Source organism: Macaca nemestrina, chromosome 6 (genome assembly GCF_043159975.1).
Source record: "Macaca nemestrina isolate mMacNem1 chromosome 6, mMacNem.hap1, whole genome shotgun sequence".
Lineage (NCBI taxonomy): Eukaryota > Metazoa > Chordata > Mammalia > Primates > Cercopithecidae > Macaca > Macaca nemestrina.
Genome location: NC_092130.1, coordinates 149,516,055 through 149,781,935, shown reverse-complemented (window position 1 = coordinate 149,781,935; position 265,881 = coordinate 149,516,055). Strand labels below are relative to the sequence as shown.

The window sequence follows — 265,881 nt, the reverse complement described above, 5'->3', positions numbered from 1 at the left end:
CTCCCATTATATTGTTTAATGTTTGTGGTGGAGATTATTAATTCACCAAATATTGACAACATAAAGTCGTAATTCCAAACCTTCCTCAGAGTTAGATTTGAGTCAGTGAGCTAGATCTGGCCAATGAACTGGAGAGGAAGTGATATGTAAGTCAAGAGCTCTTGTACTTCCTCCACTTCTCTACTCCCTTGTTGAGCTACCTTGGAAGCCACGGATGAGATTTCCTCCAAATGTAGAAGCACACTAGATCCTGGAAATCTGCATGGAGGACAGATATCCTGAAAATTGCCCCAACATGCACTGACTTAAGTGCAAGTGGGAAATATACTTTTATCATGTAAAGCCACTAAATTTAAGGCTATATTTACTATCACAGCATAACCTGGCCTATCCTTGCTAATAGAAGTACATAGTAGGCACTGCACAGATTCACAGTTAATTGTATGTCATTCTAAAGTATATTCGATTTTTTAAATTGTAACAGAAATAGGTAGCTCAATGTTGGTCCTCAAGGATCTATAGCACTACAAAGGAAACAGAATTATAAATACATGGTTTGATGATATAGTTTTATATGTGCCTGTGAATACGTACATATGATAAAGAAAGACATGCAATAAAAAGACATTTAACTCTCCCTGTAATGGGGAAAGGCAGAGATTCCAGAAAACCTTACTAAAGGAAGTAATACTAAAGAAGTATTTTTTCCTTGATAAAATATAGTGAACACTTCCTTGTGCCAAGCACTGCATTGGTTAAATTCTGAGGACTAGCATTTATCAGAAGGGGAAAAAAAGGAAAGGAAGAAAGGAAAAGAAGGAAGGAAGGAAGGAAGGAAGGAAGGAAGGAAGGAAGGAAGGAAGGAAGGAAGGAAGGAAGGAAGAAGAGAGGTAAAGAAAGAGAGAGAGGAAGAAGAAGGAGGAGGAGGAGGAAGAGAAAGGAAGTAAGACAGGCATTCTTAGCACAGGAAGCAGTAGGCACAAAAAGAAGGAGATCAGAAACAAGTGGGTTTCTTCTGAATATGTGCCCTATTTACATTGACAGGTGTAAAATATAATGATGATAGGAAATGAATATGGAGAGGTGACCATTTCTAGAAGGGTCTTATGTGCCACTATAAGGAATTTTGATTTTAAACTGTCAACAATGGAAAGAAAGTAGGAGACATATCAAATCTATCCCTTGGAAAGATCACAGCCTTGTCATTTTTGTTTAGGAGGTGATCATGAACTGGAGTCCTAAGAGACTCTTCTGGGAGAAGAGGTGAGAGATTATGAGATGTAGTAATGTGCTAGTAAATATTCCACAGCCAGCATTCCTGAGGAAAATAAATCCTGATTTGTGGCCATTTCTTAAGCTCCAAAATGATGCCATTGGACATGAAGCAAGGAAGAGATGTTCACAGTTGTACAAGCCAGCTCTAGCACACAACTGACATTGAGATAGCACTGTTGCATCACCTGCAAGTAACTGACACATGTTAAGTGCATAATTAATAGATAGTTATCGAACAAATGAATGATTATGGGAATAGAAACAGAAGGAAGAAGGCAGATTACAGATATATTTGTAAGTAAAATCAAAAGCATATGGTGACCAGGGATTTTTCAAAATGACTACTAGGATAATAATAATGGTACAGATACATAACTGCCTTTAAGCCTCAATATCCTCATTTCTAAAATGGTCATAATAACATTTTCTTCAGCATAGTGCATGAAATACTTTGCCCACATATAGGAAAGAGTATGTGCAAAGAATAGGATAAATAAAATAACTTAACGTTTTGCAGTAACCATGTATAGTTTCTTAGTTGGAGTATCAGGTTGGAAGAATGACTGGGGAAAGATGAGGTTGAATAAAAGTTAACCTCATTTAGAGGGATTTGTATGCACCATACTGGCATTTATAGACCCCAGACCATAAGTAATAGAGAATCCTTAATAAATATCAAAGTGCAGAGTAACAATTAAATGTACATATTTGGGTCATTCTGGGTACTGTACAGCATGTGATGTAGTAATGGAGTCCTGTTCAAATTAGAAACCTATTCGCAGTATCCCATTCAAGGTATAAAAACTTAAAGGAATTTGTAGAGGGTTTCATGAAAAGGAGACAGACCAAAAATGCACAGAAAGTAGACTAAATGGGACTTGGTGACTATTCAATATGGATGGTGAGAGCAAGTGCTGAATATGGATACCACCCAACAAGAACAGTGGTAAAGTAAGAAGAGAAGGCTTGATAAGGATGTCCATAAGTTTATCTTTAAACTCATTGGACTCAATGTTCTCCTAGAATCTTGGGAGCAACTCTAGGAAGTCTAGAATTCCAAAAAGGGCTTATAACATTCTTTTAATAACAAGTATCTCCTCAAACACTCCTATTTTGGTGAACTTTTTACAACTTTTAAGAAGATCTATAAATTGAGAATGAAGATATGCTGGAAAATATATATGCACCTCAGTCACTCTAAGATGCAAAAGAAGGAGAAAACACCAGAAATAAGTGTATACCTCCTACCACTGGAGAAAATAATGTTATCTAAATTTTCAGGTAAAGTTACAAAGATGAAATTGGGTGAAAAGTTCTCAAATGTCTCTTCATTCTTATATTCTTCGGTTCTAATCCTACCTTTGGAGAAGACTACGGGAACCTGCCCATATTTGTCTTCTTCACATAAGACCAGAACCAGTTTTGAGATAATAGTTTCCTGGGTTGCTGTTCAAAACCAGAAAGTGGGACAGTAGAGATCCAAGCAGGTTTTTTTTTTTTTTTTTTTTTTTTTTTTTTTTTTTTTTTTTTGTAAAGTATGCTTATTATAGCCCACCGGGGATGTTATCTGGAATGACAGCAAAAAGTCTTTAGAGAGGAGAGAAACGTTCATTGCTGATTTTATAAATCTCTCCAAAGTTCCTGAAGGCTAATTCTATTCTCACCCAGAGTTCAAAGTCTGACTACCAGACAGTGTGGTTTGAAGTAGAAAAGTAGGATGGAATAATTTCTATACTTTGAAGTCCAGAGAAAGGAGGATCATTTCAGGGCCTTGAAGCACACACACCAAACTCTCTTTCTTTCTCAACACCACTGCAATCAAAGGGCAAGGTTGAATAGAAATTTAAAAACCTTAGAGGAAAATTATCTTGCTGCTTTCACATCTAGATTTGCTTCCTCTCAAATTATAATTCTTTCTCAACATGGAAAGCCCATTTCTATTGCCCAAAAAACGTATTTAAGTCTTAAAAATTAGGACATGCAAAACATGATTATTTCGTATATCTGGCATGGCTGAAATATTTTGCAGTGGTTTTTGTTTCCAAAGGAAAAATAAATTTGTATATTTTAAGTTCGAGACATCCAAAAAGTTACAAGTTATAGGTAATTTTATAAAAGACCACAATATTGTCACGATGTGGTTTTCCTTTTCCCCAACATATAATGCATTGGGTTGTACACTTCTCGTCCACTATGTCGCACGAGGTCATTAACAAATCTTCCTGTTTCTCCTCTTGCACTCCCCAGCCTATCATTTTAAAGGCAGCCAGAATTATTTAAATTGCACATCTTTATAATTAATGGTTGTAAATGGACTCTCAAGTAGTTAATGGCTTTCTAGAAACTGTGCAACCATGGTAAAGTTTCCAAAGAATACAATTTAATTGATGAACAGACCTAATGGTTTTAATATCAGTTATTTGATGGGAGGAATTTGATTGTGGATTCTTGGATCCAAGAGATAATGAAGCCAAGTGCCTTGCACAAAACTGACATTTTTTCTCTTAAAGGGATTGTCTATCTCCACTTAAAATATGGATTTGCGTCTTATTTAGCCATTCTACACCTTCACATGGTGTCTGCCTATTATTTCAAAGAAAAAAAAAAAGAAAATGAAGAAAGCTACTCCTGTTTTTAGCATTTATGGCTCCCAGAACCAGGAAATAAAGACTGATGTTAACTGAGTTGATAGCTGGCCTGGAAGAAATGTAAAGCTAGGAGTTGGGAGATCAAGTGGACATTGGCACAAAACTTTAAAAGGAAAATGCAACTTTTAAGCAGCATGCAAGTGAGTTGTAAGTCTCTCATGATGTGTGTCTCCAGAAACTCAACTGATCTCAGTATGATTGATATATGAGAATGACATTGGGGTAGGTGTGAGGCTAGTGTTTTTTTTGTTGCTTGCTTGTCGTTTCCATGACTTAAAGGGAAGTAGTTCAAAGTGTCAGTTGCTGCACTGCTAATCTTCTCCAGGCCAGCATGAAGTGAGCACTAAGCTGGAATTCCTACCTGTCTTTGACAGATTACTAAAATAGCTGCCCTTGGAAGGCTGGTGCTTTCGGGTGTAACTTACCGATTTGCTGCATCCTCCACATTGCTCCCTACATCTGCCACTTTTCTCATCAGGGCTACCGCTACAATGTTAGCATCAGATCCGCTTAATGTCACTCTCCTGTAAATGGACCACAGTAAACATATTGGGCAGTCTACAAGAAACGCTAGAGATGAACAATTTAGCCTTAATATCTGTCAGTGAGAGCACGGACCATCTGGACAAGGCAGTTAATGATCAGCATTACAGCAGCATGCGTTGCTAGGCTTAGCTATAATCTCTGGGCCTCAGTTTAACAAATGTAGGGGAACTGAGAGGGAATTTGAGCAATACAGCGAAAGATCCTCCAACATCCTGAAAGAACAAAAAAAGATTGAGTCTCACCTGGCAGTAACTAAAATATCCACATACTGTCACTCTCAAACAACAGACACAGTCCAGTTTAGGGCAAAATAGAAGAGGATTAAAGTTAACCGTTTTGGAAATTTAAATACTCCTCTTTTTCCCTGCCCTCCTCCCCTCCCCACTCACCCAAAAAAGAGAGAGCTTTTGCCAGCATTACTCAGACACCTGAAATCTGCTGTTGACCACAAAGAATCAATTAATCATGCTGGGGCCCATGGTATAGACTGGTAAAAAGAACCTCTATTTATTTATTAGCTTTAGCCTTTGGATCAGCTCTAGGAAGAATAATGCAGGAAGGAGAGAAGCTTTTATCCAGAAAAAGGTGAAAGATTGAGATTCATTGCAAATAGTCCTACAGGTCAAGGGGAAGTAGCCCCAGTCATAAAAATCCATTCCTAAAAAAGTACATTTAATGTTTTTAAAAATTAATGCTACAGTGGTTTTAGTGATAGGTCATTTTATTTATTATGTTGAAACTGAGTTTCAAAAGAATTATCCATTTGATTTTTCAGGAACTAAAGAAGTAGAGAAAACATTTCACATTTTGGTGGTTTTGTTTGCTTTTTTTCTTCAAGATTTTAGTTATCAAAATCATGAGTCTAAACAATAACAAGAAAAATGCAACTTTATATACACAGTCAGAACTTCATCATTTCAAAATGAAAGAAGTATTCTTGAGTTTGCAATTAGGCCTTAAGCATTTATCCATGCATTTAACAGGAACCTTTCCAGGAACATTTGCACAAACTGAACAGCCACATGTCATACACATACATCAAGGATGGAAAACACCTTGTTTGCCTGTTACCACTGTCCCCATGGCATTTCCATGGCAAACTTTCTTAATTGTCCATAACCCTGTTTCCCAGTGCACTCAAACAGAGCTTCACAATCCTTTTTAACACATCCAATTGCAATCCTTGTCTCGGGAGGTGAGCTGAACCTACTTTTATTTATATCAGAGATAATATAAGTTTCAGGGAAAATATTTTGGATGGGAAAAATAAAAGGTAGAAAACAAGGAAAAATGAAGTATTTAGTGCTTGTTACATATAAAATGTATACTTTATATACCTTATGTATGTAGCTCTCGCAACGACATTTATATATTTGATTTACCAACAAGTCAAAGGCCAAGAACCAAAAGCAACTCAAAGTCTTCCCATCCTCCTTCATGTGATTATAATATAAATTAGTTTTACTATTCCATAAAAGTAGAGGAGATGATTTGAAAAAAACAATTTTTAAAAGTATACCATGTCCTAGCAATTATATCAGGTATCAAAAAACTGCCAAGAGAAAAGAAAAGAGAAGAGAGGAGATAAGCGGAGAGGAGAGGAGAGGAGAGGAGAGGAGAGGATGTGAGGGGAGGGGAGGGGAGGGGAGGGGAGGGGAGGGGAGGGGAGGGGAGGACAGAAGGCATGTGTAGCTTTTATTCAATGAAAATGGAACAAACAACACCACTTGGAGTGCCCATGAGGCTATGAATATCCTGAATCCAAGTACCAAGAGTGCAGAGTTAAAAAGAAGAAAGAAGAAAATCAAGCTGGGTACAGTGGCTCACATCTTTGGGAGGTTTAGGCAGGGGATAGCTTGAGCCCAGGAGGTTGAAGATGCAGTGAGCTGAGAGGGCACCACTGCACTTCAGCCTGGGTGACAGGGCCAGAGCCTGTCTCAAAGAAAGAAAGAAAATTACTCCATCTACAAGTCCATCTCATGAGTCTTCCAACCCTTCCAAAAACTCCCGGACACTCCTCACAGATTGCAGATTTTCTGAAAGCATCCACTCTTTATCAACACTACACTCTTCCTGAGTTCAGCTTCAGAGATGGAGAGAGTGCTGCCTGAAATTCCTCTAGTAGGAGAAACCCCAGTTCTATGACTGGACTAACAGCTGGAAACACTTCCTCAAGACACCGTGGAGACCGAGGTCCTTTTCCATTTCTTACAAAAATCAACATCCTTTTCTTTGGAATTTTCTTTAATTTTGCCATCTAAAAGGAATGATGCTTCACAGCATTGGTGCCTTTCATAGTAGGCTTTTGCAAATTTTTGCCAGTAAATTGTTTTTATAGATAAGGAACTGAGGTTCCCGGGGTTAGATAACTCACTCCATGCTACGTGGCTAGTGAGGGTTTGCTCACCATTTAAACCCCAATTTTCCCATTTCCAAAAAAAAAATAAAACCACCATGCATTTTTATTTACACAACGGTAGCAAGTAGACTTCTATGAACTTAGAGACAGACACTGTAAATTCAAAGACACTTTGGACTGCTCTCTGCTAATTGTGTTCATTGTGCATAAATCCACTCCTGGCCACTTCAATCACAAATTTTGATTTCAAGGGATCTGCCCCATAGAAACTTCAAGCATGGCCTTCATCTTATAACCATGTTCTGGTCCCTCAAATACTAACAAATCACATTTGTAGCACTTCATAATTTAATAAAAGTAAATTGTCCCTTAAAAGTAAGGAATGGTATCCACTTCTTAATGACTGAGAAAGAATTAAATGTCCTGCCCAAGATCACAGATAAAAGTTCAAAACTTGAACATAAACTTGCGATGACAATTTCAAACATTCTTCTATCAAATTATGCTATTAGGTAAGTTTGATATTCACCAGAAGAGAGAGGGAGAGATAAAGAGTAATGAGAGTTGAAAGGGCCAAATCAGGAATGAGTTATTGATGTGGTAGCATTGGAATTATCTTTAAAAAGAGTGTGTTAACATGTAGATATAAGCGGAAAGGAATTTCAAGTAAAAATGAGGATAAACAAAAAGACTTAACAAAGAATAATAGATCTGGGGAGGGACTAATAAGTTCTATGTATCTAGAGCAAAAATAAAGTAGGTTAGTGCCAAATTACAAAGGAGGACATAATTCATGTCAAGAATATTTTTCTTTGGGTAAACGATTTTTGAAAAGATACTATAATGAACAATTTTATGTTTTGGGAAGATATTTTACTTGAAGCAATGCAAAGACTAGGTCAGAAATAACAGGGAAAAAAATGAGGTGTCTGGTGCTAATCAGGTGAGAAATTAGGGGAGTCTGAAATGAAGCAGAGGCTCTGTGGGAACGGAGGCCCTGAGGGGGATGGAGGGCAGCAGCAAGAGAAGAGCTCATGGAAGAGTTTGAAGTGCCTGGTTTGAGCATCAGGATGACTTATAAGGTAATTAGCTGATGTCGGTGATTTAAGCAATTTAGGGAGAAAATTAATCAGCTTGGCTTTGAACTTACTGAATTCAGGTGCCTTCATCCCACCAGTCTGTTGGAAACATGGAAGTAGAGTGCATAGTGTCAAATGAGAGTAGTTAAATAGATAAACGCTGGAGTCATTACTTAATAGGTATTATGCACTGACAACAACAAATAGTGTATTTGGCTCTGAAAATGGTACCCTAGGAGGAAGTTTTGAAAAATCTTCCTGAAGACTTGATGTGAATGTGAAGAGCTTGTTGGCTTAAAGGGCTTGGAGTTTTATTATAGCAAGCCGTTGTGTGTCATTTGGTCATGAAGGTTGGAGACCACACCATTAATACCAAGAGCTGGAAGAAGGTGGGTTTGGGAGTGTTCTGTGAGCACGCAAGTGAAAAACAAGTACAGAAGGTGCCATGGCTGCTGGCCTCATGCGCAGCCTGCAAATTCTCCTTCTCAGTTATAATAACAGCACTCAGCCGTGTGGCACGTTTTCACTCTTGGAAAGAAGTTTATTTCCAAAATTAGGTTTTTCTTCTAAAAGGTTTTTGAGTCCTACGAGATAATTAGGAAGCCATGCCTCAAAACAGAATCTGACGTAACCCGCTTTGTTTTCACTTTCAAAGGGTGGTTTTTCAGAGTTTGTCAGACTTTCAAGCTCTGAGGCAGGCCAAAAAAAATAATAATTTTTCAAAATTTCGGGGTAGGGACCATGACTGGTAGAACATTTTATTTCTCATGGCACCCAGCTGGAAACTGTTCACAAATAAATAAATAAAAACAAGTGCAAATCTTGATAATGTCAAAATGATACCTTACTGGCAGGTTATGGGCAGGAATGGGGGAACCTGAGATACCAGATTTTAACAGGCAGACTTTACACTTAAGGACTAGTTCTCACACAGGTTTTGTTGATACTGCAAAACTTCCAATTGCTAGAACTTTTTTTTTTTCATCTATTTGAAGCAAATGCTAAGTGAAAAGTGACAGGATGCTACGCCTTCAAGATAAGTCTGTGCCTGTTGGAGAAGAGTCTGCTATTACAACTGCAACAGCACTTCACCAGCTGAGGCTGGCAAAACAGAGGAAAAGCTGTGCCCCACCTGGGAATGAGGAGCATATTTCTCTTAAGCATCCCAGGGAAAAGAAAAATACTGCAGTGGCCTGTCCTCAAATTAGATTATAAATGCACAAGGCAGGGCTCCTCTCCATCTTTCAAACGTGATGAGCTCCGAATTGCTGGTGCTATCCCCTGGTGTCTTAAACTCGCCCCTTCCTCCTTTCTTATCACATTTCTAGATCCTTCCCTAGGCTTCCAAATAGAACTGGGCCCCGTCCCATCTGGGGAGATTTCTTTCACCATCTCCATCCAGCCCACTTTCTTCTCTCATTCCTTTAGCTTTACATCTTTCCCCGGGATGTAAGACCACCTGGCATTTGTGCTTTATGAACTAGCCTTTTCAAGCATTGACGTTGTTTCCCCAGTAAGGACTGAAGACAAATAAATAGCATCTCATCTTACTTTGTATAATACCAACAACCCAGTGAGTACAAACTGCTTAATTTGTTCATCTCTTTCCTGAGAATAGGTCAATTTATATGTAATCCTATGTTAAGTTTTTAAATTCAGCACCCATGTAAAGGTAAATTATTTTTTACTTGGACAATAAGTCATATAACCACTTTCCACAGCAAACATTTTCTAAAATCAGGTGGGAAAGGGGGACAAATCAATCCCCGATGGGCAGCAGGACAGAAGAGCGCATATAAAAACAGCATTTATCAGAATCTACATTTTAAACTTTGCAACTGTTGATGTTTTAGGACGGGTTTTCCTTCTGGGCTTCATAAAATCTGAGACCAGCCAGGAATAACGTGTAAAATAAAACTACCCAAATATACTGTGAGTATATTCTTCAAAGAGCACTGACTATGCAAGACAACAGCATGTGGGGTTTGTGAGTTCCACCATCAAGTGATTGAACACTTTTTGAGGTTTATGATTAAAAGTTCTAGAAAATTCTAGGATTATTGTATCTTTAAAAGTCCTTCATCTTGGCTGTGGTCAAGTCTTTAAAAAGCATTATAAAATGGAGTTTTATTCTTGCTTCCAGGACTCGACTTCACAGACCGCTTGAGTAAAGAGAAGGAGTGGGGTGCTTCTTTTTCTCCTGTCCTCTCCTTCAATTAATTTGTCACAGGAGACTTTTGTTTCCCTTGCTGTGTTTTGGCCCCTGGCTCCACTGCAGGGCCATGCAGGTGATAACCATGGAACAAAATGGGGACATTCTCTGTGCCTAATTGGAAGCAAGTTCACATGCCCACTCCTTCTCCAAGCTAGGCCAGCTTCTCACTTCCCCACAGCACTCCTTAAATGTATAGAAAGCAAGAAGAAAATACACGATTAGCAGAGCAAACCACAGAGCAATGGCACCAAACGGAAGACTGGCCTAAGATCAGTAGCATTTCTAAGAACTCACAATTATCCCAAAAGGAAAAAAAGAAGATAAAATGACAAATATTCCAAAGCAAATGTATGTTTTACTAAGATATGTGTTCTGGTGTTTGAGATCCAAAACCTGGTTCTTTCTCTTGTAGATTTTCAGTGGGAAATTCAAACTTGCTTCCATTCCTTGATAGCCCAGAGAGGTAAGTGTAATTGTTTCCTGTTGCACCATTAACAAATTACCACAAGCTTAGTGGTAGTTTATTCTCTTACAGTTTTGAAGGTCAGAAGTCTAAAATCAAGGCACTGGTACAGCTGCACCAAGCCTCTTTCTTCTTGAGGGTTTAAGAGAGAATGGGCTTCCTTATCTTTTCCAGCATCTAAGTGGCTGCCTACATTCCTTGGCTCATGGTCTCTTCCTGCAACTTTTTGATGTCCAACCTCTAGTTGCATAAAAATATCTTTTCCTCTCTGACTCAAACTCCACTGCTTTCCTCTTCTAAGGACCCTTGGGATCACATTAAATCAACCTGAATAGCCCAAGGTAATTGCCCCATCTCAAGATCCTTAACCACATCTGCAGAGTCCCTTTTGCCATCTCAAGTAACATATTAACAGGAGCCAGGTATTAAGACATAGACCTCTTTGATAGGTAATTATTTAGGCCACCACAGTAGCCAAATTCAATCTCTGATCAAGTCCATGGACAGAGAATTCACATAGTGTACAAATAATCAAGATTTGGCTATAATTAACAATCTCAGTGTGTTACTCAGTTCAAGCTGCTTTACAAAAGTACCATAGACTGAGTGGTTTATAAACAACAAAAATGTATTACTCAAAGTTCTGGAGGCCAGAAGTCCAAGATCAGGGTGCCAGCAAGGTCAGGTTCTGGTGAGGGTCCTCTTCCGTGTGCAGGCTGCAGACTTCTGTACCCTCACCCGTTGGAAAGAAGGTGAATGAGTTCTCTCTGGGGTCCCTTTCATAAGAGCATTAATCCCTTTCATGAGACCTACACCTCCATAATCTAATTACCTTCCAAAACCTGATCCTGTAATATCATCACACTGGGGGTTAGGATTTCAACATATGAATTTAGTGGGAGAAACACAAACATTCAGTCCATAACACAACCTTCAAAAAATAAATCAAATGACACTTTAAGTTGCAAGATAACATACAGCCGAACGACAGACATTTCCAAAATATACTCCTCTTTCTAGCCTCAAGGGGTTTTTTCCCTTCTCCTATGTTATTTGGCTAAGGAGAAAAAAGAGAGCATTAAATGTAAGGGAAAATGGGCCTGGTGCAGTGGCTCATGCCTGTAATTCCAGCACTTTGGGAGGCCAAAGCAGGTGGATCACTTGAGGTCAGGAGTTCCAGACCAGCCTGAGCAACATGGTGAAACCCCCCCTCTACTAAAAATACAACAATTAGCCAGGCATGATGGCGGGCACTTGTAATCCTGGCTACTCAGGAAGCTGAGGCAGGAAAATTGTTTGAACCTGGGAGGCGGAGGTTGCAGTGAGCCAAGATCATGTCACTTCTCTCCCTTCTGGGCAACAGAGCAAGACTGTCTCAAAAAACAAAAAAAAAGGAAAAACAGTATATATGGGTGGGTGGGTGGATAGATAGATAGATAGACAGATAGACAAATAGGAAAATGGCCAAGTTGGCTGTTTGTATGTGGAAAAAGTCTCTTCAGAATAACTTGAATTGGAAAAAAAAAGAAAACAACCTTTTTTTAAAAAAACACTTTGATGAAACATCTCAAACTGCAAAAGTGAAATCTATTCTCTTTTACAGAATTGAATTCTCATATCTTTATGTCCTGGGTACTCCTTTTTCCAAACATATTGTAGTAGTGGAGATATAAGCTCAGGAAACACTAAGCAAATTCCAACAGATTAGCAAAGGTGATTTAGATATATTATGTTGATTTAGATATCAACACCCTATGAGAGATTACTTCTACTGATCACAGCAGCTAAGAAGACTGAGTATTAATCAGCTAATGTTTGCCCCTCTTGGCAGGACAGAGGTAGTAGATAGAAACTAAGAATTATAAAGAGAACAAAAGGAGCATTAGTCAGATAGGTAAAAATAAGAAAACCTCATAAATTAGGTTAATAGCAGGACTCTATATCTTTCTTTTCCTCCTACCTTGAAAAAAAACTGAAACTGAAGTTTAATGCATTTTGTGCATATTCACATGCATTCATTTAACACATGCTCTATTCAATATTAACTAAAATCAGTTCCCACAATCTTTAAATAAAGTCCAGGATAAAGTCCAAATAATGTCTTTAAATGTTAAACCTGTTTAAAATTCTTGGCCTAATCCTTCTAAACTTATTCTATTCATTTGGAAGCCAGTGTGTAATAATGGAAATAAAATAGAAATAGGGGGATGCCCAAAAACCAAGGTTGTAGATCTCACTCTTCTGCAAACCCCCTCCACGACTTCAAACAAACCTCTTGTCTCAATGTGCTTCAATGGCTTTACCTGTTAAGATAAAAAAAAAAAAGTGTTTAAATTAGTTAAAAATCATATAATTCAGTAAATCAGAACTTTTAATGCATCCTAGATACTATATACTAAATATAATTTCTCCATTGATGATAATTATGCCACCTGTACCACAAAACTAGTTGGAACTTGGTAAAAAACAAAATGCAATTAACTTTTTAAAAATATGTTTGCTTGGGTCACATAGGAAAATATAACAGATGTCAGTATTGTTAGGACTAATAGTATTGGGTCTTATAAATATGTTATCTATTAATAATGGCAGAGGTTGGCAAACTCTAGTCACCAGGCCAAATCAGGCCAGCCATCTGTTTTTGTAAGTTTTATTAGAACATTGCAAACATGCCCATTCATTCACATATTGTCTATGGCTAATTTCAGGCTACAGTGACAGAGTTGAGTCACTGTGATAGAGAAAGTATGGCCCACAAACCCTAAAATATTTACCATCTGTTCATGTACAAAAAGAAAAGTTTCCTGACCCCTATCTAATAAAATAAAGTGATGTAGGGACAGTGATAAATTCTTTATCTCACGTTACAATCAAATACAGTTTTATAAAGCACAGTTAAAGTAATTGATTTTCTCATTGTATATTTTTTTACGTGTTACAGAAAATGTGCTCTCTCTTTAGCAAATACTTTGTGATACGTTCTTTTAGTTGGTTTTCTTTTCTGGGAGAGGAGCTACTCTGCTGTTACTTGTATTATTGTTAAGGAAATAAGGATGGAAAACACGCAGCAGGAATAAACAGTCTCCCAAATCTTAACGACCTGTAACCACAAAGGCTCATTTCTCATGTCCACTGGGCCAGCTGGGGGTTCCGTGTGTCCTCTTTCTGCAGGAACCAAGCTGACAGAACATTTCCATGGAGAAGTACCCACCACCGTGAGAGAGGGAAACCGAGCACAACCAAATGGCACAAAGTCTTTCAAAGCTTCCACCCAGAGTGATATATCGACTCCAATCATATTTCATTGTTCAAATCAAGTCACACGGTCATGTTGAATCTAAAGAGAATCAGTGAGTTCAATTCTACCACATGCCCAGAAGAAAGAGAGGCAGACTATCTGAGACAACCTCTTAGGACAGTCACTGTAACCCATCCAAAAACAATCAGAAAGAGAGGTGTAGTTAAAGGGCTTTCGCTTGTGGAGACTGAACCAAATATGGTACCACTATAGAAAGCACGACACTGTAATTTCACCGTAATTTACCAAAGTCTAGATTCTCTGGCTCTGACATCATAGAATATTGGTGAAAGTGCTAAAGCATTCTTACAAATCCTGTGACAAAGATTTCTTTAGCAGTGTGAAGAATTATTCTTTTGATTGAAATGTTAGGTTTTGGTTTTCTTTTTTCTGAATTCTTAGGCATTTTTGGATTCCATTTATTTGATATTAATAATAATTCCTTGATACTTTCCAATACTTAAAAATAGCCACTGAAATTTACCTCTGAGTGTCCTTAATGTTTATAAAAATTTATTTGCCACACAAGTAAAACGTATTTTTTAAATCATTTTTCCACTATTAGAAAGTATATTTAGGCCGGGCATGGTGGTTCACACCTGTAATCCCAGCACTCTAGGAGGCTGAGGCAGGTGGATCACTTGAGCCCAGAAGTTCGAGACCAGCCTGGGCAACATAGTGAGACCCCGTCTCAGAAAAAAAAAAAAAGAGCATTTAAATCATGGTCTATTTTAGTTTTTAAAATTACTTTCCTGGGTTTTTGAAAGAAAACAATCAAATTAGAATTCACAAATGATGTGCCGAGTTCTTTTCATTTAAATACCTATTAAGAGGGAATGAATTGGGTTTTACTCAACATGGTGCATTTACCTGTTAGTTACTTAGTATATCGGAGTGGTCAGATATAATCAAAGAATTTGTGCCAAGACTCCCTTTTGAAAGTTACATCCTTAAATGCTATTGACCAATAAAACCTCCAATGCTACACATCAGAAAAAAGGATATCAAAACTATAAATGATTTTCAAATTGCAAAAAATAAGAGGAAATTTTTTGTTTAAGGTTAGTTTTACTCAGAGACTCCATAGTAAATCCCTACATTTAGTGAACACTCTTAAACTCTTGTTACAATACAGTTAATATTTAGTATGTAGACATGAAACTGTTCTATACCATCAGTACAGGATTTTTTTTTTTTTGCAATAATGGCTTAAGGAAAACAATGTATCAGTAAAATATATATTGCTTTCTTGGTCAAATATAAGTTGATTCTATTTAATGCAGAAAATAAGATTATTTTCAGTGTGAGTGTCTTCACGATTGATAACATAGGCTGTGGATGGGCTCCTCTAGCTAGAAGGACCATATGCAGAAGAAACTGCTTGCAGTGAACATGACATATGTCATACCATGTGCCAAATACCATCCTAGATCTGGAAGTGACAATTTTCTCATATATACTGGCACTTCAAGCTCTGTAGCTATAGATTCATTTTGCTCCATAAGAGCTCAAATGTGTGTTTCTGAAAAGCTTGGTAGGAGATTTTCTGGCAATTAGCTGTACTACATTTTATATTTATTATCTAATATTCTTTAATTAACATGCTTTGTGAACTATTTTTGTTGTACCTCTCAAAGGTCAGACATGAGCTTGAATAATGTACTCTATAATCTTCAGATTTCTAAGGAAAATGAAACCATACTCTTGGACAAACAAAACACATAGAAACTTTGCTCCTTTATCGATGAAATTAACCTAGTTTCTCTAGAAAATGAGGCTAATTCTACTGTCTCTATGTACCTTATTGTTCTAGTCAATTCACAAAAAAAAAAAAAAATCCACATGCTGAATGGCCAACTGCCATATTTATTAACTAATCTATTGATCAAAATATTTGTTTTTAAAAAGCAACTACTGATAAAGCTTCTAGCAATATATATAGGATGAGATGGTTTCTGATAGATTGAGGATTCCTGCAAGGTTTTGGTTGACTGATTTTTATTTCAGAATTTTATATGGAAATTTTTCAGTTTAGGCTGATGTTTCTCCAATTCTTTTATGTCATTTCTGCTTTTAGAAAACGTTGAGATTCATTTACTAGTTTTCATGTAGTATATCAACATTCGTATGTGATTTCTACAATTGATAGCCAACATTTAACATAGTACATGATTGTTCTTGTCTTTCCCTAATTCAAATTTCCTGTCTATTTAGCATATTTAAGGTTTCACTATTTTTAAGACTTAACCAAATTCACGTGGGGTTTTTTTCAGCCATGTATTGCTCTTTTGACTTGCGCTTATTGTCTTTCCATTGTTATCGTAAGTGGTAGTGATAGCTCCCATGCATTCTCACTTCCTTTCCATGACTTTGAAAGGTGTGCAAGTTCTGTCTTGAATCTCTTTGCTAACAAAGTCAACATATCCCCCTTATTAGAACCCACATTTTTTTGTGTGACATGATTATTTTGGCCTCTTCTGATTTCTGTTACACATGTCTAAAAGTTATTTACTTTCTACTTTTAAAATAAAGTGTAGGTGTGTTTAGTATCCCATGCCAATACCTTCAATTAGTACATAAGCCTTAATTTGTGTTCCTAGCAACAAAGGTTTACATTTCAATGTGATGTGATTTTTTTCACCCGCTTTGGAATATCCAAAGTTTTTGGCGAATGGATACAATTGGATAAATTGGCATGCTGCCTATTTGAAGAATTGGCCATTCACTTACTTGATCATTTATTGTACTGGTTTTGGGTAAATTGGTCTGCTTCCCTAGATCACGAATAGCTGGTAATGAGGAAGATGGAAGATGTGCATGTTCTATTCACACATATACACGTTATGAGTTACTGTATTTTACATTATGAGTTACTGTATTTTTCTGCCTGCAATTCAAACATTGAATTGAAACTCCAAGTTTCAAGTATCATGCTGGGAAAGCAACATTTCTGCCTCATTTCCCCTAGTTGTCCACTTGGAAGTGGCTCCCGCAAACAAGTGTTTCCAGCTTCACGCCAGATCATGGTTCACCTCAGTGTTGATCACAGTGGAAAGTCTTGGGCCTAGGAGTTCCAGTATGAGGCTTTTTCTTCTCTGTGAGCAACAGAGATGTGTGGAACAGACAACATCTCTTCCTGCAAGCTGTGACCTCCAGCAGTTAACAGGAATTGCAGTGTAGGACGTAGAAATGTACAGCTAAGCAACACTAGTGGTTATTCCTAGATTCCGGGGGTAAATTACCAAGTTAAACCCTTTAGAGGGAGAATTCTCTGGGCCTCGCTTAGACCCAACCTGGCCCCTCATCTTCTAGCCTCAATCAAGCCACAGAAACCTACCTTACCTCCCTCCAGGTGTTTCCCCTTCTCACCCTCTCCCTCCGGAATCCCTTTCCTCTAGTCTGAATTTCAGTCCAAAGCAGCAGTATCCAGGCACAGTTGCACATTCAAATCATCCAGGGAGCATATTTTAAATTTCAATGCTCAGACCTTACCCAGAAATTATTACTTGATTGTTTTGTGGGGGCTAGAAGTGAGTTTTAAAACCTGAAGTTCCCAGATGATCCTAAAGTGCAGCTAAGCCTAAGAACACATGTCCACAGAGAGATCGTCAAACCTTTCCACGTGACTTCCCACTTTATAATCATCCTGGGGAGGCACACTGCGGTGAACTGGGAAGGCTGCTGGGGGTTGGGGATGGTATGGTGGTTTGTGGGGACAGCGAGCAGTGAGAAGTACTGCTTGACCAGATCTCACTCAGCCGTTTAGCCAATGAAGCTCTACACCCATAAGCCACGTGTGGCATTCCTGTTTATTTGTGGGAAAAAGATTTGGTTGCTGTGATCTATGGCAATAATCAGGGCACCTTCCACAGACTGGTCGGAGATGACTAATGACATCTCAAGTGCTGAACCATTGTCCAGCCCAGTACATGGTAGGCATGGCCCTCCCAGTATGTTTCATTTGGAGATTACCCACTGCACACACACAATTTTCAAATTGTTCATGGGCTTGCTGGAAAACATACGTGCACTTAGAAGACAAGAACCATGTAGGAAGATGGGAACTATGTGTTCCTCCTATTAGGTAGCCTAAGCATAGACCCACAGGACACTTTCCATAATATTAACTGACTAGTTAAAATCTATTCAGCCCGATCAGCGGCCATCAGTAAAAGCCCATAATCAAACTCATTAAGTAGTAAAATTTGAAGAATGGGAAAAAGGCTGCAACCTCACTGACAAGAAATGATTAATTTTAAAAGTTGCTGTCTTACTTGGCTAGGCAGGTAATACTCAATCATTCCTCCCCACTCAGATCAGAACTAGGATGGAGGAGTGGGAAGCCCAACACTCAGCGCTCAGATGCCACCGTGTCACCCCATAGGAGTCTAAACAGACAGCACTGTTTAGGAATAATCAGCAGCAGATTGTCCTGGATTTAAATAAATTGGCTTCATGGGTAGTGGGTACAGCACATGCTCACACGCGAGCATGCCAGCACAACAAGCTGCAGAGCTTACGGCAGGAAATAAGGTAGCAATGGTGCACAGACCCTGTCACGGCCCTTTTCCTTAGCCAAGATAGGGGAGCTGCCTTCTTTTTATATAGGTCCTTTGGATACCGTATTAGGTCTTTATATACCATGCTGGGTCTTTGTGTATGGTTTAGATGATAATAACACAAGCCCACTGGGTAAGCTGACTCAAAACCTTTTGAGACTAAGGCTCTCAAGACTCTATCTTGTGCTTTTTAAATTTGCTTTGAGGCCAGGCGCGGTGGCTCAAGCCTGTAATCCCAGCACTTTGGGAGGCCGAGACGGACGGATCATGAGGTCAGGAGATCGAGACCATCCTGGCTAACACGGTGAAACCCCGTCTCTACTAAAAAATACGAAAAACTAGCCGGGTGAGGTGGCGGGCGCCTGTAGTCCCAGCTACTCGGGAGGCTGAGGCAGCAGAATGGTGTAAACCCGGGAGGCGGAGCTTGCAGTGAGCTGAGATCCGGCCACTGCACTCCAGCCTGGGCGACAGAGCGAGACTCCGTCCCAAAAAAAATAAAAAATAAAAATAAATTTGCTTTGCTTTGCTTTGCTTTCGTTCTCTTCTTCTTCTTTGTCTTCATCTTCTTCTTCTTCCTCTTAGGTCTGAGCCACATTTTCACCTGTGAGAATTAGAGTACACAAAAGTGTTTCTATTATGATGACTTTTTAAAAATATTGATGGCACCTGCCTATAGGTACAAGCAAAAAACAAAAGATTGGGAATGCATAGAATAACCCTTCCTGCAAGGAAAATTTGACAATGGGAAGCATGTCAATCTTTCCTTCTATGTTAAATTCAGGTTTTGAGGTATAATGGTGCATGCTGTAGTTTCAGCTACTCAGGAGGCTGAAGCAGGAGGATTATATGAGCTCAGGAGTTTGAGACTGTAGTTCACTATGATTGTAGCTGTGAATAGCCACTTCACTCCAGCCTGGGAAATACTGCCAGATCCTATCTCTCTCAAAAAAAAAAAAAAAAGGCAAAAAAAATCAGACTTTGGTGTCCAGGAGGTAGCATTATCCATGCATGCCATCCTAAGTAGTGGAATAATCAGAGGGATAATAATCAGCTGTGATTAACTGATGAAAGCTCAAATAAAAATGTAGCTTACTTGGAGTAGACATTACCTTTCCTTTTCCTCATTTCAAATGTTATATCATTTACTGAAAGTTGAGGGGTCATGGGTCTTATTCAGTCAGAATATTGATCCAAGGAATTGATCCCCTCTGTTTGTTAATGTCAGCCCTTGCTCTGTTTTCCCTAATGGAACAAATGTGGCTCAGGCTGAGATTATTGGTGGATTATGTGATAAAAGTAGAAACACTTTGGTTACTTCACTGCAAAAATATGGGACTCCATGTGGAACAGAAGTTGACTGCTCTGTAGGATATCACAGGGGTCAAATATAAGGCTGTCTCAAACCAAACAAAAAATTGGGTAAGGTGAGTGGTGGTCCAGGTACCCTCTGGCTTAGTCTTCTCCCCTTGAGTTCATCAGAATCCAAGGAGAGCTGTGTAAAGTAAACTGGGCATCCTTCCCAACCTGAAGAGAGTCAGACTGCAGAAAAAAAGCAAAATTGGACCTTTATCTGTAGAGGCATAAGAGACAACTTGGGAAGATGGGAGCAATTCCACAAAGCAAGAGCTGCCATGATTGACCCAAACTTTCTCCAGTCTCACTTAAAAAATGCAATACAAGGCTGGGTGTGGTGAGACATGACTGTAATTTTGGCACTTTGGGAGACCAAGTCAGGAGGATTACTTGAGACCAGGAGTTCAAGACCAGCCTGGGCAACACTGTGAGATCTCCATCTCTACAAGTTTTTTTCATTAGCTGGGCATGGTGGCATGCACCTGTAGGCCTAGCAACTCTGGAGGCTGAGGCAAGACGATTGCTTGAGTCCAGGTGTTGGAGGGTGCAGTGAGCCATGTTTGAGCCACTGCACTACTGCACTCCAGCCTGGGCAATGGAGAGAAACCCTGTCTCAAAAAAAAAAAGGAAAGAAAAGAAAGAGAAAAGAGAAGAGGAGAGGAGAGGAGAGGAGAGGAGAGGAGAGGAGAGGAGAGGAAAAGAGAAGAGAAGAGAAGAGAAGAGAAGAGAGGAGAGGAGAGGAGAGGAGAGGAGAGGAGAGAAGAGAAGAGAAGAGAAGAGAAGAGAAGAGAAGAGAAGAGAAGAGAAGAGAAGAGAAAGGCAATATTGCATGGCCTAGAATTTTATGTTTACTCAATTGTTGTGATTATTTGATGCTGTTTGGCAGAAAAGATTCCCCTGTTATTATATAAAAAATATGAGCCCAGGGCAAAGATGGGATAAGGTGCAGCACGATAGAGTTGCATTGTCATTTAATGTTTAAGATCACTCCAACTTCCTTACAGAAAGGTGATCTGAAATATCAAATCTCTGATTGCTCTAGGAGGATTGCGATGTATGTATCTGAAAGAACCCATGAAAATGACTCTCATCCTAGAGGGATATGTGGAACAATTTCCTCTGAGCTCCAAATGGAAGGTAAAATAGAAGGAACACTGGAGATGTGGCATATCAGCAATTATCTATTGCAAGAGCAGTGCACATTTACAAGTAAGGGAGCCAGTGAATCACAAAGAGTTCACAGCACAGGCTGTTTTTATTCTAACCAGGTAGCTCAATCCCTTTTAATTGTTCTGGTCAGAACCTTACTATTGACATTTCCAGAGTGTACTAAAATGAAATAGAAACAAGGAAATTTGCTTTTTAGCCCCATGGCAGTAAGTGGCAAGAAAGTTTAATTTTGGAGGTGCTGTTACAACAACTAACGTAGCACTGGGAACACAGAAGGAATCAGACCCATTTGCTCAAGGAAACAAGAACAAAAATGTTCATTGAAACGTTGCCTATAATAACTCAAAACTAGAAACAAGACTAAAGTGTCCATCATCCGGCTACATGAATTGCATGAATATTCCATAGAACATGATAGGGAAGGCAAAATAAATAAATTTGAGCCATGTGTTTCAAAATCATAATATTGAGCCAAAAAAGCAGTTTACAGAATGGTACTTCATAAAATGTCACTTGCTAAAAATCTATATTTTATTTTTTGATGTATGTGTTTAATAATGATAAAATGCATGCATAGAAGTGATAAACAACAAATTTAAGGTAACACTTACCTTGAAGGAGATCTCTGGCCTCCTCCAAGGTGAATGGGAAGAGAGAGAAAGGGATACTCAGGTGACTATAATTGTTTCTGCAGGTTTTATTTCTTTGAAATAACTAAAACAGATTTAGAAAATGTCAAGATTTCACTGAACTCATTGGTGAGCAAGTATTCAGTGTCATTTTCTGTACTGTTCTGCATGTTTGAAATATACCATTAAAAAAAATACCAGAAAACAGTGTGTGTATGTTATGGGGCAGGCAGAATGCAGTAGAAGATAGCAATATGCAAAAAAAGAAAAAGTGGGCAAGAAGCAGAACAAAGTTATTTATGATGGACGAGAGTCACTGTTTCTGGGTTTAGCAATTAGGTTTGATAAAGAGGTAGTCACTTTTATAAGAATAGAGTGGAAGAATTGCATTATCATAATGAAAGGTTACACTATTCTTTCAGTGTTGCATTGTAAAATTCATCATTAAATAAGAAAAGAAATAAAGGAAAAACCAAAAAATGTGTCATAAATGGGGTCTTTTTATACAGCAATCAAATTAGAAAGACACATAAAAGTTAGAAGATGTTGCATGGCTAGATTGACGAGAGAGGAAATTTGGATTAGAGGAAGGAAATGTATTACAATTATTAGAAAAAGAATTTGTAAAGTTAGTAAATTTAGAGAAAAGTGTAAACGTTACCAAAATATTTTAGGAAAACAAATATAAGGAGAGAAAACAACAAGAAGTGTAGAAGTTTTGCATTTTTGCAACAAAAGAAGAGAGAGAAAGAGAGAAGAGGCACAAAAGGACTGTAGGAATTTCGGCCAATTAGGTTCCAGTTTTCTCTCAAAGAAATTACATCCCTCTTTGCCTTCACTGGGCTTCTTTCCTTTTTGATAGCAGTTTACTAAGAAACCACCTGAAAAACAATAACTTACTCTTCAAGGTACAGAAGCCCTTTATGAAGGTGGTTCCACCTCAGAGGAAAATTGGCAAAACCATGAACAGGGTTTTGTGGATGAAACGAAAGGTCAGAGTGAAGAGGAGTAGAGGAAAGCAAGGTCCTGGCTCTGGATCCAGATCACCAGTTGCGCCCTTGGTATTGTTGCTGGGAACACCCTTGGCCTGGTCATTCTTCTTCAGAGGAAATATATGCTCTAGAAAAGTCTCTTGGATTTTTTGCAGTGTCGAGGTATTTGTTCATCAGAACATAAAATGCAAAATATGCCCAAAGACCCTTTATCAATCCAATAAGCAAGCAAACAAACAAACAAAAAAAACCCTTAAGCCTGTTTCATTTAGTTAGTTTAGTGAGTGTGCTGTGTAAACCAGCCAGCAACTAGAAGTTGGAATCTAGAACGGAACAGTGAATTAAGACCGCCACTTCCACAAGAGCTCAAGCAAGTGTGCACACAGAGTTAGGAGGGGCAGCCTGCAGAGAAATTTGAAAACCATACTCATCTTCTACAGAAGGGGCCAATGCAAGTCCTTTCCACCTCTTTCTCTACCGGCTCAGTCCTCATCATTTTTTTCCAAAACAGCCCAGCACAGAGTATGAGACAAGAGTGGCAGACACTCACTCCAGCTCCTCCACCAACTATGTGACTTTGAGGCCCAGCAAGGCTGAGGGCCTTGATCGAAACCCCACAGGCAGTTACTGGCACGTCTCCATTATTGCTCCTCTTTATATACCACTACCTTATAAAAAAAAATAACATTTTTTTTCTGGCACAAATTGATGAATAAATGATTGTCTGCTTCTTTTTAGTGAGTTTACCTAACTAAACAAAACAGATTTAAGGAGGGTTTTTTTGTTTGTTTGTTTGCTTGCTTGCTTACTGGACCGGCAAGAGTCTTTGGGTATATTTTGCAATTTTTGCTCCAATAACCAAATTCCATGACACTGCAAAAAATCCAAGATACTTCTCTAGATCCTAAATTTCTTCTTGAGTATATTTTGAGATTTAAAAAGGCTTCCTAAACTTGGTCAAAATATTTTAATTGCATTCAAACAGCCCATACTATGTTATCACATGGCAAAGGCCAAAGTAATTGAGATTGAACGAAACAGGATGCTTGCTCCATTTTTTTAAGGAAACATACACACATGGAGAATCTTTAAAAGAATAGAATGTTTGAGTTCGGTGCTCTGGTAACGAAAAGCTATTCCATTTTAGCATTTATTTATTTATTAGTCGTGCTCAATGCTGACTACACAGGCAGATCACCTGGAGAGCTTTTAAAATATCCTGATGTCAGGGCACCATCCCTGACCAATTAAAGTGATGTCTCTGGACATAGGCACTAGGCATTGGCAAATTTTAAAAACTCCCTAGGTAATTTCTAATATGCAGTCAGGGTTGAGAACCACTGATTTAGACATTGCTGTCCCAATTAATATTTAAATAGTCACAGCCCGTTAGCTCCACTAATCCAGTTGCATTACCACCGGCATATAAAAGATTATTTTTTAAATACCATATGAAAAGGAAGATCAATGGGCTCATGAAGTACAAGTTACTCTGTAATCCTTCTGATGAACTGTCCATTCTGGGAGTCCTCTGGTGTTTCAACTCATCGCCCGGGCTTTTGTAGAACTGAAAGTGTTAATCCCTTTTCACGGACTCTAGTGCAAACCTTGATATTGAATAAGCCACTGAGTTGTGTGCTTAAGATCTTTGCTTCATTAAGTCACCAGATATTCCTGGCAGCAGAAGAGTGGCAAGATGTCAACCTGAGCTTTGCTGAGCCAAAAGAATTAGCTTTTACCGTATTTCTAAAGATGAATGTGCTCTTACAGCATGTCCATTAGCCCCGATACTCTAATGAATGTACGGCTTGACAGACACAATAATTGGCATAGTTCAGAGTGTAAGAGAATCAATTTGATGAATCAGAATAAGGTCAAGTGAAAGAAGAAACAAGGATTTAGTTCGCACATATTTCTAACCATATAGCAACAAGAAAGATTAAATAGTAAAAAAACAGGATTAGGTAGTCTTTGATAATCCATCAATGTGGGGTCCTCTCATTTCATTAATACTGATCAATAGAAAGGTGTGTGCACTATAAAACAGTGGCACTCAAGTTCCACAGGAGTCCCTGCGTATCCTAGCAATGTGTTTTTTTTCTTTAGAAGTCTGGGAATCTTATCTGTGGTAGCTAACCTCTGGAATTTCTGGCCTTATCTCCTCATTACTACCCAATGAGATAATTCACTTGGAATAGGAGATGATTTTATTTCCCTACTGGGTTGATCATCACCTTTTCTCTGAAAATATCAGCCCTGACCTTAAATGTATCAGGGGCTTTCTCTGTTGTCTGTGGAAACATTTATAGCACTCAGGTATAATTCTTCTGATTGAAATATGTTTTGCTTCCACTCTTCAGTGAAACAATAAAGGCAGATTGCAGAGTGAGCCCTTTTATTCCTCCTAAAATGACCTGCTGTGAACTATAAAAGAGAAATACAAAAGTAAATCACTTAAAACTAACATGAGACCTGCTCACTCCTGCTGGGTCCTACTAAAAGAGACTTCCTTCTTTCCTGGCAGTAACGAAGGGAGGTCTAATTTCTAACCAAGCTTGACGTGTGTCTGAGACAAAGTTTTTGTCATGCTTCGCTTCCCCTTCTCAGGAATCTCTTGTTTAATTTAACTCAATGACTTTGGATTGTAAAGGAGGAACTGATCCTAAACCTGAGTTAGATGAAAAGAATCCAAACAGAAACTTAAAACCATTTCTACCTCCTCTGCGTTCCAACTTTGCCATAATGAAGAAAAACAAATCAAGCTATAAGAAAGGGATCTCTTTCCCTGATGGAATCAGAGATTTGAGGATTGAAAAACTGGAATAGATTGTGATAAGCTATTTGGAATTTTTATTCCAAAAAGCACCATAAAAAGGTGCTTTTAATGACTGATAACTATGTCATGGCCTATTTTTTTTTAAATACATTCAAAACAGATTTGGCTTGAAAACACACGCAGATAGAAAGTTGATAGGTACGCTACTGACAGGCAGGGATGATGGGCAAAGCTACAGGGTTATAATGCTGAGCTAGTTAAAATAATACAGACTAGATCTCATCTTCTTTAGTTACCCGCCTCTGTATTTTTTCAATTGGTCAATTAACAAAAATGTTTCATATGAGTACTAAGTTATTCACATTACAAGACATAAAGAAGAATTATATGGCCACTTCTACCTCAAGCTGCTGAACTTCTGTTGGAGAGATCAAAACACCTTTAAACAAGTTATGTTTTAGCAGTGGCAAAGACTGTGGGGCTATGTTTAAGGGAATTGTGAATTATAGAGTCCACTGTCTTCTCTTCTGTGTTTCAGCAGTTTTCTACTTCACAAAGTTAAGAGACAGTTTGACTTGCGCCTATTTGGGGACTGGTCCTTTTGCCCTTGGGGAAAATTCTCTCTGTAAATTATTCTTCATTTTATGGCAGATGAACCCAATCCAACCCAATCCAATAATCTCTGGTGGCTTTCACAAATTTTTGACATTGTGAGAAATGTATTTTACATCATGATATCACACATGCTATAGTCATATAACTGATAGAAAATTTTGATGAAACTGTTGGAAGCTTTACAATGCATGATCCCCTCTGATACTTTCTATTTGATTTAACTTTATTATATTTCCTTTTAAAAAAAGACCCTACTGACCCACTGAATTGATTTTACAACTCACGAATGGGGTCATCCTGCTACAGTTTAATAAACGTTATTTCAGAGTCTAGATCTTTATGTGGAATGGGCCTAGTGAAATGGGTCATGGATTTAAGGATCAGACACCCCTTAAATAAATTACAACTCGTTTTCAAACAGGGGCTTTAACAACATGAGTTGGCTTCGTAAGCCCCTGTAAGCATGGGTCATAGATATATGCTTGAATCAGCCCTAAGTCCTTATGCACTTCGTGCTTTCAGCTTGAGCAAGTCAGAGATTTGTTTTTCCAACTTTGCAACCTCTGGGCACTACCTCCAGCTTCTAATATTAAAACTGAAGCTTCATTAAACAGAACTCGTTGTGATGTCTGGCTTCCGCCACAGTCCTAGTGTTGCTACTTAGGGTCAATTTCAAGAAATAAAGTGCCCCTGGGCATGAACAATCCACTGGTTTTCTCATCAGGCACCACGAACTCAAGGACAGACCTCTCCAATACGCTTCTCGGAAATATGAAGATCTTTAAAACATTTGGCCTTAGGATCCTAAAATTATGGATATCTTGAACTGAAACTAAAATTAAAGAGATAGAAGGGGAAGATAAAATAATCTGTCTTAATGCTGAAGAACGAATCCAATATTCAAATGCGTAAGATTTGTAATGAAAAAAATATCAAATTACTTTCAGTCCAAGGGTAGCAGAAATTCCTTGTTAACAAAAGGAGCACATTAGAGATACTCTGTGTTATTATAGGAAATGTACATTTTATCTCATTATTTACACAGGGGACACAATTAACCAATTGGATGAGTAATGGACCTAGATTTTTTATCGTTTGTTTGCAGTGTGACATGCCAGGTAGAAAATGTAAAGATTTTTATTCACTTAGTAGACACGTGCAGCATTTGCTGCATACCCAACACTATCCTATGCTCTGAGGAAGCAGATGAGCAAGCCAGGCGCTGTCATAAAGATCTGTAAGAGCTAAAACCATAAAAACCTTAGAAGAAAACCTAGGCAATACCATTCAGGACATAGGCATGGGCAAAGACTTCATGACTAGAACACCAAAAGCAATTGCAACAAAAGCCAAAATTGACACATGGGATCTAATTAAACTAAAGAGCTTTTGCATAGCAAAAGAAACTATCCTCAGAGTGAACAGGCAACCTACAGAATGGGAGAAAATTTTTGCAATCTACTCATCTGACAAAGGGCTAATATCCAGAACCAACAAGGAACTTAAACAAATTTACAAGAAAAGACACAAACAACCCCATCAAAAAGTGGGCGAAGGATATGAACAGACACTTCTCGAAAGAAGACTTCTATGCAGCCAACAAACATATGAAGAAAAGCTCCTCATCACTGGTCATTAGAGAAATGCAAATCAAAACCACAATGAGATGCCATCTCACACCAGCTAGAATGGCAATCATTAAAAAGTCAGGAAACAACAGATACTGGAGAGGATGTGGAGAAATAGGAATGCTCTTACACTGTTGGTGGGAGTGTAAATTACCTCAACCATTGTGGAAGATAGTGTGGCGATTCTTCAAGGATCTAGAACCAGAAATACCATTTGAGCCAGCAATTCCATTATTGGTATATACCCAAAGGATTATAAATCGTTCTACTCTAAAGACACATGCACACATATGTTTATTGCAGCACTATTCACAATAGCAAAGACTTGGAACCAACCCAAATGTCCATCAGTGGTAGACTGGATAAAGAAAATGTGACACGTATGCAGCATGGAATACTATGCAACCATAAGAAAAGGATGAGTTCATGTCTTTTGCAGGGATATGGATGAAGCTGGAAACCATCATTCTCAGCAAACTATCACAAGAACAGAAAACCAAACACCACATGTTTTCACTCATAAGTGGGAGTTCAACAATGAGAACACATGGACACAGGGAGGGTAACATCACACACCAGGGCCTGTTGGGGGATGGGGGGCAAGCATTAGGGAAAACATCAGGACAAATATCTAATGCATGTGGGGCTTAAAACCTAGATGATGGGTTGATGTGTGCAGCAAACCACCACGGCAAATGTATACCTATGTAACAAAACTGCACATTCTGCACATGTATCCCAGAATGTAAAGTATAACTTAAAAAAAAAAATCTGTATTTTGCCTGGCATGGTGGCTCTCACACCTGTAATCCTAGAAATCTGGGAGGCGGAGGCGGGCAGATCACTTGAGGTCAGGAGTTGGAGACCAACCTGGCTAACATGGCAAAACCTCGTCTCTACTAAAAATACAAAAATTAGTTGGACATGGTGGCAGGTGCCTGTAATCCCAGCTACTGAAAAGACTGAGGCAGAAGAATCATTTGAACCCAGGAGGCGGAGGTTGCAGCGAGCCGAGATCACACCACTGCACTCCAGCCTGGGTGACAACAGGGAGACTCTGTCTCACTAAATAAATAAGCAGATAAATAAGGTCTGTATTTCATTGGGTGAAGGCAGCCTAAGCACAAGAAGAATAAACAAGGAAGGCAAGGACCCTTAATGGTAAGGGTATGGAGTTAATTGAAAGAGGTGATATGATGTCGTATATGGCTACTACCGACTGATTGGTTAGGGAGAGCCTCTCTGCAAAAGTGACGATGTAATCAACAGGTATGTGACAGCAGAGGGTGGGCACGGAGTGAATGGAGGAATGAGCGGTGCCCACCGAGGAACAGGCCTGTGGGGTGAGTGGTACCAGGGTATAGTAGGCAAGAGGGGGAGCAGTGCAAGATGATGTATGGGAGAAGGCGGGGATCACATCATGTTTGGATTGTATCTTAAGTATTATAAAAAGCCTTTACAGTGTTTCAGGCAAATCTGACCCTACTTTTAAAAGACCACCCTGATTGTCACGTGGAGAGTGAATTGCAGGGAAATCAGAGTGGAAGCCAGGAGGCCAATTAGAAAGCAGCTGTGGTAGCCAGGAGAGAGATGCCGTTACCTTAGACTACGGTGGCAGTGGCAGGAGCTTTATTACTTGGTGATAATGGATGATGTAGCTGATCTGAGGGTGAAGGTAAAATGGTGCACATAAAAAGCGATCTGTGTGGCATGTCCTTGTGCGAATGCCTCAAGAATAAAGCAGAAAACAAATGCAAGGATAAAAGGAGATTTCACCTCTCATCCCTGTGTACATTTTCAAGATGCGAACAATTGTCATTCTGGCATCTTCTTTGCACTGAAAGTCTCAGAAACCACCATTGTTCTCGGAATCCTTGTTAAAATCGGGTATCATGCATGGTAGGGCTCAGAAAGGAAAATGAGCTTGAGAATCGTTCATCAAAGAGACTTGGTTCCATAAAGAACTCACCACAAGAGAGTAAGGGATTAAAATGCTAAAAAGAAACTGGGAGAACTGAGAGAGAAAAACAGTAATTAATAAACAAATTACAAGGAGAAGTTTCTAGAAAGTCAAGAAAGAAGAGGAAACAGAAGGAAACTTCAAAATGTACCCCAATGCTCTGGTCAAAACTCTTCTTAACCCAGCAAGTAGCAATATCGAACTATGACTTCTGCAAGTCAGAATGGTATTTCAAAAGGCCCCCAGAGATCATCTAGCCTTCAAAAACATTTGTAGAATCCGATTGAATTCAACTGAATTTTACAGAGAAGGAATTTGTGCCTTTATCCTCACTAAGAGAGCTTTGTTGGTGATACCAACTCCACGCTAACCACAAAGTTTGATGCAGTAAAATAATAATCTAATTTCGAAAGTGCCCAGGAATGAGTCCCTGCCATCCATTTCTCTCTATGAGTTTATGTTTTGGATATTTCTTTGTAAACTCCTTTTGTTATTCAATATGTGGGGATATACCTTCTTGTTATAAATTAACATTCATTGAGAGTTAAATTTTCACAGTTGAGGGTTTTGCACCTTAGGTTACTTTAGAAACCATTACTTAGATTACCTTTAAGTTTCGTTACTTAGTTAAACAAATTATCCCTATTTCCTCCTTTTCTAGACTCACATTTTTATAGTCTGAAACTGCTCTTCCTTGAGGCATATACTTCATTTTGCCCCTACTTTGGCTGGTTGCCTTTTCCCTTCATAGTAACCGGAATTAATTTTAATCAGAATTTCTCCTCTACAGGTTTCCTTAACATCAACATTATAGTAATGTAGCTTTTTATTTCAAAAAGAAATGTAGTTACGATTCCTTGGGCTATGATGTACATAATTTCCGTAAAATAAGCTTTTATAAAAGCCAAGATATTCTGTGTCTTTTTTTTTCAGTGCTCACTGGATCACATTTTATAAATACTTTCAGGTCTATGCCATTTATAACACCACATATTTCTTGTCCACTTCAACCTGACTCATTACACTTGGCTCATTCCTAGGACTAATATCCAAAAAGGCTAAAACCACAGGAAGTAGGAAACTGCTAGAGAAGGGATTCTTGTTACACCAAGAGCCAATCTCTGGTTCTTCTCAGCTATGCTGTGATTATCCCAATCAGTATCTCAGAAGTTAAACATACTAGTTCCAGCTCTCTATTCATCTAACTGTTCTTAGAAAAAAAACTTTTCCCATCCCATCTGTTCTTTGTGATTGGCTCTTCAAAATGTAAGATTAAGTAGGACAAAGAGGATCTTATATGTATAATTTAAAATAAATGGGATTTGAGACCTAAATTATTCAATTAATTGCTTAATTGTTCACTTTCAAGTGAGAGAGTGATTAAAGAAGAGGGAGAAGAAAACAGAAGACTTCTATAAATAAAATACAATTTTTTTGAAAGCCTGACAGAGGAGTTTTAAAAATAAACCCAAATTGTTCAATTGTCTCTATATTTTGCCAGGAGTATAACCCCAAATAAAAATTGTGAAAAAGAGACTCTTAGCTATTCTGGGGCCCATTCTCTCCCATTACATGGTCAATAGGATCTTATTACCTTTGCAAAGGTGAGAGTGGCAGGCAGGAAAAAAAAAAAAAAAAACCTAAAATTGAATGATATAAAACACACAAAAACTAATGGATAAAATCTACACTTCTTGCATGCTGCAGTTGCCAAAATTATAATGCATAATGAAGATCAAGTCTATTTTTTTCTAAATTAAACAAGACTCTTTGTGTCTGCCCTCTAGGGAAGGTTAATTAATTCATATCAGGGGAGAAATAATTCCTCTGGCTCCTTCCTTCCCCTTACAGATGGTGGAAGAGGGGAGATTGGGACAAGCCAGAGCAGCCTGTCCATTGGCAAGCACAGGGTATCAGGGATTATTTTAATATGCAGAGTGAAGCTCTGAGAGACCCCGAATGCTGCCCTTGATAAGGTAGAAGAGATTTGTTGGAAAACATGGTGTTTCCAGGAGCCAGGAGAAAGGAGAGGGATTGGATGAGAGCCAAATGCATTGGAGGCTAGAGACTGTCAAAGAGAGTTAGTCAAGGATTTTAGACAATCTATGAATTTGCCAAATAATCAATTATAAGTTGTTTGTATTACAATGGCTCCTACATCTTATAGATGCATTAATAAAGTTCACTATACATGGGGACGTTTTAATGGGCAAGGGGACTGGGGATCAAGGAAGAGGAACACTGTCACATTTGGAAAATCAAGGCATACAATAGGGTGGCACACTTGGAATGGCAAAGTGACTAATAAAATTGGCAGCTGCAGTTGAAGCCAGAGATGCCTAAAGAAACCAGAGAAGGATGCTAGAGTCCCATGACATATGGGTTGGGCTTCATCAAGACAATGTCACTTGCATTTAAATATAAAGAAGAAAGAAGAAAAGACAGGAAGAGACAGAGAGCTGGAGAAGAAGTGAAGAAGGAAGGAGAAAAGGAAGAAAGCGTGGGAGCGAGGAAGAAAGAGATAAAGGTACCTCACTGAAATTTCAGTATTTGTCCCTAGGATCTTGAGATGAAATTAATACTCTCTATAAAATATAAACTTTCTGGCACCACCATCTGACTAACACAGTCCACCCCTGATGCAATTTGGCTGTGTCCCCACCCAAATCCCATGTCAAATTGTAATCCTCAATTTTGGAGGAGGGGCCTGGTGGGAAGTGACTGGATCATGGGGGCAGATTTCCCCTTGCTGTTTTCATGACAGTGAGTGAGTTCTCATGAGACCTGGTTGTTTAAAAGTGTGTAGCACCTCCCCCTTCACTCTCTTCCTCCTTCTCCGGCCATGTAAGACATGCCTGCTTCCCCTTCACCTTCTGCCATGATTGGAAGTTCCCTGAGGTTTCCCCAGCCATGCTTCCTGTATAGCCTGTGGAACTGTGATTCAATTAAACCTCTTTTGTATGTGGTACATATACACTATGGAATACTAGGCAGCCATAAAAAGGAGCGAGATCATGTCCTTTACAGGGGCATGGATGGACTAGAAGCCATTATCGTCAGCAATTTAACACAGGAACAGAAAACCAAACACCACATGTTCTCACTTGTAAGTAGGAGCTGAACAATGAGAACACGTGGACACAGGGAGGGGAACAATACACACTGGGGCCTGTCAGGGGAGCAGGGAGAGGGAGAGTATCAAGATAATTATTAATAGCTAATGCATGCTGGGCTTAATACCTAGGTGATGGGCTGATAGGTGCAGCAAACCACCATGCCACACGTTTACCTATGTAACAAACCTGCACATCCTGCACTTGTATCCTGGAATTTAAAATAAAATAAAAATTAATTTTTTAAAAACTTGTTTTCTTCATGAATTACCCATCTCAGGTAGTTCCTCCTAGCAATGCAAGAATGGACTAATATACCCCCTTATCCACAAGCCATCAAAATACATTTCAAGACTGTCAGTGGATGCCTGAATCTGTGGAAAGCACCAAACGCTATATATACTATGTTTTTTCCTATACGAACATGCTTACGATAAAGTTTAATTTATAAATTAGGCACAGTAAGAGATTAACAGTAATAACTAACAATAAAATAGAATAATTACAACCTTATACTACAATGAAAACCAAATGAATGTGGTGTCTGTCTCTGTCTTTCGCTCCCTCTGTCTAAAAATATCTTCTTATACTGTGCTCGTTTATTTTCTGACCATGACTGACAGAAGGTAACTGAACCTGCAGAAAGAAAAACTGTGGATAATGGGGAACAACTGTATAGCATCAGCTCAGAGCTGAATGCCCTGACCTTATAAAATTGGTCCCACTTTAATAAGGGTTATTTAGACAGACACTATAATTACATTTAAACTGTTTTCCATACACCATTAATCAATATCATTTTTTCCCACAGGTTTGCTGGTTTCATAAACAACAGTTCTGTTTCTTCTATTTGTTTTTCCCCACTTTCCAGTAAGCACCATATTGTGCTTTAAAAGTGTGTTAAAATGGCAGACATGGTGGCTCATACCTATAATCCCAACACTCTGGGAGTCTGAGGCGGGAGGATCACTTGAGTCCAGCAGTTCAAGACCACCCTGGGCAAAATAGGGAGACCTCATGTGTACAAGTAATTTTCAAAGATTTCTGGGTGTGGTGGCACATATCTGTGGTCTCAGCTACTCAGGAGGCTGAAGCAGGAGGATCACCTGAGCCTGGGAGGTTATGGCAGCAGTAAGCCATGATCACTCACACCACTTCACTCCAACCTGAGTGAGAGAGACAGACCCAGTCTAAAAAAAAAAAAAAAAAGTATGTTAAATACAAAGTCAATCTCTTCATTCAACCTAATTTTGCAATAATGGAGTTAAAATAACAAAAAGTGAAACTTACAAATCCTATTGCAAGATGACTTGAATTTTGTAAGCCTAGATAGGGTGATCTGTCTGTGTCTGTGTGTGTGTGTGTGTGTGTGTGTGTGTGTGTGTGTATACACATTCACGTATATATACACACATATATATGACATGAACCATATTTTTTCCTAACTTTTGGAGTTGGAGAAACAATGACTTGACAAAATTTAGTATGCATGGTATGTAGCTTTGTGTTTTTCTATAGCAGAAAGGTTAGCAAACTCCAACCTCTGGACCAAAAAAAAAAAAAACTTTACTGGACTTATTCATTCATTTGCTCTACAACAGCAGATGTAGTTGCAACAGATACCACTATATGGCCCAGAGAGGCTAAAATTTTTGCTAACTGGCCCTTCACAGAAAAAGTTTGCTGACACCTGCCACAGTACATTATCACCAATAGTTATTACCATGGTCTGTGTAGGTGCTCAAAAATATTTAATGAAAATCTGAATTATATAAAGGTTTATTAAGGTTAAAACAGCCTGGAATTTTTCCCTCTGCCCCTTCAGATCCATTCTTTACTTTTAGCCAGCTCTGAGCCCTGGAAGCTCATCCTGTATGGATGCAACAGCCACAGGGTCCTTTGCCCATGGTGTCCTGTTGGATGTGGGTGCTCATCAAGGGGAATTCAAAGGGTGGAAGGTTTTAAGGTGCTCCCACCCACAGGTGCCCTCCAGCCTAGCAGCTGTTGAGTTGATTGTATCCCTCCATGCTCCTGTCTGTCAGTCCCCTCTGAAGTTCCATCCACTCGTTATGGGTTATGGTCACTACTCCTTTTCCTGAGCCCCTCAGACCTAGCATAAGGTCTGGCAGATCTTGGTAAGGGGGCTTCATGATTCTTTGTCAGTTTTCCCGCTCTCATGTGTAAATATGTTGTTTGGTAAGGTCTCCTGGGTTACCCCATTGGAGTGGGCATTTTTCTTCAGGGACCTTGACTGAGGCGCAAAGTAAACCTCCAATGCCTGTACCCATGTAGATGTGGACTTAAATACTATGTATTTCAGTGACTAGCTGTGTAACTTTGAGAAAGCTCTTTTACTTCCCTAGACTTCTCTGAAAGAGACAGATAATAATATCAACTGCAAGGAATAGTTGCAAGAATTGAGTGGTATGTTGATAAAGTGCTTAATACAATGTGGGACACTCAGAAAATTCTCAATAAATAGCATAAATGGCAGCTAGTATTGTTTTTCAGTTTAAACATCTATGACATTCCCACATTAAGAAAAATATCTCAGGAATTAAGTAAAGAATGCATCAGGATGTTAATGTTTTTGTTTGTTTGTTTGTTTTTGGTTTTTTTTTTTTTTTTTTTTTTTGGAGATGGAGTCTCGCTCTGTCGCCCAGGCTGGAGTGCAGTGGCCGGATCTCAGCTCACTGCAAGCTCCGCCTCCCGGGTTTACACCATTCTCCTGCCTCAGCCTCCCGAGTAGCTGGGACTACAGGCGCCCGCCACCTCGCCTGGCTAATTTTTTGTACTTTTGGTAGAGACGGGGTTTCACCATGTTAGGCAGGATGGTCTCGATCTCCTGATCTCGTGATCCACCCTCCTTGGCCTCCCAAAGTGCTGGGATTACAGTTTTGAGCCACCGCGCCCGGCCGATGTTAATATTATCTTGGTAACTTTATAGTCAATTCTAACATGATTTTTTCTTCAAGTATTTTGGTTCAAATGACTACATTACAGCAGTGATTCTCAATTTGCAACAATTCTCTCCCCTTCTCCCACCCAGGGGACATTGGCAATGTCTGGAGATGTGTTATATTGTAATAATGGGGTAAGGATATGCTACAAGCATCTAGAGGGGAGAAGTCAGGGATACAAATAAACATCATGCAATGCAGAGGATGGTCTCTCAAAACAAAAAATTTTCTGGTCCAAAATAATGAGAAACCCTAAATTAGTGGGATAATTTTAAGTCAACTTTTTGGGGAGCCCAGAAGAGTGAGGAATCCAGTGAACCTTATATTCCATACACTTTCCAATTTGCAATAGCTATCCATGCTAAGTAGGGGGTCAAGAATAGAGTTTTTCTAATATTTCAATGCTAATAGGAAATACTAGTCATAAATAGGCAAATCCCTTAGAAAACTGTTTTAAAAACTTTTAAAGCAATAAAATTTCCACTGCTCATTAAACATGAAAGTGAGCCAGTTGTATTAACATCCATTTTAATAATTTTAAAATGGAAGAAAGCAATTAAGCGTTTTGTTCATCATCACAAAATTTAATCATAATACAGGTGGCCTCAGTTACTCATTTTCTCTTCTTCCCCATCTTCTCTCCAGTTCTATGGCCTCTTCCTCTAAATCCTACAACACAGCAATGCATTTCTGCTGAGCTACATCACTTTCCACTTTGCCCTGCAATTTCACACACTACACGTGTATGGAGTCTTTCAGCAATTGAAGAAGCAGGGTATTTTTGTTTATTTGTTTTTTGTTTTATGGGGTGGGGATGTTGTTTCGGGGGGTTATTTAGTTTTTTGTTTGTTTGTTTGTTTACAAAGTGGACACTCTTCCCACTTGTTGTGTTGCGTCTTACCAGTATTGGTATCAGACAGTGTCTGATAGATTCCCTAGTCAATCAGTGCTTTCAGTTTTTACTTAAAACCATCCTTCTCACCCAGGTTTCTTACACACACACTTCACAGAACTCAGAATCCACAGGAAGGAGGCCACGGGGCTGGCCTGGAAGACAACTCAGCTACAAACAAACAAGACTCTGTGCCGAACTCAAAATCTCTGCTTCCTTCTGAAGATTAAGTCTTTGTTATTGGGTCAAGCTTAACTCCTCCTCCGCCTTTCTCAGAAGGCATCCTCTCCCAAGAAATTTCCTCCATCCTTTGTCCTTTGTGCAATGAGGGGGCAGTGCCCTGCAGGGTTTCAGAGATGACCAGACATGTCTGTATCCAAGGGGTCTGGCTCAGGCAAGACCCTAGTTCACGGTATTTATCGTAGTCTCACCTCTCACGTAATCAAAGCGATAAGCTTCAACCCTCCCTGACCCCCAAAATTGCTTAGTAGACCAATATTTTGCTTGCTGAACTCTTTATTAACTCTGATTTTTATCAAATAATCATTATCCAAATATTTAATATGATAAAAAATTAATACTATCATAGAAGTCTGACAAGTGAACATGTTCAATGGATACCATGGAATATACCAAGAAAGAGGCATTCAGATGATTCTTCAGGTAAGTGCCTTTATTATGCAACTTTAGGGAAAATACAATAAAACCCTATTAAGAATTGCCTTCCTATACCACTAATCCAATTATACTCCGGGACAAAATTGTATTTCTGTGTTAAAATGAAATATACTTTATTTCTCCTTCTATCATATAGAAGTATATTGGGTTATTTTCCTTGGTAAAAGTGACTTAATGGTGATTAATCACACTTGACTACCTTAAAATTAACTCCTGATATATTGCATTATTTACAAATACATGAAATAAGAGCAAAACATCTATTTTTTCTATTAAAAACTCCTATTTTCTCTTACTGTGTTAATGTGCAGAACAAGGGCAGTTGATGTATTATAATTACATCTTTTTTTTCTCTCGATTCAGCAGAGGATATACTAGATTTTAGAAGCTCAAACAGAAAGACCTTTGAATAGATTTAGAACTGCGAAGATGAAATGCAGGAGTGAATGTACAAAGACGTAATACTCGGGGTCATTCTTGGGCTTTGTCTCCAGAGAGTCACTTCCAATGGCACCAGAAAGGTTTGTGCAAGGCAGTCGTCTGCCCACAACAGCAGGGTGACTGTCTATGATTGTGGGATCTTGGAGATGGTGTGCTGCCAAGGTCAAAGAACACAGAAACAGGACCGTACAATGGCTTCTGTTCTGAGAAAGAATGTTCTGCCACATATATAAATGTGGATTGAAGAGAAAAGTGGCATTTTAGCAATTTTATGAAAACGGAAGATATCTAGTAAACTAAGCCTGTGTTCTTCTCAGGGTCAGCTAATGTAACTCCAAAAAACATTCTGCTCAGTTAAACATGCATGAAGAAGTTATATTTTGTATATATGTACTTCCCAGTGAGATTAGCGTTCTTTCAAGGAGATACCTTATTGAATAGGTTTTTCAACTTCACATGTTCACATTCTTGAAAGACTAATGGATCCTTCATTAAAGACATCACAGCTTTTCGGGTGTCATGCTTGAAGACACACAATGAATTGGTCATTAAGGAAATTCAGCCACGCAGAAAGGACAGGAGAACAACTGGTTGACTCTTCTAATGACTCAGACAATGCTGGCAAAGCTGCTTTCACTTATGGCTGGTTTATAGTTGCAGAACAAGCATTAATTTTTCAGACATAACAAATAGGTGAAAGAGTCAACCACCTCAGGAGCAAGTGTCCACCTTCTGGAAAAACAGTTTGCATACTGGTGTTTTTCATCAAAACAGATCTATTCGTAGGTGACTGCTGTCCCATTCTATTGCTTCTGGCTGAAAAATTTTGTGCATCTTAGACATAAGTCAAAGTAATCACACCTAGGTACCTAATTACTTTCTCATTCAATCATATGGATTCAAGAGAACACACCTTTAAGATTATGGTATTTTGAAATAGACATGCATGTTGCATTATCCTCATTGCTCCGTGTGGCTTTGTTTACCTCAGGCTGAGTCTGTTTTGATTTCTTACTAGCAATGCCAGACACTTTGCTTGCCCATTGTGTCTGGTTAACCAGGCCTTCCCATGAAAGTCTCAGGAATGAATAGCTCTGTATTCCTTCATCTGAGATTGTCTAAATATTTGAACTCAAGATTTTTCTGTATCTGGCTGAACGGTGAATGAGAATTAGAGAGGAAACCTAGTGTCTGACAGCAACTTCACAATCCCCTTCTCCTCCCCTTTGTCATAGGGAAAAAGGTTCTGGTGAAGGTTGTTCTTTCAAGGATAAGCTGACAATTTGCTAAGCCTGTGTAAAAGCACTCTGGCAACTTCTTGATTAATTTTGAGATTTTTTTTTCACCTTGTGGTGCTTCAAGGCCAAATGAGCCTTCAAGGAGGTCATAGGAATGTAAGATCATAAGAAATGCCATAATAGGTCAAATTAATGAGCCAGTTAGTGTGATACGCTGTCTCTGAGAGTGGCAACAAAGTACATTTTGTGCATGTTGTCAACTTCAAAATATTTGAGGCTATAAGCAGCAGTGTTTCTCAGAACAAGTATCTATTTCAAATGTCCGTGACTTCCTTTATTAATGTGCAATACATCTTTATCCACAAATTCACTTAAACCCATCTGATGATGTTTTAAATCATGCACTACTTTTTGTATCATGAGCTTTATAAATGTTTTCTCTAATTTTGCCTAAACTGCTTGTGTCACATTTTCAAGGGTTTCCCGATTGGAGCTGATAGACCAGTGACTGTGGTTGTATGCACTTCATTTGATTGAGGTCTCCGTACTGAGTTGACTAAATGGTAAAGCCTTTCAAACAGGTGGTGGTAGTCTATCCACCTGCAACTCCTAGCACTTTCGGCCAGCTTTTCCTTTATTGCTCCAGGGTCAATACGTTCTATCTTATACTCAGATATTTCCATTAGTTAGTTTTTTGGTTGACTTGGGCTGCTATAAGAAAATACCATAGGCTGGATGTCTTAAACAACAGATAGTTATTTCATTCTCACAGTTCTGGAAGGTGGGAAGACAGAGAGCAAGGTGCCAGCCCATTCGGTTCCTGGTGAAGGCCCTTTTCCTTGTCTGCCTTCTCACTGTGTCCCCACATGGCAAAGAGAGACAAAGTGTGCTCTGCTTTTTCTTCCTCTTGCTATAAAAGCACTAATCCCATCACGTGGACCCCATTCTCATGACCTCATCTAAATCTAATTACCTCTCTAAGGCCCCATCTCTACATACCACCACATTAGGGATTAGAGCCTCGACATAAGAATTTGGGAAAGACACAAACATTCAGTCCATAACAGTTAGCCAATTTCCTCTTTTTACCAGAAAGAACTAATCGGGATTCTTCTCACTAAATAAATAAATAAACTGTGTTTCTCAGGACTTCACAACAGAAGCTGGACTATCAAGGATGTACGATGTGCACTCGACATGGGTCCATGAGCAGCTGGGCTGTGGAGATGTATTTTTAATTGACAACAAAAAAAATTAGCAATTCAAAAACCCATTGAAAAGGCAAGAATAAGGAACAAAAATGGGTATTGTGTTCTTTTATCCACAACAATAAAATAACTTTGGTACAAGATCTGTCTGGCATGTTCCAGAATAAATGAAAACCCAAATGAAACAAAATGACATTTTATCAGACTGAAAGGAAGCAAGCATTTAATTTTTAAAAAGGAGAGAAGAGGAATCCATGCCTGGAGTTGCAGAAGTTCACATGAGGGCCTCTCCGCCCCTGCTAAACTGCCTGCTATCTTGCCCCACTGCTATCATAATTTTTGGTTGGTTAAGAATGAGATGGCTCAATCTTAGAACCAGAAGGGATGTGAGAGATTTTTTCTTGTATTATAGGTAAAGAAACTGGACTTTAGAGAGTTTAAATGGCTTTCTTGCAGCCACACAGCTGTTTTTTGTCTTGGGCAAAGATAGGTCTTAGATGCAAGTATGTTGGCCACCAAGCAGGCATGGACAGCAGGGCTGCCCTGGCTCCATGCCTATAGATGGGATCTGTTCTTTCTTGGGACCATGTAAGGTTATTACCAGGATGTCTTCTTGCAATAAGACTTTCTTTTCTTCTAAACTCACACATCGCATGCACTTATTTAGTGAGTAATTAAAAAGAAAAAGGCAAAACAAATACACCCAAATCCTACCTTCATTTCTCAATCTATCGAGTAATCCAATAAATTATTTACTTTTGGATTACTTGGGTTAAACAGCATTCCCTGCATACTAGATGAGATGTCTTTGATCTTGAGCTTCTTTTAAATAAATAGTTCTATCAAAATAGAATGGCCTTAACTTTCAGCCCTGGGAATAAACAAATAGTCTCAATCAATGATGCTGAGACAACCATTTAATATTTTTCAAGAGGCTAAGAAAAGAAATATTTTCATGCCTATAACATTAAGTCAGAAATAGCCTTTGGCACATATTTCGCTTGGTCTTTTCAAAGGTTGTGGGAAAATATGGGGAAAAATATATAAGCAAAATTAGCAAGGCTACCATGACAACAGCAAGTACGCAGAGGCAGAGCTAAAACTCTGGAACTCTCAGAGGGAAGGAAAGGAGGGTCCTTAGGATAGTTATCAGGAAAGAGACATCAAGCATAAAGAGAATCATTGCTAAGTGGACAGATACTGGAACAGATATTTATTATAATGGATTTCCTGTGGTGTGAAATTTTATCAAAAGGGCACTGTTACTGGGGAGAGACTATTTGTTTGAAATTATAAGTGGTTTTTGTTGTAGTGAACTCAATGTAGAAATAGATGTCCGACACATTCATTTCTGTGGGCTGTCATTTGTTTTTGTTTAACACACACAAGAAGCTGCATGTTTGAGAGTAAGGATAAAAATATGTAGAGAAGTTTTTTTAATTGAGTTATCCAAAGTGGCTGAGTCAGGACTCAAGAGTAGACACCGGGCCTACCAGTACTCTTTCTATCACAGCATGATTTTTTTTTTTTTTTTGCATTTAACTTGTAAGCCTTAAATGCTTACATTCTTTCATTCAATCAACAAATATGTATAGGAAATTACTGTGTGCTGGTCTTCCGTAGCTGTCGGGAATACAGTGCCAGACAGGAAAGAGAGCAACATAGCCTCTGTGTGAGGGGAGCAAGAAAAGACACAATAAACAGGTGAACCAATATGTAAACAAGACAATGTCTAGACAAGAGGACCGACAAATGCAAAGGCCTTGAGTCAGTAATGAGTATGACATGTGTCAAGGACAAGAGGAGGCAAATCTACCAAGAGTACAGTCAGCCAAAGAAAGTGTGGTGTGTGATAAGGTTTAAGACATTAAGTAGGGATCAGACCATTGGAGGTGTGCAGTGGAAAGTTACCATCATCCCCAACCAGCTGTTTTTGAGACATCTATTAGAATTATCTAAAAACATAACTAATCTCTCATCTGGATTGTTACAGTAAACATAGATTCTTTATTCACAAGGAATGTTGAATCTAAAACTGATAAGACATGAGGATAGTGTGGATGTGGGAACATAAAGGAAAGGAAGCAATAACAACTCCAATGTTTTTAGCCCGAGGCAGTGAGTGGATGGTGCCATTTACTGCCATGGGCAAGCCGGGGAAAACAAATTCAAGGGGAAACTGCCTGATGGACATATTAACTTTGGAGTGTCCATTAGGCATCCAAACAATGTGGTCAGGTGGACAGTTACATACATAGTCCTTAGCTAGGGGGGAAGACCAAAGATGGAGCTATAAATTTGCATGTCATCAGCCTAAAGCTGACACAAAGCAATGGGCCCAAATGAAATCACCTAATGTGCAGAAAAGAGACAGATCCATAGCCTAGCCCTGGGCACCTTTGATGTAGAAGAGAACAGGGAATGGAGGAATCAAGAAACCTGAGAAGATGTCACAAAAAGATAAGAATGAGGTTAGCGTGTATCAAAGAAACCAAGAAAGAAAACCATTTCCACAAAGACAGAGTAATCAGCTAGGTCAGATACTACTGAGGGACTCAATAACAAGGAAACAGAGAAGTGTATGTTGGATTTGACAACTAGAAGGTCATTGTTGATATCTAAGACTAGTTTTCCTGCAGTGACAGATATGACTACAGTTTTGAGGGAATTGAATCATGAATGAGAAATGTGAAAGGAAAGACTGTTGAGTATAGAAAAACATCTGTTCAACAAGGAAATGAAAAAAAAAAACTGAACACCTACTGAAGTAAAGGCATACTTAGTGTTATTGTTCTTGACTTTATTATGCTTTGTAGATAGTGCATTTTTTACAAATTGAAGTTTTGTGGAAACCTTGCATTGAGCAAGTCTATTGGTGCCATTTTTCCAATACCATGTGTTAACTTCATATCTCTGTCACATTTTGGTAATTTTCATAATATTTCAAACTTTATATTATTATTATTACATGTTATGGCAATCCGTGATCAGTGATCTTTTATGTTACTATTGTAATTGTTTTGGGGCACCACGAACCATGCCCATATAAGACAGCAAACTTAATTTTTAAATGTGTATGTTTTGACTACTCCACCAACTGACCATTCCCCTACCTCTCACCCTCTTCTCACGTCCCTACTATTCTCTGAGACACAACAATAATGATATTAGACCAATTAATTATCCTACAGTGGCCTCTAAGTGTTCAAGTGAGAGAAAAAGTTACATCTCTCACTTTTTGTTGTTGTTGTTGATGTTTTTGAGACAGCGTCGCACTATGTTGCCCATGCTGGAGTGCCGTGGCACAATCTTGGCTACCTGCAGACTCCACCTCCCAGGTTCAAGTGATTCTCATGCCTCAGCCTCCCCGAGTAGCTGGGATTACAAGTACCTGCTACCATGCTTGGCTAATATTTGTTTTTTGTTTGTTTATTTGTTTCTATGTTTGTCTTAGTAGAAATGGGGTTTCACTATGTTGGTCAGGCTGGTCTCGAACTCTTGACCTCAAGTGATCTGCCTGCCTCAGCCTCCCAAAGTGCTGGGCTTACAGGCATGAGCCACCATGCCTGGCCTCTCGCTTTTAATCAAAAAGTAAAAATAATTAAGCTTAGTGAGGAAGGTATGTCAAAAACTGAGATAGGTCCAAAGTTGGGCCTTTTGCATCAAACAGTTAGCCAAGTGGTGAATGCAAAGGAAAATTTCTTAAGGGAAATTAAAAGTGCTACTCCAATGAACACATGAATGATAAGAAAGTAAAACAGCCTTATTGCTGACATGGAGAAAGTGTGAGTGGTCTGGAGAGAAGATGAAACCAGCCACAACATTCCTTTAAGCCAAAGACTAATCCAGAGCAAGACCCTAACTCTCTTTAATTCTATGAAATCTGAGATAGGTAAGGAAGCTGCAGAAGAAAAGTTAGAAGCTATGAGATTAACCATGAGGCTTAAGGAAAGAAGCCATTTACATAACATAAATGCAAGGTGAAGCCACAGGTGCTAATATAAAACCTGCAGCAAGTTTTCCAGAAGAGCTAGCTAAGATAACTGATGAAGGTGGCTACACTAAACAACCGATGTTCAATGGAGATGAAACAGCCTGCTATTGGAAGAAGATGCTGCCTAGGACTTCCATGGCTAGAGAGGAGAAGTCAATTCATGGCTTCAACGCTTCAAAGGATAAGCTAACTCTCTTATTAGAGGCTAATGCAGCTGGTGACTTTAACTTGAAGCCAATACTCATAGACCATTTCAAAACTCCTAGAGCTCTTAAGAATGATGCTAAATCTACTCTGCCTGAGCTCTATCAGAGGAACAACAAAGCCTGGATGATAGCACATCAGTTTACAGCATGGATTACTGAATATTTAAAGTTCACTGTTGAGATCTACTGCTCAGAAAAGAGATTCCTTTTAAAACATTACTGCTCATTGACAATGTGCCTGATCACCCAAGAGCTCTGATGAAAATGTACAAGGAGGTTAATGTTGTTTCCTACCTGTGAAAACAACATCCATTCTGCAGACCATGGATCAAGGAGTACTTTTGACTTTCAAGTCTTGTTATGTATGTAAGAAATGCCTTTCATAAGGTTGTAGCTGCCATAGATAGTGATTCCTTTGATGGACCTGGGCGAAGTAAATTGAAAATCCACTGAAGAGGATTCACTGTTCTAAATGTCATTAAGAAAATTTGTGATACATGAAAGGAAGTCAAAATATCAACATTAACCAGAGTTTGGAAGACGTTTATTTCAGCCCTCATGGATGACTTTTTGGAGTTCAACACTCCAATGGAGGAAGTAACTGCAATGTGGTGGAAATAGCAAGATAATTAGAATTTGAAGTGGAGTCCGAAGATGTGACTGAATTGCTGCAATCTCATGATAAAACTTGAGCAAATAAGGAGTTGCTTCTTATGGACGAGCTAAGAAAGTAATTTCTTGAGATGGAAACTACTTCTGGTAAAGATACTGTGACCGTTGTTGAAATGATAACAAAGATTTAGAATATTACATAAATTTAGTTGCCAAAACAGTGGCAGAGTTAGAAAGGATTGACTCCAGTTTTGAAATAAGTTCTACTGTGGGTAAGATATTATCAAACAGCACCACATGCTACAGAGAGAAATCTTTTGTGAAAGAGTCAATCAGGAGGCCAAGGTGGGTGGATCACTTGAGGTCAGGAGTTCGAGACCAGCCTGGACAACATGGTAAAACCCCATCTCTACTAAAAATAGGAAAATTAAGGTCAGGCACGGTGGCTCATGCCTGTAATTCCAGCATTTTGGGAGGCCAAGGAAGGCAGATGACCTGAGGTCGGGAATTTGAGACCAGCTTGGACAACATGGTGAAACCTCATCTCTACTAAAAATACAAAAATTACCCAGGCATGGTGGTGCATGCTTGTAGTCCCAGCTACTCGGAAGGCTGAGACAGGAGAATCTCTTGAATCTAGGAGGCAGAGGTTGCAGTGAACCGAGATTGCGCCACTGCACTCCAGCCTGGGCAACAGTTAGACTCCGTCTCAAAAGAAATTTTTTTTTCATTTTTTAAGTCTATCAATGTGGCAAACTTCATTATTGTCTTATTTTAAGAAATTGCCACAGCCACTTCAGTCTTCAGCAACCACCAACCTTACCACTCAGCAATCATCAACACTGAGGCAAACCCTTCACCGGTAAGAAGATTACGACTTACTGAAAGTTCAGATGATTGTTAGCATTTTTTTAGCAATGACATATTTTTTAATTAAGGTATGTATACTTTTAGACATAGTGATATCATGCACTTAATATAGACTACAGCATAGTATAAACATAACTTTTACATTTTTGTGGGAAACCACAAAATGTATGTGACTGTATTGAAATATTTGCATTATTGTGGTGGTTTGGAACCAAACCCACAATATCTCCAAGGTATGCTTGCAAAGATAGAAGAAAAAGATAAAATTTGAAGCATTATGTTGGCCAAAAAAGACTCAGGGTGTGTAATCATGATCAAATTTATTTTTACCTCCAACTATTCTTTTAAACTCTACTCAAGGATTACTTTCTTCTTTTTATCCTGAATGAAAACTTGGGCAATCCCATGACTTTTCTAACTACTCTTAGTAATTGCAAACTCCTACAGTCACCTTAAGTCACAAAACATGATCTCAGTTTGATAATTATAATTACAATCTCCAGGGTCATTTTGAGTCAAAGCTTCCAATTTCATTCAAAGGAAAGTCTTATATATAAATTATAGTTTCATAAAAAAAATCTATATGGAGTTCCAACCTTAAATCCAATAATTCCCATAGAAGTAACACCATGTAGATTCCCTGGGTGAGACAAGAAATGTTAGAAAATGGAATGAGTTTATTTTCTCTCTCTCAATCACCCCTCTCCCGTGGCCAGCTACTCTTTTTCATGCAATCTAGGGTGGGAAGGAGGAAGAGGGAAGAAGCAGAGAGGGAGAGAAATCATGAGTACAGGAAAATGCTTATAGGATTGGCACTTTGTAAGCTGGCTTTGTGCTCTTGGCTTGGTGGATGTTTAAAGTTGTCCCTTGTGAAACTTGCTGCACAGGTTTCTTACAATCTTTGACCACTTGTGGCCTCTCGCTTGCCTTTCCCCCAGCCAGATGAATGTCCTCTATTCTTGCAGGTCCCTAATCTCTCCTCAGGTCATCTCCAGCTTCTCTGTTGAAGCCTTTTCAATCCTCTAAAGATGATCCTATTAGATCAAATCAACAAAGGCCTCCAGAACAGCTTTTTCTCACTTATAGTGCTCAACCAATCCCCAAGAAACACTCTTTTTTTTTTTTTTTTTTTTTTTTTTTGCCCAAACAGATCCTGGCAATAGAGTTAGACCTTAGGCAGCATCAATATGTCTTCACTTTGGTTTTCTGAACCATCTCATCTCTGCCTTTTAAGTATTTCAACATGGGTTCGCACACCTGAGTTAAGACATCGTCATGCTCTCAAGTGGTGTCTTGAAGGTCCTCATACACCCGAGATGACAGACAGCAGAGAAGGGAAGAAGACTCATCACACAGGGGCTGCTTGTGTTCAAAGAAATCTCCTCCAAATATTGCTTTAAATCTGAGCCTTTTCTACTCAAAGTGCATGTAGAATTCAAGCGTCATGTAACAACTTTTCTAAAACTCCTTTGGAAATTCTGCATATTCCTGCTCTGGAATGCAGCATCTATCTTATTATTACACTCAGCTGAAATTGCACATTTAAATCTTGTCGTGGATATTTTTAAATACAGAATAATCCAGAGAAAGTTCATAGGTTGACTTGAATGGTCAAGAGGGAAAATTTGATGATCCAAGAAAGAAAAGGAGTAACTACAGAAGGAAAGTGCCAGGAGTAAGAAAGAGGAAACAGATTCAAGGGAACTGGAGGACAGATATGATTATACATATCTCAAGAATACTAGTGTTCAAAGATTCTAAGGAAACTTTTTTTTTTTTTTTTTTTTTGAGACAGAGCCTCACTCTGTCACCCAGTGAAGTGCAGAGTGCAATGGTGTGATCTCGGCTCACTGCAACCTCCACCTCCCAGGTACAAGCGATTCTCCTGCCTCAGCCTCCCAAGTAGCCGGGATTACAGGTACGTGCCACCACACCTGGCTAATTTTTGTATTTTTGGTGGAGACGGGGTTTCACCATGTTGGCCAGGCTTGTTTTGAACTCCTGACCTCAAGTGATCTGCCCACCTGGGCCTCCCAAAGTGCTGAGATTACACTTTGAGCCACCAAGCCTGGCCTGGCCTGAAAATTTTTTTAATTTAAATATGTAATTTCAGGCCCGGCAAGGTGGCTCATGCCTGTAATCCCAGCACTTTGGGAGGCTGAGGCACGTGGATCACCTGAGGTCAGGAGTTTGAGACCAGGCTGACTAACATGGTGAAACCCCGTCTCTACTAAAAATACAAAATTAGCCGGGCGTGGTGGTGCATGCCTGTAATCCCAGCTACTTGGGAGGCTGAGGCAGGAGAATCACTTGAACCCAGGAGGCAGAGGTTGCAGTGAGCTGAGATCGCACCATTGCACTCCAGCCTGGGCAACAAGAGCAAAACTCTATCTCAAAATAAATAAATTATTTGGTTATCACCTAAAGAATATGTAATTTCATCTCATCCTCTTGTGAAGCAAACAAAAATGCTTGCATCTGTATAAACTATCAGTAATACTTATACTATCTTTATGTCAACACATTATAACAGAATATTTCCATATATTTTAAAGATATTATATACATTTAACGTTTTAAAATAATCTCCCTATGCATCCTTTTATTGATAAATATTTCAAAGCTTCACAAAGTCTACCAGGTTGTAGCAGAAAAGCAAAATTGGTACAGGCCCATAATTCTTTATTTGAAATTCCAAAATCCAAAACCTCTGAAAAATTTCAAGATTTTTCATAAGCTTGATGACAAAATCTGATCTGAACTGAGGAGAGCATGTTTTCTATTTATCCTACTTACTGCAAACGTTCACATTTTCTGGAAAAATATTAATGTGTTTGATAGTGGGGTTTTACCTAGACTTTGCTGATAGTATTGATGGTGTCATATGCAATATGTGCAGAATATTATCTTTCTAAAATTTGTGGGAGGGAGAATTTGAGTTTTTAAAAGCATTTCAGGTCCCAAGAGTTTTGGAGGAGAGATTGTAAACCTGTTGTATAAATGTAGTATTTTGTGATTTTATGCATTTAAGGAAGCCCAAATTTACAGAATTTAATTATAATGCAGAAACTCTGCCTTAGAGTAATAGTAGAAAGACCTTTTTGTAACCTTGCCTTACCTATATCACCAGTAGCGTGTACAGACTCCAAGGAGCAAATTAAAGCAAGATAGAGTGTACTCTCTCCAAAGAAAGTTGGGCTTTTCTGCTGGCTTCCTTATTTCATCTGGCCTACAACATTAAGCATGTTAATAACCAGAACACTCCTGGAAGTCGTTTGACCAAGCCGGCCTTCAGGTCCCTGGAGTTCACGCAGACCTGCACAGTAAATCTATTGTAGTAATTGGAAATATGTATTACAAATACAAAGGAATCTACATTTAATCCATCTCTAAAAGTCATATTTAAAAATCATTGGAAAGGAGGATAAGGTTTATGGGGCGTAATCCTATCCGTGTGGAATTTTGGCTGGCCATCAAAATACCTTTTGATACCATAAATCTGTTTTAATCTTTAAGAAGTTCTGCACTGAACCAAAACGGTTTCCAAGAGCGATGGTGCTGAAATGTGTGCAGTCGACCACGGTGTTGAGTCCTGCATCACTCACTGGGTTATCGCCCAAAGAAAATAGTACCTTCAACCTCTTGATAATCATGACCATGCAAGTGTCTCATTTCTTCTGTGTTAAATGTGACTCACAATTAAATTAGACAGTAAACATAGACATGTGTAAATACCCGATAATATTTCTCAACCTGAGTTTGGGGAACAAACATCTTTTCAAACCTTCTAATGACAAGCCACTAAGGAAATGCAAAATGTACACGTTGCAATGCAGGGCTGCTCTGTTCATTCCTCTGGATGCTCAACTGTGGTGGAAATAGGATACTCTAAAAACACGATGTTGAATAATGAAAATGTAATTTTGCTTAGAAATTGACAAAATGTCTAAATGTTATTAGAACTTATGGATAAGTATCAAGCAGACAGTGGCTAGCCTGACTTCCAAAATACCAGTTCAGTGAATACACCATGAGCTTAATAGAAAGCTATAACACAGTTGCTAATTACATTCACCTCAAAACAATGTCATAGAGAGAGTTCCCCATGAGGACATTCCTTTGATGTCTGTATCTCAGAGTATCCCAAAATATTATTTTCTGTTAGGACTAATATTTGTGGATGGGGTTTTGGTTTTCTCCTGGTTCTTAGTAAGTGTGTAAGGATTATTACTTTTTTTAGGTTTTGTCTATCAGTTTTCTTTTTTGCATAAATTTCTAGCAATTATCATGATAAAGAAGAAGGGAAAAGGGAAGAGAAGAAGAGAACAAGATGAAAGTAGATGAGGCAAGAAACTCTCACTTATATACATCAGTCAACTGATATAAACACTAATGACTGCTTAATTTTGAGATGCTGGGGTTTTCTTTTTTCTTTCTCTTCAGCTCACATTCTGTTTTTCTTGATTGTGTTGTTGTTTAGTCTATATTTTGATTTTATTATAGACTCTACACATTCCTGAGAGTAGCCATTTAATCCTGTCTTTTGAATTTCTGGTACTCAGAATAAATGAAAGTAAATGTCCAAAGAGGTTTAGCAATAACTTACCAAACATCCTTACCAGATACGCTTAAAAGTAAGCAAAAACTAAGAGTTCATCAAATGAGAGGCTGTGTAGTTGGTGTTGAGTTTTAGACTTTCAAACTCCATTTGTTTTGTTTTGTTTTTGAAGATTCCGGACGACCAATTGTACTAGAGCAACATGAAGACCAGCAGAAGCTATTGTTGGGAGTTTTCTTCTGGGAAATAAATTTGCTTTCTTAGCTTTCAATGTCCTGCCTAAATAATACGACTTAAGAATATAGGGCCGGGCACGGTGGCTTACGCGGTAATTCCAGCACTTTGGGAGGCCGAGGAGAGTGGATCACAAGGTCAGGAGTTCAAGACCAGGCTGGCCAATATGGTAAAACTCCATCTCTACTAAAAATACAAAACTTAGCCGGGAATGGTGGCATGCTCCTATAGTTCCAGCTACTTGAGAAGCTGAGGCAGAAGAATTGCTTGAACCCGGGAGGCAGAGGTTGCAGTGAGCCGAGATCACACCACTGCACTCCAACCTAGGTGACAGAGCGAGACTCCGTCTCAAAAAAAAAAAAAAAAAAAAAAAAAGAACGTAAAGCTTGCAACTCAATTGTAGCCACTGGTTGCAGACCTGATGTTAGACCACTGCCCAGATTTGTACCGTGTGATGTAAAGGACATGATTCTGGGGTCAGAGCTATTATTACTGCTTTATTTGCAGTATTTTTAAGTGGGAAGTGCATATTTCAGTCAAGTTCACTAATTTTTGTTTCCAGTCCACTATGCTATTTTTGTAACTAGAAAACATTTTTAAAATAAAAATGTTAAAAGTAGAATCAATGGAAATAATGAAAATACCTATTCAGTCGTGATTCCCTATACAGGTTAACATGATTGGAAAGAAACCTTTAGCTGTGGAGAGGTACTGCACCGCCCTACATGTCTTTCACTTCCCAGGTGGGACGGCAAAGCAACCTTTCTCATACACTTTCTCCTTTTTCTCTGACTATAATGCTTTCCGATACTATTTAAGAGTGTGTCGAATTGATTTTTCCAGTTTAGCAAGACTCGCCCTGAATCATTTCCTGTTTCCTCTTTTGCTGCGAACAGAGACATCTCTGCAAAAAGCCTTTCCATCCCTTGATAGCCTCCCTGGACCAAGCCTACTCAGGTCCAGCGCTGTGCAGCCAGGAGGGTGTCTGCTCCCGTAAGAACCCACCTTATAGTGTGGCAATAAACAAACAAAGGAAGGCAATGCAATGACAAAAGAAAGCAACTCAAAAGCTAAGGAAACCTAGCTTCAAAGTCCCTGAAAAATAAACACATTTATGAGACAGTCCTATTTGACACTTTTTAAAGAATTTTTGATAACATTTCATAAAATAGAAGCCTAGATTCTCACCCTTTGTCTATTGTTTAAAAATCTTTATTGTTGAAATTAAAAGAAATTAGAGAATAAAGGTCTGTTCTTTATTAAGAAAATAATTTAGAGTACATCCATTTCTTGACCTCACTACTCATTATATTTCCATTAAGGACATTACTTTCCACTTGGCATAGCAGTCACTTGAATACTAAACTTGTGCTCAAAAAAGAACACACCCACCTTTTATTTTTTAATTTCTACTAAATGAAAATTATTTCATTTTGGCTTACATTTCCTTAAGCTAATTTTGCAAATAGCCTTTTTGATGTGTACTCAGGCCAATAAAACCTCCCTACCACCCAGGGCCATTCCAATCTCTTCTCAAAAATCACACTCTCAGCGGGGCGCAGTGGCTCATGCCTGTAATCCCAGCACTTTGGGAGGCGGAGGCAGGCGGATCATGAGGTCAAGAAATCGAGACCACCCTGGCCAACATGGTGAAACCCCGTCTTTACTAAAAATACAAAACTTAGCTGGGCATGGTGGTGGGCGCCTGTAGTCCCAGCTACTCCGGAGGTTGAGGCAGAAGAATGGCTTGAACCTAGGAGGCGGAGCTTGCGGTGAGCCGAGATCGCGCCACTGCACTCCAGCCTGGGAACACAGCGAGACTCCGTCTCAAAAAAAAAAAACCTGCCATCATGACAGTGTTGTGGTTTCCGTTTTTCTTTTCTTCTCACTCTCAATTTTCTCAATTTTGCGTTTTTCTTTTCTTCTCTCTCTCAATTTTCTTTTCTTATAATCTGTCAGTGGATTGGCAATGGAAAAATATGAATACATCATGTGATTATTAAACACACTTAAAAGAGCATGATTTTTGTGTTTTTTTTTAAATGGGCACGCAGTTCAGAGGGGAAAAAGTACTCACATGTTTTAAAGTAGTCAAGAGAATACTGCACATGTGTGGGAGGAAGCTGTGTCTCACTTACTATAACCGGGTTAAGGATTTTACTCTATTACTATATAGCAGACAATAAAAGCAATAGATATTGATACCTTAAAAAATCACCATTTAATCATCTTAAACTTCACACATATAAGTAGACTTTTAAATTGATTGTCCTTTGTGCAATAATTCACTTATCATTCAGCCTACAGAGTTTAAAATAATGTATACTTCCTAAAGATGAGTACAGGCAGGAGGAAAAAAAAAAGGTAGCTTGTAACAGCTACAGCTTCTCTCTTACTATCCACCATGAATACCTTCAACTGAAAAACACCTCACAGAAACATAAAATAATGGTAAAACTGTGTATTAGTCCATTTTCACACTGCTATAAAGAACTGCCCAAGACTGGCAGTTTATAAAGGAAAGAGGTTTTATTGACTCACAGTTCCACGTGCTGGGGAGGCCTCAGGAAACTTACAATCATGGTGGAGAGCAAAGGGGAGGCAAGGACCTTCTTCACATAGCAGCAGGAGAGAGAATAGCTAGCAAGAGCAGGAAACCATCAGATCTCATGAGAACTCATCACTAGCATGAGAGCAGCATGGGGGAAACCGCCCCCATGATCCAATCACCTCCTACCAGGTCTCTTCCTCAAGATCTGGGGATTACAATTCAAGATGAGATTTGGGTAGGGACACAAAGCCTGACCATATCAAACTGGTTTATGTGTTTTGCAAACACAACTTCAGAAAGCAGCCCCTAACTCATCTTTCCAATTCCCTCTCCGGTTACCACACACACAGATGACAGGCTTAAGGGACATTTGCAAAGATCCCAGTTCTCCACTGACTTTGTGGGAAGGTTGTGCTTCCTATCACGTCATGTAACTTGCTGTGGCCAAAGAACTGGAAGCACAAAGGAAACACATCATTTAGCAGAAGTTTTAAGGGCTGCATTCTCTAGTCCCTTTGAAGTTCATGTCCAAATTGAGCCTCCAATGGCTTCTTCTATCCATGAGTGACAACAATGAGTACTGCCCCCCACCCCGCAGATTCACAATGAACATGTAACCTCAGTAAAAAATAAACTTTTGTGCTAATTCACCAAAATTTTGAGATTTGTTTGTCTTACTGCAACTTAACCTCCCCTAACACATCATCTCATTTAGAAACATAAGTGATCCCACAGGAGGCAGCAAAAGTTAGCAAACATCATAACAGGTTTATTCAAAATAGCATGAATAAAATATTACTAAAAATCTATAAAAAGTTGTTCTTATTAAAATCTAAAGATTTTAAAATCTAAAAATCCATTGCTTTCCCTTAAAAAATAAGTGTTTAAATTATAGTGATGTTTTTAGCAGTAGTGTTAAAATAGTACTTAACAGTAATAGTGACAAAATTTATATTTGCATAGCACCCCAAAACAGTTTAAATCTGTGTTTTTTATTAATTTAATTAGGATTGAGGGATGTCTCATTACAAGGGTCTCAGTTTTATCACGTGTGTTGTACAGAAAACATGACAATTCCAATGTCACACTAATTGAAATGCATTTTGAAAAACAATAGGAGAGTAAGTAAAAATATTAGTCTTAAGTGAGTAGAAGGAAATTAAATACTATTTCTATCAAAGAGAGAATATGGTCTTATTCTAGATGCTCTAATGCAGTATCTGTAAGAAAAAAAAAAGAGAGAGAGAGAAAACAATAGCTCCAGGTTAGACTACTTGTCAGAATCCTAGAAATGTCTCAAAGAAATCGTTAGGAAGTTAAAGAGCGGTAGCTCGAGGTCTCAGTGTGCACTCACGTGAGATGGCAGGGTTGCAAATCCCTGCAGAATTGTGTGGCTTCATCAGGCTTCTCAGGAAAGTGAAATCACAAAGAAAGCCACCAAGAACTGTCACCTACGAACCACAAGATATGACAGTGTTAAAAAGTGACTGGTCCATTCTACAAAGCTGGACGAACGACATTTCTCTGATGGTTTCAGGCAATGTAATTAACAGAAAAATGTGTGAACTTGAGGAAATACTAGGACCCAAGGTCATCCAATAGCATTTAAAAACTCAATAAAGGAGACAATTATATATTCTTTTGGCAAATATTAGTCCTGTGTGTATGTGCGCGCGTGTGCTCGCGCGCGTGTTTGTGTGCGCGTGTGTGTGTGTGTGTTCTACACAACTGACCATTATTTGACAAGTATTTATTGAGGACTTTTTTTTTTTTTAAGAGACAGAGTCTCGCTCCATCACCCAGGCTGGAGTGCAGTGGCACGATCTCAGTTCACTGCAACTTCTGCCTCTCAGGTTCAAGCAAGTCTCATGCCTCAGCCTCCAGAGTAGCTGGGACTCCAAGCACGCGCCACCACACCAAGCTATTTTTTTTTTAATTTTAATAGAGACGGGGTTTTACCATGTTACCCAAGCTGGTATCAAACTCCTGAGCTCAGGCAATCATCCCACCTCAGCCTCTCAGAGTGCTAGGATTACAGGCGTGAGCCACCATGCCAGGTCTATTGAGGACTTATTGTGTAAAACTTCCTCCACTTGGCAGCATGGACGGTACAAAGATGTTTGAAAAACATCCTGTGGTCTCCCAAAAGTTACAATCTATTCCATGCCGAGCATTCTAAGCCATGGAGGCAGATATATGCCCTGGAGAGCACTTTGGAACCCAGCCCAGGCTTTGATTATAGTAAAGGTTTCATAGATACTTACTTGAATGAATAAACAATCATTTAGAATTAACCTCCTCCATTTATTTCTTATATATAAAATCTCAATTTCTAAACATTTGCTATTCTTCTTTTAGGATATTCACAAAACCCCTGCAATATAGTTTCTCTCTACCCCACAGCATGATGAGATATTGTGACAACTTTATAATAATTATGATATTCCAATTTAAAAGCATACAGCCACACCTTTATATACGAAAAAAGTGAATAGTTGACCTACAGATAGCCAGGTGGGAAAAAGGAGTTAAGGAGATAATGATTTTAAGCAAGAATATTGAAATAAAATATCCCATAAGGTTTTGAGTTAGCTTACGTTCATTTCCTTGTTAATTAGAAACAGCGAGGACAAATATTTGGTAGTTTACTCTTTAACTTGTATAGTCTCTATATTTAAAAATACCATACAGGCACAGTAACTCATGCCTATAATCCCAGCATTTTGGGAGGCCAAGGCAGGTAGATCACTTGAGGTCAGAAGTTCAAGACCAGCCTGGCCAACATGGTGAAATCCCATCTCTACCAAAAATACAAAAATTAGCTGGGCATGGTGACGCACACCTGTAATCCCAGCTACTCAGGAGGCTGAGGCAGGAGAATTGCTTGAACCCGGGAAGCAGAAGTTACAGTGAGCCGAGAATTGTGCCACCACACTCCAGCCTGGAGACAGAGCGAGACTCCGTCTCAAAAAAATAAAAATAAAAATAAAGGGAAAAGTAACATTTATCAAGCTTCAACCATATAACAGACGGCATATATGTGCATATATACATTTTTTTTTGTTTTTTTTTTCTCTCATCTATTCCTAATACTGCCTTATGGAAAATAAAGCCTACTATCTAGATGTTTTAGGATGCAAATAATTAATTAACAAGAAAACCTACTCACACTGGCATAAAGGTTGATTGTCGCATATATCAAGAAGTCTTGGTTGGTTAATTCAGTTGCTCATCAATGTCCTGAAAAACCTCAGTCCTGTTCAAATGTTTTTTGAGTCATACTCAGCCTATCACCATGGTTTCAGAGGAGATCCCTGCTGTCTGCTGTTTGAGGCAGGCACAAAATATTTCAACAACAACAAAAGAAGAAGGGTATCTCTTCCGGTGCGTCTTTTCATCGGCAAGAAAATTTCTCCCCTCCACTGATTATGGTTTAGCAGAGGTCTGGGGCTTTCTGAGTACACGGCTATATAGAAAACAGCTGGCCAACGAAGCACAAGCTGGACATGGAGGGTAGGAAACCAAGAGTGTCTGCTAGCAACATATCCCTTTTCATGTACAGTTAACCTTCTATCCACAGATCAAGATCTGAAAATTCATCTACTGGATAAAATTTACTTTAACCCCCAAATCAGTACTTACTGCACCTTTTCAGTCATTCACAGACTTATGCAGCAGGGAATGGGGGTTGGTAGAAATGAAAATTTTGAGTCACCCAACGGGCATTTCCGCTCCAGACTGAGGCCGAACAAGGTGATTCTGTGCCTTCTTGTTTCAGCTCCCGAACTATAAACAAGTGTCCTTTTCACAGTCTATTTAAAAGTGCCACGCTTTTTGGAATTTTGTGCTTTGTTGGTGATTTCACCATTTCACCAAGCATGGTACAGAAATGCTGTCTAGTGTTTCTGAGGGCAAGAAAACTGTTAAAGTACTTTATGGAGAAAATATGTGTTAGAGAAGCTTCATTTAAGTAAGCATTATAATGCTGTTACCCACGAGTTCAATGTTAATGAATCGACAATATATATTTAATAAGGTGTTTTTAAAGAGAAGCACCTGTAAAACAAGGTTATATATTGATCTGTTGACAAAAGTGGTATAACCAGAGGCTCACAGGAACCTAACCCTGTATTTTCCCAAGGAGCAACGATTCGATATTTGCTAATTCAGTGTTTATGGAAAATGTACAGAGCATAACTACCACAAATAATGAGAATCAATGGTGAAGAGAAACTGAGATGTAACTAGGTCAAGTCACATGGCCATAAATAACAAGCCAGACCTCAAATCCAAATCCTATCCACCTTGTTAAGGACTTTAAATTTTATTCTGAAAGCAGTGGGAAGACGCTAAAAGGCTCTAAGTAGGGAGAAACATGAACAGATCTGCATTTCTGGAACATCATTATGGATATAGACTGGAGAACAAATGAAGAAGTAGGAAGACTGGATTTAGGGAGATGAGGTAAGAGGGTGCTTGCACTAATTCAGGTAAGAAGTGACAATAGAGAGTGAAAGTAGAATAGGAAGTCAGGATCAAATTGTTTTCCTCTGAGACAACAGAAAATAGACCCTTGCCAAAATGTAAACACTAGGCACCAAGAAAGGATGCAAAACAAACATAATTTTTACAAAGGAACAGTCAAGGTTGAGAGAGAAAGGGGGGCAGAACACAGATTTTTAAAAAGGAAAGAATTGTCCAATTTCAAAATATGGCTAGGTACTGGCTAAGTCTGGTCCATTTTCAGATTCTCATCTGAAAATCTTAGCAAGAACCTAGTTCATAGCCTCTATTAATATTAAAACATTAAATTTTAATAGGTGGAAAAATGGGATTCTTAAAGTCTCTCAGTTGCATCCAGTAGGGAGCTGACCAGTCATTTGTGATTTTACACATCTCTTGGTTAAAGCAAAGTTACAAATACATAACTGAGCATTGGGATGCATCACGCAAATGTTTGACTCTCCCTGGAGGACTCTGTGTCTCCAAAGTAATGAGCGAATTGCAATTGAGTTATAAATATGATATTTCCACCTATGATCAACAGTAAGATTTTCCTTAGGCAGTATTTAAAGTAAAAGCCTTCAGAACTATTGTACATTAGAATGAAGGTAAGTAAGCTGAGAATTATGATCTGCATTTATATGATCATGTCACATTTCCATTGAGACATTGTAGAATTTGAAGTATTGTCAAGTCTCCATGGAATTGTATGAGAGAAGGAAAGAGTAAGGAGAGAAAGAAAAATATCGATGCTAAAGGATGATGAAGACTAGAATGTTGGGGCGTGTACAATCTGTTCCTTATCAAGTGTTGATATCTGGTGCGTCGTCATTTCTAAATCTTATGACCTGCGAATGATTTTAATTATCTCATGATAAGAATATCATAATACATGTTGCTGTGCAATATTCAAAACATTAATGCTAATATATGGCCACATGCAAACCCTTACACGTTGTACATTTGAATCACATGCCGTATATTATTATACATAAGTGATAAGCGCACACTTGGGTGACCCACTATACAAGAAACTTTTAAAATAAACTGTCCTTTGAAACTCAGCCTTTCAAAGGGCTCATAAAAGCCTTTCAGGTAATACTGTCAGTTAGAAAGAGAATCAACACAACTAGAAATAAGTGAATCATTTTAGAGTATTTTCCAAGTTTTGAAATTAGAAAGAAGCACATAGTAAGGATATATTCAGTTTGATTCTTCCTACTGTTGACTGTGCTGCACATGGTTTGTGCTGAGTATCCCAAAACTAAAATAGGATATTTTTCATATTATATTTATGAACGTTTATATTTATGAAAGTGTTAATAAATGCGAGCTGCTGCAGCAGATTTTTTTTTTTTTTTTTTTTTTTTTTTACCAGAGTCTCGCTTTGTTGCCCAGACTGGAGTGCAGTGGCACAATCTCAGCACACTGCAACCTCCGCCTCCCGGGTTCAAGTGATTCTTGTGCCTCAGCCTCCTGAGTAGCTGGGATTACAGGCATGTGCCACCATGCCTGGCTAAGTTTTGTATTTTTTTAGTAAAGACAGGGTTTCGCCATATTGACCAGGCTGGTCTCGAACTCCTGACCTCAGGTGATCCACCTGCCTTGGACTCCCAAAGTGCTGAGATTATAGGCGAGAGCCACTGTGCCCCGCCTGCAAACGTATTTCTCACATCAGAATCAGTGAGTGTCTTTTTGGTTGGATGGCCTTCCACATGGTCACTTCTTCCATCTTAGGCCATGGGAGTGCTCTTCACTCAGCTGGTTGATGGTGGAAGACACTGTAGGGTGCCAAGGCTCACCTGTTTCTTAATCACACTGGTTTGGCTGTCACTCCTCTTTATATTCCATTGGTGAGAACTAGTCACGTAGCCCCACCTAGGACTGGGACTGGGACAAGCAGCCAGGAGCTGAGCTGTCACTGCCCAGTAGCATCTCCTCACTGGACAGGCCCCACAGACTGCTCAGCTATGTGTCTCAGCCACATGTGACATTTGCATTTCTTGCCAATATTCTTTGCCTTTAAATATCCAAATTTGGTTACAGAGGGAGTCAAATCGCCATACATATTCCATATGCAATGAACCTTTCTTGTTATGGGACAGAAATATCTGCGATGCCTCTTTCATAATACTAAATTAGACTTCAATTGCATCTGGATCTTTATATAGAATAGTGCTGCTACTACTAATAATTATTATTATTGTCATTGAAAATTGGGGTGAGAAAAAGAAAAGATGTCAGAATATACAAAGAATATTCTTCCTTTCCCATCCCACTCTTCACTCCTCTTGAAAGTTTCAAATCTATGATGAAACATGTTTTCCCATTTTCTAAACAGAAAATCAAAGGAATGTTAGGTACTACATTAATGAAAAGTCCTTTATCCGTCAGGGACTCCATTAGCATCTTGTAGGCTGAGGCCCAACAGGATAGTGACCTTGTTTATTTACACTTTTTCAGATCTTACCAAATTGCGAACCAAGATTCACACCAACATCCAGACCGCACTGATCAGAACACAGTTTGCCATGACTATAACTTTATACTGTTGTGGAATCTAAGACTTGCCTTTTTTCCTCAGCACTAGAGAATAAATCATGTGCCAAGGAAAGTAAGTGCTTATAATTTCATTCCATATCAATGGGGCAGTAAATATAAGATTTGTGTGAACTATAAATGTAAAAATTACCTGGAAATGATCCTAAAGATATTTTAAGAAGAAAAAGAAGGGATCTCATTTAAGATGAGGCAGAGATCTCATAGACAACAAGAAAGAAATAAGATGCCTTTGGGCTCAAAAGAAATTATGCTGAACTTCAGCAATAGGATCAGAAGAGAAGAAATAATGCAAAAATGTTGAGGACCACACTGTCATGGTTAATAAAAAACGTTCTTTTTCTTGAAAGACCATTTAATTGACGTAATGATACTTCTTTAAAATCATGGTAATGATGGGTGGTGATGCAATGAAGTAAGGGATGTTTCTTATAAGTACTTTCTAATAGGCACCCAGCAGATGATACTGATGGACAGAAAACATAACATGGAAAGAAATGAAATAAATGTTTTTTATCCCAGCATTGAGAAACTCTGTGGTTCAAATGGAATTCAGATTTAACAAAAAGCAGGGATCAATAATTCCGCCTCCTTCACATTGTCCTGAAATTATTTCAAGCCTTAATTAGAAAATCTGAAAAAAAGAACCTTCTGGAAAATAATGAGATTCTCCCTAGTCTGCTGTTTTTAGAGGCACCACCCTGAGTATGTCTCACATTGCTCCTAGCTAGCGTACAACATGCATTGAATAGAACACTTTCAGATTGAAAATGGCATTTATTGGTTGTCAGGATAACCCTTTCTTTAACAGCTCAATTTGGCATGCCTTTGTTTTTAATTTAAACTGAATGAAAATTAATTTTGTCTTCAAATTTTCACGCCACTTTCTGGGATGATTGGAGCTACCCTGGAGGGTGATGAAACTGGAGTTGGGGGTCGCAGTTTTGGTCTCAAGAGAGAAAGAAGCAATTTCCATATTTCAAAATCATTTCATTAGTGAATATAGATGGTCTGAATTTTCAAATCTAGGGAACTAACCATATGCTCCCTCTCCTCTGAAGAAAATAGTGGCAAATTGCCACCATCCAACCTAGAAAGAATGGAAGATGTCTAGCAACAAGGAATTACAAATATAAGCGTACTTCATTATGCATATTACTTAATATAAATGGATGGTCTCTGTGTTAATCACAAAGTTATTTCTTTTCCAAAAGTTAACGAGTAATGTTTCTTATCTTGGAGTTACTAATAGGTCAGGCAGAAGCCAAATGCAATTCAAGAGAGAATGACTGAGAAAGAAAAATGCATTGCAAAATGGTACTATAATGTACAGGAAAGAGTCACTGTACTATGTAGCAGCCTTACGTGTGATTTCTATTTTGTGGATTGTTAATAGGACCTCGAGTTCCAGTGATGGCAATATTCACTGGGGACCAGATTCACTCCCTAGGTTCAAATTAACAGCATAGTGTTGCAGATTTCTCGAGAAAGATATATAAGGCTGTCAAAAACACAGCATATTGTTAAATCATGTGTTAAAAATAAGTTCCAGAAGTCACAGTAAAAAAAAATTCAAAAACTGTAATTGTGCAATGGAAATATTATTCCTAAAAAACACACATTGTTTTCCAAAACAAAATCTGCTCTCTGTGTAACATTTTTGTATTAAGCCTTTTTAAAAAGCATTCTCGCATGGAATTCAGAGAATTTAAAGGAACTTTCACACATGATCTGAAAGCTCCTGGCATCCCTAGGAGTCCAGGAAGGTAAAATTATATTCTCTTTACTATTTTATAAAGAAGGAAGCAGTGAGAAGATAGATTATGTGGGTTATTCAAAGTCACAAGGCAGAAAAGGGGCAGACCCAGGAATCAAACCTCTAACAACCAATTCTGTCTTAGAAAGGGGCCACCAACCGAACACGTGATCTAACGTTGTCCTCTTACCTTCCCACTTGTCTAAAGCATGCTTGGCCCAAGCAAATAGAGCCCTCATTCATTCTTAAATTTGTAAGGTAATAAGCCTAAAACGAATTAAAAGGCATATCATGCCATGGCCTTGGGAAAAAACATCCTCTCTCATTGCCATTACAGAGAGAGACGAAATCATATCAAAGTAAGCTAGACAGTTGAAAGGGAATAGGAAATAAAAAGGAAGTGGCCAAGCGGTGCTGGTGGCAGCTGTCTGAAAGAGAACATCAGCAGGATCAAATAACAGAACTTTCTTATTTGATTCTTGAAAGCACAAACTAAAAAAAAAAAAAAAAAAAAATTCATACACACTGTTATGCTGAATCTAAATACACATCCACACACACAGTTTAGTTTTAGAAGGTATAATGGTGAGCCTCTCAATGGCAGACCAGATTAAGCACCAAACCTAAATGCCTTTGAAGTCAGCGTAGACAGTAACTTACATGGCCTAGTTTGAGATGAGTTGAAAGCTCACGTCTCTTTATGCCTGGTATGGGGCCTGAAATCTCCTCCAGTAAAGGCATTTCTGAGGATTCTAGCTCAAATGCAGATATATGACAAGGGAGGGATAATGTTAATCTAGATTTACCCATTATTACAATAGTTTGTCAGGATATCTGGGAAAGAATCGGGCATTTTAAAAAGCAGAGAAGGGAAAACAGTAAGGAAAGGTCCAGAGGCCTTTATGGCACCAGAGTGTACGTCCTGCCATTAGGAAACCCAGGCAATTGCTCTATTTGGTTGAAAGACTGCCGGTTTATGGATGCTGGAGAGCAGCCTGCTGGGTGGTATAATAATGAATTCATTTGGCTCCAAAGCAGCATGTCAAGTAAGTTGGTCTAACCCTAAGCAATTGATTACTTGTTTGAAATATTTCAGAGAGTGTCTCTTACCCCTCAACCCCTCCTTTCCTACCCCCAAGTGAACGACTCGAGTCATTCTTCCAGGAAGCCATAGCCTAGGTGAGATAATGGGTCCCGTTTTAAGTTCCAAGTATCCCATATAGAAACAGATCTCACTTAGAATCTTGTTATATAGAGTACTTCAGAAAGTTGGACAAAAACAACTGCAGGACAATTATTGTCCAAATCAGTGTGCCCACAGTTTAACATCTATAAAAAGAACCAGAGGTAGTCAAAAAAAAAAAAAATCAAAGCAGGATCCTGTAGCTCAGATAATCACAATAGAAGAGTTAGCCTTAAAAACAGAATCAAAGTGCTTGCAAAGGACCCACATACACGTGAGACTCTTCTTTGGTTCTTAGTCTAATTCCAGAACTCTCAATCTTGAGTTGTAAAAACAATAAAGTGGCCAGGCACGGTGGCTCATGCCTGTAATCCCAGCACTTTGGGAGGCCAAGGCAGGCAGATCCCCTGAGGTCAGGAGTTTGAGACCAGCCTGGCCAACATGGTGAAACCCTATTTCTACTTAAAAAAAAAAAAAAAAATTAGCCGGGTGTGGTGGTGCGCACCTATAATCCCAGCTACTCGGGGGGCTGAGGCAGGCGAATCACTTGAATCTGGGAGGCAGAGGTTGCAGTGAGCACCAAGGTCGCGCCATTGCGCTCCAGCCTGGGCAAAAAGAGCAAAACTCTGTCTCAAAAAAGATAAATGAATAAACAAAGTATGGTTCAAGGTGAGGGGTCTTTTTGCCCTTCACATACCAGCTCTAATGATGAGAGGGAGAAAAATGCAAACATACGCTCAAAATTGGAAAAAAAACCTATACAATCTCCCCATCCATTGTGTAAATATTTCTTTCCTAAGAGAGCATACTCAGCCCACTAGTTTCTTTAAAACTAGAACTAGAAGGGAGGGGGGATTATTTAGACCTATGAATTAAACATATTAGCTTGAAGCTGGGCCTCTAACCTGAAAATAAATAAACCAACAGAGTCAAAAACAAATAGCAATTAACTTTGAAAATAATTAACTGGAACATCTGTACTATCAAAGTGACCCTTTCTTCAGGAACAAATCCTAGAAAATATAAAATAGTATAAATTGCTTAATTAGATTTTTGGCTGTCTAGGTAAGTGTGTTTTTTACTTCAATGTATTATGCTTCCATGATGGTAGCCTATTTTTCAACACTGTATATGGTACCCTATGTACTTAGGAAAAGGTACTTACTTGAAAATTAGTGAATAGATAATGATAACTCATTCATTATTATTGATTCTGATTATAGACAGTGATATAGAGAAGGAAAGTAGAGATATAATGACCCAAGTTTTATTTCTGACTCTGAATTTGATTATACATAGTCATTGAATTTGACTGGAATTCTAGTTAGCCTGTTTTTGAGGTATAGAATGGATAGATCATGAGGCCAGGTACGGTGGCTCACGCCTGTAATCCCAGCACTTTGGGAGGCCAAGGCAGGTGGATTACCTGAGGTCAGGAGTTCAAGACCAACCTGACCAACATGAGAAACCCCATCTCTACTAAAAATACAAAATTACTCAGGCGTGATGGCGCATGCCTGTAATCCCAGCTACTCAGGGGGCTGAGGCAGGAGAATTGAACCTGGGAGGCAGAGGTTGCGGTGAGCCGAGATTGCGCGCCATGGCACTCCAGCCTGGACAACAAGAGTGAAACTCTGTCTCAAAAAACAAACAAACAAAAGCATGGATAGATCATGAACTATAACCAACCATTGAAATAACATTGTGTCAGGTAAAGATGTATGAAGTCTCATTACTAATGGTTGCAACATTTGAAATGTATCTGTAATGGCTGTGTCTATCATTGGTTCAATGTTTTAAGTATCATTAGATCATGAAATAAAGTATTTTATTTCCTCTTGACTGATAGCAAATGAAACTTCCAATATACGTATGAGAAGTAGATGCTTTCGAAAATTTTGTTATGAAGGTCATTGAAGAAAGTTAGTTATAGGATGACGTTCACCACTGGAAATCATGAAGCTGAATATCTCCGCTTTTCATACAGTTTTCTGTATCAACAGATACCATCCAAAGTGGGATTCAGAGCATGGACATAGGCATGATTTAATCAAAAGTCCTTGGTGCTTAGTCCAGCATTTCAACTTAAGAATTGAAATCCAGTCGCTGCATTTTAAAAATCAAATCCATTCTCTACGGAAAATTTTTACAAAACATCTTGGCACCTGCATTGCTGAAAATAGAACCAATTCTATTTAAGAGAAAGTAACAGCAAATCGGAGATTTGTGCAATGGCAATAAAATGCAGTTAAGTGTGGTAGTGCCAGGTTTTAGTCCAGAGACAAGGGGTTTTTATAGCACATTATAAACTTCTGAAAGGAGAGGTTATTAGAGGATCAGTTCCCTAACTGTGTGGTTCTAGCAGGCTCTGCTCTGTTGCACTCTTTATTCTCCTGCTGGGAGTTCCGTCTTCTGAGGTGCAGAGCACATCCATCAGCCTTTTCAGCTGTTAAGGCACTTCATTTATTCTAGTGTTCCCTTCATCTTATTCCCTTGCCCCTGCTCCCATGGACCTCAGAGATCTACAGCTCTCTTTGGCCTCTTAACAGGTGTAATGGATCACCAGCTGAATGAACCATCATCACATAGCCCTTCTTGCTCAGAAATTATTTCTCTTCTGCTTCAAATGTTCTTCCTTTACACTTGGTGCCTTTCCTTTTGCTGCTGTTCTTGCTGTGTAGTCACCTATATGCAAAGAGATAAAACTTAGTCCAAAATACTGGTTTGCCTTTTGAAGTGGTCTCTTGAATATTGGTCTTTTGGTCTTTTCCAACTGACAGTAGATATACAGAGAAAGATATATCTATATACAGACATATATCTATATATAGATATGTGTCTAGATACAGATATATGTGTATAAAGATATATGTATATAAAGATATATGTCTGTATATAGATATATACATCTCCAATATGCAAATATTTGCTCAAGAATAATGTATTATTATTATTGCATGTCTATTAGATTCATAGATTATTATTTAACTATTTAGAAAATGAGCTCTATTATTAGTATTAGAATCCTTTCATGTTGAAAGTCACTTTCCTAGCTCATGTCTGTAATCCCAGCACTTTGGGAGGCTGAAGTGGGAGGATCACTTGAGGTCAGGAGTTTGAGACCAGCCTGGCCAACACGGCGAAACCCTTTCTCTACTGAAATACAGAAATTAGGCAGGCGCAGTGGCACACACCTGTAGTCCCAGTTACTCTGGAGGCTGAGGCATGAGAATCGCTTGAACCCAGGAAGTGGAGGTTGTAGTGAGCAGAGACCACACCACTGCACTCCAGCCCGGGTGACAGAGCAAGACTCTGTCTCAAAGGAAAAAAAAAAAAAAGGAATGAAAGTCACTTTCCTAAACATAATATTCAGTTTTAGGCAAAAAGAAAGCTACTAAATTTTGTGAGTAACCAGGGAAAATAGGAGGTACCAAAATTCCCCAAAAGAGAACCCTTGAAATTGTTAGTCACCTTGATGTACTGATGTCCATATGTTCCACACTATTTTCATTAATTAATGATGATCTGGTTGGTCTGATACCGCCAGGAATAACTAAAATATGTACTCGTAGAAACACTGGGTTGTTGGCTAGAAGACCCCAATAGATTAATCAAATGGCTTTGGGAAAGTCACCTAAATTCATGGGGCCTCAGTTTCCTTTTCTGTATTAAGAGCAGGGTTGAGTAGATCACTATGTCCATTCTGAGTCTAGTACTCTGGGAGAAATTTTCAACTAGTTCCTCCTCCAGTTGTTGCCTGACTCTGTCCTTTATTTGCCTTATATACTCTGTTTTCTGTTCTCTCTGTTTCTTCCCTTTCCCCTTTACTCCTTGATTTTCTTTTTTGCTGAGTCATTGTCTTCCTTTTCTCTAGTCACAGCCCATTCACTATAAAGCATCTCTCTTTATCAGTTCAATTTCAAGACAGCCTTGAGTATAGAATTTTCTCAGTTTTTAGCTTTGAAGTCCTATTGGTTCCCCACTATGACCCAAAATGAAGGTACCAAAATGAAGGTACATTTGGTACCAGGATTAAACCAGTCAACAGAATGGCCAGAGTTAAGAAAGATCTTATAATAGAATAAAGGTCTCAAGAATACCTTGGCCCTCCTCCAGTCTTGTGCCAATCCAGTATTACATAATGGAGAAAATTTAAAAGTTAACCAATTCCTGTTGCAAACATGTGAGCAATATAATTAATCACCAGGACAGATTACTTTTATTTAGGAAACCATATTGAGGGTCTTTCTTGATATGAAAGATGGGTTCCCTCTACTCCCTGCACTGAAAAATAGAGAACTAAATTGCCTTTGGAAAGATATTTTAAGTTCCTTCCCCTGCAATAGAAAGGGTAAGTGCCCCCAAAATTGAGGAAGAGGGCATATGTAAGGCAGCTTAATGAAAGAGGGATTTCTAAATACCACTCAATTTTAGGGGCCAGCCACAGTGGCTCATGCCTATAATCTCAACATTTTGGGAGGCTGAGTCATAAGGATTGCTTGAAGCCAGGAGTTCAAGACCAGCCTGGGCAATAAAGCAAGACCTCATCTCTACAAAAAGTAATAAAGTATCCAGGTGTGGTGGCACATGCCTGTGGCCCCAGTTACTCAGGAGGCTAAGGAAGAAAGATTGCATGAGCTCAGGAGGTCAAGGCTGCAGTGAGCTGTGATCATACCACTGTACTCCAGCCTGGATGGCAGAGTGAGATCCTGCCTCTAAGAAAACAAAAAATAAATATAAATATAAATAAACTTTAGGAAACATTTAGACCTAATGTTGAATGTATTCTAACAATTTACTCCCTTCACCACCCGCATCTTCCATTGCTGCATTCTAGCGCTACAGTGAAAATCTGCTGCCCATACAGGCTTGTATTGCTGATACTTTAGGAAAAAAATAAAATAAAATAAAAGAGGTGATGTCCAGTATGGGGTGAAACAGTAGGAAAGTGGAGCCTCCAGAACCAAGGGAGACAGGAGTGGGAGGTAGGCTCCAGCATGTACACATGGAAGAGAGGTATGAAATTTCATTGCCATGGGCAGAGCCACCCGGACCACTGCTGAGCATGCCGGGAAGCTCCCAGGGCCGTATCAGTGCATGGCATGGAAGCTGGAATCACTTTATTTGAATAGTGAAGTCTACAATAACCTCTGAAGTCTGAAGATGAGCACCCTTCAAGGTGACGGGCCTTGGCCCATCCCTGAACCCTTTTCCTCATCCTCCCAACGGTGCTTCCCCAATGCCTCATTTTCTTCTACTTGTAGCAAAAACCATTCTTATCAACTCAAAAATGAACATGTCTCCAGAGTACAGCCATTCAACATCCAGTAATCAAGGAGAAGGTTATGCAGCCTCAGGCTGGCTTGTGCCCTCTGCTTGCTTTGTGGATATCTGGTCATCTCCACTGTATATCAGCACTGCTGCAGGAGAGAGGTGTAGAAGAGTCACTGTCTTCTAAACGAGGTGCCTGTAAAGCTGCACACAGGATTGGGACCAGCTCCAGCGAAACAGTGGGTTGTAGATGCAATTCACCTCCCTCCATATCTACTGAGGATTGCAGATTAGGACAAATCACTATCTTCTCCCTCTTTCTCTCTTCCTTGGCTCTTTCTCAATTTTTACTACCCTTTTACACACAGACACACACACACACACACACACACACTTAGACTAGAAGAGTCATTTAACATGAGAACATTAACATCTAGAGATACGGTTTGGCCGTGTCCCCACCCAAATCTCATCTTGAATTGTAGCTCCAATAATTCCCAAGTGTTGTGGGAGGGACTTGGTGTGAGATAATTGAATCGTGGGGGCAGTGTCCCACATACTGTTCTCATGGTAGTGAATAAGTCTCACGACATCTGATGGTTTTATAAGGGAGACCCCTTTTACTTGTTTCTCATTCTTTCTTGCCTGCTGCCATGTAAGACATGCTTTTGCCTTCCACCATGATTGTGAGGCCTCCCCAGGCCTCCCAAACTGTGAGTCCATTAAACCTCTTTTTCTTTATAAATTACCCAGTCTTGGGTATGTCTTTATCAGCAACATGCAAATGGACTAATACATCTAGTCTTTATATGTTACTTAAGGATAAAATATGTATTTTACTTCATTTTTTCAAAATAGACACAGCTTTTTGTTTTTTATGCTTATCAGTGCTTATCATAAAATAATTAGAAATTGTAAAAATAAAGAAAGAAAAATAAAGGTCATTGGAGATGGTACTAGCCAGATGACACAGTTTACATTTTAGGATATAATCTTCCCTGTTTTTTCTAAATATGCTGTTTATCCTTCTCATCAATTACTCATAGAATTTCATACCTTGCTTTTTTCAGCTAAATATATATCATGGATCTCTTTTGCTATCAATAGATATCTGCCTTCTCATAGCTAAGTAATATTCCACTTTATAAGTGTACATGAGTCATTTAGCTGTACCATTTATGAATACTTGTTCTTTTACTAACTTTTCCTATTAGAAATAACACTACAACATTTAGCCCTGTGTGATTATTGTGTTTGTTGAACGATTTTCTGATATATAATTCCTAGAAGTGAAATTTTGGTACATAATGTCAAATAACTCTGTAGAAAAAGAAATCCAATTTTTGACCCTGACCAGAATAATATAAAATAAAAATCCTCCTCCACACTCTTCTTGCCTACCTTGGACATTGTTAATTATTTCAAGTTCTGCTAACTTTGTTGTAATGTGAATTCATTTGATTACTACTGCAAATGAAATTAAAGAGCCTTTCATATGTTAATCAGCCATCTTTATGTCTTCTTATGTGAATTTTTTTTACATACTAAAAATATTAGGTCCTTTATTTTATATATTTTGCAAGCATTTTTCCAGGTGGCAATGGTCTATGTTGTTATGGCCTGGAGAATTTTTAATTTTTATGCACACCAATCTAGCAATGGTTTTCTCCACCTTCCTGCCTCTTTGATGCCATACTTAGAAATGCTCTGCATAGATCAAGATTGTAAAAATATTCATCTGTATTTTCTTTTTGTTCTTTTTCTTTTTCATATTAAAACATTTAACACCTTTAGAATTGGATTCCTGTAAGATGTAATTTTTAAAAGCCAAATCGTCAGCGGGTTGCCCAAAAAATTTCTCATCTATTCACTATTAAAATGCCATTTGTATCACATATTGAAGTACTATACTTATGTGGATCTTTTTCTAGCACTTCTGCTTTATTGTGTTAATCTGTATATCCTTGTAATCTGTAGAGGGGTCATGAAGACAGTCTGCTCCTCTTATGCACAATCCCTTCTGGTTTTTCTACACACAATACCCACACATTTTTTAACTGTTCTATTTTTATATCCTTCCAAATTTTCTATTTTTGCGTGCTTTCTGCTTCTTGCTGAGGCCCTGCTAGGCCCACACTATTTCAATTACAATAGCATTCCATTATGTTTTAATACTAGGGAAGCATTCCTCTCACTATTCTTTTTTTCTTTCTTTTTTAATGTTTTTCTCATACATTTCTTCATCCAAGTCAATTTTAGAATCATTTGCACTTTCAAAAAAATATCCAGTGCTGTCTTAAAAAGAAAAAAAGTCACTAAAGTGAAAATCAGATTGAGTTGTCTGAAAGTAGAGAGAAATTTTGACAGAGTAGAAAGAGCCAAAACCTGCACTTGAGGTTTGACTCCCAACTAAAGCTATAAATTTGGCAAGATTTTTAGCTCATCTGAACCTCAGATCTTCATCTAAAGACAGAGTTAATAAAATCTAAGTGTAGCGGGCATCTCACATGCTCCTTGGCCACCCACCATTGGAACCCCATTCCTAAATTTGGAGAATTCTTCACCCAAAACTCTTGTGCGAGGCACCAATAATTCCATAGAAAGCTAATAATGCCAGGAACTCACTCTTCCACCCTCTTTTGTACTGATGCTCAGTCAAGAGATCTAGGTTCTGGCAATCATAGGCACAAGCCCTGGTTGGAATTAGTAGCCGATAAAACAAGAAAAAAGGTCCATGAGGAAGAATCTCTAGCCATAAAGGCAGCTTCCACCATGGCTGGAGTCTCGGAGCAGTCGCATCTGTGATGTAGGCACACAGTAATCAGCTGCGGTGTCCTCCCCGAACCTGGCTCTCCAGCTCTCCTGTGATCCCAGAAGGATCTCAGTATCTTCTCCTGCTTAAGCCAGCCAGTCAGTTCTGTTGTTTCCAGCTATAAATTCTGCCTGACACAATCCACCCTGAGATAGTGGACAATGAGATTGCACAATGAAACGAGGTAAAGCATGCATTCTCAGTACATTTCTTCCTTCTCACCCTGATCTGTCCACTCAAATGTTAATGGACTGCACTAAGGAGTTTCTTTCTGTTCTGGTTTCGGGTTGACTTCAGCCAATAGAATGCCACAGCATGAGATGTGATGAAGGAAGGAGGGCTGGGGAAAAGCATTTATTCCTTCAGCTCTCTCTCTCTCAAGGGTTGCTGTTCACTGACTGCGTGGTTCCATAGAGTTAGAATCCTGAGTCAGCCATGTCTCTCTGAGTTCCATTTGCCCTTCTGGCTTAGGGGTCATGAATACCGCCTAGCCTCAAGGCAACACATGATCCCTTCTGGTTTTTCTTCTTTATAATATTCACATATTCTAAATTGTTCTATTTTTATATCCTTCCCAAGTTTCCTATTTTTCCTCTGCTTTCTGTTTCAATCTGGGGCCCCAATATGCAAGCAAAAGTTCCTAGTACAGTACCTGGCTTCGAAAAGGGTTCCAGAAAATTTCCATGAATAAAGATACAAAATGTACTCATTTTCTCCTATTCCGTGGATGTGGTAAGCAAGAGAGCCAAAAGTAAGATAAGAATTAATGGCATGTATAACTGCAGCCCTCTGGTATTTTCAAACAAAGGTTACTGAGGTTTTCTACCTTCTGAGTCTCCAAGCAGAGAATCAAAGGCACGTCCCTCAAATAGAAATTTTCCCAGTTTAGCATTCCCAGTAGACCCTCATGCCAAAGTTTCTGGAATATTTGCTAGGGTATGCATATAGGCATTCCTGAATGTCGGAGTGCACATGTATATGTAGGAATGTCACCACTACCACCTTCACCACAGCCACCTGTTCCCTGCTCCACTCACCTCTCAAATCTAATGGGCATCTAATGGGCATGTGTCATAACCATCAAACCCACTCCCCCTTCCCATTCCACTCACCAGTACTCAGGTGTAGCTTTGGATGGATTACAGCAATCTATCAAACTGGCTCTTTGGAGCAGTAAAACTTCCCTTCAAACACTCTTTCTGTATTCATATAATAAATGGTCATAGATGCTTCTTGACTGGCCAGTTTTTTGTATCAATATATGAGTGTGAAGTGCAATTAGCCATTGAAATAAAATTGGTAATGAATGCTAATTACTTCATTCTATGGGTTTTGGGGTAATGTATTCCAAGGCTTTTCTCATTACTTTGAGAAATTGAGAGGTGGCTCTGTAGCGATCTACAGAAATTCTGAAATGTACTTAAAGCATCAGACATTAGCTGAAGCTCTGTATAATTGGATCTGTTCTGCACCCCTTGCATATAAGTTTTCTTGATGCAGAGCCCTGAATGCATAAAGAAAAGAGAACGTGGAAAGAAGAGCAGCTTCAATCTGCTTTGCTGTCATTTGGATCTTTTGAGTTCTGAATTCTTTTGGCAGCTCTAATATAACAGAAGAGCTTTTCCTTCGGTGACTATAAAATCCCAATTTGGAATGTTTTTCTCACAGATTTATGTGAACGTTGCCAATGGCTACTTTTCACAAAATTAATTCTCACCCTCAATAATTATTTACAAAAGTTTGCTGAAGTACTGATAGTAAATATTAGGAACTGTAAAACAGATATCTTTGCCACAGAAGAAAAGTGCTTTCTCTATGTACACAAATGTTCAGGAATCAAACACAAACAGTTTCATTAGATGTTGAAATAAATTTTGAAAAACGAAAAATGTCACTTCTTATAATTTATTACACTACATTATTATCAGCAATTCCTGTCACAACAAAAGCAAAATGAAATCACTCTATAGGGACAGAAAATTCCTGACATAAAGAGGATGCTGGTTGTTGGAAATACACAGAAAACAGAAAAGCTTTTCTATCAGGCATGTTCTACACCTGAAGGAAAGCTAGATTCTGGTGCCCCCGCTCTGCCACTAATAGACCTTGAGAAAAGTCACTTGACTTCTCTTAATCTCTCTTATCTGAATAATGACTGAGTTAGCCTAAATTGTTTCAAAGAGCCCTCCCAGTACCAATCTTTGTTTGTTTAATAATTTCCTAAATATCCAGTAAATTTCATCAATAGGGAATCAAGCTGGGTCAAATTTAACCCCTCCTATTCTTTAGCAGTAAGGATTTCAAAAATTCACTTTATTTGAAGGTTTGCTTCAACTTTTAAGATAATCATAACAACAATGGTTAAATTTGAAAGTCCTAGTCAGAAATCAAAGTTTGCATCACATAATACATATTTTGCTTTTGTGCCAAGATATCTGTCCTAGCACCAGTAAGGGGATACTTCTTAATAGGTAGCAGCTCCCCTAGTGATGTGCAGTGTCTAGCAGGAATGGTCTGAAAAAATGCCCACTTTTCCTTAAATCCTAGTCTGATCACAGGATATTAAAGACAGATTCTTGCCATCTTCCTTTGGCGCTGCAAACTTTGTGTGGATCTTCACTGGTCCTCCTGAGACAGGATGCATGACACTGTTGCCCTCACCAGGGTTTCACTTGTCATTATTTGGGCTGAATTGCCCCAGGCTGTGGATGAGAGACTATGGAGAATGCAATGTGTGCCCCATCTGCAGCCTGGGACACTGGCACAACTAGCCACTTGCTCTGGTCTTCAGGATTGCTGGACGATGAATAGCACTATGTGGAGTCATATTCTGTTTTATTCTAGTCCATTTATTTCTGATGAGCTCAGGAGCAAGTGGATTGAATACATGAAGGTCAGCCAGCATCATGGCAGGGTGAGAGAGATGAGAGAGCTGAACTTCCAGCTCCCAGCACTAGTTAATGGAAATAATAGAACCAGAAGAGATTGGTAACAGTTTGCAATGAATGACCTCCCTCTACAAACTAATATATACATGTTTCCATTTCTTTCATTTTTAACTACTACCATTAATAGGATACTTCACATGAATTCCATCAATCCATTAATCTGCTTTTTTTAAAACCAAAACATGCAGAGGAGAAGGTTAATCTGTCTTCTCTCTCTCTCCTTTCTATCCCTGAAAACAGAAAACAGCACCAGCAAGAGCAGCAGCAGAAAGGCAAGGGAAATCTGGCCCAGAATAAATTGGTTGTGCTGAAACATTTGTAATTAAGCATGATAACCAATTACAGAAATACCTGGGGTAGTTCAGTGATTCTCTCTCCCACATCAGAGGTCTCCTAATCAATTTGAAATAACCGAACGCTATAGAAAATAAGCAAGATCACAGCGTTTGCTAATGAGTCTCAAAAACGGATTTCACTGCATGAAAATGTTCATTGTCAGGAGAAAGACTGTTTTCACAATCTTGCAGGTCATTTGCATTTGTATTTGATTGGAGAAAAGTCCTTTGTTCTTTTCTCCCTTCTCATGTCCTTTACAACACTACTGATTTTTTTCTTCCGGTGATTTAGTATTTTTGTATCAGTGTGTTGTACCAAGCCTTAAAAATACACCAAAATAAAACCTTTTGTGCTGAAGTAGCCAGTATCCACTTCAATTATTACTTAATTTCACTGCATTGAATGGGTTTCCTGGAATTTAAATTGGCGGATTTATGACATTGAAAGAGGCTGTTGGACAGAAGTTGCAGTTGTAGAACTCTGAAAGCATCATGAAAGCCACATAGTGTATCATGGACAATACCATTTAAATATTTCTACACTGCAAAGCCCCAGCAACCCTCTCCTCAGAGATTTGAACTGTCGTGGGCAAGCATTTGAGGGCTCCCAAAACCAAAAAAAAAACAAACAAACAAACAAACGGATAGACCATTCAAAATCTGTAATGGTGTATCACAAGCCCGATAAATTTCTGCCATTTCCACAGAAAAGAAACATGGAAAGAAGGGTCACGGAGTTGGAAGAGGAGAGAACATGACATGTGATACTTCCACTTTCCTAAAGGCAACATTACATAAGACATCTGCAGTGCTGTGTTGGTCAACACTAGATCGGGTGAGTCTCTTAGTAAGTTTCATCTATCAATCTCTTAATAAAGCCATAAGTTATTCAAAAATCTCTCTTAAGTTCATGGTTTAAATATTCTTTCCAAAATCATATGTTAGGGGAATCTGTGTCTCTTCTGTCTCTCATCTGTTGCATCCATCCTATCCTACTCCACTACTGTACATCCTATGATCCCTCTCTTCTCTCCCCCTATTCCCTGTTCCCTCACTTTTCTCTTCTCTTAGCTGTTCTGGCTCTCTGTGTACATTTGCAAAGCCTGCATGACTGAAAGTGTGTTATCACTTCCTGTCTTCCTCAGGACTTAGACAGCATGTCCTCCGACGTGTGCATAGTCGGCCATATTCACAGTGAACCTAGCTATGACCTCTTCCTGTCACCTCTGTTAACAGAAAATCGTCACACCCACAACTTAATGTTCCACTCAGAGAGGTGCCCAGTTTGTGCTAGCTATTTTAACCCTTCACGTTTTAAAAAATGCTTAAATAGAAGACATTTTTATTCTGAATTATTCTCACAACTCTTGCTTATCTTTTTAAACTTGACAAAGTAATCACACTTTTCTAGTTAGTTAGGAAACTATTTATCAGACCCAGTACAAGAAAAAATAATCTAATTTCATTCTTGGCAGATACAAGATTCCTATGTCTTTCTAAAAACTTTCTGCAAAATTCTTGGGTCCAATCCTTGAAATAGTTTTGGTTTCTGCACTTACCTTTCTTCCTGTGCTTCCTCAAGATTTCTTTCTTTCATCCTTACTACCCTCATAATACACACCTGTTCTCACACACACACACACACAACCAAGAGGAACTAACAGGATATTAACAAGTAAATATAAAAATATGTACCATTGCTTGTCACGTTTTTTCTTCAGCTGTTCTCAGTGCTGCTTTATTTGCATCTTTCAAGTATCAGCTCAATTGTCTCTTCCACAGAATTTTGCCTGAGCACACTGAGTGGGGTTAATCTCCTGCTTCCACCCCACCACTGTCACTTTCCATAATATATTTTTAGTGGCTCTTATCAGTATACAAAATTATCCTACTTATCTATTTGTGTGCATCTATATTTATATATAAACATCTGTATATGTGCATATATGTGTGCATATACACATTTACTTATGTGTATATATGTGGGTGCATATACACATGTATATGTGTGTGGCATTCCTAGGAAGTAGTCACCAAGTTTATTGTGAATCCCTTCAGAGACAGGAAACTTAAGAGCAGCCAGACGCTATGCCTTTGAACCAGCTAGCCCACATCAGAGTCCTGCAGCCATGACAACCTGTTGCACTTTCCATTTCCATCTTGAAGGTTTTAGTCTCATATTGTCTTAATAATCATACTACTTTACACTCATACACTCCTCTAGATTCTTGCAGAACCTGTCTTTGGTCTCACAAATGTCCTTTGGACTTGATACTCAGTACTACTTCTGTGATGCTGAAATCAGCCCTCTTCCGCACTGCAATCTCTGTTAACTCTTACTAGATACTACAGAAGAAACCTCCGTCCAGTGGACATCAGTCCTTCTGTCCTACCCCATCGCTATTTTATGCAGCCTTTCTTAAAGAAAAGTTTAAAGTTTAGAGAAAAATTGAGTAGCAGGTACAGGGATTTCTCATATCCCCCCTCACCCCCAATTCCCACACAGTTTCCCCTCTTATTAACATCTTGCATTAGTATGGTACATTTTTTACTGTCAGTGAACCTGCATTGACATCTCATTATCTGCCAAGTCCGTAGTTTAAATTAAGGTTGACTTTTTATGTTGTACATTCTATGGTTGTGTGTAAATGCATAATGATGTGTATCCACTGTTAGACTGTAATGCACATTCATTTCACTGCCCTAAAAATCCCCTCTGCTCGCCCTATTCATTCTTTCCTCCCTCCCCCTGAACCTCCACCAACCACAGATCTTTTTACTGTCACTATAGTTTTGCCTTCCCAAAATGTCCTATGGTTGGAATTATACAGCAGGTAGCCTTTTTCAAATTTACTTCTTTCATTTAGCAATATGCATTTAAGGTTCCTCCATGTCTTTTTGTAGCTTGATAACTGATTTCTATTTATCACTGAATAATATACCATAGTTTGGATGTACCACAGTTTGTTCATCCAGTCACCTGTTGAAGGACAACTATAAACATTATAGTTCGGGTATCTAGTTCAGGTAGACCTAAATTTTCAACTCCTTTGGGTAAATATCAAAGAGCATGATTGCTGGATTATAGAGTAAAAACATCTTTAGTATTGTAAGAAACTGCCAAACTGTCTTCCAAAATGGCTGCACCATTTTGCATTCCCAGCAGCAATGAGTGCTCCTGTTTCTCCACATCCTTGCCAGCATGTGGTGGTGTCAGTGTTTTGGATTGTAGCCATTCTACTAGGTGGATAGTGGCATCTCATTGTCGGTTTCATGTAGGGTTTTCCTTATTGGAATTTTCCTCTTTTAAAACGAAATTGGACAACTCAATGTTTTCCTGGGTAAGCTATGCCCTAATCAGGAGCTGACTATTAAAAGTTTTTCCCTCAGAGGTAGCCATCTAGAAGTTTTAAAACTTCTAGCCATCTAGAAGTTTTTTCCCTATAACTTCTAGATACTAATGCTAGTCAAACCTTTGAGACCGTGAAGCTCCAGACAAATATCTTTTCCTCATGATGCTACTTGCACTGTTTTTTAAACTATATTTTCTCTGAATTTTCTCTTATCATAGAAAAGTACTCATTTAACAGAATAGATTTAATAACTTTTGATATTGTCTGACGACATTCCAATTTGTCTATATATCTCTGGAAATGTGGAACCCATAATTGTCCATAAACCATACACAAATTGTACATAAACAGATGGAGTCTGACCAGTACCAGAGGAGAGATCTTCAACTTCCTCTTTCTGTTCTCCAAATAAGTCTAAGATTTCATTGACCTGTGTGGCTACCCTATTACAGATGACCTTTTCTGAGAATCTGCTACATTCAGTTGCTAAGCAGGAAGGTTTTTTGCTTTTAAGGTAGGACTTTACCTGTATCCCTATTAAATTTCATCTTGTTAGAGGAAGCTTGTCAAAATGTTTTCAGATTGTGATTCTGTCATCTAATATATTTGCTATCCATTCCAGCCTCAGGTCATTTGCAAATCCAATAAGCATATATTCTATGTATTCAAACACATCATTGATACATGAATGCAACAAGATGTGGCTAAAAACAGAGCTCAGCAGTCCACTGTTAGAATCACCTTCAGGCTGGCATCTTCCCGTTAATCAGCATCCATTGAGCAACTCTGTACAAGGCGCCATGCTAGGCACTGCAAGGGATGTAAAGTGGCCCAGTTTACTCCTTCCTAATAGGGATGTTTTAAAGGATTCTTAGCAAAGAGAAGACATGATGAAATAAGTGTTTCTAGAAGATAAGCCTGACTTTGTTGTTGTCCACTAGGAATTGAAGTACTAGAAACAGGAACTTAATACGCTCTTCTAATATTACAAATGGGAAAAAGAAAAGTCAGAACGACAATCTTTATTTGAGAAGACAAGTTATTGTTCACTCATGAGATCAAAGCAATTTGACGACCATCTTTCTATAAAAATGAAGCAACCCCACTAAATTTTCAGACGAGAGTAGGATTTACTTTTATTCATGTCAACAAGCAATGGATGACATGCACCCTCCATGCCAAGTACTGGGCTCAATGATGGGTAAACCAAAACACAAATATAACTTTCTTCTTACCTTCTCAACTCACTGAAGAGCCAGATGCATACATATGTGTTATATTATTATGTGACAATAACATACCAGCAGTCAAGGACTACTTCCCCCCAAAAATGACTATTGAATCAGAAACCAGGAGAGTAAGATGTTGCTTAATGAAATTCAGATCTTTCATGAGATGGGATATTGCAATCAAGCATGATTCAATAGATCTATGACATCTGTACGCTGCCTCAAATTCCAGAGAGTGAAAAACTCAAGCAGACATGCTGGTCAAGTTGTTTCCCCATTAAGTATAAGGATTTCTTGTCCTTAAAGTTAACCAATGCTTAAAAACTTCAAGGTCTTTAAGACAGAAGCAATTTCACTCACAACAAAATAAAACCATGAGTTACTAGCATTCTTAGGAGTAATTAAACATGAAAATGATAAATGTTTGGCTAAAAATAGGAACATAAATGGAAATGAAGGAGCACTCCCTTTTTCTGTGTTATGTGTCCTGCTTGGAATCTTGTCTTTTTAATGCCTTGCCCTAGGCTAATTTGTCTGGAGCAAAGTTCACTTAGGGTATGCACAAAAGAACAAAGGATGTGATCACCAAGCAGGAAGCTTCTGAATACGTTCCCTCTGTCTATAAAGTCCAAAAGCTCTGGTATGTCTGTCAAAACAAGTTGTAACTTTCACTTCCTGGGGTGTGCATTCAGAAGAAATAAGAAGAAAAACAAGAGAAGGTGAGCCTTGCAGCCCAGCAGTAAACCAGTAACTCAGAATTGCAAGCTAGCAAATAATGCATGCCATTGAATCACCAAGGAGTCAGAGACAAGCTCATTATTGCCCACACCATTCATAGACCGTTCACCGCTTCTCCGCGACTCCTCTCTTCTCATGTTGCCTTTATAAAACTGCTTAGCAGAACTCCTCCAAATATAAGCACATCATCAGTCCTTAAGTCAGAGTACCAGAGCGGTTTTCCCACTGTTACCTGAACTAGCCCAGGATATTTGAACAAAGCTTGAGGAAACCTGTCCTAATTTTTCTTAAGAATATGACTCTTTTGCTTTAGTTTTGCAAAGTTGTCATTTATCTCAGGCAGGCACTTTGAAATTCAGCCTCATGTTTCTAATTTTAATGAACTAATTGGATAAGCATCATTAAGACCAAAAAAACTAATACAATCCAATCAAATAATTCTATAGATAGCTATTAAATGTCAAAACATTACTAAATAGTTTAATGCAATAGAGGAAAAAAACACAAGAAACATACATTAATCTCCTAGACTCTTATTGGATTTTTTCTGAAGTAATACACAATTATAGAATCTTTGAAGAAATATGTAATATCTATCCCCAATTCTATTGTTTCCTCTACACATAACTAATCAATAATAATTTCCTTTTAACCGGATTCTGGTTAAAAATTCTTTTACACAATTCACAGTTAATTTGAACGGTGTTTTCCTAGTCCATCTTTCCCCATTGAGCTCTAGTCAAGAAACATTTTTTGAGGAACTTCTACAGTGCCAGATATTCTCTTATGCCTTAAGAATACCAAGAAAAATTGTCTTCAGCAAACTAATGCAGGAGCAGAAAACCAAACACCACGTGCTCTCACTTATAAGTGGGAGCTGAACGGTGAGATTACGTGGACACAGAGAGGGGAACAACACACACTGGGGCCTGTTGGAGGATAGAGTTGGGGCAGGGAGAACATCAGGATAAATAGTTAATGGATGCTGGACTTAAACCTAGGTAATGGGTTGATCTGTGCAGCAAACCAACATGGTACACGTTTACCTACGTAACAAACCTGCACATCCTGCACATGTACCCCAAGAACTAAAAATAAAAATAAAAGAAGAATACCAAGGCAAATGTCAAAATTCCTTTTGTTAAATAACTCACTGTTTTGTCAGAAAAATAAACATGTAGAGAGATAGTAACTGTTCAATATGACTCGTAAAAAATAAAAGTAATGTTGGAATAATACAAAGCAAGGAATAATTACCTATGGATGGTGATCAAGGCAAAAGAATCATAGCATTTATACAGACCTATTATGAAAATTCTGAACTCCAGGCTGACTATTCCTGGGCATGATGCACTATCCTTTCTTTGAACAGTAACTCCAGTTCAATCTGGTTCATATATTCCCTGGATGACAGGCCAATCAAAAAAAAATAGTAGGGGATTCTAATTTGATTCTGGATTCTGGATGCTGAGGATAATCAGCTGCCTGGATTCTCCTTTTAGACTGACATGGCCTTAGACCATAAGGACAATGAACACTCTGGTCTAATGATTTTAGAGCAGGAGGATAGTACCCCTAAAATATCTCAGCGGGTCAAAGTTGGGATACTTTGGATCTCTGTAAGTTTTCTAACAATGTTCTCCTCTTCTAATATCTCACATTTCTGGATCAAATGTCTCAGCATAAGGAGGCGAGGTTTGGAAAGTGGTAAAGTTATTACCACTTGAAGAAGACAGGACAATTTGTGACACTGGATGAACAGCAACAATCCAGGAAATGAGAAAGGAAACATCTTATATCCTGGAATGTTCAGAGGAAAGAGAAGTTTCCCACCTGGAGCCTTCCTCAGGGGAACAACAAAAGCCCCAGTGAAGGTCTCCCAAACTGTTGACAGTATGTTGAATTTAACTGGCTGACAAGGTCTACCATGCCCCTCTAGATAGCTCTGACTACAATTTGCTCACCATTTTTTCTCACCAAGAAATCCATTAGCAGCAGCAGGTAAGGCCCCAGCTCCTGCACCTTCCATACAAAACACACATTAATACCTCTTGATGTCTCCCGGCCAGTCTCAGTCATGCCATGGGGCACACCAATGCCACCTGGTAAGGTGTTAAAAAAAAAAACAGAAAAGATTGAACTGATGGTCCTAGGTCATTCCTTCCAAGGCTCAATTATTCAGACTGAACTGGGAACCCAAAGGGTTATCAGTGAGCCAGAAAGGCACATTGGAAGCACTGTCAACCTATGTCTAACGTAGGTCCCACTTGAGAGGGCTTCAACAAATAGAAACAGCACTTCCTTTCCAAAGGCTCCGTGTGTGTCCCCAGAGTCATACTTCTTGTAACTGACTCTTGGTGGAAGATACTTTGCTCAATTTGAACTTGTTGAGGTCTGGGAGTCTGTGAAGCAACTGGGTGGAGAGATCCAAAAGCTTATTGACACTCAGCAAAAAGAATGAAGTGCATGTCACACTTTTTCCTACCTCTCTCCCTTCTACCTACAGTTCTCATCCTCTCTGAAAAAGCATTTTCTTCGTTGAATTTCCATAATTAGCTCCTTTTATAACTCATTTTTCATCTCTCCATTATTTATAAAATATCCATTAGATGATTACCCATGTAGGTATGCACACTCACTCACACATATGCACAAAATCGTAAATGTATTTGACAGAGTAATTCATACCCTTGCTGCTCAAGGTATAGTCCATGGACTGCAGCGTTCATGTCACTTGGGGCTTGGGTAGAATTGCAGAATCTCAGGCCCCACTCCAGGCCTTCTAAATAAGAATCTGGGCCTTAATGAAATACCCTAAAATTTGTATGCACATTGATGTTTGAGAAGCATTGTTCCAGATTATTATTCTTAATCAAATATGAGCACACAGAGGGGGCAAGTACATATCAAAATAAATATATCTAACTTATATGCATATAATAGATTACTTTTTCTAATACCTTTCCAAAATGTAATGATCTAACTCAAATAAAAGGAGAGTTATATGATAAGGCTGAGTTGGAAATATTGCTGTGCACGTGGTTAATCTTAGACATGTATTTAGTAAACACTGATTAAACAGATGACTTGTAAAGTTCCAACTCAATAATTCTGTATGTGATAATATAATAAAGAGAGTTGGACTGAAAGTCAGGAGATGTGGATTAAAGTCAGGCATTAGTTTAGTCCGCTATGGGATCTGGGGACTTTCCGTTAACATTTCTGAACCACTTTCCTCCTCAATACAATGCCAAGCCTTCGATCCTTACTCCACAGTGTTGGTGTCAGAATCAAATACAATATTACACAGCATACTAGCTGTGAATTATAAAGCAAAAGTGAGGTGGTATTGTTTTAGGGTAGCCTCTACATATGCAATTATACAGAGACATGTACTGTTGTATATTCATCCACCAGAACTCCTAAAATAAGTAAGTCATGCCTATTTTTAAATTCCATATTTCTGTATCTAATAATATTCATTATAGAGACTTCATGTGTTACAAATTCATTTCAGATAAAAGGAAAATATAATGATTAAAAACACTTACTGACTGCTCACTAAGAAAATGCCTTGACCTAACTTCTTTACATACACAAATTTACTTAGTTCCCTAAAGCAAACCCATGAGGCAGAAACTATCGTTATCAGGCCCGTTTAACAGATAAGAAGACTGAGGGGCAAAAAGGTTTAATAACTTGTCCAAAATCACCTAACTATTAAGTGTCATAGCCAAGATGTGGTTGGGCATTCTGGTCCTACAGCCCATGCTCCTACCTACAGTGCTATACAAGCTACCCATTCATTCATTCCTGCATTCAACAAATCTTTATTAAGCACCTACCATCTGTCAAGCCCTATTCATGGTGCTGAAAATACAGAGATTAACAAAATATACATTCATGTCGTTGTGAAACTTACATTCTGGTGGTAGAAAACAATGAAAAAGTGACCAAATAATGTATAATTACAAATCATGTAAAATTCTATGAAGTCAAGGAATGGAATGCAGTGAGAAAGAAAACTAGAATAGGGTAGAGCTTAGATTAGATTTGGAAGGACTCTCTAATGAGGTAATGTTTAAATTGAAATTCAAAAATGCTTTCAAATGATTAAAAAAAGCAAAACCACAAATGCATACATACGCGTTGCCACAGTAAACATAATAACCTACTTATTATGGATGGTATTTGAAAATTTGGAGGATGCAAAATTATGTCAAAAACTATTATTGACCCATTACATGTAAGGAATCCAAGTCAGAAATCACATCCTAACTTTTTTTCCCCATCTTTCTCTTCATCCTGTGCTGCAAAAACCAAATAGGAAAAAGGAATTGAATTACCTACATTATCTTTCTAATCTCCCAGGGAAGGCACAAACCTCTTGACTCTCCTGCCCTCCCCTGTGGAATATACCTTGTTAGAGAAATACATGTGTACTATTGTTCTGCAAGAAAAGAAAGGAAACAATAGGAAGCCACTTCCTACCAAAGAATATTTGTCTCCTTCACAATCACAAAGACTTTGATTTGTACATATGCAAAAGAGAGCCGCCCATATTCCTTGATGTGAGCAATTTATGGTACTCATTTACTGTGAAATTGAAAAGGGAAAAAATTAAGCATGGTTGATGACTTTTGTCCATAGAAGAGAAGGTAAATTATTTGATGACTCTTAGTTGCTTAGAGATCTTTAAGAGAAAAACACATACCAGCACACACACAGAGGAGACAAATACACACAGACACAGATACACTTGCACATGTGCACACTTAAATGTACAAATGTGTATATATTACACATATATATTATGTGTGTATATATTGCTTTATCTTCCTCTTCTTTCTATAATTCTATACATCCTGAAATGAAACTATGGAAAAGATGGTGATATGGAGAAGTTTGGCTTATTTATTCTTTTATTCACCTGTTTAAAAAAAGAAGTTTCCCACTACATAAGTGGACTTGAGAGAATATTGTTGCCTTTAAAGGTGGTAACATTGCCGGGCACAGTGGCTCACACCTGTAATCCCAGCATTTTGGGAGGCCAAGGCGGGTGGATCACGAGGTCAGGAGATCGAGACCATCCTGGCTAAGATGGTGAAACCCCGTCTCTACTAAAAAAATACAAAAAATTAGCCGGGCGAGGTGGCAGGTGCCTGTAGTCCCAGCTACTCAGGAGGCTGAGAATGGCGTGAACCCGGGAGGCAGAGCTTGCAGTGAGTCGAGATCGGGTCACCGCACTCCAGCCTGGGCAACAGAGCGAGACTCCGTCTCAAAAAAATAAATAAATAAATAAAAAATAAAGATGGTAACATTGTTCTTGTGGGGAGGTTCAAAGTGAGACGACACTGGGGGCAAAGTAGCTCACTTCGAAAACTGGTTTGAAACAACAATCACATTTATACCAAATATAAGATGCATGTACATAAAATATAGAATTATGTAAACATACATGTTCATATCTATGCATTGTGTGTATACATACATATGCATATACATATATGAATATATGAAATGTTTTATATAATTTCAAGTTTTAGTTTAGATGAAGGGGCAGATGTGCAGGTTTGTGACATGGGTATATTGCATGATGCTGAGGTTTTGGGTACAAATGATCTCATCACCCAGGTCATGAGCATAGTTCCCAATAGTTGGTTTTTCAGCCCATACCCTCTCTCCCTCCCCTGTACATATGAAATTTAAAGAAGAAGCAGTGCTATGTCCCTTTTCCAATGGGGTGTCAAACAATGATCACTCAGACTAGCCTTAATCTTATGAAATGAAAGTTTCTATTTTGAACCCTAATTTTGAAGAGAGAATTTTTGAATCCATAGACTTCTTTTTTTTAGAGCAGTTGATGGGATTCAGGACATGCTATCCCAAAACATGGCACCTTGGCATTTGAGAAAACAGCAGAAGCAGGAAGGTCTCTCTGACCTTTTCTTTCCTGTCTTCCCTGAAGCAGACCATAAAGGAAATATCTCACCCTCCTCTAAGTAGGTGATAGACCTTCATCAAGAGGTGGCCACTGTATACTAGAGGAAAGGAATGCCACATAAGGACACAGCAAAAAGTCTGAATAAACAGACCTTGCTAAATTCAGCCCAGTTCATTACCATTCGAACATACTCGCCTGTCCTCCAATCATACTTCTGCATGGCTGTCCATAAAAATACAGTTTCCCCTGTTGTTTCATGGGGTTTTCAATTCTGAAGGCTTCTATGTCACATAGAACTTACATTAAATACATTTGTATGCCTTTCTCTTGTAAATCTGCCAGTTGTTACAGGGATCTCAGCCAGGAACCCAGTAATGGGTAAGAAAAGTCTTTTCTCCCCTACACAGTTTTAAGTTGACAGGAAAATTGAACAGAAAAAACAGAGTTCTCATATATCTCCCCCTGCCCTTCACACACACAGTTGCCCTACTATTAACATATTGCATTAGTGTAGTACATTTGTTATAATTTATGAGCCAATATTGATACATTATCATTAACTAAAGTCCATAGGATTCCGGTTGTATGTATAATGCAATAGTCCACTATTCCAGTCTCATACAGAGTAGTTACACTGTCCTCAAATTCATCTGTACTTCACCCTATTCATCTCTCCTCCTCAGCCCTCCCACCCCTGTCCCTGCAAACTACTGGTCTTACTCTGTCTCTGTAGCTATCCCTTTCTCGGGGTATCAAATAGGGGAAATCATACAGTATATAGTCTTCCCAGACTGACTTCTTTCACTTAGCAACATTCATTTATGTTTCCTCTATGCCTTTTCATAGCTTCATAGCTATTTCTTTTTATCACTGAATAGTATTTCATTGCATGGACATACCAAGTTGATGACCCTATTCACCTATGGAAGAACATCTTATCTCCTTACCAGTTTTGGACATTACCAATAAAGCTGCAGAAGAGAGAATTTTAAAAAATCTATCTCTACCTCTTCTTTTCTAAGGATCCTAATTTCTAGAAAAGTCAACTTACTGGAAATCCCTCTAGAGTTGTGCTGTTGCTCGTGTATTTTAAACCGTGGCAAGGAAAAAGCAGGGGATTTTAACAGTGGCCTTACCTTCACAGAACACACACACAAAATTATTTTAATGTTCAGGTGATACTGAGGAACTTGAGTATACACACAATTATTTCTATCTAAATGTTATTAGATTACCTAAGCAACTTATATTTTCTTTCTTCTCAAGAGATGTATAATGACGTTCCATAACCTGAAAAAAATACTGTGAATATCATATACACATGTGCTCATGTGTCACAAGTGCATGTGCGATGGTTCTATTTGCAGAGAGGAAAGGTACTTTTCTCTAAAAATCTACCTATTTGTGAAAAAAATGTAATAAACATTTGATTTATCACACCCAACTTGCCAGTTTACACAAATTTGTTATATCAATGCCTAGGACTGGAATTCAAGCTAATAATTCTACATCATTAGAATTTCATTTATAACATATTGACAGCCTCGATTCCTTATTTGTTCAAGGAAGTTCAAATTAAGGCCTCATTATCCATTATTGATAGCTATCAGTAAAATAACACTATTGTATCATGTCAGTCTTATATTGATTTTTTAACCCAATGTCAGCTACATTGAAAGTATAAGTTCTGTATTAAATGGACAGATCCCTTCCTGCCCAATAAATGAGGAAACAAGACAAGGGAAGCCCAATTACTGAGCAGGCATAGGGAGATGGACGGTGCGTGTCTTTGCTGATTGTCTAACCACACCAGGCACAGAGCAGCATCTTTGCTCCTGTGCCTCCTCCGAGCACCTGAGGCATCTGACCTCATTTAGTGCTGTGCAAAACCCAGGAGGCAGGCACAGACTGCCCTTTTGCATTGGTGTGAGTCACCCTTAGTCCCTCCATAATGAATGACTTAGCTCAGCCTCCATTTGTCACCAAGCTGCTCTTCACCTAGGTCCCCGTAGCCTGGATCTAAATGCTGCCACAAGCTTTATTATATCACATTGCTTTTCACTTAAAATAATGTCTGCATCATTTCATTACTAAACCACATATAAATCATTTTTATCCCAAGTCCACTCCGTGGTATCACTTAATATTATTCCAACTATTTTGTGCCTTTTTCCCCCTTTCGATTTCTAGCCAAAAAAACTGTCCTACTTCCAAAGCAGACATCAAGGACCTTCCTGCCTAGAATCTGAATTACCACTACTAAATCTCCTGAACTTATCCCCAAAGCGTTCATTCTAAAATGCCTAACTTTTTACTCCCATATATAAAATCCTTATACAAATATCCACTTATGTGTCTATGTTTTTTGAAACACGCCTTGGTTTTGTCTTCATTTTTGTTAGGTTTTTATTTCTGCTTTTGTCTCCTCTCTGTGTGTCTCTCTTTTTTTTTTTAATAGAGGCAAGATAAAAAAAAATGATCACTTATGTGAGAGTTGCTTTTCCCGGTAACTTCTGCTTAAACAACAGGTGAGCTCTTTCAAGGCCTGTCCTGCCAGCAGGTGGTTACTGTTCTTCAGCATTCTTCACCTTGTCCAGGTATAATGGGGTGGTACCAGATAGTAGAGAAGGCCAAGGGTAAATGTTTTATTTCATTTTATGAAGCCTAAAGGGTGCTAAAGAATTCAAACATTAATGGATTTTGAATAACAAATTGGTAACTCAAAAGCAGCATTTTGGGGAAACTGATCTCCATAATTCCTTCTCTCTAGGTTTTATTATTAGCTTAGTGCGGGGCAAAGGTCATAATCTCTTCTCCTCACTAATCCCTTAAACTAAGATTTTTCTTATGATTTTTCTATATAAGAACAAAAGTGTTTTCTCAGAAGAAATGACAACAGTAAGCTGCTGTTGATAAACAGAAGTTTACATACAACCTTTCATCTCATGGGAGATGAAATATCTCCCATGTGGGAAATATCATAACTACAAGTTGGAATACTGATCATGGTAAAAAAAAATTTAAATATGAAAGTATAAATGTCTATCTTGATGTATGCTGCATAAAAGCATAGAATAAACCCATTCCAAAAGCCCATCACAGAAAATGTTATATGAGAGAAAGAAGGAATAAGAGTGGGAAAAAGAAAGTGATTTAAAATGCAGTTTTATACTTTAGAAACTAATTTCTTACTCTGAGAAATCAGAAGACAGATTTCCATGCTGTGTTATAAAAACATAAGTAGAGAGGACAAGTTTTGCATTTTAGTAATTGGAAATTGTGGTCCACTTCTTTATTTGAGGGGATGATGAATTCTCTCCTTGATTCAAATGCCAGATAGACAAGATAAGCTATTAAAACTATTTACAGAAGAAGTTTGAGTCTATAGAAGTGCAAGAAAAAAGAAATTATGATCTCACATTGTAAACCTTCACAGAATATGAAAGCATGGCATTTAAAGATCTAATGTTTGTAAAAAGTATATTTTCCAATTGACAATTACTTTGCAGAGTTGATATGTATTGGATCATTTCATGGTCGGTACTACATGTTAACAAGAAAAGAAACCAAAGGCAAAAGGTTCTGAAATTAATTATCAGCAACAAGAAGGCAAATATTTTCCCAACAGATATTGAAGGGACACACTTTCCTCCTCCCTATATCCCAGTTTGGAGCATCCCTTAAAACCAGGTTGGTGCTTTGAACACTCACAATGACCATCTCGAAAGAGCACCTTTAGTGATCAGGCTAAGCCCTAATGATTGTTGCTGCTTTACCCTTATTGGAAAAATGAAAGTTGGCAAGAGTACAAAGTTACATGGCTGTGTAGGCACAAACCGATCTCACTACAAAGCCCCAAACTTCAACTCTGGACAATTATCTTTATTCCCATCCTTTTTAACAAAGTTATTCAAAGAAGTAAAAGCCCTCTCTTGGCTTCTCCAGTCTATCCACCCTTTCAACTACTTTTCATTTTTAGCTCCTTTTACCAACTGGGGTCATATACTTCTTAACATTTTCTTAAGGTTATATAGAACTACACACAAACACACACACACAAATATGAAAGAATTGTCATCACACTGCACATTTTTTCACTCATCCATATAGCACAAATTTTTTTCATGTTATTAATATAACTCTACCTTATTCTTTTTGATGGTTACATAAAGCCGTTTGTAAGGATTTATTCCACCATTTTCTTATTAATGCACATTCATGTTTGTAATAAGCACAAACATATGCTTTTGAACCATAGCTATAAGAAGGATTCCTCAAAATGATATTTCTAGGTTATAAGAAATGAGCACCTAAAATGTTAATAGCTATTACCAAACTAATCTCCAAAGGTCTTGCAAATTTACTTTAATACTGTAGGGAATGAGAAGGTCACATTCATGCCACAGGTCAGCCCCATATAGCACAGCACACAAAGTTTTCCATTTTCTTTATGTTATCCCAGTCTAAAAGCCAAAGAGGGATGTTATGTTTTGATTTTCCTTTTTTATTATTAATACAGAGATTGAGAACTTCCTGTTTATAGGTCTTGTCTAGTTCTTCATCTCTGAAGTGCCTATTCACATTCTTTGTCCATTTTCATGTTACATGGTTATTGTTTTTTCTTAATGTAGTGAAGGAACTCCTTAAATATTAGGAATATTTGCTACACATACCTATCATATATGGGAAAAATATTTTCACATTAGCTGTGTGTATTTTAACTTTTCATCTGCTGTCCTTTAGAGAATTTACAATTTTAACAAACTCAAATCTGCCCATGATGTTTTCTTTATGGGGTCTGATTTCCATGTCTTACTTAAGAATGCCACTCTAAGCTTATAAACATATTCTATACTTTGTAGATTTTACATTTAGATTTTTTATCTATCTGTAGCTTGTCCTTTTCATATGGTGTGAGGGAGGAATCTAATTTTGTGTTCTGCTTTTAAATATCCAATTGTCCAAACCTCTCATGGATTTGAAATACCCTGCTTAACAAATACTATGCTCCCTTATGTAGGGATGTGGTTTTGGTCATTGTCTACTTGGGTTCCATTGATCTGCCTGTCTATCTTTTGATATCATCTTGTTTTATTGAAGCAATTTTTATCGTTCAATATCACTGTACATACCTCATCATTATTAATTCTGTTGGATTTTTTCATATGAAATTTAATATCAACTCTTTAGATACTGATTAGGATTATATCTTTGGGTTTACATATTTATTTATTTTGAGACAGGGTCTTGCTTTGGCATCCAGGCTGGAGTGCAGTGGCACAATCATCACTCCCTGCAGCCTCAACTTCCTGGGCTCCAGCTACCCTCCTGACTCAGCCTCCTAAGTAGCTAGGACCACAGGCATGCACCACCACACTCAGTTAATTTTTTATTTTTAGTAGAGATGAAATCTTGCTGTGTTTCCCAGGCTGGACTTGAACTCCTGGGCTCAAGTGATCCTCCTACCTCAGCCTCCCAAAGTGCTAGGATTACAGGTTTGAGCCACCACACCCAGCCAAGATTGAATTTTATTTTTATATTCATTTAGTAAAACTTAACATCTTATTATTATTAATTATTCCTACCCAGGGAAGATTCTTCAAACATCATTTTATGTGAGACAAAAATGTTTTTAAAAATATTTTTATGGGTCCTGAAGGACAAGCATTAATGAGAGTAAATTTTAAGTCAACTCTCTAACACAGCGGGATATAATTATAAAGAAACTATGAAGCTAACTTTAGGAATCTTTTAAATCTAGACTTTGCTCTAAATGAGGAGAAACGTCTGTCATTCTCAGGACTATGTTTTTTTTTTTCTTTTCTAACACTGCTTTTGCTTTTGTCCCCCTGGGGGTGAAGATGCTGGACTAAATTCAGCATGAATAAAGATTTGGTCACAGAGATCATCAAAAGAATTGAGGATGTGTCATTTAAGATAGGCTCAGTTTAACTCAGGTTGCAACAATGAATGGTTTCCTGCTTTCTGTCCAGTGAATGGGATGACCTGGTGCAATGAGCTCAATACATGAGCAACGGTGTGAAAAGACAGAGCACTTTGTCACCTTTCCTTATGACCCCTTTAACCCTGTTGCTGAGACTATCAACCAGGGAGACAATTAGTAACAGTTACATTCTAGTCTTGTGACATGGACAGCTATTCACTAGGAAAGAGACCAATTCATTTCATCCAGGTCGCTGAACAATTGCTGGATCATAAAGACTTTTAGTCACTGCCAAACTGAACTACATTTGAACCACCGGACCTAGTTGTGTGAGTCCATCGATCACTGCCATGCCAACTGGTCACCCATACAGACATTGCATTAAATGCAATAATCCCCAAGATGATTTATAAGTTGTCTTCTAAATACAAGTGTATGTCTTGGATATGGGGAAAAAATTATACAGAAGGGATGTATAGATTTTTTTTATATCTCCTGTCTCTTCATTCTAATATGTCTTATTGAATGCATCGTTATTTACTGCGTGCAGTTATAAAGCTTAAGTCACAGGTACCCCTTATTTCTCTTCTATCTCAATTTCTCTTGGCTCATACACTGCTTACTTCACATAAATACTGTAGAACATAGGGAAAAAAAGATCCAAGGTTTAAAAGCGTAGCATGACTGTCTTACAAGACAGAGATTTGTAATATCCAAAGGTCTAAGTTACAAAACCTTTTATAACTGGCCTTTTTTCTCTTCTTCAGACCTAGATAAAAGTTTAGTGAATTGGTTAATTGTCCACCTAGAGTGGACAATAAAAGATGGTGGTTGTATGAAATAATAGAAGCCTAAAGAGTTTCAGATGCTGTGTGGGGCTGACAGAGTGCATAGTTTGGATACTGGCTATGCCTTATAAATAAAAATATGAGGTCTGAACAGAACAAATTTTCTGAGCCATTCCTGAGGAAAAACCAGTGTTTCATCATCCTGAACACTGGGTTTTGGTTTTTGTTTTTGTTTGTTTGTTTGTTTGTTTATTGCCAACCAACACAAATGAAGATAAACCAGTCTTTTAGGTTAAAGAAAAGAACAAGTTTTGTTGTTGTTGTTGTTTGTTTGTTTTTGTTTTTTGCAGTCAGAGTTAAATCTCGAATGAACAGCAAATTCTCAAGTTGAGAGTAAGTATGGATTATATATCTTCATCACTTTCTCAGATTAATTATATATTTTTAAACTGAATTAATGTTATGGGCAAATCAAAAGAGATTGTTTAACTTGGAACAAGTACTAAATGAAATCACAACCAGTAGTTTTCTGGTCTCCCTAGTGGATGCTATAATGGAAATGGACAAAGGGTCTGTGTATCAGATGTCAACATACCATGCCAAGAAGCCATGTAAATGCACCAAGATACCCTGTTTTTGAAGTCTCCTCTTTAACACACAGAATCAAAATGGTAACATCCATGATGGAGAAGGAAGACGGTCCCCAGCCCCCACCAGCCAGGAGAACTCTAATGACATTCCATGTGCAGTCATGCCTTGGCATCAGAAACCTCAAGGGAGTTGACATCTTCTCCATTATGATCATAGTCTGGTAACAAATCATCTATTTAAAAATGTAGAGCCATGTTTATTTCCTTACTTCATTTCAAAGGACTCCTCTGAGATAACTGATAAAATGCAATTCATCTTCCAAGGTGGGGAAAGAAACCTGTCAGTGACAAGAAAACCCAAATTTGAAATTAGAAAGAATCACAAAATCCAACTTACCCATGCTGTCTTTTTATAAAATTAAGCTCAAAGAAAGAACTGAAAGTTACTTTTTGCAGGAGGAATATTTTGTAAGGACTATACGAATAAACATCACCAGGTATAAACCTGAGGTTTGCAAGGATTTAAAATATTGCTCCATGTTGCAGCTATGAAAAGCATGAGCAAGTGAACTGAAAGAAAGCTTCAGTTGCGTATCAGGAACACATTACATGGCGCGTGAAAAATAGACTCTAGTAACCATTGCTCAGTACAAGAAGCAGCACCTACTGAAAAGAGCAAAGAATTTATGCTATAAATAAAATACAGAGCCTCAAACACAAAGCTGTGAGAAGAAGAGAATAATTTTACTTGCTTAATGGGAAGTATATTCAGGACGTTTATTGTTTTTACTCTTGCTTTTTCTCCACAGAATATATAACTCGAGGTCATGTTCCTGTCCCGAGAGAGAGATGACCCTCTTCTTGGTGCTTTCCCACTTGAGTTTTCATCTTCCATAATTTACGAATAAAGCATAAAATATAAATTGACTTGAATATGACACATATTCAAGAAAAGAATGATGTGGAAGTGCCTGGCAGAAAAGCAAAAATGTATTAAATGGCTGAATTTACTTTCATTGATCACTTCATATGCCCTAGACCCTGTATTAGGCAGCTTACATAGATGATCTCAGTTTTTTTTAAACAAAGAGGCTTTTAAAAATTACCATGAAATCAAAGTGACAACAATAGAGTTTAGGTAAAAATTTCAGTACAAAAATGACATGCAAGAGCAGGATAAGTCATAAAACCACATAGAAAACAAGAGCTTTTCTATGTTCAGTCAATAATCAGCTGGGCAGGAATTAATTTAACAAACGTTTATTAGTAACGTGCCACAGGCAAACCGAAGCACTGCGTTAGCTATTGGGTTACTAAGACAGTAAATCAAGACAAGTGAAAAAGGAAAGGCTGCACCACCAGAATATATACGAAGAGTGAATTGGGAGACACCGTTTTCGGTTTTGTTTCCATAGACTATAATGGTAATAGCATCCAGCAGTTCAGTACTCAAAACCACACTAGTATTTTATTCCTCAATTAGATCATAAGTTCCCGGGAGGCTGCAACCATGTCTTGTAGGTCCATTATCCCCAGCACAGTCCTAGATATACTCAATAAAAGCTAGTTTATTGAGTATTGATATTAGAACCTAGGAGAGTCTGGTATACTTAATAATCAGTGTTCAAGATGTTTTAAATCCAAGATAACCAAATGGGGTTTTTGGTCACCTCAGTGTAACTGTAAGGGCATGATTTATCTTCAACTATGAAGGAAGTAATACAGTGACAAACACCATCACTAAGGACCCAGTCACAGTGTGGAAATGGGCTAAAAGAGATGAGGTGCTTTCAGTGTTTCTAGCACTTATCATCAAGGGGAGAATATTGCTTTAAGGCCAATTCATATTCCCCAATAGTCATAGTTGTTCCATTTTATATGGTATTCATTCAGCATTTTTTGTCTTCTTTGGCCTGAAGGGGAATTGGGAATTCAAGCCAGTCATTTGAGAATCCATGCTGTGCTACAGAGAAATCCTGCTGGGATCCCATGGCTGTGTTGCTGCTGGTCCTGTGAGCTAAGTCCTTCCTGGCTCAGCAATGTTGTGTTACACTACACACAGCTGTAGGGAGAGGATCATGCCAAAAACCAACAGTCAGGGTGTTTTTATAGACCTAACATTTACTCAGTGCTGATAATGTGCCTAGAAATATTCTAAGCTCTTTACATAGATTGATTCATACAAGCCTCACACCAACCCTATTGGATGGGTACTGCAATTATCTCCAGTTTAAGAGGAAGAAACTGAGGCAGAGAGACATTAGGAAACTTTCTGAAACACACAGCTATTAAAGGGAGACACTGGGATATAGATCCAGGCTCTGAGGCGCCTAAGTCTGGAGTCTCAACTGTCCTACAGTTTATCAGGCTTCAGAGGTCCCTGCCACCACATCACTTTTGCTGAGAGCCTCCACTCCTGCTTACTGAAATCCCTGGTCTAACAGCCACCCCACTGTTCTCTACATGCCTGCTACACAGCACTGTGGAACCTAAGCATTGCATCCCTTCATTCCACTTTCTCATCCTGATATGGTCTGCATCTGTGTCCCCACCAAATCTCATGTCCAGTTGTAATCCTCAGGGTTGGAGGTGGGACCTGGCAGGAGGTGACTGAATCATGGGGATGGATTTCTCATGAATGCTTTAGCACCATCCCTCTTGGTATTGTCCTCATGATAGTGAGTGAGTTCTCATGAGACCTGGTCATTTAAAAGTATATAATACTGACTGGGTGCAGTAGCTCATACCTATAATCCCAGCACTTTGGGAGACTGAGGCAGGTAGATCACCTGAGGTCAGGAGTTTAAGACGAGCCTGGTCAACATGGTGAAACCCCACCTCTACTAAAAATACAAAAATTAGCTAGACGTAGTAGCAGGCACCTGCAATCCCAGCTACTGGGGAGGCTGAGGAATGAGAATTGCTTGAACCCAGGAGGCAGAGGTTACAGTAAGCTGAGATCATGCCACTGTACTACAGCCTGGGCAACAAGAGAAAAACTCCACCTCAAAAAAACAAAAAGTGGGTAGCATCTCCCGCTTCTCTGTCTTGTCCCTGCTCCAGCCATGTAAGACGTGTCTGCTCCCCCTTTGCCTTCCAGCATGATGGAAAGTTTCCTGAGGCCTCCCCAGAAGCTGAGCGGATGCCAGCATCATGCTTCCTGTACAGCCTGTGGACCCGTGAGCCAATTAAACGTCTTTTCATTATAAATTACCCAGTCTCAGATATTTCTTTTTCACAGTGTGTGAACAGACTAATACATATCCTTAATCCTTTCTTTCCACATCACCCCATGTGTCATGTGCCCACTGAATACCTGCCATACTTCTACCAGTGGCTTCATACTACATCCTGAATCCCCTGTGTAATCTTCAAATGCTTTCTCAGGAGCATTTTCAAAGTAGGGACAAAAAAAGAGGGTATAGATACAGAAATATATCAGACAGATGCAAAAATAAAAGAAGGTTTGGTGCAATTAGATAAGCACAATTCCTTAATTATCTTTGCCAGTGATAAGATATATTGATGATACATGAATATATTCCAAAGCCTAGTGGTGAGACAATACCAATGTTACATAAGGGAGTGAAAATAAAAGTTAGCAACTAGGGATCTTCAACACCAGAAACACCATAAAAGACACTCTGTGTAACTGTTGAGACAGGCCTTCATGTTCTTCATGTTTGTAAAAATATGTCCCTGGTATGATAAATATCACTCCCAAAAGTCACTTTGAAAAATTCTGAAACTGCTTTCCAGACTCATTCATAAAGAGTGTAAAAAATTTACCGTACACCACAGTCAGCATCAATGACCACGGAAGGATGATCAATCCATTCCCATAGCCTCCCTAGCTGGTGATGTGGGGTGGGCTGGGCTGCTGGGGGAAGTGCTGCACTCAGGCCAGACACAGCAGGCTGAGAGTGTGGGGACATTAATATTTCTCTGGACAGAATCTCTGGACTCACCTTTTCCCTTCCTGTTCCTGGATGATATGCTATTAGATATAAACTCAGAAGTGTAGCATTATTTATCTCCACATTTCTCAGCTGAAATGTTAGTTTTTGCCATGTTATTATCAATTCCACCATGAGCATAGGTGGCTCCATAAACTATAAAGGGAGTAGAGAGAAAAGGTTGAAGTTACTGTAGGGTTTGATGTCATTTCTTTACTAGGTAGGAAACTAGACTTACGACTGTCAGGTGTGTTTTTATTATTTCACTTGTAAGGAAATAAGAGGCTCTGAGAGAGGTGACCCGTGAATGATCATCTCCAAATGGGCTTATATATTCTCTTCTGTTTCATTCAAAGTTAAGTAGAGTGACCATATAATTACTCGTCATCCAAGCCAAAACACTCTTGGCAGTAAAATAAGGCACGATTAATAATTAAATCAGTATAACCAGACAAACTAGGCTGGATGATCACCCTAAAGCCAGGCAATCCTACTACAAAATGCTTTTCTACTTGGAACTGATATCGGTAGAGTTTATCATTGGTGCTCTTTCCAAAGGAGCTGGGCCACTTGACCAATATTTCATGTGATGTCCACACTGGCTACAACCATAGCATCTCCTTCACCACTGATGTAGTCTCCATCTTTTATTCTCTCTTGTTATTAACACTCAAAATTATGGCTGTCCATGTACGTATGTATTAGCTTGAATTGAACATATTTATTATTTCCTTGGCTGACTTACATAATATGGCCAATCATCCCTGAGTTCTCTTTGTAGAAAACTAAATGCAGTTTAATTGCATGGTTTATTTTGCAATTGCAGTATCAGTAACTCAGCAAGCTTGTCATAGAGTCAAAAAGAGTGACCAACCAACACATCAGCTATAGCTAACACCATGGATGGGAGTGCCCAGTGCATCAAGCTTCAATTTCTATTCCCTGGGAAGGTGAAAATGAAAGTTGGGCAACTATTTATAGAATTGAAACAAGCTGGATGAATTTGTCTTTTAAATCTTCCTCAGTATCCAGAGCATGGAGATCATTATAGCTAAAGAAATGAATGAGTGTTCATTCTGCATCAAATTCTCACAGCATCTCGCTGCCATGATAATCTAATAATTTAATACCAACAGATTACCAACGTACAATTATTTGACCTATTGACATTTTAATTTTAACAGGTTTGTAAAATGAAAATGTCTTCAAGGCCCACAGAAATAAATCTCCATATGAATGACTTCAGATATTTGACCCACACCAGTATTCCTTGAATCATTATTACCCAGGGAAGAACACAGTGTTTGATTTGACGTGACCCAACTCACCTGCAAAGATACCTGACCATCTGCATCACTGGGAACCAACTATTCCACATAAATGAATTACCAAATTATCGAAGCACACCTATTCAGATGCTAAACATCATCAACTCATTCTCCAACTTCTTAAACAATTATTAGTAGCTTTCTAAGGGAAAGTGACTATAAACTAACTTTTCTTGAGTTTCAGAGTCATCTTTGTGAGGCTTCATCATAGTTTTTCTGCAGCAGTACCCTCAATGTCTGCTTTTTTTGTGGTGGTGGTGGTGATCTTTCCACTCAAGGTCAGCTGTCACTTCTACTGTTATTAAGCTTCCTTCTAACACTATGTCAACTCCTGTCCTTCTAATTTATTGCTACAAAACTGCTAAGTGGTCACAAACTAAATGTTGAGACCGGGCGCAGTGGCTCATGACTGTATTCCCAATACTTTGGGAGGCCGAGGTGGGTGGATCACGAGGTCAGGAGATCGAGACCATCCTGGTTAACATGGTGAAACCCCGTCTCTACTAAAAAAAATACAAAAAATTAGCCTGGCATGGTGGTGGGCGCCTGTAGTCCCAGCTACTTGGGAGGCTGAGGCAGGAGAGTGGCATGAACCCGAGAGGCGGAGCTTGAAGTGAGCCGAGATCACGCTACTGCACTCCAGCCTGGGCGACAGAGTGAGACTCCGCCTCAAAAAAAAACAAAAAAACAAAAAAAACACTAGGTGTTGAATATAATTAAAGATGGATTGTTAAGAAACAGTCACTTGGATACTATCTTAGTTTTTCTCATTTCGGGTTTGGAATTAAGTTGTCAAAAGTTCAAAACGAACCTTCTAAGAAGACTGGGACTATCATCCCTTACTGAGTCTTCCTTCTAGCCCTTTCTATGAAAAACGTGATTTTCTTCCCTTACTTGTTAGCCATTTCCTAGCATTTTGTGATTTTTACATCTCTCTTGTTAGTTGAATAAATCCAAAATACAGGGGTTTTTTCCTCCATTTTTTACACTACATTTTAAGAGCTTCACAAGAATAAGAAAGTCAAAAAACCAAACAGGTGAAAAATCATTTCCAAACATCTGGTCTATTCAAAACAGCTACACAAAACGAATCACGATTGCCTGAGCTGGGTTTCAAGACGATCTGAGAAGGAACAGAAAATGAATGCACACAGCTGCCAAGCATTCCATTTCAACCTCATGTTCCAAATTTCAAAATTCCTGTGCTTGAGGCAAAGTCATGCCAAATTCCCTCATGTCCTAACATTAGGCATTCCTGAATTACCTTTGTTTTGAGTTCTCCTGAAAATAGCATCATAGATGGTACAGAACGCTGATCAAAACAAAATAGTGACTGGCACCCCAGGCTGAATTACACAGATCACAGGATTCCATCAACGTGAACCTGACTGTCACTGTCATCTCTCCCAACCTGCATAAACCAGAATGTCATCAGCAAAACAAGGCAGAGCACAGAAGTAATTACCTGGCTAATTCAAACAGAAATAAATGTCTCTTGTTTTGGCTACGTTATTAAGGGAATCCAGGCAGAAGTGTCTCTCCTACCTGGATTCTCTAAGCAATTACTCAAACATCCACTTCATTCCGAAGCCTGTCAAAGAATATCCAGTCCTCAAATTTATAAACAATAGTATCTCTAAGCAAATTATTGAAGTAACATTTAAATCCAGCTGTCGATCCCTCCAAGGTAAAATTCATAGCATTTTATTCTACAGCTAGCTATGCAGAGGAGGGAAATGGCTCAAAGAAATGCTAAAATCCCAAGCACAAATTTGCTATAGAATTAATATAACAATTTGTCACTGATAATGAAAGCATATAAAACAGGTCCTGACAGCATGTTATTTCTGTTGCAGATCATTCTTCATAAAATCCAAACAAGGTTTCCTTTGCAACCGTGGAAATTATTTTTTCCTTAAATTTACCAAGCAAAATAATATTAATATTGTGGTTAGTAGCCATCTGCTTCATGAGAATCCTGTGCAATCATTAGTCTAAACTGATGGCATTGTGGCAAGCTGCCACCTCCCAAGAGGCCAGCCTCTAAAACCATCAGCATCTTGGAATTAGTCTCAAATCCAAGAGGGCAAACCGCAAACCCGGAAATCGGCTCTACGGGAAGATCCATGTCATTAAACTCTGTTCCTAGATATTGAACCCCAAAATATTTTCATACCCCAGTCTATATTCAGAGTCATGCATCAGCCGGGCCAGTCAAATGGAGTCACCGGGCGGCAACAAATAAACACGAGGCATTTGGGTCCAATGCCAGGTCCAGCAGAGAAACTAGCGACCTGTATTCCACTCAACAACAGTGGTTTTCACTACAAAGTCAGAAGAGGATCAAGCTGTGAGGAGTTCAGCTTATCACAAAATCTCACTGAAGTCACTGTAACTTTTTAGTTTAAAAAAAAAAAAAAAAAGCCACAGAGGCAGCAACATGCAGAGGAATTCAAAGGAGTTGTGAACTAAGTAATATTTCTCACATGGTCTCCACCATAAAAACTTGCACCAGAAATATCTAAATTTAAATGTTTCATCCAATAGGCTGTGTACTCTCTTGCCATTTTTACTAGCCTGTTCTAATGATTTTCATTTAGAAATGCAAAAGGATGCTGTATTTTTAATGTTTAATCAATCTTCAAGCACTCTGTTATGTTTGTAATCATGGGCCATATGAATGCTTGCAGAGTAAGATACGTGCCCAAAAATGATTTAGCAAGACACACTGTAACTGCTTTTCTCTGGTATCGTAATCACATAATCATTTTCTTTTTGGGTAGCCTAGATGCTCCAAGCAGCGGGTGGAAAGGGGGAAGAAGAGGTAATAAGGAATGAAGAAATCAAACTAGGATGTCACAGTTAAGTGTAATCTTGCAATACTTATGCAGATAATTCAAGTGTCACCAAACATTTTGCCTCATGTAGAAGTTTATGTGAAAACCTGAGTGAAGGAACAGGGGGAGGCACGTGATAGAGTTGGAGTCTAACCTCACATATACATGGAACAAGTCACACTGTGAGAATCTACTTGTTTTCAGTACAAAAATGATGTTTTTTGAGAAAACTTACATGGGGCCTACATGCATTTGTAGATAAATGCACAAAAAAAAAACTAATAAATGAAACCACCATCTTTAGGCACACCGTATAACTTGCATGCATTTATCCAAAAGCCTCGCGACAAACTGTCAGAGATGTTTTACAAACAAACAAACAAAAAACACAATGCAGAGGCATATAACATTGTGCCATGTATTAAACTAATCTTACATGTACCATCAGCGATTTAAAATAAAACTCTTAGAAGGAGAATTATTCATTTAATTTTGAACTGTCATATAAAATTATCAGGTTTTCCCCCTTGTCTCGTGGCATCTTGAAGGTCTGAAGGAAACTGAGGAGAGGCCAGCTTTGTGCTTCCTTCTTCTTCCACTTTAAGCAAATATCATATTCAAATGAACAAAAAGCAAAATGAATCTTAAGAGATGAAAGGCTGAGCTGTGAGGATCAGGTAGGGACAAGAAGAGTCTACCACCCATTGCTAGAGGTGGTAGAAATACTAATTAACTAGTTGGATATCATCATATCAGTAGACAGTGTTGGGCTCCAAGCACCACGATTCACTGCTCGGAGCCAGTCTCTCCAAGGCAACGGCCCCAATTTGCTGTACAATAGGGTAGCTCTGCACTTATTTTTCATGAAAAAATGATTGTATTTTGCAAAATAAACAGCAGACAAGCAGAAACCTTACCCTCCTCTTCTATTGCACATAATCTCTCCCGTCCACACAAAGCCAAGGGATTTTTTCCTGCCTTATCAGCTGCAACTTGGGTCATATTCATATCTAAGCACAGAAAGTGTCACCACAACCATTTGAAACAAATATGATACCTGAACCTCATTAAATATATTGAGTTAAAATCACATGCAAGATTTGGGTTCAGCTCTGACCACTGGCTGGCTCGGTGACTTAGACACATTATTTAATCTCTCTGAGATACATGTTCCTCATCAATAAAGTGAGATTATAAATAAAGTGAGATAAATGACTTTAGAAAGTTTTCATGGGGATGAAAAAGGTAACTTATAAAGCACTGCTTGTGTAGTTCCTGGCCCACAATAGGCACTCAATAAATGGAGTGACTATTGTTGTTCAAAAACATGAAGTTCTAAGTTTTCTGAGAATTTTAGGGTCTTGTTTTTAAGTTAGAGACAAACTGTAAGAATAAGCTTTTCAAAACAAAGAGCTCAGGATTTAGAAGTTTTCATCTCATCCCCAGATTCTGTTTCTAATAGTTGAAGATAAAGTACTCTTGTGTCTACTATAAAACGACTAGAAGAAAACACTTTGGAACACTGATCAAGGCAAAGAATTTATGGCTCAGACCTCAACAGCGCAGGCAACAAAAACAAAAATAGACAAATGGGACTGTATTTAACTAAAATGCCCCTACATAGCAAAGTAAATAATCAACAGAGTGAAGAGACAACCTGTTGAATGGGAGAAAATATCTGCAAACTAGTCATCCAGCAAAGGACTAATATCTAGAATATATAAGGAATAAAAATAACTCAACAGCAAAAAATTATAATAATAATTAAAAATGGGCAAAGGATGCAAACAGACACTTCTCTAAAGAAGACATATAAATGGCCAACAGGTATATGAAAAAAATGCTCAACATCACTAATCATCAGGGAAATGCAAATTAAAACCATAGTGAGAAATCATCTTAGCCCAGTTGAAATAGCTATTATTTAAAAGAAAAAAATAACAGACAGTAAGACTGTAGAGAAAAGAGAACTCTGATACACAGCTGGGAATGTAAGTCAGTACAGCCACTATGGAAAACAGTATGGAGATTTCTGAAAAAACTAAAAATAGAACCACCATATGATCCAACAATTCTACTATTGGGTATTTATCCGAAGGAAAAAAAACCAATATGCTAAGGGGATACCTGCGCTTGCATATTTATTGAAGCACTATTCACAATAGCAAAGACGTGGAATCAATTTAAGTGTCCATCAATGGATGATTAGATAAAGACAATGTGGTATATACTCACTATGGAATACTATTTGACCACAAAAAATGAAATCAAGTCATTTGCAGCAACACGTATGGAACTGGAGGTCATTATGTTAAGTGAAACAAGCCATGCACAGAAAGACAAATATTACCTGTTTTCACTCACATGTGGTAGCTAAAAAAAGTTTATCTCATTGAGGTAAAGAGGAGAATGATAGCTACCAGAGGATGCGAAGGGTGTGGACAAGAGGGGAGATGAAAAGAGGTTGAGAGGTTAGTTACTGGTTACAAAAATACAGTTAGAAGGAATAAGTTATAATATTCAATAGCACAGAAGCATGATTATGGTTAACCACAACATGTTATATATTTCAACACAGCTAGAAGAGAGGACTTGAAATGCTCCCAACACATGGAAATGACAGATACTGGAGGTGACAGATACCCCAAATATGACTTGCTCATTACACATTTTGCACGTAACAAAATATATGTTCCACATAAATATGTACAAATATTATATATCAATTTTTAAAACCTCTTGTTTCTAAATCCATTCTGTCTAACTTCAAACAGTAGATTCTTGTTCAGGACTCTTAACCTGTCTGAGTTTGCCTGCCCTACCCGAAAAAATGATGGCCAATGTAAATGCACCCTCTACTGAAGAGAACTGGAGTGAACATGCAGAGGAGTAGTGGACATGAAGCATTTTATAATCTGGAAAGTGCTGTATAACACAGGCTATTACATGAGGCAGCAATGTGCCACGCTGATGTGGGGTGCCAGAGTTCAAAGCTCCACCCTGCTACCCGCTGGCAGTAGCAGTGTAGGAAGGCATGGCCATTAAGCTCTGTAAATCTCCATTTATTCACAGGCATAAGAATGATTACTTCACAGAGCTGTCAAAATAAACAAAAGAATATAAACAAAAACTTCTAATACATCTCCTGGCACACTGTAAGTGTTCAATAAAGGTTAGCTAATAAAATGTATTATGGACTTTTTTGGTTTACAAAGTATTGAGTTCCTTTTCCACTTTGCAATTAGAAATGTTTCATTTGTATTGCTTTCATTTTTTAAAAGGTTAACTACTTATTAGCAATTTTGATAACCACTAAAAAATTTCAAAACATCCTTTAAATGTCTTTATCTGCATTCTTAAGACATCACGGTTTGTGATATTTTTCAAAGAAGACTTATATCCCTGATTTTTAATGGGCTTAGTGAAATCTACATGGTAATATTCATGGAGATATGTGATTACGCTTGTAAAGACTTTACTAGTCATAGAAACAGTAATAATCGCTTTCCTCAAATTCTTAAGTTTTACAAAGAAGTACCAGTTCACATCACACTGTAATACCAATTAATAAAAAGGCATTTTAAAATATTCAATGCCTCATTAAGAAAAATCGGCTTTCCCTGTTGGTTGTTCTTCAAGACTATTATTCCGAATCCGTAATGGGCAGCAAGTTTCAACAAAAGAGCTTTCCTTTGTCCCCCTAGTGGCCACATACAAAATAACAACAGGTAAAGACAAGGCTTTCAGAACTGCAGAAGTAAAAAGCCATTCAACGCCTTCGTTTTACAGAAGAAACTAAGGCCAAGAGATGAGAACTTGGCCAAAACTACACAATTTTTCAGCAAGCCACCAGCATCTGAAAAAGGCTTTTGGATATTATGAATATTATGACGTCTGGAAAGATACCCCAAAATGGACTTACCTAAGATTTTACAATTTTCTTGTCAATTGACACTGAGAAGCTTTATTTCCAGTTTTCTTTTTCCTTCTCAAACAGCTAATAAGTACAGTTTCCCAGGGGCAAAGATAAGACCTCAGCTGTGACCAAGAATTCTGCCTGAATCCTTGGTGAAGGATTCCTTTTTTGAGGAATAAAGACTTCCCCTGAGGGCTGAGAAGTGTACAAAGATAGCTCTCCACAGAAAAGACCAGCAAGAGTCAATGCATCTTTTCAGATGGCCAAGGGCTCACAATGAATAAGACATAAAGGTCAATAAATAAGTTAAATTCAGTTTTTCTCAACTTTAAGGTATCCCCAAATAGGGAAAAATTGGAAGCAGGCAGGGTACACACATGGCAGAGGATAAAACTGAATTTTCCTTTTTTGTAAAAAAGAAAAATTATTTGTGTTATTAGTAAGCCTTCTGTTAGCACAAAAAATTAACAAAGGTACAGGTTTTGATTGAACATAATTAAGGAACTGAAGTCATTATCCAGATATTTTGAAGCAAATAATAAAGAAGACAGTCATGTAACACCCAAAATATGTTTATCTTAAAATTAGAAATTTCCCAGGTTTCAATTTTTACATCGCTTCACATAGATTCCACAGAAAGTTCTGTCAATCTGGAGGCACCTACATGATGATTATGACCACAGGAATTCACCTCAAAGTGTATGTTCAAACCTCAGCTCAGATGCATACTAACTGCGTGATCTTAAGCAAATTACTTTACCTCCCATTCCTCAGTTTCCTTATCTACACACAAGAATGATAACAGTATCTAGTGCATAGGCTGTCAAAAGATTAAATGTGAATAATATACATGGTGAACAAGTACTTGGCACATTGTCAGTATGCAGTAAATATTAGTTACTGTTCTTATCAAAATATTGAGGAACCCATTTTCTATACTTTAAGCCTGAAGAGAAAGCAAAGATAAGCAGTGAGTAAAAGTAGCTGCAGACTGGATCATGGGAGGCATGCTAGTCTGGCCTCTCTAGCTCTAATGAGACATCTGACTTCGGAGAAATCTCTCAACTGGTGTGATTCTTGTTTTCTCATCTGCAAAAAATAAGAGGTTGGATCCAAGTTCAGGAACCTCAAGTTTGACAAAAATGTAAAAGATCATTCAGTTCCAAATGTGATGCTTGAGCTCATTTACAACAAGCGCTTGTCTAGATTGTGACTGAATGTCTTCAGGGATGGGGCTCATGTCTGTCCTAAAGCTGCCAGGCCCTTTTATCTTGAACATAAATGGCTTGAAAATCCTTTCGTATGTTGAGCTGAAATCAACCATCTGCATGTCATCAGGGCTACAATACCATTGGTAAGAAGTAGCACCATTCTTTAATGTGTTGCTGAGAAAGAAGAGACACTGACAAGTATATGATGACATGATGTTTTTCTTACCATGTCAATCGTAAGAGACATCAAAATTTCATAGTAGTTAAAATATGAAAATATGAGTGTCTTACAATCAACTAAATGCAATTATCATCCAGTGACTTCACCAGCTGATCCTAATTAAAGTCTATGGCACTCTAAAACCCAGTCTAATTTTCTCTCATAGGACAGTTCCTAAAGTATTTGCAGAGTATCCTTGACCAACTTAAACCTCTCCTTTTCCAGTCTTACCACCTTTAGCTCATATGCAAATCTTAAGACTATAACCATCTCCAGCTTCTGTCTACAGAACCCATTCTAGTTTATCTGAATCTCTTCTTATTCATACATGCAAGCACTAAGCACTTTTTCTACCACCCCAGATAAAAAGATGACCAAAACAATGACTCTGCCATCAATAATTCAATGAATATGCACTCTAGAACATGTAAACAATGACATCAAGCCAAAGTGCTATAGGTATTCTGTGAAATGCAGTAGAGACATAAGCAAAAAAAAAAAAAAAAAAAAAGTATATTTAAATGTAGTACTCAAAGCGGAACAGAAGGCTGTAGGTGAGGTCTGTCTATTCTGAAGAGAATACTAAAGCCTAGACAGAGGATGGTCTTTCCATCTTCTCATCTTAATCTTTGTCTTCTTTTTGACAGCCATGATATCCTGTAAAATTTTGATGTTCTCAAAATCTATAAAATCCCAAAATGTTTTTTAACACATGCTATTATATTGTCTTTCCCACTCCAACCTGTCACTCTTCCCATCAAGTGCTTCTATAATTGGAAAGGGGTTGGTGGGAGAGAATTATTTTTTCCTCTAGAGGAAAGTAGAAGATGTTCTGTTTATTCTGGTCTATACATTTATTTAGAAGAATGTACTGAGACAACACATTTCCTCTTAAGGAACTGTTTCTTCTAAACAAGGACATGCCTCTTCATTGCCATAATACAATCTTGATTCTCAGTCTACCAAACTTGAGTTGTACATATCTGATCATGCAAATTTATATTTTACTACAAACAGGGAATAAAATGTAAAAAGAATTCAGCAAAATTGAAGTCCACACCACCTACTATCAAATGCCCAGAGTACTAAAATACCCTGTGTAGGTCAATAACATTTTGCTGCTGTGCATTTATCTCATTTGGAAATCTTCTGGCTTATTGCAATCTACCTATAGTGATGAGTCAACTATAATGATCAAAAGGGAAATGTCTTAATGCATCCTGGGATCCAACCCACTTTAAATAACAGTATTGGAAGCTGTCCCAGGATTAGAAAACCTGGATAAGCACATGAACTTTGTGTGAATTTCAGTTTGTATTGAGATGTCTACGGCTCTTACAAAAAGGGAATTCCATTGAGATTTCTTGTCTCCTTTGTTTCAATTCAATAAGATCCATAGTGGTTAAAGCTTTTCTCCCCATTAAACACAGTATGTGTATGGCATGTGTGTGCGCGCGTGTGTGTGTGTGTGTGTGTGCAGCAGAGGTAGGGGATGGTCATTCATTCCTCACTGAAATCTGTGCTTGTGCACACCATGATGATTGAGCCATAGCATTGTAGTATGTGAGTTTTTCCTAGCAGCAACACATTTAGGATTAAGTTTTAGATCAATGATTTGTATTGGTTGATCAGAACAGCTGATGCCAAGATTCTTAATTAGGTTCATGGTTTAAAAAGTGAATTTTTTCTCCTAATCAAGAATAATTGTTAACGATCATGAAAACATTGTTATCAGATAATCATTGCATACAGATTTGTATTATCTAAAAGAAAGTCAGAAAACTTGTAATTATTTATTTATATGCATCCCCATTATAAAGATAAGACAGCCTCTTAATCATCTGAAGAGAGATATAGTGGAAGTTGGAAAATCCTTCATCAAAATTAATATCCCTAATAATGGTTTATAAAGAAGTTTTTTTAAAAAAATAGAAATTGAAACTTTGCAAGCTGTAAAAGGAGAGAAGTACCAGGAATTTTGACTGAAGCATATAAAGTAATGAAGTAGCCTAAAAACTGATGAGATGTTTCAGCTGTACCAAACTACTGAACAAAACAAGAGAGTTGGGGAACAGGACACTTTCTGGACTGTCTTTCCAGTATATAAGGATACTCCTTAAATGCTCCCCCTCTCTTTGATCCTGGGGGTGCTAGCCCCAGCTGATGGGTCCAAGACAGTACCGGCCAATCAGGGCCATTTTCTTTTCTTTTCTTTCTTTTTCTTTCTTTCTTTTTTTTTTTTCTGTGGCCCAGGCTGGAGTGCAGTGGCACAATCTTGGCTCACTGCAACCTCTGCCTCCTGGGTTCAAGCAATTCTCCCAATTCTCCTGCCTCAACCTCCCAAGTAGCTGGGATTACAGGTGTGCACCACCACATCTGGCTAAATTTTTTTTGTATTTTTAGTAGAGACAGGATTTCACCATGTTAGCCAGGCTGGTCTCAAACTGCTGACCTCAAATGATCCTCCTGCCTCGGCCTCCCAAAGTGCTGGGATTACAGGCTTGAGCCACTGTGCCAGGCCTCAAGGCCATTTTCTAAGAAATTGGAAAGGGGGCCGAAAGAGAAACCCTCCTTTCGACAGGTAAGCTCTGGAACTGTTGGGGTGCCATTCTGCCCTGTGGACTGAAGGATGAAGGAGGCAGGATGTGAATGAAGAGGAAAGGAAAGCAGAAGCTCCCTGAGGAGGAGATAGAGCTAGGGGTACAATGCTGGCAGCTTCTTCGCACCTGCCCTTGGGCCTTTCCAGAGACTGCAGAATTTCCACTCTTAGCTTTCAGGAGAAACCCTATACAAAGATGACACATACCTCTTCATTTGTTTAACTATCTCTGATGGGCTACTGTTACTTGCCAACATGTTTTGGTGTGATGATAGAGAACAAACCAGAAACAGTACTTACACAACTCCAAGTAATCATTTAACCTCAGTAACTCTCAGTTTCTAGTCTCTGAAATTAGAATAAAATAATTCTGGATATTTACATCAATCCTGTATTTGCAGATTAATAATTATTGTGACAAATGTTACTAGAAAGCCTCAAAAATTACATAAAATCCTTTAGTACAAGTGCTGTCTTTTATATAATTTAATGCTGCCATCTGAACTGTTCAGAAGCAAACGGATTGTCCGCTCATAAAGTGGTTGTTCTAAACACCTTTGACATGTAGCTTAATGGGGTTTGAAGAATAGTATATTGCAAACAATTAGAGGTTTCCTTTGTGAGATATTAACTGCTTCAACAGTTAGAAAATCAACTTCACTATAACCCTCGTCCACCATAAAAATCAGTCAATTTGCACATTTTTTTCTGCTAAAGGTGGTCTTAAAATATGACTTATTTTATTGACATATGTACATATTATGTATTCATGTATTATTCTACTACCACATATGCTAATAAATTATACCTGTACATATAATCTGTGGGTCTCTATGTCTGCATACACACCTGCACACCCTTTTACCAATAATATTTCTGCTTCTTGTGTGTTCCAGTTTCACTGCCTTGGACATGTTGTGTAACCTCTGCTGTCTCTTTATCAACCTGTTTTCTCTGTCTTAATAGGGAAAATATTACACCACTTGTTGAAGGATGAATTAAATAAAATAGTCTACAAAAGTACTTTGTAAGCAGTAAAGGACTACACAGACACACAGAGCTAATATTTCCAACTAAATGTATAAGAAATGCATAATCTGAAGAATGGACTATGAATCCAAAACAGCTTTCTTCCCCATTCTTTCTTCATATGTGTTTAAAGAGCTCTAAGAAAAGAAAATGTTCAGCCTCTTTTCACAAATTGGTAGTAATTCTTCATTCGGGGAAGGTCTTTTCCAGAAAGAAACTCAAGTCTTTCCATCATCCATGTGCAGAACATCTGTGCTAAAACTATTCCATGCACACTTCTTTGAAGCACTGGCTGCCTAGAGGAATACTTTGATTTGGGCTTTATTTAAATGCCTGAACTTCTATTGGAGAAACAAAAGGTTTTCTAGTAAGAGCTCAGTTGGGAACAGGACCAACCTCCAGCCAGTTTAACCACTCAGAGGCCAAGCAGCCTGGCATTTCTTAGAGCTCTGTGCAATGAAAATCTCCCTGAGAACTTGCAGCACAGGCGAACAGCTGGTTTGGGAGGCTAGTGACCCTGGGTGCAATCACTGTGGTAATTAGATTTAATTTTCCTAATCAAACAGTGGCTGACTCCATCATGCCTATGTCTCCTATGTAGAAAATCATTACTCTCATTTAATGGTACTTTGACGTGTTTCATATTTTTGTGGCTTAGTACCTTAATATTAGATATTACCTCTTTGTGACTATCAATCTAGCCATTCAAACAGCTATGTGTACCAAAGAGTTTAATTTGGAGGTTACCCTACTTAGGCAACTTTCCAGAAGGATCTTCTAACGTTAAGCAGACCTTGAATATCATTGTACACTCCTCCTCTGCAAGTCTTTTGTATGCTTGTATCAATTCATTTAGAACGATGGCATCAGCCATAAGTCATTGGCAAGCCTGAAGGGTTTGGGTTTTGAGTGTTTCTGCAAGCCCAGGGAAGTACGACATCCTGGGGTCACTCCAAAAGAGTAACAGAGATCATGGGGCTACGTGAAAGCGTGTCTTCCTGGAAGGCGAGAAGGAAAGACATGTATGAATCTATCCATGTCTGCTTGCATCAGGAGAACGCCTGTTCATGTTGTAAAGAAAAGCCATCGGTATTGTCATCTCAGGAGACCGGCTTGTTTTATGTGTGTGCATGTTATACGTGCTATCACACGAAACTGGCCAACTGATAGCGTGACGAGGTACTGTGTCCCTGGGAATTGTAATTGCTTGGTCGGTGAAAAAAAGAACATCAGACCGTTGCTGATAATAGCACAAGGTGCATTTTGATAGTGTAAAAGAGGAAACAGACGGAGTCATACAAGTTCTGAGTATATCTTAAACCCCCGCCCAAGGGGGTAAAAAAAAGAAAGAAAGAAAGAAAGAAAAGGAAGGGAAAGCCTGGGGCTGAAGGAGTGTTACAGGGAGCGAATTGCTCAGGACTTCAAACACTGGGAGTCATTCTGTCAAGGGGAGGGGGCGGGCGGGGGCAGGCACTGGGCCTCTTTAACAAAGTCCTCCTCTCTTTGCTCCCTCCCACTTCATTCACTTGCAAATCAGTGTGTGCCCACAAGAGCCAGCTCTGCCGAGCCCGTAACCTTCGCATCCCGAGAGCTGCAGTTTCAGCGCGAGAGCAAGAACGGCAGAGCCGGCGACCGCGGCGGCGGCGGAGGCAGGAACAGCCTGGGCGGGTCGCTGGGTCTCCGCGGGCGCAGGAAGGCGAGCAGAGGTGGGTTCGGGCTCCGTTGGCTGTGCGTACATCTCCCATTTTTTTAATTCTGTAGCGTTGATGAAAGCCAATCAGAGAGAGAGCCCTCTCCGCCCGGTGGGTGCCGCGCGCCGGAGTTGGGAGGAATGCTCTCAGCCTGCGAGCCCGGGTCGGGGCGGGCGCACGGGTCCGGCTGCGCGGGCGGCGCTGCTGCCGCTGCTCAGGACTGACGCCTCTTCCCGGGGAGCCTGGGCGCCGCTCCTCCGCCTCCCGGTAAGACCGATCCGCCGTGGCGCTGGGTGGGGGCACGCGGAAGCGGGCCGCCGGAGAAGGACCCGCTGCCTTTCTCTACGCCGGCAGAGGCTGCCAGGGGAGCTCCGGCATTTGCAAAGTTGACTGGTCAATTACCAAAGGGCGCTGGTGCGTGCAGGACCCGCTGAGCCATTTGGGGCTTGATTTATCTCCACCTGCCCGCATCATAAGGGTCTGTGCGGTGACTGCTTGGGCTGAGTTACATTTCTTAGCTTTGGGGGTAAAGCAGAAAATCAGGTAGTCTGAAAACTCTGGAATGCTCCCAGTAGGGAAAACTTAAACTAAAGAGACGATTTGGCTGGGAGAAGGAGCTAAAGAAAACTGTTAGCTTGCATGTTCCGGGCAACGCCTGCCGGCTCATCTAGGACAGAAATGCTTAGGTTGCGAGGAAAGTCCAACACTGGACTCCGAAAATGGAGCACACTGTCCAGGGAAAAGTCATGTGGAAGGCGCAGCTCGCTCGTGCTCCTCCACGGCTGGCCAGGCTCAAATCTGGGGGATAAAGCCTTCCCCGGACTGATTGGAGAGTAGTTGGAGTGCGCTTGGTTTTAGGTGCCAGATGCAGGAAAATTGGAGCCCCCAATGCGTTAATCCCAGAATTTAATAAAAAGGGACGCTGCAATGTGGACTGCAGCAGTTGCACAGCTGAGATTACTTCTGTAGTTAGATATTCTGCCGTGAGTTACCGTAGATCTCGAGATGGCAGATGCTGGAGAGGTCAGCGTGGTGCTAAGAAGTGTTGTCACTGCTGCAATAAAATCCATATTTTATGGGGAGTTAAATGCAGGTCTCTGTTAGTGCAAGGGGCTGGCCACCTGAGTTAACTATGACTCAGAACATTCAAGAACCAAGAAGTTTAATCATCTGGAATAGCCATACTTTTCTCTCTCCCACTCTCATTAAAAAAAAAAAAAATTAAATTATGATAGTCACACTATACAGTTGTATCAGACCGTGTCTCTGCGAATCTTCACCTTCACTTCGTAAAGCACACAGTGGGAAGGAAGAAAGAGGTTTTCCCTGCAAGAATGTTGCAGGAGTGGCTGTCGTGTACATATATGGCTGCTCTGGAGGGGTGCAGACCAAAATATGGGCTTTCTGAATGGTTAATTATCCAGGGGGTTGCAAACTCCTCCCTGTGTTGGAAAAGGAACCCGGGGATATGCCTAGTTACTGTACACCTCTTCCAAGAAGGACTAACAAATATGTTTATATGAATTTTGCCAAGAGTTGCTTATTTTCTTTATTTTCTTACTGAAAGCTTTATCTGAAAAGGAAAACCCTTAAGATTTTACTTTGAGAGAGACAGAGGAAAAAAAAACTCTTCCAGTTTCACTCGAGACTTGAGCATCATGCCTTGTGTAATAGTACTTGCATGGCTCTATGCTTGCTATTTTAGAGAACCGTAAAACCAGTTGTGTGAAGAAAGGGGTATACTTGAGCAGATGTCTTCATTATGTCATAACCAGGAGGGCAAAGTTTATGCCAGAGGCCAGATTGTCAATGCAGAGCTCAGACACTTAAAAGAAATCCAACAATTGACTGGAAAATGCAATCATATAGGATTGTATCTCATCCCCTTTTGCTCTTTGGCGTGTTCTAATTAAAAAGGTACTGAAGGAAAATAAAAAGCAGATATTTTCCCACCTAATGTAATGGTTCATGCCATACTTTTGAAGCAGAGGAAGTAACCAATTTCTTCAGAAAAACTAAGAGGCAGCAGCCCATTTTTGAAGGAAAATGGCACCAATTCAGTTTTACTGTATTTGTGTCTACAATTATCTTTTGCTACCATTACAAGAAAGTGACAGGTTAGTATCTCCATAGGGACTTTTAGTCCCTTTACTATCTGGCTTTTACACCAATTTATTGCACTTACATTTTGTACTGCTAACTCTGCAAAGATAATATATGGAAACATAATCATTTTCTACCAACTTGCCTACTATCGAAAAACGTGTACCCTACCTCTTCCACCCACCACTTCCATCAGCTTTGCAAGGAAAAACTTACTGAGGCACTCTTCCTTTTTAAGAAAAAAATGTATCTTGCAAAATACTGCTTGAGACACTTGAAAATAGCTAAACATTTTCTAGAAAGCACAGCTACAGTCACAGGGTATTACATGATACTGTATTATTATAGCAATACATTGCAACAAGTTCTGAAAATTGGGACTAATTGAGTGAATGTCCCACATAGGGATTTCTTTAAAAGGAATGAAATGTGACAAATATTCTGAGTGAAACTACAATCTTCCTAACAAATTGAAATGTGTGGTCCCCTCTTCTGGCCCCGTAGTTGCTTTGCAGTCATGAATGCCAATACACTAAGGCTGAACCCTTTGAACTATTCAAACTTTTTTTAGTTGAAAGGGACCTCTAGTGGGTCACTCCATGCATTTCTCCCTGGAGTTCAGTTCAGAATGGATTTTGTTATCTAAGATGAGAGTATAACAACTTTTTCTCTGTAAACAAGTTAGTATTCTCTAAGCACTATCTTAATATTTGTGACAGGTCAAATCATTATTGCTATTATTTCTGTACTTTCTCTAATTTAGGGGACTTACAAATGTTTTTATGGTTTTCTGAATATCTAGACTTTTGGTAACTGCTGGATGGTTCCAAATAAAGCAATGGCCAATTAATAAAGAATTTACCATCATCAATATAAGATTTTCTTATTTCTGACCTTTCCAAGACTCTACTTCCTTACTTCTAATTTACCCAGTAATTATAACATTATATTTAGAACTCCAAAAGTTCTACATGAAGAGTGCCCCCCCCCCACCCAACAACAAAAGAAATATTTGCAGGAAAAAAAGTACGATGATTGTTTCAGAAATCCGTGAACATTCACAAGTTATACTGAACTAAAGCCATCTAATTCAAAGAATTCCCTATTCAAATAAATATGTTAAATATCCAAAAGATGTTTAGATACCTGTGTCACCCTTTCTCCAGGTTTTTTCTGTTTCATTTCTTTCCTTGATGTATCACAACACATTTTAGGTAACCTACTCCTTAAAATACTCTGCCTGGAACTTGGAGTAAGGTAACTTCTGTAGGGTGAATCAGCCTCTTCTGCTGACAGCCTGCAGGTTTCAACTTCCAACTTAAAAATCTGTTCTAAAGTTTGAAATGTGTTCCAAATGAGATAACATCCGGCAAAATCCAGTTGCCTTGTGCTTCTTGCTTAGTCACGGCTGCTTATTCTTTGGTGTCCATCAGAATTAGGGTCTCGCTTATAAAAATAACAAGCGGTGACTCAGTCTGAATTGTATTCCTAATAGTGTTTCAACCTAGCAGTGTCTACTGAGCACGCTTTATTTACTTCACAAAAAAGTGAAAACGTAGATAACCAAACCTTCTCTGGTTTAAATGTTTTTCTGAATAATGATTCTAAATTCAAAGACTCAAGAACATTATGGTAATAGGAGAATTGCAGAAAGAAGAAGGCATACACACACACACAAACATGGCACACAGTTGTGACAGTGTTCCAAGAATATTAGAAAATAAATACAGAAATGCAGCCTTTAGGCTGATTTTCTTTTCTTCTTCTTCTTTTTTTTTTTTTTTCATGTTGTTTTCTCCATTGGGATTTTTATTTTATTTTGAAGACAGATGAGTGCTTGAAGCACTTTCCTGAAACTAAATAATAGTAATATTTTTGTTCAAGTTTGCCTCTTACAAAGATTAACTGGTCTACTTTTTTTGAGTTTCTCTTCATACAGAAGCCTCTCTTTTTCAAAGCAATCTTATGAGGAACTTCAGGTTCTCTCTAATTAACTATTGAACTAAATGTATATAGTGTTTGTGATGCTATCACCCACAGAGTAGGAAGATAAGGCAAGAGGGGAGAATATAAATAAACCTTCAAAAAAGTGGTGCACTTAAAATGACTACAAAATAGTTGGGTCAGAGGGAGCCATCTATAGCCAACAGTCTAGTTGTTCAAAATTGAACTATCCAAGAAATTTTCAACTCTTCCAACAAAGAAAACTTATTGAAGGCTGAATGCTGTGAGCACACATTCATAAATGTAGAGTAGACACATATGCAGAGACTATTCGAGATTATTTCATCTTATTTCATCTGGTTAATATATTTACACTAATACCGTTGGGAGCTGGTTTCTTCCAGCAATCAGATCACCTTGCTGTGATTTATAAGAGGTAGAGTTTCATTAATGCCAGAGTGTTAATATTAAATTTGATTTGTCATGTAAATGGGCAGCACGGGTTGCAAGCTTTTCTTAGTATATGTGGTACTATCTTGTGAGAGAAATGACTTATGAAGAAGATGAGGCACATAAAGCTAGCATACCACAGGGTATGATTTATCTTCATATTTCAGCACTTGAAAGAACACTGTGTTTTTCTCTTTCTCTAATTTCCGAAATTGGTAGGTCTGGCCAAAAGATATCCAAGAGACCTAATAAGTTATAGGAAGAGCAAGAAAAAATTAACTTCGAGAAGTGTCCAAGTGAGTAAAATGGAAAGAGATGAGGAGGTAAATTTTTACAGCAGAGGGAAACATAAGAATAGAAATAGAATCAAAATTGCCATTTTTACATAGGGTGCATTTTCCTCTTTATAAATAGTGCTACTGTTAAATGCCACTTTATAAACATAATTGCATCATTAACATATTTATACACACTACTCTTCTCTACCATAAAGTGCAAACTTGAAAATTACCTTTAAAAAATCACCATCTAAGGGAGATAACCCTGGGTGGATGGTAAATTAACCAGAGGAATATCTTTTTTAAAGTGGTCTGAAATCACATCAGAATCAAGGAAAAGATTTTATTGGTGCATTGAAGAATATCAGCTCTTTTCCTTCATTGTCCTGCATGCTAAATAGAAAAACTGTGTATTCCTCTGATGCCTACAATCCAAAGTATACAGTAATAATATAGACCGGCCGGGCATGGTGGCTCAAGCCTGTAATCCCAGCACTTTGGGAGGCCTAGATGGGCGGATCACGAGGTCAGGAGATCGAAATCATCCTGGCTAACACGGTGAAACCCCGTCTCTACTAAAAAATACGAAAAACTAGCCGGCAAGGTGGCGGGTGCCTATAGTCCCAGCTACTCAGGAGGCTGAGGCAGGAGAATGGCATGAACCCCGGAGGCGGAGCTTGCAGTGAGCCAGGATCGCGCCACTGCACTCCAGGCTGGGTGACAGAGCAAGACTCCGTGTCAAAAAAATAAATAAATAAAATAATAATAATAATAATAATAATAATAATAATAATATAGACCAAGTATTCTACTTGTCACCCATTTGGATCCTGTGTGTGATGTAGCATGATGAAAGGCAGAGCTAAAGACAGCAAGCCCCCATCTCTTTACATGATGTGTGTATATATATGCTCAGAGCATATGTATCTACACACACACACATATATATAGTGGATAGAAGGAAAAGAGTTGATAATTATGTATGTGTATATATGGTATATATCTGGTATATATATGTGTATATATACACTTTACATGGTATATATACACACACATATGTGTATATATATGCTCAGAGCATATATATCTATACACACACATATAGATATATGTAGTGGATAAAAGGAAAACAGTTGATAATATATGTGTGTGTATACATATATACATATATCCAGCGAAGATTTAAAAAACCACTATTTTGGCTCGGAATTTTTATACATCCAAATAATAATGATAATAAATAATAAACTAACCTTTACTGAGCTTTTCTAAGTCACACCCTGTTCTAAGTATTTTACACGCATTTCGCATAGCAATACTTACACAGTAAATCAGAATGACCCTGCTACACTTATATCCTCTTTACTTAGCCCTTTTTTGGTTTGAATTTCCAGGGAATCTCCGTTTAAGCCAAGCACTTAATGAATGTGCTGTTAACAAACAATTGTGGTGTCTTGGAAGTAAAAGTTTGACTCTCTCTGAGAACTGCAGAGCAGCAGAGGGCGTGGGAATGATTTTATTATTTTGACCAGAGCTTGGCAGATGTGAAGGCTGAGGAAGATGTTTTCTAAGTTATTCATTTTTGAAAAATAATCTGCAAGCGTGTGTCAGAATTTATAATTATAGTAGAAAGCATTGTGTGGGCCATTTTTCTGAACATAATGATGGTACCTTTTATAAGAGAATAAACATCTTCTCCTGCCTTCAGAGGGATCTTTATGAGGGAGGGAGTATTTCAGGAAGGTAGCTAAAATGACACCTGTTCATTGCATTGAGATGGGAGAGACACCTCAACCTCACAGCACCCACTAAGGGCATCAGTCCATTCTCAGCTCGTTGACATTACCATGGATGTAGCATTTGGGACTCTGGGTAGAGCTAAGTAAGATAGTGTTTGTGTCCTTCCTTATCTGATAAGTAAAAGTATTTTATTTTGTGACCACAATTATTTCATTACTTCATTACTATCACAATTTGGTATTTGTTCTGAATGATTTATCAAGTAAAATTTCACACACACACACACACACATACATATACACCACTACCATGCCACCGGAAGACAATCCCCACAAAAACAAGGAAAGAAAGAGGGAGGGAGGAAAGGAGAAAGGAAGGGAAGGAGGGAGAGAGAGAGAGGGAAGAAGGGAGGAAGAAACCCTCTTAATACAGTCACATTTTATATGGTTGACATGATGAGCCATTTTCATTATATTCTATTCTTTCTATTGCCACCATTCAAAAAGTCATGTAGTTAATCTAGCCTTCAAGGAAAGTTTGATCATTAGAAATATAATCAGAGAATGTGAGACATAGGAAGGTGCTTAAAGATGACTTTATCTAATACTCTTCATTTAACTGTGAGATAATTGATGACCAGAGAGATGAATGACTTATCCATGGATATATTTGATTTATTTTGTTCTGTTATCTCTATCTTTCTCTGCTGTGGCCTGAGTTCTAGTTGTTGAATATTCTTGCTTTTTATCATCACCATTTAATTCTGGCATTAAAAAGTAAAAAGGAAATTTAAATCCAGAATATTATTATTTATAAGTATTCTGTGAAGGGACAAATGTGGAAACTTGTGGTGAAGATAAGGATGTAGGCTTCTTTAGGAATTTCATGTGTTCCTACATTTTGTAAATTTCCTATTGCAAAGAAGAATTAACAATTTCCCTCAAAATATTGACCATTGCTAGGGAGACATATGATAAGGTTTGGGGTTTTGTTTTATTTGTAATGGCTTGATGGCAGTTTTGAGTAAGCCTTATCTAAATCAGTGATTCCCCAGGAGACCAAGTTGTATCCATCTTTGAAACAAAAAATTATTAGTGGTTAGATATGAAAAATGATGACAACCTATTGTGTTTCTCATAAATCTCAATTTGTTTGATTTAAAGAACTCAGACAGTGACCTTCCCACTGCTTTGAAGTTAAAATGTCAATTCTTTCATGGAAATATGGGGAAAGATTATGATGGCTTTTTCCATGGCAAAATTTAAATTTGGCAAGTAACTCAATGTCAATCCTCTCCCTTTTAAAAAGTAAAACGTTAATGTTCCATGAAATCCAAAAATCTGGGGACCACTGGTTTATACAATGACTGACATCATGTTGAAAAATGATTGACCTGGTTCTCTTCCTTCTTATCTGGATGAACAAAAAGTAAAGGGGAATTATAATTATATTTAAAACACCAAAAAGACAAACTAAACAAAATCCATTTAATCAAAAGGTATCCTTGAGTCTCTTAATTAAAACTTATAGAGATTAATACTAACGTTTGGAATACTAATATGATCTTTGACCATATTAACAGATCCTCAAAAAAAATATGCTTTGCCAAGCTCATGGCCAGAATGTGTCATTAATAATGAATTTTCCTACTTGATTACATAGTGGATAATTCAGTGGGAAATGAAAAGTTTTAAATTTATATCTAACTCCATAAGCTGGAACAACACAGCCCACCTTAACTATATAAATTATAAAATGGGTGTCTTTTTTTTCTAAAAGTGAACTTTGTATACTTGTAGACAAAAATTTACTAACATGTTGGTCTGTATTTTGAGGTATGCATTCAAAAAGCAATTGCCTTCTAGTGTATAGTATAGATTTCAGTCATTAAAATGAGCTTATCATATTTTTGACTACAAAGCTTAAATCTCCTTTTGCAGAATTAAACAAGAAAGAGTTTCATTAATCTACTATCATCCATTTGAAAATATTTTTAGGCTGGGCATGGTGACTCACGCCTCTAATCTCAGCACTTTGGGAGGCTGAGGCGGGTGGATCAACTGAGGTTAGGGGTTTGGGACCAGCCTGACCAACATGGTGAAACCCCGTTTGTACTAAAAATACAAAAAAATTAGCCAGATGTGGTGGTGGGCACCTATAATCCCAGCTACTCAGGAGGCTGAGACAGGAGAATTGCTTGAACCCAGGAGGCGGGTTGCAGTGAGCCCAGATCACACCATTGTACTCCAGCCTGGGTGATAAGAGCAAAACTTTGCCTCAAAAAAAAATATATATATACACACACACACCTATATATATGCAACTGTATGTATATATACACACACACATATTTATACATATATACATATATGTGTATATATGTATATATAACATATATGTAACTATATGTATATATACACACACATATATATGCGCAAAATGTATATATATTTGCAACTGCTCAGTTTCATATTCAACAAAATATCCTAAGGTCCCCTTAGCAACAGGTGCTAATTTAACACCAATCAAAATGGCGTGTGGTCAGTCTAATTACCAATGCAAACTGATGAAATCTGCCATGACTGTTATATTACTGCTGACTCTTCATTTGAACCAAATTCAGTGACTTTTCTCCCAGCAATTATTCTCATATTAAGCTATTTGTTTAAAAGTATCTAGTAGAGATATTGTCAGTGTTTCATAAAGGATTAATTCCATTAGTGTGGCCTTATGATAAATATCAGTGCCACATTTTCACTCTCTGATTCACCTGCCTTTTTATAAAGAGAGAGAGACGTTTCAGGCAGGTCTTAATTAAGACAACAGAATGAAGTGGAGTCACTTACAAGTTAGTGTACCCGGGAGGAGGTGGTCCCAAACCTCCAGATACAAAAAGTGCCTGCTCAGCAATAACTTTTGCATTCATAGCAAATGCGATTACCTGGAAGAAAATTGCATTTAAGATAACAGGGCAGGAATGTCTAATGCAAGCGCTATATTTAGATATTTTGTCTTATACTTTTTCTTCTTCCTCAAGTTCACTTTTAATTCTGTCACCACACTCCAAAATATCTTTCCAAAGAGCACTGTGGTTTGTTTTTCTTAGAAAACTTTTTCTTCTTGAATTTAAATGGGCATGTACTTTGTGTTCCAAAAAGCAATGAAATTAAATTGAAGAGATAATCTTAGTACATGAGTGGACAGAGCAAGGTGCTTAGTGATTATCCAAATAAACACTTTCTCCCCAAATGTAACGCGAAGGAGGACGGGTTCTTTATTTAAAATATGAAGTTGGAAGCAACATAAGAGTAAAGTGCTCTCAAGCAACTGAGTTTAATTTGATATAATAAAAGATTTCTATGAGGTAGGCAGAGAAAGGAGAAATTATTGAAACCCTAAGCTGGATTAATTGGGCACTATAGAATAAAAAGTTTGCTTTGCACCTTTGAGGTTCTGAACATTAATTGAGCATATGTTTGCTTCCCAATTTCTCACTAAACCAAAATGGATTTTTAAATGGCTTTTTTCTCTTTTTTCTTTGTACGATAATCTTTTTATCACGGCTGGTTAGAGAAACCAACCACAGAAGACGAGAGCCAAACCTGTCCCATTTTGGATTTTAAAATATGCACTAATGTCTATAATCTTATAAAAGACTTTAAAGCAAGAAGTGAAATTTGCACTGCATGTTAAACTCCACAATCCAAAAAAGCAGCTACAAGACTCTGACTACTAAGGAGATGCTGAGTTTGTCAAGTACTTTCCAATTTAGGTTTTCCCTGATTGACAAGTGTTCCTAAGAATGATATTCAGCCAAGACTTTTGGAAAATCCATTATTTAATTCCCTGCACAGCAAAAGCCCACCTGATACAAACATAAGATGCTTTATGGAATAAATAAATCCAGGTTGGGGGAGAAATGAGAAAATGGTTTTAAAATATCACTTTTCCATCTCAAGATGAGAGTTTTAAGATGAGGGCATCCCTTGTAACTGTAAGCACATAGGGAAGGCTCAATAAATGCTTACTAGGTGAAATTCTTCTCATGTAAGTTACAAAAGCACCTCTTAAGTATTTTTACAACTGATTTCCTGTTCAAGCTTATTCATGCCAGTGAAAATACAACTTTTCTATCTCATGCTAACAACTTAATTTTTTATAATTCTGACCACTTTCAAATGAGCCTATTTTGAAGGAAGCCCTATCAGTGGTGTCCTGAGAGCCAGGAAGACCAAGCAGGTTGATAGGGCAACCGAGCTTTCAACAACGGGGCCACCAGCCCTCACCTTCCTCCAGGCAGGCATTTTATTAAAGTTGGTATTCAACATTGTTGCCTGGAGCCTGATTAATAATTTATGCCTTCCTAAGCAGATTAGCAGAATTCTGTCATTTTGATTTTTTAATTCTTAGTTTGTGTTTGGAAACAGAATGTACCCCCTGAGTTTACACTTTTAACATATTTTATTTTTTAGAATTCATACCTAAACTAAACAATGTCCTTGCCAAGAATTATTTTCTCTTACAGTTTTAGTATCCATGTGTGTTACCATGTATTTTCTATAATAAATAAAACAATTGCTTATTTTCTAAGTGAATGACCTTTTTTTTTTTTTTGCCCCTCATTCAAATAATCCTATATGTTCTTGTTAAAGTATTTTGAATTTTGTTACTTAAGGATTAAAAATAAGAAAGATGATTGGGAAAATGGAGTGGAATAATAAAACCTAACACTTAGCACTTACAATATTTCAGGCATCATTTTAAATATCTTACATGAATTTAATGTTCACAACAAGACTTTCAAGTAAATACTGTCAATCTTCTCAATTTTAAAGATAACACTAGGGAACAGAACAGTTATGCAACTTGCCCAAGGTCACACAGTTAGTTCTTTTTGGAGCTAAAATTAAATCGTGGCACTGTTGAGAACCCACATTGTTTTAACTATTGCATTCTTGGCCTTTTGTGCTCTATATACATGTACTGAGATCATAGACAGAATAGATAGATGACAGGTAGATGACAGGTAGATGATAGATAGATAGATAGATAGATAGATAGATAGATAGATAGATAGATAGATAGAATCGATGGAAAATATATAGATAGATAGAAGACAGGAAAGATAGATTCAAATGTATGAATCTCAAATACAAAAAAAGTCAAAGGTATATGGATTTTGTATATACATATATATTATATGTAACATGTACACATTTCTCAGGGCTTAAAAATACAATTAGAAAGAAAACTCATTTTCTTTTTCATCCTTCAGTGAGTGTATAAGTATATTCTTTAACAAGTGAGATCAATTAATTATAGCCCAAAGCAACAGATTTCAGCCTCATAGAGGCCTTTTAGCTTTAGGCCTGTCCGCTTTAATTTGAGTCAGTCTTATAATCACTTACTCTTGGTCCCAAGGAAAACCTCGCAAGGGTGTTTGAAAGGTTCAGATTCATCATTAATTACTTTATTCATTCTACAATGTTTATTGAGGGCCCCTGTGCTCAGTTCTAGAGAGAAAGCAGGTAATAAGACAAATATACATTGACTAGCAATTTAGGGAAAATAGATTATTTCCTCATACTCTATCTATGTATACTCATACATACCAATAATACTAGCTTTGTATATAATGAATAGGATATTCAGAATTGATTATGTTTTCTATTCTCCCATACTTATATCTTACATTAATACAGAAATTAGCTGTGAGTTTCATGATTTGTAAGGTTTTGTAAGGTTTCTATTCATCTTCAGGTTTGACTTTGAACCTCCTACTCAGCTTAGAAAGAAACACCATACCTCCCTTCACTACCAAAAATTTAACATGGTTTTATATTTTTGATGGTATGCCTCAGAATATTTTCATGGTGGTTCCTTCACTAATCCCTACAATTTCCCCAGTGAATTTGCCACAAAGCACAAAGCCATACATACACTGGTCAGTGGAAATACAGTTCATCAAGAAATCAGTCTACACAAGAAGACTAGTTAAAATTTAGGATTGAGGTGATGGGATTTCAATTCAACTCAGCCATTTAATGAATACTTTTGGGCAAAGCATTGTGTCGAGCACCACAGATAATGCCATGCTTCGATGTCAGATGAGGTGCAGTCTGTGGTCGAGATTAAACATGACCATTAAAAGCTGCTATTTTACAAAGTTAACTCTTTCAGAATTCAGGTCTTTTAGTCATGAAATCTATTGGGCTCTACCATTGCTAACTTTGGAGTTGAGTGTGTTGACACTCACACTCCGTGCTAATATCCAGCTGACCAGTGCTCCCACTTATGTTTACCTGGCCAAATCTTATTGGATCTTCAGGGCAAAGACCAAGAATCTGCTTCTCCAAGAAGCATTCTCTGACCCCCACCTACCTGTCTCGCTCTTAGCTTACATTCCTCATGGTGTGAGTGTGTCAGAGCCTTTACTTAGTCTAAGTGTAACTGTAAAAACATCTTTTCAAAAGTCTCTGCATGACTGTCTAGGCCTCACCTATCAGACTGTAAGCATCTGGAGAACAAAACCACTGAGTCTTCCTTTGACCAACAAGGCCTAGCCTTGTTTTTGACAAATGGCAAGAACACATTAGATGTTTGTTAAGAGAACAAAAGGAGAGAACTCATTATGAAACTCTGTACTACATTTATATACTTCTCTACATTTTTCATGTTGGAAGTTAGTGTTCTTTTCTAATAATTTGATTTCATTTGGGTACATTGAAGCAATACACTTAAGAAGCAAGAAGATTGGGGCCAGCCTTCTAGACTGTTCAAAGGGGTACACCCAACAGAAGGGAAATATTCTCAAGATGACCTTGGTGCCTGTTGGGGTGATCAAGCCCAACACCAGGCCATCGGGGTCAAAGTCCAGCAGGGTCAAAGGAATGAGAAAAGACAAGCTAAGAGTGCATAAAGTGGGTCCAGGGGGCCAAAGCTAGATTGGAGGCTGCGAAGGCCCCAAGCTCTGGGAGTCCACACTATTTGTTGGTGGGGTAGAAAGGTAGCAGTGCATCAAGCATAGCTGTGATGGTTTAGCGTTTTATTTGATGCATATAGAATATGCTCTGATACTTGAGATAATGGAGAGCATGTTTACGAGCCTGGGAGAGCAACCAACAAATCTGTGCACATTCCAGAGTCTACGAGGGGTTTTATGCCCTGAGCCCTGGATTCCTTCCAAGCCACAAGGGATTTCATGCCCTGGGCTTAGATTTGTGGTGCAGCAGGGCAGCTTTCCACCCTTTGGCACAGAGCTTGGTGTTCCAAAGGCCACGAGGGGCTTTAGACCCTGGACCCCGGATATCCTCCAAGACTCTTTTATATTATGACAGACAAGCCAGTCTTGCCTCAGCTCTTCTACCAACAGGTGCCTTTGGCCAAATGTCTGAAATAGGGTTACAGATTCTATAACTGATGGATCTCCTAACAGAATAATTGAGTGTCTTATAGGAAAGTTGACATTTTTTTGGTCACTCTACTCCAATGCATTGAATTGTTTACAGTTTTTGTTAATTTGTTTATGGTGGAAACTGTGGCTGTTTATTATTTCTTATTGGTGTAGGCTCTTATGATCAACTTTGCTTATCTTTTAGTTTATTATCAACCCATAGTAGTACATGAAACTGAATCTACAAAAAAATATATATGGAAAATTCTTATGTGTGTGTTTCATGAGCAAAATTACCTTTCCTTTAGATTCCAACGTTGGAAATGTTTCTTGAGTTTCTACAGGAAGTCTAATACCAGATTCTATGTACCTTGTTGTCCTTGAACATGGCTGTACCAAAAAGATTGAATTAAATTCAACTGATTATGTAGTCCAGTTTCATTCCTTAAGTGGCCGTCAATGCATGGAATAGGATCTTCATGAATATAGCTTGGCAGTGAAACATGCAGTTCAACTCAGCTCTATCTGAGCATGCCAAATGTTTTATAAGGTTGTGAGATGAAGTGGGAGAGGTTTGGATGATTTCCCTTATATTTCCCCTATTTAATGTGATAGCCATCATTCTGAAGCCAAAGGTATATAGAGAATTTTAAACTTATTAATCAATAGAATAGAAATTAGTTTTTTTTTTTTTTTTTTTTTTTTTTTTACATAAGTGAATTTCCTAGACCAGAGTAGGTACCATGGTAGCTTCTGGCAAATGTTCTACTGCATCTCACCACTGTGGGAAATTGTAACTTCAATTATGGACTCAGAAAAATGAGATCAGTGATTCCCAGCATTGTGCTTGAGCCTCTGCACCATTCTCTTGCTTAAAGCCTTCCAATCAGTAACGTGTCTTATTAACACAAGTAATCTAAACTGGTTAAGGGCATCCTCTCCCACACTGCACATTCCCAGCTTTAGAATGAGAAGTAGAGAGTTAAATAATTTTCAGGAGTGATTAAGCTAGTGGGAGTAAAGGGGAAGGCAATAAGTAACCCTATTAATGGGAAAGGCAGTCAGAAAAGCAAGTTACAGTCATTCATGCTCAGCATCCTAAAGATCTGATTGCTTCTCACTCTGATTCTCTAAGTGTTTTCAGCTGGTGTATTGGGATACTTTGGACTATGAGTAAGAGAAAATCCCATTTCAAACTGGCTTAAAAAGAAGTAAAATTATTATTTTACATAAGAGACAGTCTACAGGAAAGCAGGCTCCAACTGATCTGTTAGATCAGTGATATAACCAAAATCTCAGGATCTTTCTGTCTCCCTCTTGCTATCCTCAGCATCGAAGTCATTCACCTGGTGATTTGCCTCAGAGTCGAAGATGGTTGCCGGTGGCAATTGGAGCTACACCCTTCCTTATTTTTGTCTAGTAGAAAAGAGAAAAAAAAATCTTTCTCACAATTAAGGATTAAGGGTAATGTCCTTCAGCTCATTGTGCCAACTCAGGTCATATGACCACTCAATACAATATTAAGTGCTGGAAATTCTAGATGCTATTTAGCTTTTTAGACTAAAGGCCCATTCTTGGGACCAACTTTTCTTAAATTGTGTGTGTGTGTGTTTGTGTGTGTGTGTGTGTTTGCAGAAGGAAAATACTTGAGCAAAACTGAGATTCCATTTTGAAGAAAGAAAAAGGTGAGAAACATGCTGGGTAGTCAACAAACACCATCTACTATAATTTAGTCACTTAAAGTCAGTATCACTGGCGGGGTGCATCGACTCATGCCTGTAATCCCAGCACTTTGGAAGGCCGAGGTGGGTGGGTTGCTTGAGGCCAGGAGTTCACGTTAACATGGTAGAACCCATCTCTACTAAAAATACAAAAATTAACCGGGCATGGTGGTGCATGCCTGTAATCCCAGCTACTCAGGAGGCTGAGGCAGGAGAATCCCTTGAACCCGGGAGGTGGAGGTTGCAGTGAGCTGAGATCACGCCACTGCACTCCAGACTGGTTGACAGAGCGAGACTTCATCTTAATAAATAAATAAATAATAAACAACTATTGCAGATAGTGATACTGATACTAAGTGAAAATATAAGCACAGTCATCAGTATCTGCAGAGAATTGGTTTCAGGACACCCCTCCTTCTCCCAGCAGATACCAAAATCCAAGGATGCTCAAGTCTCTTATATAAACGGTGAAGTATTTGCATATAACCTACCTACATCCTCCCATCTCTAAATTACTTATAATACCTAATACACATGAATGCAATGAAATAGTTATTTTACTGCATTTTTGTACTTGTATTATTTTGTATTACTATTTTTTGTTTTTCCTGACTATTTTTGATCCATGATTGGTGGAATCTGTGAAAGCTGAACACACAGGTACAGAGGGCCAACTATTGTATAAGTAAAGGATTCAATGGAATTCCATCTAATAAACTATAGCTTCAGAGGTAATAGATAACAAGACCCAAACCCACTTATTCTGTTCAGTGAGGGTTACCTGCAAAATAGCAATTTAGAGCAATACTAACTATTTGAATGACCTCTGTTCCTATCTTTTATTTTAGCTTGTGTGTGAAATGGGTTTTTGGTGTGTTTGTTTTGGGAATAGACTGACTAGAAATACATCACTGTCCAAAAGGAAAACATTTTTTTCATCTAGGGATTTGAGGCTTAACTAGCTGGAAGGAAAATATAATTTCATTTTGTTCTCATAGTCTCATTTAGAAAATAACCTTAAGAGATTCAAAGGACATCATGCTATGTGAGCACTTTCCTTGCTCTGTGGGGTGGGGGGATTTGGCTTGGGCTTCAACTTTATGAGTATGTTCTGAAGTGTTTCTTGAGAAAGTTTTTGCCTTCAGCTCTTTCCTAAACCACTAGAGCTTTAAGAAACAAAAAAAAAGTGTTCTTCAAAAATAGAATCACAAAACAGTTTTCTTTTTCCTTTCTTACTATAAATATCCCAAATCCTTCTTTAGGAACTTTTTTCTCTTTTAGGTTTTATTGGAAAGGCAAATAAGCTGAAATGCAGATGTTTATCTAAATCCAAGTCAAAACAGTATGAGAAATAATTATCAAATATAAAATGAAAAGCCAACAGAGTTCTACATCTATTATCTGGGTAATTTTAGGCAGAAAATGAGGTTCTGGGGGTTTTTTTTACAAATGCTTTTAGGTGGTTGTGATGTATGCCACACAACAGGATGTTCCCAAAGTGGAATAAAATCTAAAATCTTAAATTTTGTTCTTGATCTTGTTTGTATTCCCTGAGAACTGACCTTGCCACAGTGTGAATTCGCCTCTCTGCAAATGTAACTAGGACAAATATGTTTTGTTTGTGGTTAGGTTTTGTGTTTTGTGGGGTTTTGCTGTTGTTGTTTGTTTGGCCTAGCAATTTGGGGACAGAATTAAGGAACCATAACCATAAAAACTCCATATTTAATTAGGAGACTAGCTATATTTGTGTGAAATCTGGAGAAAAGGGGGCAACTCATCACTGAACTCTTCAACTGTCCTACTTCTGTATGACAAAGGGAATCCCATGTTGACTGTGTAGATGTAAGAACTACCTTGTCCAAAAGATGCCCTGTTGGACATTTCTCTTATGCAGTTTCCACCAATAAAATGAGAATAATGATACTTTTTACTTAATCAAGATGTTGTGAGGAATAACTCAGTTAATTGCTAATAGAACTTTCACAAGGGGTCTAGCATGTGAAAACACCCCCAAAATGTCAGATGTTTCTGCTGCTGCTATCGCTGTTGTGACTATTATTTCTTCCAAATTTTCAATCAACTTGGAGGTCTTGGGTATTTTTAAGCAACCTGCAAGCTTTTTAAAAATTTTTTTTCACTAATTGGAATGAGCCATGACATTTTTTTGTATCACAAATATAATGTGCCACCGGGGGTAATAGTCCCATAATTCTACTCACTGAAATGTGATTTGGCTGAAACCGCAATGTGCCAAATGCGGCTGAAATTCAGAATTCCTCAGAGCCTCTTCAGCACCATTCCCTAGAAAATCTGCAACCCGATTTCATTTCTCATTTGAGCTTAGGAAGGTGTGAACCAACTGCAGCCAAAATTAAGTAAGAATGGGAGATGTAAAATCTGTGAAGAAGTTTGTCGTCTGGGCCTGAGGGTGTTACTCTAACCTGTCTGCCTGCCTGCCCTTGTCCATGGGATAATGACTGGAGAAAAGTGATAGATCACAACTGTGGCATCAAAAACTCATGGTGTTCACATGAACGTGCGCATGCCCACACACACATACAGCTCCACCACCAACAATGCCCCAAATAAAATGGGAGAATTGACTTACAATTCTAGAAATCAAGGCTACCAGCTAGTTGAAGTTGCTTTTCTAGCCCACGTAGATGCCCCTGGACACCTTCCTTTGCCATTCCCCACTCCTATTCTTCCAGTAGTCATTTATTCATAATCACTCATTCATTTACTCATTTATATCTTCAGCAAGTACTGATTGTTTGCCTACTATGTACTAATTACAGAAGATAAGATGATAAGCATAATTACTTTTCCTTCACCAAGAGCTTTACGTCACTAGAAAAATTCTCAAAAAATATGTGGTAGAAGTTATTTTGAATGTGTACTCTTCAAATCTGAAAACACAGATGCAAGCTACATCACTGGCTAGATAATATGGATGTTATCTATAGATAATAGGATGGGAAAGAATGTTAGAACTCAAACAATGAAAGTACAGAATGAAGGCTGCAATACACCCATCAGAAAATCTCCCAAGCAGCACAGGTTGCAGATATTCAAATGTAGAACAGATGCATTTTACTGCCAGGATGAAATGCTTAAAATCAAAATCGTATCTCCAAATCACACTCACAGGAATTAACTGTTGGTGTCTCTGTCCTGTGTGGAGCTCAGCAAGAAAACAGGGGTGCTCCTCAGCTCTTGGGTGAAAGGCTCTAGAGAGCAGGTGATGGGTTGGTAGGGTGGTGGATAAAGGAAAACAGCAGACTGTTAAGTGAAAGAAACAGCCCCAGTCTGTGGAATAAACTGCTGCTTAAACAGGTTTACGCGGAATGTGATTGTATGTCTTTTTAACAGCCTCTAAAAGTCCTTTTTTTAAAGCCTTTTCGGAAGTAGTTTCCTCTTTTCCTGTTGGACTGTCAGTTGGCAGATGCCTCTGGGAAAGGGGGATCTGCTTTCTAAAAGGCTCTTAAATAGTGTTGGTTAAAAATTGCTTTTAAAGCTATCAGCTGAATAGCACATTGCCCTCTTCCCCTCACCCTCCCCAGCCCTATCTGATTTGTCAATTACCTCCTTCAGAAACCTCTCTCCTTCTCTGACACCTGTGCTGACATAACATCCCCCTCCTGGCAGGCACCTGCCAATTCTCACTGAAAAATGATTGCTAAACATTTCAGCACCAGCTCCCAAGAAGAATTCCCTCCTCTGCCCATTGGCACCATAGAAACAGCCATTGTTCCTCGTAATTGTGAGTCCGAGGCTTCTACTTTGTAACTCCCTTCCCCTGTGGCATTCATGAGTTCTGGAACGTCACAACTGGGGAGGGCCTGTGTTGAAAGGGCAATGATGTACCAGAGGGGGCCTTGATGACCAGAAAGGTGCACAGAAAGGAAACTGTGCCTTAAAAATAAAAATTTAAAAAATTTAAAAAAAAAAAAAAAAAAACCAGGCAGCAGGCTGGACAAAGCCAGACACACTGGGCAATGCTTCTGACTTCAGAAAGAGGTCACAGGGCAGGTCAAACAACTCAACCACTCTTGTTTTTAACGTTTTTCAGAATTAAATTCTGCAGGCCATTTTTCTACATCCTAAGGGGAAAAAAATATCATCCATATATTTTTAAAAGGCATTAATTAGGTTTAGCTCTGACACCCAAGAGTAATAGTCCCTGACCTAAGCCCCAACCTCCAACTAGGGGATTTGGATGAGGCTAATGGTGGTTGCACAATCAGATCTGTGTCGCATATTGAATATAGGTCAAAGAATGACTGCTCTCTGCAGAAAACAAAAATAATCTTTCTAAGACACCATTTCATATTAGCATAGGCCCATATGCTCAGGATCAGAAAGAAATTATGTTGTATCTAAAAGAAATCACATTGGAAGAAAATCACATTCGAAGCTAAGGCATTTGGCAATGGAACCACATTTCTGTAAGCCTTTATTTACTGATTGCAGATAAATCTTGACCTGAAATTAATGAAAAAAAAAAATGTGAGCATGTCCTGGTAAAGTTTTGGAACCTCATAGAAACTGCCAACTTTGAATGATTTCATACTATAACATTCATCTTGCTACTTTCAAAATGTCTAGCTTCAAAATGTTTGAAACTTCAATGTAAAAAGCTTCACAATTCATATTAGTTCATTCCTGAGATCCAATGCAAATGGATTAAGTTGCATATATGAGTGAATTGATTTTACTGTTTTTTTTTAATCTAATTTCTACAATTGAAATTATAGTCTTGCTGCTGAGGAGGTATCTTACCCACTTTGGGATAAATTGGCAACTTTTTTCTACTATAATTCTCAGTGAATATTCTCTTGAATGATGTCTATAATTAACATTAATATATTTTCAACTATGATTAGAAGAAAACTCCTTTAGTAAGCACCAATCAACTAGTTAAGTGATGCTTTCTGACACTTTGTTGATTGAAAATATTTAATTACTTTTTAATCCTTTAAATACAATATCACATAGAATTAGATACTACATTTATTGAACCATAATAAACTGCTGTGGGTATGAATACTATTCAACCTAGGTTTCAATATAGTTTCCACACTGGGTCCCTGAAATAATTTAAAACATTTAATTTTCTGGTTTTACTATCCACACATTTAAGAATGCTGTGAAGGTAATAGGTTTAGGGGTACCATCAATATTTAGGTAATAAAAAATGTAAAACCAAATAGCTGGAAGTCAATTCAGTTCTACCATGTAAAATAATTGCTGACTGGAGCAAATCAATGCTTTGAAGATGTAACCTAATAAAAAAATATAACTCTGATAAAGTTAGGTAAATTGAGAATTCTAGGTCTGGTGTGCAGCAGACTCATTATTTATTCCAAAATGATGATTTTAATGTCTCCATGTCTATTTCTTTTTTTTTTTTTTTCTCATTGTGGGTATTCAAAGTCTCCATGTCTAAAGTAAAGAGCTTTGCCATGGGTATCCAGATGCAGGATAGAATCAAGTCTAAGAGTCAAAGCCTTTACCTGGTACTCACCAGCAGGGTGAGCTTGAGAAAATCACTGGATCTCTTTTTCTCTCCATGAGCTACCCCCTAACATTATTAGGAAGATTGAATGAGATGGATGGTAAAGGCTTTGCACAGTTCTTGACTCATATGTAAGGAAACCAGCTCCCTTCGTAGAATTAAACCTGGATTATCCAATTTGACAACGGACAACAAATTTCCACATAGCAACCAAGAGACGGATGACCTAAAACCTGTGTTTCCTGACAATGACTGTGTGTTTACACTCACCATCATAAAGCAGGAAGAAGGCCCTTTGATTTTTTTTTAAAATCTATGCCCTCCTACAGCAAAAGTATAAAGGGGTCGTAAGGTGTTTTAAAGTTCTGCAACATAGGCTATTATATTATTTAGATCATTCATTTATGTACACATTCAATGAAGTTTTGGAACTTAAAATACATCTGACTTTTTTTTTTTTTGGAAAACTTAGGGTCTGTTCTAAAAAGTGAAATAATTTGAGTTTAAGAAGTTTGCTTGCAATCTAATGCTTATCTTGTCAATTCAGTTGCACATAAACATTACAGTACATGCCTTGAGGGAAAAAGTGTTGTTGCTCCAATACAGGGGTCAGCAATCTATGGCTTTCAGGCCAAATCCAGCCACTGCCTGCTTTTGTGTGGCCTGCAGGCTAAAAATGGTTTGTCCATTTTTAAATAGTTCAAAAGAATCAAAAGAAAAATCGTATTTTATGATATATGCTGTATTACATATTATTTTATATAAAATTCAAATGTTAGTGTCCACAAATAAAATTTTTATAACAAATTATGTATGCATTGTCTATAGCTGCTTTCCCTCTACCATAGCACAGTCAAATAGTTCAACAGAGATGTGTATGGCCCACAAAGCCTAAAATCTTTACTATCTGGCCCTTTAGAAAAACAGTCCACTGATTCCTGCTGTAATATAGCATGCCCTGCTACCAAAAAAAAAAAAAAAAAAAAAAATGCAACAAGGAGTATTCAACTTAGAAATAGGTTTTATACCAAAAATTCATCTGGAAGTCAGTTATCCATGAAAGCCAAATAAGAAATGGCAGTTTGATTCCTGACTGGCCTGCAAATGCCGATTAACTTATAGTTTATTTTAACTGCAGGACTAAATCCTGAGTTATGAAGTTTAGAAATACGTGGGTGTAAGTTACAAAAGAGATGAGGAAAAGATTTCCATAACCTTTTTCTGGTTGATAGACGGTAGCGGGGCTCATGTGTGGCTTTAGGGTCCTTCTCCCTGGGTGCTGTCATGCTCTCTGAGCAGAGGGACCTTATATTATGCATGTTGATACTCTTCACAGTAATTCAGCCCAGGGCGTGTATAGGTGCAACAATATATACCTGTTATATGAAGTGAGGTTTGTACATTTCTATGTTCTGTGTGTTGAACAGTCAGTTTTCCATATAATCTTTGTCTCTCTTTTGTTAGTAGGCAAAATTTTCATAAATTTAGATCCGTTTTAAGAAAAACATTTTTAACTTTCAAATATAGTGGTTTTCAACTTTTTAAATTGTAAACCACAATAAGAAATACATTTCACATCACAGCCTAATGCACACATCCATATATACTCATAATTAAAACAAAGGTTATTGAAAAAAAGAACTTTTCTACATCAAAAAGTATCTGTTCTTTTATATTCTATTCCGTTTAACTATTTTTAAATTCTCATCAGTCTTACCAGATGGGTTTAGTGGCCTACTAATGAGTCATAACCAACAGTGTGAAAACCTGGACCTATATTATTTCAAAATAAATAGCTGGATACTCACAAGTGAACTGATTCAATCAATCGGTTATTTCAGGACTATTAATTGAGCACTTTAATAAGTACCTGGGCCAGACACCATGCCAGACACTGGGATGCTGTGATCAGCAAGACACCCTCCCTAACCTCAGAGAACTGAATGGTTAGGTGGTGACGTAACAAACAGTAACTGATGTTGAGGGGGTGAACGTTTCTCAGCTCAGCCACAGGTACGCACAGGTTACAATATAAAGCCTCCAGGAATAAGAGAATAAATCCAAGTCCCAGGCCCAGCTCTGCCTCTATTTAACTAATGTTTTCATTAACCTCGGATTTAAGGCGTGGCTTCCTGTTTTGCTATTGAGGTGTAATCATTCCCCAAAATTTAAACCAGTTTTTGCAAGTAGAAAGACCTTTAAGCTATATTTAGCTTAAATACAGATAAAAATTGAATGTAAGGATAGATGAAGCTAAAATTCGGTATTTAGAAGTTTTCTTGCTGAAATAGAAATGGCATTTGTTTTTTTCTATTGTCATTAAAGTCTATTAAGTTTATTTTAATTTGTTTTTATAACCAAATTACTAAAAATGGTATTATTATTATTATTATACATTTGAAATTCCAGGACAGTTAAAATCATGGAAATACCAAGTTGAAATATACTTGCAATATGTTCTTGCAACCATTACTATTTTAAGCTTAATTATAATATATCATCCAATGAAGCAATTAGGCATTTTATAAGCAGATAAATTCACAAAAACAGGAAAAAAAAGGACACAATACTCAATCATTGTATTTAAAATTATAGCCAAAAGAAAACTATACCTGAAAGAGGTTTATCTCACATGTCTCAAAGATTTATAGTTAATTAAAGTAAAACATGGGTAGGTAATTCCAAATGCACAGCAATTTCATCCGTTTAACAAAGAGCTCATTTTACTGGTAGAAATTGTAGATATGAGAAAGCACGGGGGTTTTTGTTTTTAAAGAAATTGGACCCACTCTTGTTTATTTCAACAGAAAATTCCTAAGTGTGTTCTTGCTATCTTTCCCCATCTTACCCAAATGCAGGGTAAGCTCTGGGTTCCTTTTCTGTGAGCCCCACATCCAGCCCATCAGAGCACAGTCATCTCTATTGCCCAAATATGTCCAGAATCCATTTCCTTTCCTCTCTCCATCTACAGAACCTAAGTCCAAACCTCCATTTATTTCCTCCTGCCCAAACTCCAGCAGAGACCTCCAGCTTGTATCCCTGCTTTCTCTCTCTTGCTTCTGTGAAATCCAGGGTCTAACACAGAGTCATCTATAAAATTTAAGTCAGAGCATCTTACTCCTGCTGCTTCAAAAGCTCCAGTGGTTCCCACAGCACTAACCCACCCTCATCCCCTACCACTTCCCTCTTTGCTAGCACATTCCACTTCAGTCACATTTAACTTCTTTCCTAGATGGGATGGTTAATTTTATGTGTCACCTTGGCTGAGACAAGGTCCCCAGATCTCTATGCCAAATGTTTCTATTAAGGTGATTTTTGGATGAGATCAACACGTTTTTAAATTGGTGGACTTTGAGCAGATAAGCCTCCATAATGGGCCTCATCCAATGAATTGAAGGCCAAATAGAACAAAGACTCAAACACACAAACACAGCAAGGAGGAATTCTGCCAGCAGACGGCCTTTGGACTCAAACTGCAATTCTCTTCTGAGTCTCCAGGTTACCTGTGTTTTAAAGTTCTACAAGATAAGCCATCAGATTGTTTTGACTCACCAGGCCTCCATCCACAATTGTGTAAGCTAATTCCTTAAAGTCTTTCTCTCTAGACAGGTAGGTAGGTAAAGAGAGAGAGAGAGATACACATACACACAGCCACACACATCACATCCTATAGGTTCTGTTTTTCTGGAGCACCCCCAACTATAACACATCAAACATACCCAACTTTCCCTGTAACACTTCTGCTCTTGCCATTCCTACTCTCTGAAATTCCCTTTCCAGGCTCAACATATGACTGCCTTCGTCACATGATTCATGCCTTCTTTAAGCTGAGGCCTGAATGATGTAAAGGAGGCAGTTATATATGTTGAGCTCACCCCAGATACACCATCGCATTACCCAGTTTCATTTCCTGCATGGAGCTTCTCATCCTGAAATGAATTCTATTCATTTATTTGCATATTGTCTGATTTCCCCTGATGGATTCCAAGTTCCAGAAGGGAAAAAAATCTGTTATATATTGTTCTCTGTTGGGTTCCCAGCACCTGGAACAATGCATGGGGCAAGTGTTTAGTAAGTATTTATTGAATAAATGAATTAGTTAAAATGTTAAAAGTTCAAGTGACTTCTGTGCACTATCAATCAACCATCAGAATTTGTTTTGTCCAGGAGGTCAATCTCCATTCACAGTTCATACAATGAAGAAGATAGCTGTATATTACATGAAAAAGTTGTTCCCCTCTTAATTTCCACACATACTGTATCATTTAAGTCTTAAATGGGGAAACTCAGATACCTACTAAAATTGTCTTAAACCTCTCTTTTATTTCGCATAGTTAAGTGTAATACATTTCTTATTAAATTAGAGCTAGAACCTTATTCTTCCTTTGTGCACTTCCAAAATTAAAAACAGTTCTTTATATTTTTCTATGACACATCTTCCATGTTAAAGAGTATCAAAGGGTCTTGTCAGTGTGTGGACCTAGTTTCAAAGGTTCTACCTGCTAACTGGCTCCTGTTTTGAATTAATGAGACAATGTTGCCAAAACCAAAGCAAAATACTGATTTTTAAATGTGAGAACTCAGGAAGCAGGACCAACTCCAACAGATATGCTAAATCCACTTAAAAGTGTTTGGAATATTTTAACTTCATAAGCACATTATATCACACTCCTTATATCTCATAGTATCTTATACTCTTAGAGTTTGTGTGAGTTATTAAAGTGAGAGATGCCAAATTCTCTATTCATTTATTTATTCTCTCATCTGTTCATTCATTTCATTATGAAGCATCGCTAAGCACCAAATACTGAGCTAGGTGCTAAGTATACATTGGTGAATAAAATAGACACAGCCCCTGCCCTTGAGAAGCTTACAGTCTCATGGAGGAAGAAAAAAAGATGTAAACAAATAAGCCAATACATATATACATAAAACTATAATGCACGCTATGAAGAAGATGGACCTGGGAATAATGGTAGCAAATAACTAAGAGGGCATATTCTCTGGCAGAGAAGTTATAAAAAGCCTCTTTGTAGCAGTGACATTTTATCCCCCAACCTGAAGGATGAAAAGAAGGAAGCCAAGAGAAGAACTGGGGGTGGGAAGATGAAAACTGGCCAAGAGTCCCAGGAAGAGGGGTCAGAATGGATAAGGAGTGTAGGGAAGCAAGTGACTGATCCAGTTTAAGAACCTTTAGTTCTTAGGGATCTTTTTTCATGGGGCATCATCCTGAACATCTGGATTTATTCTTTCCCTTAGCCTTTGACTGAGATCTTAAGCTGTCTTGCTTGAATTCTTACCCTATCCTGGACACAGGCTATTCAGGGGGAGACATTTAAATAGAAACCATGTAGTTTGTCATGCAAATTGAATCTCTTGAGCAGAACTTGATTTAATAGATATCCCGAATGTTCATTATGCAAGCATAGCCTGGCTGCACATTGACGAAGTCCTTTGTCAACAGCAGCGACTCAGTCTGTCCCCAGTCACTCACTCACTAGTCAAGCACTCTGGCTGACTGCCAGAACCCTTTAGAAAGTAAACACTACTGATTAGATAGGTTGAATCAATACTTCTTTTCCTTACATACCAATAGTGTTGATTTTGTAGGCCAGAACCAGAAACCCTTTATCGGTCTTGGGCTCAACTCACATACATTTCGGTCATCTGCAGTCAACTTTAATTCTATTCAGAAAGAATTCACGCACAACAGCTCCAAGTCATGGAATCTTGGAATTAAGAGAGAAATCATTCTCTAGAATTTTCAAAAAACTTATTTCATTGATGAAGATTTTATCTTTTTTTCAGTATTTTTTCACTGACCTTTATTAAACATGTTATTAAATACACCTGAGAAAAGACTGTCATCAAAGACTGATGACTCATGGAAGAAATTGGAAGGAATCAGAAAGCCTGGCTTAGAGTTATGATAAAACTTGATGACAGTGCCATCTTGCACTTCATCTTTTATTCACAATTTGAACAAGCTAACAAGCTTAGGCACATTAGTCAGTTAATCAATGCAAATATTGTGTAAGGTACTGGGAAGAGAGTTGTTTAAGAAAGATGATGTGATGTGGTAGACAAGCTTGAGTTGTAGAATATTACACATGAAACTTAAAATTCCAATTTGGCCATAATGAGTTAGGAATTTTTGAGACAGGTAGTTCCTCAAGTTATTTAATTTTTTTTCACTTGCAAAAGTGGGGATCAAATCTGCTAGACTTGTGGTGTGGATTATATGAGAAACCATATGTAAAACCATCCGGGAGGATTTCTCCCAGCTAGTCAGCTTTAGAATGTGTTAGCTTGCCTTTCTCTACCTACTAACATTTTCAATGCAACTATAAAATACCTTTTTCTATTGTAGTTTTAAAAATATGAAAGACTTCCCTTCTATAAAACTTCTTGCAAGAGAAATAAATCTTAAAATGGCCCAAGTAACTTTTTATGAATAGGGATATTCACTACTTCTAGGAATGTTTTAATATTGGAAATATGTAACTGTTAATACCTGATATACAATGACCAAACTCTGACAGATGAACATTCCTTAATGCCAATTTTTCCTTATTCTAAGAATGTAATCCTGCCATCTTGTAAAAGTGATTGACACAGGTGTAAAAGTTTGCCCTACACATAAATCAGAGAAAGTGAATTAGACATAAGTATGTTAAGTTCCTTGTTTTTCTATTTGTCATATGAATCAAATTTTATGCATTTTTCATTTTATCTGGAATAATGCTACAGAAAGTTTTTTTAATTAAAAACTTTCCAAAGGAATACATTAAATTGAGCTTAACATGAAAGTGTTTTCTGCTGATGATTCAGTATCGGCACAATTAGAATCACCTCCTGGGTGCCAAGTTCAGTGCTAAGACTTTAGTACACTTTATCTCACTTAATCCTCTTAATATCTATAAAACATAAGTATATATTTAAATACATAGAGATAAATTCATTACACAGATGAGAAATTGAGATCCAGAGAAATTAAGAACTTAAAGTAGAATAATTTGTTAATGGTGATTTTATAACCTAAATCAAAGTCTGTCTAAGTCCACATAGCCTCTATTACACCTGGCAAAAATAAAGCTAAGCCAATCTACTATAAATTATAGGTCATCTGCTGTTTTTATTATTTTGTGCATTACCCTGATCAATACCATGATCCTTAGGTATTTATTTTGAGGGACTATATTTTCTTGCAAAGTTCTCATGTTTTTGAGATGGTGAAGTCCTTTGTTCTTTTGCAATACCAACTCTCTCTCTCTCTCTCTCACGTTTCCTCTCTCTCTGTGTCTGTCTCTCCCTCTCACACACACACACACATACACAGAGAACTTTCTTTTCAGCCACCTCTTCACTCTCTCAAGCTACACAGTATCTGTCAGTACCTGAAAAAAATACGTCTCATTTTCTTTCCCTGTTGACTTATGTACAAGTTCATTGATACCATCTTTATCTTTAGAGTAGTAGAGATTTGTTTAGAAGCCCTTTTAAAGGTGAACCACATTTTAAGGACATAGTTTCATAGTGGGGGATAAAAATTGCTCTTAAAACTTGTTTGATGCATTTTCATCTCTTTCTTTAACTGCTTTGCTCACAATGTTCTGACTTTGTATTTATTTCCCCTTGAAGAATTTGTTGTCACAAAAATTAATTACTTTGCTGCTAATAAAATTAGGATTTCAAAAAAATGGAAGCTTTGTAACATTATCCCTCCTTCTGGGAAACATACTTGTGCTCTCTAATGTGGAACTTAGGAGTTTTATAAATCCAGTACTTTGTTTAAATAGTTTAATGAGATTCTTATTTTATTCTTTTTTGTAATTATTTGTAGAATGTGCAGCTCTTGGTGATTTAATTCTTAAAAAACTAATTAGTGTGCTATGGAATGATTTGTCTTTTGTTAATTTCTATTAACATTACATTTTGGTTCTGGTGGTGTATGTTGCACTGGATTCCCTGTGGGCATCAGTGGATGAAAGGCATATTTAACTGTGTCCAATATAATCATTACTAATGAATGAACAAGTGAAAAGAAAGAAGAATGGATATTTTGATGCACCCTTCCTTTCGAAGGCTGAAGTTTGAAATCGTATAAAAGAATTTAAAATGTATTTGCCAAAATAATTATTTTTTTTAAAGCTATACTTTTTGATTGAGGAATACTGCCCTGCTGCATAGAGAAAGATTTATCAATGATTATGATAATGACAATGGTGGTGGCAGTGGCGATAAACAACAATGAAAAAATAATTGTCAGCATGTACTAAGTGCTTCTGTGGGCCCAACATTATGACATTATCTCATTTAATCCTCATGGTAACCCTGTGTGCTAGTCTGTTTTCACACTGCTGATAAAGACATACCTGCAACTGGGCAATTAACCAAAGAAAGAAGTTTAATGGACTTATAGCTCCACATGGCTGGAGGGGCCTTGCAATCATCGGGGAAGGCACGGAGGAGTAAGTCATGTCTTACATGGATGGCAGCAGGCAAAGAAAGAGAGCCCGTGCAGGGGAACTCCTCTTTACAAAACCATCAGATCTCGTGAGATTTATTCACTATCGTGAGAACAGCACAAGAAAGACCTTCCCCCATGATTCAATTACCTCCTACTGGGTCCCTCCCACAACAAGTGGGAATTCAAGATGAGATTTAGGTGGAGACACAGCTAAACCGTAACACCCTGTAAGACACGAATGATTTTTTATCCCCATTTCATAAATTACAGAACTTAAACTTTGAGAGTTTAAGTAAATTATCTAAAGTCGTACAGACAGCTAGAAGACACAGTTAAACTCCAAGTTTCCAGAGACAAAATTTGAATCACTCTTACTAGTGCTTTCTTGTTTGTCTGAGACAGGGTCTCACTTTGTCACTCAGGCTGGAGTACAGTGGCCCAATCATGGCTCACTGCAGCCTTGACCTCCCCAAGCTCAAATGATCCTCCCACCTCAGCCTCCCAAGTAATAAGCACATGCCACCACACCCCTCTAATTTTTGTATTTTTTGTAGAAACAGGATTTTTCCTTGTTGCCCAGGCTTGTCTCAAACTCTTGGGCTCAAGCAACCCACCCTCCTCAGCCTCCCAAAGCACTGGGATTACACACATGAGCCACTGCACCCAGCTCTCACTACTGTTTTTGTAAATTAACATGTAATCTCACAATATTTATATTTCAGCCAAGTTTTCTGTATTGCTTAACTCACAATTTTAAGGCAATGGTTGTCAACTACAGGCGATTTTGCTCCCCAGGGAACATCTGACAATACCTGGAGGCATCTCTAACTGTTACAACTGGGAGGTGCTACTGGTGTCTAATGGGTAGAAGCCAGGGATGCCACTAACGTCTAGCAATGCACAGGACAGTCCCCACAACAAAGAATAGTCTGGCCCAAATGCAAATAGTGCTGAGGTTGTGAAACCCTGTTTTAAGGATTTGTCCAATGAATAATTTTCTGGTAACCATGCCTTTATATGGCTTGATTTCTGTTCTAACTGTTCTATTTGATGCATAACTGACTCTGGGCTTTGTGTTTATAGAAGACACTGCATCAACATAGAGGGCTGACATCATCCCTCACAGTCTCAGAGGATGTGAGCCATGTATTCTTCGGGATTGTTGATATTATTACTCTTATTATTATTATTATTATTATTGTTATTATTATTACACAACATGAGTGCTCATTCTGGACATACACTGTCTGTATTAGTCATTCCTGCATTGCGATAAAGAACTGCTGAGACTGGGTAATTTATAAAGAAAAGAGGTTTAATTGGCTTACAGTTCCACAGGCTGTACAGGAAGCATGGCAAGGGAAGCCTCAGGAAACTTGCAATCATGGTGGTTGGCAAAGGGGAAGCAGACATATCTTACATGGCTGGAGCAGGAGGAAGAGAGAGCAGGGGGAGGTGCTACACACTTTTAAACAGCCAGATTATGTGAGAACTCACTCACTGTCATGAGAACAGCAAGAGGGAAGTTCGCCCCCATGATCCAGTCACCTCCCATCAGCCCTATCCTCTGACATTGGGGATTACAATTCGACATGAGATTTGGGTGGGGACGCAGAGCCAAACCATATCACTGTCCAACTGTGTTACATATTCAAATGCGCATAATAGTACTGCATGGTGGGTGCAATTTTCCCCATAGAGTATTGTGGATAAGGAATCTGAATAGCACAGAGGTTAAATAACTTTCCTAAAATTGCATAGCTGGTAAGTAAATGAACCAGAATGCACATTCCAAGGACACACTCCGTTCAACATACCCCAGATATAATCAGCAAGAGAAACGTAGAGTCCTACGTTCTGCCCTGGTCCTTTGCTGCACTGAGAATAGGGTTTTTCCTGAAATAAAGTAACGCACTTCTCAGGTTAGATATAACTAAGTAGCCCATTGGATAGGAGGTTTGAGAAGAAATGTTCCCATTACACAGAAAAACATACTTTGAACAGTATACACAGAGTATGTTTGTATGCATGTATGTATGTATGTATGTATGTATGTATGTATTTTTGAGATGGCATCTCACCCAGTCACCCAGGCTGGAGTGCAGTGGCACAATCTCAGCTCACTGCAACCTCCCCCTCCCAGGTTCAAGCGATTCTCCTGTCTCAGCCTCCCAAGTAGCTGGGATTACAGGCACCTGCCATCACTCCCAGCTAATTTTTGTATTTTTAGTAGAGAAGAGGTTTCACCATGTTGGCCAGGGTGGTCTCAAACTCCTAACCTCAGGTGATCACCCACCTCGGCCTCCCAAAGTGCTGGGAGTACAGGCATGAGCCACTGCGCCCGGCCCAGGGTATTTATCTCTGATGGCATACAAGTGATTATCTCTACTAATCAGCCACTTTCTTTTCTTGGAAGAGGAACCCAGGGCACAGAGAGGTTGTGCAACTTGGCCATGTTCACACAGCATGTTAGGGAAGTTCACAACCAGAGTGCAGTTCTACTTCTTGTCCCTTTTTGCCTCCTCTCCCAGGGTCCCCACCTCCTTCCTGCCAACATGAGAATAAAACGGTCAGTTCAAAGTCCTCCTGAATATGAAATGCTTTTACAAACTAGGTATACAAATTCGTCATTTTTGCTATTTTCAGAAACTGTTTGGGACTGCAAATACGTGGTGAAAAAACCAGGCTTTTGAAGATGTGACAGAGAAATCCCACTATCCTCATTATTATGCAATCAAATCACTCTGCGAGACTAAATAAGGATTTTGAAGTATGTTGTGTTTCTCAGAATTGAATGTGAAGAAAGGTGGTCTCATGGCTTTCATAAGAAAGGGCTGAGCCTATTCCAACCATATAAGGGCAAAGCTTGACAACGACCCGTTGTCCCTGGAAGCTGCTCTGCTTCTCCCTGCACCACACATTGGGTTACAGCAAACACACTCCTCTAAAAACAGGGCTCCTCAAACTCCAAAGCACACAAATCTCCCTGCCTAGCTGCCACTGGGAGAGATGAAAGGAGGTATCTCCTCACCCTATCCTACTTCAACCCCTTTCTGAAACTAAGCTGGGCGAGAGACAAGGAAAGGAACATACAGCAGGAGAGTACCTCCGCCCATCAAACCACATTCTCCCAAACCCTCCATACCCTCTCCTCCACTCCACGGTGGATGTGGAAGACAATCTACTGAGCTTTGGGATATGTATTTTCTTTACATATTTTCATTATGTACCCTTTCAACTTATATTTTTTATTTGCCCAGTCCCATATACTGTATACAAGTACAGAAGTACATTAATAAATAAGCATAATATAAATAAACAAGCATATACATTTGGAAGTGATTTGCTGTATAGTTTCTGGGAGTTCTGAAGAGAAATATTTCCCGACTTTTTCCCAGCATTCTAGAATAGAATGTACACCTCCCCGTCCCTAGCAATGCATCAGAGGCAAACACCCTCGCTCTTCACCTCTTCCTAAAACCTCACAGATCAAGGCTTCTGCCAAGATTCCTCCAGAATTTACATCCATGTGGCCTCTAACCCCAATTTGATTTCTGTAAAGAATCAAATACATGTTCCCTCTCAGCCACAAGGTGTGGCTGTGCTTCTCAGCTATTCCCTGCTCATCAACATGCCCAGTCTCCATGCTCCATCCCACCTCCTGAGTGAATGGACCCCTACCGTAACTATCCTACATCTATACAAACAAAGCTTAAGAAACCCAAAAAAGACAAGGAACCAGTATTAGTTGCTTCTTGCTGCTGTAACACATTACCATAAAACAATACAAACTTATTCTCATACAGATTTAGAGGTCAGAGGTCAGAGGTGATTCTAGTGGGCTAAAATCAACCTGTCAGTTTGCGTGTGTTCTTTCTAGGGCCTCTAGAGGAGAAGCCACTTCCTTACTGTCCCCAGTTTCCTGAGGTCACCTGTTTCCCTTGGCCCCTTCCTCCATTTTCAAAGCCAATAGTGTAGCATGTTTAAATCTCTCTCTCTCTGTCTCAGACTCATGCCTCACTGTCACATCTTCTCTGACCCACCTGCCTCCCTCTTATAAGGTCTAAGGACCTTTGTGGTTATATTGGACCCACCCAGGTGATCCAGGATAATCTCTGCAGCTCAAGATCCTTAACCATAACTTCGGTCTCTTTTGCCATGCAAGGTATTGATAACGTAGGTTCTGTGGATTGGGACATAGACATATTTGGAAGCCCTTTGTTCTGCCTACCACGGACCCCAGTGCCAAGATTCAGGAAGTGAATCAGCTGGAGAAGGAAGCTGCATTCACCTTGATTCCAAACTTTGTGGAATGGAGAAACATATGTCCCAGGGTCAGACACACATGGGCTCCCCACCCCAGCTTTGCCAATAACCCAGTTGTATGACCCTGGGCAGTGGTCCCCAATCTTTTTGGCACTAGAAACTGGTTTTGTGGAAGAAAATTTTCCCACAGATGTGGTGGGGTGGGCAGAGGACATTGTTTCAGGATGAAACTGTCCCACCTCAGATCATCAGGCATTAGCTACGTACTCATAAGGAGCACGCAACCCAGATCCCTGGCATGCGCAGTTCACGATGGGGTTTGTGCTCCTATGAGAATCTAATGCTGCTGCTGATCTGACAGAAGGCAGAGCTCAGGCTGCAATGCTGGCTCACCTGCCACTCACCTCCTGCTGTGTGGCCCTGTTCCCAACAGGCCGCAGACTGGTACTGGTCCATGGCCCCAGAGGTTGGGGACCCCTGATCTTAGGCATGTTATTTGATCTCCCCATGATTTATTTCCTTTCCTGTAATGTGCAGAAAATAATAAATCTCTCATAGGGCATAAAGAATACAAAAGTACCTTATATAATGATAGACTCTTAGTAGATGTTCAATAGAGGTTAGTTCTTTCGCCATTCTGACACTGACAGCTCTAATCACTGTAATAGTAACTAGCACTTGTGTGCCATTTCCAAGGTTACCAGGTGCCCAAACTATATCATTTTATTTAATCTACAACACAGCCCACATGCTCTACCCAATTCTCCAAAACCTGAGTCCGATCAAGGTGAAGAGACTCAGTCAGTGATAAAAGAAGAAAGGGCAAAACAAAGACTGCAAGTCTACTGTTTTGACTCCAAATCTGGTGCTTTTCTACCCTAACAGACCTCTTGTTATCCAGTTCTGGTCACCATACTGGTTAGAAATTAAACGTTGGGCCAAAATAGATTGGAGGGTAGGAAATGAAGCATATTGCCTGTTATCTTTGTGAAGTTTGCAGAAAAGCAAAACAGAATGAGGAACTGGAGGCTCAGGAAAATATTTTCTCTCAGGAGCTGTTAGGCATTTGTAACAAGTTGTTAAGGCAGCTTGGCTCTTACGACTGTATGGCTGGTGCCAATTTGGAAGCTTTTATAGGTCTCTAGTTCCCCTGATATTATTGGCTAAACCAATAAGTGTGGTTAATTTTTTATGTAAAAAGAATTCTAACTCTGAAAACACTTGTGAGAATTCAAGAAACTCCAGAGTCCACCTAAGGATTTTTTAGTGAAAGAATGAATTATGACAAGAGAAATGCAATTGTGGACCATCATGGTAGCTGAATAAACATTTCTCAGTACTTAATATCACAGAACATAGGAAGAAGTTTTGTGTTTTTGTTGTTGTTGCTCTTAATTGGGATTATTAAGGAGCAGCATAATTATGGGCTGAGGCTTTTTGCCCTTGGTGACGTAAGGGACTTTGCTCTCCATTCTCCTGGCTCGTGATTATCAGGCCAGTGACTTGGATCCTGGTATGACAATTAAGATTGAGTAGTGTCATCTGTTTCATAATTAAATTCTATCTTCCATATCCTTTGAATGCTGTATGGGCGTTTAATTGGCGGATGCTATTTCTGCTGCCACTGTGGCGTGTCTGAACAACAAAGTCAAAATAACAGTGATTCCGCTCCTTGCAGAATATCCCAGTTGAAGAGAATTTGCTTTCTCTTTGGCACAGAAAGGACCCTGAAGTCCCAATTTAGACACAGCAGTTAAGAAGTTGAGGGCCTCTGAATTCCTGCAGGTCCTCACTGAAGGTGATGTTTAGGGTCTACCATTGCAAATTAAAAGATCAACTTAACATGCATGGGAGAAAAGTCATCTCTGTCCTGTAGGTGACTTCTCCAAAGACATAGAGAACTCACTAGGTGATTGTACATAGGTTTGTCTGTATAACCATCACAGGCAGAGAAAATCTTTTTTTTAAATCCTGGCTCATTTTCCTTCACTTAGTAGAAAAAGAGTCTCTGAGAGTATGTATTAAAGTATTTATGTTAAACACCATTAAAATACACTTCCAGTGTATTTATTAACAGAGAATCCAGAAGCATTAGGCCTCCTCTACAGACATATCTTCCTGTTTCATCTTTAAGAAAGGAACGGAAGATGTTTAAGAGCAGGGGTAATGTACTCAATGAAAAATGAGAGCAGAAACTTATAGGCAAAGCAAAGAGAAACAAATCCTCCGTGAAAAAGGGAAAATGCTATTTTTTAAAAAAACTAACCTATGATTTAAAAACCATCCACAGAATAATCTTGATTGTGTCCTCAAGTGGAACAACAAATCCATTGAGTTTAATCAAACTCAAAATAAGTCTAAAGAGAAATTAGAGATGTATACAAAAGAAGCTAAACAATACAATATAGCATCCAGGTAAAAATGTTGTATGCTAATTAATAAACAATTGTAGGGGACTTCATGAACTGTGAATGAAAAGATTAGTATGAATCTTTGTGCAAAATACTTAAATCCATGTTAAGACGAACAAACTCTTTAAAATGTAAAACCTAAGCATATAAAAATATGCAGGGAACACAATATGCTCTTTTTAATATTCTTCTAATCACATGATTATATTTTAATTATAGTTTTCATATGTTGAAAGTATATTCAAATGCAATATTTTTCTTTTCTTCTGGATAACAGTCTTCATTGCCTTATTTTCATCTTAAGGTGATTCAGCCTATAATGATTTAGAGGCCAAATGTTCAAACTCTTTTTAACAGATTACTCACGATGCAATTAAAATTAAAATATGTGCATAAAATTGATATTTTAATCAAATCATTGTGTATCTCCATAGTGGTTTAGCAATAAGGAGAAAAAGAGTGGCCTGAAACTCCCAGGATTTTGTCTTCCTTGCCCTTTGGAAATTTCTTTCCTTTTTAGTATCCTTAACAGATTACTGTTTGGCGGGGTCAGAATTCCCATGAATCATATTTCAAGCAGTTCCAGCTTATTTTGAATATTTCATGGACGCTTCCTGCCTCAGTCCATTTTCTGTTGCTCATAACAGAAGGCCTGAAACTGGGTAATTGATAAAGAAAAGGAAGCTGAGAAGTCCAAGGTCGAGGGGACATACCTGGTGAGGGCTTTCTTGCTGGTAGAGACTCTACGCAGAGTCCCAAGGTGGCACAGGCCACCACATGGCAAGACGGCTGAATGTGCTAGCTCAGATCTCTCTTCCTCTTCTTATAAAGCCTCCAGCTTTACTCCCCTTGATAACCCACTAATTCATTAACCCACTGTTTCATTAATCCATTAATCCATGAATGAAGCTCTTAAAGGTCCTACCTCTCAATAATGCCACACTGGGGATTAAATTTCAACATAAGTTTTGGAAGGGATAAATAGTCAAAGCATGGCATGTCCTCTGTAGCTCAACCTCTAACATAAAGAAATACAAGGGCATTACTATGTCCAGTTTTAGACCTTTGCTCTTAGAAGAAAAATATTCACTTAAGGAATAGAGTAAGCCTACTATAATTATGTTTCCTTTCAAATCACCCTGATTTGTTTCTCTTGTTCTGCAGGAATTATTTTGTATCTTCCTGTTCTTGACCTCTATGTCAAATGAGTTTTTCAGACTTCACAACTTAGGCATTACCATTTAGCTTCTACTTCTGGTCTTACACTACTTTGTTTCTCACTCTTTAATTAGAAATGGTTAATTTGACTTCATGTCTTAAGGCAAGGAGAAAATGAGTCTTAAACAGTATTAAGCTCCCATAAATATTTCACTTGATGCTAATTCCTGTGCTTCCAGCTGAGCCGTTTGAAGTTCTCAAAAAAGTGTTTCTGTTCCTCTCAATTAAATACATAACTGGGAAACAGTAAAATAATTATCAGTTTTACTACCCTGCACTTTATTTTCCAAGCTTTCATTCTGGACGTTTTAAATTTTTCTTCCACCTTTACGTAACCCAACCCAGTGTCATAGGTGCTGCCTCCAGGCTGGATAGACTCTAAGACCCAGGCTTTGGAGGAATCTTAGAGCTCCCTCAAGTGGACCTATGTTTAATGCACCCTTAATCTCTAGAAAACGTTTTTGGCTGCACTCTCTATCCAAGACAGGAGTATTTCACTGTCCCAATTTAGAAACAGAAGTGGTTTCCTCTTTAAGCTAAAAATATTCTGTAAAGAAAGAAAAGTTCAAACAAGTTTGCCAAGCAAATGGATTTGAGTGGCCAATGAAAACATATCAAGTCAGGCTTTTTAGTTATTGGTTTTGCTTGTGAGAATGTAACTTGTAATTATTAATTACAATATCATTTATTCATTTGGATAAAATGTTATTGGTTGAGGAAATTATAAATGCAACACTTGTATGGCACTTATACTATTGCCACATGTACTATACACCAGGCCTTGTTCTAAGAGTTTTCCATATATTAATTCATTTCATCCCCACAACATTCCTCCAAAATAGGTCCTTTAATATTCCCTGTTTGACAGATTAAGAAACTGAGTCACAGAGAGGTTAAATAACCTTTCAAAGGTTACAGAGCTAGAATATGGAAGAGCCAGTGTGCAAACCCAGGTGGTCCAAAGTTCACTATATCATGCTGTTTCTTACCATGCAGTGAACAACTGAATATGCAAATACACACACAGCGTGCATAGACATATCTCTATAAACACACATATAGGCACATAAATACACGTTCACATGTTACACATAAATACACGTTCACATGTAACATGTGAATATATATGTGTATATATATAACACATATATACACACAAATGCACACATATACACATATGGAGAGTATATGTTATAAGGAGCATATTTTATACAAAAAATAATCACTTCAAGTATAAAAGCTGAAAGAGAAGAGAGATAAATTACAAACATTTTAATCAAAGCTTTAAAAACTTTACTTATCCAACCTGGGCAACATGGCAATGCCCCCTCTCTACAAAAAAATACAAAAATTAACCGGGCATGCCCAGCTACTCAGGAGGCTGAGGTGGGAGGATCGCTTGAGCCTGGGAGGTGGAGGTTGCAGTGAGCCGAGATCATGCCACTGCACTCCAGCTGACGTGACAGAGTCGGACCCTATCTCAAAAAAAAAAAAAAAAATGCTTACATTTCCTTGTTATTGCTTATCATTACTCATTACAATTTCTAGTCATCTCATCTCATACTCTAATTCAATTACTCTGACCTTGCTTCATTAAGACCGTTGAAAGTTTCTTTCCTGTGTGGCTATGACACTTCCTGTTTTTTCTACTGGAAACTTCTGCCAGTTCTTCCCATGACTGGCTCATTGTCATGATTACAGTTTCTTCACAGAGAGGTCCTCCTTGACTTTATAAAACACCCACTGCCTCACTCTCTGCTACTCAGCATCCCTTTTTCTCCATAGGCCTCACCAATGATTCAAAAATATATTGCCTGACTATCATTCACTTGCTTCCAGTGCGTCTCCTCTACTAGAACATAAACTCCATGAGGCAGGACATGTTAGGAACTCAAAAGATAACTCTCAGTGAATGATTGAATTATTAAATGTTCCATTCTGTTGGCTTTTGAATGAATGAAAAATTGTGGTAATAGTCTATATCTCAAATTTTTTCATAATGTTTTTCTGTTTAAAATGTGTTCTTAATACTTTGACTAAGTCTCAAATTTTAAAGACTGAAAATATTTAAATGTGTAGCCTAACAATTGTATTTAAAGGTATATTTTTATTCTTTATTAACATGTTACTCTTGCCTGATGTTGTAACAAGAACTGATGATACACTAGATGTTTAAGTACATGCAAAGATTGCACTAAAATAGTACCAGAAAAAAAAATTTGTACATCTGTAAATTTCTATAAACTGGGATAACATTTTAAAAGACTTTTTCTGGTTTTATTCATGGACTGTGTCATGATTTTAGAATCTTATCACATATATGGAGTGTATGTCTGCTAAATAAGTCTTATTTAGCAAAACCATCAGAGATTGATAATGGGAAGGTATCCACAGAGTAACTACCCTAAAAGAGTGTTACTAATAACTAAATGCCACTTTCCTAATACTTGCCATTCAGAATCCAATACAGCTGATAGGTGGGGAATCACATCTCCACCTCCACTCCAACACCAGGTTCTCACTGTAAATTACAGAATGTCCACATTCCTTCCTTTCCATTTCTTTGCTTCACTTCTATGACTCTTTTCACTCCCTGCCACAAGTATTTAATCAGTTTTTATAAAAACAGACCTGTCTTCTTTTCTAGGCTCCAGGCCTTCTTTCTTGGGCCTCTATTATTATATTGATGATTAGCTCAAATTATATATATAAACACATACATATATATGCATGACACATATATATACATGCATACACATATTCATGTGTATATAGGCTTGCACATATACATATATACTCATTATGATATTGAAGCTACTTTAAAATTAATTTCTTGCACTATTAGCCTAAGTAACTCAAAGCATCCTGTCCCCAAGCACGCCATGATCCACAGGTGTGCAGTGTGAAGGCATCACTTTGGGGGTGAGGGAGTTTGCCATACTGTAGTCAATATCATCATTTAATAGATGGTTCAACCTATTTTAGATTTTGAGATACTGAGTGAGTTGCCAAATATCCAGCTGAGAAGACCATGGGGTAGAAGAAAATTTTTGAATCACCCATTCAATCCTAGGTCGTACTACCATATAATCAATTTCTTTAGGGTTTAAATATATTTTTATGATACCATATTATTTCATCTTTTCTATTCCTTTTTCTTTTTCTTTTTTTGCCTTGTATGCCATTCTTTCAAGCTCAAAGATAGAAACATTTCATTTTTTTTCAGTCAATCCATTATATCAGAGGCAACACCAACAAGCATAATTTTGTGATTTGAGTGGCTTTTGTGTGCCCATAAGAAAATATTGTTTTGTGATTTCATTTCAGACTCGACAGTTATATAGCTGTCCACCATTCTGATACATTTAGAGTCTTCTTCTATTTGATTTTTACTGTTCTCCTTTATTCTTTTGTCTCCAGTTTGCTCTAATGACAGTGAAAACTAAGTACTCATGCGATTTTTCTGCAAGCAGCTACTGGACCACGTAGGGGGGAAACAGCGAATGTTAAGCATGACTCACTACACAAACCCTTTACTTTAGAGAAACAAGCCCCAAATAAGAAATGTATTTGTAGCAATAAAAACCAAATGAATAAATCTTGTTTTCGGAGAACAAATGAAAGACAACCTCATTTCCAAACATAGTTTCTGGTTTTTTAACCCCAAATGAAAGGCCAAAAACTGAATATACTGAAACACAGGCAAGAAGCAATACTTTAGCCACATTCTAGAATATTAATTTTTTAAATTATGGAATTTAAATTTATTATAAAATAATTGTTTTACAGTTTTTCTATTCCTTTGATCAGAAAGGAATTGTGGACATTTTGAGACAGTCATTAACCATATTTGTATTAATTTATGCCCATTGTTTGTACTAATACGATTGATATTTACATTTCTGTTTGCTTTTAATTGCCAAGAATTTATTCTTTTTTCCATTCAGTTTTTGAACTATAGAAAACATTTGTCAGATTTTTGAATGAGAACCAAATGTCTAAAAATATGTAACAATTTATTATGCAGTTTGCAGTATAAATTTTTATTAATGGTGTATATACAAATAGCAGTTCTACACTCTGGCAAATGATTTGTATTTTCTATATTCAGTTGGCTAAATGTAAGTAATTTTGTTTAATCACAGGAAAATTAATGGGAAAATTTGAAGACATTCCTAAATAATGACAATATTCACATCAGTTATTCTCATTGTACCCTATAGTTTACTAATAACCATCTCAATCAAGGTGTCTTTCACTGAAACAAATCTCTCAAGTTTATTTCAGTTACAGTTATCTGACCCATTGAAGGATCATTAATATAGTACTCTAATTAAGAAGGGGTGGGCACACAATGTGAACGAAGGTGATGGGAAACAGAGAAAAGGAGGCACATTGCTTTCCCATCATCTTAGTTCCACAAGGCGTCCTTCCCAGGCCCCGCCACGTGGTGAGCTCTGGCACACCTTTGTTGCCACGTGCTGCATCCTACCGCAAACACCATTATAACCTCTCCAACTGTGGCTGGCCTCTCTGCTATTAATCTACTGGAACATTACTGGGGATTTAAAAAAAAAAAAAAAAAGAGGGCTCTGCTTGGGAGGGATTCCCCACCCCACATCTCCCAGTGTCATTTTGTCCTCTCTCTGAACTTGAGTGTGCTGGCTGTGAACCTGTTTTGATCAGCAGAATTTGAAAATCTGGTCCCTCGTGCTGGGATTTAATGTCAATATTTGTGCCCAACATCTGAACAGAGAAGGAGGTCCCCAAGCACTGTTCTCTCCTCTAACTGTCTTTCATCACAGTTACTGCCTTATTCGATGTGATTTCAGATGCTTGGGGAGTACTGTGGAATCATGCTGATAAGATGGTAAGGAGCACAATTTATCTCATTTTGGAAGAAAATCCACATAGATTTGTATGTTTAAGAATACATTGCCACTTAGCCATCTTATATTTTTGAACATGCAGAAAAATAACTTTCTGGCAAGATAGTATGTTTTTAAGAATGAATGAATCCATTTTGTTTATTTAAACCTCCCCGTGTTTCAGAGAGGACAGCTGAACAAGGCAGGTTAATGTAAGGAATAATATTTAGTAAATAGTTAGCAATCAAAGACATGTCGTTTGGAAAAGAATGAATCAGCCACCAGGTTTAGGCTCCATGTTATCACAAGGCTAAAAGGAGCTCTCAGTAGACTCTCAGGGGCATTGCACGAGGTAAGCAAATCTGTGTCCTTAAAAGGATGGAGGTGTCAGCAGATGGCGATAGCCACATGGTTTCCCACATGCTATCAGCACCCTAGATCATATGGCGAACACTTTGAACCACGCTATCCACAAGCTATTTATTTATCGTCCAGAGAGATCATACTTCATGTTGCTCACATAAGGGTCAAGGGCAGGCTGAAGGCAGAGAGAGTCCAGTCTCTATCTTATGAAAGGTGGTTTATTCCTCACCAACAGTAATAAATCTGAGCCTCTCTCTCCGTATAGAATCTCCAACCCTGAACTCAGCATTTTTGATAGGTTGGCCCCCAGACAACCTTAGCCATATAATTAAAAATTGACTTTTCATCCCTGAGACAGAGGTAAGAGAATGGATCTGACCATTTTTCCCCCCAATATTTCTTTGTGTGTGATATACATGTCACATCCTCAATTCTTTTCACACCTTGTTATTCCTTTCACATTTTTTCCCGGGAGACAAAGGAGAAGCAGCAAAGTAGAAGTAGAAGTAGCAGCTAACAGAATGCATTGCTGACCCCTGTATTATGCATTGTGCAAACGCGGGCGGCCTATTCAACTTCTTGGAAACTCTGGAGTCCGTTTCCTCCTCAGTCAATGGAGATTATGAGGTCTACCCTGCAGGACTGTTGCAATAGTTAAGTATTCCAAAGATCTTTTAATCCACTTCCCTAGTGCCTAGTACCTAAACGATGGCCAGTGGATGTTAATTCCTTTCTCTTCCTTTGGTTCTTCTCTTTAATGAAAACTTGAAGGAACAAGAAAAGACATACTCTGAAATTAGGACCATCTAAATCTTTGTTCAGATATTCTTGTAATTTTTGCTTTTTACATAAGTAACAAATTGATTTTTTTAAATTATCTTAAGGGGTACATTTAGGGATTTTTTAGTCTGGTAAGTAATTGTCAGAGGGTGGCAGCTGATGATAATTTAATCAAATTCTATTGTGCATTTTAAGTATCCTTTAAAACAATCAAATGGGAGAGCTAGAATAATGCCCTGTGCTCTCTGGTGAGAACTGAAATGTACCCATTACAAAGTATATTAGTATTTCAAGGAAAGATAGGCCACGCATAGGAGTGGCCTTCCCTGTCACTCTCTCCCCAGACCCTCTCACTCCAGAGCTGCCCTACTTTCCCCCATGGAGCTATCTTGGTTCAGCTGTTCCCTTGAAAGGAGACAGAAAGTACTGTCTTTCTAAATTCTTTTTTTCTTCTTCTTTTGTTTTCACTATCATAATCAAAACAATTACTGCAATTGTGGCAATAAGTAAGAAGGTAGTGAAAGAATCATACGTGTTTTAAAGAGAATGGAAACCATAAGTTTTAAAGGAAAAATAGATGTAAAAGGTTTTTTAAAATACTGAGATATTTTACTTTGGTTCATGCTGAGTCTTCAAAATCTGGTGTGTGTGTTTTGCACATGTCAGTTCAGACTATAAATATCTCAAGTGCTCAATAGACACATGTAGCTAATAGCTACTGAATTGGACAACACAGCTCTGGAAAGTTTTGTCTCTTCTCTATGCTGTGTATATGTTAGCTTTTTCCTAACTTTATTCTTAATGGCATGTAGGATATTGAAAAGTTAAAAGCTAGTCTGAGTTTTTGATCATACACTTACTTCTCTATATATGTTTAGGAAAAAGTAACACACTTAAGTAGTCAAATGCCCAAATACAATTTTGACCAATGGCTAGAAGAACCATGCCAGTTCATCCTTCATGAAATGATGGGGAATGATATTGCTGGTTAGGGGATCTATTTCAACGTTCCGTCACTGTGTGGTTCCAGAAATCATAACTGTTCCTCTGCAGGGCATCATGTGGCAGATACATATTGAAATCTGCTAAATGTGAACATTTGGAAAAATAGTAGGAGAATCATAGAATTTTATAGCTCTAAAGGTCCCTAGAGGATATTGTGTCCAGCCTTATTTTACAGTTAAAGAAACTGAGGCCTAGAGAAGTTAAGAAACTTGCCCAGGGCCACAGAACGTATTAGGAACACAGAAGAAATAGAAACTGGATTTCTTGGCTTCAAGTTCAGACTTATTTTGTTTTACACATAATGAAAAGTGGTTTAGTTATTGCTGGGATACTTCTGATGATTACCAAATCCGTATTTCTAATCCATATTATTTTAGTGGAAGTTTACTTCTCTGCTTATGTTTAAAGGTTTTTAAAAATAAAATGTATCTTATTAGAAAATATGGATATGAAATGTGAAATGATATAAAGAAGCATCCCTAGAAGCATATGGAAGTACATATTTACAAATGAATGGCTAATAAATGCAACTGTAAAAGCAAGGTGAATTTAGGGTTTGCCCCAATTATAACAAAATGTGTGACGTGCCGGCACTGCTTCTCTTATCCTCACGGGCAGTTTAAAGGGGGCGCATGTGATGAAAAGTGAAGAATCTGACAAGGCAAAGGCATAGCATTCGTTTTAAAACTCACTCACACAAAGGCTCTCTATTAGAAGAGTCACAGAGGAATCCATAGCTCTTTAGTACAGGGATGAAACATGCTTGCCAGTTTCACTGGCCTTCACTTTATGAGGGGATGGTCTACCCTTCTCTCTAGTCTAGGAAAAAAGCACATAATTTGAACAGAGACAATTCTTCAAATAATCTTTCAGATAAATGAATAGGATTTTACTTTTTCTTTTTATTCATATCAATTTATTACCTGTGAATTTTTCTGCAAAAGGGGAAATGAATTGGACCAATCATGTCTCAAAATGTGAGCTGATGAACATTCACTCCTCCAAGACAATCTAAGGTAAAAAGAGTCCCTGGCCTTAAAAGTCTGTGGAATTCTGCTTTGTATATGACTGTCATGAGATCCATCCCACACTTTAGCATATTAAAGGCTGTGAAAAGACCCGTGGTAAAGAAAAAAACTTTTGGCTTTGTTTAGTCCAGATTTACCCAAGTTATTTGACCATAGTGATTTTTTTCCTTCTATAGCATTTGTATATATCCAATGCAACTACACTTTGGGAAATGCTAACTTTAGGTATTTCTTTCTTCAATTCGCGGGAGTAAGAGGACCTTCCGAGACCAGAGGTGCTGATTGGTGTAGGACATGAGGAAAAGTTTCCACCAACATTAGTACTCTGAAGCTCCCTGGCCTTTAGAGACCCAGTGTTGCAGGCCACAGTCGAATCATTTAGGCCACTCTTGGAGCAGAAAATATGAGGCCAAACCAGTGACGTCATCATCCTGCACCTCACAGGCAGCAGCTCCAGTAACAATACCTCCCTCTCCTAGGAAAACTTTGCTCTTCTCAGACAGCTCACCAACTACCAAGAAGAAACACAGCCATTTTTATTTATTCATATGAATTCATTTTTTCCACAATTAGAAGACATAATGCTAGGATTCATTCTGATGATCCTCCATGCTCATCTGGCAGCGCAGAGTGAAAACTAGAGAAAACAGGTGTGTGATGATAGTGTCACTCTATGTTGTGTGTAGCAGAGTTGTACATTAGGAAATGACTTTGTTCTTCTTCCATTGCTACATTCTTTCATGCTCTCTGAATCTCTCTTTCCTACCCTATCCGTAACAACTTGGACAAATTCCTTAACTTTCTGATTGCCTTGTCATTTTTACAGTCCAGGCTAGTCCTGTCCAATTGGAAGTTCCAGTGTCATATGCAATCTAAAGCTTTTTCAGTTCCTTGTCCTCAGCCGGGCTCTGCAGCCCCAAGGAAATTGGATTGGGGAGAGATTATTTCCCTTTTCCTCATTCCCATGAATCTTCTAGTTCTAACTCCTCATCATCAGGTGCAGAGAGGAGAAAATGGACAAAGCAAGTGTCTCTTATCTTACTGGTCATGGCGTCTCTCAGCCCATCTTTGCTGGCCATCAGTGCTTTCTGTGTGGCTGGCATTCAAATAAAGCTCTCCCATGTGAACCAAGGCTGAGTTTTCAGGCATCCAACAGGGCTGCCCAACTGCACAGTTTCCTAAGATGAGAGACCCACTCCAGCTCAACCTCCTCCAACTCTTGTGTTTGCATCTCCTTGTGGTCTCTTGCTGTTTGAATCCCCTCATCCAGAAAGCATTCATCGTGGATGGAATATAGGCATCAAGCCTGTGGCCAGGCTCTCATCTGAAGAGTGTCATTGACCCAAGGGGTTAGCTTTTAAGGGACTTTCTATTAGTTGGGGTAATGCCAGCTGCTATAACACATAAACCTGAAAATGAAAGTGCTTTAACTGGCAGAAGTTTATTTCTTTTCCGAGTAAAGCCTCAAGTGGGTGTCCTTGGTCAGATGATGATGACTTTCAGATACCCCTGCTCCATCTATCTTACAGCTCTGTCCTTCTCTAGAGCCCTGGCATCATCAGCATTAAGCCTCTGAACAAATGGAGTGCAGAAGATTGCATGGGAAGTTTTTATAGGATAGGCCTGGAAATAGCATACGCTGCTTTCTTCACAGTCCACTAACAGACCTTCGGTGGTCAAAACTAGCTGCAAAGCAAGTTGGAAATTATAGTCTCGCTGTGTGCCTAGAAGGAAAAAGGAAATATGTTTTCGTGACTACATTGCAGTCTATGCCATAGAGCTGTTCCACTCTTCCATTACCTTTTCCCACTCTCCGTGGCAGTAATAAGTGTCATTCAACAGTGTCCCTGAGCTACTCTTGGCCCCTATTGCAAAGCACCAACCTTATTTCCCCTTGATAATCAGGGTGAATCATCCCACAACACAGTGGCATAGTTTTTCCCTTTTGGCCCATGGCCTGCAGAGCCCAATAATCATATGGCAGTCTCAACATTCAATTAAATGGACCCATTGTTATGTCCCGTGGTGAAAGTAATTTTCTTTTGCATCATGAAATCTTTGAGCTAGCAGAGCCCAAATCTGTGGAATTGGAAAATAAAATATTTACAAGTGAGATTTACATGTAATAATGAGAACTGTCATTCTAACTATAAATTCAGTTTATGGAGACATTCAGATCTAGATTGAGCTCTAGATCAGCTCAATGTTAATCATTAGATCAGAGCATCCCATGGGATGGTAGCCCAACCTCACAATGTTATCTCTCAACTGTTGCTGGAACTGAGTTCTCAACAGGCCAATCCACTCTTTTGGGTAATGAGGAACATGGTAAAAATCAGAGAATCCCATGGGCATGAACCCACTGCTTTGCTTTTTGTTGTTGTTGTTGTTGTTGTCGTTCAGAAGCAGTGTTGGGTGGCTCACTGTAACAGTGAATGTTGCAATGTGAGTCCATTGATGGTAGCAGTGGCAGAAATCATAGCATGCAGGAAAAGCAAATCTATATCCAGAATTGTGTCTTTTACAAGAGGAAGGAGATCTGATAGAACTGACCTGTAATCAAGCTGCTGCCTGGTCCTCCCTACAGAATGACAAGAATTTGGGGGGTTAGAAGAAAATATATACCACATTTTGGTCATGTGCAGTGGCTCACACCTGTAATCTCAGCACTTTGAGAGGCTGAGATGGGAGGATCACTTGAGCTCAGGAGCTTGCTACCAGCCTGGGCAACATAATGAGACCTCATCTCTACTTAAAAAAAAAAAAAAGTAAAATTAGCCAGGCATTGTGGCATGCACCTGTTAAGGTAGATGAGCAGTCAGAAAAAATAAGTGCACTTCAAGTTTCTATCACTCTAAGTCTTTGAATTCCTTCTACTATGTTGTACAGATGAATCCCTGGCACTGATAAGACCAGTTTTGAATCAACCAACTAAGCCAATGGAACCAAGAATATCTGCTAAGTGCACACATGCACAATCTAAAATTGTGTTTCTCTCTACCTGGTATAACACCCTTAGAATCTATTTCTTCTCAAAATCTTGTAGTTCTGGTGTGAAAGCCTTCCACTCCTGGATCCGATTTTATAATTGGCCAATAGAGCCTGCTGAGGTCAGCTGCTAGATACAGGTCTGGAGGCAGTGAGGGCTGGTAAGGTGGGGACATGAGGAGAAAGGGCACACCTTGCAAGGTAACCATCCCAATTAAGTTACGAAGCCATCTTTAAGCCAGACCATATCAGTCTCAGCAGACAGAGGAAGATGGCCTGCTTTGGCCAGCAAGGAAGCACAGCAGGTGGTTGGGGTTTCAGGATATTCAGCTCATCTGAATCTTCAGTGTTTCCGAAGATTTTAGTGAAAATAGTTCTTTCAATTTCTACTTGCAGCCCCTCTCTCCCTGAGACTCACATCTGAGTCCCTGGGGGGACAAATCCAAGTGACAGCATCATGCCGTGGTTGGAATTGTCCTTCCGATGTGATGGCTGAGGCTTCTTTACTGGCCCAAGCTTGCCTGCTTGACACTTCCCTCCCTGAGAACGACTTCTCTCCTGGGAGACATCCTAGCGTCTCTGGCTCAGACTCCAGGCAGGCTGACCCCAAGTATGCCAGGCACATCTAGGCCTGTTAGATCCCAGAGGTAAACACAGCTCATGCTAAAACAGGGGTCCCTGCTACATATCTTTAAAGCAAACCTCGATTCTATCTACTCTCTGCTCAACATCATCAAAGACATCTCATGAAAATGTGCAAAGAAAAAGTTTGCTTCCGATCTCACAGATAGGTTAGGCACCAAGCCTATAAATATTGTTTTTAAAGGAAAAGTTCATGATGTGAATTTGAGAGTTTTAAAGTTCATTTGTTTTTATGACCATTTCAGGCCAATTTTGTGCAGTCTTGTTTTTATGGCCAAATCAAACTCTAAGCGCTGGATTACCTGCCCCAAGATGTTAAATGTGCTGCAGTGACTTAATTTTGGTGTCATGTTTATATATTTTTAATTATATTTATCAGGAAGTGTTTGCCTATTTTTCTAACTGAATTAAGCCAGATGTGTGTATGATAAAGATGAAGATTCTTCCCAACTCAGCTGAAACTGATTAGCAAGACAATGTAGACAAGGATACAGACGCAACTCCCATCCTGAGCAGACTTTACAGCTGGAATGAAGGACAATTTCATCAAATCAAGAATATAAAAGGTGGTCAGAGAGAGGATTCTGAGATGAGATTACTGAAGAAATTCCTTTGGAAGGCTTTGTTGTTGCAGACTCCCCACCCGCCTTTGTAAGAGGAGCTGCTACCTTCCCATCTTAAGCCTAATGAAGGGAAGATTTCATTAAGAGGGACTCAATGGTACCACACAGAGAACTATGAAATATGTTCCCTGCAGTTGGGAGGCTCATGCTAGAGAGAGGGAAAGCAGGCAAGAACTGGGGACTGAGAGGGGCTGACTCACTATTTAGATGACCGAGCCAGGAGCATACTGCTTCACTGGGATCAGCAAGAGTTTATCAGTATACAGATGTGTGTTTCCCATGGACCAGATGTGGGCCACTTGGGAAAGAACTGTCATGGGGTTGCCTTGGGCTGTAAACAATAGGGCTTCCTGGAGGAAAAAGGTGGCCTCAATAGAAAGAGTCTTGAAGTACCCGGGATCTAGGAAAGCAGCCCTAATCTGAATAGAACCTTCTATGCCTAGGGCAAGGCACATACTGTAGGAGAAGAGGGGCCGGAGTTAGATGACCTCTGCGGACTCCATCGAAGTTCTCCAAGAGAGGAAAAGTCCACTCTAATCATAAGCGAAGCCCCCCCAGAAACAGCAGCGTGAACAGTCAGGCCCAGAAAATATAAGGAAGAGTCCCATGACCTCGCTATTTATCCTTACTAGCAACTTTGACACTGACATGGAGCAGAAAACAAAGTCATAAATGGGGATCTGTGGCTAGGAGACAGGCAACAGAAGAACCCCATCTCTTTCCCCAGTGTGGACTTCTAGCAGGAAGCAAGTCCCAGCGGAGGAGGGAAGATTCACACCAAGCTGAGTTTGGAGGTTTGACCACGGCATGTGTATGACACAGTCTAATCACTGAACTGAGCCTATCTATCAACTTAGAAAGGCCAAAATAGTCGGGGACCCTGGAATAAGGACAGATTACTTCCATCAAAGGAAATTTCAACAGGCAGCGGGAGATCACTTTGCATGGTGATTTCAATTCTTTTCCGTTATAAATAGACCATCACTGAGTTTGTCCTTCTTCTTCTTCTCTTTCTTTCTCTCTTTCTCTTTCTCTTTCTTTTCCTCTGTCTTTCCCATCAGCTTACGGGCCTTTGTCCAGGATGAAATGTTAAAAGCCCTTTCCTACCTCTGCAATTTCCACAACTTGTGTGTCCCAGCTCATGGGGGTTAAGAGGGTTGCTGGCTAATAGGGGACATTACAGGGTTTTTACTTTTAAATTGAATAGTTGTTCAACTCATCAGAATGGCAGAAAATTGAAAACTATACAAACCATGATTATTCCTCATCATGGATTTTTATATACAAGAAATATTTAACCTAAGCCATGATCCCCGTTATCTACATAGCCGGCTCCTCAAAGCACGTTTTTAACTTTCTTCTCACTTAATCTAAGTTGTCCACAAATTTCTCAAGACTCCTAGGATAAGATTCAACCTCTACTTCTAATATGCCATAATTTCTAGAGCAAGTCTCCTGACTGAAGCCATCTTAATATTTCTCTTTTTTTCTTTCTCTCTCTCTTTTTTTTTATTTTATTGAGACAGAGTTTTGCTCCTGTCACCCAGGCTGGAGTTCTATGGCACAATCTCCGCTCACTGCAACCTCCACCTCCCGGGTTCAAGCAATTCTCCTGCCTCAGCCTCCCAAGTAGCTGGGATTACAGGCACACACCACCACACCCAGCTAACTTTTTTTGTATTTTTAGTAGAAACGGGGTTTCACCATGTTGGCCAGGATGGTCTCGATCTCCTGACCTCATGATCCGCCCACTTTGGCCTCCCAAAGTGCTGGGATTATAGGCATGAGCCACCGCGCCCAGCCTTAATGTTTTCTTAATGGACTCCAACATAGCAATATGACGAGAGCAACATAGAGTGGCACATGCTTTACTGTTGCTTAATTTTTCTCACTAACGAATAGAAATTTGTTTTCTGCATCCCCCACTCCATTGCACCCTATTGCTCAGCCAAATGAGTTAAAATTTTAAATTAAAATGTCAAAGATAATTTATAAGCGAGAACCCACCCTGACTATGTTTCAGTTGGGGATGAAGTGGGATGGTCGGGGGAGGAAGCTCCACCTATCATCTGTACAGTAGAAAGCAGGGTTTACAGACGTCTATGTTATCTGGCGTTTCTCCAGCGCAGCCCCGGTGGGCCACACTCAAGCCCAGGATTGTGCGAGGGCCCAGGCAAAGCCACAGTGTGAAGGTGACCGTAGAGCATCAGATTTACAAATTTTGAGGGGCAAACATGATTTTGACAATAAAACAATTTAGAATTCTTATTGAGTAGAATGCAAAATGTGCATAGGTGTTTAAGATAACATTGAAGAGTTTTTGTGTGTGTGTTTTGTTTTTTGTTTCTTGTTTTGTTTTGTTTTGTTTGAGACAGAGTCTTGCTCTGTCACCCAGGCTGGAGTGCAATGGCATGATCTCGGCTCACTGCAACCTCTGCCTCCCAGTTCAAGCAGTTATCTTGCCTTAGCCTACCAAGTAGCTTACAGGCAGGTGCCACTATGCTTGGCTAATATTTTGTATTTTTAGTAGAGACGGGTTTTCACCATGTTAGCCAGGCTGGTCTTGAACTCCTGACCTCAGGTGATCTGCCTGCCTCAGCCTCCCAAAGTGTTGGGATTACAGGTATGAGCTACCGCACCCGGCCTAAAGACTTTTTTAATTCCACATTTTGGGTTCTGCCCTCATACCTTTCAGGGATCTTAACTCAGGACATCTCTGCAGAAGAGTTTGAGAATGTGCTGGCTATCATAAAATCAAAAGTTATCGATGATCAAGAGTTATCAATTCACGAAACCATTACCAAAAATGATTTAATAATAGCTAGTAGGTATCTGCTCCTCTGCACACCTGAGTCTTTTGTTCCCCACATTAATACCTTAGGACCTGAATATGGTCACTCCTCAGTTTAGAGGAGAAGAAGCTAAAACTTTAAAAGGTTAAGTAACATGTCCAAAGACTCATAAGTAACAATTTCAACCCATATCTAGCTGATTCCAAAGCTCATTCTCTTAATCAGAACATTCCACCTGCTTCTATCTGGTGGCATATTGGTTTGCCGCCCCCACATTGACTGGAGAGGATTGCCTTAGACAAGAAAACATCCAAGGATGCTGTGGCAGGTGTCCTGGTGTCTCACAGGCAATTGCCACTACAATCACTCATCACAGATAAAGTGCCAAAGTCATTTTTCTTTAGTTATAAGCAGCAGGAAGCGTTGTGCATGAAGACAGCAATCTGTTGAGCTATGAAAAGTGATGATTCATTCTGTTTTTAAAAAATATTTCTAAATGTCTTTGAATGAAAACAAATATTTTCCCATTAGTGGTGGCATCGGAAGACATAGTAAATTTCAAAGCACCTGTGACCAAAGTTTTCGGATGAACGCTGCCTTGTTCTTAGCAGTTTTCCAGGTTTATATAAAGTGTGGCTGACTCTAACTGCATTAGCAAAATAAAGGATTCCTGTAAAATTACCCTGTAGCCCAAACAGAAACAACCAGAGAAGGCTCAACAACCAAGAGCTGTGAGAGGTTATTTATTTGCTAAAATCTTATTCTGGAGATTTTTTCCATATGGTTCAATGTAATTTAGTTTTAAAAACTAAAAGCCGGTCTTATGTAAACGAAGGTGCCTAGCCAACATAAGGAAATTGTTTTAAAGGTTTTTATTAAGTATGTGTGTTATATATTTCTTCTTTTAAGCAATTACACTATCCACCCTGGCCAGGAAAGCTTTCTTCCTAATGATATTAAAACAAGAAAAAAGATTCATTGGCATGAATACGATATTTAACTGTTCAAATTAAAAGCAGACCTCAAAGCGGTCTTTCAAAGCAAGTATTTGAAATAACTTTTCTGTGAACTAAAGCTGGTAATGACTTGGGGGAAGAAAAACCTGCTCTCTGTCCTTTTTCCACTCATTTCCAACTACTCTGTGCTAAGGTAGTCCCTGATAATCATACATATTTTATTTTCATCCAACTTATCAGGCATCTTAATTTAAAAAAGAATCCCATAGTAAAGTACTTACTCAACACGATGAAAGTTCCCTTGCCTTGTGCAATTTCTATTTCATGACAGCCTTCTCTTTATATAGTTCTTTTCATCTCTTTGCTTTAAGACTTGTTTTAGACTCTAATTATTCTTGAGACTTCGGGTTAACACTACCATTAAATCTTGTATAGGTAGATGATAAATTGGTGGCTAACAAGTTGTACTGATCTTTTTCTCAGAATTCTTCTTGTTTGAACTCAACCATCATAAAGCAATATTAAGAAATATCCACATTCCTGAATCCTCTCACAAGCAAAACATGCACATACATACACATACACACACACACAAATTATACCACCCCAAAAAACCTAGGTAGTATTATGAGAGATCATGCATTGTCTGTAGAAAAGGATTTATGTTGGCCCTTTGGCAGGCAATTTGGGGAAAAATTCTACATAAGTTATGTTATAGTTTGCAAATTTCATGCTTAATGGCTTTAACCATTTCAAAAGGGTCTTAGTCTCCCCCTTCATCCCCTCAATAAGAATTCATTAAATTAGTGTTCCCTTAAAATAAAGATAAGATGGAATGCAGAGAGGTGTTTTTTCCCTAAAATGTTCTCACCACGAAAATAATAATGATTATGCATATGTTAATTAGCTAGATCTAATCATTCCACAATGTATATATACTTCAAAATGTCATGTTGTACCTGACAAATACATGCAATTTTATATATTTTTAAATATTTAAATATTAAAATTTTATATTTTTTAAATAAATTTGGGGGAAAAAAGGCGAGCCTAAGCACTGATAGTCTGTGTTCGTTTACTTCAAAGCACAAATGAGGATGTCTCATTTTCTGCCTTTTGGGTTTTATCAGCTGCTGTAGGTTTTCCACACTGTGTAGTTGCAGTAGCCTGGCTGCCCTCTGTCCAACATGCAATGCCACTTGGTATCATTCATGGTTTGATCCTGAGAACAATCCACCTATTATATAATTTCTCCCTCTCATGTCATTCCACTGACCTCAATCAATTGATTTGGTGATGAAATGAAACACGTTCATGGAGGAGCTGAGAAAAATGTGCAAAGTACACCTGCAAGGAGAGGTTCCCCATCTTTTCCATAATGTGGCCATCCAGAATGAGGAAGGAACAAGAATACTTGAACATCACGGAGACCAAACCATTTCCATATGTCAAAACCAGAGAGCCTGGGATCAAAGTTATTCTTGGAAAAGGGCTGTAAGAAATGAAAAACTACCTAGTAGCATCTGTACTTCCCTTAAAATTCAACCTTCACTGGCTTCCTCTGAATCCATCAAGGTCTTAAATATTTAAAGAAAGGCTAAATTCAGAAGGTATTTAAGAAAAGGGCAGGCCCTGCTGGGTCCTGATGAGTCCAGTGGCTCCGGGAGCTGCCCAATGGGCCAGCAGTCTCTGTGGAATCCAGGTGACCCTTCCCACTAGGGACTGGACTAACACTTCATGCAGCTTTCTCCCAAGAGGACTCCAATGAAGGAGTGTTTCGAACCCAAGTAAAAAGGATGCCCTGCAAGGCTAGTTTGAACAGAACCCTTAACCCGGTATGACTACCAGAGAACAACTGACCAGAGAAATTGGCACTCCAGAATTTAGAATACAGATTTGGTTTCAAAAACCAGAGAATACAACACCTCAGACAGAGTCTACTGGGGTCTGGATTGAGGTCGATTTCCTGGAATTGCTATCAGGGAAAAACTGGCTGCACAAACAGGCCTCTCAGAGTTCGGAACTCAGATATGGTTTCATAACCAAAGAGCTCGGCACTGTGGCCAGAGCTGTGGACTTGTGAATTCCCTGGCAGAAGGCCCCAAGTCAGAGACCTCACATGACTGTGTGACAAGGCAAGGCAACTTGTGCATGGCCCCTATCACCGGAGTCACTTCCCTCCCTCCAGTTCTTTCAGCAACAACCAGCTATTCTTCCACGCCACACATGCTTTGGTTCTTGGGTTCCAACCTGGGGTCAGAGTGAGCCAGGCACCAAGGGTCACGATGCTCCAGCCGCCAGGCTGTGCTGGGAGGAAAGATCTCTCCACCTCTTCTGACACTTAGGAGTCACATGTCAACAGGCCCAGCTCTAGGAGGGGCACTCTTACATCCTCTGACTCCTTTCCAGCCCCAACACCAAGGAAGATGCCAGGATGACAAGGACAGTGACACATGGCCTGGCAGTACTGCCTTGTAAGGACTCTACACAGCCCCAACCTGGTAATCCTAAGCACCAGTTGCAGGGAACTGGTCAGCAAGACACGTTTCACCTTATGCAGTGGTGGCACAAGGGGCCCTAGGGAGTGATGGTCAAATGGCCAGGTAGAGCAGGGGCACCTCAGCAGCCCACACAGCCTGCACACACCTGGACATCCCTGTGGCAGCAGTGGGCACCACCAGCTGCAGAGCCATCTCAGCCACTTGAGCAACCGCACAGCTCTCTGCAAAACCCATCCTTTTAGGATGGGCAGCAGGCCATGAATGCCTTCACTGCATCCTGAAGAACCAAAGCATTTCTATAGCAAACATCACTTCCTCCCTGCAATCCTCACCACTTGGGCAGTCTGGACTATACAGGAACTGGAACCAAACCAAACCAGGGCGAGGACACTAGGTCTAAGGGGGACATCTCCACACTTCTTTCCTTCTGGCAAGTTCAGAAGTTACACCTGAAAGCAGGTGATGTCTAGAATATGGGGGGATGCTGTATTTCCCTGTTCTGTGAGTTGATAACAAGGAGTTTTTAATCTCAGCTCTGAGAGTTGGAAATGGGAATTGGAAGTCACTTCACTACCCACCTCTTGGGAACTGATTCCACAAGTTTATATCCATAATCCCGAGTAGGCTTTATGACCAGTTTTCCCTCTGAACATTGAAATGTAGAGAAAATGACAGGGGAAGTTAGAATAGCAATTCTATTAGATCATTGAACAAAGCATATGAATGTTACTCTTCTCACATTGTTAGCATTTCTGTATGTTAACTTGTACATCTACCCATCAAGCTGCCCTTTTTATTATAAATAAATGTCAAGTTTAAATAAACAAATAAAAATAAAAGTCCTGAAGTAAGATTATTTTTATTTTCATATTCCAAAATGACATTTCAGAACTTTATCAAAAATTCCAGGCTAAGCAAAAGAAAGACTGTGCCTAATTTCCTCTTCCCCATATAGCTGAAGCTGTATTTTCTAGACATTTTAGTCCATATCCATCAAGAAAAAAATTCTGGGACAAAAATTGGAGACTTTAATGCTGATTCTTTGCATCTTAATTAATGGTTGCCTATGACCTGGAACACCAACTATTGCACTTCTGGCATTATTTGAGGGTGGCTGTGATTCAATTAATTGAAATTTTTTGCTGTGGCTAAAGAAAATGTGAAATGAGATATTTATAACCATGGATACCTGGTTTTTATTTACAGTCATAAGAAAGAAATTCTACATTAGTACGGGAACCACAACATCTTCTAAAGACAGGATGTCAGAAATATTTGACAGAATACTTTTAAGGTGTATTGTGTGTGTGTGTGTGTGTGTGTGTGTGTGTGTGTGTGTATTTTTTATTAATCATAAAAATGCTCAGTTTACAAAAAGTTTTTACTGAGTTGTGGAAAAAATAAACAGCTGCATGAAGTCCATTAAACAATTGCAAATCAAATAATCCAATCAATAATTCGAATGCTCCAAATGGAATGATACCTGAGTTTGACAGTAGTTGATAGAGCTAAATTATATTTTGGCTTAGTTTTCATATTCAGGGAAACTCATTTGATAATTGGTAGGTGTGCAAATATACTGGCACTTTAGATTCTTATTTTATAAGGAAAAATACATTAGGAAATTCTATTTGTCCCACCAAATCAAATAAATAAGAGCAAGTCAATGGCATGCTTAAGTACCAAACCATGCCTGTTCTTAGGTATAAAGTATTCTTTTCTGAAGAAAAATAATACATAGAAGAAAGAGCTTTTTGTTTTAGTTTTGTTTTTTAAGAAGGCTGCCTTTTATCATACTCTGACTTAATGTTCTTTACTGATATTAACTGACTGAAATACAGTAAATTGTTACATGTGCTAGTCTCATATGGCTCTTTGTAGGCAATAATATTAAAATCAGTACTGGCTAATATTTATTTCCTGATTATGTAGCAATGTGCTAAGTGTTTTATGTACTTGATATCTTAGTCTGCTCAAGCTGTTATAACAAAAATACCATGGACTAAGTGGCTTATAAACAACAGAAATTTATATCTCAATGTTTTAGAAGCTAGGAAGTCCAAGATCAAGGCACCAGCAAATTCAGTGCCCAGGGAGGCCTGGCTTCCTGATTCATGGACTATCTTCCTGCTTTGTCCTCACATGGCAGAAGGGGGCAAGGGGTTTCATATGGTTTGGTTCTCTGACCCCACCCAAATCTCATCTTGAATTGTAGTTCCCATAATCCCCACATGCTGTGGGAGGGACCCAGTGGGAGGTAATTTATCATGGGGGCAGTTACCCTCATGTTGTTCTCATGATAATGAGTGAGTTCTCACAAGATCTGATGGTTTTACAAGGGGCTTTTCCCTCTTTGCTCAGCACTTCTCCTTCCTGCCATCGTGTGAAGAAGGACATGTTTGCTTCCCCTTCCACTATGATTGTAAGTTTCCTGAGGCCTCTCCAGCCCTGCTGAATTGTGAGCCAATTAAACCTCTTTCCTTTAGAAATTACCCAGTGTCAGGTATGTCTTTATTAGCAGCGTGAGAACAGAGTAATACAGGATCTCCCTGGGATCTCTTTTTTAAGGGCACTCATCTCATTCATGAAGGCAATGCCCTCGTGATCTAATCACCTTCCAAATAACTCACCTCCAGATACCATCACGTTGGGGATTAGGTTTCAACATATAATTTTTGCAAGCATATTTATATTCAGTCAATAGCACTGTATCATATTTAATTTTTATAACAAACCTGTGGAGCCTTAGAAGAAACCTAACTCAACTCTCTCACCTGGAGTGAAATTTCAAATAGGACACCCAAAGAGGCCTGCTCCCAATTCAATGTTGTTTCCCAGACCTGTACAGGTTGTGGCAGAACTCGTGATCACCAAATTTGAGAAATTTGGTGATCAGTTTCAGCAATATGGAAACAAATATAACAGGACTGATATAGGGTTTTTTTTTTTTTAGAAGGGATTCTGAATGAAATTGTTAATATTGGCTAACTTTTCAGAAAAAAAGATTGTGGGATGTCTTGGTGAGTAGATCTGCCTTTTAAAAAAGAAAAGGTAAATACAGTAATCCGTCCTGATCTGAGGTTTCTCTTTCCATGGCTTCAGCTACCCAAGGTCAACCACAGTCCAAAAATATTACATGGAAAATTCCAGAAATAAATAATTCATAAGTTTTAAGCTACACGCTGTTCTGGACAGTGTGGTGAAATCTTGCCCCCTCCCACACCGTCCTGCCTGGATTTTCATTTTCCTTTTTTCTAGCTTATCCACGCTGTCTACAAGACCCACCTGTTAGTCACTTAGCCCTCGTGGTTATCAAATAGACTGTCGAAGTATCACAGTGCTTGTGTTCAAGTCACCCTCATTTTATATTTTAATGACCTGAAGTGCAAAAGTAGTGATATCGGCCATTTGAAAATGCCAAAGATAAGTTGTAAAGTGCTTCCTTTAAGTGAAAAGGTGAATGTTCTTGACTTAATAAGGAAATTTTTTTTAAAAAAAATTGTATGCTGTGGTTGCTAAGATCTTCAGTAAGAACAAATCTTCTATTCATTTGTGAAATCATGGAGAAGAAAAAAGAAATTTGTGCTAGTTTTTACTGTCTCACGTCAAACTGCAAAAGTTATGGCCATAGTGCATAAGTGCTTAGTTAAGATGGAAAAGGCATTACATTATGGGTGGAAGACATGAATAGAAATGTCTTCCAACTGACTGCAGTTGGGTTCGATACTATCCTTGATTTCAGGCATTCATTGGGGGTCTTGGAATGTGAGGATAAAGAGGACAACTGTACCAGTTATGCTGTTTAGGAAAATAATTTTCTTAATTATGATCTTGATAATTAGTGCGATGTGTGCATTTTATTTCTCCAAAAGATTACAAACTTATTTTTGATATTTTTTCTTCTGATTTTTTCATAAAGCTACTGAAATAACAGGACGCATCTTAGAAAGATTGGTTTCATTTTATTTTTGGGGTCATTCGCTGCTTTTCAATATCGGTCTTTACTAACACAAGTAATCATCATCAATAGATGGAGAAAGTGGAGAAACTAAAAGAATAAAGGAAGTGGAAAAGTTGGTAACCTATTAAAATTAGAACTAAAAACTCAATATCATCAAAATGTTTATCTTTCTACACAAATGCTCTATTAAAAAATATTTTTCCATAGTTTTAAATAATTAAAAGGCCACATTACCGACCTACTAAAAACTCAACATCCAAACATTCTGATATTCTACCATGGAATAACTGAATAGAGGAAGGAAATTAAAAAGTGCTTGATTTGATTACTTCGAAACATCAAGCAACAACGAGCAATTATTTTGAACAACAGCTCCCAGTGGGAATTGGCTTTTCCTTGGCCCTCATTGCGTTCTTGTGCCCATTGTTTATAATTACACAAGCGCACTGTGACGTGCCGTCATTAAATTAGAAATGGGGTGTCTTTGACAACTGCAGAAAAACTCAACAAAAGACGAATGTGATTTTTTTCTGCTTCCCTTCTTCTTCTTTCACTTATTTAAACATGTATTAATTAACTTGTTCTGGCAAGTGTTTAGTAAACATCGAACAAGGGCATTTCTTTAGTGGTATAATTAAAATTCTCTTTTAAAATGTTTTGCGTGATATTTTATGTGCAGTTTGACTCTAGTAAACAGAGGTTCTAATTAAAGTTTTTAAATTAAGGCAATCAAAATTGATAAAACATCCAGCATCCCATTCAAACACATTGTCTTCCTGTCTAGAGCAAGTTTAATTTGATGGTCAGTTAACATGAACCTGGATTAGTGAAGATGTCCACACCTTCACAAGCCCCCTTCTATTTTATTAATAGTTAGTCTCAGGGAAGAAACCTTCTGGTGTTGCAGTATCCTTTTAAGTTATTATACAAAATTTATTACATTAATTATTCTAAGGTACTATACCAAGATATTATGAGAAGCATCTGATTTACGTTATGAATTCTCTGCAAATAAACTTACATAAAACACATTGAATGAACAAAGCTATCCAAACAGCAAGTGGAGCTTTGATTATTTCTTTCCATTATAACTTGGCGTAAAGGGTTACACCTCTGTAAATACTGCTATTCTTTTGGGGGAGAAGTGTCATGGTAGTGTTTCAACGCTAACAGGCAAGTGTCTGAAGCATATAAAAATCGGGATCACTATCCCTTTTTGCTGTGTGTGTGTGTTTAGTGGGAAAGGAGAATAGAGACACAAAAGAATTCATTTGGCCTGTAATGCATTGATTGACCTGAAGTGAAATATATTTTCAGGGAAACTTTAAATTCCCCATCTTTAAATTATTCATACATTTTTTCCTTTTAGTGATGTTGTAAACAACTCCAAAAAGCAAAGCTTTAAATACAAGAACCGTCAGTAAATAATAAGTGATTTACTGGCTCTCAGGATTACTGATGTCTCTAATGATATTTTTTAATTAGTGGGGATTAAGACAGATTCCTCCCCATCACTTTGTTCAGACCCTGGGGTCTGTAACTGAGCTGGCCAAGGGTGGGAACAGAAAGGCATTCCCTCTGGCTCTGAACTTAGAATTGGAGTGTGTGACCCAGAGGTAAGAACCACTTGTGCTTTTGTAAAAGAAAGAGCAAAATAAAGTGTAACTCCGACTCCATGGAGAGCTTGCCTAATGCTGGGGTTTTCTTAGCAAGCCCTCGTGGCCCTTACACTAAGCCATCTTTCCTACCTGGTTGTCTTTGGTTTTTGTTTTTTAGTAATAAAGGTGATATATTGGTCTTCATCCAACACTCCTGTATCTCTTAATCTTTGGAGTTTGGAAGAACAAGGAAGATGCTATTTATCAGGTACCTCCCCTGAGACCCCAAAACTTTACTATTCTCAATTTAAAGATGAGAAAATTGGAACACAATGTCTCATAGCTAATAAGTATTGATGCTGGGATAAAAATGGGTAAACTGGCTCCCCTTGTGCTTCTAAACACACCGCTATTCTATCCCTGGGTATGAGCACATCAGCCCTAATTTTATACATGAGAAACAAGAGCTGAGAGAGGTGGAATAGCTTGTCTGAGATCACAAGAGAAGAGAGTGAGATCTAAACCCCAGCTCTTCTAAATACCACTATTACAACTTTCGACAGTAATTTTCCTCATATTTATTCTGCACATCCATGCCTTTTCAAACCAAACATTCAAAAGAACTTGGACCTTTGCTTAATGGTTTGAGGTCATTATGATGAATATCAGTGTGCTGTATTTGTAACATGGTGATACCTCCAAGTGCTGTGAAGTATTTGCATGTTCGTTTTTATAGTCATTAGTCATATCATCAATTCACGCATTTAGTCATTCTTACATTCAGCCATGCGTACATTCATCTACACGTTCGCTTATTTTACAAATGTTTATCTGGTGTTACTATGTGCCAGGAACTGTTCTTGAAACAGGGATGTAGGAATTCATCACTCTCCCAAGACCAGCCCCTGACTTGTTCTGTTCTGTGCTCAGTTCTTCTGCCTGCCTTTTGTAGCTACTCTGTCTGTGCCTTTCAGCTACCCCCTCCCACTAATGTTGATACTCCAGCCTCCAGCACTCACCTCAACCCTTCAATTTGTGGGGGATTTAGAAACCTGATGATAAATTTGTTCAAATTTTGTCTGTAATGAGAGTAAATACAACCTAGATGTTGTCTCCATGAGCAAAATACAAATGACATTGTGGATGTTATGGCTAAGAAGGAGCCTCTAGGTTAGTTGGGTTTTATCCAAGTTCTGCCACTCACTAGCTGTGTACTCTGGGCAAAGTATTCAGTCCCTCTAAGACTGTGTTTCTTATCTCTCTAAAAGAGAGGATAAGAAAATGGTCCCCATCATGGAGTGTAAATTAGTTCAAGCATTGTGGAAGACAGTGTGGCAATTCCTCAAGGATCTAGAACTAGAAATACCATTTGACCCAACAATCCCATTACTGGGTATATACCCAAAGGATTATAAATCATTCTACTATAAAGACACATGCACACGTATGTTTATTGCAGCACTATTCACAATAGCAAAGACGTGGAACCAACCCAGATGTCCATCAATGATAGACTAAAGAAGATGTGGTACATATACACCATGGAATGCTATGCAGCCATAAAAAAAGATGAGTTCATGTCCTTTGCAGGGACATGGATGATGCTGGAAACCATTATTCTCAGCAAACTATCGCAAGAACAGAAAACCAAACACCACATATTCCCACCCATAAGTGGGCGTTGAACAATGAGAAGACATGGACACAGAGTGGGGAACATCGCACACCAGGGCCTGTTGGTGGGTGGGGGACTGAGGGAGGGATAGCATTAGGAGAAATACCTAATGTAGATGACAGGTTGATGGGTGCAGCAAACCACCATGGCATGTGTATACCTAAGAAACAAACCTGCATGTTCTGTGCATGTACCCCAGAATTTAAAGTATAATTAAAAAAAAAAAAAAGAAATGGTACCCATTACAAAGGATTGTTGTAAGACTTACATGTGTGTAGAGCATTTATCCCATTACCTGGCACATTTGTCTGCTGCTCTTAGTTAGCTTGTAAGTTTTGTGACAGCTCTTTTTACCTCTTGGAGACTTGCATTGGTGTTATTTTTTAGGGGATTCATGAAGACTCAATTCTAAGGCCACAGCCAGACTGAGCACTTGTCATGTGGGCAGCAGCCTGGCACACACCCCTTTAGAGTGCATTCAGAGCAAGGGCACCCTAGTCTGAAGCATGAATTGGGATCTGGCTTTGTTACATACTCACTGCATGACCATGGACAAGTTATTTGACCTAAGCTTCAGTTTCTCATCTACAGAAATTGAAAGAATATTATCCATCTCTCAGGATTGTCATGAGGATTCATGAAAGCACCTTTGTGATGTGCTTAGCTCGGTGCCTAGCACGTAACAAGTTCAGGGTAGAATACAGCAATGTTAGCCAGTATTATTATTTACGAGTTAGACATCATAGAATTGATCAAAGATGTACGTATATCATCCAAAATGAATTAAACATCTCTACTCTTTGTACCACTTTATGCAAGTATTAGCCCTAAAAATCATCTATGATATGCCAAGTTCACAATTACTTAATGGTAAACTGAACCATATGATTGCTTTTGCAATTTAATCAAGTTAAATCTGTTTTGGACTTCCCATCCTCACTAGGATACCTTCTTTTCCTGCAGGCCCATAGCTGCCAGCCAATACTCTCTGGCTGCCCTTTCACTGAGCTGTTAAAAGAGCCAGCTCATTGAAATCATCCACGCTAATTTGTAAGAGGGTTTTGACATCTCCCGGTCTTGTTTAAGCTTCATTGTCTTCATGGCCATGTGTCTAAAAGAATTAATGTAGCTGCCAGAGAACCTAACATATAAGCAGAGAATAATATGAAACCCAGTCTTTCCTACAATTCTGCAACCTAAACCTATAGTTTGTTACAGAAATGTTTAAAATTCATACCATGAAGAGCTAATTAAAAGTATAAAAATGCTTTCTCTTCTTTGTTTGCATGAGTAAATCTTTTGGGAAAATATGGGGTCCACATGCCCAAAGGGCCCTCAAAAGCCAGGCAAGGTGCTTAAAGGAATGAAGCAAGCAGGTCTAGGAAAACCCCAGTGGAAGGGAGATGGCAAATGGCATTTGAACACAAGGCCGCAGCAGGGGAGTACAGGAAGGACAGTGGGGACCGTGGCAGCCCGGGAAGCCCTTGCACTGCTGTGGGAGCAGCTCCCTCCACTCCAGAAATAAAGGCCACCAGAACTTACGAGGTTTCAAGTTAATCCACAAATGAGGATCTACTGATTCCTTGAAGAACAGCAACTGACTTCAGTTTCTTAATTGTAGAATAAAAGGCATAACAAAAAAATGCACAAGAGGCAACATGTGGCCCTAGGATGGCCTGTGTGTGTCCTCTGCTAAGATCTTTGGCAGTTTAAGTAGTTGTAGCCATCTTAATGTTCATAAGTAAGACCTCACATGAACTCATTCATTTTTATCCTCACAGCTATCTTATGAGGTAGGTACTATTAATATCATCCCATTTTATAGATAAAGAAATTGAGACACAAATTGGTCCCCTCTTTGTCCAGCCAGCGTTGTGCGGAGCTGAGATTCTCACCTTGACATGTGGCGTGCCAGAGTCTGCTCTTCATCATATTGTCATATTTAAATAGATTAGTAGTTCTCACAATTAAAGAGTTTGGACTTTTCCCTGACATGTGGTAAAAGAACTTTGTCTTTGTGCTCTGATTTAAGTTTTGATCTATTTTGTTTTTTGTTCCAAGTGAGTATTTCACTTCAGCCCTCCACTACATATAAAATGCCATTTTATGTGCTGTAACACATTGCATTTTATCTTTATTAATGCAATGTGTGGAATATGATTTCAGAACAAGGGCAATGCTGTTAAAATCGCTTCATCTGGAAATACATCAGTTTGCAAACAGATTGACATATTATCCACAAATATAAACATTTACAAAAAAATATATCAGGCATCATTTGATGACTCTTGCCATAATGATTCATTGGCACAAGAGAAGTGCTTTGTGGTGAGAGGTGCCAAAGCTGTTTGACACATTTCGGTGGAGTTCATTACACGCACGAAACAGAACCAATTTTACTCAACAGTGACTTTGACATTTACAGAAAAATGAAATGGAGGTTTAGAAATGAAGACTTCATGTGAAATCCCTACCAAAACTTTTAAATTGGTTCTATCCTTATGTTACCGCTTCTAGAAGATCGGCCATGTTCTACAGACACATTTTTATTCACAGCAGGTGGCCACCTATTCAAAACAAAGTTTCTTGGGTTATCGGGAAATTGATCTTGAGCAAGCTTAATTGGCTGTAAAACCCTTCTCTCAGAATAAATATCATATTTTTTTAAGATTTACTTGTAGGAAGACATGTTTCCCTTTGGCTTCACTCTGTTTAATTCATCTTCCTTATTTTTTCCAATTCTGTTTCCTTAATTTTCGAGGCTTTCATGGATTAAGTACCATCTTCATCCTCATTGCCCACAAAGACAGGGCAGGACTCTTGAGATTTCAGGCTCAGAGTTGTGATGCAGTAAGAGAGATGTTAAAAAGTCATAAATAACCAGCTGTTTTCTACTTCCTCAATGATATAATGCAAGAAAGTGTACCAAAAAGTAATAAGGTATTTATGATACTTATGCTAAAAAGACTTCTATATTTATGCCTTACGAAGAGTTAAGTGTAGATCATCCAGTGGGGTAGGATGACCTAAGTATAGACCATAATTACAGAAATGTAAAGTACTATGCTACAGTATGTGTATGCAACACCATTTATCTGAAGAAACAATTCATAATAGGTTGTAAAACATTCTCTTACTATGGTAACTGGTTAAAGTATATTAATAACGTTGCTTTACTGAATGCTTGCTGTGCTTTCAATGCCAAAGTTAAGGCTCCGCATAACAAAGAACAAACGTGCTTGGTTTAATTTGTAAGTTTAGATAACATTACAGTAATATTGCACTGATTAGAATTAATCAACAACACCAGAACAAATCTATGTCAAGTCTGAATTTTAAAACTTGAACGTAATTATATTGCTTTCAAACCTGTCTTATATTTATTTAGTCTGCAAATAGTGTAATAAAATCAGTATCTCAAAACCAGATAATACATTTGAGTCATTCAAACTGTTATCAAACATGTCACTGGAGAAGCAATTCAATCAATAAAAAAATTTCTAATTAGCATATTAATTATTTGCGAATAAAAGGTGATTCCAAAGTACACGAGGGAACTTGAGGACATATTAGTTTGTCTTCTCATTCTATATATCCCTATGAAATATTTTTGCACTATTAATTTCCAATAATCTAGGGGAAAAGATTTTGCTAATTAAAAGAAAATGTCAGCCCAGCCTTTGCATTAATTATCACATACTCTATCTTGATAGGACTTAAATTAATGAGGCCCAGGTTCCTCCAAAATGGCACGTATTAAATAAAATCTGGACTTGACCGTGCATTCTTGTGGATATTGAAGTACATATGCATATTGGCTGCCAGGCAAATAAATTTTCAAAGTATGCAATTACCAAAGCTATGTGGGCCTTGCCCTGCTATCCATGAGCATCTCAATTACCTTCTAGTCATCAATGAAATAGGGTTCTGCAAAGATTCAAACTAGTTTTCTTGACCACCAACCACTTGTGCATATCAAATTTCCGAGCATACAAACGATTCCTTATAGAAAATAGAAAGTTCTCACAAAAAACTAAGATCCCAACAAAAAGGAAAGAAGAGACACAGTCTATTAAGTAGCCTTTTACATCCACTGCAAAATGTCATTAGACTGTAATTAGGTAGTTCACGTTTTATTTTTATAGAGTTGTTCATGTTTCTAATTGATTGGCTCCTAATGCTAAGAGGGAATGGAGGGCAGGGTGAGGGCAGCAAAAAGGTACAACATCTATTTTGTTTTGCTTTCCCCCCCTCCCACCATCTAGTTCAGGTATTTTGTGACTGAATACCCTGCCTTCTATTTTAAGTTCAGTATCTGAGCATGCCCTTACTTCTTTCCCCTTTCCATTTACTTCCTGACATCTACAAAATGAGCCACCACATCTGACTGCCACTTACCACATGGTTCCCCTCTACTTTGCCTGCTTCTGGGCCATTGTCTTCCTTTGCTTGAACATCTGACGGTTCTGCACAGTAAGAATCCTGTTTTTTGCATTTAGGGGCATACTTGCAGCACACTAATTGTTTTCCCATTTACTGTCTTTTAGGTTAAGTAAAATCTAAAATTTGGAATTGTTTTAGTTCCTTTTCTATTGCTTATAACAGAATACCGGAAACTGGATAATTTATAAAGAAAAGGATTTTATTTAAAGTTATGGAGGCTAAGTGCAAGGTCGAGGTGCCACATCTGGTGAGGACTTTGCAGAGTGTCACATGGTAAGGGGGGCTCAGCATGCTAACATGTGATCCAGGTCTTTTTTTTTTTTTCTTTTTTTTTTCCAGACAGAGTTTTGCTCTTGTCGCCCAGGCTGGAGTGCAATGGCATGATCACGGCTCACTGCAACCTCCGCCTCCCGGGTTCAAGCAATTTTCCTGCCTCAGCCTCCTGAGTAGCTGGGATTACAGGCACCAGCCACCATGCCCAGCTAATTTTTTTTTTTTTTTTTTTTTTTTTTTTTGGTAGAGATGGGGTTTCACCATGTTGGCCAGGCTGGTCTCAAATTCCTGACCTCAGGTGATCCACTCGCCTCGGCCTCCCAAAGTGCTGGAATTACAGGCGTGGGCCACCACACTTGGCCTCTCTTCCTCTTCTTATAGAGCCACCAGTCCCACTCTCATGATAACTGATTGATCCACAGATTAATCCATTCATGAGGGCAGAAAGAACCCTCACAATCCAATCATGTCTTAAAATCCCCACCTTTTGATACTGCCACATGAGGGATTAAATTTCAACATGAGCTTTGGAGGGGGCAGATATTCAAACCATAGCAGATATCATTCATTTTAACTTCTCAAATTCTTTTCTGATATAACATTAGAATAGTATCAGTATGTTAATTACCAGTCCCATTTTTATAGGGGCAAAATTACTGAGTGAAAGCTAGTTCCGATTTTCTTTCACCTGAATAAAGACGACTTTTAAAACCTTAACGTAATAAAATGGAAAGAAGAAAATATAGATTCTATGAATGAGTCCACCCTCCAGTGAACTTTCTTTTTGGCCCATATTCTCCTTCATGCAAACAGTGGTGACAAGGCACACGGTGTCTCTGCCTTCCCTGTTTCTATACCACTACTGTTAAATGCTGAATTGAAGTCCACATGAAAGAAAACAATGAGTATATAAATTACTATAGATTTTTCAAGTGCTTCTATTATTTAATTCTAAGAAAATTTTGACTTGCTTGGAGATGTTTTCTGATCAACAAACTATCTTCTGCAGATGTTTGCAATGTGTTGTAGATGGATTCTATACATGCAATACAAATGAGAATAACAAGAATAATTAGTGATTAGAATACCTAATACTTATTAATACCTTACCAAATGCCAGGCACTGTTCTAAATGGTTCGCATGTAATGCCTCATTTAATCCTTGTAACACCCTATGAAGTGGATAGTATCATTACCCCATTTACAGAATAAAGAAACTGAGGTAGATTGAGATTAAACCATTTTTTCAGGTTCACAGAGACTAATGTTGCAGACTCTAGCACTGATGATCATAACCACTATGCAATCCTGCCTATTAAGAAATATTAAATGAGAATTGCTATGTTATATATTCAACAGTTTAAAGGGGTTTTTAAAAAAACTATAGAATTTCACAGAGAAATCTCTCTCTCTAAAAAACTAACATCAAATATGAGTTTGAGCATATTGATCATAGTAATTCAATTACATATATTAAGTTTTTAACAAGGATGCACCCTATCAAGTTGATACAAAAAGAGCTGGGTTGTAGCAAAGTTAGATGTTGTAGCCTACTTGGAAATACTACTTAAATTTTTATCACTTAAAAGCTCATTACCAACTAAGTAAAAAATGAAATACTTGACATTTTGGTATCTGTGATATTAAAAAGAACTAATATTTAATATTCAAGTGGCAACAGCTTGTAGAGTTTGCACACAACACCCACAGGGATCAATTTTTCTCTAAAACGGCCTTCAGGAGTCTGCCTTTTAAACAGCTGACACCTCCTTTCTCCATATCCCTCTTTCCTGCCAGCACCATGGGGTGCTCATGGAGTGCAGCAGCAGACGTGTAATTCTTCACTGCAGGATTTGTCTTTGCAAATAATGGAGAATGAGAGAAATTAAGAAAAATGTAATTTCCACAGAATCAACCTCAGTGTAATCTCGGCTACTAAAAATGAATAGATGTCTTTAGAGGGCTGTTCTCCATATGCACTCTCCGTCCCCTTTATATACCATCTATGAGGAGAGAGAAGAATCATTTATACCTAATTGATCGTCAGTCATTCCACACCTGTACCAAGGCTGCATTATGACAAGTATACTGTTGCCTGGCATTTTTCCAGTATGGCTAATTGTCGCAGTACTAATTTACTTACCTGTGGAATTTTCAACTTCCCCAGCCTGCTGTCAAGAAGACGCATAATAATGGAATAAAGGATTTAAAATGCCGAATATTATAAATTATTTCACTTATCTTTCAACAGAAGGCTTTGACTAAGCCACATATTAGGTGGCTATAATTACTCATTGCTGGAGTAAAAAACAAACAAAAACCTGTCACATATACATTTACCTGGTAGAATGACAAGAATCAAGTGAACCAATCTTTTCTGATGATGAGAAAAAAATACCAATCAGATTACCTAAAACATGTTCTTGATCTGCATGGTTTAGAGTAAATGTACCAGTTCAATCACTATTACGTTCCGCATTACAAAACACTTCCTTTTTGTTGTTGTTGTTGTTGTTGTTAGTATATTTAAGAATGTTTTTTCTAGATCAGATAGTAAGACAAATGAGTAATTTACTGTTTTTTGGAAAAAATTTCTAAAGGAGATATAGGCATATATGACTTTAATTGCATAAACTAGTAAACTAATTTGGGACATCTATACCAAGCAAATCTGGTCACCAGGATTTTTTTTTTATGGTAGATTGTGTTTTTGAAAATTAATATTTCCCACGGAAAGCTATCACCCACAAGTATAGTAACTGACATTTTTGTTACAGTTTGTTACAGTTCTTACAGTTGATGGCCCTCACTGTGGTACTTAGATATGTTTGATACATCTGTGAAAATTACCTAGCAACTGTGCAACTGTAATTTTTGTTATAACAAATGTAATTGTAATTTTACCAGTTTTAACAAATATGCCTGATTGTTTATGATAAAGGCAAAAATTTATAGATAAGGTTTAGGATTTCCTAACGAAATTTGAATAGAATTGCTCATTTAATTCTTACAGTCTATTAAATACAAATTCTATAGGTTGCTTACTCCCCCATCCTATAGTATTATTAGGTCCTCTAAGGAAAAAAAAAAAAGTTTTCTGGACAAGTTTGGGAAATGCTGGATTAAATATGTATAGGCTTATCTTTATTGTTGCAAAATATCACTTTAAAAACTTTATTTCAGGCACTTTGATATGCTAATCTGCACTCTGAAGAGAAGGTGTATGGTCTTTTCCAGCCTTATTTGACCCAAAGGTCCTATCACAGCTCATCTCCGAAGCCAAGAGTCTGCAGAGCTGGCTCTGCCTGACTCACGCCTGGCACATCTCAGGGATTCAATACATTTTAGCGAAATTTCAACATTATCCATTTTCAATTGAATTCAAATGGTCTGTGATATTCTTTGCCTTAGACTTGTTCATGAGGATAAATATGCAAATAGAATCAGAAACACAAACTCATTTTTTCTACCAGATCTCAGCCCACATATTCCAAGGTAAAAGAGTAGCGCAATAATCCATTCTGGCACATTGACCTATAGCAACACTATTCCTTAAAATAGGATTTTTAAGCGGTAGAAAAGGAGAAAGAAAACAACAGCTTCCTACCCAGCACATGCCTTCCATTTAGCATGTCTGGAAGATCGTCTCCTTCATTTCAAAATTGATAGCCAACTTTTTTTGTTGTTTTGCTATTCAAATTTCTGTCCTCTTTTTTTCCAGCCTATTTGCTCTAACACTGAATTTTAAGCATCTCTAAAAATGCTTGATATGTTATTATTCTTTCCAGATATCCTCTGAGAGCCAAGCAAAGAACATTAACGAAGGAAGGAGGAATGAGGCTGGATACGGTGCAGTGAAAAAGGCACTTCCAAGAGAGGGGCACTCACTACCCAGAGACGCGACGGTGCCATCAGCATGAGAACTTACCGCTACTTCTTGCTGCTCTTTTGGGTGGGCCAGCCCTACCCAACCCTCTCAACTCCACTATCTAAGAGGACTAGTGGTTTCCCAGCAAAGAAAAGGGCCCTGGAGCTCTCTGGAAACAGCAAAAATGAGCTGAACCGTTCAAAAAGGAGCTGGATGTGGAATCAGTTCTTTCTCCTGGAGGAATACACAGGATCGGATTATCAGTATGTGGGCAAGGTAGGATTCCTTTGAGTGCTTTGACATTCTGAGTTTAAAAGCCCGAAGAAGTTACTTCTAATAAATAGACGGGGAGGATGTGAACTATTCCCCAATATAGTAAGAATTGTTGCTTATCTGGTTAAGACTTTTTTTTTTTTTTTCACTTGAGTAGTTTCGGAAAGAAGACTGTAGCAAAAAGCTGAGAAATGTTAGCCCTGCAACAAAGAGAGAGAAAATGCTCCAGTTGAAAGTGAAACACCCACAACCAACCGCATAGGATTATCATAAATCCTTTAATTTTTACTGTAGCTTAAAAAATGTGGTCTGGCTATTCTATAAAGTCGGGTGTATTAAAAATAGGAATGGAGAGATTAAGCTGTAAGGAAAGGAAGGCTCCTTTTTCTCTCATTCTAAAAGCAAATATTCTGAGCTATAGTCCTTTGGCCCAGTTCAAATTAACTACTCCTTAACTCTGCTACCTATAGCACCATCATTCTCTGGCCAAATGGAGCCCTTGGCTGTCAAAACCCACCACTGCCTTAGATTTGGCAGCTTCTGCTGCTGCTACTGTTTAGTCTTATCTCAAATAGTTGGCAAAAAAACAGGTATTTCAAAATCTTGTGATTTAACTGTGGCAAAATTTGTAAAAGAGAAAAATGCTTATGTAAAAGTAGTCTTTCCAAATATCATCTGACCATTTTATTGACTCCAGAAAGTAAAGTGAGGAGGCATCGCTTATTATAGCCCTCACAGATTACTGGAGCTGAGTCAGGGAAACAGCTTGGTGAGCCTGTCATCATGAGTTTCGTTGGAATTTTATCATCGGCTCCCTCCTTGTTGCAGAATATCTGCATACTGAAAAGATGTCAAAGAAAAAACAGGGCTACAGGCTTGTACTTTGTAGGTTCCATGCCTCATAAGGTAATATTGATTTTTTAAAAAATCATTGTCACATATCCCTTCCTAAACAAACTGATAATGAACATAAATAGATACATGAGAAAAGGCATTCATTTATGATTACAGCTATGATTTTAAGACATCTATATTATCATGCAAAAAACATACATTCTGCAGATTCTAAAGGCTGCATGTTCACACTTCAATCTGTGATCAAATATCCCTGAATAACCATATGTAAATATTCTCTTTAAGTATTTACCACCATAAATGAAGAGAAGCCATCCACGGCTTGGGCTGACGTAACCAGGAAGTATTCCAATGATGTGAATTATTAATGTGGAATAAAGTGAGAGAGGAAGCATTTGGTGAAGGGGTGAACATCAACACAGATCCCCAAGGATCTAGCCATGTATTTGCTGTGAAATTCACACTCTGTGTGACTACTAAAGACAGTTCAGCTACTTGTACTTCACTCCATTTCCTTTGTGAAATTTGAAGAGAACTAGGTGAATCGGGTGATGGTTATAAAAAATAATCATCATCTTAAAATCTTTAAAGCACTTTTTACAACACAAATAGCATTGTTGCCATAGAAGATTAAGTTTTAAAAAGTGCTTTATCTAAGTGATGGTTCCCCTTTTTCCTTTCCAGTTTTCCTCTCCAATTGTGATGCCATTTTACACCTATAATGCCACATATTCGTTAAAAAAAAAAAAGTGGGGGTGGGGGTGTTGGGGTAGGTTATTTCAGGATACTACAAACAGCAGTGGCTAAACCCACATAAGAATCAGTTTTACAATTATAATTATGAGAAGTAATAGTGCCATGGGGAAAAGTTACAAGCTGTGGACTCGAGCAGATCCGAGAATGCGTCACTGTGCTGCCAGTTGCCAATTATGTGACGCAGGACATGTTGTTCACCTTTCTGGACTTTCATTTCTTCATCCGGAAAGTGCATGCAGCAATACCTACCTGATGGAGTTGCAGTAAAGTGATACAGGCACTAGTGGCAGGGACAGAGTAGGTGCATAAAGAAGTTACTATTATTGGTAAAAATCCATCGTACATGTTCTATTAAATCCATGTGTAACACATTGAAGTGGCATATTGACTTTCATATCACTGCAGAAGTAAAATGAGGTAATTAACAAAGCTCGGTGGAAAATACAGAGAATCATGGCAAAATCTCTTCACAACCACAGCTTTGACTGGATTAGTTGGATTTGGATATTTTATTGGCAACTAGATAAATTTCCCTCCCTCCTCATCACCTGTCCTTCCCTGCTGCCCCTCCTTCTTCTCCTTGTAGTTATAACACATGAGATATTTGCTGGAAAAAAAAATCAAGGGCAACAACTGAAGTTGTCAAAGTTGCCGCCATGGCTGTATCAGACATGTGTTAAAGGTGGTTTTGAACTGTTGATATGACATTTTCTCAAATTCCTCTTTGAAGTTATATGATATCAACAGATCAAACAATTAGATGAGTATTTTTTACCACAATTAAAAATAATAGAAAAAATACATTTTTAAAAAAGATAAAGGAGAGAGTTGCCCCTCATTTGTGGCCACAAGTTGGTCCACCTTTAATTTACCTGGAATAAAAGATACACCCGATGTGATTATCCTGCTCCACTAGGTCAGCAAGCTCTTGGCAGGAAAAAAATGATTAGACCAGAGCCGAGGTTCCAAAACTTTCTTGGTTCACAGAGCCCTTTTTCACAGAGCCCTTAGGCTCAAAGAAATACCTTATAGTGCCATGTATTAAATACTTAGACTCAAACAACTTAATAAGAATTTTTGCTTTAACAACTGAATAATTATTTGAAAAAATACACATAAATGGACAAAAAAAATTTATTTCACTCTTAACCACAGTTACAAATGGTATGTGTGCATCTCTTGAGCATGGCACAATTTCTCAATCAGATTAGACACAGCCCTCTCCTTTCCTTTTCCACCTTGATTTTTGCACTGTAATTGCTTTCTATTACAGCCACTATGGAAAAACCCAGCTTTATAAATATAAATCATTGAAAGGAATGCAGCACCACCTACTGTTGAAACTGTGAACTACCTTGAGCGAGTAATTCGCAAGGGGTCTGGAGAGGTCACGTGCTGCTGAATTTCTCTCCTTTTCCCTCCTTTTTTTTTTTTTTTTTATTTTTTATTTTTCTTCTTGTTTGAACTGTGGTCTTGCTCTGTCACCCAGGTTTAAGTTCAGCAGCGCAATCTCCGCTTACTGTAGTCTTGGCTTCCCGGGCTCAAGCTGTCCTCCCGCCCCAGCCTCCCAACTAACTGAGACTACAGGCATGAACCACCACACCAGGCCATCCCTCCAAATTTAAAAATATTTCCTGGTCAGCTCCCTCCTGCAACCCAGGTTGCCTCAGTGCATACTCTGGGAACCATTAGAATAGTTAGGTTGACATATAAAGGTGTACCAAGGCTAATAGAACCTTTAATCATGCTATTTAAGCAGATTACTACTAAATAAAAATCACTCCGAGCCCATCGTGGGTGCCTAACTCTCAAAGGATCTATCTGTATGTGGAAGGATAGAAGCATTAACTGAGGAAAAGTAATACTGTTGAGAAAATAAAACTTAACATAGAAGAAATGTTTACATTATAAACATCTGTCTTTGTGTTGATTCGAAATTATGATGACGCAAATTAATTTGTGGTAAGTCATCATGAGGATGGTGGAGTGAGGAAAATGAGAATCAGTGAGGGAAACAAAGGGCTTTCAGGTGTAGAAGAGAAAAAAAAAAAAAAAAAGAGAGGGTCATGGCTGGCGGTGGGCGTCACAGCAGCCAAAGAGGAGTCCAGGGGCTGGAGTGGCAATGACGAGAATAGACAAGATGGTGCTTTACCACTGAAGCACAAGCAACTGCAGCGAGACCTTGCTGCTCCATCTTAACCTTGCTCAACCTTCCACTGCGTTCTGTTGCCAGTGAGATGAATGCAGAGACACGGACAAGACAAGGTGGGGAGGAATAGTGGAGAAAGCCCATTATAGCTGAAATATTGACAAAACAAATTCTGATTTATGAGAAAATGTCAACTTCCACTCACTTAAAATGGTGCTGGCAGGGAGAGGTAACAGGATAGGAGGAAATAAATGGTCCTGTATTGGGTAAGTTTCTGAGTTTGTGAGTTTCAGATATAAAACCGGGATGTGATTGTTTTCTAAACCGCATCTCCATTTGGGGGCTGCTTGGAGCTGCTTTAGCTTGAGTGGCATCTGCGTCACCTGGGAACTTGTTAGGAATGCAGAGTCTCAGGCCCCACCTCCAATCTGAGTGAATCAGAAACCTGCATTTTAACATGATCCCCAGGTGAATCGTATGCATGTTAAAATTTGAGAAGTGCTGCTTTTAAAAATGCCTTCCGTGGGTCTCACCTCCCCAGACATTCTGATTTAGTTGGTTTTTAATTATTTATGATTCTAACGTGTTGCCAAATTTGGGAACCACTGTCCGAGGAGGATGTTACTGCCAATCGTGATAACAAAATGTGGCAAGTTCAGTGATAAATTGGGCATCCACAAAGTGTTATCAAAATAAAAAGGAGAAGAGCCAACCAGGCTCTGGGGCTCAGCAGAGCTTCCTAGGTGTTTGAACCCCATCTAAAGACAGAGCAAGTGTTAGCTTATACCGCAGAGGGAGAATTGCCAGGACCTCCCAATTAATCGGATGGAGAAGCCAAAGGTCTGAAAGCTGGAGTTCAAAGGGTCAGAGATTTAGAGATTGAACAACCAGCAGAGTGAAAGAGTCCTCACACTGACACAGAAAACACAAAGAGGTACATATTTTCTTGTCATGGGCTAAAGAAAAGAGTGTTTTATTTTTGTACAAAATCCACTTCGGTTATCTTTGGCTTATGTAAACTTAATATAGTAGAAAAATGGAGGGAAGCCTTATCATTCCACATTTTCAGAGATCCCTGTAACTCTGTAGCCTGTTTTCTGTAATGTTGCAATTTCCTGGCGATGATTGGTAGATAGTCTACCAATCATCTTGGTAGATAGTCTACCATTCTTATGGGAAACCATCATTTCCATAAGAAAAAAAGAGCACAGGTAGATGTAGATACAGATTAGATTTTGAAGACACAGGCATTCATTAATACAAAGATGAATTTACTTAAAATATCAGAATTATGCCTAACTTTAGGCAGAAGATTTGCACAGTGCCATTCAACAGCTACAGCAACACTTAATTCCCATCTGCTCCATTTTATCTTCCACAATGTTCCTTAACTCCTCCTTCCACACAATGTATACATAAGACCAGCCTCCACTAAAGCATTCGAGGTGTTTCTATTTTTAGTAACATGCCAGGAGATCTGTTTTTATGGAATATAATGAACTGTATACTTTCACAGGCATTTTCTGATGGAAGTTGGTGATGGTTTTGGGGGGACAGTTTTCAAAAAAAAATTGATAGCCTGTATTTTTTTTTAAATATTATGAAAATGTGGGTTCTATTTGAAGCTCTAACATATAGGCTTTCCAATATGCCTTTATCCTCAGTCTTTAAAATTAATGTCTACCCAATTCAGTGAAGCCACTCTTCTCAAGATAATTAGACAGTAATGTTTTAACAGACCGTAAAAATAAAAGTTGTCAGCCATACACACCTTTAAAATTAGAAATGAGCAATTATTTGTTACTATAATTACATGATCCAAATTAGTAAACATGAAGCAATATTTTATCCATTCTGAAAGGTTAAAAGATGCCATCGTTGAAATGTTGCTTTTTTTAATTCTTACACTAATTTGTTTTTTCCTAAAAAGAGCATAAGCTGAAGAGTAGAAACCTCCTGGCACTAATTCCATGTGTGATTCAGCGAGTCTCTGAACCACTTGTTGCTTCAAATAGCAATGTCAGATGAAAGCATCGTCATAGCTGATATTTTCTGAGCACTACTTTGTTCTAAACCCTGTCTAGGCGCTTCAAATGGGTTATCTCATTGGATTATCGCAGCAACCCTAATGCATGGATACTGTTTCCATCCCTGTGTTACAGATGAGTAAATTAAGGCTCAGAGCAGTCAAGTATTTCAGGCCACTGTCTCACATTGCTAAGACCCCGACAGACGATACTGTCTGGCCACCTAGCTACTCAGTTATATACCCTCCCCTGTATGTCCACTTTACAAAGCCATTTTGAAGCACAAGTAGAAAAAAAAAAAAAAAAACCGGAACATGCGTTGGTGTTCAATGATTGCATTCTACGCAATACCACAAAAACTTACTGAGAATGTATTGTGTGAAACCCAAAGGTAGAGAGAAAAAAAAAAATTTTTTTAAGGCGACTTTTAAAGAGCTGCACGAATATGTTTGCATTATTGTTATGCACATTCCTTTTACTTTTTAATTTCCAGAACACATTAGTGGTATTCAAAATAGTTACATGTGAGCATTTTAAAAGGAGATACACAATTAGTGATCTTTCTGGTCACTGTGATTTTTTTTTTAAGTGTCTTTTTCTTTCCCTTGATAACCCTCTCTAAACTTCTGTTCTGGTTCAATGACCTGCAATAATCTTTTCTCCCTGAATCAGGGCAAGTGCCTTTGGGCATATCTCTCTTCTTCTTCATTTAAATTTAATGCTCAGCCATTTAACTAACATTTTTATATTTCTATGAGTTAGCATATTTAAGAGAAAGTGCATGCACACACTTGCCCATTGGATATACTTCTTAGAAAATATTTCTAGAAGTAACTTCTCAACAGCCGTTATTGGAAATAATCCTCATTTGTTTCCACTGAAAGTGAAACCAACTGGTTTCACTTTCTTAATGACAAAAGTTTCAATTTGCTATTTGATACTAAGAAAACGAATGTCTTGTATAGCAGCAGTTCTCTGGCTCTTAAACTTCCCTCTGTGCACAGCTCATGTGGAAAGCAGAAAAGTTAAAATGTCTGGCCTTGCTCACAAACCCAAGGCAACTCTTACCTTGGCCAACCGCACAGCAGAGTAATAGACAAAGCCTCATAAGGAGCCAATCCCAGATCCTCCACCTTCCCTTTCATCATGCCGGTGGAATCCTAGAGCCTCCTGCTTGAATTCAATTTGTTGAACAAAATGGAGGGCTAGAGCTGGGCGTGTGGCTTAGGCCTGTAATCCCAGCACTTTGGGAGGCCGAGGCAGGCATATCACTTCAGGTCAGGAATTCGAGACCAGCCTGGGCAACATGGCAAAACCCCATCTCTACTAAAAATACAAAAATTAGCCGGGCGTGGTAGCGCGTGCCTGTAATCCCAGCTGCTCAGGAGACTGAGGCATGAGAATCGCTTGAACCTGGGAGGTGAAGGTTGCAGTGAGCGGAGACTGCGCCTGCACTCCCAGCCTGGGCAAGAGAATGAGACTCTGTCTCAAAAAAATAAACAAACAAACAAGGAGTCAAGTAAAGAGTGAAGGGTTTGCATCCTTTTTGTTCCCACTGTAGCTGTTACTTCCACACCCCAAGGAGTTAAACAGAGAGTAGAAGTTGTTGCAAGGTTAGAGAGGCTCCCGTGCTCATTATGGACACAGCCCTTTGCATCTCTTCCATAGGCATTTTTAAGTATTTCTTTATTGATCAGCATAACTTGTTCGTAGTATTAGTAAACCATGTAAATACTGATTGCACCAGAGTTCATTTTTTTTTTGTCATAATATGGGTCTGTAGTAGCAGATGGGAATATAAATAAGCTGAATGCCAACATCCTACTTTACATTTCTTTTCAAATCAAGATCTCTAATTGTTTTCAACTTCATTTTAGATTCAGAGTACATGTGCAGGTTTGTTAGTTGGTTATATTCCGTGAAGCGAGGTTTGGGGTACAGCTGATCCACCACCTAGGTACTGAGCATAGTACTCTACAGTAAGTTTTTCCACTTCTGCCCCTCTCCCTCCCACCTCCCTCCCCACTCTAGTAGTCCCCAGTGCCTACTGTTGCCATCCTTACGTCCATGAGTACCCAATGTTTAGCTCCCACTTATAAGTGAGAACATGCCATATTTGGTTTTCTATTCTTGTGTTAACTCACTTAGGATCATGGCCTCCAGCTACATCCATGTTGTTGCAAAGGACATGATTTCATTGTTTTTTATGGTTGCATAGTATTCCACGATGTATACATACCACATTTTCTTTATCCAGTCTACCACTGATGGGCACCTAGGTTGATTCCATGTCTTTACTGTTGTGAATAATGCTGCACTGAACATGTGAGTCCATGTCTCTTTTTGGTAGAACAAAAATCCCTAATTTTAATTGTGACTAAACTTTATTTCAAAAATCAGATAATAAATTCCTGACATATTGTAACCAAGCATCAACAGATTCCTAAACCACTGGTATTTTTCATTTACATTGATATGAAAAGCCAAGAATACATTGTAACCAGAATTATACATTTAACTTTTAGAGGCCTCAACCTCTCTAGCCAAATTTAAAAATGTCTTCCTTATGTTCCACCCACATTTACCAAAAATAAACAGACGTTTGGGAGGGGTCCTCCCTTTGATAGGCTTCATCAAATTAGGAGATTATGTTTAGATGTCAATGTGCCATTGCAACCTGGAGGGGGCAACTCTGTGTGTGTGTTGGTGTAGGCTGCTGGGAGCAAATTCCTATCTTCCTACAAGCTTTTATTTTGCCAGTTACCAAGATGACAACAAAATATAACCATCATGAACATGCTAAATATATCAGTGTTCTTTGCAAACCTTTCTTTCCATTTAGAATTGAAGGTAGATCAAAAAGAAGTACAGAATTCCCCACAAGAAAATTAGAGCTTTTTTATCACAATTATCAATACATATATAAAAGTAATGGGTATCCTCAAAGGCCCATGTAAGGAGTCAAATTTGAAATTACGTGACCTGGAATAAGAAGAGAAGAAGCATGCCAAAATATTTCCCAGGGAAAGCATTTATAGTTTCTTCCATTTTTTTTTTCACAGAGAATATATATGCACAAAAAAGAGAGGCATTTTAAAAGATTAAATATATACATGTGAGAAAAATATGAATAAATATTTTAGGTGAGTTGGTGTGTTTCAAAGGACTTAAGGGCAGTGATGAGGGCATAACAAAAAGCTTGAAATATCACTCTGAATGTGAGATTTAATGCCCACTAGAGGGAATGGAGATTGCAGTTAGGAAGGTAGTTGAAGTTATCTCAGTTATGGCCTTTTTGGAATAGATTTGGAGAGAAAATCCTTTTCATTCATTCCACAGTTACTCGCTAGAGAGTATAAGTCGATAGCATGGGCAGACTGTCTATGTTTCAGCCTCAGCTGCACTTCTGACTATGTGTGTAATATTAGGCAAGTAATTTAATCTCCCTGTGCCCCCTTGATTCCTTAACTGTTAAATGAAAAGAGTCATAAAATTATCGAGGTGATAATTAAATAAGTTAATACACAGAAAAGGCTTAGAACAGGGCCCGACATATCACACTTAGTAGTAAGGAACTGAAGCAAGACCCGCGTAAGGAGGGAAGGTGCCCTGCTGTGAAGGGTGCCTTCAAACAACAGGTGAAATGGAGAGAAAGAAGAGCCGAAGGTGAACAGGTGATCCCACTCATGGCCAATGTTGTGAAGCCAAGTATTATGGGTCAGAAGATGGTGCCAAAGCAGTGAAGGCAGCTGAGTCTGATGCATCAACAGCAATTCGGGGCATGAGTTTATATAAAAATATGAAGTTGCCTTTATTATTCTAACTATAAGAAAAATAATATGCACACGACACCTCACATTGTTTGAGGATCCCTGGCAACTGGTAGATTCCCCTCTATTTAAGGATATTTATCCTTTCATTTGAAATCATCATCATTTTATGGTACAGCTTGGGGTTTATATTATTTCAATTGCCATGAATGTTATTATAGAATCTGGTTAACTCTTGTTTCTTTGTAATAAGAAAGTTTAAGATGCCCAACAATTTTTTAAATGATCTTTTCACTTGGGTTATAATAAGGTTTTAAATAGGAATTGTTATCACAGTTAAGTTAGGATTAATATCATAATCTCCTTATATAATTGAACCAAAGTTTTATTATGAGAAAATTGCTATTGATTTAATTACTTAATTACCCTGAATGTTTCACCTTTTTAAGAGTAGAATAATTAATTCTTTAAGGTTGAACTTTGACCTTAAATATATTGAGCAGTGTTTCAAATTGGATCCCAGACCTACTCTTTCAATTAGTACTTCAGACATTTAATGCAAACTTTGGAATACTTACATCTTTGCAAACTCTGCAAGACCCTAGCCTACATGTCGTACTCATCCTTATATACCCAATAGTGCCTAGCACATATTTTTGCACATAAAAACAGCCAAATACTACTTGAATTAAGCTACAGTGAGCACAAAATATTAAAAAACCACCTTGTTATCTAAAAGCTACTTTCTAGTTTTTCCAGCTTCTTTGAGGTATAATTGATAAAAATTATATATATTTAGGGAGTACAATATATTTTGATATACATTGTGAAATGATTACTATCATGCTAATTAGCATATCCATCACCTCACATAGTTACCATTTGTGTGCATGTGTATTTGTGTGTGTGATGAGAACATTTAAGATCTATTCCCTTAGCCAATTTTAAGTATACAGTACAATATTAATTACAGTCACCACATTGACATTTGATTTCTATGCCTCCCAATTGATTGATGCAATGATTTGGTATGAGTATCATTGGTAGTGTTTTGTGGTATTAGCTTGACAATGGAAAATCTAATGTCTTTAAAGTTCAAGGATGTTTTAGATAGTAAACATATAAACCAAGTATATTATGAAAGTCTTTCTATGAAAACTACCTCTGGAAATTTCATATCAAAATGGCACAAATATTTTATAATACAAAAGAAGAAAACTCAAGCTTCCTTAGTGCAAAACAAAGAAACTGAAGACAACACTGTGGTGGTCCATGCACAAACTAACAAGAAAAATAAGAAAAGATATAACAAATAATATTGTATCATGAAAGCTGGTTCCTTTGAGACATTTACAAATTAAAATCAGACATTATTTAGTGTCTCGGTAGAAGAAAGTTTGAAACAAAATGAGAAAAAGGCAAACAGATTTGGCCAATGGAAAGCAAATTTCTTTTTCTTAAAATTGCTAGGAAGCTACATTGTACAGACAATTCAAGTGTTCAGTAAAAGAGAAATCATTTAAAACCTGAGATTGTTGATTGCAACGATTCACAAAAATATCAGTTATAGAGAGAAATGTGATAATGTAGGGACAGAAAAATTCTATATAATGACATTCTTTTAACCAACTGTATCTTTTAATCAACATATTTTGAGTTCTCACAGAAAACAATCATTTCTGGAAAATAATCTCATCTTAATGCTTTCTACTACTTGTGAGTACAAATCAGAAAAGCAGCACAAAAGAGGAAATGTAGAGAAAATCCTGCTTTAAAATAGTTATACAAAGCTTTAGCATGCTGGATTGTTTTGTTTTGTTTTGTTTTCATAAATGTGAAACATAAAAATCTGGCCCATTTCCTTATTACTCTGGAGCATGAGACTTTTTGAGGGGTCGGAGGTATTAGGGGTCAGTGAGGATCAATACCCCTGCCAGGAAGCAAAGTTCCCCTTTAGGAAATAAGAAAAGCGTTATACTTGACCATTGAACAACCCAAGGGTTGAGGGCACCAACCTGCCCAGTTGAAAATTCTTGTATAGCTTTTGACTCCCCAAAAACTTAGCTACAAATGGCCTACCATTGACTGGAAGCCTTAACACATATTTTGTGTGTTATATTGTTATATACTGTACTTTTAAAGTAAGCTAGAGAAAAGAAAATGTTGTTCAGAAAATCATGGCTGGGCACAATGGCTCATGTTTGTAATCCCAGAACTTTGGGAGGCCGAGGTGGGTGGATCACTTGAGCCCAGAAGTTCCAGACCAGCCTGGGCAACATGGCAAAACCCCATCTCTACCAAAAAAGAAAAAATTACAAAAAGTTAGCTAGGCATGGTGGCATGCACTGTAGTCTCAGCTACCTGAGGTCAGAGGATCTCTTGAGACCGGGAGGTCAAGACTGCAGTGAGAAAGATCATGCCACTGCACTCTGGCCTGGGTGACAGAGTGAGACCCTGCCTCAAAAATATATTCATAATAATAAAAATAAATAAGAAAATCATAAGGAAGGGAAAATATGTTTACTATTGATTAAGTGGAGGTGGATCACTTAAAGGTCTTCATCCTCATAGCCTTCATGTTTGGGAGGGTGAGGAGGAGGAGGGGTTGGTCTTGCTGCCTCAGGGGTGGCAGAGGCAGAAGAAAAATCTAAGTATAAGTGGACCCATGCAGTTCAAATTCATGTTGTTCAAAGGCCAACTGTACTTTCTTATCCTGTTTGTGCCTTGACTATTCTGTCTATCCTCCCAACCACATATATGTTAAAAGAAAAAACAAAGGGCAGCTATTTAGCTTATATTAAAGCTATGATCTTGCTGATTACCAATCCACTTGCCTCTTAAAGGAAAATAGAGTCTTCAAGTCAAATCGAGAAAATTAAGTGACTTGGGCTAAGTTGAGTGGTGGCGCTTCATTTCATTTTACCTGCTTTTCAACAGTAGACATCGCTTCCCTGAGTTTTAAAATGATAATGTGGCCGTCAAAATCTTGACTGCCACACAAACCAGCAAGTAACACCTAAAGAAGGGGAAGATCTAGGATGGGGGAGAGAGAAAAGAGAATTCAACACAAGAGAAAGTATTCCCTGGCAGGCTACGAGTCATCACAGATTACCTTTTAGCAGAGTTTCATGGCAGAAAACTTGTAGTGAAACTAGAGAGCAATGATAATATTGTCTCGTACTGTGTCTAGCTTTACAGCTTATAAAATGCTGTCACATGCACAAGCATTCCTCAGGTGATCCACATAACCGCTCTCTAGTTGAACGTCCTCAGGTGATCCACATAACCACTCTCTAGTTGAACTTCCTCAGGTGATCCACATAACCACTGTCTAGTTGAACTTCCTCAGGTGATCCACATAACCACTCTCTAGTTGAACTTCCTCAGGTGATCCACATAACCACTGTCTAGTTGAACTTCCTCAGGTGATCCACATAACCACTGTCTAGTTGAACTTCCTCAGGTGATCCACATAACCACTGTCTAGTTGAACTTCCTCAGGTGATCCACATAACCACTGTCTAGTTGAACTTCCTCAGGTGATCCACATAACCACTGTCTAGTTGAACTTCCTCAGGTGATCCACATAACCACTGTCTAGTTGAACTTCCTCAGGTGATCCACATAACCACTGTCTAGTTGAACTTCCTCAGGTGATCCACATAACCACTGTCTAGTTGAACTTCCTCAGGTGATCCACATAACCACTGTCTAGTTGAACTTCCTCAGGTGATCCACATAACCACTGTCTAGTTGAACTTCCTCAGGTGATCCACATAACCACTGTCTAGTTGAACTTTCTCAGGTGATCTACATAACCACTCTCTAGTTGAACTTCCTCAGGTGATCCACATAACCACTCTCTAGTTGAACGTCCTCAGGTGATCCACATAACCACTCTCTAGTTGAACTTCCTCAGGTGATCCACAGAACCAGTGTCTAGTTGAACTTCCTCAGAGAATCCACATAACCACTGTCTAGTTGAACATGATTCATTCCTTTTGCGTGTGAGCAAACATAGGCTCAGAGGAGTTCAGGGACCGCAGGGCTATTGCCAGCACAATACCAAAGCTGAGACTAGAGTTCAGCTTTCTTTAGGGGTTTAAGTCTGATACTCTTTCCCTATATCACATTATTAAAATATTAAAGTAGCAGAGAGTATTTCAGATATGGTGGACAAATGAAACAATGACATAAATGGGAGGGAGAGGAGCACAAAAGTTCATGCCACTGACATCGCAGTGAGGACACTTTCCCCAGCTGGGGCCATCAGATAGTATGAATTTCTGTTCACTAGTGTTCCAGTTGGTTTCTTTAACTGAAGGAGGAGGACGGGGAGAAGGAGAGCTTTTGAAATGGAGGAGGAAGAGGAGAGGAGGAGAAGAAGAAGGACAACAGAGAAACGAGAAAGGGAGCTTTCAATATGAGGAGGGAGGAGGAGAGCTTTTGAAATCTAAGCTGGTTCCCAAGCAAAAAAAAAAAAAAAACTAATAAATGAACTCATTATCTTCTTTCCTAGAATCATTTGCCATTAATTCCCTGACAGTATGAGAGGTTATAGAATTAAATTTACTCATCATTTATTGTGCACATACAGGATGCTTGAGAGTTATGAATTTAAGTAAAAAATAGTCATTTGTCTTATAGAGATACATAGCTTTAACTTTTTAGATCCTAAGTAAAAGTCAACATAAAAGAATATAATATCCAACATATTTTTTACCTTTCAAGAAGAACACATTTTGGAAAAAGTCCATTTGCTATTAAGGAACACATTTTTTTGAATTTCTGCCCTTTGAATTATCATATCTCAAACGCCTGCATTTTATCTATTGATGTTCTCCTCCAAGGCATATGTGTCAAACAGAAAGAGAGAGAGAGGGAGAAAGAGAAAGGGGGCTGGGGGAGTGTGTGTGTGGGGTGTGTGTGTGTGTGTGTGTGTGTGTGTTCTTTTTTGGGATTGCTGAAGAGATTACACATAAGGCAAAAAGGTAGTATTCTAACTGGTGAGTTACGATGCCTTACTAAATCAATTTTTGACTGGGATCTGGCTCTCAGCTTGATTTACCACTGGCTTTTTGAAAATGAAAATGTTAGACTAAGCAGGAGCTGAGACTAATGTCACAGTCTGCCAAGGCGAGAGGGACCTTGGACTTCAAAAGCCAAGCATAAAGCAGTAAACAATGCCTTTTTGGGGAAACAACTTTATGCAGTTAATAAACCAAAAGGCATTTGTTTAATTGACAAATCCCAAATGAACAATAACATTTATTATAGTTTGTATCATTTGTGCCAGTAGAATTTACGAATAACTTAGCCTGGGGTCTGATATAATAAATACAAGGAATACAGAAATGTTTATAATCAGTGTGGGTAGGGTTGCTTTGATGTGAATGAGTGTAGACTTTGGAGTCAGGCAGGCCTTGGTATCCTTTCTGGCTCTGCACTTAACTTTGGATAAATTACTTAATCTCTCTGGCCTCAGTTTCCTAATCTGAAAAAATGGAGAAAATAAAAGTTGCCCCTTGGAGTCATTGTGAGAATTAATGGATGGCAACACACTAAGCATTTTTGCAGTACCTGATACACAGTAAAGCATTCAGGAAGGGTTAGTTTTCTTCCCTCCTCCATTGGGATTCTTGAAGGACCACAGGCAGTTTCAGTTCACCTTGCATTTCAGAAATATGGAGCTACTGTCTTAGTTTCTTGTTCCTGCTGTAACAAGTCACCACAGATTTGTGTCTTAACACAATACAAATTTATCATCTTATAATTCTAGAGGTCAGAAATGGGTTTCACTGGGCTTAAATCAAGGTGTCTGCAAGATGTCTTTATGGAGGCTTCAGGGAAGGATCCATTTCCCGTCTTTTCCAGCTTCTAGATACCACCTGAATTCCTTGGCTTCTCAGCTCATGGCGCCTTCCTCCATCTTCAAGGCCAGAAGCATAAGGGCTTCAAATTCTCTCTCTCTCTCTTCCTTTCTTCTTCTCTCTCTCTCTCTCTCCCTGTCCTCAGCTCCTATCATCACATTTCCATCTCTCACTCCAACTCTCCCCTGTCTCTTTCCCTTGTAAGGACCCTTGCCATTACCTTGGGCTCACCTGGGTGATCCAACATAATCTCCCCATCTCAAAATCCTTATCTTGATCACATGCATAAAGTCCTTTTTTCCACGTGCGGAAACACAGTCACAAGTCCCGGGAATTAGGACGTGGACATCTTTAGGGGAGTGGGTGCATTAGTCTGCCTACTACCACTATTATCACTCTAAAGTTGTGTTCATTTAAGTTATTCTGTTACTTCTGACATGAAATTCAAGGTATTGAGTGTAAAAAAAATGATTGTCAAGGGAATTAGTAAATTTCTGTTGTGTTTAGGCTTAAACTTCTTTTGCTTTTAGCACTTTGTCAAAAATTATCCTCCACACGACACAAGTCTGTTTCAGGGGTTATTAAATGTAACAAAAGATAAAAAATTGAATTGAGGAGGGTTATGCAGAATCTCTGCAAATACAGATCCTTTATGATATTATTTAAGTGTATTTTAAAAGTCACAAGGTACGTATTGATAAGAAAGATGGAAGGATGGATGGATGGATGGATGGATGGATGGATGGATGGATGGATGGAAAGACAGATAGGAGATAGATACATAGATAGACAGACACACAGATTTAAAAGCTTGATCAGTGTTCTCAATTTTCTGACCCCAGGGGACATTTGGAAATATCTGGAGACATTTTTGGCTGTCACAACTTGGAATGACGCTACTGGCATCTAGTAGGTAGGGACCAAGGACTCTGCTGAACATCCTATAATGTATGGGACAGCTCCCCAAACAGTTACCTAGCTCAAAATGCCAATAGAGCAGTGAAAAACACTGAACTAGATAATTCTTTGTAACTCAAAATATTGTTTGGTACAGAGTAAGCCTTTAATGAATGTTTGTAGAACTAAATGTAAAAATGGAGGAAAAAATGTATTGTGGTTAATAGAGTAGGCCACCTGTACTCAAATCTTGCTCTTATTCATGCTGTCATGCTGAGAAGTGATTTACCTCCTGTATTGCCTCAGTTGCATCATCACTTAAGAGGGGATAAGAATGGAATCATGGGAGGAGGTTCCAAGATGGCCAAATAGGAACAGCTCCAGTCTACAGCTCACAGCATGAGTGACGCAAAAGACGGGTGATTTCTGCATTTCCAACTGAGGTACCAGGTTCATCTCACTGGGGTTTGTCGGACAGTGGGTGCAGCCCACAGAGTGTGAGCTGAAGCTGGGTGGGGCATTGCGTCACCCAGGAAATGCAAGGGGTCTGAGAATTCCCTTTGCTAGCCAAGGGAAGCTGTGACAGACAGTACCTGGAAAATCGGGACACTCCCACTCTAATACTGCACTTTTCCAACAGTCTTAGCAAATAGCACACCAGGAGATTATATCCTGTGCCTGGCTCAGAGGGTCCCACGCCCATGGAGCCTTGCTCACTGCTAGCACAGCAATCTGAGATCAAACTGCAAGGCTGCAGAGAGGCTGGGGAAGGGGTGTCCACCATTGCTGAGGCTTGAGTAGGTAAACAAAGCAGCTGGGAAGCTCAAACTGGTTGCAGCCCACTGCAGCTCAAGGAGGCCTGCCTGACTCTGTAGACTCCACCTCTGGGGGCAGGGCATAGCTGAACAAAAGGCAGCAGAAACTTCTGCAGACTTAAACGTCCCTGTCTGACAGCTTTGAAGAGAGTAGTGGTTCTCCCAGCACGAAGTTTGAGTTATGAGAACGGGCAGACTGCTTCCTCAAGTGGGTCCCTGACTCCCAAGTAGCCTAACTGGGAGGCATCTCCCAGTAGGGGCCGACTGACACTTCATTCAGCCAGGTGCCCCTCTGAGATGAAGCTTCCAGAGGAAGAATCAGGTAGTAACATTTTCCATTCTGCAATATTCGCTGTTCTGCAGCCTCCGTTGGTGATACCCAGGCAAACAGCGTCTGGAGTGGACCTCCAGCAAACTCCAACAGACCCACAGCTGAGGGTCCTGACTGTTAGAAGGAAAACTAGCAAACAGAAAGAACACCCACACCAAAACGCCATCTGTACGTCACCACCATCAAAGACCAAAGATGGATAAAACCACAAAGATGGGGAGAAACCAGAACAGAAAAGCTGAAAATTCTAAAAATCAGGATGCCTCTTCTCCTCCAAAGGAATGCAACTCCTCACCAGCAAAGGAACAAAGCTGTATGGAGAATGACTGACGAGTTTAGAGAAGAAGGCTTCAGATGATGGGTAATAACAAACTTCTCCGAGCTGCAGGAAGATGTTCCAACCCATCGCAAAGAAGCTAAAAACCTTGAAAAAAGACTAGATGAATGACTAACTAGAATAAACAGTGTAGAGAAGACCTTAAATAACCTGATGGAGCTGAAAACCATGGCATGAGAACTATGTGACACATGCCCAAGCTTCAGTAGCCAATTCGACCAAGTGGAAGAAAGGGTATCAGTGATTGAAGATCAAATGAATGAAATGAAGAAAGAAGAGAAGTTTAGAGAAAAAAAGAGTAAAAAGAAATGAACAAAGTCTCCAAGAAATATGGGACTATGTGAAAAGACCAAATCTACATCTGATTGGTGTACCTAAAAGTGACAGGGAGAATGGAACCAAGTTGGAAAACACTCTTCGGGATACTATCCAGGAGAACTTCCCCAACCTAGCAAGTCAGGCTAGCATTCAAATTCAGGAAATACAGAGAATGCCACATAGGTACTCCTTGAGAAGAGCAACCCCAAGACACATAATTGTCAGATTCACCAAAGTTGAAATGAAGGAAAAAATGTTAAGAGCAGCCAGAGAGAAAGGTCAGGTTACCCACAAAGGGAAGCCCATCAGACTAACAGCAGATCTCTCAGCAGAAACTCTACAAGCCAGAAGAGAGTGGGGGCCAATATTCAACCTTCTTAAAGAAAAGAATTTTCAACCCAGAATTTCATATCCAGCCAAACTAAGTTCATAAGTGAAGGAGAAATAAAATCCTTTACAAACAAGAAAATGCTGAGAGATTTTGTCACCACCAGGCCTGCCTTACAAGAGCTCCTGAAGGAAGCATGAAACATGGAAAGGAACAACCGGTACCAGCCACTACAAAAACATGCCAAATTGTAAAGAGCATCAATGCTAGGAAGAAACTTCATCAACTAATGAGCAAAATAACCAGCTAATATCAAAATGACAGGATCAAATTCACACATAACGATATTAAACTAAAATGTAAATGGGCTAAATGCTCCAATTAAAAGACACAGACTGGCAAATTGGATAGAGTCAAGACCCATCAGTGTGCTGTATTCAGGAGATCCATCTCACATGCAGAGACACACATAGGCTCAAAATAAAGGGATGGAGGAAGATCTACCAAGCAAATGGAAAACAAAACAAAAAAAAATAAAACCAGGGGTTACAATCCTAGTCTCTGATAAAACAAACTTTAAACCAACAAAGATCAAAAGAGACAAAGAAGGCCATTACATAATGGTAAAGGAATCAATTCAACAAGAAGAGCTAACTATGCTAAATGCACCTAATACAGGAGCACCCAGATTCATAAAGCAAGTCCTTAGAGACTTACAAAGAGACTTAGACTCCCACACAATAATAATGGGAGACTTTAACACCCCACTGTCAACATTAGACAGATCATCGAGACAGAAAGTAACAAGCATATCCAGGAATGGAACTCAACTCTACACTAAGCGGACCTAATAGACATCTACAGAACTCTCCACCCCAAATCAACAGAATATACATTCTTCTCAGCACCACATCACACTTATTCCAAAATTGACCACATAGTTGGAAGTAAAGCACTCCTCAGCAGATGTAAAAGAACAGAAATTATAACAAACTGTCTCTCAGACCACAGTGAAATCAAACTAGAACTCAGGATTAAGGAACTCACTCAAAACTGCTCAACTATATGGAAACTGAACAACCTGCTCCTGAATGACTACTGGGTACATAACGAAATGAAGGCAGAAATAAAGATGTTCTTTGAAACCAATGAGACAAAGACACAACATATCAGAATCTCTGGGACACATTTAAAACAGTGTGTAGAGGGAAATTTATAGCACTAAATGCCCACAAGAGAAAGCAGGAAAGATCTAAAATGGACACCCTAACATCACAATTAAAAGAACTAGAGAAGCAAGAGCAAACACATTCAAAAGCTAGCAGAAGGCAAGAAATAACTAAGATCAGAGCAGAACTGAAGGAGATAGAGACACAAAAAACCCTTCAAAAAATCCAATAATCCAGGAGCTGGTTTTTTGAAAAGATCAACAAAATTGATAGACCGCTAGCAAGACTAACAAAGAATAAAAGAGGGAAGAATCAAATAGACACAAATGAAAAAGGGGATATCACCACCAATCCCACAGAAGTACAAACTACCATCAGAGAAAACTATAAACACCTCTATGCAAATAAACTAGAAAATCTAGAAGAAATGGATAAATTCCTGGACACATACACCCTCCCAAGACTAAACCAGGAAGAAGTTGAATCCCTAAATAGACCAATAACAGGCTCTGAAATTGAGGCAATAATTAATAGCCTACCAACCAAAAAAGTCCAGGACCAGACAGATTCATAGCCAAATTCTATCAGAGGTACGAAGGGGAGCTGGTACTATTCCTTCTGAAACTATTCCAATCAGTTGAAAAAGAGGGAATCCTCCCTAACTCATTTTATGAGGCCAACATCATCCTGATAACAAAGCCTGGCACAGACACAACAAAAAAAGAGAATTTTAGACCAATATCCCTGATGAACATTGATGCAAAAATCCTCAATAAAATACTGGCACACCAAATCCAGCAGCACATCAAAAAGCTTATCCACCATGATCAAGTGGGCTTCATCCCTGGGATGCAAGGCTGGTTCAACATATGCAAATCAATAAACATAATCCATCATATAAACAGAACCAAAGACAAAAACCACATGATTATCTCAATAGATACAGAAAAGGCCTTTGAAAAAATTCAACAGCCCTTCATGCTAAAAACTCTCAATAAACTAGGTTTTGATGGGACGTATCTCAAAATAATAAGCGCTATTTATGACAAACCCACAGCCAATATCATACTGAATGGGCAAAAACTGGAAGCATTCCCTTTGAAAACTGGCACAAGATAGGGATGCCCTCTCTCACCACTCCTATTCAACATAGTGTTGAAAGTTCTGGCCAGGGCAATCAGGCAAGAGAAAGAAAAAAAGGGTATTCAATTAGGAAAAGAGGAGGTCAAATTGTCACTGTTTGCAGATGACATGATTATACATTTAGAAAACCCCATTGTCTCAGCCCAAAATCTCCTTAAGCTGATAAGCAACTTCAGCAAAGTCTCAGGATACAAAATCAATGTGCAAAATTCACAAGCATTCCTCTACACCAATAACAGACAAACAGAGAGCCAAATCATGAATGAACTCCCATTCACAATAACTTCAAAGAGAATAAAATACCTAGGAATTCAATTTACAAGGGATGAGAAGGACCTCTTCAAGGAGAACTACAAACCACTGCTCAACGATATAAAAGAGGACACAAACAAATGGAAGAACATTCCATGCTCATGGAGAGGAAGAATCAATATAGTGAAAATGGCCATACTGCCCAAGGTAATTTATAGATTCAATGCCATTCCCATCAAGTTACCAATGACTTTCTTCACAGAATTGGAAAAAACTGCTTTAAAGTTCATGTGGAACCAAAAAAGAGCCCACATTGCCAAGACAATCCTAAGCCAAAAGAACAAAGCTGGAGGCATCATGCTATCTGACTTCAAACTATACTACAAGGCTACAGTAACCAAAACAGCATGGTACTGGTACCAAAACAGAGATACAGACCAATAGAACAGAACAGAGCCCTCAGAAGTAATACCACACATCTACAACCATCTGATCTTTGATAAACCCAACAAAAACAAGAAATGGGGAAAGGATTCCCTATTTAATAAATGGTGCTGGGAAAACTGGCTAGCAATATGTAGAAGGCTGAAACTGGATCCCTTCCTTTCCCCTTATACAAAAATTAATTCAAGATGGATTAAAGACTTAAATGTTAGACCTAAAACCGCAAAAACCCTAGAAGAAAACCTAGGCAATACCATTCAGGCCATAGGCATGGGCAAGGACTTCATGACTGAAACACCAAAAGCAATGGCAGCAAAAGCCAAAATTGACAAATGGGATCTAATTAAACTAAAGAGCTTCTGCACAGCAAAAGAAACTACCATCAGAGTGAACAGGCAACCTACAGAATGGGAGAAATTTTTTACAATCTACCCATCTGACAAAGGGCTAATACCCAGAATCTAAAAAGAACTTAAACAAATTCACAAGAAAAAATCAAACAACTCCATCAAAAAATGGGCAAAGGATATGAGCAGACACTTCTCAAAAGAAGACATTTATGCAGCCAACAGACACATGAAAAAATGTTCATCATCACTGGCCATCAGAGAAATGCAAATCAAAACCACAATGAGATACCATCTCACATCAATAAGAATGGCAATCATTAAAAAGTCAGGAAACAACAGGTGCTGGAGAGTATGTGGAGAAATAGGAGTGCTTTTACACTGTTGGTGGGAGTGTAAACAAGTTTAACCATTGTGGAATACAGTGTGGCGATTCCTCAAGGATCTAGAACTAGAAATACCATTTGACCCAGCCATCTCATTACTGGGAATATACTCAAAGGATTATAAATAATGCTATAAATGTGCTATAAAGACCCATGCACATGTATGTTTATTGCAGCACTGTTCACAATAGCAAAGACTTGGAACCAACCCAAATGTCCATCAGTGATAGACTGAGTTAAGAAAATGTGGCACATATACACCATGGAATACTATGCAGCCATAAAAAAGGATGAGTTCATGTCCTTTGTAGCAACATGGACGAAGCTAGAAACCATCATTCTGAGCAAACTGTCACAAGGACAGGAAACCAAACACCACATGTTCTCACCTCGTAGGTAGGAATTGAGCAATGAGAACACTTGGACACAGGGTGGGGAACATAACACACCAGGGCATGTTTTGGGTGGGGGGAGTGGGGAGGGATAGCATTAGGAGATATACCTAATGTAAATGACGAGTTGATGGGTACAGCACACCAACATGGCACATGTATACATATGTAACAAACCTGCACATTGTGCACATGTACCCTAGAGCTTAAAGTATTAAAAAAAAGAAAACAATAGAATCATGATGAGTAACAATTTATGTAATCTTTGTGATGAGTTCAGGTCATGACCTGGTCCATAGTATGGGCTTAACAAATATCTGCTATTATCATTTTCCCAAATCCCAGCCAGACCAATTGCCAGATGATGAATCACGTAAGAGAAGACTTTAAAGATAAAATCTTTACACCATTATAAAAATCAATTAAATCATTTCTACTGTAAAGGAAAATATTAACTTTGGGGGTCATAAGAGCCAACATGGTATAATAGAAAAAGAACATGAGATATGAAGGCAGCCTGATCCCAGGTTTTGTCACAAAAATATATTTTCTAGATTCCCCTTTTTTTTTTTTTTTTTAAGATGGAGTCTCACTCTGTCTTCCAGGCTGGAGTGCAGTGGCGTGATCTCAGTTCACTGCAACCTCCGCCTCCTGGGTTCAAGCGATTCTCCTGCCTCAGCCTCCCAAGTAGCTAGGCCTACAGGCAGGCACCACCACGCCCAGCTACTTTTTGTGTTTTGGGTAGAGACAGGGTTTTGCCATGTTGCCCAGGCTGGTCTCAAACTCCTGAGCTCAAGTGATCTACCAGCCTCTGCCTCCCAAAGTGCTGAGATTACAGGCGTGAGCCACCATGCATGGCCCTATTTTCTAGATCCTTTTCAAGTCCATTTTGTAGATCAAGAAATAAGCTGGCCAACCAAAATAAAATTCACTAATTCCATTTATAAATGTAGTCACCAAGAATTACTTGCAGCATGCTCTGGCATGTAGGTCATTTTTCCACCCCAGCTATCTCCACAGGGTCTGTACTAGGAATTGGCCCTTCCACCTACAGCAGTTTGTGTGGTAGGATATTCCTGAAACCACGGAACTTCACATTCCTGGCTCTCAAATAACACAGACAGACTTACTTCTACTGCCCTGAGACACATGAATCTGAACCCCCAGGGTGGAACAGTGGCAAGGTTTGGGTGAAGGTGAAACTAGAGTGGGTTTTTCCCACTTCCCCCTGGGGCAATCATGTGGCGAGGGAGAAGCCCTGTTTCATTCCCATGAGCCTTCCTGGGCTTCTCCAGAGCAAGAAGGGGGTGGATTGATCCAATAAATGGTCCAATAGAAGGACAAAGCAATCCTGTAACTAGGACTACATGTGCTAAGGGCGATAAAGAAGACATAGCCAGACCTCAAGGGCAGTATGTGATGCCAGTGGGGGATGCAAGATGTAGCTAGTCACCTTGATCACTGGAGAGCAAAGGTCATGATCTGCTAGAACCACAGATGCCACTGAGGAAAGTAATAGATAAGAGATATTCTCTAGAGACCAGAGGGTCAGAGGGCATTCTGAGGACCATCCTTGGCTCCAAAAGCCCCCAAATTTGTCACTGACAAAGGCCATGTGGCTACCTCTCCTTCATACAGGCAGATGTCATCTTGGACTGGATCAGGAGCAAAGCAGGAGGAGAAAGAAACCAGAAAGACTGAGATTTATCCAAAAGAGACCGTATTACGGAATCAGGAAGACTTTATTGGGATTTCACTAAATTACTGAGTCAATATTCAACTGTATTGAGCTTCTAATCCTCAATGGGACTAGAGCTTGAGGGAAAAGCTATAAACGAAAATAATTATAAGGAAGCTGCATCTTTCCTTGCACATTTGAGTGCAGTGTGAGAAAATATGTGACCCTGCAACTTAAGGGAAGGAGTGTTTCTATTTTTGCTGACTTTATGGCTTTTATTACCCCAGGCACAAACTCAAGGCCTCTTCTGATTTTCTCCCACACTGAGCCTTGAAACCATGCCATGTCCTCATGTTGGTTGCTAAATCATTTTTCTCCCATCAGTAGTCTAAACTTCTCCAAGAAGTCTTCCTAAAACCATCAAAGAGCTTACACATTCCCCAATTCGGTCTTCTCCAACTTACAAGTTCCTTCTATGCTATTCTCCAGCTTTTTACTTACCTTGTGAATCCTAATACCTAACAATAGTAAAGTGTCTAATTTCTGCTTTTTTTCTATATATTTTATCCCAATGTAAATGGCAAGTTTATAGAAGGCAGAGTTTAGATGCTTTTATTCATTGCTTTATGCAACTCGTCAGACCGGTGTTTTTAATGGCCGTGGTTGACAGAGTTAAATTATTTTATTATGAAATAATGTTTCTGTGAAATGGAGCATTTCTCTTTAGTTGCTGCAACAGGAGGATACTTGAAATATAGTTCAGTAAAATCTTGCAGCTTTTTCACCATTAACAGACGACTTCTCACCCAGCACCCAATGTATTTATGATAGTCATTGAATTCAGTGTACTTACAATTGGTCCATTTTTGTCAACAAATCCAATACAAGTTGGTTTTACTATTGTATTGGGGTTGAATTTGTTATTAAATTTTTTCAAGTCTGAGGCAATAACTTGAATTACTTCCTCAGATTGTTCAGATTAGACCATGTGTCTAATGTTTAGTAGTAATTGATAAATTATCTGGCAATTTCAGGAATGTATATTTTTGATCTACAGAATTATCCTAAAGTCAAGAAAGAGGATAGAGGACACTAAGATTTATTGAGTATCTGCTATGTGCCAGAAACCTTCACTGATCGTTGATATCTTATCCAATTTAATTTTTAGAAGATTCATTTATTCATTCCTTCATTCATTCCTTGCTTTGATTGACTCTTAGCATCTATAAAGTGCCTGTATATCAGGCTCTGAGGATGCAGAAGTGACCTAAACGGGTTTGGTGCCTTCCTTTATGAACTTGCAATCTAGCTAGGAAAACAGCTGTAAAACACATCATCAACGACAATAGAATGTGCTGATGGCTAAGTGGGGAATGAATTGATTGCGTATAGGAGGAGAATCTAACTTAGACCAGCAGCTTAAGGAAGGCTTCCCCGAGGTGATAAAGATTAAGCAGACTGGGCACAGGAGTTGGCTTAACCAGGTGAGGATGTTAAAAGGGCTTGATGTCAAGGGAACCACATGTGGGAAGGCCTAGCTACAAAAGAGCTAGTTAGTGATGTTATCTTCAAAAAGCTGAAAGAAGTAGGGTATGACTGGAACCAGGAGAATTAAGGGGAGAATGATGGCTGATGAAGCCAAAGAGAGGAGGAGAGCAGAGGCCTTGCTGGGCTTTGGAGGCCATGTGAAGGGGTGGGGATGAGGGCTTTATCCCAAGACTAAAGAGGACACTGCAGGATTTAATTAGAGGAGAGTGGCATCTTCAGAGTTGGTGTTGTTCTTAAGTTGATCTAGTTACAGAAAGGAAAATCTAAAGAAAGCAAGCCTGGGTGTGTGTTTGGAGGGCCTCCTTGCAATAGACCAATGAGAAAAGGCAATAGCATGGACCAGGGTGACAGCAGTGAAAATGGGAAAAGTTAGGTGAATCAAGATATACATAAGAGGTAAAATCGACTAGAGTTGGTGGCTTAATGAATGTGGGGATAGTGGCAGAGGGGATGGCCTAGGATGACTCCCTGGTGGCTTTCACAAAGATGAGAGGAGGAAAATGATTTGGAGAGAAGGTGATGAGGTCAATATGGATGTGCTGAGTGTAAGTTGTCTAAGAGACTTGCCTAAGAGGTGACTATATTCTCTCCAGATCTCAAGAAAATGCTCTTCCCTGGGGTAATAGATAGATTTGGGCACTCATGGTACAGAGATAGCAATTGAATCCATGAAAATAGATAGAGGATCTCATGTGGGGAGAGCATGTGAAAGGAGGGAAACAAGGACCAAAGACACAGGCCTACAGGATACCAGCATTTAAGGGGCAGATAGAGGAGGCAAAGTTAATCATTTCCAGTTCTATAGTAGGACTGAATGGAGACTAAGATCACTTAATTTATTTCACTGATTAATTGGAAAGTCAGAATTCAGATCCAAATCCCACCACTTTCCCAAAATCCACTTTTGGATACTTGGTGTTTATCAATTCAATAGTAATTTATTGAAGGTTTTCTCCGAGGTAGGCCCTCTACTAAGCATCTTACATTTGTTATTTTATTTATTGTCAGAGAAACCTACTTGTAAATTAAGTATTATTATTATTCCCATCATGTGGATGAGGAAATGAAGACCTGGAGAGGTTAACTAAGTTCCCCAAGGTTATGTGACACGTACGTAGCATAAATTTACACTCACCTCTTTCCCTGCCTATGTCCATGCTTATAATTATTATGATTGTGCTAGTTAAGGCAGTGGCTCTCAAACCTGAGCACTTGTCAGAACTACCTACAGGGCTTCTTAAAACACAGCACTGGTGGACATCCCCTGAGTTTCTGATTCCGGAAGTTTGCATTTCTAACTAGTTCCCAGGTAATGCCAATGCGGCTGGTCCAGGGACAGCACTTTGAGAACCACTGAGTTAGGGTCAAGGCAGAACTACAAAAACAACAACAAAACTTCAAAAATATAATGGCTGAAGTGCAATGCCTTTCTTTCATCTTTCACATGACAGGCTGGTTGGATATGAGGTTATTCTAGAACCTGGGTTCCTTCCACTTTGTGGCTTGCCATTCCCTTGGGCACTGTCCTCCTCAGCCTGGTGGAAACCAGGTCACTGCCTCACTTACATCGCAACCTGTGGGAAAAAGAAAAAAAGAGGACTAGAGCAAGCCAAGTCCTGCTAAACCAGGGACACTGAAGTTGCACCCTTTACATTCACACATATTACAATGTGAAAACTGAATCACAGGGCTGAACAGCCGCACACCCAGCCGACCCACAGCTGGGAACCTGCCACAATCCTATGCTGCCATCATCAGCTTTTTAATTGGTAAAATAATCATCAGATATAAGTTAGTTAACTCATGCCAAATTATTAACATTCAAATACAGCATAAAACGTGTCACGTGGAATTTTATTAAAATATGCTTTTGATTTACCTAATTCTATAATCTCTAAAACAGAAACAACTCTAATCCCTGCCACGTACTTCAAGCAAGGTTCAATTTCCACCTGATATAAACTCTACCCAACAAGCTTTTCCCAGCCTTCACAACACTAAGTCTATTTATTAGCATTACGTATACATGCATTATATATAAAGATGTATGTATACATGCAGACATCTATACATATACATAGATATTGATGCAGTTAAGCCTCAATTTGTCATAACTTGATTTCTTGTGCTAATTTAAAGTAACATTCTACATATTTAACACAAGGATGTTCTCTCTCTCTGTTGTAATTCCTGTTTCTCTCCCTCAATCCCAGTCAGACAGCATCTTTTCAACACCACTGTTCTGTAATTGTCTTGTAACGTCTCAGGTTAGCAACCATAACATTTCTTAAAGAGCAACATTACATTTGCACTACACCCTACAAGTATATTAGCCAAACTTCAATTTTCCATTTTAGCCAAACATCACTTCATACCTTTCCTAAGCCCATGTAAGGCTGCTGTAGGTACTTTCCTATGTGTGTCATCTAGGCAAACTTCTGTTTGGATTGTTTTTGCTGGGGGAGAGGGGATTATTTTATTTAATTTTTATTTTAGATTCAGAGGGTACTTGTTATGTATTACATGTGTAATGGTGGGAGTTGGGTTTCTAGTGTACCCATCACCCCAGTATTGGACATTGTACCCAGTAGGTGATTTTTCAGCCGTCACTCCCCTTCCTTCCAACTTTGGAGTCCCCAGAGTCTGTTTTCCCCATCATGATGTCCACGCGTACTTTTTGTTTAGCTCCCACTTACAAGTAAGAACATGTGGTATTTGATTTTCTGTGTCTGTGTTAGTTCACTTAGGATAATGGTCTCCAGCTCCATCCGTGTTACTGCAAAGGACATGATTTCTTTCTTTTTTACAGCTTTGTAGTATTCTGGGGTGTATATGTACCGCATTTTCTTTATCCAGTCAACTGTTGGTGGACGCGTAGGTTGGTTCCATGCCTTTGCTATTGTGAATGGTGTTATGATAAACATATGAATGCAGGTGTCATTCTGATAGAATGATTTCTTTTCCTTTGGATAGATTACAGAATGATTTACTGAATTGCTGGGTCAAATGGTAATTCTATTTTTAGTTCTCTGAAAAATCTCCATACTGTTTTCCCTAGAAATTGAACTAATTTATCTTCCCACCAACAGTGTATGAGCGTTCCCTTTTCTCCACACCCTCGCCAGCATTGTTTGGACTGTTTAGTGTCTCAACAATGCATATGCTTCGGAGATTCCACTTGGTCACTGACTCAGATGGTGACTCGGGGACACACAGGAAATGGGAATAGGGCAGCAGTAGCTGGCTTCACAGGCCACTAAACATCTTTGTTATGCCTTTGAATCTGATTTAAAGTCAAGTTGGAAGTAGGCACATTTAGCATGTAAAAACATGCTGTGTCTCCAGGAAAGCACAACACCCAGCTGGCAAAGATGCTGCCATGATTTTGGTCCCACCCACCATGGAGCTACGTCTACAACCAAAAATCCCTGTGTTTATTTGCCAACACGCTGCATTAAAAAAAATATATATATTAACACAGTGGCTCACACCTGCAATCCTGGCACTTTGGGAGGCCCAAGGCAGACAGATCACTTGAGGTCAGGAGTTTGAGACCACCCTGGCCAACATGGTAAAACTGTGTCTCTACTAAAAATACACAAAAAAAATTAGCCAGGTGTGGTGGGGGGGTGGGGGGTGCCTGTAATCCCAGCTATACGGCAGGCTGAGCCAGGAGAATCGCTTGAACCTGGAAAGCAGTGGTTGCAGTGAGCCGAGATCGTGCCACCGCCCTCCAGCCTGGGCAACAGAGTGAGACGCCATCTCTAAATTAATTAATTAATTAATTAATTTTATAAATCAACAGAGGAAGCGGACAAAGACCAAGTGCTCCCTCTGGCACAAAATGCTGCAGGTACAGTAGTAAAAAGTCATACCAGCCACAGGTGAGATGTGACTTTCTGAGGCAAGTGGATAATTTTTACTTGATGGTGAATCGTTAAAAGTGAACCAGATGATTAAACTTAATGGAACAGCCACATTAAACTGAAATTAGTGAAAACACGCCTCGGGCAGCCTACAACCTTTTATTTGTTGTTGTTTAACGTCTGTCTTTTACAGTGACCATGATGAATGACATCACAAAAGAAAAAATCCAATTAAAATCTAAGTGCTCAATAAACCCCTCATGTCTGGCTGTCACCACCACTTTCACAGGCACTGATGTCTTAGGTTTCCTTTTTTTCCCAAGAACTGGCCCCAGGGGAGTTTGATGGCAGAGGAGGAGAGTGGGGAGAAAAAGCGGAGGCTTTGGGAGGCTTCTGCTCCGTGTACTCTGTCAGACCCAGAAAATGCACTTTGGAGGGAGGAAGCGGGAGGGTGTTAAATTGCTTTATTACCAGACAATGCGAAGAGAAGAGATGCATTTTCCCACTAGTTTTCAAATATTGATAAATCAAAATTGTGATCTGCAAAGCAATCCTTGCTCACACTCTTCTTTAACCTCTCCTCTGCCCTTTAACATTGTTTCAGGTGTTTGTTCTATAAGTCATCGAAATGGTCTCGCCTGACAGCTAAAAATAAGTTTCTGATTACTTTTACCTGAATAAATCTTGTGCCCAGATGTGGAATTCACCTACTAAGTGTGCAACAATTACATACTGAAACCGATGGAAGAACTGGTGGAGGAGAGTGTATAATCTAGTGGAATGTAGAATATGATAAATCACATGTAAAGATAGCAATTGTCCCCTACTGCCCAGTTAAAGAATACTGGCTTTTGATCACAGATTTTGCCTTAGAGATACCATGTGTCTGTAAAATTGGGTTTTCAAAGTCTTCAAAACAAAGTTCTCAAAGTCAAAATAGGAGAAAAAACAAGCTGATTATAAACTAAGAGTTAATAACGGTAGCACTGGCTTAAATTTGGGAGGCACTTTGTAATTTATAAGACCCATATTATGCTTTTATTGCATGTTTACATGGTGGTTAATGTACTATTTGCATGTGGTCTTCAATTAGATCTTCACAACAGCCTCGCCGTGTAGTTCTTATTATCCTCATTTTGCAGATAAGAATCCTGGCTGAGGGAGGTTAATTGACTCTGCTGTGGTCTTACACTTGCTGAGTGAAAAAGAATGAACATGGCTCATGCCTAGGACCGTGCCCCCGACACTGTGCCAGGCTGCTGACCACAGCTGCCCTAGAGCAAGGATCCGCCAAGTGGTGACATTGGTTTCCTTACTCATGGGTTAATGAAATAGCTTTTTAAGAGCCTCTTCAGTCATTTGAATTTGACGATGGAGAGTTAAACTTTCCCCAGTGGCTCTTTGTGTGTTATGATGGTTTCAGCGTTTCCTTAGCATATCCCATCACTCAAATTATGGGATGCTCTTGTTTTACATTTCTGATTGCATTTATCTCACTTCTAAGCAATTTCCTCCCCATTCGAATTTATCTTCCAATATTTCTGCCAAATTGCTTTCAAGGCTACTAATTATATGAATAATATTCTCCTCCCTAAACACCACGATTAACTAGCTTTAGCTGTGTTACATTAAACACAGTTTCCCTACCTCTAAAAATGAGGAAGTTGCACCAAATAATCTATAAAGCCTCTTCCTGCGCTCCAGAGTTAATCTTCAGATTGTTTTCCCATGAGCTGTGTGATTTTGGAAACGCAGCACGCACCGGATTCTCGGTTTTCTTGACTCTACAGTGCTGGATTTTTAAATTAGTTCATGTTTCCCAAAGTATCTTTTTTGGAAAACTAGTATGGGGAATATCCATATAAGTTATACCCAAAAAGGATTCTTTCAACAAGAAAGGGTAAACTAGATTACACAGAATCGAATATAGTTTCAAACTGCAGACACTCAGAGCCTCTGACATGTTAACAGTGACTCTAAAAAAGAGACCGTATGTAAAGTATTTCTTCCCCTCAGCACTTCCTGGAAATGACATTCCACGGAATACACTTTTAGACTAGGTTAGATGATTTTTAAAGTCTCTTTTTGCCCTAAGAGTCTATTTTCAAATGTGTAATGCTTCTCCGAGCATTTTGTGCAGTATTAATCAACAGGAGAAAGACTTGGCGTAGCTGTTGTTGCTGTTGTTGTAGCATAGCCCGTACTCTGTTTAGGCAGAGTTGAAACAAGATAGAGAGTAGCAGCCTTCCCACTAAGACTAACTTCTCTATATACTGTGGATGCTTAAAACTCTGGGAGTTTATAAATAGTCTTCCTCAATAAAAAGCACTTTTTGAAAATTTGCAAATAGGGTTAAATTATCTGAAAACCTACAAACTGAATTTATATATATATGTGTGTGTGTGTGTGTATGTATATGTATATGTGTGTATATATATGTCCTATAGACCTATAGTTAGGTCTAGGTACCATCCAAAGGTATCATCTAACCTTTTGCTGGGTGGGAAAAAGGGAATTTAGGAAACAATAGGAAATCAGCACTGTGGATATAATCTCTGGGAAAGGAAAAATGGATAAGAATCCTACTTATCCAAGTTAGGATTCTCATCTTCTCTTTCCATGGTATCCTTAGTATTCATTTAATTCTGCCTTTTACCCAAACCCATTTCACCGACAGTTAGTCATCAGAATCTCTGCTTGATTACCTTTAGGAGGAGGGAACTCACTACTCATAAGACTATTTCAATTTTAGGTTGGCTCAAATTATTACAAGGTCCTTTCCTATCTTATACTAAAGTCTAAATGTGAAATGTTACTGTTCCAAGTGACCTGTAAATTATCTAGTCAGGTGATTTTCAAGGTATTGCCCGTGGCAGCACTTAGGATATTTCTCAAATGCTTTGAGTTGAATTTCATAAATAAATAAATAAACATCACATCTTCCCAGAAAAAAATGATTATAATCTCCATCACTAAAGACTCAAGGAAGTTGCCAAGCTTCCCTAAATTCACGAAGATAAGAAATGTAAGGTAGAAATAGAATATACCCAAGTCTCTCTGATTCAAAAATCAAAGTCCTTTTCTCAACAGGATATTGCTTCTCTAATATGTTTGTGTACATGCAAGTGAGGACAAGAGTGTATTAGCAGAATGTGAAAGCTATAGTGAAAAATTGGAAAATCTTGAAGAGTTTCATTCCGGCCACCCTAATATGTCCTTGGCCACCTTGCTATTGCTCTTGCCTTTTGTTTTCCCTTCTTCAAAATAAAGATTACTAAATTTTCTCCCAAACTCTGTTCCAGGTCTGAAAAACTCTACGATTATAAAGAAACATGTGCATTAATGCATGGTATTTACCATTGAGAGGTTATGTAAATAGTAAAAACAAAACAAAACAAAAAATCCTGTACACCTTAGAAAGGATTGAATAAAAGTTAACATAGCATGCACCAAAAAGACAAAAACAGTTTAGAACCACATGCTTGACTTTTACTTTCTTTAATTTTTTTTTTTCTACACTAGTTACATTCAGACCAGGATAGAGGAGATGGATCACTTAAATATATCCTTTCAGGAGATGGAGCAGGAGATCTCTTCATTATTAATGAAAACACAGGCGACATACAGGCCACCAAGAGGCTGGACAGGGAAGAAAAACCTGTTTACATCCTTCGAGCTCAAGCTATAAACAGAAGGACAGGGAGACCCGTGGAGCCAGAGTCTGAATTCATCATCAAGATCCATGACATCAACGACAATGAACCAATATTCACCAAGGAGGTTTACACAGCCACTGTCCCCGAAATGTCTGATGTCGGTGAGTGAGATGTGACTTCAACCAAAAACTGGCTCTCCCCTGGTGCATCCACCGAGTAAGGAATCCCGTGAGCTCAAAGTACTGAACTGCATGAATTTAGATGCTAACTTCTTCAATCCATGTGTGCATATGTTTCCTAATATTACTCTAGTCTCATTTTGTTATTATTTTTACAACCACATTTCCTCTAAAGAGGGTCTGAAAAGTGGCAGGGTGGGAGTGGGAGGTCGAAAGAGAGACCATCTCCTTTCTCTCCCACCCTGAATGCCCATTCTCTTTCTTGGGCTGAAAGACAGCAAACTTCTCCACTTCTCTTAGCCTACATGGGTGTTAGGGTCCAAGTAACAATCTCCCAAATAGAAAATAAAAACTTAAATTTACAATCCAGTCTAAAAAGTAGTGATAATTGGTTTAAGTAACTAGTAACTCTATATTTGGGAAGGAAATTCAGAGAACATTTTTTTAATCCATAAACAATAGGCACGTTATGTCTAGGGAGTGGATCCTTTGCTACATGGTGGAAATGAAAAGACTTTCATAACATACATAGAGTGAATTAATATTTTATACGCAATTCTACTACTTGTTTCAAATGGTGGATTTAATTTGTTTAAATTGAGAGAAGTAAATAGGATTTAAATTAAGAAAAAGAATTCTACAGACATCACTCTTAGCCACATTGAAATACTTCATGGGAGACAGTGACAAATTTTAAACTACTTATATAAAGCGTTATTTTTATTTTCACTCTGTCAAATTCAAAAGGGCTGAAATTACATAATAACTTTATTATGATTCTGTCAGTTAGATATCAGAGACGTTGTAGTTCACAGATCCAAGACATAGAAAATAACCAATCCATGGAAATCATTGTAAAACATCTACATTTTTCTTATGAAGAAATTGCTTCTCTCATTATTTAAAGCCAGTTTGTTTTGTTACAAAAATTGCAAGCCTCACAAAGCAAAGAGGGAGATGATTGGATTTTTTTGCTTCTTCTTCTTCTTCTTCACTGGTTATAGCAGCAATAGAATGGCATTCTTTAAATTTGTTAGGAAAAGTTTCTCCTCTATGTGGTAAAAGGCAGAAGAATTCATGAAGAATAGTCTCTTCATCAGCACTACTCAGGGCAACTGTAGCCAGATATGCAGGTATTGCACTGCACAATTCTAGGGGGTGCCATTCACTTTTGAAGCCATTATAGAATTAAATTTGTATTACGAACATTTAGGGGTAGTTGACAGTAACGTGTCTTGAGAAAAATAAAAAGGCTTTTTTCAGTTTGCACACAGACACAGTTATGTTGATATTCATGATCCTGAATTGATATCTCATTATTGTGATTATAGAAAGGCATCTTCAAGAAATTCCATAAAGGCAGTGGGACAACAGCATGGGAACAAAAATGGACTTTAGTATCAAACAGAACTGCATTTGAAACTATCTCCACTAAGAACCAGCAGTGTAGCCTTGGGCAAATTATTTGATTTCTCTGATCCTCCAGTTCTGTATCTTGAAAAAATAAATAATAAATGTCAACTCCTAAGGGCTATCATGAGGATTAGATGAGAAAACAGGTGCAGAGCCCCTAGTACAATAGACTAGAGCCCCTAGTACAATTGTCTGGCAATGAATAGACATTTAAAATGTCCAGATATCATATTCTAAAAGCAATCAAATTTTGTGTTAATGTTAAATAAGAACTTGAGTGTTTGTTGACTTGACTTTCACCTTAAAATCATAAGATGTTCTCAGATTCCCCACCTCCCTTGCCAAATTATAAGGGTGAGTGCTCTGTTTTGTGCATCAGCACTATACATTCAGGGCATCCAATCCTAACATACTACAATCTGTTTCTTCAATAAGGGAAATTGGCTAGATATTACAAAAGCAATGTAGAATTCCTAATATTCCCCGGATGTAACTTCCCTACCTCTTTCATGGAAAGGGGAACTCCAGCAGTATGCTTACTGGTTATCTGATACAAATAACAAAAAAATAGCCATTAAGTGATCTTAATTAGAGACTCTCATCCTCTCGAGAAGTCACAGAGTCCTTTGAGAATCATATAAAATCTATGGAATTTCTCCTCAGTGAAATAGACATGTAGGCATACACATAAAAATTTACGTGGAATTTCAGGGGGTTAGGAATACTTTGAAGATTATTAGGCAACTGTGGTCACTAAAATAAGAATGCTGATCTGAAATGTAATAGTGTTCTTTGTATATTTAATTATAATAACCTTTTGGAATTACAGATTCCAGATGTTTGTGCTCTGGTGTTCCAATTCATTGATTCTTTATGTAATCCATAACTACAATCTTTAAGGTTCAGGGCCTTTTAACTGTTTAGAATTGTCAGATTTATCATTTAGGATGCTTTTATTGGTAAGTAACTGGAAATCCAACTCAAACTAGTTTAAACAACAACAAATAAGTATTTATTGGTCACATTACTTAAGTCAAAAAGTAAAGTGGGCTTTGGACAGGATTTGATCTGAGTTCTAGCTGTTTTTCTGTAATTTTCTATTCTATCCAGCTTTGTCCTCAGGCTGGCATTTCTAAGATCACAAAATAGCTGCTGCAAATGTATATCAGCACATTATAGTCCAAGAAAAAGAGTATCTGTGACAGAATTTCCAGCAAAATCATGAGTGGCCCCTGATTGATCAATTCCTAAACTAATTCCTGTGGACAAAGGAAGCAAGATGCTGATTGACTTTGTCCAGGAGAACTCAAAAGAATCACTAAAGCAAGAGTCTAGTCAAACCCCGCCATTGGAGATGGGTTGGAATCAGTTCTACCCCAAGTCATGATCATTCCCATGCTTCTCTGTAACCTAATCCTTAACAATATTTCTAAATGTTGGTTGTATTTCTTTACAGTAAAGAAGCCAATCCTTTTTCACCCAGCATCCTACCAAAGTTTTCGACTTCCTCAGCATGATATTCCTGTACAAAATTAAGATCGTGCTGGTTTTGGTGTGTGTCAAAGATTGACACGAACTCTCGATGTGTTTTCAGCTTATGTTTCTGTCATTACAGGTACATTTGTTGTCCAAGTCACTGCAACAGATGCGGATGATCCAACATATGGGAACAGTGCTAAAGTTGTCTACAGTATTCTACAGGGACAGCCCTATTTTTCAGTTGAATCAGAAACAGGTTAGACTTTTTGATCTTCCTTTTTATAATTTGTAATTTTAATTGACATGCACAGCTGAGCTAGCATATTTTTTAATAAAAATAATCAGTGTGATTGGATTTTCTTACATACATCCACCAAACACTAATGATATATTTGTAAACATGACATCTGAATCCTTGTAATCAAAAAGTCTGGCAATGAATCTTTCACCCACCCTTTCTATGGAGTAGATTGAGAAAAATTATGTATTGCCTTAGTTTTCTTCCAGTTTGGGGCGAAGCTAAAAGGTCAACCCCTTTTTGATAGCTATTGGCCTGTTTACAGATACTCAGAATCTTCTTCTTCTAATTATTTAGTAGGATTGTGTCTCTCTATTCTGCTCTGAAACTAGATGTAGCCATGCGATTTATTTTGTTGAATAGATGTGATAATGATACAAGTCGCTTCTTAGTAAAATTTTCAAAGCTGGTACACGATCTGCCACATTCCTGTCCCTTGCCACAGTTATCATGGAAACCAATGTTGAGATGTAGTCTGTAGCCTGAATGTCTGAGTGGTATGGTGAACCAAGCTATCTGCTTACCTACTCAGAGCCTGAGCAAAAAATAATCTTTAGTTGTGTGAAGCCACTCAGATTTTGCATTGTTTGTTATCACATCATTGTCTAGCCCATCCTAACTGATGGAGTCCTAATCAAAGTGAAATGCCATCTGGAATCCTCTTTTCAACATCTCAGTTTTCTGTTTCCTGTATTTTCTCCACAAAGTAGCAACCTATCTTATAATGATCTGTTTTTAGCAGATATCATTTGTATTGTATAGTAAATTCTATGCGTATTTTTATTATAATGAGTCAATTTCCTTTTATACATTTTTTAAACATCCATTATTCTTGGTAGAAATCAAAACCTCCCTAGGTTCCCACATCCAGTTGGAAATCTCTGTGTTAAGTGGTGCAATGAACTTGGAAAGAATCCCAAGGAGAAAGAAAATGTTGAGTTGAAAAACAATGAGGATGAAAAATTAGAATTATTCAGCTTAAAGGACAAAAGGCTAAGGTGATCTCCTGTATTTAAATAGAGAAGTACTATTATTTGGAGAACAGAAAGCAGCTGTACTTTCACTGAAGCCCGGACTATAGGAATAAAATTGATCTGTTGTCTGAAGTATTCTTGTTAAAAATTTTAAAAAAGATATTTTCGCTTCATTAGTTGTTAAGCACTAGAATGTGTTTCTGCAGAAGGTTATAAAGGCTTCTCCAGTGAAATTTGAAAGAAAGTTAATTTAAGCATAAACGTTACATAGAAACTGGGCAAACTTTTAGAAGTTCTTTAACTATTTTATAACGACCTAACAACAGAGATAAATTTAACCTAACTTAAAAATTTTGGTTGCCATTGGGGCCAGTTGAACTAAAGTTCACGGTCAGCTTTAGGAATTCTAAAAGGCTTAAAGACCTTGAACCTTAATTCCAAAATTCTCTAGAATCATACAAGATGATCATTATGAAAGAATTGATGTTCTATTTTCTAAAGACCATAGTTTTACAATTTAGAAAATCCTCAGAGCATTCATTATGGTAGGTGTATCTGAGGGGTAATTAGTTAATTCATAATGGGAAACTCAAGAGTCGTTCAAGTATGTGACTTTCCTAACAATTTCCTCATAATTCACCTAAATGTCTTTTATCAAGCAGCTATTGTAGTACACCTTTATACCACAAGTCATTTTAGATTTTGCTGTGTCATCTTATAACACTTAATATTTATACATCCATAATGTAATTATAATATTGAGTGTCTTATAACCCTTAATAATCTAAGCTATTGCAGAATCTGACTTGTACTTATTTTTATTCTCCTTGTATTACAGTCTTCTTTTAACGTATCTATCTCCCCTGTGTGATTGTAATATCCTTCAGTATAAAGGCTGTATATACTTATTTTTATATCATGACATCTGCATAGCATTCTGCATATTGTGGGTGACAGTTTATGTTTGTTTGCATAAATAAATGATTCCATAAAGTATTCTTAATGCATCCCTTTGCACTCTTAAATTTCACATCCACAGGTATCATCAAGACAGCTTTGCTCAACATGGATCGAGAAAACAGGGAGCAGTACCAAGTGGTGATTCAAGCCAAGGATATGGGCGGCCAGATGGGAGGATTATCTGGGACCACCACCGTGAACATCACACTGACTGATGTCAACGACAACCCTCCCCGATTCCCCCAGAGTAGGAACATTTGATCGAATGAGTTTCTTCAATGTGCTTTTATAAAACTTGAACATTAAGAGTTTTTGTTTTCCATTGTCATCATTATTGTCAAAGTTAGTGGACTTAAGAAGAACTGGTACTTTTATTAAAAAATGAGTTGACAACATGGCAACGCTCAGGAAATGTGAACATTTATGTTCCTGTATTGGTAATTAGCTGAGTGATTTCTGCTGTTGTTGTAAAGGCAACATCATTGTTTCATTTCTCCTTATTAAGAAAACTACCACAGACATAAATCTGCTCATGCAGAACATACGTATACAAGCATGCTGCAATTTGTTAGGAAAAATTTGACTTTATGTTTTGTGAATTTAATCAGGCATGTAATCTCTTTTAAATCCTCACAAAGCTTTGTAAGGGGAGGATTTATCATTTTACTGTTTCTAAAAATACAGCTGTGGAAGTAACTAGGTACTTAATCCATTTGTAATCATAAATCATTTTCTACATTATGGTTAGTTGAGATACCGAAAGTCGTCTCCAAAATCATTAACTCTCGTGATTAGATAAGAAGGAAGAAGAAGGAAAACCAACATCCATGAATACCAACTTGGTATCAGAAGTATGCTAAAAATTCCCACAAAAAGCTACCCAAGAGGGAACTGGTTTTAACGTAACTTTTCTTCCAGGAACAAAATCCCTTTGGGACCATGATCTCCTACAAAAGCTATCTTAATTATTAAATAGAAAACCCACTCATTCTATCATGGCATTTTTAAAAAAACGAATCAGCTAATATGGGCTTCCTTTAGAATAGAGATATACATGAATCAACAGGAAGTAGTTGTATTTTCTTTATTTTTTCAAGTTTTTAATCAGAGTTAGCTAAATGCAAAAAGATCAGAGCTAATTAAAGAATATCTGATATAACAAGTTGAAGAAAGGTTCTGTGAGGCCTACCATTTCCTTTACACAGGCCTGAAACGAAAACTATTAGGATCACCAACAGTTTGCCCAAAACCTCCTTTTTAACATGGAGATTCCCTGGGGAAGAATAACAAAAGGATTCCCCTGCACCCTGGTACCACAGGAATTTGTAACTCACTCTGCTCTGCTTAGATAGCCTGTGACTTGTTATTGAGCAATATGCCAAGGCAAGGGAGGGGAGAAGATAGAAAGGGTCAGGAGGCCCTAAAAATGGAAGTTGAAAACACTAGAGAAATACTTAACCTGGGGTGCACCAACTCATTCCTGTAATCCCAGAGCTTTGGGAGGCTGAGGGAGGAAGACTGCATGAGGCCAAGAGTTCAAGACCAGCCAAGGCAACATAGTGAGACCCTGTGTCTACAACAAGTAAAAATAAATTAGCCAGGCATGATGGTGTGCACCTGTAGTCCCAGCTACTCAGAAAGCTGAGGTGGGAGGATTGCTTGAGCCCAGAAGTTTGAGGCTGCAGTAAGCATGATCATGCCACTGCACTCCAGCCTGAGCAACAGGGGGAAACCCTGTCCGGAAAAAAAAAAAAATGCTCTTTTTGAGTTGCATATTTGAGTTAACTTGCTTTATCATTTTACCAAGTATGAACTCATTACTTAGGGGATTACTATTATTGAATGCCTACATTTTAGTAGTGCCATAGACTGTTTAAATTCTTTTCGAATCATTTGTATGAATGGTTGACAAAATGTAATGGAAAAGGGTAGAATAAGCTTTGGTTTTACTATTTTATATTTTTGGTGCTAAGTACATCATAGTCTGGCCAATCTAAACTGTAATTCATATGTAGTCTCTCTAAACTAAGTTTGCAACAGGAGCATATTTTTAAAAAAAAAGTTTCTGTATAGGAAAAATGGATTTCAAAGTAGTAATACAAATATAAGTATGGGAGAAACCTATGCATAAAATAATAAAATTTAGGAGTCAAAAGAAAAAAATTAGGAGTTTTATCACTTAATGTATTTACCTATATCTCTAACTCTGCAGCTAGGTCCAGCTCCATGTATGAGTTAAAGAATATCTACTTGGATACAGCTTCCAACTTGCTATAATTTCTTTCCACCTCCAGCTATTATTAGCAATGGTAGAAAGAACTCTTTTAAAGAATACCTAGTAATTAACTTAAAGTCGCAGTTCAGATTAAATTCTTCTCTACTCTGTTAGATTAAGTTAACAAAGGGCTTTGAAGCCTTCTGTGCCTCCTGTAGCAGTTCAGCTGTTCTCACAATCACACTGTAAACTTTGGAGCCTGTTTACAGGACAAGAAAAGTGTTCTCCATTTGCAAGGAGACAGGTCATGAAATAGAAGAAACATTCTTAACAACCATGAAAGTAGACATAAGAAGAACAGGCCACCATTAGTTATTTTGAGGAAAGCACAAATCTACCTGATGGTAGTGTCTTAAAGAACTGTTAGAGAATAGGTTTTGTTTTTATGATAATAGACTGTGGTTAGTGTATGTTTGACTTATATCTGTCTGGTGATTAATAGGTACGTACCAGTTTAAAACTCCTGAATCTTCTCCACCGGGTACACCAATTGGCAGAATCAAAGCCAGCGATGCTGACGTGGGAGAAAATGCTGAAATTGAGTACAGCATCACAGATGGTGAGGGGCTGGATATGTTTGATGTCATCACTGACCAGGAAACCCAGGAAGGGATTATAACTGTCAAAAAGGTAATGCCGCTTCTTAAACACCATACAAAGTGAACCCATTTACCTTTCTCCAGTTCCTAAGTTACCAGGGGCAATTATGTCTCACATAAACATTCCTTTAGATTTTTATTTGACTTATTATTTTCAGAAAAAATGCCAATTCTGGCCAGGCATGGTGGCTCCCGCCTGTCATCCCAGCACTTTCAGAGGCCGAGGCAGGAGGATCTCTTGAGTTCTGCAGTTTGAGACCAACATGGCAAAACCCATCTCTGTTAAAAATACAAAAATTAGCCAGGCATGGTGGCAGGTGCCTGTAATCCCAGCTACTCTGGAGACTGAGGCAGGAGGATTGCTTGAGCCTAGGCAGCAGAGGTTGCAGTGAGATCACGCCACTGTACTCCAGCCTAGGTGACAGAGTGAGACTCTGTCGAAAGAAAGAAAAAGAAAGAAAGAAAGAAAGAAAGAAAGAAAGAAAGAAAGAAAGAAAGAAAGAAAGAAAGAAAGAAAGAAAGAAAGAAAGAAAGAAAGAAAGAGAGAGAGAGAGAGAGAGAAAGGAGGGAGGGAGGGAGGGAGGGAAGGAGGGAAGGAGGGAAGGAAAGGAAGAAAGGAAAGGAAGAAAGAAAGTCAATTCTAATGACAATGAGATCTCCTGGGTTGGCTTTCAGGAACCTAAAATGATATGCATTCATGTTAATTCTATACATCCAATGAATTTTTATTAGGAAGCTGCTAAGTAAATAAGTAATATAAACAAATGATATTCATAAAAATACATTAAGTAAATACTTTAAATGAACAGTAAATAAACAGTGCCAGACACTGCTCTAAGTGCTGGAGGTGCACTGGTACATACTACAAATGTTCTCTGCCCTCATGGTACTTCCAGTCTGGGTGAAAGAGACGAGGAGCCAAGTAAACAAACAAACAAATACATTACTACAAATTGTGATGCATGCTGTGAAGGAAAAGAGTACAGCAAGCAGTGATCAAGATGACTTGCATCACAGAAAGAGGATATATAAAGATCACAAGTTTAAATTAAATACCATAACAAATTTAAATTAAATACCATAAATTTCCTGTGACCTCTTTAGCTACTTTTTGGAACACAACAATAAATCTTTTCTGATTTCTATTTTTTTCCAAAGTACTGATTCATTATTTTATCCCCCAAATTGTCTAGCACCACAGAGTAGTATACAAAAATATGGCAAAAATTAAAAACCAATGAATGGTATGCTTCGAGACTAAAAATATTAATTTTGGTTAACTTTTTATGATTTCACTTTTATCATGTATGGTGTAATATTTTCTCTCTCCTTTAGCATACTATTACTTTTCTGGTAAATATAAGCATCGGTGGATGTAAATAATAGAGACTTTTTGCCTCCCAAACTTAGGATTACGTGTCTTAGTATCTGAAAACACAATAAAACATGTTTAAGTGACACTCAGACTAATGTTTTAAACTGTAATATAATTAGGAAGCCCATTAGTGTGCATTAACCTTTTTAATTTTCTTGGTGCCTTATCAGATTCGAACTGAAATTTTGCCTAGACGACTAAATCACATTCACTAACGTCTTGATTAATTGTGTTTCTAGTGAGCCTTGTCATATTATCATCAAAAACTAAAAGTCAGCAATAAGCATTTGGGTTCACCATGTCTCCAAAAGCAGAGCTACTTTTCCTAAAGACCCTTGACAACAATGATCATTATTTTCTTTGGCAAATAATTAGCCCAATGCCCTTTTCAGGATACCATATTGACAACAATGATCTTTTCTTTCTTTGGCAAATAATTAGCCCAATGCCCTTTTCAGGATACCATTTGGAATATTTCATTACCTCATGCAAAAAAAAACACAAAACTTTAATCTATGTTTTTTTGAATGACGACGAGGGATTCACAATGCAAACTTGTGGCTCTCAATTCTGGCTGCACCATAGAATCACTGGGGGAAGTGTTTAATCATGTCGATTTTAATCTGCATGCCCCGATATGTTGGTTTAATGGTCCAGGGTGGGGCCAAGACATTGGCCAGTTTTAAACACTCACTGGTGTAATTAAAGCCAGATATGGCCTGCACAGTGGCTCACGCTTGTAATCCCAGCACTTTGGGAGGCCGAGGCAGGTGGATCATGAGGTCAAGAGATTAAGACCATCCTGGTCAACATGATGAAACCCCGTTTCTACTAAAAATACAAAAATTAACTGGGCCTGGTGGCATGTGCCTATAGTCCCAGCTACTTGGGAGGCTGAGGAAAATCGCTTGAATCTGGAGGCCTCGTTGCAGTGAGCTGAGATCGCGCCACTGCACTCCAGCCTGGCGACAGAGCAAGACTCTGTCTCAAAAAAAAAAAAAAGCCAGATGTGAGAACATCTGACATGGAATAACACACTGTGTATTTGCCAACTTGCCCCTGATGGCCCCCTTTAGTAAAATGCGAGTATATTTTAAGTGGGGAGAGAGTGGGCTCTACCAGACTCCTGCTTCCAAGTGCCCTTCCTGCCTGGTATGATGCCTTGTACCTCAGGACCCACTTTTAAGTCAACAGCAGGCACGGTCTCAGCCCATACACTTTTCAGGGCTGTGTGGCATCTGAACTCCTTCACAAACTTTATGATCATTTCCTGCCTAACAGCCTAGATGTAAGAAAAAAAATTACATCTTATCTTTTCTCCCTGTGCCCAATATCACACTAATGTGTTTCCCTAAGCAATATGATTCCATTCATTTATCAGTGATTTACACCAAAAATGTTTCATGTCTTGGCTTTCTGTGTCTTGGCTGCTTTAAATATGTCACTTCTTCCCCCACCCCCCACCCCAAGCTCTTGGACTTTGAAAAGAAGAAAGTGTATACCCTTAAAGTGGAAGCCTCCAATCCTCATGTTGAGCCACGATTTCTCTACTTGGGGCCTTTCAAAGATTCAGCCACAGTTAGAATTGTGGTGGAGGATGTAGATGAGCCTCCTGTCTTCAGCAAGCTGGCCTACATCCTACAAATAAGAGAAGATGCTCAGATAAACACCACAATAGGCTCCGTCACAGCCCAAGATCCAGACGCTGCCAGGAATCCTGTCAAGTAAGCACGCTTCTGCGATGTGTCTGTTTCATAAGCTTCAGTCAATTTATATTCAAATATCTGCCTGCACTTTAGAAAAGATGAATCCCTTTTGTTCCAATTAGACAATTATGTTTTCCTGAAAAAACTATTCTAAACAGCACCTTTAACTCTCTTTGCTCACTGCATAAATATTATTTTGGCAGAAATACAGTAGTCCCTTGTTATCCCCTGGGGGATTGGTGCCAGGACCACCCCCATATTAAAATTCACAAATCCGGAAGTTCCTTATATAAAATGACACAGATTTGCAAACAACCGAAGCTCATCCTTCCCTATGCTTTAAGTCATTTCTAGATTACTTATAGTACCAATTCAATGTAAATACTGTGTAAATAGTTGTTATCTTGATGTTTTTATTTGTACTATTTTTTATTGTTTGCTTTTTGTTTTATCCAAACATTTTTGATTTCCAGTTGGTTGAATCCACAGTTGCAGAACCTGTGGATACACGGAGCTAACTGTATAAACCTTAAAAGAACACAAATTTGGGAAGGAAAGCAAGCTATAGGGAGTTTACTGCTTAAATAGAAGTAGTATAAGGTGATGTGGCTGAATAACCTGGGATTATTTTTCAAGGTTTGAGATTTTTTTAAGTTTAAGATTTGTCAAAGAGTAGCAAAGAAAAAGTATGATTTTTAACAAATCAAGCACTGGGATTGAGAGCCTGTTTTTCAAGTGTTTTTCAAGTGTAACACCTAAAAGACAGAATTATCCTCCATTCAGATGCATTTTCCTTTTGTAGATGTAGATAAAAACAACAATTGTTTCATGATATACATCCGTGAAATCCTAGGGAAATTAATACAACAGAGTCCAAATGTGTGCTATGTAAACTAGTTCTGTTTTCCCTATGCTTTCCTTACACCTTAGTTGTAAATCATGTTACAATAAGGCCTTATTGCTCTTTGGGACCACCGATGCTTCAGTATTCTCGGATCTTAACAGAAAAATGCTGGAGTCAACCAACCTCCAGCCTTCAGCCAGTAGCTTAGTTGACTAAATGAGAAAAGTACTAGCTGGGCGCGGCGGCTCACGCCTGTAATCCCAGCACTTCGGGAGGCAAAGGTGGGCAGATCACTTGAGGTCAGGAGTTCAAGAAAAGTGCTAGACCAGAATAGCATTGTGTCAATTATTACCCATAAACAAAGTAAGCAGATTGAAAAACTAGAGAAACTCTCGCCAGTGAGTTCACAAATAGATTCTGGTCAAGGTGCCAGCCAAGTGCCAGGTACTCTAGGCACTAGGGAATACAGCCCTGATCCCATGAAGCTTACATTCTAATTGGGGCAAGCAGAAATAGACAAACAATAAATATGTAATACGTCAGGCAAAAGTAAATTTTAAGCAGGAAAATAAGGCAGAATAAGGAAATAAAGAGCACCTGGAGTACTATTTTAGATAATGGGGTCAGGTTTGGCATTCTTGGTAGGGGACCATTTAGTAAAGATTTGAATGAAATTAAAGGGCGAACCATGTTGATGCTGAGGGGAGAACATTCCAAGAAGAAATTAAAGGGCGAACTATGTTGATGCTGGGGGGAGAACATTCAAGAAGAGAGAAAAGCAAGGGTAAGTCTGATACCAGAGCTTGCTTGACAGTTGAAAGAGCAGTGAGGAGGCCTCCGCAGCTGGAAGAGAGTGAGTGAGGGAGGGGAGGTCAGATATGAGGCCTCAAAGAGGTTTGATAGCTGATGAGGAGTGTGGCAGGTCCTGTAGGGCTTTGTAGTTCATGGTAAAGACTGGATTTTGTTCTGATTGAGATGAGAAGCCACTGGAAACCTTTGAGTATAAGAGTTAACTAATCTAAAACTCCATTTTAAAAGGGTAACACTAGCTGCTACATGAAGAATATTATTGCAGATAAAAGAATTTGGGGCTCTAAGGCAGCAGTCATTTTCCAACTTTTCCCAGTTGAGCCCTTTGTTCAAATAAAACCTTATGACAAGCCCTACATCTCAAACACAAAAATTCCTGGCTTACTTTCAGGGAATAATTTTAAATCACTGGGCACATAAACTCTTGTTTTATCATCCTACTGGAATATCTATAAGACACTTTGAATTGGGCTATGGTCAACCATGTGAGCTCCATGGATCAAGTGTTTCTCCACATACATTTAATATTGTTAATAAGGAAAATGAATGTGGTTTTCACTAATATAGCTTTCACTAATATAGTTTTCACTAATGCATGTGTAAGTATTTTCACAACTACTCTCTTAGAGTTTATTTTAACTGCATAAGGAAAAAAATCTTAGCAAGTAAGTATCAAATTCAATTTGAAAGTGTTAATGCTAGAAGTTTACAAATATGAGCTTTGGTTATCTCCTTGATAGATCAACATTTTTTTAATTAAAAGCGAGAATGTTCTGTGAATTCAGGCAATATTTCCGTATCTATATTACTTTTTATACCAAATACCATTTTTACCCACTGCATTATTTTCTGTTTTATGAAAGAAAGTAGTTAGCTTGTCAGATTATGTTGGCTGTCAGCTAATTTTTAAGCTTTTTGCTGCCAGCCTTTCCTTGGTACATATGGATTTGATACATATACATTTGAGACTAGAAATACTTATAGATATATTGGTATATAAATGGTATTCCAGTGTCCTTTTATAGGATAAAATTCATTCTTATATTAGAAAAATACATTCATACATAATTTTTGATTATTCAAACATAAATGTTGAACAACTAAGTGCTAGACAATATGGTAGGTGCAAAATTAACACTGAGAATTCTTCCTCAGAGCACTAATTTATCATTATGCAGGTACAAATCTTTAATTCTTTAATCACGTAAAATTATTTTCTTCTAATAACTTCATCTCAAATTCCCTTTGGTTTCTGTGAAATAATCTTATAATATGTCACTATACATACAAATTATGAAAAATTTATGCAAACATACATCCTTTCCAGGAAGAACCACAAATCTTCCTGACTTGAGGATATATTAGAAGACAAATTATTTAATCACAGAATACAATTAAGTCCTAGAAAAAAAAAAAAAAGAGCTACCTAACAGAAGGAACTGCTATAATCACGATGGGATTGATTATCTTGTTTCTTATCAGTGATAATTACAATTAATGTGATTGGACAATAAATATCTTTGATATAAATTTAAATTACCTTGGAAGGAAAAAACAACAAACAAGCAAGGCTTATGTACAAACATCTTTCCCAAATGATGTGGGCATTTTAGATTTTCTATTAATTTTTAAATGTCCCAACACAAAGAAAAAATACAATTTTGGTATTTCCTAAATAGTTACTTTCTCTTTCAAATTGAAAGCTGCCTTCAACTAAAAATTCTCGCCTCTTACCCTTTATGTCAAGGCTTGATAGGAAAATATAATGACTTGTAAAATTTAAAACTATAGCAGGGGGAAAAGAAGAAAACAAGATTATTGCTGTATGTAATTGTAACAGCTTACAGAAGCAGCACATCTTAAGCTTAGCATTTTCCATGAGAAAAAAATATGTATATAGATAATTATAAAATTTCTTACAAAGTCGATGAATATTGAGGTTTCCTTTTTGTAATTAACTATGTGCTATAAATATCTGTCATTCTCAAATTTAAAATAAGACGTGATCAAGTAAGTACAATACTGTTGCCTAAATTCTTAATAAATATTGATTCATGACATAAATGGCAAAACAATAGCTGTTTCATTTGTTTCAACCCTTTTGATAATAAAAACATAAGTTTATATCCATTGAAACTGAAATTCCAATTCAACTTAATATTACACCCATTGTAAACTTCATTAATTCTCTTTAAAATCAGGTTTAAATGGCCTACAATAATTGAATATCTATTTCATTTAGATACTCACTAGATAATAAAAATAAATTTTATGAAGATAAAATATATTGTTCATTATAATTCACTACTTGTGTTTTAAACCAAAATAACATATTCAAGTAGAATCTTGGATGCAGTATACTATGGCAAATTAGTAACAAGGGTTTATTTTTCTTAGAGCACTCATAATGATTCCACATATGTCTGCCTCACTAGGTCATTTACTTAAATTGAATTTCTTAGGCAATGTTTTTAAACCTCATAAAGTTTTAAAAATCCAGCTGAAATGGGCAATTTTTTTTCTAATGGCCTTAACAGATCAACTTTCTTCAGTTTTCTCTGTAATACCCCACCCCCACCCTGCTCATAAACATAGTGTATTAGTCCATTTTTACACTGCTATAAAGAACTACCTGAAACTTGGTAATTTATGAAAAGGTTTAATTGACTCCCATTTCCACAGGCTGTACAGGAAGCATGGCCAAGAGGCCTCAGGAAACTTACAATCATAGCAGAAGAAGAAGAGGGAAAGGAAGGGGAAAGTGCCACACACTTTTGAACCATCAGATCTCATGAGAACTCACTCACTATCACAAGAACAGCAAGGGGGAAGTCTGCCCCATGATTCAGTCACCTCCCACCAAGTCCCTCCTCCAACACATGGGGATTACAATTTGAGATCAGATTTGGGTGAGAACACAGAGTCAAATCATATCATTCTTCCCCTGGCCCCTCCCAAATCTCATGTCCTTTTCACATTTCAAAACCAATCATGCATTCCCAACAGTCCCCCAAAGTCTTAACTCATCCCAGCATTAACTCAAAAGTCCAAGTCCAAAGTCTCATCTGAGACAAGACAGATCCTTTCAGCCTATGAGCCTGTAAAATAAAAAACAAGTTAGTTACTTCCATACAATGGGGTTACAGGTATTAGGTAAATGTTCCCACTCAAAAAGGGAGACATCGGCCAAAACCAAGGGGCTACAGGCCCCATGCAAGACTGAAATCCAGCAGGGCCATCGTTAAATCCTAAGGCTCCAAAATAATCTCCTTTGACTCCATGTCTCACCTCTAGGGCACACTGATAAAGGGGTGTGCTCCCATGGCCTTGGGCAGCTCCATTCCTGTGGCTCTGCAAGATACAGCCCCCAAGGCTGCTTTCATGGGCTGGCATTGAGTGCCTGCAGCTTTCCCAGGCTCATGGTGCAAGCTTTTGGTGGATCCACCATTCTGGGGTCTGGAAGAGAGTGGCCCCCTTCTCACAGCTCCACTAAGCAGTGCCCCAGTGAGGATTCTGTTTGGGGGCTCCAACCCCTCATTTTCCCTCCACACTGCTCCAGTAGAGAGGTTCTCCATGAGGTCTCCACCACTGCAGCAGACTTCTGCCTGGACATCCAGGCATTTCCATAAATCCTCTGAAACTAGGTGGAGGTTCCCAAACCTCAACTTCTTGCTTTCTGCACACCTTCAGGGCCAACACCATGAAGATGCCACCAAGGCTTGGGGCTTGCACCCTCTGAAGCCACAGCCTGAGCTGTACCTTGGCCCCTTTTAGCCACAGCTGGGGCTGAAGTGGCTGGAACACAGGATGCCATGTCCCAAGGCTGCACAGAGCAGCTAGGCCCTAAGCCTTGCCCATGAAACCATTTTTTTTCCTCCTATGCCTCTGGGCCTGTGAGGGAAGGGGCTGCGATCAAGGTCCCCGAAATGCCCTGGAGACATTTCCCCCTTGTCCTGGCTATTAACATTCGGCTCCTCTTTAGTTATGGAAATTTCTGCAGCAGGCTTGAATTCCTCCCCAGAAAATGGATCTTTCTTTTCTACCACATGGCCACCGTTTTAAATATAAGTTCCAGTTTCACGTCATCTCTTTGTTCACACATGAGCATACACTTTAAGAAACAGCCAGATCAATTCTTGAAAGCTTTGCTGCTTAGAAACTTCTGCCAAATACCCTAAATCATCCCTCTTGAGTTCAAAGTTCCACAGATCTCTAGGGCAGACGCAAAACACCTCCAGTCTCCTTGCTAAAGCAAAGCAAGAGTGACCTTTAATCCAGTTCCCAATAAGTTCCTCATGTCCATCTGAGACCTCCTCAGCCTGGACTTCATTGCCCATATTATTGTCAGCATTTTGGTCAAAACCTTTCAACAAGTCTCTAGGAAGTTCCAAACTTTCCTACATCTTTCTTTCTTCTTCTGAGCCCTCCAATCTGTTTCAACCTCTGCATGTTACCCAGTTCCAAAGTTGCTTCCATATTTTCAGCTATCTTTATAGCAGTCCCCCACTTTCCTGGTAGCAATGTTCTGTATTAGTTCATTCTCACACTGCTATAAAGAACTACCTGAGCCTGGGTAATTTATGAAGAAAAGAGGTTTAATTGTTTCACAGTTCTACAGGCTGTATGGGAAGCATGGCTAGGAGGCCACAGCAAACCTGTAATCATAGCGAAAGGTAAGGGGAAGCACTACACTTTTAAACCATCAGCTCTCATGAGAATTCACTCACTATCACAAGATCAGCAAGGGAGAAGTCTGCCCCCATGATACAATCACCTCCCATCAGGCCCCTCCTTTGACACATGGGGATTACAATTCAAGATTAGATTTGGGTGGGGACACAGAGCCAAACCATATCACATAGCTATTCTAAAAACTAGTAATACATTTATAAATAAGACAACATTTCTCAAAATCCACTAGTCTTCCACCAGTATTAGGGTTGGAATGTTTGGTTTCCAAATGCTTCTCTTGGTTTTCCTTGAATGTATTCAAACTCTCCTTCTTAAATATTTATCAAGTTCCTCGTCTGTTCCAGGCACCACTGTGTGTCTCTGGTCTCCCACTGATTTAAGTGATGTAAATGATTCTGTCTTTAGTGCTTTTCTTCCTCCACTGGACATTGTTTTCTTGGACAGCTGAATAGGAAATCTGGAATCAGTCCAGATCTTGATCTTGAGCTTCAGACTAAATATCTCTTCCCGTACTTTTCTCAGGCACCTTAGCCTCAGCATAGCAAAAATGGAACTTACCCATCTTCCCCGAATCCTGTTTTTCACTCCTTTTTTCTCTGTTTGTGGCAGCACTGTCCAAGCATTCTCCTCAATTCAACCAGTGATCTTTATTATCCATAATTTAGATTGTGGCACTCACCTGCTTAAAACCCTTTGTAGCCAGGCATGGTGGTTCATGACTGTTATCCCAGCACTTTGGGAGACCGAGTTAGGTGGATCACTTGAGCTCAGGAGTTCAAGACCAGCCCGTGCAAAATGGCCAAATCCTGTCTCTACAAAAAACACAAAAAATTAGGGCATGGTAACACACACCTGTGGTCCTAGCTACCCGGGAGGCTAAGGTGGGAGTATGGCTCAAGCCTGGGAGGTCGAGATTGCAGTGAACCAAGATCATGCCACTGCACTCCAGCCTTGGTGACAGAGTGAGAGAGTGAGACCACATTTCAAAACAAACAAACAAAAAACCCTTGGGTAGATTCGCATTGCATTTAGAATAAATTCCACCTTCTTACCACAGCCTTCTGCAGTCTAGACTCTGGCTCTCTCCCTAGTCTCATCTCCTATCTCCCTCTTCTGCCTCACTAACCTTGGCCACACTAGCTGTCTTTTGCTTATTTCAACAGATGATTTTTTAAATTAAATGGAAAGTAGAAAAATAACCAACACCCTACATATGCATACAAACACACACACACATATTAAAGTTCTCAGGTTGTAAAAACTTGAGTTAAAAATGAAACAATTACTATATAAACTTGATCCAAATTTATACATATTAGAAAAGAAAATGTAATGGTGATCCTCAAAGTCATGCAACTTGTCTAGTGAGTTTACTATTAAGACCTCCATTGTGAAGAACTAATTTCTCAAAATATTTTACTTAATGTCAAGTTGTAGATATTCAAATATGCACTAGAGATGGAAAAAAATTCATGCCACAGATACTCTGGGACATGTTGTGTACCAGATGTGTTATGATGTTCTATGATGTGAGAATAGGAAATAGAAAGAAAAGCCTTTCTTAATTCCATTCTGCATTTTCAGGTACTCTGTAGATCGACACACAGATATGGACAGAATATTCAACATTGATTCTGGAAATGGTTCAATTTTTACATCGAAACTTCTTGACCGAGAAACACTGCTATGGCACAACATTACAGTGATAGCAACAGAAATCAGTAAGTCCTACCTAATACCACTGCTGTCCCCCATTAATAGACTGAGTGTCCCAGCAAGGGCTGGCAGAGCATAGCTTGTCACCATGTATTGACAATCCCACTTGATATATATTGAGGGAAAGAGCCCTGGAGTGATTTGCAGTAATGCTTCTTCTATATATGCATTGGCTTATACATAAATGGAGAGGCAACCCTGAAAGTTCTATGGTTTGGAAACAATAAAATGGGAATGTATCTCACAAATGAGATTGAATTGGTACTGGGTGGATTTAATTCCAAAAAGCTTATAAATTAGAACATTACATAAACAGCTGAAAAAAACAGACTCTCAATTAGACATTGCGTGTGGGGGCAAAAGATGAGAGTGGTCAAGTATATTGTAAAATGTGGGCATTGTTTAGAAATTTTTTAGATATCAATTCTCTAGCTTACTATAGAATTTCTATTTCGAAGTCTTTACAGAATTAAGAGATATAAATTATCACTGTTCCATGGTATACCAAAGTGACTAATACAAACCACCAAGTAATCAATAAAATGATTAGAATGAATTTTATGGTAGCCCCCATGAAATTGAAGGCAAAGAACAATAGTGCCAAAAGAATGCTTTAAATAAAATGATTACACACAATGAAAACTAATGTAGTTGGTCAATACAATGTACAGGCTGAAGAATATAAGTGAAAACCATCTTTAAAATAGAATTTCAATGTTTAAAACTAGGCTTCTAGGCCGGGCACGGTGGCTCACGCCTGTAATCCCAGCACTTTGGGAGGCCGAGGGGGGCAGATCATGAGATCAGGAGATCAAGACCATCCTGGCTAACGCAGTGAAACCCCGTCTCTGCTAAAAATACAAAAAAATTAGCTGGACGTGGTGGCGGGTACCCCTAGTCCTAGCTACTTGGGAGGCTGAGGCAGGAGAACGGTGTGAACCTGGGAGGCGGAGCTTGCGGTGAGCCGAGATCACTCCACTGCACTCCAGCCTGGGCGACAGAGTGAGACTCAAACTCCAAACAACAACAGCAACAACAACAAAACTAGGCTTTTAAAGTATAGCTTACTTTTTTTTTAGTTTTTGTGTTTAATTTTAAAAGTTCTAAACATTTTTAGCTCACTTTGGGTATCTAGTGTGAAATATTCCTTATCGAGTAGTTTATTACATTTGTATTCTCTGTCAATATAACTCATGAGATTTGAAGTGACTACAGGATATTTGGTAGAATAGTAACCAATACGGACAAAATGAAGCATTGCTTTTAGATAGTGATAAGGACAGCACATTAGAAATTAGGTAGGAATTTGCTCTTCAGAACTTATGTCAAGATTTATCTTGAAGTTCATGTTCATTTATATTAAGGGACTGATGTAGATAGCAAAGACAGAGCATCTTTGAAGTTTTAAAATTATAAAATTCTTTCCCACTGAAAATGGCCATTTTTCCGACAACCACGAAATTTTATTTTTTACCAAAGCAGTCATTTCATAAGTATTTTAAGCTTTGTGCCTAAAAAAATTGTTTTTAAGATTTAATGTTTCTATGACACATTTGAAAGTATTGGTGACTATCTCTTAAAAGTTAGTATTCAGCTACTCTAACTTTCGAAGAATAGTGTGAGTAAAATTTCAGACATTTTAAAGAATCTTACTGTCTAATCTTCTTAACAACCTTTGATATAACAGAAACCAAAAGCTTGTATAAAACCACCTCCCACTCACCTCAGGGCCTTTGCATATACTGATTCCTTGACCTGAAGAGTCGGAAATATTCACATGGCTTAAATCTTCTCTTCATTCATGTCTCTGGGCAAATGATGTCTCATCAGAGAAGCAGTCCTTGGTCATCATTCTAAGTAACAGCTCTATTTCTCTCAATCCTTTTTACCTACTTAATTTCTCTATAGCATTTACCATCTGATACATTATACATTTATGTGTTTATGGTTTGTCCATCCCCATTACAATAAAGCTGCAGGAAACAGTATCTTTGTTATGTTTCCTAGTGCCCCAACATCCCAAATAGAGGCTGCTATAGATTAGGTATTAGATGCTCCCTAAATACTTACAAAGTGAAAAAACAATAGACATACAAGTGAAGTAAATGAAGAGAGCTGAGGTGATAGATTCTAACTCCTGATTCTTACACCAGGAATCTGTCTTCCATACTGTGCTAAAAGATTACCACAGAAGGCAACCAAAATACTTCATTTATCTCAGGTCTGCAAATATTGATTCCGCTCTATCATTAATTCCAGATGAAAAGCCTGGGCTTTCAGCCTGGGCTTGGAGTCAGACAGATCCAAGTTTGAACCTGGACTTCTCTCTTTACTGTCTCTGTAAACACAGATAAATTGCTTAACTTCTCCATGTCTCAGTTTCCTCATCTATAAAATGGGGGCAGTAACTCTGTCTATCTCAGAAGTTTGTGAACATTAAATAACATAATATAGCAAAGTGTTTAGCATGACATCTTGCTCTCGTTCAGCACTCAAACTAAAACACTAAGACCAATAACTATCCTTTGGTCTTCTGGTGGTTCATTCATTTTCCCTCTTCTTCCTTTTGTCCATATGCTCCCCATCAGCCTGCTTCCTTGAAAATCTACCTTTAAAATGCCTTTCTTGGTTTTGTGTTATCTTAAGGTTTACAGTTGAACTATATCAACACAAGTAGCTTTGTCACCCATGTATCTCTAACAGGTGCATCCAACTCCAGATGTACCAAATAATCAAATTCTACTTTTTGTGACCACACTGATACTTAATGCCCAGTAGTACAGTAGCTTGGGGAATCTGTGCATGAATGAGAATGAAGAAGTTGAGTGGATGTTGTCTAAAGGGACTCGGCAATCAACATGTAAATGGCTTTTTCTTTCTTTTTGGAATGTGACAGATAATCCAAAGCAAAGTAGTCGAGTACCTCTATATATTAAAGTTCTAGATGTCAATGACAACGCCCCAGAATTTGCTGAGTTCTATGAAACTTTTGTCTGTGAAAAAGCAAAGGCAGATCAGGTGAGTTTCATTAAAAAGTACATTCAAGTTGAACGTCAGATTAATTTAGATCTTCTAATCATTGAGATGATTCACAGAGCTGAAGGAGAGTTGTGAATTATCTATGAAGTGAATGCCACGGAAATTAATACTATAAATAAGAACCAGGACTTACATATGAGAACTAACAGTTTCGAAGAACTGGAAGTTCATCAAAGACTGAGGCTGATTCCAAATTGATCTTAAGTTTTTATTAAAATAGATTAGTCACAGCTTTATTGGAAAAATCTTTATTGGTGAACAGATAGTTTAATTACCATATGTACTTGAAGTAATAACTAGAACATACTTTATAATTGCCTATAATTCATGATTTCACTTATTTACATTGACCATCTGTATAAGTAATACAAATTCATGAATGTTTTCCTATTTTACACATTTGTCCCCATGTGAAATAGGTCTTTGCTGCCAGTGATATAAAAATTATGTTTCAGTTTGTGAAAATAGAAGTACACTGTTAAAGTACACGTGCAGGTAGAAAGCTGAAGTTATCGTGTTCTACATACTTATTTTCTTTTCCATTTTTTGCAAGTTGATAGCTTATGTAATGCTAAGAGTGCATTTCTAGACAGACTGTCCAAAGAGAACTTCTACTTTGTGAAGTGCGATGTTGTCACAGACTATTGGGATATTTTATAGCTTTGCATCACTCAAGGCCAAATGTTTCTCAATCAGGGTGATTTCCTCCCTGGGGATATTTGCAGTATCTTGAGAGAGTTTGATTGTCACACTAGAAGTTGCTACTGATATCGGGTGGGTAGAGGCCAGGGTGGCTGCTTAACATCCTACAATGCACAGGACGTCCTACAGTGTCCCCACAACAAAGAATCATTCCCTGCCCTTTGGCTTTCTAACCCATAATAGAGCAGATTCACTGTACATTACTTAAAGGCTATCATTTTTATACTTAAAATGTTAAATCATTTTGTCAAGCAATTTATTGCAAAACGGTAAGAAACACTTTTGAGTTATCAAAATTTTATGGCAGTGTTCTGGTTTTTCTCTTAGTTGATTCAGACCCTGCGTGCTGTTGACAAGGACGACCCTTATAGTGGGCACCAATTTTCATTTTCTTTGGCCCCTGAAGCAGCCAGTGGCTCAAACTTTACCATTCAAGACAACAAAGGTAAATGAGTTCAAGTTACCTTCTCTACCTCCATCTATATCCATACCTGTATCTGTATGTATATGTATGTATATGTATCTGTATCTATATCTATCTTTTCCCATCACAATTGATTCAATACGTGACGCAGTATCCACAAACATTCACCACTGTGCTTTCCGGTTCCAGACAACACGGCGGGAATCTTAACTCGGAAAAATGGCTATAATAGACACGAGATGAGCACCTATCTCTTGCCTGTGGTCATTTCAGACAACGACTACCCAGTTCAAAGCAGCACTGGGACAGTGACTGTCCGGGTCTGTGCATGTGACCACCACGGGAACATGCAGTCCTGCCATGCGGAGGCGCTCATCCACCCCACGGGACTGAGCACGGGGGCTCTGGTTGCCATCCTTCTGTGCATCGTGATCCTACTAGGTAAACTGGTTCTCCCTGCCTCCTATCTCCCCATGGTGAGGGGCTCACACTGTTACTGTGACACTCTAGATTTATCTGCCTCCCCCATTAAGGCATACAGCCTGATCTAGGTGAGTCGAGTTACATACTGAGAATCTGTGCTGTACGATGTGAACTCATTTTTGCTTGCAAATGGCTTTGGGAAATGAACAGATGTGAAACTTGCCCGTGTCTTTGCTTGCCCAGGAATCGTTCCACCAAAAGAATCTCTTGTCTATCAGACTGGGAATGAATCTCGGGGGATTTCAGGGCAACATAAATGTGCCCTTTTCATTTCATTTGTTGTGTAATTTTTTTTACTTGGAAAACATTGTTGTTAAGTGTCTGGCATGGAGTGTATGATGAAGGCCCTTTCTATAAAGGTAAAGTTTAAAGATCTGTGGGAAAGTGGGAAGAGGAGTGTGCTGACTTTTCTCTCATCCTAGAAAAATAAAAGCTACGAAATTTTTTTAACCCAGCAAACTAATGTTGATTTACCATTTAAATGATTACCTTCTTAGCATTGCTCTCTGATTGCCACATGCATAAGGTCTATTTCTCACACTCAACAATAAATAACTTCTGTGACTGAGGAAATAAGTATGGGGGCCCAAAAGAAATGAATGTAATAAAAATGGAAATCAGGGTCCAGCAATGATTCAAATGAAATTTTTACCCCTAACCAACTAATTAAGCCTACAAGTCAAGCTCAGATTTCTCAACAGGCCCTTGGCTGTTTGTGAACTAAGAAAACAAATATTTGTTAATGCAGCCCTTCCAAAAATAAAAGCAAGATTTGTAAAGCTTGCCTGTATAGTGAAAAGAAAAGGTAAGAAGTTCAGAGTCAACCTGAATTATACAGGGGGAAATACTCTTTTTAAAAAAATGAAGACGGAGTGACTTTGAGAAGAGCAAAAGAGAACCTGCATTTCGCCAAGAACAGAATGCCTAGGGATCCCTGCTCGAGCGCTCCTTCACACTCCACATCAACCCTGCTAACTATAACAGAAGCCTTGAAACTCAACTACAGAACTGTGATTCTCTTTGTCAACTAAGACTTGGGGAAAGTATTTTAAGATATGAGCATAAATAAAAACTGACAGTGTGCAAAGACAAATCAGTGTTTCTAATGGTGTGAGTCTGTAACATTGTTTTGGAAGAGAAAGATATGAATGTTCTTTTTGATCAAAAGGGTGATTTTTTTAGAAGCCTTGGATTGGTAGGGCTGTACCCAAGGCATATTCCATGGACTCTTTTTGTCGTCTATGGAAGGAGAGATAACTCTCATCTGACGGAGGTGATTCTTCCTTTCTATCATCATCTACCCATTATCTCTTCCCCCTTTTCTTCCTTCTAGTCAACTCACTGAATCTCCCCCTTTCATTTCCTTCCTCCAATGAATTCACTGTCTCCTCATGACTTCTAATTGGCCTCAGTGCCTCCCACATCTTGTTTAATCTCTTTGGAACTCTGTACCTAATAAAAAAGGAGAAAAAATGGGATTTAGCCTTTGTTAGGTATACACCATAGGTCAGATGCAGTGCAAGATGCTTTACAAAGGTTTTTCTCACCTAATCCTCAGCACCATTTGGTGTATACTTATCTGTACCTTACATATGAAAACTGCAACTCCAAGATGTGAAGTAATGTAGCCAAGTCATGTGTCTAACACGTGGTAAAACTAAAGTTCCCGACCTAAATTTTCTTCCCCAGGCTTGGTGCCTGAAGCCTGCACTGTACTTTCTTTTCAAACTTATGAAATGCAGGGTGATTTCCAGGCCGAAAGACAGCCCAAACTTAAAATGTGGCAATTGAAGAAAGTGGAGGAAAATGAAGGAAAGCCACATTGATATAGGAAGAAATCTGGAGTCCAGAAAGTGGATCATATGGTAATGGATATTTTACAAAAATAAAACAACAGTAAAAACAGCTAGACAACTGCTACATCTCATGTCTTATGGTGCCTTAGAGTTTACAAAACTTTCACATTCATGACAGTAAGACTGGGCACTGTGCTATTGATTTTATTTTACAAATAAGAAAACAGGCTTAGAATGGTCAAATCATTTAATTTAACCCAGATCTCTTGACCCTCTAGTTTTACGATGAGATTTGAACACAAATTTGCCCAATTGTCCCTCTATCCCCCCAAAAATCTTACTGCTATCCTCTGGCTTCAAAAGGGTAAGGGAAAAGGGGAGACTCAGTTCCTGCTGAGGGCACCTCATCAGGGCATCAGTTTCTAAGAATGTGTTTGCCCCATGTGCTTAGCAATCACATTTTCACTTTATAAAAGTTAGCTCTGAGAGCTCTCCTAGACAGCGATACTCTCAAGAAATTCTGTTCAGATGTGCATTGGGCTAATAAGAAAAGATATAGGCAGTTTTAGCTGTAGAAGAATTAGACCATGAATAAATGCCTTTGATTTTTTTAATGTGCCCTCTCCCTTCCAGACAGTTGCGCTTTCAGATGTGCATAAGACTAAAATAAAAGCTATAGATACCTTAAGCCAGGGAAGAATTAGGAGGTGATAAATGCCTGCCTCTTGCCTTACATGACTGAATGAGCCCATGTACATTAGAGCTTAATTCTTGGAGAGATAATTGGCTTGATTCTGTTCTCTAATCCCAGTGGATGTCCTTACTTACAACCGTCTGTTTTGCAAATCCACGTCATTGTTCAGACTGGCAGCCAGTCTGAAAGGTAGATCATGTGCATCCCTCTGCCCAAAGCCCTGCAGTTCTCTTCATGTCTTTGCTCAAATTATGCAACCTCCCTCCAATAACATATACAAAACTCTGCTGGCTGGGCGCCGTGGTTCACGCCTGTAATCCCAACACTTTGCGAGGCCGAGGCAGGTGGGTCACTTGAGATCAGGAGTTCGAGACCAGCCTAATCCAACATGGTGAAACCCCGTCTCTACTAAAAATACAAAAATTAGCCAGGTGTGGTTGTGGGCACCTGTAACCCCGGCTACTCAGGAGGTTGAGGCAGGAGAATTGCTTGAACCTGGGAAGCGGAGGTTGTAGTGATCTGAGATCGTGTCACTGCACTACAGCCTGGATGACAGAGTAAGACTCCATTAAAAAAAAAAAAAAAACTGTGCTGTATGTTCATATGGGCTCCTCAAATATATACAGAAGTATTTTTCTCCACCTTGTTCTGCTCTGCTTTTTCATGTTCATATTGCACTTATCACCTTCTAACAATTTCCTTATTTATTATACATATTGTTTATTTTGTCTCCATCCAACTGTCCCCCACCCTACCCACTCATTCAGTGCCTAGAACCGTACCTGGTACAGAGTAGGCACTACATAAATATTATCAAATGCATGAATGAATAAATACCCTGAATGGGTGCATCAAACAAGGCATCAAGATACTTTCTGGCAGCAAAAGAGGGTGTGTACAACTACAAAACCACACACTTGAAAGGGGCAAAGTTACATTTTCTTTGGAAATAGTCTATACTCCAGACCTGCTTCAAAACATGGCAATTATGAGTGCAGGCTTTTTAGTCGGACCAACCTGGATTTGAACTGCATGTACATGTAACAACTTTAAACTTCAATTTCCTCTTATGTAAAATGGGATTTTAATGATGGTATCTACTTGTAGGGCTATTATGATAATTAAATGAGATTCAGTATGTTAAGCACTTAGTACAGTGCTTAGCACATAGAAAGCTCTCAGTTGGTAACCAATTATTATTAATACTAACGAAATTTTAATATGTAGATACATGGGTGTGCCTACATCTATTCTTATACAGGTAGTTATGTACACTCATTGAAAATACATTATTCTGTAATTCTTATTGCAGTAACTCAGTTTTCGTGGCTCATAAAAATTGGGCCTTGTTGTGGATGAAATAGTAAAGAGACACTACTGTGACTTCCTGTAATACACTCCTCTGCACAAACCCAGTTTAACAATGCACTTTTTGACCTAGATGGCTGTTTTCTCCCTAAGCTTTTACTGTGTTTTTATTTTTTCACCCATCTGTCCATTTGTAGATAGATGTGTCTCTCTACAAGTAGCCAGCTGTGTTCCACCCAGCCAGCTGTGAAGAAAGATCAGGAGCTATTTAAACACAATTCTTGCTTTGCCTCTAATTTGAGTTAGGAGGGAAAAATCAAAAGAATGAACGTCCCGAGTAACAAACTTATAGAACATGAACCTTTGAAAAATAAAAAATAAAAAATCTCACTTACATGTGTTTATTTCATTTAGCTCAGTCAGAAATAATATGGCATGTGGATTCTTACCTGCTTCCTTCAAATTAGCCAATCTCAAAATCCAAAATGGGTTTCTGAATTATATCTGGGTCTCTCCAGGTATTTTCTGGAATAATATTGCTTTATATGTAGGAAAGGTATGCAAATATTCAATGTCTACTTTGGGTTTTAAACTAATTTTACACTTTTCTTAGGGAAAAAAAAAGGCATAGTGCAAAAGTTATTTCAGATGTGGAGTTATGTAAACCCTTCAACACATTCCCAAAGGTGCCAGTCTTATCCTTGTAACCAGTTTCAGAGCATTTTAGGTGTTCAGCATAATTTGCACCCTGATTGCAGTACTTTCACTGAGGCCGAGCTTCTTTTTTTTATCATTTTTTTTCCTTACCTTGAAACCAGTTTGCCATTTCAAAGTAAAAAGGAACTACTGCCAAAATGTGATGGTGTTTTATCCTCTAACTAAATTATAACCTTCTTTCAAATATTTACTCCATTTTATGGGTCCCGGTTTGATCATGGATGGAGGCAAGTGCATCCTTAAAGAAATAAAAGTTGAGTCTGCGTTTTCTAGAGAACTTTTAAAACTTCACATTTGAGCACGGTGTTTCTTCCTGACATTAATTGGGCAGCAAATTAACTTTCCCTTCCCTTTCTGTTTTGTTTTCTGCTTCCAGTGACAGTGGTGCTGTTTGCAGCTCTGAGGCGGCAGCGAAAAAAAGAGCCTTTGATCATTTCCAAAGAGGACATCAGAGATAACATTGTCAGTTACAACGACGAAGGTGGTGGAGAGGAGGACACCCAGGCTTTTGATATCGGCACCCTGAGGAATCCTGAAGCCATAGAGGACAACAAATTACGAAGGGACATTGTGCCTGAAGCCCTTTTTCTACCCCGACGGACTCCAACAGCTCGCGACAACACCGATGTCAGAGATTTCATTAACCAAAGGTTAAAGGAAAATGACACGGATCCCACTGCCCCGCCATACGACTCCTTGGCCACTTACGCCTATGAAGGCACTGGCTCCGTGGCGGATTCCCTGAGCTCGCTGGAGTCAGTGACCACGGATGGAGATCAAGACTATGATTACCTTAGTGACTGGGGACCTCGATTCAAAAAGCTTGCAGATATGTATGGAGGAGTGGACAGTGACAAAGACTCCTAATCTGTTGCCTTTTTCATTTTCCAATACGACACTGAAATATGTGAAGTGGCTATTTCTTTATATTTATCCACTACTCCGTGAAGGGTTCTCTGTTCTACCCGTTCCAAAAGCCAATGGCTGCAGTCCCTGTGGATCCAATGTTAGAGACTTTTTTCTAGTACACTTTTATGAGCTTCCAAGGGGCCAATTTTTATTTTTTAGTGCATCCAGTTAACCAAGTCAGCCCAACAGGCAGGTGCCGGAGGGGAGGACAGGGAACAGTATATCCACTTGTTCTCAGGGCAATGTGCCCACTTCCGCTGGCCTGGTGTTTTAGTACACTCCATGTCAGGTCAGCCAACTGCCCTAACTGTACATTTCACAGGCTAATGGATAAAGGACTGTGCTTTACAGATAAAAATACCATCACAGTAAAAGAAATGAGGGCATATGGGCTCACAAGGAGATAAACTACATAGGGGTGTTTATTTGTGTCACAAAGAATTTAAAATAACACTCGCCCATCCTATTTGTTCTTCAAGAACTTTCTCTGGCATCAACTACTATTCAAAACCTCAAATCCACCCATATGTTAAAATGCTCATTACTCTTAAAGAATAGAAGCAAATTAAACGGTAACATCCAAAAACAACCACAAACCTAGTACGACTTCATTCCTTCCACTAACTCATAGTTTGTTATATCCTAGACTAGACGTGCGAAAGTTTGCCTTTGTACCATATAAAGGGGGAGGGAAATAGCTAATAATGTTAACAAAGGAAATATATTTTAGCATACATTAAAAGTTTTGGCCACCACATGTATCACGGGTCACTTGAAATTCTTTCAGCTATCAGTAGGCTAACGCCAAAATTGTCTAAAAATTCTTGAAAGAATTTTCCTGAGACAAATTTTAACTTCTTGTCTATAGTTGTCAGTATCATTCCACTATACTGTACATGAAAGTAGCAGTGTGAAGTACAATAATTCAGATTCTTCATATCCTTCTTACACGACTAAGTTGAATTAGTAAAGTTAGATTAAATAAAACTTAAATCTCACTCTAGGAGTTCAGTGGAGAGGTTAGAGCCAGCCACACTTGAACCTAATACCCTGCCCTTGACATCTGGAAACCTCTACATATTTATATAACTTGATACATTTGGATAAACAACATTGAGATTATGATGAAAACCTACATATTCCATGTTTGGAAGACCTTTGCAAAGGGAAAATTGGATTCCCTTAAACAAAAGTGTTTAAGATTGTAATTAAAATGATAGTTGATTTTCAAAAGCAGTAATTTTTTTCATTGTTTTTAACTTTGCTTTCATGACCACCCTGCCATCCTTGACTTTGAACTAATGATAAAGTAATGGTCTCAAACTATGACAGAAAAGTAATGTAAAATCCATCCAATCTATTATTTCTCTAATTATGCAATTAGCCTCATAGTCAGTTATTATCCAGAGGACCCAATTGAACTGAACTAATCCTTCTGGCAGATTCAAATCGTTTATTTCACATGGCTGTTCTAATGGCATTTATCATTAGAATCTTACCTTGTGCAGTCATCAGAAATTCCAATGTACTATAATGAAAACATCCTCGTTTCAAAAACCTAAAAGACAGGCTCTGTATATATATACACTTAAGAATATGCTGACTTCACTTATTAGTCTTAGGGATTTATTTTCAATTAATATTAATTTTCTATGAATAATTTTAGTGTCATTTCCATTTGGGGATGTTGTCATATCAGTACATATTTTCTGTTTGGAAACACACTGTTGTTTAGTTAAGTTTTAAATAGGCATATTACCCAAGAAGTAAAGATGGAAACTTTAAAAGAAGAGAAATGTAGTATTTTGGGTTACCTGATTAGAGTGAAAATTTTGTACAACCATATTATTCCTTGTATCTTCTGAATGGTTTCCAATTTTATAATGGACTGCCCTATATAGTAACAAGTATTTCATGCTTGAGCTATTTCCTGCTTTCAGGGCTTTTTTTTGTCTAGTTCTTCATACACACACGCACGTGCGCACACGCGCGCGCTAATGCAAACAAAAGGCTATGTGAGGTCTTCACTCTAATGAATTGATATGTATCATAGTCACAGGTAAGTGTTGAAAAAAACTTAGTAAAGTTAGAAGCTAGTTATTCATAGCAATAGAACAGCACCTTAATCACACGATTTACTGTAAAATTAAAGAGGTCTCTATCCTTATGTTTCATGTCATGTAACAAATTGAATCAAGGAAGATAGTCCTGTAAAAAGAAAGGTATCATCTGAAGTTGAGGATTGACACTAGCAATTTCCAATGTTTAAGGGTAAGGTCTGCGTTCTCCTAATAAGTGAAAGGAAGTAGTTCTATAGTGGAATATCTGAGATGTAATTGGCAAGGTCTTTTATCCCTCCCTGAAGATGACACAGCATACCAAGAACAGGTTAATGTGACTACTTATGGAAATAACTTTAATCTCTTATCACAAAAGCTGATGATGAAGTAAATTTATAGGAAATTGGATAATTTGAGACTGGGGCTAAATATTTAGTACCAGGATATTGTAAGTATCAAGTTGGAGTGACATTTTCCTATAATTCAGATTCTTTGACATTGTGGAACCAATAAGAGCCATAGTTCCATCATTCTCCAGCTTCATCTCACTTCCTTCCCACCTCACCTGAGTATCAGGTCAAACATCAGTGCATGCGCAGGTTTTTTTTTTTTTTTAATTGCTATGTCCCAGGCAACATGAAAGATTACTGGAGAAAAAAATAATTTTCAGCTCAGTTTTTTCATTGTCTGTTTCCTAATTTTAGATGTTGGTGATGGGAAAGATGGAAGGAGAGTGGGAAGAAGTAAAATTTTAATATTTGTTTCAATCACTGAGAAACGAAAATTCATTAAACATAACCAGATTGCTTTTGTGGGTTGTTTCAAGGACATTGAGAGCTTTCTGATGATATATTTTTACCCTCTATTCAAAAGCAAGAGTTCCTTTAAACTACTAAGATGTTCCCTAGAATAAGCTGAATTTTAAAAAAACATTAAGCCATTGTTTAAAGCCCCTTCACTTCCTGGCCACTTTCTTCTGAAAGGTCTAAAAAACAGTCGTGCCCAAATAAATAAATAAACCAAACGGGAAGGAAGCAAATATTATTCCATAGAACCACAAGAGAGGGAATCTGGGCACAGTAAATAGATGTTTCTTTCAGCACTTTCCTGCCTTTACAGTTTGGGTCCATAAAGGGATGTTCAGCAATGAAATTACTCCCTTTTCAGATGGAACAAAACCTGCCCATTTAATTTTAACTCAGTTTAACATGTGGTTTAGTTTTTATTTTCAGCTCCCGAAAAGTTGTGCAGAAAGTACTTAAAAATTGAATCTGTATCTTAGAGGCATCCAAATTTTATGAATCCAAATTAACTTTAGAATGTTTCCATTACTTTCACTTTTACGTACATAGATTTTCAATGTCCTGATTGGCTGAACAATATTTCACATCAAATGCTTTGCCTGGTAATAGATATCCCATTGGGGATAATGGTGTGAAAACTATGACTTGGACAATTCTGTATACTCAAGCACCATAAAAAGTATGCAGTTGAAAAGAAAGATCAAAGTTGATTCCTGGGTGCAATATTCCTGATAAATATTTACATCAGGTACTCATCCTTATCAGCTAAATTCATTTTCACCAGGAACAGACCGCCAAATAAATTATTTTATCCTAATAACTAGTTTTGAAGCAGTGTAATTACTCTGGAAAAAGGCTCTAAAAAGTCATGATTCCCCCACTATTTTGAAATGTATCCTCTAACAAGGATCATTTTAGTGTAATCTTACTTTTTATGTTTTATCAAGATGAAATCTTGTTTGAATTGTGACATTATAAAAGGGGACTCAAAATCCAAGCAGTCTACTGTGTTTAAATTAACACCACAACCTTCCTTATCAGATTATAAGCGTAGAAAAATTAACACTTGGCATGTGAATCTTCAGGAAAATGAGCTATTTCCTAAGCTCAAACAAACAGCTTCCTTTTCCAGAGAATATAGAATTATACTATGGTCTCCTTAAACGTTCAGTAGCTCTTACGGTCACAACATTTTTAATCTCCCTATGGCATCTTTATGGAATAATTTTCTAAAGGGATAATTCTCTACTAAAAATATCAGACCCCGACCATATTTAATGTGGAGAGCAATACCCTCTTAGAAAGAAAATACATTGACTCATACACTTGTTAAAAGTTAATAAAGAAATAGCTCATTTTTAAAGCCAGAAGTTTACGGTCTCTGCATCGTCAATTTAATTTAAGCATTGCTGAGACAATCTTTAATCTACTCCCCTTTTTGTAATACCTTATTTATGGTGCATTTTCATTTTTATTTGGGGGAAACATTAGCCCAACAGAGCCGGCAGATGAAAGTGTTGAAAAGAGGTCAAATGGAAACAAAGGCTCTTACCCGCTGTATTTCAGACAGGACTGAGGCACTTACCCGAGGAGCTACTGGGTTATTAGATTAATTTCAAAAGAGCTTTTACAAGTTGCTTAATTCCATTTATTTTCAAAAACCCATGAACCACAAACTCAAATTTCTCCTCAAATGGGGTTAATTTGACAAATGAGGCATGGACCCAGCTTTGTGCAAAAAGCATTCCACGCTAATGAGATCTTGGTCTTTCTTGTGAGTCTACGCTATTCATGTAAATATGTCTGGAGGCACCTTCTCTAAGCTTTTAGTTTTCTATGATCTATTAGTTTAGTGTTTATTAAAGAATCAAATGTATAGAATTACTAGGCATTCGGGGGGAGTGCTGTGCAGCAAATGTAAAACTGATCTCCTTGAAAGAAACGTAGGAACGCTTCAAACCCACTGTACTGTTTGGTTTAAGATTATTTTCATTGCTTTGAGAGTGAACTGCATAAGAGTAGGCCTTATAATAAATGCTATGTGCGTCTTCAGTAGTACCAGGCTAAAGCAATTTGGCATTCTCCCACTGTGATTTGTGATTTTTAAACCCAGAAAATAAAAGCGTTTTGGTATTGATTGTTTTTAATTAAAAATACTTCCAAGTATAAATTGAAACGGATGCCACCCTTGAAGATTTACTGGCGGGAATGCTCAGCTCTTGTCGTTTTCTTAGTATCGTTCATGTCTTTGGCAACAAGAACACCTAACAAAAGCAAGCAATGCTCAGTTCCCATCAACATTTCTAGTTAGGGGGATTCTCATAACCTCGCAGTTTACCTGAGAAAGCTTTCTGTGTTAGAAGAATGGAGTATTAACTTTTAGCTCAGTGTGGCCAGGCCTTTTGTTGCAGTCAAATGGCAAATACGCATTCCTTGAAATGGCTTCTTTTATTTTGTTTTGTTTTCTTCGACTTATAAATTTCAAAAGAATGCAATTTAAAAACTGATTTCTCACAAAGAGTAAATATGCCTTTTGCAAATCAATTTTTGTAACAAGTTATTTATATGATATTACTTAATAAACTGGTTTTTTTCTAACTTGTTTTTTTTTTCAATTCTCTCAAACCATTGTTTGTAATTACAGATTTTTTAAATATACATGCTGACATACTTTATCTTTCTGAACCTGCTGTTTTAACCTCTCAGAGAGCTAACAAAAGCTGATTTATTGTACAATAATTAGCTTGTAAACAATAGTTTTTCCCAGCCAGCCATATATATCATTGGCACTGCCCTGCACACTTCTTACTGCGGGGACATCAAGAATTCTACTATTATTTATGGAATTGCTTTATTGAGAAGAAAGCTGTTTATCTTCATGGTAATTGCTTTAGATTTAAAAAAAAAAAAAAAAAAAAAAAAGGACAGTTCTATATTTTTGCCCCTCCCAAACCTCCATCCATTATTTCACTCCCATAAAAACAATTGTCTCTGGGTCTCTGATTTAAAAAAAAAAAAAAAAAAAGATGAAACAGCAGTCAGATCTGAGGAACATAAAAATAAAACTCTTCCAGCATTCTGATACTATGAGTAAATAAAATGTTTTTAGCATATTTACAGCTGTAATATTTTACATGCATGCTCTTTTTTAAGCTGCCTTCTATTTCTACAGGGGCCATTTCATAATTTTTTTTAACTGTGAGAATTCATAGCTTTGCAAAGAAGATTTTCATTTATTCATTTGTTCCATATGTATTAGGCGCTCCACTGTGTGCCGTCAAATATTTGACAGTAAGTCAGATTGGTGTACTTTGCTTCCTCTCCAGAAGCTTGTGGTCTGGGAGAAAGAAATATGATAGGCTCATCACCACAGTACACACTAGAAGGTGCTGTGGAGACATCTCATGAGAGATACTGATGAAAGTGTCCTTAGGAGAGAGATACTGTTTCTGCCCAGGTAGAGGGGTGTGGGGGAGGCTTAGGAATCAGTAGGATTGAGATAAAGTGAGATAAGAAATCAAAAAGAATAACAGGGGAAAGAGAAAAGAGATTTTAAGCCATGTCACTGGTCTCCGCTGACGTCCTTGAAAGGGACTAGTCTTGGAAACATCACATGACATCAGAACACAAGGATCACGAATGCCAAAGAAAATGACATTTGTTGTTTTGCTTTTGCTTTTGTTTTTGTTTTTGTTTTGCCATTTAAAGTTAACTTAGTCAGAAACAGAAACCCACAGAAGGGAATGATGCAATTAGAAATACACTTTTTGAAGAACATGTACATTGTCCAGTAGTATGCACAGTGCTCCACAGCCAAGTCCCTCCCCACACTACCCCACCCTGGCCCCAACTCCACAACACCCCTAGGGTTATGGTACCCCTGAGGCGACGACAGAACAAATGATGTCTGCAGGATTCTAGAAAACTTCCCTTACCTAATGGTAAGGCAGACAGGGAGTGCAATGTGAGGTCTCAGACCTGCAAACATTTAGATAGAGTAAGCTTTTTCCCATTACCTGAACAAACCACTTCCCATAAAAATTATATATGAGGGTAATTAACTTGGCGGTGGCAGCAGACAAAATCCAACATCTCTATAAAGTGTGTTCCTCATGCTTGTGAAATTCAGGGAGTTTGTAGATCTTTCTCCCCCGGTAGCAATGCCCTCTGGAGCACACTGCCTGCAAGGTGACCCTGAGAAGGAGAATTCAGTCACATGGCCCCAAACTAACTAGGAAGAGGCAGGGAAATGTAGACAAGCACAGGTGTATCCACTGAGCACTAAGAGCTTGTGCCACATATAGCCTCAGATCCACCCTGTCAATCTTGCAATATCTTTCACAAATTCCCTCCAATTTCAGTCACCATAATAAACTACATTCCATAATAATCATGAGGGTGTTATTAAGGGAGAAGGCAGGAAGTCGTTCACAAATTCAACCTTCAAGTTAGAAACCATTTTAAGAGGTGTTTGTCCACCATCCCTGACTCCAATGCCCCTGGCAGACATTGCCAATCAATTGACATTTTTTCATGGATCGCCTAGATATAACCCTAGAATCCCTAAACGGAAGACCCCGAGCAGCCACCAATGGCAGCGTAATGTGACCTATGTGCCATCCCAACCCTAAGAGATGACGTTTTGAGGGTAAAAAATTTGTTTTCTTTAATTCTAAGTTTCGTTGACCACTCACCACCAACATTTGCAAAGAGCATTCTGGTCTTGTGATTGCCAAAAGTTTGGAATAATTGAAGAAGCTAAAAAGCCGTGGCATACATCTTGATAATAAATCTGAACCATGAAGTAGGTATCTCTTTGCACAATTCAGGCATTAATTTCAGCTTGGTTGAGACATCTCCCTTCAGCGATACTCCTGAACTTTTATATTCATTCTACCAAAAATCATTTGAGAACCTACTCTGAGCCAGGCACAGATCAAGGTGATAGGGATTCAGAGTTAAACAGGACACACACTATTTTGTGCACTCTCTTCCATCAAGGACTGCCATGGTTTCATATCCTGTCATTAATCTTAATTCACCTGACTAAACATTTTGTACTGAATTACATCCTGATTTTTTAGAGTACCTTTCTAGGTTTCATTTTCCTGAATTCAGTACTTTTCCAAATATGCTATGAATAGATACAGCTCTTTAAAAGAAGTGGATTGTCTCCTACCTCTCTCTACAATATACTTACTCGTTTCTTAAAATGTCTTCCTTGACATATTAGATCATCTTATTACTTCCTGGGCCATTTGTTCCCCAAACCTTAACTTTTTTTTTTTTTTTTTTTTTTTTTTTTTTGAGACGGAGTCTCGCTCTGTCACCCAGGCTGGAGTGCGGTGGCCGGATCTCAGCTCACTGCAAGCTCCGCCTCCCGGGTTCACGCCATTCTCCTGCCTCAGCCTCCCGAGTAGCTGGGACTATAGGCGCCCGCCACCTCACCCGGCTAGTTTTTTGTATTTTTTAGTAGAGACGGGGTTTCACCATGTTAGCCAGGATGGTCTCGATCTCCTGACCTCGTGATCCGCCCGTCTCGGCCTCCCAAAGTGCTGGGATTACAGGCGTGAGCCACCGCGCCCGGCCCAACCCTTAACTTTTAACGGCGAATAATGTCATGTTTGCACACTGGTTTTTTAAAAAGCCTCCTTATAGTCAGTAAAGGATAGGTTTTATTAAAGCTTTTCACTTTGCTTAGCTGCCTGATAATAATGCCTTACTTTTATACAGCACTTTAGAATAACTATATCTATATTACTTAATATAACTCTCATGAAAGCTCTGTACAATAGGTTCTAACATTCACAAAGAAAGTGGGGTCATTTGCCTTTAGGTCCCCATCACAGGAATTCGAATTAAACTCACTTCTTTTAACTCAGACTCTGCGATCTGCCATCAAGCCCCACATTTTTCCCTTTGAATGCATAGTCCAATCCTACCCATTTGTGAGAATATTTATTGGGAGAAAAAAGGATGCTTTTTTTCCTTTATACAGATTCAGATGATATTGGACACTGCTGATGGCTGCAGCCTCAAAGATATTCCTCTCCATAAGATCAGCCCAAAGCCTCTGTGAAGAAAAAAGAGCCTGAAGAGCAAACTTCTACTATTAACCCCAATTACCTAGCTGATTCCTATTATAAAAACAGAGCAGTATTCCTAAGGAAGAATATCCCCAGACACATAAAATTCCACCCAAGACTACAAAAGCTCTAATTGCTTTCATAAGAACAAGCTGGACACTGTTGAAACTGCAAATATCAGACTGTAGTGCGCCTCTGTAGGGTGGGAAAGCTCTGTGAAAGGAGAGAGAAAAGGAGAGGAATTAGGACTCCGTGTCTCTCCTTAGGTGATTTAGACTCTGACTGAAGGAGTAGTTGTAGGGGAGGAAGGGAGCCTTGCTCTGTCCCTGAGCAGTCATAGAATCCACTTCTTCTCCCCAGTAATCCCCAAAAAACCCAGCTGCTCAGGTAGGTGGGAGTCTGGGTGGCAGAAAAGCAGCTACAAATCTTTGTTTCCAAACTAGAAGACACATACTTGCCTAATTTTTCTGTAACTGAACTTAATTTCTGTGTTAAACCTTGGTGCCTCTGAGGAGCAGAAACTCAACTTTAGTCACATAGGGTTTCTTTCCACAATTGTCACTGATATTACAGGTAAGTTCTAAGGGACTAAGGTGATGTCAAGGGTTGAAACTTGGAAGAAGAGACATAGTCAAAGCTTACAGCTAATCTGCTAAGAGAGCTAGAAGGAGGAGATAGGTTCTGGAAAAAAATATGGTAATTCTCTATCTTAACCCTCCCTGTCTGTCCTCTCACCCATTACCAAATGAGAAGACAGAAGTTTATTGATCAGAAATTTGTTTATGTTATTGCCATTCTTTTCTTATTCTCAGGTCAGGATCAAAAGCGTAAGAAAGACACATGATTCTTTTCTGACTTACCGTTTTGGCAGAGATTCAGAAAAAGCTGAGAGTTATCTCAGAATGCCTCTATTTCCAATTTAATGCTAATTTATGACAATGTCTTCTTATGTTTTACTACCTCAAGCATCATTAAACGTATTCAGTTATAGTATTAAAATATATTAAATAGTATATTAATGATTGAGCTCGTTTTCTAAAATTTTTGAACATCTCTTATGTGATAAGTACTTTATCTACTTTATGTGAAAAATATATTCGTCTTGGACGGGCACGGTGGCTCACGCCTATAATCCCAGCACTTTGGGAGGCCGAGGCAGGTGGATCACGAGGACAGGAGATTGAGACCATCCTGGCTAACACAGTGAAACCCCGTCTCTACTAAAAATACAAAAAAATTAGCCGGGTATGGTGGCGCCTGTAGTCCCAGCTACTCGGGAGGCTGAGGCAGGAGAATGGCGTGAACCCGGGAGGCGGAGCTTGCAGTGAGCCGAGATCGCGCCACTGCACTCCAGCCTGGGCTACAGAGCGAGACTCCGTCTCACAAAAAAAAAGAAAAGAAAAGAAAAAAAAAGAAACATATATACTGTCTTTATCATAAATCAAGAAAAAAATGACAAAGTATTTTTTTATTTAAGAATACATTTACGTAAAAATCCTACAAAGTTACAAAAGTTAAATCACAATTAAATATATATTTAGTAAGTAATTTGTACTGAAAACAATACATGTGTTAAATACAGGTTGTTCAGCTCCCTTTTGTCTGATATGGTTTGACTGTGTCCACGCCCCAATCTCATCTTGAGTAGTGGTTCCCATATTCCCCACATGTGGTGGGAGGGACCGGGTGGGAGGTAATTGAATCATGGGGGCAGTTACCTCCATGCTGGTCTCGTGATAATGAGTTCTCACGAGATCTGATGGTTTTATAAGGCACTTTCCCCCCCATCACCTTCACGCTGCAGTTCTTGCTGCCACCACGTAAAGGAGGACTTGTTTGCTTCCCCTTCCACCGTAATTATAAGTTTCGTGAGGCCTTCCCAGCCGTGCTGAACTGTGAGTCAATTCAACCTTTTTCCTTTATTAATTACCCAGTCTGTGGGTATGTCTTTATTGGCAGCGTGAGAACAGGGTCCAAAGGCATACATTTACCTTAAAAGAATTTGGCCAAATAAAATTATACAAATGATAGCTATCAAGTGGGAAAAGGCTGAGGGACAGATTGGTTTGGGCATTAGACCTGAGCTGGGCCTCCAAAGAGCACGAGAACCTATAACAAAATCACCAGAACGCTTCTCTAAAGCACAAATTCCCCAGTCCAACTCCAGAAATAATCGGGGCCATTTTATGCACTCCACAGGCCTTAGGCATTCCTAAGGGATGAGGGGGGAAGTTCTAATATTTTTAATATTTTAATATTTTATATTGTATTTAAATTGTATTTGTTCATTTAAATATTTAATATTTTAATATTTGCATATACTTTACAACTTTCCTGTACCTGTTGGGTGCAAGGCATGGGCTTGTCTTGTAAATAATAAAGGGATTAAAACAGGTGCCCTTTCTGGAAAAGGTTGCAGGTTTCTAATTAAAACACCAGGAGTAGTTCAGACGCATTTATTTAAAACCTCAGATGAAGCTTCCCACAACCCCACATTTTTTTTTTCAGAACTTTTCTGGCTACTTTCCCTGCATATGTCAGTCAATAAGTAGATTGAAATCCCTCTAGAGTTGATTCACCAGTCTTCCTAAGCATTTGCTTCTATTTTTCTCTCTTTAGAGTCAGCTGTTACTCTATGAGCCTCAGCTGGGGAACTCCTCTCTCATAGGGCCCAATCAGAATTCCACTTCAATTAGCTTAATTGGAGGAAGACGCAACCAAATTTTCAATTAAAGTTCTAAACAGGCTATTAGAACAGACTATTTTTGTCTTCCAGAGTAAGCTCTCCTAATAGTCATTTTTTAAAAGGTGAAAATCTAAAGGAGAAAAAGTGGTCACAATTAGATCAATTACTGCTATTAATCATTTCTCCTGGTAACATTGGGTCTTTTCACTTAGGTGATTTGGAAGTAAGACACTCATTTTTTATTAACTTTATTAAATTCATATATTGTTTAAAATGCCAAATAGTTCTTCAAAGTTTATGGCAAAAACTTTCCACTCCACTTCCAATTTGTTACCCACAGATACCCGCTTCACCTCTTCCAGATAGCTCTTCTAGTATTGACATTCATGTTTCTAAATAACAGCAGTCGTTAGAAACTACCATTTTTGTAGGTGAAAAGGGGTTAATAATCAACAATTTTAGATGGTTCAACTTAACACTACTAGTTCTGGATTTAGAGTTTTGACTGTTGTCTACTGACTTCTCACTATGGAGAGTAAGGATTTAGACTATGATATTCCCAACAACTCCCCCTCCCCCTCCACTGCCTGCCTCTCTCTCAGATATGCGCTCACACACACACACTCACACTCTCTCACTCACTCACTCTTCCTTCATCATTCCAATGTAGTTATAGCACAACTGTTCAACATTTGAAGTTTCTATTATGACTCCTATGTAAATATTGTCCACAGTTGAGCCTTTTACTGCACTATAATTTCACTTTCTTGTTCAACTTTATTTTTTCCTGAAATTAACTGCCTTTTTTTAATTGCTGACTTTTCTATAAACCTGTCATAATTCAGACATAAACTTCCTGACATGATCCTTAAATTCCTCTCAACCATGTAAGGGAATCTCAGCTTGGTTTTTGTTTTTGTTTGCAATATCACTCCATCTCTTTGAAGTCATAAAAATGGTTTAATGTTTTCTTCTCCCTGCTGCTTATCTGTTTTTTTTTTTTTTGGGGGGGGGGTCTGTTTGTTTTTTATTTGTTTCCTGAGTGTCTTTTCTCTGTTTGCTTTAGTCTGTATTCTAGATGAGAAGCCTTCCTCAGCTGTCTGGTGATCTTTCGCTGTCTTTTCATAGTTAATAGTGAGGTACCAAAAAGCTAATTAGGAGTGCTATATGTCAGCTGGCAGGCCTCACCACGGAGTGATTGAAGAAAACTGATGGTTTCATTGGGACACCCAGTTGCCAGCCTTTGTAAATCTTTTGTTTTGGATCCGTCGGTTTCCCCTAGAAGATTCCTTTCTAAGGGTATAATTCTGGCTACCAGTACTCAGAGAGCTTTACAGGGGATCCCAATGGTCAAAATATGGATTTTTCACTTAATCTGCCTTTGGAGTGCAGTTCTTTCCCATACTCACAGCTGCCTCATGTTCCTGCATGTGGGTCCTCTTTTGATTCTGCTTTTCTGGAGAGTAAATCTACCTTCTGCTGGGATGGGGAAAGAATGGTGAATAAAGTCATCCAGCTGTGCAGGGTGGGGAAGAGGATCTGAGATCTAACTGCTCGTTATACAGATTTGTAGTCAATCTGTTTCAGCCGCACTCCACATCCTGGCAATCAGAGGTACTTGGCATCTCTGATTCCTGACCTTGTCTGAGTTTTGCATTATGAATCAACTTGCTGCTTATTGGATTCCCATCCCTGTGCTAGCAGTTAGGCCTCAGTTTCTCCATTCTTCTAGGTAAGTTGCCATTCATTTATCCTTTCATCATTTAAACTTTTAGAGACATAAGAGGCGAGTGCAGTAATTGAAACAAGAGATGAGAATGGCCGGTACTAGCACAGTGGTAACAGCAATTTGAGTTTTACATTCATGGATTCACAAGAGATTTTAAATGAGTTTGCGGTTTGACTACATTGTGGACCATCCCTGCATGTTTCTGGAGTGAGCATTTATGTAGCTTGTGATGTTATTATACAGAAGGTCTAGGAAAAAGAAAATACTTGAGGGAAAGATAATGTGTTCAATTTGAGCATGCTAAGTTTGAGATATTTATGCAACATTCAAGAAAGTCAAGCAGCAGTTTAATACATAGATTTGAAGTTTATGGTAGCCAGTTTGGAATGTAGATGTAGCTTTGAGAATCAGCAACATAGGGATGATAATTTCAGGCAAAGGAATGGATGAGATTGTGCAGGGAGAGTCCTTAGGGCATGAAGGGAAGAGGGAAAAGACAAAACTTATGAGAACACCCATATTTAAGGAATAAACAAAACCAGAAGGACTTGCTATGCAGACTGAGAAATATTTACTCAAGAATTAGAAGAAATGCAGGGAGACTTGGTGTTTCCAACTTTAGAAAAGAGTTATAATAAAGACGGAGAGTTAGCCCAGAGGTCAACCACGCTAAGGACTGAAAAGTTTCCAATGGACGTAAAGAATGGAGGTAACTGAAGACTTTGGCTATAGCAATTTCAGTGGGAGATGACAGGGCCTCAGCCAAGTTGCTGTGGGTAAGGGTGAGAAGTCAGTGAGCTTTTCCAACTCTCTGGCAGTTAAGAAGCAGTGAAAGGAAGTGTGCTGGAGAGGATGTAAGCTACACATCCTCTAAGATGATAGATTTGGAGTCAGGAAGTTTTGGTGTTTCTGTGGAGAAGCAGGCATAGTTACCCCTATGGAGAAGAAAAGAGATGACTGAGAAAGAGAAGGCTTTCCAGATAGTATTAAGGACCAAGTTGGTGTTCAAGACCATGAATTTGTAGTAGCCCTTATCTCTATCCTAATGTGATTAAGACTTGAATCATCTCCTTTTCTCCAAAAATGTGAAAGATGTAATGAGATATAAAACCATTCACCTTTCCATTAAACTTCTAAGCTACATAAAAAATGTAGGGAAATAGTAATAATGTATTTTTATAGAACAATTCAGAGACATATTCGACAATGTTAAAAATTCAGCCTCTTGACAATCTAGTTCAGTTTGGAAGATCATGTTTCTTCACAGAAAAAGCCTATAAATGCTTCTCTTAGACAACCTATCTGATTATTCCTGCTTACTTATCAGGGGTTCTTAGAGAATGAGTAGGTTGCAATATGTTCAAAATCCACTCTTCTAATCATGAGATCCCAGTGTTGCTTTGCATCAACACCTTTTGATTTAAATCTGTATTATTATTTTAGGAAAGAGAGGACCTCTTTAAGCAAGTCAGACTTATCTTGTTTCACTTGGAAATTTTGTAAAGCATCAGTTCTTGGGGTCTTCTGTTCACAATCAAATTTGCCTAGGTCTACATTCTCCATACAAGAGTGTCCTTAAAATTCTCCCTGGTTATCAGTGAGTAATATATAATATGTCTTTTGGGGAACAAAGTTGTTAAAGGGATGCCTGGTGTCATATTATTACTGTATGTAAGGAACAGCTTTCATCACCATTTACAATAATCAGTCTCCTTTATTTCTGCTTTGTTGGTAAAGCCTTCTAGGAAATGATACATATATGGTCAATATGATACGGTATACATCTTTGCTATCCATCAATGTATCTGCTACGTTACATACACAGTAGGCTTCCAATGAATATTTATTGAATGCCTGAATAAGTGAATTTTTCTCTTTGAAGAATAGTTACTCTTTAATATCTATTCTTCAAGAATGTCAAGCTGTGTCTAAAAGTAATCAAGTGTGACAATGGTAATATTTCCCTAAGCTTTTATACCTTTAATTTTGCACGCTTTCACATTCACTTTCAGGTAGCAAGTGCATTGAGCATCTTTTTCATGTTTGCAACGATCCCACATATTATAGATTCTCAGTGTCAAGCGATAGCATGCATTGACCTTGAAATCCCCAGACACATTATTGGATAGTGACTCAGGAAAAGACGTTAAATTTTTCTGTGTGTTGAATATTGCAACTGGGCTTCTTAATCAGGAGAAAAAAGGTTGAGTACCTAGGGGACAAGCGTTATATACACACTGAAAGACAGTGTTCATCTCTTCTGAATACATGACGATGGAGAGGACAGTTGTGCTGAGCAAACGTAATGTCAAGGGATTAGCGTGGACCATGAAAAGACATTGCACAATCAGTGCTGAGGGAGAAAGCCTCATCCATAAGTTTTGAAAATATTGTTTAAATTTGTCAAAAGTTAGGTTAATTTTTTAAAGGATTTGGAATTAATTGCTTTCTGAATTTGTAGCTCTTTATAAAAAGAAAACGTTGTGGGCCGGGCATGGTAATCCCAGCACTTTAGGAGGCAGAGGTGGCCGGGTCACCTGAGGTCAGGAATTTGAGACCAGCCTGGCCAACATAGTGATACCCTGTCTCTACTAAAATACAAAAATTAGCCAGGTGTATTGGCAGGTGCCTGTAATCCTAGCTACTTGGGAGGCTGAGGCACAAGAATCGCTTGAACCTGGGAGGTGGAGGTTTAAGTGAACCAAGATTATGCCACTGCACTCCAGCCTGGGTGACAGAGCAAGACTGTCTCCAAAAAAAAAAAGAAAAGAAAAGAAAAAAAGAAAACATTGTTCCAAGCATGGCGGTGACTCATGCCTGTAATCCCAGCACTTTGGGAGGCAGAGGAGGGAGAATTGCTTGAGGCCAGGAGTCTAAGACCAGCCCAGGCAACACAGCTAGACCTCAGGATGATCTATTGTTGGGGTGAGAGTGTGACAAAGAGTGACAGTTGAGAATCAGCAACAAAAAGTTCCCACCCAGAAAAAAAATTATTTAATCTCTGGTTTAGATGAAAATAATGATTTTCCAAATGACAGCTAATGGAATGTAACACTTTTTACATGTACAAACTGTTTTGTTTGCAATTTACTCTCAACCTCCCCAACACCCCAGACATTTAATGTGGGGTTTGCTTTCAGTGTATTTTGGCACTAACTTTTCTTTATTTCTGGATCCATTCATTCAACTGTTTTTGAAAGCATTTGTTGTGCACCTGCTCCATGCATCCTCCTTTGCAAAGCTCTGTCAGAGATAAAAAGAAAGCAGCATTCTTGCTTATCCTAGAAGAGTTGTTAAATATTTTCATGCTGGGAATGGTTCAGCATTGCTCATTAAAAATGACTGTATATACTCTCACCAGTGAGAAGAAGAAATTACTTGATTCCTCTACCTATTACCCATAATGGATGCTTTTCTAACTAGCCTGTTAGGTGGCTTGAGTTAATAAACCCCCAAGGAGAAATTAGTAGGCTACCTTTCCATTTATGGAATTGGATACATTGAATCATGCTTCTAAGTATTTCAAGGTGTTTAACTTTACATAATTTTGCATGGAGTGAGGAAAGATAAACAGCTAAACAAAAAGTATGCCTTCCCATTTGTAGTAACATTTTTTTAATTAGAATAATAGTCCAAATTACTAGTGTTCTTCCTTTATCATATAAATTACTAATTATTTCATATTATTAGAGGAAAATTATAAAAATTAAATTTTTAAGTATTGATACAAAAATAGTATTTGATGAAGCTAAAATATAATCTTTTGACATATATTTTGATTATTAACTTCTTGTTTCTATATGTTCTATGGGAGAAAACTTTGTATTTTTAGATAATTTTCAAATTCGGAGGAAAACAATATACCCTAAGTGTATTGCTAGAGCAGTGGGGGTTTTTTGTTTTTTTGAGACAGGGTCTTGCTCTGACACCCAGGCTAGTGTACAGTGGCACAATCACAGCTCACTGCAGGCTCAGGTGATTCTCTGGCCCTAGCCTCCCAAGTAGCTGGGACTACAGGCGCACGCCACCACACCTGGCTAATTTTTTATTTTTTTTGTGGAGACAGGGTCTCACTATGTTGCACAGGCTGATCTCAAACCACTGGCCTCAAGTGATCCTCCCACCTTGGCCTCCCAAAGTGCTGGGACTACAGGCGTGAGCTACCATGTCCAGCCTTAGAGCAGGGTTTTTATTATAACTTTCCTAGTGTTCATTTGATTAGAACACAAAATGATATTACTAATAAATCTGCATCAAATATTTTTCTCCAGTATCAAAATAACTGGTAACTAAGCAGCATACTTAATGATCAGAGTTCATCATCCTTTGAAAATGTAAACCCAAATAAAATTAAATATACAAATAAATGGAGGACATAAAACCCTACATTTTTAAATTTTGTTTAATGTTTGTTTGATTGCTTGTTATGAGCAAGGTACTCACTAGAAATAGAAAAAAATTAATAAGACTTTAAAATGTTCATAAACTGGATGGAGAAACAAACAGGTAAACCAGTGAATACAATTCAGTGTTATCATAGTCACCTGGTGAGGTATATGTTAAGTCTTGGTTCCCCAGTAAATGACAATCCCACCCCAGTATGATTCAGTTCTCTTAGCCATACCTGGTTAGAAAAATGCTTTAGGTAGGTCAAGTTTGTTTCCGTTAATTATACCTAAACAAAAGTGGACTAAGAAAATGATGATGAGTAGTAGTTTGGGGTGCAAACAACAGGGAACAGGCAGATCCCAGAGCACCATACTCCAACACCAATATGCTGGTAGCTGAGGGAAGTGCACCCTGTCCTCCCATCTCCAACATGCAGAAGCTGCTCTAGCTGAGTAGAAGTTGGTGACAGCAGATCAAGTCCAAAGCACCACAGGTGGGACAAAGTCCCTACCTCACTAGCTACCAAAGAAGTAAAGGCTCCACAAGGAGGCCCACCCACTCCCCAGTGTTCCCTCTTTCTGGACTCAAACTAGCATTATGTGAACTGCATTGCTGTCTTTCCTGCCATGAGACTGCTGTTGGGTCAAACCTTTAAACCTCAGCATCTCCACAAACTCAAAATTTCAAAGAAAAGAGATACGGGGGTAATTGGACCACCTTTCCCAGACAACTGTGTGTTTCCTATGCAAATTGCCCTATCTCTGCTTCAAAGCTGGTCATCCCCTAACACAAGGACAAAGACTGAGTATACTTTGGGTCCTGGGCTGGACCCTGTCTGATGCAAATCTGCATGACCCTGGTCTAAATCAAGGGTCTCTCTGCCTGTTGGGAAAGTGGTTGCCAGGGTCTCTGAGTAATGAAGGGGAAAGAAGCCCTAGGGTACTCAACTTTCTAAAAATGAAGGGGATTGTGAGGGAGAAGTGTCAGTGTCTCACCCATAAAACCCTTTTGAGAAGAGATGACATTCAAATTGAGTCTTCAGGTTGAATAGCAACGTTTCAGATGGAGTTGGCAGAGTAGTCTTGCAAGCACAGAGTAGTGAAAAAGTTTCATTGTAGTAAAGGCAAGTCATTTAGTATAACTAAAGCCAATGATAAGTGTAGAAACGTTGAGCTGGAAGCACGACACCAGGGTGTTTGAATTTTCTTCTGCAGGCTGTAGGACATCCTTGAAGGAGGTAGAGCAGAAGAGTGACATAATCAAATTAGGGATCTACAAAGTTTAAAACAAGAGCAATTTAGAGAATTAAAGTAAAGCTCTGAGTTAGAAGGCTATTATAGTAATTTAATCAAAATGTAATGAGGGTTTCTAAATAAGACCACTCAGTGAGAAT

At 38.5% G+C, this 265,881-nt stretch overlaps 1 protein-coding gene across 2 annotated transcripts; it reads left to right on the top strand.

Annotated features, from left to right (window-relative positions):
• The first annotated feature begins 111,702 nt into the window (after positions 1-111,702).
• Positions 111,703-247,494, top strand: LOC105473008 (cadherin 6). Of its 2 annotated transcripts, none has more exons than XM_024790108.2 (12): positions 111,703-111,875; positions 183,657-184,012; positions 217,210-217,504; positions 220,551-220,670; positions 222,726-222,893; positions 225,364-225,551; positions 228,366-228,619; positions 236,532-236,668; positions 239,560-239,681; positions 240,732-240,849; positions 241,018-241,269; positions 246,203-247,494. In XM_024790108.2, the coding sequence occupies exons 2-12, from the start codon at positions 183,785-183,787 to the stop codon at positions 246,691-246,693; spliced, it is 2,373 nt and encodes a 790-aa protein (XP_024645876.1). In that variant the 5' UTR covers positions 111,703-111,875; positions 183,657-183,784; the 3' UTR covers positions 246,694-247,494. The 2 variants fall into 2 exon arrangements, with proteins under 2 accessions (XP_024645876.1, XP_011724868.1); XM_011726566.3 differs by lacking the exon at positions 111,703-111,875 and adding an exon at positions 112,007-112,127.
• The last annotated feature ends 18,387 nt before the right edge of the window (positions 247,495-265,881 follow it).

Coding starts and splice junctions, on each gene's coding strand:
- LOC105473008 (XM_024790108.2), top strand. CDS start 183,785: ATGAGAACTTACCGCTACTTCTTGCTGCTCTTTTGGGTGGGCCAGCCC. Junction 240,850..241,017: donor TACCATTCAAGACAACAAAG/GTAAATGAGTTC, acceptor TTCCGGTTCCAG/ACAACACGGCGGGAATCTTA. Junction 241,270..246,202: donor GTGCATCGTGATCCTACTAG/GTAAACTGGTTC, acceptor TTCTGCTTCCAG/TGACAGTGGTGCTGTTTGCA.